The sequence below is a fragment of the Lethenteron reissneri genome, chromosome 44 (genome assembly GCF_015708825.2).
Source record: "Lethenteron reissneri isolate LAM-NWPU_2019-01 chromosome 44, ASM1570882v1, whole genome shotgun sequence".
NCBI classification, from domain to species: domain Eukaryota; kingdom Metazoa; phylum Chordata; class Hyperoartia; order Petromyzontiformes; family Petromyzontidae; genus Lethenteron; species Lethenteron reissneri.
In genome coordinates, this window is record NC_083822.1 from 11,256,002 (window position 1) to 11,469,609 (window position 213,608).

The window sequence follows — 213,608 nt, forward strand, 5'->3', positions numbered from 1 at the left end:
GTTGTTAAGACTGCGAAGAGGGGGCTTATGTGTTGGGTTGTAAAATGAGAATGCCGAGCTTGAGGTGTGGGTATCGAATCGGTACTAACGACGCAACCGGGGACTAAACTCGTCTTCCACAATACAGTTGACGGAAAATTTCGGTTTTTTGTTGTTGTTGTTGCTTGAACCAATATTTAATCGAAAAACAACACTCGCTTGCTATTATTGTCGTGTGACATTAAATCGGCGGCGGTTAACATTAACATAATTGATCTGCGTTAAGATGAATAGCCATTGTTCACATGCAACAATAATGAGGCCTCGTGTCTGCTTCACCCCCCTCCCCCGCCCGTTGCCCCCCTCCTCCCGCTGCGTTGCCCTGGGCAACGCCCACGTGGTGCTGCTGTTGAGTTGGCACGTGACTAGCGAGAGAGACGATCCATTTGGCAGCAGTTCCATAGATCGGTTTAGCCAACTCACTAGAAGCGAACACTTCGTGTGGGTTAGTTAAATCATTCACGTTATGGTGGGGATTTTTTTTTCTCACTCAAGCTGCCTTTACAAGAATTGAGTCACATTCGTTATCGGTCACTAAGCTTATTTTCCTTCCAAGTCAAAATGGCCCCTGCTGGTTCTTTGTTGTTTTAAATGCTGAACATGGGGAAACTGACTCATTGCTAACTCCAACCACGTTACTCGGTAACCATACTCACTGTAATCGGTGACAAGAATATTTAAAAATAGTTCAAGGCTATTGCTGTCTCCTGCACACGACAGCCAGCAACAGATAACGATCCAAATATTTGGTTCATACAGAACAGAGCGGCCATGTCACGACACAGTTACACCTCATGCCCTACCCGGAGGCTCCCACAAGCAGATTTACATAACATACTTTAGTTTTCCCTTTGCCATTTCAGTTAAAGAACGAATTCACTTCGGTTGCTAAGTGCAACCAGCCTTGGTAAATAATGTAAATATGTTTTGCAGATTCTTTTATGCATGAGTGTAATTGGGGTCAATCTGTACTCTGTGCTTTGATCTTGCCTGGGTAAACAATGCTTTTATTATTCAAGTTAATATTATTCAAGTTGCTGAAAAGCTCGTGATCAGCTGTAATAAAAAAAAATAGACAATTATACAGTACGTCATAACCGAATAAATTACGCTTATGCAGTACATTTAACGAGCTGTACTGAGGCTTTTTACACCAGCAATACACAACTAAATTAGCACTGTTTTTTTACGTACATTGAACGTAAATGCAAAAAAAAGTCGGTGGATGCTATTTTTTTTCCATCATGTTGGGCAGTATAATAGCCACGCAGCGGACGCTGACACGAGCAACGCCTTCCCTGGTAGAGAGTACTGCCTGCTGCCATGGAAAATAACAGGAAACAAGAGCAGAAAACCGGTTCAATCTGGTTGCAGCTGCTTTGGTAATTCACAAAGACAGCTGTGGACATTTGGGTGCTCACATGATGCGATATTTTCACGCGTTGATCTTTTTTTACCATCAGCAAATGAATCTCCGTGGTCGTGATAGTCATGCGAGTTAAATTTACATGTATTTATTTCCCTCTTCCCCCATACAGTTTTAAAAAGGTTGCGCAATACCTAGAAACATGAGAACATGCATTTTTGAATATTAGTGAATTGTGATTTATTAAAATCTCGCTAAGATTTGTTTCATATTGGATGTGAGATGTTAATACACATTTACATGTCCATCCCTTTTTGCCAATTCACTGCTAGATTAGAGCCCCCATACCACAGAGCCTCTACATACTTGCATGATGGTCATTGATTAAAATACTATTCAGATCTAAACCTGTACAGCTCCGGAGGCCTGATGAGTTTAGACAGTTTGGGTGATGTCAATGTATACCATAGTGGTGAGCATAAACATCTAATAAATACACATTTACAAAGCCAAAGCAAGTGGCTTTAGTTTGTGTAAAAAGTGAGTACTATAATACAGCAGTGTGAGGGTTGCTCTTTTTTAGTAATATGGAAGAGGAGTTCAGATCTATTTTCTTTCTCATGCAATTCCCTCAATTCTATTCTGTTTAGGATTTATATAGTGCCCTTTCCAGGATGCTTTACAATGCATCCAGGGCCCTTTACAATGCAATAGTAGAGGGCACCAATGCAGACTTTTAAAAGTGCTTTAACGGCATCCTAAAAGTGGACAATAACTCCATCAGAAATACACAGTCTTAACGAGATTTAGGATTTATTAACTATGCCTTGAGACACTTTGTCCAAGGACGCAAATCAAACAATGACAGATAATAACGTCACACATCTACATCACGCCCCCACGTGTCAACAATTACACAACACTGAGTATAACAGACTTTTAAAAACTGTTGCGTATCGCCCTGGCGCGTCGACAAATCACAGAACACCGAGTACTACTTCTCGAAACTTGAAGAACAGACATCTACACAGCATCCCTGTGTGTTCACAGAAAACACGACGACCATTCGTACCAACCCTCACGCATGCCCCGCTCTTGGGTGATAGGATGAGGCAGCATACATCCATGGAACACGAATCTGCGGTCAAGGTCGTGTGCAGTCTCAAGGATTCACTGGACCAAACACTAGTGTCTTGGTTTGCATTTACATCTGCGCTTTTGATGTATCCACTCAAAAAGCGGTCTCTGGACTCCATGTGACTAGGGTCTCGGGACTTGGCTGTCACCGCCAACCGCATGTTGAATAACTCAACACGCCTGCAGTCTTGGTCCCGTAGCCGCCTGCCCGGCGGTCGTCGCTGGTCTGCTCCCCATACCCAGTGGCGCCCGCTTACATCCACAAAATTATTCCCACCATCACGGCCTCATTTCTCTCTCCCTAGCAGCCAATCAGCTACCTGCTGCAAGGCGGCAGACATTTGTCTGTCGCCTCGTGGAGTCCAGAGACCGTCTGTCGCCTCCTGGCTCCTATCAATCAACTTGGCATATGAAGCGTCCTCCAATCGGAACCTCGAAAATTCGTTATCTTAAACCTTATTTTTTGTTGGCAATACTTGACACCAATCAGCGCATATCACCGTTGACTACTCCCTCACCCCACACCACCTAGCCTGTCCTGACTGGCCAATTTGTGTCCCACCCCCAATTAAGGCCAGACTGAGTGATGCCATTTCACACTCACCTACACCATTTCAAGCAGGACTTTAATACAGTATTAGAGGTGATAAATAATAACCATATCATTGAACCTGTAATCCGTAGGAGATCGCTAAAGTAGTCCCGTAATTCGCGAAAAAAGTTGTGCCAATGTGATGTGCCGTGAATTATGACAGGAGTAAGCCAGGTGATTCCATTAGTCTACGAAAAATGTGCGAATTACAAGGAAAGTCCAAGCACATGAGCTCCAGTTCAATTAATTCACAATAAATAAGTAGATTATAAAGTTACAATGGTGCAAATCTTCGATATGGGTCTATTTTCAAGGGTTTTTTTGCACTTTTTAGACTTAATATCCAAGTAAAAAATCAAGATTTATGTTCAAACAAATCACATCAGTCCAGCTAGCCTTGTTTATACATGTGCAGTGACACAGCGCTGACTGCTGTACAGCAGCTGCAACTGCAGGTAGACATTTTGCGCACACGCCATTGAGCATATACACGGGTGTGCCGGCAGGGCGGAGGAACTGGAGCAAGGGTCACGGTAGACCTCATAGGGAGGCCCCTGGAACCCTCTGATGGGTTTGAGAAGGGAGGCGCGGCTAAGGCGGAGCCAAGCCACGTTGAGGGGAATATAAGCAGCAGGAAATCGAGAGCTCTGGGCTGTCGGTTCTGGGAGTGGACTCATCTCGTTGTCGCTGTCGTCGTCGCCGCCTTCATCACTGCCGCCTTCGCCTGATCATTGTGCAGCTGGACAGTAGTTGGCTGTCTCGGTCGACGCCGTTGGTACAACGCGGACAGGGTCGTGTCTGGGCCGGGCCGTATGGCAGCGTGGTCGGTAGTAGGTTGGTAGCTAAATCAGCACTGCCATTATCTCCAGGCTGCCTAAGATAGTTTCCCAGCTTACCCTGACCTCTTACCGACTTACCAGCATGGTACATTAAAACCCCGCTAATGCCGCTCTTTGCCATGTGTGGCACAGGGCAATCACATTCTAGTCTAACATACAAAATACAAGTGTAAGGGGCACATAAGGATGCCTTGAATAACTTAATTAAGGCTGGAGGTTCCAGGATATTCCAGAAGAAATGGGAGAGGATCAAATGCAGGAGTGACATCAACACAAGGGTTATCGAGAGACTGCTTCCGAATGCGTGTGTGTTCTAGTGAGGGATTTTGAATAAACCGCTTACCTGAACATTGCCTCATTTGGACTCCCTGCCATCTGGTGGCAACATTGGGATGATGTCTTGTCCTACTCGATGAAACCCCCATCGAAGAGAGTCCAAGTAAGTCTGGGAGGTTGAGGAGGAGAGAGACAAGATGGAGGTGCTAGACGAGTCAAGTCCAGAGACTCCCCTTCTCTTAGACTTCCTCCCCAGGCCGACGCCTGTGACTGCCCCGCAGCCATGGGAGTCATTGGAGCCAGCTCGAGAACCAGCTCTAATGACCCCGGGGTCTGCATCAGGGGCCACCTGGGATGGCCGACCTCTGCTAGAATAAAGGGTGGACTTGCTAGTAGAGGCGGTCACTTGCCTTCTGCAATGGATTGCAGAGGAAAGCAGCAAACCCCCAGGATGGAGTGAGGAACGGTTCCAACCACTCCTGCTATGTTCCGCCAATGGGTCGGTGCCATCACCAATACACATGATGTCTTTGCTGTCCCTGGCTTCTTCCACCCTAGAGCAGCTGGAGACAAGATTATCCAGACAGCCTTGGTGACTCATTCCTCTTAAAGATTGGTGGCTGCTGATGGATAACTAGAGGTATGTGTACACCGGTTAGAGGCAACATACAGAGCCTTTGGAGTGGTCGGAAGAGGAGGCTTTCAAGGCGCTACCAATTGCTCTCAATGACAATGGTCTGGCTATGTTTTCGGCCATACCGGGAGAAGAGATGTCCATCCTGCAGGCCGCTTATAAGGAGATGGCAGAAATAGACGATACCGCCATCCAGCTCCATGCACCGATTCTAGTTACGTCATGCACTGATTCCAGTTTGGTAAAGGAGGCCACGGTGAGGGAGGCATCCTTCAAACCCATGAGAGATTTCTTCAATTCAAAAAGAGCCAGATCTTGATCATCACCCCTGATTTAGCATTTTTTTCCCTGGGAGGGCCTTAAGCATTGGAATGGGTATCAGATTGCCCGGATTGAGCAAGCCGCAATTCACCAACTCACACTCCCAAGGTTCCCTTACAGTCCATTACTATATCCAGTATAAATGTATGCATGTATATTATTTGGGTCTTTCGGTAAAGTCACATGGATAGGTACAAATTAAAAAAAAAATATATATAAAATAAACAAATAACTACGACGTTTCAATCACAATACAAGCGATCGTCATCAGGATGAAAGAGGGGGAAAGCTGCTGAATGCAGACTGTTTTATAGGTTTAAAATGGGTGTAGTCCTAGGGTAATAAATGAAGTGGGTGGGGCTAGTGATGTTAATGTGAGAAATTAGCATGTTAATGTAAGATTGGAGAGCGACCTCCATGACGAGTGTGCGGGTGGCTATGTTAATGTGAGAGATTATCATATTAATGTAAGATTGCAGAGCCACCGCGACGTCCAGGTCGGTGTCTAGAGGTGGCCACGTTGGCACGAGAAATACAACCTGTTTATGTGAAATCGGAGAGCCGAAGCCAACGGGGAAAAAATTATAAAAATTAACATCGCATCGGAAGGTGGCAGGATGGGAACATCACAGCCAGTTATGACTTAAACTGGTTGATGATGTCTTTCCAATGATTGCTGAGATTGTACCCCGGTTGAAATTGTGTCTGTGTCTGTATATATGGATGGCTTCATGAACGATCTTTCTTGATAGCCAGTGGGCTTACAAATTACCTTCGTCTTAGAGAAATATATTTCATGTGAGCCCACCACATTAAAACAATGATCAGCCACGGCCGACGTGTTGGTCCTACCGTGTTTCAAATCTGCCTTATGCTCACGAACACGGTCTGAGACATGTAGCTTAGTTTCCCCAATGTAACGACTGCCACAGACACAGCTTCGTTTGTAGATGCCAGGGTATTGCATATCAGGGATCCTATCCTTCACAGATGGGATCAGATCACAAATTTTATGTACTGTGTTAAATCGAGCCTGGATCTTGTGTTTGCTCAAAATTTTGGAAATCTTTTTGGTGACCCCTGCTATGTATGGCAAGGTGATGGTTTTCATTGGGTCCTCAGATGGTTCTTTCCAAATGGTTGGGGTGGTAGCTTTATGGATTGTGTGGTCCGAATATCCATTCATCTTGAAAGCTTGGTGCATGTGTTTCAGTTCACTGGCTAGGTGATGATGGTAGGAGATGCATCGAGCTCTATGGTGTAGAGTTTTAATGAGGGAATTCTTCTGGGATGGATGGTGGTGGGAGTCAGGTTTAGGTAGGCATCCATATGAGTTGCTTTCCTGTAGACAGAGTTTCCCATTGAGCCATCTGGTCTCTTTTCGATTAGAACATCCAAAAATGGTCATCCTTTTCCACCTCCATGGTGAATTTGATGGCTGGGTGTATGGAATGTGGTTGAGGAATGGGTTCAGACACGTTCGTCATCTGGCCACATGGCCGACCAGCTCTGAACCAATTCTTCAACCACATAAATCCATACACCCAGCCATCAAATTTAACATGGAGGTGGACAAGGATGGCAAGCTAACATTTTTGGATGTTCTAATCGAAAAGAGACCAGATGGCTCAATGAGACACTCTGTCTACAGGAAAGCAACTCATATGGATGCCGACCTAAAACCTGACTCCCACCACCATCCATCCCAAAAGAATTCCCTCATCAGAATTCCCTCATCATCAGGGTCTTTGTAAATGGGTACGTGGTAGAAAAGGATCCTCCTGAACACTTGCTGACCAAACAGAGACATTTTTGCCCCATTTATTAAAGAACACTTTTGGCAGCAAGATGTTGTGCGCTTCACCTTACTACCCACAAATGGCTGGAATGGTTAAATTACTGAATCAGAATATTTTGGCCATATGTCTGGTGGTCAACGACAAACAAACCGATTTGGATCAGCACATCTCTGCGTTCTCACAGGGTATCGGCTGGTTCTACACGGCCGCCACAGGATTTTTCCCATTCTGGCCAGGATTTATAGGGTTTTTTTATATTTTATTGAAATTTATTTCCATTTTTGTAGTAGTTCGCCGGACTTTCAGATAGCCGGACTCGGGCCCTTCACTGTTCGTCCGGCTCGCTGAGGTTTGACTATATACATTCTCAAAAGCGCTTACAGTACAGTACCGGATTTATTCATATACTTTTAATGAGAAAAATAATTGAACTAAATCAGGGATAACACTGTAATGAACACACATTCATATTTGATCAGTGCTATAATTCTCATCAACTGATATTACACGTGCTTAATTTCTATGGCACGTAGCCTTTCTCCCTGAGCCCCATTGGTAATTAACACACGGAGTGTTTTTTTAATTACTATGATCCCAGTCTTTCGGGACCACGGGTGGGGATGTACCCAGTTCCTTACTGGATATCAACCATCAAAGACGTCACGAGCTCAAAGTTGCTGCCTTATTTTGGGAAAACAAATCCTTAATGTGACTGTGATCTTTGGAGAATCAAAGTTATTCGCAAACCTGTAATTTAGGAAATTCCTGAAAAAACTGTTTACTAACTGTAGTAGAAATTGTGGACATTTTCAATCCCAATAAAAATTACACTATAGTAATATAGAGGGTGGTCCATATGGCTTGTGACCCCCAATTAATTGACCCCTAAAATATTTCCATTGCATATTAATTTCTTTTTAAAAAAATCTTTACTTTAAAAATATGAAGCTTTAGAGAATTAAATGGGGGTCACAACACATCTGGACCACCCTGTACATTCTAGGATTTAATTCAGTAGTCTTAAGGGATATTATATTTTTCATGTTTTCATTATATTGAATTGCACATTTTTCTGTTGTTACATACTAATAAGCAAATGTTCAATGCACCAATACCCACGGATACACTGAGCAGCTCAGAATATTTAGCTGCATATGCCATGCCGCTGTATTCATGCGTCTGGATCTAAACTTACCATCAAAAACAACCCTTTCCTCTCAACCCCCAACTGATCTGGATTTTTATTATACCCATTTTAAATCAAAGAATGTAATTATACTGTACTCTAGTTTGGAGTCTGGGGATTAAAGTGCTAGCTTATACAAGCTGAAACTGGCTAGAACCGGCTGAGGGATATTTTTTTTCAAGGTGAAAAGCAAAACCTGAACCGGTGTTCTAAAAAAAACGTACGATGGAATTACTATATATTAAAGACCGTACAAGACATCGTTGCAATGGAAGAGCAAATCATCGTAACGGTGACGCGCATTATGCTTGATTTGTTTATGTTATTTGAGTCAACACTTTTGGCTTACAAAGTGGCGCTGGACAAGCTCCCCACGATCCACGTCGGATTTTGTTGAACGCTGCACCACCGGCATTGGCTTACAGACTCCCATTATTCTGGGAGATAAATAACCTCCCTCTCCTGATTTTCGCGACTCTCTACCAGGGAGCAATTCACAGCGGGCTTAAAATATATAATGGTTTAAAATGTTATTTTTGAAAGATGTTGAAACAGGTTAAAATATTTTAACCCACTTCAAATAATGCTGTCTAAGCACTCGTATCGTCATAAAGCATATGTTTGCATTTTTAAAAAATCTGTACATTATGTACAGTACTACAATATCACTATAACATTCTATGCAACAGCGAATTCTCTATAGAAAAAAGGACTCGTACAATTGACTGTTTTGTATTTTGCAAGACAGTAGTACTTCATAGCTAATACATGTAAAATAAAAGATATATGTACATTAAACCTTGCAGTAAATTCGCCTTGCACGTGTGCCTGACTGCAAAGATTTCACCACATGAGTGAGAATATGATCATTCACGTCTCAAAATGGTGCTCGTGACTCGCTGATCTGCCCTCTGCTACAGTGCTTACTTTTTCTTAAACCCGAACAGAAAATTCTAACAAAGTAGGATACGTGTCAGCTCATAAAGCAGCTACAGCAATTGCTCTTCGTGTATTTATCTTTAGTCTGCACCTGCACTCAAAGCTTCTCACGTTTCTTCATTTCTTATTACCATATTTAATGCTATAAATGAATTGCAAAATCTGCAGAGCTTTTTTTACATGTGGAGGTTTTTTATGTTGATATAATTATAAAGATAACAATATACGTCACTGCAACTGCATTTTAAAAGGCTCCAGTGTCTCCTAATGTTCAGGGGATGTTTTGTTTTATCTGAGAATTTTGTGACCCTATTATTTTGTCAGCCATACAAAGAAGGGGAGACGGATAGGTGGGGGAGGGGTGGTTAAGCTAACAATATGGATTTCTTAAGACATTAATGAGATGTTTTGATAAGTAGATAAAACCTTTTACGGTGTATATATAGAACAAGGTGTAGGTTATTATGTTAACCCCCTTATTCCTAAACACCCATAATCAAGGCCTAATACAGTATGGTATGCGAGTTTTAATATTTAGGAGTTCTGTATGTCCACATCCAAGGTTAGGTGTAGGACTACATGCATGAGGCAGTTCAGCAACCCCCCACCGTCCATATGAGTTGCAGTGATGATTACATTCAAGAATCGATTAATTAGTAAAAAAAAATACAGGCCACACATAATAGGAGTCTTAAATAAGAGTCACGGATAAGGGGAGTTCCACTGTAATAGATACTGACTTAATGTATGCAATGAGCACATGCTCAAATGCATGAGCATAAGAATAATTTTAAATCAATGCATATATATGTGGTTAGTACAAACCTAACCAAATACTTGTATTTGTCAAAGTTGTATTTGTGAAATAAAACTATTTTGTATTGGTGGAATGCAAAAATAAATATAAATAGAGCCCTGTTCATCCATAAAATTCTTATTGACAACTCTGCGCTATACTTAGCTCATTCGTTAAACCCATTGTCAAATGCAGGAAACCTAAGACGTTCATCTAATTGAATTTTAACTCTCCCAAGAACAATAATTGGAATAGGTGACAAAGCCTTTGCCACTGCATCACCAACGTTTTGGAACAGCCTTGATTTCTCCATTAACATTATAAATCTTCCTTCAATAAATATTCTCAAGCAGAAGATTAATGCTGGCTACAGGCACATTTGTCAATGTGATCTGTAAATTAAAATCTTAACAATGTATCGATAATTAAAATTTTAAACTATAAACTTATTGAAGGACTGTGTTGTCTTGGTATGTCTGGGACTGTTGTTTTACTGCCTTTTCCAAGCTTGATAATTGATGTACTAATGCAATTTGAATTTATATACGTTCTTTAAGGGGCACCACGGTGGTGTGATGATATCTTCCTCGCCTGGGATGCAGGAGGTCGGGGGTTCGACCCCGACCCTGACGCCTGTATATTTGGGGTTTGCATGTTCTCCCCGTGGTCGTGTGGATTTTTCTCTGGGTCTTCCGGGTTTTCCTTCCACATTTATAAATATGCATTTAGACAATTTTTCTGCAATAAATGTCCACGTGATGAGCCACTTCGTTGAGATATCATTTGTGGCTAGGTTGCTTCTTAAAAATTTGCTAATAGCTCAGTTGGCCTTCCCTGCTAAAATAATAATAGTTGGATTCGTATGCTGTATATATTTTAAATGATTTATTTACCTTTCCTCTACTCTGCACTCATATCGTGTTGGTATTTCTTGTTCTTGTAACGTTCTGAGCCGCCCCTACTGGACATGTGAAAAAAATTACATCTCATTGGATTCCTGCAGTATTCTGATTCTGATATGTAAGATAAACGGGAAATGGATATAAGTGTAGGCATTACCTCAAATATACATAATGAGAATTACTTTTCCTGGGTACTTCAGCCTCACAGTGGCAAGGACAAAGACCCCCTATGTAGCCTTACCAATCTGTAGGGGCAAGTCCTGTTAGCAAGTACCTATGAAGGCCGGAACAGCACACAAGGGGGTGCGTGACCAGCAGAACGCCCGGCCGCCTTTTTGTCCCCAGTAACGACGTTTATGCATCGCACCAGATCCTGATTTGAGGCTGAGTCTGTCTATGACCACTCTCAGTATAACCATCACTGCTCTTGGGCCTGAACGGGAATCAAACTCGGGTCGCCGGGCTCATAGTGCAGTGCGCTTAACCGCTACACCACCTCTCCACTCTACAAAGGCTCACTCACAGAGAAAAATATCCCCAATGTAGCCTTCACAGGCTGCTAGGACAAGTTACAGCGAGTACCAATTAAGCCCAATAAGACACACAAGAGGGTTTGTGGCCATATCCACACCCAAGCTCTCTTTGTGCCCACATTGCTGGTGTTTACACAGCGTACCAGGGACCTGAGTACAGAAGGACTGTGTGAAAATGCACAGTCGGGAGGCGATTTGCATACACACCAAAAATGCGTAGTGAGAAAAGTTAAGTCCGCAGCCATTTCGCGGACATGCACGGGGTACTCAACCCTTGCTTTGGATTGCCATCACTCCCGCTCCACCAGCCAATCGGCTGTAATGTGGCTTCACCTACTCCTACTGCAAAAGTAGCTACATATACCACGGACCTAGCACTTTCAAGGGCCCCGCGCTAAATGCTTTCAAGCTATCAATTCCGGTTCAGTGATTCTGCACTTGCTCTATTACTATAGTACTATACTGCCTTGAACTTTTATGAACGACTGGGTGTTTAAGATTAGCGATTTGTCGTATTATCTGGCTGTATAGCAAATGAAAAAAATATAATTACTTTACTATGCAAGTTAAAAATGTATGTGTTTTAATATTTATGGGTTGTTTTAAATTTAGAGGCCCCTTTATAACATATGCCCGCACGAGCTTAATCCGACACTGACTACTGCAGCAGCACTTCTCTTTTCAGGAGAGAAGAGAAAACTTCGCGCATGATTCGGTGGACACCCTGGCTTACGGTGTCCACCGGCATGACATTTACCTGGAATGTAGCAGCAGCAGAGGCACGCGGGAATGGAGCACGCGTGGCAGAGTTAAGCACAGTTATGTCGTGTATGTCATAATAGTTGAAGTGTAGTCGCAATGTTAACCATTTTAAGAATGTTATTGTACAATGCAATGTTAATCTTTATCATATCGTTACAATATTTAACCATATTTAAGAGGTTATAAAAAAAAGCACGTCTTGTAGTAGAATGCAATGGTAATGTTATAATAGATATTTATCATTCGATATCAATCTGAACATTTATACTGGAGAAATCTGATGAGCTATGACGCTCTTTTTCCCAGATGTCCAGTAGTGGCGGGTCAGAACTCTTTAACAACAAACAATACAAAAACACTATAGGAGTGAAAAGTATGGAAAGGTAAACAAATCACTTAAAACACACACAAATAAAGTGGCTAATCATGTGGACATTTACAGTAGCAAAATAATATCAATTCATGTTTCTAAATGTGGAAGGAAAAATCGGAGGACCCGCAGATAAAAATCCACGTGACCACGGGGCAAGAGAGAGAGAGACACGCAAACTCAAAATATGCAACCATGCACCACAACAACTGCTCAACCACAACCATACACCACAAAAACCCCTCAACCACAACATACACCCCAACATCCGCTCAACCACAACAACCACTCAACCACAACCATTCACCACAACGACCTCTCAACCACAACTGCTCAACCACAACTGCTCAACCACAACTATACACCTCAACACTGAAAATTCCACAGACATACACCTCAACACTCAAACTTGCACAACCATACACCCCAACAACCACTCAATCTGAGTCGACCTCTGGGAAACCCAGGACTGGTTCAGATAATCACCACTGTTGTTAGCCATTAAGAAGAATAATCGAACTCGGGTGTCGAGTTTGTGATGCAGTGCACTAACATCAGTGGCGGCTCGTGGTATTTCCACTAGGTGGGGCTGTTGTGAGTGACCTCTGAAAAGATGGTGTTATATTCAAGAAAAACCTCGTCGTGTTATTGGCTTTCCCGTGAAAGTGATATAACTGTCTTATCTACTAACAGTAGGCATTCATGAACAATACGAAACAAAACGACAAAGCACTCAAATGCTGTCCCCATTAACTTCAAGTCCACACTACACCACCCCTTCAACACTGCCAAAAGCCTAAATAATAATTAAAGATCACCTGACACGACTCAACAAGTTAGCTAAGGCAACCAAGAAAACCGCATATTGTACAATAGCGGCCACATACCGTCGTACACCCACCTACGTGTAGGCCGTGAGCTGCTATATTTGCACAGTGCAACCTAGCGTTGTCTTAAACACCGTGGCTAAAATGCGAAGCTCATCGCAATGAATGAAGGGACATCTATCACAAATCAGACTGTGTTGCAGTGGTTTCTAACATGAACAACTTAAAATGTTATCTTCATTCGGCAATTCACGTTGAAAGAATCATATTTTTTTGTTTAAACGCAACAAAACAATTAATAAAAAACTATTGTTTTTACTTAAAACTTTCGTGACTGCAGGAATTCATATGCTTTGGTTCTTTCGGTAAAGTCACATAGATAGAAAAATTAAAATAAAGTGAATAAAAAATAATAAATAATAAAAATAATACTGTAGCCTGGTTCTTAATCGGAGTGAGTGTACTGGCAGTCTATAATGTAGACTGTAGCCTGGTTAAGTTTGGTGAGTGTCCTGGCAGTCTATAATGTAGACTGTAGCCTGAAAAAAAAATACAAATAAAAAACAAACTAAAAGCCACGACGTTTCGATCGCAACACAAGAGTTATCATCAGGAAAAGGGGGGTTAGCCTCTAAAGGCAAACTGTTTATAAAGGTTTGGAGATGGGCGTAGCCCAAGTGTCTCAGCAGCACCAGCAGCATGGGCAGGGCAGCTGATGCCAATCCACTGCCCGTGCCACTGCCGGTGTGGTTGTTGTCTCCTGCATTGGGCATCAGCTGCCCCGCACATGCTGCTGCTGGTGCTGCTGAGACACCTGGGCTACGCCCATCTCCAAACCTTTATAAACAGTTTGCCTTTAGAGGATAACCCCCCTTTTCCTGATAACCCTTGTGTTGTGATCGAAACGTCGTGGCTTTTTGTTTTTTATTTTTTACTATTTATATTTTTCAGGCTACAGTCTACATTATAGACTGCCAGTACACTCACCGAGGTTAAGAACCAGGCTACAGTCTACAAAATAGACTGCTAGTGTGCTCACCGAGGTTGTCTACATTATAGACTGCCAGTACACTCACCCAGCTTAAGAACCATTGCTACAGTCTAGATTATAGACTGCCAGTACACTCACTCCGATTAAGAACCAGGCTACAGTATTATTTTTATGTTTATTCACTTTATTTTTTTTCTATCTACGTGACTTTACCGAAAGAACCAAAGAATAAAAAAACGATTATTATTAGAAACATGTCTCATCTCCAGCTGCTTGGTGGGGTGGCGCTCCAATGCCACTACTAACACCAGTTGTCAATCTACTGCTGGATGAAGACCTTCACATGCCACAGCTCTCCAGTGATCCTGTGATAGAACCATTTTTCCAGAACCTGTACATAAACTGATTTTATCGCGCAAGCCCCTCGGTGTACCTACACACGGATGCGATGCACTCGTTGGTTGCCACTCCGTTATTATTCTTGACCATTCTCCATCATCTCTTCTGCAAGCCCACTAACAGAAAATGGTGTTTTCTGTCTCACTGCCTTCATCGCTTTCTCTGTGTCACAATGCATTTGTCTGTCTCTGTGTCTGTGCGTGTCTCTGCATATGTGTGTGTTTTCCTGTATCTCCGTTTCTTGTTGCACGGGGATACAGAGAGGGGACACGTGTCCTTGAAGCACTTCACTTTATTACCCACAATTTTTTTGTGGATGAAGAGGAGTAGCATGGCAAATTCATCCTGCAGTCCACACCAAAACTTTATTGCACACTGGATCGTTTTGCTCAAGCTTACCAAAGCCGAGGATTCTCACTTGACATTGAGAAGACGAAGGTGCTATATCAGCCAGCCTGAGGTCTTGCACATGAGCCATCACGGATCACCATCGAGGTACAGACTTTGGAGACAGTGGTGCGCTTCTGTTACCTCAGTAGCCACCTCTCACAAAGTGCTAACATCGACAATGAGATTCAGCACATGATCCATTGCGCAAGTGCTTCCTTTGGGAAACTGCTCCGACATGTTTTAACTGACCGTTACCTACGGAATGACACAAAGATACAGGTCTATAATGCAGTTGTCATTTCTACATTCCTCTTCGGTTGAGAAACTTGGGTGACCTATCGACAACACCTTAAGAGTCTGAAGAGGTACCACCAACGATGCATCCGGAAAATCCTTTGGATCAATTTGGAAGACCGCCGCACTAATGCCAGCATCCTCACTAAAGCCAATGTCAACATTGAGACAATGATCCTCATTCACCAACTTCGCTGGACTGGACATTGTGTGCAGATTCCAGATTCTCATCTCCCCAAACAATCCCTCTGCTCCCAGCTCACCCATGGTCAGAGATCTTGTGGTGGTCAGAGGAAATGCAACAAAAGGACACACTAAAAGCATATTTAAAGAAAACTGATGTGGACATCACAAGCTGGGAGGGAGGGGAAAGCTGTAAATCAACCTCAATGGTGATACATCATCCATCTGGCAGTGGTCCGCTTCCATGAGAACCCAAAAAACCTCTATTTGATCTATGAGAAGCGTTTTGCCCTTGAAGCTGAAAAGAGAGAAGGAAAGGGAAATAACCCTATGCTGGCAACGGGCTCGCGAGGTAATGCACCTTTTACCGGTGGGTTTGTGGTTCCAGAATCGACTCCTGAGTCATCTCGGGACCCATATGTAAATATCTGGTAGAGATCAGCCTTTAATCGAGGGATTGCTGCACTTCCGATTAGCATGGTCGGCTACGTACTGTGTGAAAGAAGTTAAAAATGCATATATACATTGCTGATGATGAGAATGACCTATCCCTGATTATTGCAGAAAGGAATTGTGTAGGCAAATTCACCCTATTATGCACGGGGTTATCTACAATGTTATACTCTGTGGATTACAGGAATACAATTTCCAGGGATAATAAATTCCGCAATATTGGTCCCCCATATCACCGTGGATAAGAGGTGTTTTGTATATTTTTACAATATATTTGTCAGCCGTGTTAACACGCCACGTTATGCAAATAAGTACCCTGAAATGTTATATGGTAGGTGTACACCGTGTAATGAGATTAAACAATTTTCATTCTCGAGTAATAATCTATCAAGTTTTTATCAACTACATTATCCTCCAGTTCCTCCAATAGCCAATATGACTGCTGATTTAGAACTAAAACATTCTGAACTCTTTACTGCCTAAGAATAAACAGGGAAGAAGAGAGTTGCCTCGTGTCTAAAGCAAATCTAGTTGAAAATCAGATCTGAACTAATGCCATGAGGAATTGCATTAACAGGATGTCACAAATGACAAGGGAACATATGTTCAAGCTCATTTATCACAAAACATTTCAAGAGTGAGCAAAAAGACTGCAGGCAATTTGCAGAGCAAGCCAGTCAACATCGAGAGCAAACATCTGAACCACAGATATGAAGTCACCTTCAAAGTGTCAAGGAGGATGTCACAATCATGAAAGTAGTTATAGTGAAGATAAGTGCATTTTTTCACGGGAATCATTTAACAGTAGGTCCTGGGACAAAGATGGCTGGAAAAATGAAACAAAAATGGCCACAACCATAAATGGCAGCCTCTTTGTTAGGTGGCTGTTTTTTTTAAATCCTTTATATTAAGTTCACTTGCTTGCTTGCTTACGACCGTGCAAATCTTTCGGTCGTTTTTTAACCCACTTCCCGTGATCCAATCGAGCTGACATGTTGCACACAGACTCGTTGTGCGTGACAATTGATTTTCGTGAAATTTTTTTTCCAAAATTTGACACTTTTTAGGGAATTTTTTTAAAAATATTAAATTACCAATTGCTTAATGCTGGCAAACAAAACAATCATCTGACCCATAGGTGGCAGCCATCTCAAGCCAGAGGACGAGAGGACTCTAGCCGCCACGCATATAAAGGATTTAGAGTGAAAAACTTTGTTTTTACGGGTTTACTTTCTTTTATGTAATGATAGATGTGCCAAATTTGGTGCTTTTATCACCATTTCAACGAGTATTCATGCTATCTGCTCCACTATCAAGACAGGTCACAGTATGCAGTTCATGTCTAAAATATGTAATGAGGTACCATCGAATGCAAGCCCAGACCACAAAACCTAGAGTCGAGCTCATCTCTGACAGTACTTATGCTTGAAGGCCTCTCCATACCACGTCATGGTGGTTGTTTGATCATACTTCACTGTGATGTTCTGTGCAGGTTGTGACATTTTGGCTCGAGATTAGTTGATATCTCACCACAAATGTTAGCTGTGGCCTAGAATATAAATCAGGTAACCTGGTTCATAGTACAGAGAGGACTAACCACTGTGCCACGTATACAGTATGTCATTAATTTTTCGAAAAATGTTGTTCTAAAAACATTGGTTGTGAATACTGTACACTCGCATACTTGTGCTTTTTCCCGTACAATAGTGGAGAACTGCATGTTTGTGTAATTGCTATATATTTTTGTAATTCAAGTTGCATTCATATACAGTAAGCGTACTTCGTTAAACCCCGTGTGCACTGCTTGTTAAGGCCAAAAACATGGCACTCGAATTTCGTACAACAAAAAGTCCCTTTGCAGCCGGTGTAGGAAGATCCATAACACACCTAGATAGCGATGTGCTCTACTTGCATCAGGGCTTGTCCAAACGAGTCACAACCAGTTCGATCTGGTCGGGTCTATTCAAACTGGTTACCGCAAGAGACGGGCTGTTCCTGGGATGACAAGGCGACTGGAATGGATTGTATAACACACACAACAACAACCCGCTTTGTTGTCACACAACAGTACAGTTTCTTTAATTATTTACGCCCAAAACGTCATTGTTTAACCTCGACTGGTTTACATATTACACGGGACGGCGCGAGAGAGAGAGAGGGGAAACATTAACGGGATTGATCTTGATACACTAAAGTAAATAGGAATGGAGTTTTTTTTTTTACACTGCCATTTGGTGACTCCGCTTCACTTTTTGCGGCACACACCGAACCGCAAACATTACTCACAAAGGGCACAGACCACCCAGCCCCACCCAACCCTCGTCGTTGGTACTCTCCACCAGGAGTTGGCCGCAAGTGAAAAAAATAAAGATAACAGTTGCTGGGAGAGTGGCCGTGTGGGTTGGGGGGGGAAGAGCTTCTCGGCTTATTACATTCCTCTTGATTTTTTTTGCCTTCCAGTCCTGGCTTGCCACTGTTGGAGAGCATTTGATTGATTTTTTTAACCCCTTAGGGGGTGTCGGGGGGGACAGGCTATACACACTTCAATGTCCTCAATGCTCAACCTCCCTTTTACCCCCTCCCAAGGTGTGTGCTCGCGTGTGATTGATTTGAGTTGGAGTTATGAGGCTGATGAAGCTAGATTCGGGTGCTTTAAAACCCATTGTGAATTAATTCCACCGTTGCATTCCCGTATGTCGACGTAACTACAGGAATAAAGGAATGGGGTTTTCGTGTGGCAATATTATTATACAGGACATGTACATACCACCATTAACCCACTGTGTCAGAAGCACACGTAGAGGTTTGCAGTACTGTACTTCACATTTGACCTTCAAAATTTGACATTTAACATTTGTGTACACTTGATAATTTTTTTACATGCGATTTTCTCCATACCCCCAAACAAAATATTTACCAATCCAGTTACTTTTCAAAAACCCAGTAAACATTGAACGTTGGGCCAAAAAACTGTTTACACGGGCCAAACGTTGCGTGTTTACTAAGAAAGCTCTTAATTTTCCATGTCACCCTCCACCCTCCATCAACCTTCAACTCCCCTTTCAATTTCCCCATAAGCTTTCTCCCTTACCAGCAAAATGTCTCCCATCACATCCCAATCCACGGCTGACTCCACCCTGCCCCTCCTCGCCTCACTCTCTAACCGGTGTACTGTTCCCAAAACTTGAATGTGATTGGAATGGAATTTTCATGTTTTAGGCCATGGTTTTTCATTAACTGCTGAGATTATAAAATGCATTACGTTGTACTGTATGGCTTGTTAAGGGTTTTCTCCAGCTGAAGGAGAAAATTAAAATCCGAACAAATGTAATATCAGTGCAATCTCAAAATAGGCACTGTCTTATTTATAAAAGGTTTTTTTGGGGGTTATATCGCGGAAATATAAATGTGTTGTTAACCCACCAACACCCGAAACAGCCAATGAGTAAGGTTTATCACAATCCTGGCAAATTGCCCGATGAGGCTGGTTGTAATCACCAGCGAAACGTCATGATACTCAAATTGTAAATATTGTGGGTTTACTCTCCAATACACCCGTGTGCTGAAGTAGTAGCTAATTGCAAAATTTTGTTTACGGGACAAACCTTACCAATTGGCTCTGTCGGGTGATGGTGAGTTAACAAGACATTTATATTTACGTAATATAACCAAAAACAATTATTTATTAAAAATAACATTGGTCGTGAAACTCTATGTGTTAAACTAATTACAGTAGTCTGCCCTAGCAAACACTGCAGTAGAAATAGAGAGTAGTGACGTTGACCATGGTTTTGTATCATGCTACAATTTAGTCATCTGGCTCCCAGATGACTCAATGGCTATGTTGACCAATCTTGATTTGAAGCTTTCGTGACTGCAGGAATCCATACTCTTTGGTTCTTTCGGTAAAGTCACATGGTTAGAAATATGTTGACCATTTTTTTAATTTAGCATAATCGTAATAAAAGACTTTCACGACGATGCTTGTCAGAGTGCTTCTTTAATTAACGGTAGTACGGCACAGCTTCGCCCCCTCCCCCTCTGGGTGATTTCCCTCTTTTCAACACCGTAGACGAGGCGTCTCTCCGAGTACCCCTGTTGGATCACTCCACTCTCCCGGCCTCGCCGCTGACTGACGGCGTGCCGGAAGGAGGGGTGAGCTCCATTGGAGGATCCGCCATGTGGCCCGTGGCAAGGAGGGGGTGAGCAGCGATGTGGTCCGGAACCCAGGCTTCCCACACCGACCATGAGTCCTCCCCTCCCTCTCCTTATATTCACCCCGGCAGAGCTAGGCTCCGCCTCTAGCCACGCCCCCTCGTGGAACCTTCCCGATGGTTCCAGAACTTCTCTATGCAACTCTGCCCGTCCTCCCTGGCCCAGATATTATCCCCCTTTCGGATTGGATGCTGATTACGTAATGGTGCCTGTCCCTGTTACCCTCTGGCACCCCCTAGATGGCACTCTCTCATTACATCACCCCCCACCCCCCCCCCCCCCCCCCCCGTAATGAAAAGACTAGCCGTCCCGGCTAGAGATGAACCAAGTAATGAGGAGACGTGGTGTGTGTGCAGAGGGGTTGCACCCAATAGGCTGAGGGCCCATAACAACATATAACCATGAACAAAATAATAAATGAATAAAGACAGCAAAACAAAGGCATAAGAACAACGCGTGGGGAATTCAACAAAATCGAAGCATCTTGGAGCGAGTCCACGATGCTGGACCGGCGACAAAAACTGCCTCCTGTTTTTCCGTGGTCGGCACGCTGGGCGGCAGGGTAAGCGATAGCGGAGCGGAGGGCTCCTTCGCAGTAGGGTCGGCCCGGTCGGGGTCGCAGTTCACGTCAGCAGTCAGGGGCTCGGATACTGTGGGCGGTAAAACAGAGCCCTTCGGGCGATCATCACATAACCACGCCGCCCCAGGTCAGACACGTCAGACTTCGGCAGTCCAATTTGTGGAGATGAAGGAGCAAGCCAAGGAGGGAAAAACGACTTCAACCGCAAGGGGTGGACAAACCAACGACGGCGGCCCACCCGGATACGCACACACTGTGGACGTTTGATTTCGACCACCTACACAGGTCTGTGCCAGGGCTTATGCAGGGGAGGTGCCAACGGGAACTTGAGGGCAATGCAGCTAAGCCCTGTCGCCGACGGACCAAGACACGTGATCGTGCACAAAGTTCATTGCGCGCTTGTGTCTTGGCGGTGTTCCGGCAGTTTAGATTTAGTGTTAGCAATCGGCGCACCCAGTTGGGCATCAATAGGGGGTACGTTCTCCCACCCAAACATAAGGAAAAACGGCGAAAATCCCGTGTCAAGCATGCGGGGCCATCCTATATGCAGCGAGCATGCTCACCACATGCAGATCCCAATCCGCCTGCTTGGCATCCACCGTCTGACAGAGCATGAAGGACAGGGTCCTGTTCACGCGTTCCACCATTCCGTCTGTCTGAGGGTGGTATGGCGACGTTCTGATTTTCTTAGTGCCCAAAGCATCGCAGACCTCGCGCAATAATTTAGAGGTGAAGTTCTGACCCTGGTCCGTAAGCAGCTGTTTGGGAGCACCCTTATCCATAACATACCCGTTCAAAAGCGCGTTGGCAATGGAGGCCTACGACTGGTCCGGTAGCGGCCAAGCGAGAAAAATATTCAACACCCACCAAAAGGAATTTGTTCCCTCTAGATGTGACTGGAAAGGGACCTAAGACATCGAGTGCCACCAACTCGTTGATACGCGAGACCAAAATTGATTGCAGCGGCGGGTGACATTTTTGCTGCAGCGGTTTCTCTGAGCACATGCCCTACAAGATTGGATCCATTTGGAGACATTTGCTGTCATCCCCGGCCAATAGTAATCCCGTTGCAATGTCAACAGTGACTTCTGAACTCCAAGGTGTAACAATTTCTCCCCATGCAGCGCACGAACCAACCCGGCCCGGAGGACAAGAGGAACGACAACCCGCCAACGATCCAACGTTTCCTCCCTCCGCATCAAAAGGCCATCGTGAAGAGTCAACCGACCACCCTCACCAGAAGCAGAAGTCACCTACGCGTGCCCTGCCCGATGCCGCAGATCCCCTCAGGAGTCGTCAAGCAGCTGCTCGCGCATCCATACGGTGTGAGGAAGCTGCAACACGCTGTCAACCGGTGCACCTGTGTCTAGAGGCTCAGAAGCGGTGACAGCAGACATTGCCGTACGCGCATGTAAGGCAAGGGTCCACAACGACTTGTCCCAGACAAACACGGGCAATGAGGCGGTTGTGGCAGTCGCGATAAAGCATCCGCATTGGAATGGCGAGAGCCTTTACGGTAAACAATGCTGAAAGATAATTCCTGCAAAATTTCTAGCCAACGAAAGAGTTGGCCAGCTGGCTGCTCGATTTTCAAAGAGTATTGAAGAGCCACATGATCGGTGCAAACAACAAACTCCCTGTAATAAAGGTAAGGCCTGTATTTGCGGACGAAATAAACAATGGGCAAAAGTTCCCTCCGGGTAACACAATAATGACGTTCCGCAGGCGAAAGACACGGCTGCCATACGCGACCACTTTTTCCACACCGTTCTTAATTTGAGACAGGACAGCGCCGATGTCGTATCGCTAGCGTCGGTGTCAAGGAGAAATGGCAGCGAAAAATCAGGATACTCAAGCGCGGACGCGTTAGCCAGCTGTTCACGGAGGGCAGAAAACGCAGCCTCTTCCTCCAGACCCCATTTAAACCTCTGATTTTTAGCAGTCAATGCGTGCAATGGTCTAGCGACCGTAGCGAAGTGCGGCACGAATCTATGGTAGTATGACGCAAATCCCATGAAACTGCGCACATCCCCCAAACTCGTGGGGGTCAGCCAATCATGGACACAGGCAGTCTTTTCAGGGTCCGTGGCGATGCCCTCAGAACTAACGATATGACCCAAATAGCGTACCGAATTCTACAGCAAGTGACATTTGTCCGGATTAAATTTCAAGTTAGCGGAGCGCATTCATGTTCGTCGAAAGTGCGACTAAACACAATAATGTCGTCCAAATACATGATACAAGTGTCCCACTATAAGCCGGTCAAAATGAGCTCCATTATCCGCTGAAAGGTGGCCGGGGCCGAATTCAAGCCCATCGGAAGGCAGTTGAACTGAAAGAGACCTTGAGGCATGCGAAACACAGTTTTAGGTTTTGACGAGTTGTCCAAGGGTAGCTGCCAAAACCCTGAAGACAGATCAAGAATGGAAAAATACCGTGCGCCAGAAATCGACGCAGAATCTGAGGCTACCGTCCTTGTTGACAAGCACAACAGGCGTGCCCCAAGGGTTATTAGACGGGGAGATAATATCGGCGGCCAGCATGTCGTTGACCGTCAATTACACGCATTCCTTCTCCACCGGGCTCAACCGGTGTAAGTTTTGTCAAATAGGGCTGGACTCACCCATATCAATATGGTGGGATAACAGGGTTGTGCGCCCCAGATCGAATTCGTTCCTACTAAAAACGTCCGAAAATTTGCATAATAGGGCACGCAATCTACCCCGTTGGTCGGAGGATAAGGACGCATTCTCCCCACACAACACGGTAACCCCTCGCTCATCCGGCACCAACCGCCGCGGCTCAACCTCGTCATGGTCCGAAAACATGAGCCAACACCGTACCAGCGGGAACTTTCACAATGTCCGGCCCCCCGTTGAGTACCTGCAAGAACGGGGCCTGCTCAGAGTGAATGATTGTCTGTGCACCAGAAATCGCCAGACCTCGAGTCGCGGTATCAGACGGGGTCAAAAGGACCCCAGCCTTCGAATCAACACATCCAATCCCCTTATGATAGCGCAGTGGCACAAGCATCTGGGAACTTCACTCTCCCAGCCTCGCCGCTGACTGACGGTGTGCCAGAAGGAGGGGTGAGTTCCGTTGGAGGATCCGCCACGTGGCCCGTGGCGAGGAGGGGATGAGCAGCGATGCGGTCCGAAACCCAGGCTTCCCACACCGACCACGAGTCCTCCCCTCCCTCTCCTTATATTCACCCCGGCGGAGCTAGGCTCCGCCTCTAGCCACGCCCCCTCGTGGAACCTTCCCGATGGTTCCAGAACCTCTCTGTGCGATTCTGCCCATCCTCCCTGGCCCAGATATTATCCCCCTTTCGGATTGGATGTTGATGACGTCATGGTGTCTGTCCCTGTTACCCTCTGGCACCCCCCGGATGGCGCTCTCTCATTACATAATTAATGTTGATTACTTCTTGGATAAAAGTCAATGTTAAACGCTGAGTATCCTTATAACTGTTACCTGAAATCGGCCATACCTGTATAATTAAGAACTGTTCAATGTTTAACATTACTCATATCTATTACCCCTTTGATGGGGTCAAATGGTTAATTTATCGTTTTCCGTAACTCTGCAATTTGTAACCTCTTAATATGCCAAATTGTATGTAGTGTTTGGTGACAAAAATACTAACATCACTCAACCAGTTAGCAAGTATTGTTTTAATGCATATGCATGTACCCTATTCTACATACATTCAAATAAATAGTTTTCAAAGTAATAGTTAAATCGGATAATTAGACAACAATGTGCAGATTCTACTTTAAAAACTGTAAGGGAAATCCCACATTTGAAAATATATAACTTTTGACGTAGCCCACCGTGCAAATCAGAGGTGCGGGGGAAGGACAATAGACGAAACACAAAAAGGAATTCTAAAGAAATTATTTTCAATCTAGAAATAAATGGAAGCTGCCATACAATCGCAATGCCTGGACGCATTTACGTGCACCTTGATTGTGTAAGAATTATGAGTTTGAAACAGAGCTGTTCTTTATACAGGGTATCTCAAAAGTCAGGACACAGATTTTTGTTTTAAAAAATGTTAACACTAGCATAAATTTGTTTCCGTTGTTTATTATTTAAGTTAATATTTTATCTGTTATCATGATTAATATCTTAATATATATTTTTTTCCTTTTCAGATGACATTAAAAAATGTAAAGATATTTTTACGAAAGACGAACGAGTTCAATTCGTTTTATATAAATTTTCTAATCTTTTTTTTAAGTCCTACTTTCATTTCAAGAGAATGAATGCGTGCATTCATTTTAACGGCAACCAGTTTGAGCATTTGTTAAAAATAGATTAAATAACCCGATGTTATTTGTTAAAAAGTGTGTCCTGACTTTTGAGCCACATCTGCAAACCGGCTGAGCCAGCACCTCGTCACCCGCAGACATGTCCGCCAAGTGGTGACAGTCGGCACTGCAACAGTTTCATCTGCGCACCTCAAAGGGCCTCTGCAACCACCATCACCACCACAACAGGGCCTCCCATAAGGCAAACAGAAGCGCACATTCCACGTTTATCAGCACACGTTCAGTGACATTTTCGCGTCACTGTATTTTAATCAGACAATTGACATCTGATTATCATTTGTAAATGTTGGTTGCACTTGTTCAACACATCCTCTGATTAGCAGGGTTGGGGGCCGTCCATAAATGACGTCACGCACCTAGGGGGCGGGGGGGTCAGCCATTTGTGAGGATGTGTGACGAGGGGGGGCTTGAGAAATGTGACGTCACATCAAAATGCGCAACTTAAAAAAAATATAGACAACACGTTCTACGTAATTAAATATACTTTTTAATAAATGTTTTCTCCTACAACATCAGAGTACAGCACCACATTAAATACGCACTACAATAACAATAGTTTAAAGCGATTTGAAGCATGTTTTATTGGGGGGGTGGGCAGAGCTTTGTGACGTCATATTTGAGGGGGGGGTCTGATTTTTTGTGACGAAGGGGGGGGGGCAAAAATCGTCCAAAATCACGTGACGTAATTTATGGACGGTCCCTTGGCTATATACGGTGCGAAAGAAGTTCAATATACATACGTACATATTGCACAATATATTAGGTATGTTAAAAGAAGAAATCTCAAAAATCAGAAATGACTTTGTAAAATAATCGAGGGTAATAGTAAGGACTTATATATTTAACATGAGTCTGACATCCCTATAATCTTTTGGATAGCTATCGACTTAGTGCTGCGCGGAAACGAATCACAAATAATAATACATTGTTTAAATGCATGGCTATACAGGAACACCATACTTCAATACGACGATTTTAAAACACACAATGGACAGAAAGGACAAGATCAAAGGGCTCGCATAATGCGCATGCATAATGTACGTTAACTCATTAATCCCCCACCCCCTACTTTGCGCCAGAGCGCAGAAATGTGGCCACCACTGTGGCAGTCAGAGTGATAGCTTTGGGGGCAGGGTGTCTCTTGATTGAGGAGTGAGGGATGCGCGGGGGGGGGGGGGGGCTTTGTGCGAAAGTGGTTGCTGGTGTGTGTGGGATTAGATCAGCTCGGGAGCACGAGGGTTTGTTTGGACTCATGTGCACAACGTGCTCATCAATTTGGAAAAAAAACAAGGGTGTGACTCAATAAAAGGGCCCGCCACGGATCCGCAGTGGTGAGGACTCTATCCTGTGGCCCTCATCATCTTGCGGGCCTCCTGTGGCCGCTGTGCTGGAGATGTGAGACGACCGACCACGGGAAAACTCCTCCTTGTCCAAGGCCTGGGAACCAGTCGTGTTTGTGGTTCAGCACCGCGACCATCGCCTTGGAGTCCAGCCTGGGGGTGATAACACTATGCAACACAAATGTTGTTCCTGGGTACTAAGAGATATTGTTTAAATTGTTTATGCATAAAAGGTATAGAAAATGGCTGTTCCCCACACTTTGCTTTTGTGACCAGGAGTTTGTGAACGAAAGACACATGCGCATGTTTTCTCATTGAAAATGGGTACATTTCAAAATATCACTGTCCTGGTCACAAAAGCAAAGTTTATGAGGAATAATAGCCATTTTATGTACTTTTGAGGCATGAGCAATTAGGAAATGACACTACCCAGGAACAAAAATAGTTTCAGTGTAACCACTTGCTAGCCGGTGGGCACGATAGACTGGGGCTCTGCAGTGGACGGCTGGTCCATTCACCAGTGGGTCGTCTCCACCCATCGTTTTTGGAGCCAGGTGTAGGGCATCACGGGGAACCACACCCGCTGTTGCCGTGAAGGGAACGCTTCGTGAGGACTGCGGGGTGTTGACAGATGGGACGTGTGGGGAGGAAGGGAGGTGATCCTTTGAGGTGGTGCTTGCAACGTTTTGTTTGATCTGTTCCAGAGCTGGGTGATACTGCGTGCGTGCCTTTTCGGGGGGTTGCTCAGCCGCTTGCTCCCCCGCTTGCTCCCCCCAGTGTTCGTGGTGGAGGAAATCTGACGCTGTGGTCGTCGGGTTGTTGTGACTTTTGCTGTTGCAAGGGACATTTGGGTTGGTATAATTGCTTGTGATGTGTGCACTCCTCCGGAGAAGTAGCAGTCCTGTTACCATTTGACAATTTAAAACTTGGACAAAATTTTTTAAGTTCAAAGTAAACGCTAAATCTGGAATATACTGGCAGCAGTCTTTTATTCTGCAAACGGTCATTTGGGGCGTCGTGTGAAACGGGGGCCCCACCATAATCTAAACCACAGCGATGCTACCTAGGGTTTTGGGTGTAGACTGAAACCCTCAAGCATGTCCCAAAAGGACGAACCGTTGCAACCACATCTACGCCTCTATATAAGGAAAAAAATAGGTGGATTTCTCCACATCTGGCTGTCGCCTGATTAAGCAAGTTGTAATTACTGTGCTGTACTAGTGACGAATTGGCCACGTTCTGTTTAAGCGAACAACCCTTACTAGTTGGGTGATGGCGGTTTTTAACGACACATGCGATCTAACCCAAAAAAAAAAACTATTGGACATAAAAGAGATCTATATAAAATTCGAGTTAAACGCTGCTCTGCTCTCAAATATGTTTCAAGTCTGCATGCATTTTCCTGTTGTGATGGTGTTTTCTCGTAATTTGGATTACTGTAAATGTTGTATTTGCAGGCATGCACTTTTAGTGTGCACATTGTGAATGGCGTTGCGACGATTTCGCGGTTACAAGTAGACACGCTCAGGGCATGGCTCCAGAGGCCTCATGGCGGCGCCTCCGACGACCTGCACCATTTCACTGGTCCAAGAAAGGATGTTTCCAGACGGGTTGCTGGAGCAGTTCCACATGGAGGCCATCTCCGCAGGGGCCAGCACGCGGTCCCAAAGGTTGAAATACGCGAGCTCCCCAACAAAAGCCTGCGTGGCGTCAAAGCGCCCACCCACCGTGTCCTGCAGAGGATAATAAAACAAATCCAAATCGGGAATGAAAACCCAGGTAAAACGATAATCTTGCAAGGTTTCAATCTTCATTTGAAGCTTTCGTGACTGCAGTAATCCATACCCCGGGACCCCCTCGTCCCGCTTGTCCTTGTAAGGGCCGGGACGCTGTGTGGGCCAGTGGTGGGACTCTGGGACTCCCGGCTCTACGTCCTTGTAAGGGCGAGTTCCGAGGAAGCCAGAGTCTAGACCCGCATCTTGGCTGGGTCGGGTCGGATAGCCTCCCCTAGGGAAATTGTAGCCTGAGGACCCAAGAGCGTAGCCAGAGTCAGGCACGCTAGGAGGAGGCTGTGTCCCTAAGCTGTGTCCCTAAGCTGTGTCCCTAGGCTGTGTCCCTAGGCTGTCAGAGTATTGTTGGAGTGGTGTATCGTAATAAAGAAGTTACCTCTACATTACACTTATATACCACTGCCAATGCAGTGTCACAACCGTATGTAGTCAACCGTGCTAATCGGAGCTGCGGTGTTGAGTCTATGGTCAGGGAGTTTATGGGTAGTGTTAGTCTATGGACTAATCGGAGGTGCGGGACGGTGTATGCACCCTGTATATATTAACTATTCAGTGTTAGTCATTACAATTTGAAATTTATACAGCATCTACATTACAAAAATTAACCCCAAGAAACAATATTCAAAAAGTAGTAGGCTTTCGTGACCAATAGAGGTTATTTTGGGTTAGATCCATAAATGAATGCCACATTCCCATGGTCGCTGAACGAGCCGCCCAGTTCCAACATCAGGCAGCTGGAGTCGAGGCCAAGTTCCCAAGGCAGCCTCGCTGGGCTAACCCAACTCCGCTTCCGCATCCAATTCCGTCATTTCGAAAGTTGATCCAGCACCCGAGCCGCCGTCGGAAACAGTTGTGATGCCAACGGGGTCAACGCGAACGAATAATTTCAGTCCTGGAGTCATGAATTTAAGTTGAATTCAGAGTAGCGTCTTTGTTAAATAACACCACGGAAAATTACATACGGTATATATATTGGCTTTGGTTGGCCTAAACTAGTCCAAATATAAGTGCAACCTTGTGAACAAATACTAAATTCTTATCACTTCCCCTCCAACCATCGAGGAAAGAGCGTGAGTGAGTTGTACATAGTGGCGGCCATGCAACATAACTATGTGGTTCGTGAATTTGGGAGGTAAGAAAAGGACCCTGCTGGCCAGTTTCTAATGGTCATGGAAACCTCATACCGTATATGAGACGATTTAGGCCAGATTCTTCAGGTAGCCAATAAGTGTACTGTTATATCTGTTAAATATTACATATCTCCATATAAGGACACTTGATATGTTTTCGTGAAGACTTAAAATCTCTAAATAAATTACTACTAAACTGACCACTGAGCTAACCACTACAGTAAGCCCTCGTTTAACGCGGTAGATGCGTTCGTGAAAAGTGATAACAATTTTTCCATAAATAATGTAACAAAGTTTGTCAAGATACGATGGACACGATAAGATGGCGGGACAAATAAGTGAGGGTACACCGCCGCGTTATTGTATAATTCCGCATACTGTATTGCATAGTACTGCTCAGCTGCGTAACGTAAAGTAGTCCACCGTTTTTCAGATATGAGGACACCCTAGGAATTCCCCTACAAAATGGATAGGTTCGCCAGCTTGATTTTAGGGGGGGGGGAAAGAACAGTTCGCATCTGAGGTCTGTCAGAAGATGCCCTGGAACGTGATATTTCTGCACAGAATTTGACTTTTTGCAATTGATGGCTGCACACGTGCCACCCATATTCTTTCATTAATGTAATTTTCCATACCTGTTCTTGGCCCAAAATGAGCACACCACCCGGCTTAATTGGATGCCAGGGAGCGAGTCCCTCTCCCACACCACGGCGTACACCGTCTTGGAAGGCTTCCCACACACCGTCCCGAGTGGTCCACGTTATACAAACATGGTGCCAACCACCATCGTTAACAGACAGCGGTAGCTGGGCAACCTGCGTGAGCCAAAGGATTATCGTTGTCAGGCCCCAGAGCTTCACAAGCCAGACAGCTCAGTTCAAGATTGTGAAACAATAACAATTAAGCATACAATCTACGAAGTGAATACAGTCGACCCTTCCACATCGCGCAGGTTAGGGGTGCAGGCCCCCCACGATCTGGAAAAACCACGTAAAATGTTTTGGTCCCCTTGGCGAGCGAAGCGAGCACCTCCAGTTACTAACCTTTGTTTAGGTTCTCTCTACATTTCCAGCCTTTGTGTGTCGTCTGCTGTTGCGTTCTTTTCGCAAACTTAATTTTTTTTCAAAATTTGACTTTTAAAAAAATTGCGAATATTTATGGTATTAAAAGATAAAACACGTTAATGTTATACAGTACTGTACATATATTTCATGCATGTATGAGTTACTAAACTTTTTGTGTGTCGTCTGCTGGCCTTTGCATGTCGTCTGCGGCCTTCGCAAAACTCCAAAAAATTCCCATTTCATTTCTTATGCCGACCCCGCGATATATCGAAACCGCAATGGGGAAAGTTGCGATGCAGAAGGGTCGACTGTATATATGTTTTCATATCGTATGCATGTATGTTGAACTTCTTTAGCACTGTATGTAGCCAACCCTGCTAATCGGGGCTACACATGAGGCACATCCAATTTTTCATGAATAATCTCAATTGGCTCGAGTGCCTAAATTCTATATTTGGTAGATTTGAGTCACGATCTGAATCTTTTTTTGCAGATTCAAGATCAGAATCTACCACGGCAAGGAATACCTTGTCTTTGTAAAATTGACTACATATGTCTGCTAACATGGGAAATCCTCATCGTACAGGGGTAAAATTACTTTCTCTGGTGTAATGATGTAATGCATTAGAGATAATTGTCCAACATTGGAAATAGCGTTGAAAATCAAATGATTTTAATCAAAAATTTATAATCGTGGCCGTACATTTAAAAAAAATTGATGCTCCTTTTGCCCACATTGAGATATGATATGGAGCCATAATCATGATTGAACCTTATAGTGGTACCCCCTCGCATAATGTCCGTGATGCAGTAATTTTTAGTCTGATGGTCGGCGATGCGGCAATCGACTCATCTCGACGAGCTGTACACGATGCATTATGGTGCATAGGAGCGTTCGGGGTTTCAGCGCAATCGTCCTCGCTGCGTTTCGACATCGCGGAGTAGCACCGATTTCGGATTGATTGGTACCCCAGTCGCGGAGTTAAGTACACCCCTGGAAAAAATATTGTCCCAGAAATACAACATTTAATTGCCTCGGCCATTTTGTATTATTTGGTACCCCGGGTACCGCCATAAGGATCAATTGACGAGAATAATATGTAATTTATTATATTGCTTATTTCCCCAAGAAAGCCTCGGTCTCATCTCTTTTTCAGGAGGGTCCTATATATTCGTAATCACGATGGCGAAATGTTTCCCAATTAAGTAATTTCCAAGTCGTTGTTTCTCCAAAATTAAAAACATTTGGACCATGATGCTGGCACGCAAAGTCCCAAATCTTCTGCTACGATGACGATTATGCAGTGGCAGAGTTACGGCTTTTACCTTATCGTTGACCAGAAACTCCATGGGATGGTTCCCCCACTCAATGAGCACAAGCTCATTGGCCTGGCCCGGAACAGCATAAGAAAACGGCGTTCCTAGTCCAGCAGCTCCAGGGGCGGCCCGAAGCCACATGCAAATGGTCACTGCGTACAGCTCAGGCAGCGTCTCTTCAAAGCGTCCGCACATATAGTTGGTTCGGAGTGGTAAGGATAGTTTGAACTCGCCCGGAGGATTGAGGCCTGACACTCCTGCTGTAAGAAATGCAATTTCACATGCATCACAACACTTTAGGATTTGCAACTAGGCATTGCAGTTCGCAAACAAAAATACATTGTAAAGTTTTTGTCATGCTTTTGTTAGTGAGTGAGCCCATACACTTGATATAACCAGAAACTGAAATAAACCCATCGAGACTCGTGAAACAACATAGCATCCTCATACTCTGATGGTGCATTGTCTTTGAGTTGTGCGTCTTTTGGCGTCTCGGGTGTGGACCAATCAACTTCAAGGACAGTGCACATTATCAGAGTTATGTTTTTTGTTTGCATTATGACTGCAGGTATTGTGGTCTATGTAAACATGACTCCTTGTAAAAACAAGGTGCCAGTTTTGTTGCCAGATAGAAGGGTAAAAAAACAATTAACAACATAGCATCCTGTGCAAGGGCGGCCTGGCTTACATAAAGCCAATTTAAGTCTACGTTAGTTCTAGTCAGCTCATGAATAGCTGCTAATAAGTACGAGCTAAGTTCAGATCACATAACTCTTTCATGGTTTACGAAATATCACTGCATAATTTGTTGGCTCCAAATTACGCAACTGAATACCATTTTTCATTTGCAAATTATGTCAAAGTCAAACGTGTTGCCACGCGTAATGGGCATACTTAATTTGAAAGTGAAATTTCAAGGCACACGCAAGATTTGCAATCAGACATATGGTGCGCTTACAGAACACCGCTCACACTAACATTTACATTCACAACTGCTTTGCCCTCGTTAAAAGCCCCATCCTCGTAAAGGGTCAATTTTAAATAACAAGCATAACCACTGACCACAGGGCTGGCATTGACGAAACGTGGCAACCTTTTTTAAATCCTTTATATTAAGTTCACTTGCTTGCTTGCTTGCACGCTTACGACCGTGCAAAATTTTCACTCGTGTTTTAACCCACTTCCCGTGATCCAATCGAGCTGACATTTTGCACACAGACTCGTTGTGCGTGACAATTTATTTTCGTGAACATTTTTTTCCATAACTTTACACTTTTTAGGAATTTTTTTATATTTAATTACCAATTGCTTAATGGTGGCAGGCAATCATCTGACCCATAGGTGGCAGCCATCTCAAGCCAGAGGACGAGAGGACTCTAGCCGCCACGCATATAAAGGATTTATAGTGAAAAACTTTGTTTTTACGGGTTATACTTGTTTACGCTGCCCTGCACGACGGTTGGGACAACACAAAAATCCGACGCACGCATCATCGCAACAAAATAAGTCGCGGCGCGCGTGACGCACCTCGCTCCAATTCGGACACCTTTCGCGCAAGGTCGGCGAACTGCGTCTCGAGCACCGCCCGCTGCGCCACCGTCTCGTTGTGAGCGCGCAACTGGCCCGTGAGATGCGCTTGCACGCGGGCGAGGAGACGCGCTCCCAGCTGCTCCACGTGCTCGGACAGCAGCGCCTGCAGTCCGGCTACGTTCACCGGCCGCTCGCTCACGTTCTCCTGCTGTTGCTGCACGCGCAAAGACAAAGATCCCCCGTGTAGCCTTAGCAGATTGTTGGGGCAAGTGATGTTAGCGAGCACCTATGAAGGCCGGAATGGCACACGAGGGGGTGGGTGGTCAGCACCACGCCCGAATGCCTTTGTCTCCATAGTGGCGATGTTTACACACCACACAGGTACTCATTTGAGGCCGAGTCGACCTAGGAGAGGCCCAGGACCGGTTCGGATAATCGTCACTGGTGTTGGCCATGAGCAGGAATTGAACTCGGGTCACTGGGTTCATAGCGCAGCGCAATAACCGCTACACTATCGCTCCCCACTACTGCTCCCCCTACGCACGTACACACACAAGACATATACTCCTTAGTTGCTCACGCTTACCGTGAGCTTCTGGATTTTCGTGGTGATGTACTGCTCGAATGAGCATTTGAGACAGCGTTCGTATGTTTACAGGCCGATGCCATTGGTGGAATATTGCACATTACTTTGACAGGGTCGAGTCTATCCAGGGGACAACTATTGTTGAATTCCCCTGGGATGTTAGGCTGAGTCAACCCCCCAACCAGTTTTGAACTCGCAACCTTCCAATTACGAGCCGCTCGCTAATTCGCTAAACTAAACATTTTTTTTACTTTGTCAGGTTAAGGCCTCTTTTTCAGAAGCGACCAGGGCCACAAATGACGGCTCAACGCAGTGGCATATCACGTGGGAATGAATAGCAGCCAAATACTACAAATGCGCGTTTCTAAATGTGGAGGGAAACACCGGAGGACTCGGATAAAAATCCACAAGACCAGGAGGAGAGACACATGCAAACTCCAAATATACAGACATCGGGGTCGGGATCGAACCCACGACCTCCTGTATACCAAGCAAGGTAGTTAACATCTCGCCACCGTGGCGCTGAGCCACCTGGCGAGGGGAAATTAAACTTCAGTTTCATGTATTTGGTATAACCCTGTGAGCCATTCGGCTCTTGAATCGGGTGCAACAGCAACAAACAAAAACCAAAAACATGAACAAGAAAACATCTTAAAGTGACTATGCGCAAACAGAAAAATCCAGGAAAAAACTCCAAAGGCTTCCAGAAAAAATCACCGTGCACCAACGCTGTGCAAAAATCCCAGTGGGATGCAAGTAAAACAACAACAACAACCACAAGACAATTTAGATTAAAGCCATCATTCTAACTCCGTACTACAATGGCCAAACCAAAAAACTTTTCGAAATCACCAAAATAAAGCCATAAGCAATGTAACAGTGATCATAGGAACTGTGACCGAAATTTCATAAATTTCACAATAAACGACATAAACAACATGTATCACCAAACCCTATAGCCATAGCTGGCTGCATGAGTCACTCCACAACACTCCACAACAGCAGGAGCATCAGTAGGAGTATCAAATGCACCTTTAAAAATCAGCACACTAAATAAAAACACAAGATCATACGTCGCAGCGGTCATCATACGTTGCAGCAGTCATCATAAACGGATGCCTCCAAATACTGTAAAGAATTTGATATCAGCCAGAATTACAAAATAATTTACTCTCTTTGTTGTCACTGGGTGACTCAGGCTGCCCTTAACTTTTGGCAACGTGGCCCGCTTTTGGATTTGCTCAAAATCAATCCCATCAATATTAAACTGTAAACATATGCGAGTGCCAAATTGAGATGAAATAATGCAACACAGTCCGTTCTCCTATCACGGCGGTGGTTGTGTTCCTGAAGAACAACGCGTTCTGGTAAAATCGCGTTCTAATAAATGATATTGTATGTGGGGTAAAGCACGTCCACGATAATACGTGAGATGCGTAACACAGGCCGAACAAAGACTGAGGCGTGTGGATAGCGTGTGGATAGCATCTAGAAGCATCCAGCAGCATCCCACCTCGTGTTATGCTACGCCGTGGCAGCCGTTACAACCGCGTTATTTCCAATTCGCGTCCGCGTTATATATTTTTTAAAAAACGTGTTCCCTCATACATACATCGCGTTGTATCCAATTCGCGTTATGAAAACGACACACGGCGTTATGGGAAACAGACTGTACTGCATATAATGTAAGGCACATAATTAACATTTCATCTAAATACAGTCATGAACACACACCATTTCCTTACATAAACTACAATACGTACATCATAGACTTTGTTCAACAAATTCTATCACAATAATTATTTAATATACAGTTCACGATTGGCATGTATTGTTATTTCATATGATGAGATTTTGCAAGAGAGAAAAAAAACACAATCGTTGACTTCAACTTAGCTGGCAAGACCTGAAAGGTGCTCCGTGCATTCCGATTGCAGGGAGCGTAAATTGATACATCGCTATTCTCTACATTTTAATGTTTGACTTCTTAAGACAGGGCACACACCAATGAACCCAAGCCGCTTGCAAACAACTCTCTCAGTCTGCGTGACACGAGTGCGGGAGGGAGATAATCCTTGATATTTCAAAATCCACTCTTTACATGCCCACGGCGAATCCGTGAACGGGTAAATTGTAACACTTGTACAAAATGCTTTGGCACGCGTCGTGACCGGGCACTGCAAGATCGGACCGTGTCCATCCGGTGCTCCCTGAGCTGAATTAGCTTCCGGTTGCCAGACGAACGCGTTGTTAGAAGGTCGTACTCATTACACAGACAAAGTACTTGCCACAAGTGAACCACAGTACCTCGCTGATCGCGTCAAGGAGGATAAACCATCACGCGAACTCCGCTCATCATCGCATCAGCGGCTTTTGGCTGGGCCATCGACCAAAGACGGTCACCGCATCGCTCGCTTTCAGATGCGCCCCTGTGGCCGTCTGGAACGTTCTTCCTTCCGATATTGGGAAGCCACTGGAGCTATGCACTTTTAAATCTAGATTTTATAAGGTCATTTCTTTAAAACTGATTTTTTTGTTTAGTTTGTTGTCCTTCCCCCGCACCTCCGATTAGCACGGTTGGCTACGTACGGTGCGAAAGAAGCTCAACATACATGCATGGGGAATACACAGCTTATACCAAAGTATACTATAGAATCCACGATTACTTGTTAATTACCAATACATGTTCATTTAGTGTTGTAGAAGACCCCAACTTCCACCATCCCCCTTGTGTCACACACCTTGTGCTTCCTCCGTGCCGCGTTTTACAAAAATGTTCATTCACAAATTAATGTTTGGCTCAGATCGTCGCGTGACACAAATGTGTGTCGCACACCCTCCTTCACCCGACACAGGCAATGAACGAAGTGTTCACGTGAACAAACGTGCCGATTTTATTCAAGTTCGTTCACGTACAGATCTGTTTTTGTTAATTGGCTGTGTCTGGCGGAGCTGGGTGTCCAAACACACATTTTACTCACACGGCGAATCTGACCCAGCAATCAATTATGAACACACGCGTGTTCAGGGAAGTGCTTTCATTGAGGATTTTACTCAGCGAAATGAACATCAACAAAGGATTGATACGCATTGACTGAAAGCTTTCGTGACTGCAGGAATTCATATTCTTTGGGTCTTTCGGTAAAGTCGCGTAGATAGGTTCAAAGAAAATAACAAAAAACTAAGACGTTTCGATCGCAAGACAAGCGGTCGTCATCAGGATGACCTAATTTCCTGACTTTACCGAAAGACCAAAGAATATTGATAAGCATGGGAACCATACCCAACGTCTCCAGCAAATAGAAAAACTGCCATGATAATGCATACCCCCATCTACTCTACCGGTACAATACAAATGAGTGGTATTCAAATATAATTATTACCGGAAAAGAGTGAACTATCCGTTATCACGCGATCTGATCCCACGCGTGCTCAGGGTCGTGTTTACATTCGAGGATTTGACTCATCGAAATGAACATCAACAAAGGATCGGTACGCATGGCAACCATACCCAACATCCCCAGTTAAAAAGAAAATCTGCCACGATAGCTTATTCCTGCATCTACCACAACGGTGCAATACAAACGCGCAATTATCACCGCAAACGGTGAACTATCCGTTGAAGTTCCACGTGTGTGCTTGTGCCGGCCCATGTGGATGGGCCACCCCGGTGACAAAAAATAGAGTGTCCATACCTCGAGTATCTCCATCCGCTGGGAAAGAGCGAGCAGGCTACGTGCCAGGTGGTCTGTGGAGGCTCCTGGCGGGTCACCCATCGTTTCCTTTACGGGCGGGCGAGCCAGACCCTTCATACGAGCCGGGCGTACGGCTCCCTGCCCACCTGAAGCACCTCCCGCTGGGCCACCCTCGCAGCCGCTGAGCTTTGCCGTCAGCTCCTTGATGACCTCCTTCTGGTTAATGATGGTTTCGCGCTGCTGCAGAATTGCTTCTTGAAGCTGCGTGGGAGCGCGTGGATCGGTGGGACCCACGGGAGTGAATTTACCGCCCGATGCCGACTGCCCCATGGGGCACGCCACGCCAGCGTCTGGCTCAGCAGGGGCAGGCTCACACACGAGCCGCAGAGGGGGGGCATGCTCCTGTTGCCCCAGTGCTTCGGCTCCCGCCAGCAGGAGTAGTGCTACGTTGGCTACAAACAGCGGGAAGAAGCGAATTCTCGCTTGTATCCCGGTTGAAATACGTTCATCCATGCTGCACACTTTTTTTTCTTTTTTCTTTTACCCGTTATCTCTCCTTACCTATCTACCTGGGTGCCCACGTGTCCAGCGACCTGGTCAGCAGCCTGGTTTGCCACGGAGCTTCTCTCGCATGTGGCCCTGACATGCGGACAGGAACGGGACGAACTGTATGTGGGCCGACAGATGCGGATCAGCGGTTGCGACGGATTACAATGCATCGGCCGCTTAAGCCACTCATGTGACATTGTGTCCTCATAATGGTTACAAATACACCACAATTCGCCCCCTACAACAAAAAAAGAAACTCGGCGGTGTTCAACGCAGCGCCTTAAGTGGCCAAAAATAAAATGTTTCGCTCCAGATGATCGCTGCACAGTATGATCTGTTTTTTTATTTAGTGTGCTGATCTTAAAGGTGCATTGACAAATATTGACACTCCGACTGATGCTCCTGCTGTTGTGGAGTGACTCATGCAGCCAGCTATGGCTGCAGAGTTTGGTAATACATGTTGTTTATGTCGTTTATTGTGAAAATTCGGTCACAGTTCCTATGATCACTGTTTCATTGCTTTTATGGCTTTGTTTTGGTGATTTTCGAAAAGTTTTTCGGTTTGGCCATGTTTGTTTGTTGTAGTACAGAGTTAAACTGATGGCCTTAATCTAAGTTGTCTTGTGGTTGTTGTTGTTTGACTTGCACCCCACTGGGATTTTTGCACACAGTTTTGGTGTACGGTGCTTTTCCTGCAATATTTTGCTGTCTTTTCTTGGATTTTCTGTTTGCACATAGTCACATAGTCACTTTAAGATGTTTTCTTGTTCATGTTTTTTTTGTTTGTTGCGGTTGCACCCGATTCAAGAGCCGAATGGCTCACAGGGCTACACCAAATAAATGAACTTGAAATGAACTTGTACTTAAACATTTCCCGGGGCGTGCTTGAAATACGGTTTTCACACTCGGACATCTGACTTGAATATTTATACGCGGACAATCCTTCCGCTGGCAATTACATTTACATCGGTGTTGTGTCCACATTGATGAGCAAAAAAATTGTGCCAGCATCGAAGCGGTTAGTCTCTAAAGTGCTCACCGTGATTGGCACCGCTACCCGGACCACGCGCCCACGCTGGTCTCAGGGCCTACTGCCCTCAAGGTTTCACTGTCACTGTGACAACAGCTAACATTAGGACCAGCCTGGGCAACTGTTTAAACATAGCTACGAGCAGGGTTAATTTAAACTATTTAAAAATATATTTTACCAGGTGAGGCCCACTGAAATATATAGCTCTTTTGTCAGAAGCGACCTGGCCACAAGTGATATAGCACAACAAAGTGTCTTATCATGTGGAAATGTATAACAGACACACACTCTAAACGCATGTTGATTCTAAATGTGTAGGGGAAAACCCGAGGACCTGGGACATGTCCACGCCACCACGGGGAGAACATGCAAACTCCAAATCTATAGGCGTCAAGGTCTTAATCAAAGGCACCACCTCCTTCATACTAGGTGAGTTAGTTGACATCTTGCCACTGTGGCGCCCCATTGCAGTCGTGTTTGTCTAGAGATCAATCACCACCACATCTTTGGTCAGTCTGTCGTCAGACTAAGAATCAGTGACAACAAGGAGATCAGTCGATCACCACTTGGAGATCAGTGCTATCACCTTGAGGTCAGCATCACAAATGTGCTGGTGGTGATGCTTTGTTGGCAATGATGGTGCACGGACCCAGTGAACAGAACAACTCAACACATGCAGATCAATCAGCCCGGAGGTCAGCCTGTCAGCACCTGGAGGTCAGCCTGTCAGCACCTGGAGGTCAGCCTGTCAGCACCTGGAGGTCAGTCACCAGCTGGGGGTCAGTCACCAGCTGGGGGTCACCTGGGGGTCAGTCACCAGCTGGGGGTCAGTCACCAGCTGGGGTCACCTGGAGGTCAGTCACCAGCTGGGGGTCAGTCACCAGCTGGGGGTCACCTGGAGGTCAATCAGCACCTGGAGGTCAGTCACCAGCTGGAGGTCAGTCACCAGCTGGAGGTCAGTCACCAGCTGGGGGTCACCTGGAGGTCAGTCACCAGCTGGAGGTCAGTCACCAGCTGGGGGTCACCTGGAGGTCAGTCACCAGCTGGGGGTCAGTCACCAGCTGGAGGTCAGTCACCAGCTGGAGGTCAGTCACCAGCTGGGGTCACCTGGAGGTCAGTCACCAGCTGGGGGTCAGTCACCAGCTGGGGGTCACCTGGAGGTCAATCAGCACCTGGAGGTCAGTCATCAGCTGGGGGTCAGTCAGTCACCAGCTGGAGGTCAGTCAGTCACCACCTGGGGGTCAGTCAGTCACCAGCTGGGGGTCAGTCACCAGCTGGAGGAGAGTCTCAGTCAGTCACCAGCTGGCAGATCGGTCTATCATCAATCGCATCGAGGTCGCCTGTCACCGTCTGTCGGCAACAGGAAGCGGTCCCGCTGCGCCCCCTGCCGGGCTGAGCTCCGCAGCTTCTCCCGGCATCGCAGGCGCGACTCCCCGCGACTCCCCGCGGGCTTTAACAAGCGAGGCGGGTGACGGCGGCGGCAAGGGGCCGGTCATGGCGGGGAGCGGCGGCCGCCTGTGGGCCCTGGACGTGCGGGGTCGCGCCTTCACGCTCGCCCCGGCCGAGAGCCGCTGGAGGCCGTGCCCTGACCCGCGCCTGGAGCTCAAGCGGCTGTCCGCCGGGCCGCAGGGCTGCTGGGCCATCGGCTACGACCACCGCGTCTACGCGTTCGTGCGGCCCGGGGACATCCCCGTGCGGGTACAGGAAGAGGCCTTCGAGAACCAGGTGAGTCGAGCGAGCGAGCAGGTGAGCAGTGGGGCCGGGGGGCCGGGGGGCCGGGTGAGGCGGCTTCCTTGGTGGATTCGGGACGACTCCTCCTGAGACGCGAGGCTTTACGGCGATGCTGCTGGTGCTGCTGGGTGTAGGGAGCGGTGTGGTGAGAGCGGTGTGGTGGTGGTAGCGGTGTGGTGAGAGCGGTGTGGTGGTGGTAGCGGTGTGGTGGTGGTAGCGGTGTGGTGGTGGTAGCGGTGTGGTGGTGTTAGCGGTGTGGTGGTGTTAGCGGTGTGGTGAGAGCGGTGTGGTGGTGGTAGTGGTGGTGGTAGCGGTGTGGTGGTGTTAGCGGTGTGGTGAGAGCGGTGTGGTGGTGGTAGTGGTGGTGGTAGCGGTGTGGTGGTGTTAGCGGTGTGGTGAGAACGGTGTGGTGGTAGCGGTGTGGTGGGAGCGGTGGTGTGGTGAGAACGGTGTGGTGGTAGCAGTGGTGTGGTGGTAGCGGTGTGGTGGTAGCGGTGTGGTGAGAGCGGTGTGGTGGTAGCGGTGTGGTGGGAGCGGTGTGGTGGGAGCGGTGTGGTGGAAGCAGTGGTGTGGTGAGAGCGTGTGGTGGTAGCGTGTGGTGGGAGCGGTGTGGTGGGAGCGGTGTGGTGGAAGCAGTGGTGTGGTGGTAGCGTGTGGTGGTAGCGTGTGGTGGGAGCGGTGTGGTGGAAGCAGTGGTGTGGTGAGAGCGTGTGGTGGGAGCGGTGTGGTGGGAGCGGTGTGGTGGAAGCGGTGGTGTGGTGAGAGCGTGTGGTGGTAGCGGTGTGGTGGTAGCGGTGTGGTGGGAGCGGTGTGGTGGGAGCGGTGGTGTGGTGAGAACGTGTGGTGGGAGCGGTGTGGTGGTGGTAGCGGCGGTGTGGTGGGAGCGGGTGTGGTGGGAGCGGTGTGGTGGTGGGAGCGGTGTGGTGGTGGGAGCGGTGTGGTGGGAGCGGTGTGGTGGTGGGAGCGGTGTGGTGGGAGCGGTGTGGTGGTGGGAGCGGTGTGGTGAGAGCGGTGTGGCGAGTTCCATCCCCGCTCACGGCCGCCACCAACGCCGGAGACGATTATCTGACCCGCTCCTGGGTCGACTCAACCTTTAAATGAATACCCGGTGCGGTGTGTAAACATCACCGCTATAGGGAGACAAAGGCGGCCGGGCGTGGTGTTGGCCACCCACACCACCTTTCCCCTCTCAACAGCACTTGCCCCCGCGAATATCTGTCACGGCTCCCCGCTGGGGCACCTTTGTCTGTGTGTCTTTGCTGCACCCCCCCCCCAATACCCCACGGCTGCGGTTGGGAACCTTTCGACCGATCAGCGCTGGAACCCCGTGGACGGCTTCGGTGCCAAGCTCCTGCCCAGCGACCGCTGGGGCTGGAGCACCGAAGACGGACTGGGCCCTCGCTTCCTGGCCCAGGTGCAGCTGCCCTCTCCTGCCTGGGAGTGGGAGGGCGACTGGAGTCTCTTCCTCAGCATCGCCGGAGAGCCCACGGAGGCACAGGCGAGTTTCCCCAACCATCGTCCACCACCTTTCGCAGCCAAACTGGCCCACTTTTTGTTGTTGTTGTGAACAAGTTGTTTGTTCAGCCTTCGACGTACAGCGGTTGGCCTACGTACGGCGTGAAAGAAGTTGAACGTGTGTGCGCACATACCTACACGAACTCCAACGCCGTCTTCCACCAAGCCCACCTACCTAAGCGTGCTCCACCGCGGTGGTGAGATGTTAACTACCTCGCCTGGTATGCAGGAGCGCGTGGGTTCGATGCCCACCCTGACGCCTGCTGTATATTTGGAGTTTGCGTGATCTCCCCGTGGTCGCGTGGATTTTTCTCCGGGTCCTGCGGGTTTTCCCTCCATATTTAGAATCAACATCACCACGCGTTTAGAGTATTTGGTTGCTGTAAATGTCCACGTGATAAGCCACTTCGTTGAGCTATCATTTTTGGCCAGGTGGTGCTGGCCACCCCCCTCCTCGTGTGCCGTGCCGGCCTTCATAAGTGCTCGCTAACAGCACTTGCCCCTACAGTCTGTTAAGGCTATACATCGGATATTTTTGTTTGTGTGTGTCCGTACAGGGATGGACTTATGCTTTAGACTTTCCTGCTCCGTATTCCCATAAAAAGCACTGGAATTCGTGTGTCCGGCGCCGACGCTGGATCCGCTACCGTCGCTACACTGCCATCAACAAGTGGGCTCAGGTGCGTGCTGGTTGCGTGCACGTGCTCAGAGCACGGCTTCTGTGCTGGAAAACATACCTACGGCTTGTCTATGGGACCTTTTTGCCAGTATCAAAAATTATGAAAAATAAGAATAGGTTTTACCCTTGCAATTTCAAAGACAGTGCGTATATTATCAGAGCATGGTTGTTGGCATCTTTTTGCCACGAGCATGTGTGGTTAATGCAGACATGATGCCTTGCAAAAGTTATCCATTTGGTGTTTGAACATATTAACACCTGTTCTATTGCCAGAACGGGTAAAACCTATTCCTATTCTTCATACCTGCTGCTGTGCAAAACAAACGTGAAATGGATGCTAATATTTTCGTGACAAGCCATGATGCGCAACACGAGAAGGGCCGGAAGAGCACATTGCATGCGAGTGTTGTCGATGTTATTCGACAAAAACGCTTGCGCTGGCTAGGGGCGTGTGTGCAGGAGGGGGAGAGACGCGACGATCGCCAAGACGCGCAAATTGGCGTGGTCTACATTCGTCAGGCGTCCCAAGGGGAAGACCTAGGACCCGATGGCGTGTAACTGTTAGGGTAGATCTTGGATGTGCCATTTCTACTGTGCAGCAGCTGCAGGATGCGGGGGAGGGTAGAAAGCATTGGTGGAGAGGTGTGGTGAGCGTCAACAGCTTTGGCCACGACCGCACGTTGATCTTGAAAAACAAAAAAACGTCGCTGTTGGCGCGCGTCACGTATCCACGAGGTTGTTTTTGGTTTTTTTGTATTTCAGATTCCAGTTCAGGAGGAGGGTTCGTACCAAGATTTGTTCCACGATGTTTGTTTGGGTGGATGGGACCTTGCAGAAGAGCCACCCGGACGGCTCTCCGTGTGGGCCGTCACCACCGAAGGCAAGGTGAGGACACAGCGCCAACTGACACCCTCTATCCAAGTGCTTCTAAAGTTTTGTTTGGTTACTGCACCACCCCTTGTTGAATTTAGTTTCAGCCTGGAGGTCAGTCTGCCCTCCATGTTGAACTTCTTTCGCACCGTACGTAACCAACCGTGCCCATCGGAGGTGCGGGGGAAGGACAACAACTAAACACAAAAAGCAGTTTTAAAGAAAGGTGTTTTAAATGTAGATGATTTAAAAGTGCACAATTACAGTGGATTCCTAATATCGGAAGGAAGAGCATTCTAGACGGGCACATCAACATCACCACCATCACCACCATCAACGTCAATACCCCCCACTTCCTCATCATGCAGGTACCTCCTCAATGCCACCACCATCATCATCATCGCCACCACCATCATCGCCACCACCATCATCGTCATCGCCACCACCGTCATCGCCACCACCATCATCGTCATCGCCACCACCATCATCGTCATCGCCACCACCATCATCGTCATCGCCACCACCATCATCGTCATCGCCACCACCATCACCGTCATCGCCACCACCATCATCGTCATCGCCACCACCATCATCGTCATCGCCACCATCGTGCATGTGTGGACGTTGAACTTCTTTCGCACCGCACGTGGTCGACCGTGCCAATCGGTGGTGTGTATGTGTGTGTGTGTAGGTGCTCTATCGAGATGACGTGCATCACTCCAACCCAGAGGGGAGAGAGTGGATCGGGGTGGAGATCCCGAGCGAAGCCCTGCAAGTCAGCGCAGGGCCCATTTCACTCGTCTGGGTCTTGCTGTGGGAGGGCAAGCTCCTGGCGCGTGAAGGTGTCAACCAGAAGAACCCGATGGGTAAACGTGCCGCCACTCACCAAGCGCTGCCCCCCTGCCTGACATATTCAATTATAAAAAATACATATATATAGTCTGTTCTCCTATAACGCGGTAGTTGCGTTCCTGATGAACACCGCATTATGGAAAAATAGCGTTATAATAAATAATATATAACAAAGGGTAAAAAGCACAGTCCGCAATAACACGTGAGATGTGTGTCGACTGAACAATGACTGAGGCGTGTGGGTAGCATCTAGAAGCATCCAGCAGCATCCCGTCTTGTGCGATGCTACGCCGAGGCAGCCGTACAATGGCTTATTGCTACTCGCACGATGTAGTTCTGGTCACTCGATCGGGTTGTATCCAATTCGCATTCGCGTTATAAAAAAACGTGTTACCTAATACCTTCATCGTGTTACGTCCAATTCGCGTTACAGGAGAACAGACTGTAATTATGAAATGGAGAGCTCCCAGATACTCAATTGGGTTTTGGATGTTTCTATAATCTGCAGATGCCTATTATAAGATAGAACAATTTATGATAGAGGAAATTTCGATTGCAAATTTGATAATTACACCTCAATGCAATATCTAAAATGCTCAATTCTAAACGTTGCAATGCGCGTGGTTAAACAAAGTTGTAGTCCGTTGACCCGTTCCTAATTTGCTGCCGCAATGTTGTGCGATTGCAGGTGAAGGATGGGTGGTGGTGGACCCCCCAGAGCACGAGTTCGGTGTCGTGCAGGTTTCCGTTGGCACGCGGGTCATCTGGTGTATCACAAGCGATGGGCAGGTGACAACATCACGTGACCATTATAAAGACAAAGATCCCCCCGTATAGCCTTGACAGACTTTTTGACAAGTGTCGTCAGCAACTATCTATGGGTGGCCAGCACCACGCCTGGCCGCCTTTATCTCCACTCTGCCACTGCTTCCCACAATACTACAGTACAATACTGTTTCTGTGCAACTACACCGATTTGGCTGTTGGGTCCCAGTGTGCCTTTAGATCCATTGAGACAGTGGATGATTGTTTTGTTCGTCTGCCAACCTAGGCACGCACAATGCTACTGAGCAAACGGTAAATATTCCACACCTCTGGCGATTTGATTGACATGATTTGAGGTCAAAGTTTATTTCTAGAATATATTCTTCTGTGTTTACTATATTGTCTTTGTTTTTTATTCTGATTTGTACAGGTTCGTCTTCGCCATTATCATACATATAATTAGCATATAATTAACATAAATACAAATTGCATTGCGTGCAAAACTATTTAAATCTATAAATTGATGCACATTTCACGCCGACTTCTGAGTACATCTGTACACGCGTTCGTCATTTGTATAACTTTGAAAACCTGTCCTCTAAAATACAGTGCGACACAAATTATATTCGTATACCATCTTAATGCACAAACTGCATCTCAAAGCACTATTCAAAAAGTGTGACATTCGTAACATCACTGTTTCTATTTTCAATGTCCGGTGCGAATGAAGACACTTCATAGACAGGCAGCCATAGGCAGAGGTGACCAAGATCTCGAGTCTAGACTTGAACAAGGGACACGTAGCACAAACTTGCTGGGGAGAGCCAGTTCCAGGTGATGAGGGCAGCAGTGGAGGAGTGATCTGCCACTGGGCGAAGGTTTAACGGCGGCTGAGCGAAGGCCTTGGTTGCTGGGGTGAAGAGCATGGGAAGGGCAGGTAGAGTGACATGAGAAAGGGCGAGTCCGTGGTATGTGGAATTTCCACAGCTGGCTCTACGTGATTTTATCTTCATCGCCTGGTATGCAGGAGGTCAGGTGTTCGATCTCGACCCTGATGCCTGTATAATTGGAGTTTGCATGTCTCTCTCCCCGTGGTCGCGTGGATTTTTTTCTCTGGGTCCTCCGTTTTTTTCCTTCCACATTGAAAATCAACGTGCGTTTATATTATTTTGGTGCTGTAAATCTCCACGTGATAAGCCACTTCGTTGAGCTATCATTTGTCGCTCAGGTGTGGTTCGCCGTGGCGATGTTTGTGTGCTCAGGTGTGGTTCCGCCGTGGCGTGTGCGCAGACAGTCCCGCTGGCCTCAGCTGGGTGTCTATGGTCAGCAAGATGATGATGGTCAGCGTGGGGGTCAACGATCAGGTGTGTGTGTGCACGGCCTGTCGGTTCAACGTGTGTGCATTTCCCATGTTGTAATACGGTGCGGCGAAGTGGCCCTTATTTTATGCATGGATATTTTTTTTTATACGTGGCACCGCTCCAGACGCAACTGTTGGTAAACTTACGTAACGCCATCATTGTTTTGTTACATGTTCGGCTTCAATCAATCACTAGAGCACGGTCATAACCTTTGCCATACAGTATTTCTGTGGTTCGGTGTGTGCGTGTGTGTAGAAGTGGGGAGCGGTAGTGTAGCGGTTAGCGCCGTTGCCCTACGAACCCTGGCGACCCGGGTTCGATTCCCACTCACGACCAACACCAGTGACGATTATCTGAACTGGTCCTGGGCCTCTGCCTCCCCTAGGTCGACTCGGCCTCAAATGAGTACCTGGTGATTTGTGTAAACATCGCCACTGGGGAAACAAAGGTGGCTGGGCGTGATGTTGGCCACCCACCCCCTCGTGTGTCGTGCCGGCCTTTATAGGTGCTCGTTAACAGCACTTGCCCCTACAGCCTGCTAATGCTATATGGGGGATCTTTGTATTTTTGTGTGTGCGCATTTGTGTGTGCGTGCCAGGTGTTTGGGGTGGGTCGGGAAGACCGGACGGTGTACTTCCGTCAGGGTGTGTGTGCCGACGAGGCGAGCGGGAAGGTGTGGAGGCCCGTAGTGTGCGAGCGCGATGCGGAAGAGGGCGTGGAGCAGAGAGCAGCAGGCGGCTCCCACAGGAGCAGCATCACCAGCCTGAACAGGTGACCACACCTGATGGGCAAGGGTGCTCTAGCAGGTGCCCACACCTGAACGACAGGGGTGCCGTAGCGGCTCTTCAGCATAATATGTTGAATTCCTCAAGTGGCGTTGAAATGAATGATTTAAACGAAACGTGTGCCTTTAATCTGGTACCAAGCTTTTTGTGAAATTTTTTTTAATGAATTTTGATTTAAAGTTTTCGTGACTGCAGGTATTCATATTCTTGGTTCTTCGGTAAAGTCACGTAGAAGGGAAATTAAATAATATAAAACAATAAAAATTCTCACGACGTTTCGACTGCAACACAAGCAATCATCAAAAAGCGCCATTTTTTTCTAATTTTCTTGCTGTGGATTTCACACCTGATGATGATTGCTTGTGTTGCAGTCGAAACGTCGTGATAATTTTTATTTTTTTATTATTTTATATTATTTTATTTCCCTTCTACGTGACTTTACCAAAAGAACCAAGAATATATTTTTATTAACTTTTTTTATTTTAGCATAATGAAATTCCGAGATACTGTGTTTGCTTATTTAGAGAATATCCAAGGCCCCTGGTTTGTTGTTGATAAGGTATACAAAAGCTAGTAGAGGTGGTACCACTTTGTTTACACGTACTTTTGGTCAGTGCACAGATACATGTGGAAGTCAACCAATACAAAATATAGTTTTCAGCATAATTTCGTGGCTTTTTGCAAAGGTTTGTGATTCGATTCTGGCTGGCTGCTCTGGTTATTGCTGTGGGTATATTAAGCATACATATGTACCGTCTGTTTCAAAGTGAACATGAAAGATTTCATCATGTTATTGAAAGAAGAGTATTCCAATTTTTTTTATATTAAATTTAAATACTTCGTTGGAAAACGCATAGCAATCAACACCTCCGACTGAAACATTTGCAAAACCCTTCTGAAATATAGTTTTGAGACTCGGTATGGCTTTTGTGGGTAATTAAGCATAATGCAGTCGAACCCCTCTTAATGACCACCCTTGTTAACGACTAATCGGTTAACGACGAACCTCCATAGAGCCTAATGTGTTCGCTTACCCACCTGTTAACGATGGGCTGTTGTAGGTATAATAAATATTAATTAATGCATTGATTAACCATGTTTATTTTCATATTATGTGTTTATAATGTTCCTAGTATCTCTATGTATTAATGCCCATTGTTTAAATATGATAAAGTACTTTCTTGGGTGAAAAATTGTAACTTTCGATGCTACCGGAACGAATTAAACCCTTTACGTGTATTTCCTGTACACGCTTAACGACCAAATCACTTAGCGACCGGTTTCGTGGAACAAATTACCGTCGTTAAGAGTGCTTCTATGGCAGTAAATTAGAGAAATTAACCCTCAGCCTAATAATTACAAGCCTCCCGTGATCTGTATGTAGTATGTTGAACTTCTTTCGCACTGTACGTAGCCAACTTTGCTAATCGGAGATGGTTATTAGTTAATGTGCGTGTTGCCTATTTCCGTTGAACAGTTTAGCTGACCTGAACCTGAGGAGCAGTGTGGACGATGCCGCTGAAAGCAACGATACGGATTCTACGTCGACGGCCACTGAGGACACGCAGCAGTCGCACAGAGGCACTGAGAGCACCCTCACACCTGCGCCAGCTGTCTCCAGCAAGCCCAGCAGCAGATCACCGACACCGAGGGCAGAATTGGCTGCGGGTCCCGGTGAAGACTGTATGGATACCGGCAGTGTGTCTTCCTTGGGGGGAGGGAGCATCAGTGGCGACACGCTCGGCAATATGGACAGAGGCCTCCTTTGGGCCTGGGTGAGCACTGGAGCCTGCGACATCGACAGCCAATCACAACCTGCTGTGGTTCATCCAATCCACAGGTGCTGCAGTACACCACGTCAAAGCGTTATGTTCTCATGTGCACACATTTGCCGGTCTGCCTATTGGAATACAAATTCGAACTGCTCTCTTGCTCAACTGAGCATTGAGGCATTGGTGGTGCTCATCTCCTGTTCACAGCTCTGAGCCAGTGGTTGCAATTCCACATTCCTGTGGCAGGGTTGAGTGACTACATATTACAGCCGTTGTTGACTTCCCCACGAAGTGGTACTGATTTTAGCTCACCACAATGGACAATGGGCTGAGTCAACCCCAAGCCAGGCTTTGAACGAGCATCCTTCTCATTGCGAGCCACTCGGCCACTCTCCCTACCGCTGAGCCATTTGGCCGGATAGTCCTTGGAGCGGTGGTTTGTGGTATGTTTTATATTTCAACTTGATGCCTTGGACAATTTGCTGTTATGGAGCAATGTAGGAAACATATTAACATGAAAGTACAGTCTAGTCTTTTTCAAGTTATTATCTTACAGTGAGAACCAACTTAAGTTGTGAATATATTGGGGCACTTGGTAAACGTTGCAATCGGGATGGTGAATATTGAAGACTCGCGATGCAATGTGTGGTACGATCTGACAATAAGCCGACACGCTCCCGATACATGGCAACAGTCGCGTCGGGACGACGTAGCGCCAAGCACGGTGCTCGGAAGCACCACATCCACTGTTGTAAAAGGCACTGCAGACAGAGCATTGGCATGATCGTGAGTGATAAGGCCACAGATCGGATGTTTGTAGAAATGGAATATCTGGTTTTGGTTCATGATGTAATGAAGCCTCGTTGATGACACAAATATGAATATATTCTGTCTTGTGGTAAGTGTATATGTCGGGATGCCACGGAGGCGAGATGTTAACTATTTTGCCGGGTATGCAGGAGGTCGTGGGTTTGATCCCGACCCGGATGCCTGTATATTTGGAGTTTGCATGTTCTCCCTGTGGTCACGTGGATTTTTCTCCTGGTCCTCCGGTTTTTCCCTTTATATTTAGAATCAACATCACGCGTTTTTAGAGTATTTGACTGCTATAAATTTCCACATGATGATAAGCCACTTTGTTGAGCTATCATTTGTGGCCAGATCGCTTCTGAAAAAGAGCTACAAAGCTCAGTGGGACTTACCTGGTTAAATAAAAAAAAACAGTTTTAAATAGTGGTGTGACGTATAAGAATGTGGTGTGATGTGCATTCGTCACGAGGTTCCCTGCTAAGCGGACCTGTACGCGACCCCGCGTGGAGGAGGGACATCGTGCAGCAGTTGACCGATCGCTCGCTCAGAGAGATATCCAACTTTGAGGACTACGAGTCGGCCACAGACAAGGTACCCGCAGCTTCCATGCCCGTGGGAGGCGACGCTTATGCCGGTTGCGGTGTTTATAGCAGCAGTGGCCAACCGGCGTCTCCCAAACCGCATGCTGCTCTTTAACCCACCACATGCGGCTCTATCGAAGGGACCATAACGTAAGAACATACTATCATAGTAGCAAAGAATAATGAATGTCTCCCGTTCCGTGCCGAAAACTGTCAATATACACACACTTATGTATACACTTGGCTCTACGTGGGTACTTCTTGTCTGTTACAAGTTGGTCCGCCCCTGGTTCACAGCTATTCTGTTTTGCGCGGTGTGCTCACAGAAGACGGTGTGGGTGAGGCGTGGCGTGCTGTCGTGGTGGCAAGACTGGTATCCCCAGCGCTGGATCGACCTGACGGTGCTGCTCGAGCAGCTGGAAGGCGCAGAGGAGCGCCCCGAGGCCATGCTGTTCCTGCACTACATGGTCGGCGCCACCAAGAAGGTGGCCGACGTCACACGACAAACTTTTAATTTGTAGTCCAGCGCCAACTCCACCGCCACAGCTGTGCCGTCCGCAGAAAATAAGAGTCCTGTCCTTTTTTGTTTTTGTTGTAAATTCTTTTTACAAATATTTTTAAAAAGAGCTGAGGGTATTAAAGGACTAACAAGAGGAAGGGCGAGATATAACAAACGAATAGTTTACGTGACACGTTGCTTTCACCCTCGCGATCAGAGAACGGACGAGAGCACTCCGGCTCGCCGCCCTATCATGGCAGGGGGAACAATCGGGGACAGGGTGTTTCAAAGGCGAGCGAAGGATATGTGGAAAAATGGCAGCGAAGATTGGGGGTGACGGGGGCATCCGTGTCCAGTCGTTATCGGTGCATTGGTGCTCGACTGGTGCTGTGCGGTGGTGTGCAGTCCTGTAGATGCCCGCGGCCCAACCCGGACAACCGCACGAGGTGTCTGCACCGATGCTGCACTTGTCCTTGATATGATAATTTTCAGGCTCACAGGCAAAGACGAGCGAGAGCCGTCTGTGCTTGTGAGGAGAGTAGGACACAGGAGATACTGAACTTTAAATCAAATTCCACGTAAAAAAAGGGAAGGTCTTTTAAATTTTCCCTCCATTGTTGATTCCTTCATGCACGGTGTTTCCTGTGGTGGTGCTGCTATTGCATAGTGGTGTCCTCTGGGTGTGTGTGCGTCCGCGTGTGTGCGCACACGTACGTGCTTGTGCGGCTACCGCTGTTATGTGGAGTGGCAGTGCAGCGGTTAGCGCTACGCTGCGCTATGAACTCCGGCGATCCGAGTTCAATTTCCACTCACGGCCAACACCAGTGACGATTATCTAAACCGGTCCTGGGCCTCCCCTAAGTTGACTCGGCCTCAAATTAGTACCTGGTGCCGTGTGTAATCATCGTCAGTAGAAAGGCGGCCAGGGCGTGGTGCTGGCCAGCCACCCCCTTTGCATACCATTCCGGTCTTCGTAGGTGCTCGCCAATAGTACTTCTCCCCGACAGTCCGTTTCGAGTATATACGGGGGCGGGGGGTGATCTTTGCCTTTTCTGTGCGTCTCTGAGCGCAGTACCTGCACATCTTCATCAGCGAGATCACGGCACTGGTGCCAGTGCTGGACACGAATCGGCACACCTTCGCTGTGTACACGGCGGAGCGCACGGAATCGCGTGCGCCCATACGCTTGGCTGCTGCAACTGAGCAAGACATGCACGACTGGGTGAGTTTCCGCACTCTCCCTTCACCCGTTCGTTTTCGAGGCTACGTCTATAAAACGACGTGGCAAAATTTGTCATTACGACTTTGTGTTCAAGCTTGCCAAGGTCGCCATTGCCAACACGGTTGGGGGGCGGGAGGTGGGGGGGCAGGGTGGTTGGGGGGTGGGGGGGCAGGGGGTGGTGGGGGGGCAAATCGCCAAGGTGATGTCTTTCGGTCGTTTCGTGAAGGTGTGCATCTGGCCCGGAGACTACAATTTTGTAAAGGATGTCTGGAGTAAGAATGCGTATTGGGTGTGTGTTTGTGCAAACCTTTGGTACCTCTATGCGTGCTTAACCCTGTCCCGTTCCAGGACGTCTGCAAGTTGCAGGGTGGGTGCCCTCCACGCATGGCCTTGTGGGAGCCTCGGTACCGATAAAGTTATTATATTTTAGTTTTTGTATGTACGTATGTATGCTTAACTTCTTTTGCACTTTACGTAAGCCAACCGTGTTTACCGTACGCCATCGGAACGGAGCCGTAAGAAAAAGAACCGATGACACGCACGCATACAGTCGTCAGAAACGGGTCAGGCTTAACGTGTCCGTGCTCTGTGTATGTGCCTCGGTTTGCCGGCTGCCACGCCGTCAGCTGGCGGTGCTGAACACGGCGTGCTGCGAGGCGCGCGGCCTCTCCAGGAGCCCCTCTCATCGCGCCGTGTGGTCCGTCACCTGCCGCGGTGACGTGTTTGTGAGCGAGTGCTCGTCCGAGGCTTCCTCCGGCTCAAGCTCTGCCCTCCATATGTACGCTGCATACATCTACATAATTGGAACCTCATTTGCCAGTAAAAAATATGAGAATTAGTTTTTTATCCTTTTATCTGGCAACAAAACTGACACCTTTTTTTACAAGGAGTCATGTTTGCATAGACCACAATACTTGCAGTCATAATGCAAACAAAAAACATAACTCTGTATGCATTGTCCTTGAAGTTGATTGGTCCACACCCGAGACAGCTGTCCTTAGAGCCTAGTCTCACATGATGTTGGACCAGATGACGCATTATGACTGCAGGTATTGTGGTCTATGCAAACATGACTCCTTGTAAAAAAGGTGTCAGTTTTGTTGCCAGATAAAAGGGTAAAAAAACAATAATCATACATCTACATCGTCGTCATCATCACGATCCATGGTGCAGATAGCCCCGTGTGATGTCCACTGCACATTTCGTCATTTGTTTCCACTTTCAGTCTGTCTTGTGCTAATATGCTCAAGCAGTGCAACATCTTTCTGGCATCAATTTCTCACGTCATCGTCAAGCCTCTCTCTCTGGTAGGTCTTCTTCTCTTACCGGTTCCTTCCATTTTTCCAAACAACACAATTTCACTTTTCCATGTCGTCCATGCTGCATACGTTTCCAAATAGTGCCAGTTTCCTTCTCATCAATGCCTGCATCATCGTGAAACACCATGAAATAAGAATAGACTTTACATTTCTGACAATAAAATAGGTGTTAAGATGTTCTAACACCAAATGGAAACCTATTTCAAGGCATAAAGTCTGCATTAACCACACGAGTTTGATTCCCGCTCATGGCCAAACACCAGTGACTATTACCTGAACTGGTCATGGGCCTCCCCTAGGTCGACTCAGCCTCAAATGGGTAACTGGTGCGATGTGTAAACATCGCCGCTGGAGAAACAAAGGCGGCAGGGCGTGGCACTGGCCACCCACCCCTTTGTGTGCCGTGCCGGCCTTCATAGGTGCAACTCGCTAACAGCACTTGCCCCAACAGTCTGTGAAGGCTACACGGGGGGTATCTTTGTCTTTGTTTGTGCGCGTCCCCCCCAGGTTCTGGCGGCAGATCGGTGGCCACCTGCGGCTGGTTGAGAGCGATGGCAGTGGCGTGGTGTGGGGCCTCGGTTACGACCACACGGCTTGGGTGTACACGGGCGGGCATGGCGGAGGATTCCTGCAGGGTAACGCGCTCAGCCCACCCACGCAATGCATAACGGGGGACATAGAATATTCGGAGAATTCCCCAATTAAAACCGTTGACATGTGTCCGACCTCACTTGGTCTGTACGCTATGGATGTACAAATATAGCCTCGAAGTGCAATAACGGGTTTACTACGTATGTGTTAAGTGACACCCTAGACACACTTGCAAATGAGATGTTTCACCCCAAGGGTGTATTCGGGGGAAATGTTTTAATTAATCAAAGTGTGGAATGTTTTCACCAAAATACTCCTAAGGGATACATTTTTCTGATAGTTTTGTGTCCAGATAATTTGAGATTTTTTTGTTTGTTACAGCTTTAGGGAGGTCGCTTGAGACCCATTCTTAAAGACCACTCACTTGCAGACATCTTAATATTCCACAATACAATGGTGGCTGGAATTAAGTAACCAGGCACACCCATACCCGTACATACACGCACAGGCACGTGCATCTCTCTGTCTTTGTGTTTGTTGTCCTTCAGGGAGCACGGATGGCATGCACCCCCAGACGGATGTGATCCAGGTGTACATCTACGAGAACCAGCGCTGGAACCCGCTGTCTGGCTACACTGCCCGGTGTGTGTTTGTGTGCAGGGAGCGGTGGGGCAGCGGTTAGCGCTACGCTGCGCGACGAACCCGGCAACACGAGCTCAATTCCCGCTCGCGGCCAACGCCGGTGATGATTATCTGAAACGGTTCTGGGCCTCCCCTAGGTCGACTCGCCCTCAAATGGGTACCTGGTGCGGTGTGTAAACATCGCCATTGGGGAGACAAAGGCGGCCGGGCGTGTTGCTGGCCACCCACCTCCCTCGTGTGCCGTGCCGGCCTTCGTAGGTGCTCGCTGACAGCACCTGCCCCAACACTCTGTTGAAGGCTATGCGGGGGATCTTTGTCTTATTTTTGCACTCATGCTTCCCGGCCGGGCGTCGCCGCTACTTTAGCGACGCGTTTGTTTGATCGCGACGCTTCTTAAGAGCCTCTCCAATCCGAGTGAAGTGATAGCTGGGCCCAACCATGCATCGCTAAAGTGAGCGATGCTCATAGTTGCTTTGTCGACCTCACTGCAACGAAACTGATTCCCTGCCGAACGTGCAGTGTGCCAGTAACATTTTCTCGCGTAAACTTTTATACAATTTCGTTTATTTTGTGATACATTTTTGATTATTCAAGGGTTTTCCTGTTACTCAGTTGCTATTGATTAATATGTAACTATTTATGTGCCAATTTAAACACTCTTTTTTTACTTGGCCCTGTGGTGTAAATTGCAGTTTCCAGCTCTTATTATATCCACTCTATCTCACCGGTCTATATCTGTGTGCTATGAAGAAGAGCCATTGCCAAAAAACCTCACCTATTCTATATTTTTGTTATTTTTAAGCCACAGTGTTATTGACGAGTCTGTTGAGTTATTTTGTTGTTACTGATGCGTGGATCGTTCGTAAGAGTCCCTGCAGTGCCTGCCATAGTTCTGTGGACCACTCCCCCACGGCCTTGCGGACCACTGCAGTCGGCGCGTACTGCGGAGGCTTTTTTGGGACTTTTGCGAGCGTGTGTGCTTTGTGTGTGCGTGGCATTTGTGCCCCCGTGTGACAGCGGCTTGCCGACTGATCGCTACATGTGGAGCGACATCACGGGGCTGCAGGAGCGTACAAAGACTCACACAAAGCCACCTTCACCACAGTGGACCTGGGTATATATACCTGCAATACCATATCCTAAAATCCTAGGCCTCACTTTAGTCCAGTGGTTCCCAACCCACAATTAATAATTATGGACCACTGTGCACCAATAACATTTTTCAAATATATAAATGACTCTTACCAATTCTAGCAATTACCAGATTCAGTCCAATAGCCAGCTGTGTTGATGGGTCATGAATAAAATATCAATAGTAGTACAGTAGGCAGTAGCATAGACCACTTCCCATAGCCTTGTGAAGCACCAATGGTCTGCACACCTCCTATTAGCACGGTTGGCTATGTATGGTGTGAAATAAGTTAAACATATATGCACAGTTTGCAAACAACTTCTCCATCCTTTACTCTGACAGCTGAGTCTTAATCCAGATGCAACCCGACACCTTATTGTCAACACATTAATTCTATACGGCAATTGTGTAACTCTTATTTACCCAAAGTGTTATGCCAATTAGGAATCCGAAACTGCGTTGAGAAAACGCCAACTACAGCATGTGTGCACAACATATTCGTTGCTGTTTGCCCACCTGCTTGTTTGCTTGTGTATGTGTACGTGTGTGTACGTGTGTGTGTGTGGGAGGAGCGGTAGTGTAGCAGTTAGCGCTCTGCGCTACGAACCCAGCAACCCGAGTTTGATTCCCGCTCACGGCCAATACCAGTGAAGATTATCAAATGAGTACCTGTGCAGTGTGTTTAACATTGCCACTATGGAGATAAAGGCGGCCGGACGTGGTGCTGGCCAACCACCCCCTCGTGTGCCATGTCGTGCTCGCTAACAGCATTTTCCTCGACAGTCTGTTAAGGCTATACGGGGGATCTTTGTTTTTTTAATCTTTGTATGTGTGTGTGTGTATGTACGTGTGTGTGTGTATGTGGAGAGCAGTAGTGCAGCGGTTAGCGTGCTGCGCTACGAGTGCAATTCCCACTCACGGCCAAACACCAGTGACGGTTATTTGAATAGGTCATGGCCCTCCTCTAGGTCGACTCAGCCTCAAATGAGAACTGGGGAGACAAAGGCACAACTCGCTAACAGCACTTTTCCAATATGCCTGTTAAAGCTATACGGGGGATCTTTGTCTTTGTGCGCTCGTGACCATGCAGGTGTCGGACTGGGCGGTGGATTTCGGGGTACCCGGGGGCACGGACCGCGAGGGATGGCAGTACGCCGCCGACTTCCCAGCGTAAGCGCCACTGCTCGCTTTGACCCATTCAATCCTCGTCGCTTCCTGCTGCTCTAAATGAGCAATGAGGCATCGGTGCTCACCCCCCGTTTACAGCCCTGTGACGGTGGTTGAAATGACACATTGATATGGTGGGATGCGAGTCCATCCATTGGACAACCACTGCCGGTTCAAGTGGTACTCAGTTTATCGACCCCGGAGGGACGATGGGCTGAGTGATCCCCCAACCAGGATTTTAACTTTTCCTATTGCGAGCCGCTCGCTCTGCCGCTGAACGACCCGGCTGGATTTGGATGGAGCCTTACAATTCCTGACATGTGTTGTCCCTCTTATGAGCACCACCAATGCGATATCGTGAGATGATGAGATGCGACCGATGTTCAGCATTGATGGCGAAAACGTAGCGTACACATACTTGGCCAGTGGTCGGCAACCCGTGGCTCCTGGAGCCGAATGCGGCTCTATGTGGACTGCTTCGTGATGTCATTGTGTACGTACGTATTCACGTGCATTGGCGGCTCTTGAAATATTGATTTTTGTACCGTATTCGACAAAAAAATAGCTCTTCTTGTTATTTTGGTTGCCGACCCCCATGCGAGATGTATAAACATTCCAGACGTGTGACAGAAATAAAGTAGGTTATGAATCGGTGCAACACGAGGCTTGCTGATGTAGTATAGCAGTGGAAGTGCTTATCACATCACAACACTCGCCCTGGCAGCGTTACCGGACTGGCGTGCTGTTTCTGTGTGCGCAGGCGGTACCACGGATACAAGACCATCAAGGATTTTGTGCGGAGGCGACGCTGGTCAAGGTAATTGCTTTAGATCTCTAGAAAATTGCACTGCAAGGTATTAAATGACGAGCATCATTTTTTTTTTACTGCTCTGCAGAGACGGCGGAGGGACGCTCTGTATTCATCGAACGCAAAAAAAACATGTTTCTCTTGGTGGGGACGTTCCCCTAAAGATTTCGCTCTTACGAATGAACAACATTTTGCCCCCGAAATTTAGAAAAATAGCATCCAATGGGAACCAACATCTTTTATTGGTAGAATAGTCTACAAGTTGAGTTCCGCATTTAAACTCGTTCCCCACGATAGGCACTGTCCCTCATACTGAATAAGAATGTTTATTTATACTGGAGAAATCCGATGAGCTATGAAGCTCTTTTTCACATTTGTTCAGTAGGGGCGCGTCAGAAAGTTACAACAACAAACAATACAAAAACACGATAGGAGTGCCAAGTATAGGAAAGGTAAACAAATCACAAATTTTAGTAAATTTTACTAGGTAAAGCCCAATGATCTATTAGCTTATTTTTCAGAAGCGACCTGGCAACAAATGATAGCACAATGAAGTGGCTTATCGCGTGGAAATTTATAGCAGCCAAATACTCTTAAACGCGTAATGTTGATTCTAAATATGGAGTGAAAAACCGGAGGACCCGGATAGACATGCAAATTCCAAATATACAAGCGTCAGGGTCCGCAACGAACCCCCGACCTCCTGCATACCAGGCGAGGGAGTCAACATCTCGCCACAGTGATGACAACATCTGTGGCTTCGCTGCGGCGACATCGCCGATCGGGCTTAATGACACTGATGACATCATCGCACTTGGTACCTAATCCTTACTCAATGCTTGCGCGGCCGAGGGCGCGCGGTGAAGTTACATCCACGCAAATGCGCGGCCAAGTGCTCTTGTATGAATGCATCGTGTCTGCAACGGGTTTCGCTGAGCGCGACGAGGTGGTGTGCAGGCGGTGCAGGTTGGTGACAAGCGGCCCGTGGCTGGAGGTCCCTCCGCTGTCGCTGCGCCACCTCTCCCTGAACGCCACCTCGCCACAAGCGCCCGCGGACTCCCCCGTCGCCCTCTGGGCCGTGAGCCGCAAGGGCGACGTGCTGTGCCGTCTGGGCGTCTCGCGCGTCAGTCCCGCCGTGAGTCGCCGTTCCCTAAGGCCGCAGCTGTCATCCGTCTTGGCGGTTTCAAGTCCACTTTTTATTCTAATTTTTTTTATTAAGTTGCAACAAAACACGAGGTCGGTACGTCACGCCGAAGGACTTCGATTGAAGGGGGTTTACAGAGAGTCCGCGGAAATTCCGATTCGGCGAGAAGGAGAGATAGAATTTGGGCCCGCTGCCCCAGCCAAATGGGGACCCACGCAGTGGGAGGGCAGGTGGAGATGGGGATTTAAATGGGGAAAAAGAGGGTAGAGGGGAGGGTGTTCAGCCCACTCTGAATTGTGTATGAAGTCGCATTTGTTCATTATACACTGTTGCACTTGGATAATAGTCCCTTGAGATGCAATTGTCTCATTTGCAAGTGCGTCCGACACGTAGCGTAGCAAACGTGTCATGAGAACACATGCAGACATTATGCATCGGTAACTTGCACGGTACGCATTCACGCAATGATTATAATCACGTGATAATTATCACTCCACATCAATAAATGCGTAAACTATTAAGTGATGCAGACCATCGGTTCGCATAGAATGCACTCTAGCTGTGATCGTTGGTGACGTGAGAGTGAGTTTTAGTGAAAGTTTGACATTGGTGTGACAAATTTCGATTTAAAGCTTTCGTGACTGCAGGGATTCATATTCTTGGTTCTTTCGGTAAAGTCACGTAGAAGGTAAAACAATAAAATAATAAAATAATAAACTATAATAAAAATGATGGTTGGTGACGTATAAAAATAAAACAAAATACAATAAAATTGTTTTATTTTTATTATTTTATTGTTTTCCCTTCTACGTGACTTTACCGAAAGAACCAAGAATATTGGTGGTACAGTTTCGTGCGTCTGGGGGGAGGCTATTCTGTGTTGAAGCAGTGGTGTGTAGAAGACGGTTGTGTACCTGTCGAGAAGCAGAAACCATCACCACGCGAACCCCGGTCATCCGCGTGACAGCGACTTTTAGCTCGCCGTCGAACAAAGATTGTCACCGCATCGCGTGCTTTGAGATGCGCTTCTGCGGCCGTCTGGAACGCTCTTCCTTCCGATATTAGGAAGCCGATGGAGCTATGCACTTTTAAATTATCTCGATTGAAAACTAATTTCTTTAGAACTGCTTCTTGTGTTTAGTTTTTGTTGCCTTTCACCTGCACCTCTGATTTGCACTGTTGGCTACACAAAGTGCGAAAGAAGTTCTGCAGACATATCTGTTCGGGTTTTGTTTTTATCAATAAAATTGGCCCGCCATTTTCCAAATGTAACTTAATATTCTACAATACAATGTGGTTAGAATTAGGTAACCAGGCACACCCCTATACTCGTACGACTGTGCAGTTGCTTCAATCTTTCACAGACAGCCATGTAGCAAAAAAATGTGTTGTGAAGATAACATTCTTAGGATCTTGCGACAGTGACACGGACCACATCCCCACGACCTTGCGGACCACAGGCTGGGAACCACTGCCCTCGGGTGGATGGAAAACATTCGGAAAACGATTTCACAAACCGTGATAAACATCTACCAAATTAAGACAAAAACAGAGCAAATGTCCCCCACCGACAATAGTTTGGAGGCCAACAGCTCCTGTTGAATTAAATGGTGTGCACCTCTACAGGCAGCTCGGGCTGTGGATACTCTCCTCCTGCTGCCAAAGAATAATATTAACCCTGCGAACAGCAAGGCCGTGCGTGTAGTAAACTTCACCCTGCAATTACTGCGGTAGGCCTCGGCTGCGCCTTCCATTTGAGGGACATTACAAAAGGAAAGATCTCTCCCTCCTCTGTGTTGCCGACGCAGGGAAGCAGCTGGCTGCACGTGAGCACGGACCAGCCGTTTGTCGCCGTGTCCGTGGGGAGTGGCGGCGGCGACGGCGTTGTGGTGGTCTGGGCCCTGGCGCTGGACGGCTCCGCCTTCCTGCGAACCGGAGTGTCGGACGCCAACCCAGTCGGTACGGTTCAGAGGTCGCAATCGGATACCCGATACCCGTACCCTACCCGATAATAAGTTAATACCTCAGTGGGCTTTGCCTGGTAGGATGGGGATTGTTTAGTTTTATTTGTATGGGTTTGGGTGATTTTTTTACCTTTCTTGTACGTTTACACTCCTGTCGTGTTTTTGTGTCGTTTGCTGTTGTAACGTTCTAACTCCGTGCCCCGACTGTACGTCTGTGAAAAAGAGCTTTACAGCTCATCGGATTCCTCCTCCTGCAGTCTAAATACTCATTCTGAATATGTCTGTCGGGGCTGTGCTGTGTTGTGCTTTTGAAATGTGTCCGGTGTGTTCAGGACAAACCTGGATCCATCTTGCTGCACCCACTAAACAGAAGCTCAAGCACATTTCTGTCGGGCCATCTACCGTGTTTGCAGTGGATGAGCAAAGTAAGTTGAGTCGCGCACGGGGGTTGCTGTGACTTGAACGTGATCGGCCGTGTCCATGTCGCGATGAGAATAAGGCACCTCCGATTAGCACGGTTAACTACGTATGGTGCGAAGGAAGTTCAGAATACTGTGCACTGGAGATGTTTTCATTATGTTGCATTGCTTAAGTGACTACATCACATTACAATTGTTTTGCTCAATACAGTCATCTCTTGTTATACATAAACTTAATATACCAATCTCGCGATAATGTAACTCATAAATTAGAAAAGGAATTCAATATACATTCCGTAAAATTTGCGTTTATGGAATCTTGAATTTTCTAAATTAGAATCAATCTTTTTTGGTGGTGCACTTTTCATATTGTACTGGTTTTCCGTGACATACTCTACAAGTTTCATACATGTCAACCCATACGGTTTACCCGTATTCTTGTGCAAGGAAATTGATTTTTAATGTCCATACGGTGTACAGCCGTTGCAATACGGGCAAAAACTGTTTTTGACTATTTGTTTGTGTTTCTCCCTTGTGATGGGACTTTGTAGGATGAACGTTGAGATTTATAAAGGGCACGGGGTGACCAATAAGGTCTGAATTGGTCTGTAATAAGGTAGGGTACTGACAGGGGATTGATAGGTATGAAGTTTTCTGTGCTCTTCACGCCATTGCCCAAGCTTGGCTTGTTTTGGTGGAGTCTTTTTTTTATTTCGTCAACTTATTTTTAGTATTTTCATATTTTATCTGGAAAAAATTATCGAATTTTCATCAAATATTTGCTTTAAAAAAATGTTCGCTGCATTCTTAAGTGTTGTGATTTCATGACGTCTTTGGGACTGAAAGTGTTTCCACAGGAACGCGTGTTCGATTACTTAACGGGAAGTCAATGGGAATACAGTAAAACCTCGTTATGTCGGTATTTGACCATTCGTAATTGGGGATAATTTGGCACGGCTGCACATTCGGCATATATACAGAATCAGTAATTCGCCATTAGCCGAATGGTCGGACCGAATGGTCTAATTCCGGCATACACGTGGAGCGACGCCACACGCCACGACCAAAACAACGACTCGGTCTGGTGGCGGCGCGCGTGGTGAGCGTCAGTGCAGACCACCCGTCGCTTTGGACTTTAACTTGTTTGTGCACTCTGTGTAAACCAACCCTCTCAGAAATGTCGTCTACACCTACATCAAGAAGTAATAGAAAGGGACTGAAGTAGAAATCCCTTAGTCTGCGAGACAAATACAAAGTTTGGGATAGAATTGATGCAGGTTGTGTGTCGATGCGTCTGGTGTGTGAAGAGTTTGTAAAACTAATTTTAGATTTTTTTTTTTATTGGGGCAAGAGGCACGAGGGAGAGGTACCATTGTACATAATTCAGAATATTGGATAATTCCGCAAGGCCAGAGCCCCATGTGTCGATTTAACAAGGGTTTACTGTATAGGGTTCGATAAACGGAATTTCACGTAACGGGCAACTTCTCCAGAACGTATCTGTTGCATATATTGAGTGGTGGCCAGCACTGCGATTCAGACTTGGGCAGCGCCTATGTCAAGAGAACAACCACGGCTTTAAAACGACTGCTGCAGAGCAAACAGGAGAGATCAATGGCGGCAATTCCGTTACGCCGCACCTCTTGTGCATGCAACGTCACGTTGCAACGACGAATCGCGGTCATTTTCTTAAACATGTTTAGTCTTTGCAATATATTTGAGCTCAAAGCGTTAATTATCGTGCGCTTTGAGACTGCCGTAATATTTGTGCACTTTCGTTTAAAGGTGTTCGTTTCCGGGGGTTAGATTAATTCCTCTAAATCACTTGCCGCCAAGAGGTGGAGAGCACGTGAAGTGGGGGCGGTGGTGTGGGGGAGTAAGTGGCGTGCCTTGTGCTTTGTTTGCACTTTACAGATCAGCTGTGGTTCCGAAGTGGCATTGAAGCGCAGGCTCCGTGTGGAACCGACTGGGAGATGGTGTCTCCCAACGTGCGACTCGTGTCTGTCGGGCCACAGAACCAGGTGCGGGAAGCCACTGGGAGCCGTGGCACTTGGAAATCTAAATTTGAAAACTCATTTCTTTAGAACTGCTTTTTGTGTTTAGTTTTGTTTCTCCATCCCCCGCGCCTCCGATTGGCTTGGTTGGCTACGCACGGTGTGAAAGAACTTCAACATACACACACACACACATGCATATGCACTCACTCCTTCGATGAAAAAAATCACACTCATTTGGAGAGGGTGCCCATCTCAACTTACTCACTTTGAGGTCCAGGTGTGGCAGCAGTGGCAGCAGTGGCAGCAGTGGCATGCTGTGGCATGCTGTGTGCGTGTGCTGTGTGTGGGGAGTGGTAGTGTAATGGTTAACGGCGCTGCACTACGAACCCGGCCACCCGAGTTCAATTCCCGCTCACGGCCAACACCTCAAATGACCTGGTGGCCGGGTGTGGTTCTGGCCGCCCACCCCCTTGTATGCCGTAACGGCCTTGATAGGTGCTCGCTAACAGCACTTGCCCCAACAATCTGTTAAGGCTATATGGGGGATCTTTGTCTTTGCTCTGTGTGTGTTTGTTTGTGTGCGTGCGCGTGTGTGCTACGTGCAGGTGTGGGGAATAGCAGATACTGTGCAGGGCAGTCAGAGCACGAGCCAGGGAGTCGTTTGCTGTCGCACCGGAGTGGGCCCTACCTCGCCCACGGGACAGTCCTGGGACTACGGCATTGGGGTGAGAGGGGTTGGGAGAGGTGCGAGTGGGGCATGAATCCCGCACCGGCACACAGGTGGCTCTGCTGCACACCTGTGAATCCAGCAATCCCTCCCCTACCCGTGGGAATCGATGTCGCCATCTCCTGGCGTGCCCGGATATGCCAGTAAAGCGAGTTGGACGTATGTATGTTGTACATGAAAACTCAATGTATTGGTCAATAACGCTTAAAACTAAATATATAGTTGGCAATGTTTCGGGTAATGCTTCTTATTAATAATAGCACATGAATGGATGTTATGTGTCATTTCTACAGGGATGACCAAGGTTCGTTGCTTTGGTCATCCCTGTAGAAAGGCAATTAACATAAAAATTAAGCACTACGTATGTTGAACTTTTTGAACTGTTTAGTTTGTTGTCCTTCCCCCGCACCTCTGATGAGCACGGTTGGCTACGTACAGCGCGAATGAAGTTCAACATTCATACATTGACAGTGGCTTCAGTTTGCAGGCAAAATGTAAGCCTTGCAAACTGATGATAATATAACAGGATGAACCTTGAGGTAATGTTTATTATTTAGGCATATATGCATATTAGCACTCAGAATTACCGGTTAAGAATTAACGTTTGTCAACGGCCCCCAACGAGTTGAAATTCCCGTGTCTCTGTACGTGTGTGTGTACGTGTGTCTGTACGTGTGTGTGCGTGTACAATGGCGGGTATTGGTGTGGGGAGTGGAAGTGTAGTGGTTAGCGCGCTCCGCTATGAACCCAGCGACCCGGGTTCGCTTCCCGCTCGCGGCCAACATCAGTGACGATTATCTGAACCGGTCGTGGGCCTCCCCGAGGTCGACTCAGCATCAAATGAGTACCCGGTGCGGTGTGTAAACATCGCCACTGGGGAGACAAAGGCGGCCGGGCGTGGTGTTGGACATCCACCCCCTCGTGTGCCGTGCCGGCCTTCATAGATGCTCGCTAACAGTGCTTGTCCCAACAGTCTGTTAAGCCTACACGGGGGCCCTTTGTCTTTGTGTGTGTGTGTGTGCGCACGTCGTGCTGATTTCCCAGGGAGGGTGGGACTACATCACGGTGCGTGGGAACTGGACCCAACCGCGGCTGCAAGGTGTGGAGGGAGACGCTGCTCCTGGGAGTAAAATGCCTCGACCGTAGTGCACCGTTTCCTGTCGACCTGCTGCTTGCCTACTACTGCCACCCTTTCATCTGGATTGAAAACTAATTTCTTTAGAACTGCTTTTTTGTTTAGTTTATTGTCCTACCCCCAGAACCTCTGATTAACATGGTTGGCTACATGCGGTGCGATAGGAGTTCAACATACACACACACACACACACGTACCCTCCATGCTGGCAGCCAGTGGCGGGCTCAGCCAAAAATTTCAGAGGGGGCAAAATTATGTCCACAAATAAAATTGACTGCATATAAATTACTTTTCATTATAATATTAAAAGTATCTCAAATGAAATACACATCAGGACGCATTTTATAGATCTATTTTAAAATGTTACATTTGTTAAAAACCCATTTCAAAACTGGTTCCCATCCTTTCTGGACCCGTGAATAGCTGTCAACTCCCAATATTTTTTTTTGCAGACCACCATGCAAGCAATAACATGTTTATAAATTAACCACCCCCCCCCCCATACTTTAACCGCAGTATCTGTCACGGCTCCACGAAGCAATTCCCACGATCTTGTGGGCCGCCTGTTGGGAACCACCGATAAGTGACCAACAAAATCGGGCGTGGGGGGGTTTACTACCCCGTTATCCGCCCCCCACTGGGTGTGCCATGGTGGCGAGATGTTAACTACCTCGCCTCGTATGCAGGAGGTCGTGGGTTCGATCCCCGACCCTGATGCCTGTATATTTGGAGTTTTCACGTTCTCGTGTGGATTTTTCTCTGGGTCCTCTCCATATTTAGACTCAACATGCGTTTTAGAGTATTTGGCTGCTTTAAAACTCCACAACACCAGCCACTTCGTTGAGCTATCATTTGTGATAGCCAGCTCGCTTTTGAGAAAGAGATACAGAGCTAGGTGGGCCTTACCTGCTAAAATAAAAAAAAATTATAAAAAAAAAACAAGGTGCCCCTTTGCTGACAGCCAGTAGCATTTCTCCACGGCGAACAGGGCGATCCCCCTTCTCCCCAGCCTGGCCTCGTCGCAAACATTCCCATAACCAAGAGCACGGGGCAGCATCCTCAAAGGGGTTGTGTTCATCAGAGCAGAGCCCTCGTTCTCCACTTCAAGCGTCACACGTTGCCAAGAACCTGACCTTTGACATGGAGTGCAGCCCGTACTCACGCCCCAAACTCAGAGGGGCATTAACGCGCCCAAACCAGCAGGAATGTATTTAGAGCACTTTGGCATTTGTAATGCCAGTTCCCACAGAACATTGCCAAGTACAAGTTGCTCCATTGTGCACTTTGGGTGAACAGCTCTCGCTTGCCTGTAAGCAATGGCATCTCCCCATGCATGGGAATAAAAACATATGCATCTTGCAATGGTTCATTTGCTGTGGTCAATCTCACCGACCGTAACCAACGGTTCAATATACTGTGATAACCACGGCAAGGGTTATAACGCGTAGATGTTTGTGCTGTTACAGTACTGTACTTGTGTATAGAACGCACATTTTTTAAAATGCAAGGCAAGGCCCTGCGTCGTGTTTTGCAGGAGGGGGAAGCCCTCCAAGCATCGGCTCCTCATGCGCTTCACTTGACGATCCCAGCGCTCCCCTGTGTCAACTTTAAGATGCCGAGAATTGACTGTCGGTCAACAATCTGAGCGATAGCACAACAGTCAGTGGAAGTGTCGAAGCGATCGTTACATTCTTTCAAACTGAACATGTGAAGGATGCCAGGGAGCAGAACTGATTCTGCCTCCCTCCCATCCCGGGGTGGGGGGGGTGTGCAACCTTTAGCGAATCTCCCAGCTTCTGCTGCAAGCCGAGAGGGGTGCCGCACAGACTTGCCGAGAACGCAACGAAGTGACGACCGCAAACACAAAAGTGGGTGGCGGCGTGTTCACGGGCGGCCACGTGTTCACGGGCGGCCACGTGTTCACGGGCGGCCACGTGTTCACGGGCGGCCACGTGTTCACGGGCGGCCACGTGTTCACGGGCGGCCACGTGTTCACGGGCGGCCACGTGTTCACGGGCGGCCACGTGTTCACGGGCGGCCACGTGTTCACGGGCTGCCAGCATTGCCCCCCTTGTTGTTCACGGACACTTGGCGCTCGCTGGCCCCGGTTAAAAAAAAAAAACCCTAGGATGCACAACCTAAATCGATACTGCCCCACGTGAGAGAAATCCATGTCCATGCACTGATGTCCATGCACTGATCCCCATTGCCAACAACAGCACTAAAGCAGAGCCTTCTTGAACCACCGCTCTGGATAGTTACTGCGAGAATCGGACTCGGTCCCCGTGCAAATCGTTAATTTCACCCTCCTGTGGAAATGACTACAGCCAGTTTGCAAATAAAGAGCAGGGGTGTGTGTTTTTGCACCCACGTTTGTCAGATGTACATTTTCTTAAACTTCCAAGTATTTTTAAATAAACGTAATGTAGAAACACTTCCGATGTGTCGTAGGTGATGTTACGAACATGCAGCTGGTTTAATGTTGCCAAGGATGGTTCTGGTGAACTGTACCCCTATACAGGGTGCTTCAAAGAAATGTTAACACTTATATGGGACTTGTTTTTCCTAGATTTGAAGTTTTCGTGATTGCAACAATCCATATTTTTTGGTTCTTTCGGTGAAGTCATACGTAGGTGAAAAAATAAAATAAGAATAAATAAATTAAATCACGACGTGTCTATTGCAACACAAGCAATCATGATCAGGTGTGACAACCACATCAATAATTTTTTTTCTGAAATGGGCGAGAAGAAAAACATTTCTTGTTGCGGTTGTCACCTGATGATGATTGCTTGTGTTGCAATAGACACGTCGTGATTTAATTTATTTATTCTTATTTTATTTTTTCACCTACGTATGACTTTACCGAAAAAAACAAAAATTACTATTGTTTTTAATGGAAAAAGAACAGATAAAAAAAGTATGTTAATCGCTTCAAAAAGTCAAGAGTCTCCACTTGTTCGCCATCATTGTCAACACGTGGCCTGGAATCTTCTCCAGGTGGTCTCCAGAGCCCGGAGGCACATTTATTGTGGTGTTGTTGCAAATTCTCTTTAGTGTTAACATTTTTTTGAGGCACCCTGTATTATACCATGCTTTCTTGTGAACACGCATAAATAAAACTAAAATATTAACGGAATAAAATCCATGTTATACAACATGTGATACCATGTGGCATGCACGAATGAGTGGAATTGTGTCGTGTACGTAAAACGGCAAAATTTATATTTGATTTTTTTTCATTTCGCAAGGTAAGGCCCACTGAGCTTAACAGCTCTTTTTCAGAAGCGACCTCGCCACAAATGATAGCTGAACAAAGTGGCTCATTACGTGGAAATTTAAGGTAGCCAAATCACCCAAATGCATGTTTCTAAAAGTGGAGGCAAAAATCGGAGGAGAAAAAAAATCCGCGCGATTAGTGAGAGAACATGCAAACCGCAAATATACAGGAGTCGGGGTTGGGATCAACCCAGACCTGCATACCAAGCGAGGTAGTTAACATCTTGCCACATTGCATCCGTACACATCATCCCCAGCTGCTGCTGCAACACTCACAGCGTTGCGATCTCAAGGAAAAGGAACTGAATTCACTTCGCATTTAAGTTGTCGCCACGGTGGCAAGATGTTAACTCCTTCACCTGGTATACAGGAGGTCGTGTTCTCCCTGTGATCGTGTGGATGTTTCTCTTGGCACTCCGGTTTTTCCCTGCACATTCAGAAACATGCGTCTAGAGTAAGAATAGGTTTTCCCCTTTTTTCTGGCAACAAAACAGCTGTGTTAAGATTGTTAAACACCAAACTGAAACATTTTACAAGGAATCATGTCTGCATTAACCACAATACTTGTGATCAGAATGCAAACAAAAAAACACTAAATATATGCATTGTCTTTGAAACTGATTGGTTCGAGCCTCGTCGCTGGTGTAGACCAATCAGTTTCAAAACAATGCATATATTATCAGTGTTTTGTTTGCATTCTGACCACAAATATTGTGGTTAATGCAGACACGATTCCTTGTAAAAGGTTTCAGTTTCGTGTTTTAACATCTTAACACCTGTTTTGTTGCCAGAAAAAAGGGGAAAACCTATTCTCATATTTTGGTACTGGCAAGGAGGTCCCATGATTCGTTTGGAGTATTTGGCTGCTCTACATTTCCACGAGATAAGCCACTTCGCTGAGCTGTTATTTGTGGCCAGGTCACTTCTGAAAAAGAGCTATACAGCTCAGTAGGCCCTTACCTGGTAAAGTTTTTTTTAAATGCTTAAGTTCACAGATCCCAAACCTCGTAGCCAAACGTGAAACCTCGCTCCACTGCAGCCCCTGAGGTGAAAACCAACTCGGAGTCACGGACCACGAACGAGAGGTGGGCTTGCGACGGACACACGCCTATCAGGATTTACGGCCAGTCGATGAAATTGATGACGGAATGGCAGTCAAAGGAGAGGACACGCATCTGAGAGCACGACCACACTGCAGAGATGGTTGGGAGGTTGATTCAGCGGTTGATTCAGCCTATCATTCAGAAGTTTTCGTGACTGCAAGGATCCATACTCTTTGGTTCTTTCGGTAAAGTCACGTAGGGGAAAAAATAAAACAAGAATATAAATAAATTAAATCACGACATTTCGATTGCAACACAAGCAATCATCATCAGGTGTGACAATCACAGCAAGAAATGTTTTCTTCTCTCCCACTTCAGTAAAACATGTCTTGCTGTGATTGTAACACCTGATGACGATTGCTTGTGTTGCAATCGAAACGTCGTGATTTAATTAATTTATTTTAAATTTTCACCTACGTGACTTTTAGTTGTCCTATGGATAGACTTACCCCCCGCCATAGGAACGTGGAAATTCCACCATTGATTCAGGGCTGTAAACGGGGGACGGTAACTGCCTCAATGTTAATTTGAGCTGGAAATCCATTTGTGACTTCTCGGTTGAGAGCAGGCCATGAAGTAAACTATATAATGCAGTAGTTTATTGCTTATAGAGGTACAACCAAAATCCTAGTGTATTTTACATATTTACCAGACATTTCATTGCTCATAAATAGCAACACATTTACAATGCCGATGACGTTTTGTTTCGTGGGAATCCGGTACTGCAAATGCTTTGTATTAAACTGCTTATAAAACGTTTTCTTTTTACAGAAACCTAAAAGTCATTCTAAAGATAGAAATATTAGAATGCTAAAGGTGCCGCTGATAAGAACTCTGAAATGCAAAGAACATAACAGAAAAACGACGCACTTCCGTGGACCACAAGCAACTAGATGTTTGCAACACCGCAAAGAGTTAATGTCATTCTTCCAGTGCATAAAACTTCTACTATTTAAACGCAGGCGACAACTTCACTGAAACATCCAATCACTTGTGCTTAACTGGGTGAGAGCTCGTTACAAATTGGCATAGTTTTAGACCAGAGTAGCCATAATTATATGGTGACAGTAATTTATTTGGAAGTAAATTCTCAACCTTTGGGGGGTCTTGTAGTCATCATCACCAAACAGTTACGTGGCACACTGCTCAGTCTATGCAGACATTACGAATATAGAGGCAGTAATCAAACATTTATTCTACATAAATTGGCCAAATAAGGCTCCCCAATGGTGTCTATGAGGATACCCAGCTGGCAATATTAATCTCAAACATTCTCAGTTGCTCTGGATTATATCAGTATTCCACTTGTTAAAATACTATACACATTTTTGGCATCTTTAAATGTCAGTCTCATTTTGAATTCGATTAAAGATGCTAAATGCCAACACAACGGTTACAAAAGGTTTTAGTTCAGGGCAGAATTCCTCACGTCAAAGGTCTGTTCCCTGGTGTTAACGATTTCCATGAACCATATAAACGAATTGTAAGTCTTGGCTCGGTCACCAAATATATCTGCACTCAACTCGGTCAAAACCAACTCGGTCACACAGCAGTGAATGTTTTTTTTTTTACAAATGCCAATGGACTGTCCTTGGGGAAAGGATGAAAACAACTGTTGGTGATGAGTAAACCACTGGAAGCAGTGGTGCTATCCACACAAATGCATTCTTATCAGAATCGGTTACAATGAGAAAAATGCTTCAACATTAGACTGGCACCAGCAGCACGCACTGGCCGAAGTTACTTTAATAACGCCTAAAAAAAAAGACCTAAAAATATATTAAACTTGCAGAAAGCACAGACCACACACCGCGAAAAGAAAGATATCAGACTCTACATTCAATTAATTTGTTCTCGTGGATGTTTCAACAAAATAATAGCTGCTCGAATTGCCAATGGCTATTCGCTCTATACAACAATTGAGATCAATGTTTTTGTTCAAAATCAATTAAATCACAAGCTAATGTACACTCTACAAATACAAAACAGTTGGCTACATTTACATCCAAATTTTGTTCAAACATCCGTTCCAAGCACTACTTACTGTACAAGTGTTAAAATATATTTATATATTTTTAATGAACAAATCACTTGTATGCACTGGGTGGCAAAATTAACGTTTTCAAAACCCAGATATATTTAGGCCCTTTTTTAATACAAATAATTAAATCTAAAGGTAATTCGTGAGTTTTTACTCCATGACATAACAGACAAAAGGTGGTCCCCTAATGCGGGCCACCTTTCGCTTAAAAAGTGCAGAATGTCACAAAACTTTGCCCCATTTCTGCACATTTTCTTTCCCCTCCTTCCAACACCGAGATTTGCATCAGCAATTGCACCTGACACCTCCCCCATTTGTAAAACAAATAAACCGACGCATAATCCTGAAATAACAAAGAAAATGGCATGTGCAAATGCAAAATGAACAGGGAAACGGCAAGAAACCTCGAGATACACACAGCGCGCGACCGACACGGCACGCCGAGTCTAGTAATGTTGCGAGGAAATGCGAACGATACCAATTCCCAAACGGGACGAAGCCTCCAAGTGTCAAGAGGCGTATCACAGGAGTGGGGAGGAAGGCTCGGGATGGTGTGCGGCGCCTGCCTGACTGAGGCTGTGAATGCACTGCGGGTCGGTGGGCGGAAGCAGTGTGAGCGACTCCACGCTCAGTCCGTCGCTGCTGTCGTCCATCAGGAGGGAGAGCGTCGGCTGCTGGCTCAGAGTCAAGCTGGGAGGCAACGCGAAATCGTCTTCTGACGCCGGGGCAGGCGCGGCGCCGGAGGTCTCGGGCTGCTCCGAGTCGCCGTCACTTGCAACCTGTGTCTCCTGCACCCTGGCTGTGCCCGCGTTGCCAGCTGCAGCTGCTCGGAATGCACACACACACACGTTGTGTAACACACACATAATGTGTAGCACACACACACACACAATGTAACACACACACACACAATGTGCAACACGCACACACAATGTCCAACACGCACACACAATGTCCAAGACGCACACACACAATGTCCAACACGCACACACAATGTCCAAGACGCACACACACATTGTGCAACACGCACACACAATGTCCAAGACGCACACACACAATGTAGCACACACACACATGTTGTACAACATGCACACACAATGTGTAACACGTTGTGCAACACACACAATGTCCAAGACGCACACACACAACGTGCAAAACGCACACACACACACACTTTGTGCAACACACACACACACAATGTACAACACGCACACACACACACACACGTGCAACACGCGCACACACACGTTGTGCAACACACACACACACGTTATGCAACGCACACAATGTGCAACACGCACACACACACACGTGCAACGCGCACATAATGTGCAACACGCACACACACACACGTGCAACGCACACATAATGTGCAACACACACACACACAATGTCCAAGACGCACACACACAATGTGCAACACACCCACGCACACAACAGACACCATGACAAGTATCTGACGTTTGCCTCAACCAACGTGAGACTCGGAATATTGATTGGCAACAATTTCATTTTAAAAAAAATTCGTGAAGATTATTGAATTGGCAGCAGACCAAAAACTTCTAATCTTTAGGGTGCAGAGGCAAGCAGGAATATATGTTACCTTATACACATGCTGTACAAGTACATAATACCTTAGCTAAATCTGTTTTATTTACAGACGGTCCTTTGAATTTGACCAAAAGATAATTGCATATTTCCACAATGTATCCCGAGGGTAAAATAAATCGTATTATTGAGAATGCACACAGACACGCAAATGTACAATACAGTAGTCCCTCGGTTTAAGTTTTTAATTCGTTCCATGAAAACTACTGTAAACCGAAATAACTGTTAATCGAATATAATAATTACACGAGTCTGCAAGAGAGCTGTTTCTACTGCCAAAGCAGAAAAAACCACGATGTAAATAAACCAAGCCAGTCGCGAGGTCTGAAACGGCTCACGAATGGGCGTCGTGAATTGGCCGAGGGCGTTGCTCAGCCCCTGCTGAACGAACGCTTGGCTTGGCCGAAATTGGCGCCTGCGTGCATATCGTAAACACGGTGCCGTCACATCAACATTTCAACGCCAATGTCACTGTTAACCGAGGGACTACTGCACCCACATAACAGCAGAACTGTAATGAAACAATGACGCAACGGGACTTTTTACATGGGGGCGGAAACAAAGGTCAAACAATGACCTTTATTGTAGCCAAAATGTATCCATTCCGCCATTTGAGTGACGTTGAAGCGAATTGTGAAATCCACCGCAGGGTGGTTGCGGGGGATGGTGGCGATGGGGGGGGAGGTGACTTTCATGACCGCTTCAACGCTGGAGAACGGAGATTTCCAAGGTTTTGATCCGTGTGATCAGGGAGTTTAAACGACTGTGGGGATTGTAAATGAAAGGGATTACTGGGGCCTTGCTCGCCACAGGAAATGGGGCACGGGGCAGCAGAGGGTTTATGTCGGTGAGCTGCATTTAGATTGCTTAAGATGATTTAGATTATTTGGCTGCTTTAAATGTCCACGTGATAAGCCACTTTGTTGAGCTATCATTTGTGAAAAAGCTAATAGCTCTGTGGGCTTCACCTGGTAAAATAAAAATTGTGGGTTTTTTTGCGATTTGGTTACCTTTCCTATGCTGTGCCCCGCTATCATATTTATTGTTTGTTGTTGTAACGTTGACCCACCCTTACTGGATGTCTGTGAAAGAGCTTCATAGCTCATCGGATTCCTCTAGCATAAATAAACCTTCCCATTGTTTATTAAAAAGTTCACGCACCGTAGAAAAATAAAACATTCGACGATACTAATAATGAAATACATTAGGAAGCTAACAAGTTTACTTAACATTGCGTCAGCTAAAAAAAAATGTGCAAAGTGACCGCAATTGGCCAAACATCCCCAATGCCAAAAATGTACCTGCAAAATGATGCGATTAGGGTTACAGTGACCGCGACTTTAATAGAAACCTGGCAAGACCTTCCTGTAAACGGAGACTCTGCGAGGGTTTCCTGGGTAAACAAGTGTCATGAATAATAATAAAATAACTAGAATATATGTTAATGCATACTATGCGATGTTAAGTTCTCACAATTTGAATTATATCTAAATTACTCATTTTGAGAAAAGTTTATATTATCCACACGGGGAGGCAAATTTGTATCAAATATATTTTTTACCCAATTTGAGTTTTAACACGCACAAAAGTGATAAGTTAACTTCAGCCCAGAATCAGACAATTACAGGGGAATCCACTCACCACCACAACCCTGTACCAAACCGGGTTAGAAAGGTAATTTATCTGTCAAATTATTTTTTTTATGAAATAATGCACCTGGAGGAAGCATTGACTCATCAACAGTCCCACACCACTACCCACAAATACATCTGGGCTAATAAAGTGATGTGGGCAGGGGAACGAACGCAGGTTCGCCATCGGGATTGACAAGTGTTCAGACAATTCACTGCCGTATAAGCTCCAAGACTTATACATTTTACGGTTCGTTTAAAATGCATGTTGAACTTCTTTCGCACCATACGTAGCCAACCGCGCTAATCGGAGTTGTGGGGGGGAAGGACAACAAACTAAACACAAAAAATAGTTCTAAAGGAATAAGTTTTCATTCGAGATGATTAAAAAGTGCATGGCTTCAGTGGCTTCCTAATATCAGAAGGAAGAGCGTTCCAGATAGCCGCAGAAGCACATCTGAAAGCGCGCGATGCAGTGACCGTCTTTGTTTGATAGTTAGCCAAAACCCGCTGCTGCGAGGATGAACGAAAAAGCACACTGGGTACGCCCACTCTAGCAATTTACAAATAAATGCACTATTTATTTTAAATTATTTTCTCAAACAAATTCCAATCATTATAATTGTCGGCTCTTCATCGCTGTCGTTCAAAAGCTACTGGATTGATCTGGAAGTCAATAGAAGCTAATCGCCAAGTGACATTAATTTGAAGCGGAGTGCAATCATGAAATCTTTAAATGACGCTTTCAATTGGTGTCTTTTCAGATTATTTGACGTCGATCAAATGTCGCTATTAATTAAGCGGTGCTTGAGTGAAATGCGTACATTTTTTACGATCGACGTCCAATCAGAATTTGCACGATTCTCGTGAAATCGGCAGCATTTTTTTTACGCTGCATGTTTGAGCTAAGCACAGTGAAATGGACAGCACGGGTGATTGGAGGCAGAGATCTTTAATCTACGGGGGCCCACACTACAACTGCTCAGCACATTTACTCGGCAAAGCCTCACCGGGTCTCACGACTCTTTTTCAGGGAGATCCTGGCCAAGCGTGCCAGGTGTTCTCAGTAGCGGAGCGATGATTGCTATATACATTCCAATTAAGTAATTTGCAGGTACATTTTTTAAAAATTGGTCAATTTGGACCGTGGCGCCGACCACCCAATGGCTCACTCTTGCGAACGTCACAGGAACTTTAACGTTCCCCTGTGCAGCAGACGACGTGTGGTACACGTTTATGGTTCATAGCACACCGCCTGCGGTATTAATTATGGTGACCGCTTTTGCTGCGTGATGTGACTGAATGCAGTGGCATTCACTTGCTTGTAAAAATAAAATGTTCACTTTGAAAGCAAGACTGCTATTTTTGAATCAATCGTACTTTGTTTCGAATTGCTTCGCAGTTTGCTCACAGGTTTTTTTTATGGTACGGTTCTTCATAATTGAGATGGTCTCATCGTATTATTAAAATGCCGTACTGTCGTCTTGTTTACTTGGCTGTGTTATTTAGAACTTGCGAGGCAGAAACAGAGGTATTTTGTAGCTCAATCAGAATCAGAAGTTATACTGGAGGAATCTGAGGAGCTTTAAAGCTCTTTTTCACAGGTGTCCAGTAGTTACTCAAGTTACAGTGCGGGCTTCTTGAAAAATGGACATGGGTCTTCATTTAAAATCGGCGAAATGTGACCTTTGCTGGGTTAATTTTCTGTTGCTCGTGTGAAAACTCAAATTGAGGCTGAATACGTTGGGACGCTGACCTTCAAGGTCTCATTTATTTATTTATTTATTTATTTATTTATCCCACCTGTTTACCCAGAAAGCCTCGCCGACCTCTCAAGACTTTCAGCAGGGCCCTGCTAAGTTTTTTGCAGCACGGGGCAACGATTGCTATGTTTCCCGATGACTAATAAGAGATCCAATTGGACAGCGATCTGGGTTCAAAACCTGGAATTTTCCATTCCCTCCATGTGCACACCCAAGATGAGGCACAATGCCAAGTTTTGGAAGGTCAAATTTGTTAATGAACATTTTTCTTTGCCCATGAAAAAAGCTAAAGGTGTAAGCGACAACTTAGAGTGTTCATAGAAGATGCAAAACACCGAATGCGAATAACCAACCGACCAAAGAAAAAAATCAAAACTTTACACAAATACGTCAAAATTAAATGGAAATTAATAAGAAGCGTATTAGATTTGTTTTCGAAGCGAAGCCGCTACTGCGGTAAAAATGAAGCTACCTGCCCGCGGCGGGGGGGGGGTCTCCCGCTGGGGCCACTCTAGCGGCCTCCTCCTCCTCCTCGCGTGCCGCACATCACCAAGGGCAAGAGCAGCCATCAGCCAACACAGCTCCCGACTGCTCTAGGCACGTACGCACGTTGAACTGCCTTCCGCACCGTACGTAGTCAACCGTGCTAATCGGAGGTGCTTTAACACGAGTGAAACGTATCGTATGAGATCAGTCATTATCATTACGCTTGCTTACCCACGAAAAAGCCTCGCCGAGTCTTAAAGACTGTAATTCAGGAGTGTCCTGCCAGGATTTCAAAGTAGTTGTCGTGCGTTTCCCAATCACATGATTTTTTCCCCTCCACAATTAGAATCAACATCACGCGTTCACAGTATTTAGCTGCTATAAATGCCCACGTGACGACAAGCCACCTCGTCGAGCAACCATTTGTGAAAGCCAGGTCGCTTCCGGAAAAAGACCAATGCAGCTCAAAGGGGGCCCTTACCAGGCGAAATTAGTAACGGTTTGTAACTTCTGAAGAATCGCTTTGTTGTACGAACTGAAGTGCGTTGTACCTGTGAAGCCGGCAGAGCAGCCGGAGGAGGAGCTGCCCCCCGATGGACGGCGGCTGTGCGTGCCGCCGTCCGCCCCTGCCCTGTCTACGCTCCTGTGCCTTTGGGGAGGAGGAGGGCTACCCTCAAGCACGCCTCCCAGGCGGTGAGGCAAACCGTGGGACGACCCCTGCACGGACGAACTCGCCGGGCTGTCCTGCGACGAGGCGCCACTGCTCTGCTGACGAGCCACTGCAAATCCTGGAGGGGTAAAAAAAAAAACATTCCGGTGCCGCTACAGATGTTGCATGACGCCACTTGTCTCGATCGTACAATTTTAATGTACAATTTTATTGAGGGACTGTGTGTTGTTGTCTTGGTGTGGTCTGGGACTGTTTTTGCTGTTGTTTTACTGCCTTTCCCAAGCTTGGGAAATGATGATGCAATTTTAATTCATAAACTTTATTTAGTTATTTAAGGGGCACCACAGTGGTGTCATCTTATCTTCCTCGCCTAGCACGCAGGAGGTCGGGGGTTCAAATCGCAAGCTGTATATTTGGAGTTTGCATGTTCTCCCTGTGGTCACGCGGATTTTTTCTCCGGGTCCTCCAGTTTTTCCCTCCACATTTAGAAACATGCATTGAAATTATTTATATTATTGTGCTGCTATAAATTTCCCCATGATAAGCCACTTTGCTGAGCTGTCATGTGTGGGCAGGTCGCTTCTGAAAAATAAGTTAATACCTCAGTGGGCTTTACCTGTTAAGTTAAAAGTAATTTTGTTTTATCTGTATATTTTTAATTGATTTATTTACCTTTCCTCTACTTTGCACTCCTATTGTGTTTTTGTGTTGTTTGTTGTTGTAATGTTTTCATCCGCCCCCACTGGACACCTCTGAAAAATAACTTTATAATAGCTCATTGGATTCCTCCAGGAGAAATAAATATTCTGATTCTCTATTATGAAAGTACCAACTTTCAATGAGCAGCAGCAAACTGTTAATATTAGTTATTTTTTTTCTATTTTTTCCCAACATTTAAAAAAATGATTGCATCACGTGTCATTCATTGCTTACCATCCCTGTCCAAAACGCACAACGAGATGCCGCACGCAGCACCAACAACGTCATGGAGAGCAGTGTGGCGCAATTTCCTCGTCCGAAAATGCTGCGATCTATTTAGCGCTTAGCATTTGTATCGACGGGTTTTGGGCAACCCCTTTTGATGATTTGCCCGTGTACTCCATTAGGCGAGTCTCTGAGAGCAATTTAAGTAAAGGGTTGTTGCATGTGGTGCTATCTTTTCGAGAGTTATCGTGACTGGCCACGCTACTAATTGCATACCCACGTGTGGAAAAATGTCAAATGCTTTCAACCACAGTTGCAGAGCATTAAGAGGTTGTTATAATAATAACAACAAACAATTGCGGAAACACAAACTAAGAAAATAAAGCCAATTCTTATTTTTTTTTATACGGCTCATACTAGATGAAGAGCAACGACTACAATTTCATATTCAGGTGGTCAAGCCAGATAACCCCGTCAGGAGTAGCAGTGTGTATCTTGCTGTGATGTCTCCCTCGTATTTGTGGATGGGGTATTGCGTCGTTATACGTTGCTGTACGGTCTATTCTGTATAACCATAGTTGCACACTACTGGAGAGTTTTTTTTTCTATTTGTGCATCAGGTATCTGCATGTGCCATGGTTTGTGCAGTGGAAGCGGGTTAGGGTGACTCATGAGCTTCATGGAAAATCAATCCCAGGAATCTTTTGCGTTGGGTCTTTCACAACGTGGTGTTTGCAAATGAATTTGAATTGCATTCAGCTCTCCAAGCTTCATTGTTGAAGGTTAAGCGCATGGGTCCAAAAGCCAATGGAGCTATCTTACGATCTGCCGTCTTATTTCACTTGTGTTCTTTTCAGATCAGTGCTCGGTCCTTTGGAGTTAACCGTAATTGTGCGCCTACTATTTAGGAGCTCCCTCATCGCTAAAAAGCACGGTCTGTCAGCGGTGACTTAAGCGAGTTGAGGGCTCATACCAGGAACTCTGTCGGTGGAGGTGAAGGACGAGCGTGGGTTCGCGTGGTCGCTGGACGCTCGGCGCGAGGCTTCGTAAAACCGGAAGGGGAGCCCCTGGCTCCCAGTTCCGCGGAATCCCAGGTTCCCCGATCCCTCCGGCGACGGCTGCACCGGCAGCTCCAGCAGCGCTGACGGCACGAGCGCGGCGACGGTGGAGGAGGCAACGGCAGCGCACGCACACACGGCAGGACGGAAACACACACATGGCAGGATGCGGGCCAATTATGACACGGTCACGTCACAAGTACGGTCCGTTCTCTCCGAGAACGCTGCACGCTGTCATTCCGTGGATTGGATATAAACGTGATGAAGGCATTAGGGAACGCATTCTTGCATAACGCGGATGCAATGCGACCGAGTGAACGGAACGACGTCGCGCGAGTAGGAATTTGTCCTTCGTTGTCGGCTCACCGGCAATGCGCTGCATTTTAATGTGGCGTGCGCGCAATCGGCCCTTGGCCAGACGCTGTTTGGCAGCCATGCAGCGGATGTGGTCGTCGAACTGGAACGTGGCTTGCAGGAGGGGCAGTGGCCGCGCATGCGCCGGAGAGCCTGGCTTGTGGATTGTTACGTGAAGAGAGCGGTGGTCTTCCTTGTCGCCGGTCACTTGCAGGTCCTGCCACGAAACACCGGCGTCCAACGAAGGGGGTGAACGTTAATATACGTGGACTCTCAAATGCGACCGAGAGTGAACATGAACCTTCATGTTGCAATAATAGGGTTTTTCCCCTTTTTTTTTTCATGTTACACTTGTTCACTTGAGGATAAGGATTTGGAATATATTAGGCATGTCAATGCGGAAGCATCTCAAAGCACCTGGCTACCTTCCCACTTGTCTGCGGTTCATCGCGCCTCCGGATCGTTCTCCCCCTCTCTCTTGGACAAGTGAGCAAATATTGTGCTGTACGATACAAGTTGAAATTATAAAGTGTTCCCCCCCCATCTTTAAACTCAGGTGCACAGTGTTCAGGGCTAAGATCCACGGAGTTTCTGTACCCGCTCTCTGCGGCAGGGTTTGTGCTTTGCACTGGGATCCTATTGAAATATAACAATAAATATTTGTAAACATTGTTATTAACCCATTCCCTTTCCCGTTTAGAGATGTCTGCAAGTTGCATGGTGGGTGTCCCGTTCACCGCTGAATCTCGGAACACGTAAGTGGCACAACGCTCATTTTATTTAGAGAGGCGGAGCGACGTTTTTAAAAATATTGTTCTCACTCCAGAGAATTGTAGCGACACGACCGCACTCTACAATGACTGGCACCAAACTGTGCCACACACCCTTCACGCATGGCCTTGTGGGGAGCCTCGGTACCGATAAAGTTATTTTATTTTAGTTTTTCTTTCAATTCCGGTCCGATGACATTAAGACGCGCGGTGCCAATCTCCCGTTTTCACCCCTGAACCGCCGCTGGCGTAAATTTCACATCCTTGTGGCGAGTGTGCCTGGGGCCAATCTTCGTGCAGGACAACCACCGTTCACGCAAAGCGGTACTCATGTTTATCAACCGTATTGCTGTTATTATACTATTTTTATTTTGCCAGGTAAGGTCCACCGAGCCATATGATGTACATGTAGGTCATCGGAACGAGAAAGGGTTCAAAGTAACGGCACGGAGCATGTGTCTGTCTGCGGGTGGCCGGGGCAGCACCTGGAGGAGGCCAGCGAAGCGTACAGCTCCCCAGCCAAGACGCTTCTCATCGGGTTCCACGAGCAGCACCTGGTACACATCCACGACGAGGAACCGGCGGACACGGCCGCTGTCCCGCTCGCTCACCACGCACGACAGCAGGTCGCTGTTATCTGGCTCGCGCACACGCACACGGATGCAACCTGTTAGAATGCTTGAAATGTCAGAATCATTCAAATCTGTATTTAAACTGGAGGAAAACGATCCGCTCCAGGTGTCCAGTATGAGCTGGTCTGCAAGTTGGCCCACAAGGTGGCTCAGCGGTTGAAGTGAGTGGCTCGCAATCGGGAAGGTTGGGAATTAACATTTTTGAGGGTGTCGACTCATCATCACTCGAAGGTTGATGGGGTGCCACGGTGGCGTGATGATATTAACTACCTCGCCTGGTGTGCAGGATGTCGTGGGTTAAATCCCGACCCTGACGCCTGTATATTTGGAGTTTGCGTGTTCTCCCTATCGTTTGCGTGGATTTTTCTTTGGGTTCTCCGGTTTTTCACTTCACATTTAGAAGCATTCTTTTATAGTTTTTGCTGTAAATATCTACAGGATAAGCCACTTCGCCGATGTATTTATTTGTGGCTAGGTCGCTTATGAAAAAGAACTACATAGCTCACTGCACCTGTACGTGGGCCACCGTGAATTTAATTCGGCCTCGCCCTTCAACGCTGACATTGCCGAGCCGCGCTCAACACCGGTGGCTCCAACAACCCGCGGGCCGCGGACTACTGGTGCTCCGCAATGTCGTGGAGAAGTGCTGAGCAGTGGTCTGCGCAACGATTGCACGCTTATTTATATTACACGCCATAGAATTTATTGCACAGTGGTCCGCCAAAGTGTTTTGTGAGGATTGACAGTGACCGGCGGGTTTTCCGAGAGGCCGGGGGGAACCCCCGCCCCACACCGCTATATGTTTTCCACGTCACTCACTGAGGTCCAAGACGTCTTCAGCTTTGATGAGATCTTCAGCCCTTGTGAGGGGGAGCTGCATCTCGGGTTCCGAGCGCAGCGCCAGGGACAAGCTGCGCAGCATCAGGAACACTCGCATGGCCTGTCGAAAACCACACGCGGCAGCAGTTGCAAAAAAATGTAACTGGAAAATGAAGCATATCACTGTGACAATATTATTAATGTTCGAGGCTGCTTTGCAATACAGTGGGTGGCTTGCAATTGGAAGGTTTGTGAGTTAAATCCTGGTTGGAGGTAGACTCAGCCCATCGTCCCTCTGGGGTAGATGAGGACAACTTTGTGGGGAAGTCAAGATTGGCTGTCTGAGGGATAGTCTTACCCCCGCCATAGCTATGAGGAATTTCCATCACTGGCTCAGGGCTGTTAACAGAGATAGCAACGTTTCATACTCCCGCGAATGAGCAGACATTTTGACATTTGAATGTGAGACAATGCACAACTTACAGATAAAAACTACACATATTGCGACTTCATGTACCAAGCAAATACCTGAATTCTACACGTGTGAAGATGACAACACAATCAATCTTGGAAGCACCCAAAACAACAATGGAGCACCCCGGTATAAAATTATAATTACACAGACATTCAGTTGAATGCGTCACATGCCCCTTAAAGCACACGCTTCATTTGTTAGTTTTCAATATAAAATACAACGGGCTGGAACAGTGGCAGTCAACTCAGGTTTATAATGTCAAAATACAAAGAGATCACATGCCCATGCCTCTCGTCAACGCGTTGCGTGTAAGGCATTTGTGTCGCGTTGTCAATGTGTGTGTTTTGTGTAGTAAGGGATCTATTTCACAGTGTATCTGTGTGTTTTGTGTAGTAAGGGATTTATTTCACAGTGTATCTGTGTGTTTTGTGCAGTAAGGGATCTATTTCACAGAGTATCTGTGTGTTTTGTGCAGTAAGGGATCTATTTCACAGAGTATCTGTGTGTTTTGTGCAGTAAGGGATCTATTTCACAGAGTATCTGTGTGTTTTGTGTAGTAAGGGATTTATTTCACAGTGTATCTGTGTGTTTTGTGCAGTAAGGGATCTATTTCACAGAGTATCTGTGTGTTTTGTGTAGTAAGGGATTTATTTCACAGTGTATCTGTGTGTTTTGTGCAGTAAGGGATCTATTTCACAGAGTATCTGTGTGTTTTGTGTAGTAAGGGATTTATTTCACAGTGTATCTGTGTGTTTTGTGTAGTAAGGGATTTATTTCACAGTGTATCTGTGTGTTTTGTGCAGTAAGGGATCTATTTCACAGAGTATCTGTGTGTTTTGTGTAGTAAGGGATTTATTTCACAGTGTATCTGTGTGTTTTGTGCAGTAAGGGATCTATTTCACAGAGTATCTGTGTGTTTTGTGTAGTAAGGGATTTATTTCACAGTGTATCTGTGTGTTTTGTGCAGTAAGGGATCTATTTCACAGAGTATCTGTGTGTTTTGTGTAGTAAGGGATTTATTTCACAGTGTATCTGTGTGTTTTGTGCAGTAAGGGATCTATTTCACAGTGTATCTGTGTGTTTTGTGTAGTAAGGGATTTATTTCACAGTGTATCTGTGTGTTTTGTGCAGTAAGGGATCTATTTCACAGAGTATCTGTGTGTTTTGTGCAGTAAGGGATCTATTTCACAGAGTATCTGTGTGTTTTGTGCAGTAAGGGATCTATTTCACAGAGTATCTGTGTGTTTTGTGTAGTAAGGGATCTATTTCACAGTGTATCTGTGTGTTTTGTGCAGTAAGGGATCTATTTCACAGAGTATCTGTGTGTTTTGTGCAGTAAGGGATCTATTTCACAGTGTATCTGTGTGTTTTGTGCAGTAAGGGATCTATTTCACAGAGTATCTGTGTGTTTTGTGCAGTAAGGGATCTATTTCACAGAGTATCTGTGTGTTTTGTGTAGTAAGGGATCTATTTCACAGTGTATCTGTGTGTTTTGTGTAGTAAGGGATTTATTTCACAGTGTATCTGTGTGTTTTGTGTAGTAAGGTATCTATTTCACAGCGTATCTGTGTGTTTTGTGTAGTAAGGTATCTATTTCACAGCGTATCTGTGTGTTTTGTGTAGTAAGGGATTTATTTCACAGCGTATCTGTGTGTTTTGTGTAGTAAGGGATCTATTTCACAGCGTATCTGTGTGTTTTGTGTAGTAAGGGATTTATTTCACAGTGTATCTGTGTGTTTTGTGTAGTAAGGGATCTATTTCACAGAGTATCTGTGTGTTTTGTGTAGTAAGGGATCTATTTCACAGAGTATCTGTGTGTTTTGTGTAGTAAGGTATCTATTTCACAGCGTATCTGTGTGTTTTGTGTAGTAAGGGATCTATTTCACAGTGTATCTGTGTGTTTTGTGTAGTAAGGGATCTATTTCACAGTGTATCTGTGTGTTTTGTGTAGTAAGGGATTTATTTCACAGTGTATCTGTGTGTTTTGTGTAGTAAGGGATCTATTTCACAGTGTATCTGTGTGTTTTGTGTAGTAAGGGATCTATTTCACAGTGTATCTGTGTGTTTTGTGTAGTAAGGGATCTATTTCACAGAGTATCTGTGTGTTTTGTGTAGTAAGGGATCTATTTCACAGTGTATCTGTGTGTTTTGTGTAGTAAGGTATCTATTTCACAGAGTATCTGTGTGTTTTGTGTAGTAAGGGATCTATTTCACAGTGTATCTGTGTGTTTGTGTAGTAAGGGATCTATTTCACAGAGTATCTGTGTGTTTTGTGTAGTAAGGGATCTATTTCACAGAGTATCTGTGTGTTTTGTGTAGTAAGGGATCTATTTCACAGAGTATCTGTGTGTTTTGTGTAGTAAGGGATCTATTTCACAGAGTATCTGTGTGTTTTGTGTCGTAAGGGATCTATTTCACAGTGTATCTGTGTGTTTTGTGTAGTAAGGGATCTATTTCACAGTGTATCTGCGTGTTTTGCGTAGTAAGGGATTTATTTCACAGCGTATCTGTGTGTTTTGTGTAGTAAGGGATCTATTTCACAGTGTATCTGCGTGTTTTGCGTAGTAAGGGATTTATTTCACAGTGTATCTGTGTGTTTTGTGTAGTAAGGGATCTATTTCACAGTGTATCTGCGTGTTTTGCGTAGTAAGGGATTTATTTCACAGTGTATCTGCGTGTTTTGCGTAGTAAGGGATCTATTTCACAGCGTATCTGTGTGTTTTGTGTAGTAAGGGATCTATTTCACAGTGTATCTGCGTGTTTTGCGTAGTAAGGGATTTATTTCACAGTGTATCTGCGTGTTTTGCGTAGTAAGGGATCTATTTCACAGCGTATCTGTGTGTTTTGTGTAGTAAGGGATCTATTTCACAGTGTATCTGTGTGTTTTGTGTAGTAAGGGATCTATTTCACAGTGTATCTGTGTGTTTTGTGTAGTAAGGGATCTATTTCACAGCGTATCTGTGTGTTTTGTGTAGTAAGGGATCTATTTCACAGTGTATCTGTGTGTTTTGTGTAGTAAGGGATCTATTTCACAGCGTATCTGTGTGTTTTGTGTAGTAAGGGATCTATTTCACAGTGTATCTGTGTGTTTTGTGTAGTAAGGGATCTATTTCACAGCGTATCTGTGTGTTTTGTGTAGTAAGGGATCTATTTCACAGCGTATCTGTGTGTTTTGTGTAGTAAGGGATCTATTTCACAGTGTATCTGTGTGTTTTGTGTAGTAAGGAATCTATTTCACAGAGTATCTGTGTGTTTTGTGTAGTAAGGGATCTATTTCACAGCGTATCTGTGTGTTTTGTGTAGTAAGGGATCTATTTCACAGCGTATCTGTGTGTTTTGTGTAGTAAGGGATCTATTTCACAGTGTATCTGTGTGTTTTGTGTAGTAAGGGATCTATTTCACAGCGTATCTGTGTGTTTTGTGTAGTAAGGGATCTATTTCACAGCGTATCTGTGTGTTTTGTGTAGTAAGGGATCTATTTCACAGCGTATCTGTGTGTTTTGTGTAGTAAGGGATCTATTTCACAGTGTATCTGTGTGTTTTGTGTAGTAAGGGATCTATTTCACAGCGTATCTGTGTGTTTTGTGTAGTAAGGGATCTATTTCACAGTGTATCTGTGTGTTTTGTGTAGTAAGGGATCTATTTCACAGCGTATCTGTGTGTTTTGTGTAGTAAGGGATCTATTTCACAGTGTATCTGTGTGTTTTGCGTAGTAAGGAATCTATTTCACAGTGTATCTGTGTGTTTTGTGTAGTAAGGGATTTATTTCACAGTGTATCTGTGTGTTTTGCGTAGTAAGTGATCTATTTCACAGTGTATCTGTGTGTTTTGTGTAGTAAGGGATTTATTTCACAGTGTATCTGTGTGTTTTGTGTAGTAAGGGATCTATTTCACAGTGTATCTGTGTGTTTTGTGTAGTAAGGGATTTATTTCACAGTGTATCTGTGTGTTTTGTGTAGTAAGGGATTTATTTCACAGTGTATCTGTGTGTTTTGTGTAGTAAGGGATTTATTTCACAGAGTATCTGTGTGTTTTGTGTAGTAAGGGATCTATTTCACAGTGTATCTGTGTGTTTTGTGTAGTAAGGGATCTATTTCACAGCGTATCTGTGTGTTTTGTGTAGTAAGGGATTTATTTCACAGTGTATCTGTGTGTTTTGTGTAGTAAGGGATCTATTTCACAGTGTATCTGTGTGTTTTGTGTAGTAAGGGATCTATTTCACAGTGTATCTGTGTGTTTTGTGTAGTAAGGGATCTATTTCACAGCGTATCTGTGTGTTTTGTGTAGTAAGGGATCTATTTCACAGAGTATCTGTGTGTTTTGTGTAGTAAGGGATCTATTTCACAGTGTATCTGTGTGTTTTGTGTAGTAAGGGATTTATTTCACAGTGTATCTGTGTGTTTTGCGTAGTAAGGGATCTATTTCACAGAGTATCTGTGTGTTTTGTGTAGTAAGGGATTTATTTCACAGTGTATCTGTGTGTTTTGCGTAGTAAGGGATCTATTTCACAGAGTATCTGTGTGTTTTGCGTAGTAAGGAATCTATTTCACAGCGTATCTGTGTGTTTTGTGTAGTAAGGGATCTATTTCACAGAGTATCTGTGTGTTTTGTGTAGTAAGGGATTTATTTCACAGTGTATCTGTGTGTTTTGCGTAGTAAGGGATCTATTTCACAGAGTATCTGTGTGTTTTGCGTAGTAAGGAATCTATTTCACAGCGTATCTGTGTGTTTTGTGTAGTAAGGGATCTATTTCACAGTGTATCTGTGTGTTTTGCGTAGTAAGGGATCTATTTCACAGCGTATCTGTGTGTTTTGTGTAGTAAGGGATCTATTTCACAGCGTATCTGTGTGTTTTGTGTAGTAAGGGATCTATTTCACAGCGTATCTGTGTGTTTTGTGTAGTAAGGGATCTATTTCACAGTGTATCTGTGTGTTTTGTGTAGTAAGGGATCTATTTCACAGCGTATCTGTGTGTTTTGTGTAGTAAGGGATCTATTTCACAGTGTATCTGTGTGTTTTGCGTAGTAAGGGATCTATTTCACAGCGTATCTGTGTGTTTTGTGTAGTAAGGGATCTATTTCACAGCGTATCTGTGTGTTTTGTGTAGTAAGGGATCTATTTCACAGCGTATCTGTGTGTTTTGCGTAGTAAGGAATCTATTTCACAGCGTATCTGTGTGTTTTGTGTAGTAAGGGATCTATTTCACAGCGTATCTGTGTGTTTTGTGTAGTAAGGGATCTATTTCACAGAGTATCTGTGTGTTTTGCGTAGTAAGGGATCTATTTCACAGCGTATCTGTGTGTTTTGTGTAGTAAGGGATCTATTTCACAGCGTATCTGTGTGTTTTGTGTAGTAAGGGATCTATTTCACAGCGTATCTGTGTGTTTTGCGTTAGCAAGGTATCGGTGCGTATTGTGGTCGCAAAGTAACGCCCGATGAACCCCTTGCAAATATTTGTTTTATCCTGCGCGTTATCCGTCCCGCGGACTTGCACTGGCTGAGACGGTACTTTCTACACCGAAAGTTTCCCAGCTGCACATGGGGCCCACGCAGGCCTCACCCTGCGAGCCCGCTCTGCGTCGCCGCACGGCAGCCGCTTGGTGAACTCGATGCCGGTGAGGGGAGTGCCAGTCGGAGGGAGCAGGATAGAGGCGTCCATCGTAAGGTACTCCACATTCAGAGCCTTGGCCTGAACAAGGAGACAAATACCCGAGAGCCAAATGTTCAATCTCAAAAACAGTCAAAGTGATAGATCTTCATCAAACAAGCATCTGAAGTGGTGCTTCAGCTCCTGTTCTCAGGCCCTGAGTCATTGGTGGAAATTCCACGTTTCTATGGTGGGGGCGAGACTGTCCAAAGGATAACCGCTGTTGACTTCCCCCGCAAAGTGGTCCCCATTTTTATCACCCTTGGAGGGATGATAGGTTGAGTCAACCTCCAACAAAGGTTTGAACTCGTATCCTTTCCGATTGTGAGCCGCTCGCTCCACCGCTCGTTATGCCGCTGAGTCACGCAGTCAGCTCCCCATTTCATCAGCATTCTCCACCTTACATACGCAACATCCCATTTACCAGTTTAAATCACATGCTGCAATTAACAGGCATTCCAGATACTGTCAGAATAGAAGTGACGTGTGTTTTGGTCGCAGATTATTGTACCGCAATAGGGTTGTGCTCCCGAATATCGGATGAATCTGAGATATCAATAAATTGGGGCAAGATACGAAATTTTGGGTTGTCCAATTTTTTTTTTATTTCAGATGAAAAAAAATGAATCCCAAGTGATGTCACTGATAGGACGTCATTCTCACGCTTTTCCCAATGAACGTGGTGCTTCGTGGTAAAGGGTGACATCACGATTGTTCGCACCGAAACATTGTTAAGTACAAAATGTAAATTATCCAAAAATCCAAAAGACCAGAAATTGGCCGTGACAATCCACAAATGCGATTTTTTTTAATGCAAAACTATTTCCTCTACCGCATCCATCCGATTACATTTGGCTATGTAGTTGTGCCAAATGATTTACACAGTTTAATAATAAATAACTATTGAAAACATTTTAACATGTACTCTAAGCAGAAATTTAAATGCATAAACAAAAATCATTCGACACGAGTAAGTTATCTAGGCTGTTGGAAGCGAGTTTCTCAACGTGAACGTGACATTTAACGTATAGCAAGTTGTTATCAAAAAGCGAATGTTCTTACGTTCATACTTCTACATTCATCTTCAAACAAGTCCAAAAATATCTCTTCACCCTGAAAACAAAGAATCAACATTATACCGCATTAAGCTCTGCTTGAGAAGCAGTCAAATTGAATACAGACCTCTAAAGCACATTTGATTTCAATTGCATTGCTCCTCCATACAAATGGGCCTCAGGACACTCCATGGAAAAGGCTTCTTGTTATTATTATTATCATTAATACGCTTGCTTACCCAGGAGGGCTTCACCGAGTCTCAACAAGTCGTTCCGAATTTTCGCAGTATGTGTCGTGTTTCCCAAAGAGTTACGCTTTTACCAAATCTGACAATCTGAACCACGATGCCGACACACAATGGTCTACTCTTTAATGGCCACTTTTGAAGCAGACAGCGTGTCGTACGTTGTGGTTACTACGCCGGCAGAGATAAACAGGGCAGCCTGCCGGATTTCTAACCACAAACCTCTACGTCAAGCGGCCAACGTGCTGCCACAGAGCCACATCGCTGCGCAGCGTGACCCGTGCCCAGTGCGGACCGATAAATAACCAGCATTTTGGCCCTGACTGATGCGGATAAGCAATGGTCTAAAATGCACCAATAACATTTCTAAAGAATAACTCGAGATTTGGTTGTATGTGAATGCTATGCATATCCAAAATTCATTGTGTCAGATGTATCTCTCAAACAGCACATGCACAAAATTACTTGAACCCACACCTCCAAAATTCTGGGTTCAAGTAAAAGTTAATTTGGATGTGAGTTTTAAACAGCCACTGTCATGGTAACAATTCATTGTCTCGATGATCTTTGGATGCACAAAACACAGCAAGGACTAGACAGCTTAAGTTTATACCGAGCATGAAATGTCACAATAAACTCTCATGTAAAAAAGCACGTGATTACATCTTGAATAGCCACACAATACCTATTCTAAATGGACACTGTACAATTGGTATGCTTTCAAAAAAGGTGCGTGTACGCATGTGATGATGTGTGTGCGATGATTCACTTGACACCCTGGATACTTTGCGTTCAACCAGAACGGATTAACCAGATGAAATATTTTACCAAATCTAATTTCAAAAGATATATATCCCAAAGTAGTAGGCACACTCGCGGTTTAAGGTATAACGGTGACTGCGGATGCAACTGAGCACTGTGTGACCCATGACTTGAGTCCAGTACCATTCACCCTTTCCCGTTCCGAGACAAATGCACGTGGCAGGGTGGGGGTCCCATTCACCGCTGAATCTCGGAAACCACGAGCGGTTTCGGCGTTAATTTTATTGAGAGAGGCGTAGCAGCGCCGTTGTTTTTAAAGACGTTGCACGCTCACCACAGAGAAACGTAGCGGCACGACCGCACTCTACGATAGCTGGCGCCAAACTGTGCCACACGCCCTCCCGCATGGCCTTGCGGGAGCCTCGGCACTGATGAAGTTATTTTATTTAAGTTTTTCTTCCGAATCGGAAATATATTTTTACCGGGAAAGGGTTAATTAGCTACCAACAAAACTATAAATAATGAAATGAAGTTATTTTTTGTGATGTGACATCAACTGTTTAAAATTATTTTCAATTGTGGAACGGATGTCAAAGTTACCTTGTAAAAATTACGCAACAGCGCGACGCTCTCCTGCCTTGCACCCTGAAAAATATCAAACGGCACAACGGTGTCATCAAGCCAAACGAGTGTGCACTTAAATGCGTCAGTGAGCGCGTAAAGCGTCAAAACAAGGCAGTAACTATATTCTTGGTTCTTTAGGTAAAGTCACGTAGAAGGGAAACAATAAAATAATAAAAATATAAAACAATAAAATTCTCTGAGTCAACCCCCAACCAGGATTTGAACTGGCAACCTTCTGAGATTGTGAGCTGCTAGCTTTACCACCGAGCCAAGATGGAAGTATGTGTATTACATTCCCAGCACCTTCATGCATTGACATAGTGGTGAATATACTATTATATGACTGCAGTGTTTAAAATTTGAAGTGGAAGTTAGAAAGCAACTTTATTGTAAATACCCCGCTTTGGTCAAAATATATAACAAATATTTAAAAGCCTAAGCATACCAACTATAATAGCATACAGTAGGTACGCACATATTTTAGGCGAAATCAGTGTACATCAATCACGAGTTCGCACCGTGCGTACCCAACCGTGCTAATCGGAGTGCGGAGGAAGGACAAGATAAACCAAAATACTAATTTCCAATTTGAAGCTTTCGTGACTTTCAGGGATTAATATTCTTGGTTCTTTCGGTAAAGTCACGTAGAATGGAAATAATAAAATAATCTTTTTTTTATTATTTCCCTTCTACGTGACTTTAACGAAAGAACCAAGAATACAAAATACGAATCACAAACTAAACACAGTAAAAGCATGTTTGCACGTGTTCGTGTGCAGCTGGGTACCTCGATGCAGGCGCGGTGAACGTCTTTGAGTGTGCAGTGTGCCCCCGTGGAGACCAGCTGCTTGAGTAACAAGCAGGCAAGCTCCAGCGTGGCCAAGCGAATTCGACTGTCTGCACTCACGCACGCACCACACGCACGGAGCTTAGTGGGTGAGTGCGAGTTGATTGAATTTATCTATGGTACCTTTTTGTCAGTTTAAAAATGATGAATAAATAAGAATAGGCTTTACACTTTGACAATAAAATAGGTGTTAGGATGTTAAAACACCAAATAGAAACCTATTGCAAGGCATAAAGTCTGCATTAACCACACATACTTGTGGAAAAAACATACAAACATGCTTTATTAATATATGCATCGTCTTTGAAACGGATTGGCCTACACCAGAGACAACCTTCTTTATGGCCTTGTCTCACCAGTGTTAGACCAGACAACCCCAGTTCTACAACTGCTCAACCCGACGCTTGCATTGCCTGTGTACGGTTCACCCTTTGGCGTTCTCTGGTCTAACACTGATGAGACAAGGCCATAAAGAGTTTAAAATCTAGACGATTTAAAAGTGCATAGCTCCAGTAGCTTCCTAATATCAGAAGGAACAGCGGCTCCAGCAGACGACCGAAGAAGCAACGCATCTGAAAGCGCCGTGCGATGCGGTGACCGTCTTTGTTCGATGGTTAGACAAAAGCCGCCGCCGCTGCTGCTGCTGCTGCGAAGATGACCAAAAACATTTGTTCGGCCCAGTGGCTTAGGGGGCAGGTCACCGGGCATGGCTGCCTTGTTCAGGATGACGATGATCCTCTCGACGAGCAAGTGGCTGTAGTCCTGGGTTGCTCCTCCGTCGCCAAGAGGCATCTGGATGCTGTCCAGTATGACAGGATCCATGCCTGCAGGGGAAGAAAATTCAAGCTGTCATCGCCCGTAGGGGGTGGGGACAACTGAAGAGAACGGGCATGTCAATCGGCAAGTGGCACCGCGCGCATTGGGATGACCCCCGAGCGTGCACCAATCCATGGGTAGTTAAGTCATACAAGCTCCCGGAAGGCCACGTTCACCAAGAGAATGCCGACTCATACTTTTGCTTTTCGTGGGCAGGAGATAACTATGGAAAGTGGCGGCATATTAATGAAAGTTGTTCATTGCAAACCACATTCACCATCCCACTGGACCATTAGCGACATAGCGACACAGCCGGCATGCATAAGGTAATACAGGCGTGTCTCGCTCGTTAAGCAAGACACGCCTGTGCTTAATTGCTAACCTTTATTATGTCGCAAAGCGTACAGAAGGCAGAGGGCAAACAATGCAGTCGAATCATCCTCTTCGCACTCCAAAGCCGAAAAAATGGCATCAATGAATGGCCTAAGGAAAGCAAAAGGTATACATACACATCAGTGACATGCCAGAACACATGCACAACTACATAGATATAGCATGCAACGCTCAAGGCAAGACAAAACAATGCGGACTCTGCGGGAAGTTATGTTTGAAATACGAGCACGTGTTAATGGTGAAAATGTTTGTGCATAATTATAAACTCCCAAACCCCTTGTGTTTTGTAAGCCATCGTTTTAAGTTGTACGTGTATAACAGTTGGAAATGCATGTGATAAAAACGACCGTGTATTTTTACTAAAACCTGTACACAACGTGCAGTGTCATTACGCGTTTGCTATGTATGTCATCCAACACACCCCACACCCTTCGATTAGCACGGTTGGCTATGTACGGTGGGAAAGACGTTCAAAGTGCATACATACTGGACTACCGCTTGCAAAACAAGATGTTTCATCTCAACAGATTATCCAGGTTAAACAGTTTAATAACAACCATAATACAGGGTTTTTTTGGGGGTTAGATCGCGCAAATATATGTCGTCAAACCCGCCACCACTCGACATAGCCAACTAGTAAGGTTTGTCTCGTAAATAGAACATGCCAATGCATTACTAGCACAGCACACCGGTGTGTTGGAGAGCCAAGCCACAACATTTACAATCCGAGCACGACGTTTCGCCAGTAATTACAACTAGCTTCATTCGGCGGCAGCCAGATTTGTGGAGAAGTCCACCTGTTTAATTCCTTAAATAGAGGCGTAGATGTGATGACAACATTCGTGCGCTCTTCTTGCGCGAAGTGGTAATCAACATACATTATGTATTCGCATTATGGAAGCCCATAGTTCTTGTACTTAACTAAAGAAAAGTGTGCGCGTACCTGCTGGTGGGCGCCTGATGTCTGGACGCAGCAGCTGATTTCTCCTCATCCGTGGTATTGAGGCGTGTGATGTGCGATGGTGACGACTGAGCGTGGCCTCCTCTTTCCATCACCTTCATCTCAATCTCTGTGCACAACACCGTAGTACATTTCTCATCCAATCACTCCGACCAAGAAAACGTTTAAACAAACAGGCTTCAACGCAGAAGGCGGGTTTCAAGCGTAATGTCCGTGCGCAATGCCAAGCGCACTCAACTATTATTCTTACCAAAGAAATATACAGAGACACTTTCCGACAGCAAAAATACTTCCTACGCAGTAATATTCTCCGTCCCACAAAAGCAGCATCGAGTCCATGGTCAAGGCACAGCACACCCTCACAATCATTACAATTTGGAACCAGGTCAAGGTCCAGGTCCAAATTTTTTTTTTATTTAGTGTTTCTTGGGAAACGGTGTCTTACCACTGACACTTTTCATGAGTAATCTTGCACCTTTTTTTAATTCCTTAACTCAAAACTTTTACTGGATTCATTTTATATTGAAAAATTATATAATTTCTTACCGAAATTTATTAGTCTGTACTATTAATAAAAATTTCTCTGTTATATCGGTCTTTGAGACAGTGTTTTGTTTTTATTGATGAAACCCCACTGAGTAGCTTCTTAGCTCACAGGGAACTTCAAATAAACTGAACTGAGTGGAACGGAGGTCCTTTGTGCTTCGAGGCACAAGTGTCCACCAATGCACCGCCCTGCTGCCTGAATGATGTTATAGAAATATCAAACATTATTATGATTAATTTAACACATAATGCGACCAATATCATCCATAAACAGGAGGATTTCTACACAAATCGGGCTGTCGCCTGAAGAAGTCAGTTGCAATAACTGGCGAAACGTCGTACTCGGATTGTAAATGTTGTGGCTTTGCTCTCCAACACACCGGTGTGCTGTACTAGTAACGAATTGGCCACGTTCTGTTTACGTGACAAACCTTACGAATTGGCTGTGTCGGGTGGTGGCGGGTTTAACGACACATTTATATATTTACGCGATTCAACCCAAAAAAACCTGTATTATTATGATTGAGAAGGAAAGTAAAACGTATGGGTTCACCTTCCACATCAGACACCGGCTCTTGGCTGCGTGGGTGTCCTTCCAGGCCCGCTCCTGCAGACTCGGCCTCGGCACAGGCCGATTTCTCTGCATCCCCCTCCACATCTTCATCCTCTCCGATGTTCTTGTAGTTGGGCCTCTTGGATGGGACCTTCTTTATATGGCCACGACTCATCTCCAGGGATTTCTCCAGTGGCTCAGTGGGTTGGGTGAATCTACGCACCCCGGGCGAGAGCTGCAACGCGCAAACACAAAGTACACGCACGCACACAAACAACACGCAATCGCCCAAATCAATTGCAGACATTAACACGCGTGCACATTTTAACTCACAATTGTAAACAAGCGTACACACCAACATGCACACAGAAACACACAAGTTCACACTCGCACATGATACATACACTAATATACACAGTTAACATTCACACATACGTCAAATTAAGAGGCATTATATGTGTTTAATAAATCAAACTGATATAATATGTTGCATTTAGACTTTGTGGATATTCCACTGCTTTTATATACAACCATATAAAACACACGGCTAGCAAACATGTTAAATTCTGGTTGGATAGTGTGTGGGATATATTTCTCTGGTCTGGCGAGCACAGGCCACATGCAGTTATCAATCAAGAGGAGATGCAGGAGACTGCAATCAGCTGAGCAGGCCACTTCAGTCCCAGGAAGTAATTCAGGAAAACAGGCTGTAGAGGTGAGCCTAACTTAAATTATGCAGAAATCGAAAGCAAACAATTGAAATCTAAATTTTTTCACAAAATGAACATTATTTGACAGCTAACACGGTGGAATGGGTGTGCTTTCCCCATGCCCACAGACACTGTGCCTCTACTGAGATGGCGTCCCGTACGTATGGATTTTGAACGTCTTTCGCACTGTGCGTAGCCAACCACTCCAATCAGAGTTGCGGGGGGGGAGAGAACAAACTAAACACAAAAAGCAGTTCTAAAGAAATTCGTTTTCAATCTAGATTTAAGTGTACAGCTTCAGTGGCTTCCGAATATCAGAAGGATGTATGTATTTTTAACTTCTTTCGCACGATATGTAACCAACCACGCGAATCGGATGTGTGGAGGGAAGGTGGCTCTGCAGCTACAGCCACAAGCAATAGTTATTGTTGGGGTGCAGAAGAGCCCAGGCAGCAATCACCCACGAAACTCGAGGCAGTTAATTTTTAATAGCAGTATAAATAATATGGTCATTGTAGTTCTATTACCAAGGCAGTTGATTTGCTGAAAAAAACAGCTTTTCCAATTACTGAAATTTGCAGTGCATTACCCGTAATGTCAAAGCGTAATTAGCATACGTCACCGTTCCTGTCTCGCGTGGTTAAATTGAGCCATTACATGCAGGATTTCGTACAATTAAATGTATTCAGCTCATTGGCACAATTCCAGACCATGCTTATGAATCGAGATATAACATAGGCTGAAAATGCTTTACAGGGGCTCGTCTAATTACGGACATTCGACTTACGATCTTTCAGAGATACGAACAAACCTGCCCGTATATCCAGTTGCCTGTTCGGACCGACAGTCATAAGTTCAACCGCCGCGCAATAGATGGCAGTGGTGGCATCTACATCTACAGGAGATATAACTTTTCAAGCCATTCCCCTTGTTCCGCGTACATGCCGTACAACGTTTGGAATCGACACGAGTAAAGTTCGACTTAGGAACAAATCGACATGCGAACAGATCTCTGGAACCTAACTCGTTCCTAAGTAGAGGAGTCACTGTACTCCGTTCCCTTTACCACAGGTACCACCAGAGGTGGCGCAATTCGTCACCGTAGCGCGTGAACATGGGACTTGCCGTGGCATGGGTGTGTGCGGGCGAAGGTTCACAGTTGAAGACAGAGATGTCTCCAGTTGAGGATGACAGCGCCCAGAGAATTTACCAAAGGTCCGTGGTGGATGATCAAGAACACCTATTTTGCATTCACAAACACAAGAGTCAAAGATACACATTTTCTACTGGATATGCTCAAAATAATGAGATAATTGACAATATGTGGAGCGGTAGTGGCATCATCGGAATCTCAGCTGCAAAGCAGTCTGGGTATTTCTAAGATTGCGGCAAACAGTGCATCATGTGGTGGCGAAGAACGTGATGTAACCAAGTTCCTGGCAAAGGAAAAAAACAGAAAAGCGCTGCGATGTACTAATGTAGCGCATGTCACACAGACGTGCGTTTGAGCAGTTCGAAAGGTTTAAACGTGGGAGTGACTTGATTAACACGCTTACACGCAACCAAGTATTTCAACTCCCACAAAGTGACCCGTGTTGAACTGTCGACTTTCAATAATCGCCACATGAATGTGCATCATACAGCGTGAGCTTAGGAAGAACACATTGTTCGAAGGCAGTACGGCTGACATACAAAAAACTTTACTATTTTAAAAACTAAACAATTTTTTTTATTTTACCAGGTAAGGCCCAATCAGCTATCGAGCTCTTATTCAGAAGCGACCTGGTCACAAATGATAGCTCAACGAAGTGGCTTATCATGTGGAAATGTGGAGAGAAAAAATCCACGCGACCACAGGGTGAACATGCACACTCCATATATACAGGCGTCAGGATCGGGATTGAACCCATGACCTCCTGTAAACCAGGTGAAGAAGTTAACATCTCGCCACCGTGGCGCCCAAAAACTGGTGATGGAATAGCAGCCCAAGGCGAGAACATGACCAAGAAATCGATCAGTGGTGATGGAGAAATGAAATTATTTCAAGTTCAAGGCGTGTGGCATTTGTGGCATAGCAGGACCATGAGGTATGTGAAAGCATGGGGCAGTCATCATCCAGCAGTGGATAGACAAGAGCTGATGATGACAACTGTTGCTCGTGTTCTTAAATAAATGAAGTCGAAGGCCATACCTGGGATAGCAGGTAAAGAGAAACTTTGGGACTAATTTTTGGCCAGTCCAACTGAAAACAAATAAAAAAAAGTATTACTCAAGTGTCACAAGACCAACAACTTTCATTTACAAAGCGCCTTTCAAGATCGTGTCCTCACACGGTCCTTAACAATCTAAATGTAGAGTTACTATATATATAAAACAAACATTCACATCAGCTAAATAAAACAGTGCTATTTGCTATCAAGTCAAATGTTATTAAAAACCTTTTTGTTTAAACGAATTTAACTTCAGGCGTGAGTTTAAAATGACCACCGAATCAAATATTAGCGAGGCATGTAAGAAGTCGCAACAGTCAACAAAATAATAAGGAAAGTTTTCCATCACCCTCAGTACCTCGGGGCAATGGCTTCAGTGTTCACAATGCACGCTCCACCACCCCTCCGGTGAAGCTAACCATCCAAGCAGCAGCGACCAAATAGCACAAGCTCCAATTCTACCACGCTAAATAAACAAATTAATTATTCCCATTATCCCAGGTAACTATTGCAAATGAAACTACCCTGCTTGTCAAAGTTCTCACCTGGTTAAAGAATACAAACTTGAATCCAGGGGGGGCCTTAAAAGTCATGGCATCTTGCGAATGTCGTAAATGAGCAATATTGATATTATATTCTTGATTCTTTCGGTAAAGTCACGTAGAAGGGAAACAATAAAATAATAAAATTCTCACGACGTTTCGATTGCAACACCTGATAATAATTGCTTGAATTTTATTGTTTTATATTTTTATTATTTTATTGTTTCCCTTCCACGTGACTTTACCGAAAGAACCAAGAATATGAATCCCTGCAGTCACGAAAGCTTTAAATCAAAACATTGATATTCTCTTACGTATTTACCAAGACCCGAATGACTTTATCGTGCTCTACGCATGCGGGCGTGCTTCTGCAATGAGCGCTCTACATCATCTCTGGTTGAGGCACCTGGTGCGGATCCCATGTCACGAGGGAGTACGTGTAGAGTGGCAGGAAGAGGCGATTGAGCAGGTGATCGGTGAGGACGTCGTTCAGGAAGCCACAGTCGATGATGAGTATGTCATTGAGATAGTGAAGGTGGTCCAGGTGCTCCGCTACCAGGTCGCTGAGACGTCCACGGTTCTTGTGCCTGAATTCGACACGAATTGCACAAAGTGTGAGGTCGCACTCATTGCACACAAAGCGTTCACCACAAAGTAACCAAACACCCCGCTGATCTCGTCATGGAGCATAAACTATCAAGCGAGCTCCGGTTAGCCTCACAGCGGCTTTTGGCACGCCATCGAACAAGGATAGTCACCGCATCGCACACTTTAAGATGCACATCTGCAGCCATCTGGAATGCTCGTCTTTCCGATATTAGGAAGCCACTGGAGCTATGCACTCTTAAATATATATTGAAAACTAATTTCTTAAGAACTGCTTCTTGTGTTAAGTTGGTTGTCCTTCCCCCACACCTCTGATTATCACGGTTGGCTACGTCCGGTGCGAAATATGCTCAACATACATACGTACAAACTCATCAACGTGGATGTCCTGCCCAACGTGGATTTCCATCTCCCGTTCACAGCCCTGAGGCAGTTGTGGGAATTCTGCGTTCCTATGTCAGAGAGCGAGCGTACCCATAGGACAACCTCTGTTGACTTCTCCATAGTGTAGTACTCGTTTTATCGACCCAGGAGTGACGATGGGCTCAGTGAACCCCCGAACCAGGATTTCATCTTACAAGCTTCCACTGAGCCACCTGGCCTATCAAACAAAGTGTTTTCTGGCTAACATGGGCATTGAGGTGGTTTCCATCTCTGGTTTACAACCCTGAGCCAGTAGTGGACACATCTCACTGTAAAATATTTGTTTTAAAGAGTTTACAGCCATCAACACCTCAGAGTAAGAATGCTCGAGTAAAAATCTAAAAATATATCAAATGTGTACGTGTGACATGCCATTAAGGCAAAAAAACAAGTACGGGTTTCTGTAGTTGGGCTGCTTTTTGAGCATTTCTTCTCTCAAGCTTTCGCCACGCAATACTGTGGGGAACTTCAGGAGTTGAACTGAGGCTTCAGTTCCAGCGTTTCCCCTCTCAAGCTTTTGCCATGCACTTCTGTGTGCATCTTCAGGAGTTGAACTCAAGATCAACTCCTGAAGATGCCTGCATTGTATGTATGCATGTATGTTGAACTTCTTTCGCACCATACGTAGCCAACCGTGCTCAACGGAGGTGCGGGGGAAGGACAACAAAATTAACATAAAAAGCAGTTCTAAAGAAATTAGTTTTCAATCTCCATGATTTAAAAGTGCATGGCTCCAGTGGCTTCCTAATATCGGAAGGAAGAGTATTCCAGACGGCCGCAGAAACAGATCTGAAAGTGCACGATCCGGTAACCGCCTTTGTTCGATGGCCAGCTAAAGGAATTAGTGCGGGGCGAAAGCTGGCAAGGGTAATGCTCAAGAAGAAACCCAAACCGGAGAACCGCACTTGGATTACAAACGGTTGTTGCGCTGACCTAACGCGTGTTAAGAGAGAAAACAGATTGCCGAAAGATTAAAGTAATTGCGTCAACGTTTGTTGCACACTGCGCTGGTACCTTACTCTTTATCAGAGGTGACACATCTGTCCATCTCGATGACGTGGCTCCCGATAAACCACACGAGATTGGAGAAATACGGCGCTGCAGTTTTGTCTCGAATATAGTGGAGCATTCCATCATTTTCCACTGCACACATTCCAGAAGAAGCACAACTCTAGATCAGCACAGCGCATCGTCCTTTACTCTGAACGGCCATTCACATAAACGTTGCCCGTACAATAGCACGGTTGGTTATTAGCAACGTTGGCTACATACGGTGCACAATAATTTTAACATACATATAGTTGCTTGTTTTACTAATGTTTTAATCATGTAACCTTGCCAGAGAACAATGAATACCAAAGAGACATCACTGTAATAATGTAGAATACGTGCCATTACCTTGATAAATTAAATGTATGTTTACTGTAAAGGTTTTACCGTTTTAGGTTTAATTAGGTATGTAACAATGAACCCCTTAGAAATGTACGTGCAATGATTTGGCATTGATATATTGTTTAAGGAAATTTTTTTTGCCATTGTGGTGGCCGCAGCGACCTCCAGAGGCTGCGTAGACCATCATCATTAGCCATGGTCAATCCACTGCTGGATAAAGGCCTCCCCAAGCCACCGCTATATCCCGTACCCACACACGAGCAGATTTCATTGTTCCTTTTAGACGAAATCAGGCAGTGTGTAGGCAGGTGTCAGATGAATTGTCCAGCCTACGTGTTAAACTGGGTGAATTGTCGCGTGCACCTATTCAATACGAGAACCAATCATAAATAATAGTTTCTAACATGTGTGACTCGATGCATGCATCGTGAGCGTTAGGACTGATATTTAGTTGCATCGTTGCACGTATAGTTTCAGTCAGTGATAGTCTACAGGCGTTGTGTGAAAAGAGGAAAGGTTAAAATGACTTACATGCAACTTCGGCAACGGGGTTGACAAACCAAGATGACAAAAAGAGAGGTTAGAATGAAGGGGTTATTAACTTGGACATTCAATATTTGCAATAACAGTGAGAGAAAAAAACATGCACATTGTCGTCACGAAATGTTCGTTTAAAAAAAAATAAACGTAGTATAAAGTACTCACCTTTGTACACATTTAGGGTGAGGGTTCTCACCGCTATTCTCACCATGCTTTCTGGGTGGTTAAAAAATTTGATTGCTTCTGTGTAGAGCGCAAAGTCATTGGTATGCTGGGGCAAGAAACACAACGAGGTCATGAACAGAGAGCACGGCTCGTCGCATCAATCAGCCAATTTATCTGGGTGCATGCAAAGGTGTGTTTCCAATTGATAAATCTACGCCCACTTTTCCATGGCCACTGTGAGGGGGGAAGGCAATGGATTTGGTGCTCGAGGCGTAACCACTCACCAGAACCGTGGCCCTCCCCTGGGTTGAGTCCTAAACTAAACTTTTTATTTTACCAGGTAAGGGCCCAATGAGCGGTGTAGCTATTATTCAGAAGCGACGTGGCTATCACAAGTGATAGTTCAACGAAGTGGCTTATCACGTGGAAATTTATAGCAGCCAAATACTCTAAATGCACGTTAATTCTAAATGTGAAGAGGAAAAACAGGAGAAAAATCTACGCGACCACGAGGAGAGACATGCAAACTCCAAATATACAGGGGTTAGGGTCGGGATCGAACCCACGACCTCCTGCATACCAGGTGAGGTAGTTATCATCTCGCCACCCGGCCACCCCCTGAGACAACTCCAATGAGCCAACTAGCGGTGACCGAATTATGCGAGATCCAACACCGAGGAAGACCAGTCGCAACCGCGCACTATCATAAACATTCACTGTGATCAGATATGTTTAACTACGTGTAGCGAGACTGGATATTAGTCTGCTACAAGGTCTGTATGAATTTATTTGACAGATATATGATTGTTCCCTCAATCTATTACAACTTTGATATCGTGTTACAATTGAGGGTGCTGTTCGTTGGACGTTTTGGGCCTTTGCTCAGAGGGCGCGTTCAAAACAATTAGCACGCTGTGTGCGCGTGTACATCCATATTCTGCCAAGGCAACAGAGAGCACAATAATCGTATCTGCCAAGGTAGAATATATATCGAGATATATATGCCTTCCTGCTGTTAGTGAGTGAGCACACCTTTGTTGTTAACTGTTTGTGTCAAGCCTGTACGCATCTTTCTAACGCTGTGTTTTATCAAAATGTAATGTTGGATTTGACACAGAAAGTGAGACAGGGATTCCAGATGAGTGTCGTGTTATTTTGCCCAAAATAGAATGTGTGACATGACAGTTTAGGAGACCATTGCTTCCCTCTGGATGTAATATTTGTTTAGGCACAGAATTGTAATAGCATCGCTGTAAATGATGAGGCGCGCTGCACTATTAATTAAAAAAATGTTTCTTCCCACGATATATTTCCTCTTAAAAGTCCTGAGAAATGGGCTTACCTCATTGTAGAAAAAGTGTACGGTGTGGCTGTTAAGCTTCAACGACAACGTTTTCAAAAACGAAATATAATACGCCATTATTTCCTCATCCGAAAAATCAAACTTGTGAACAATGATCGAGTTCACGTGGTTGTTCGACAACAAATAATCTGAACAAAAAGACAAAGCAACCTTCTTAAAAAAACATTGAACGTTATACAGTACATTTTACACTTGAATATCTCTGGAATTTTACTTATTTATGTCAACAAAGTACTCTGGCTAATAAGGGCCGTAGCCTCACACATTAAAACCCACGTACAGATTTATATTTCTGTTAAATAGCAGTGGCAATGGCGCAGTTGGCGACGTTGCTTTTTTGTCTGTTTGTGAAAGTGGATCTCCCGCTAAATTTAGCATTAAGGCAGCGTTCATCTCCTGTTTACAGCCCTCAGCTGGTGGTGGAAATTCCGCATTCCTATTGCGAGGCTGAGTCTATCCATAGGACAGACAGTGTTGACTTCCCCACAAAGTGGTAGATACTTTATCGACCTCACAGGGAATATGGGCTGAGAATGCCTGTTTGTATTTCATAAAAAAAATTGGGTTCGATCGCATAAGTATAAATGTTTCGTTAACCCACCTCCACCCGACACAGCGAATTAGTAATGTTTGTCACGTAAACAAAAACGTGCTAATTAGTTGCTACTTCAGCACACCGGTTTGTTGGAGAGTAATCCCACAACCTGTGCAATTTGAGTACGACGTTTAGCTGGTAATTACAACCAGCTGCAGTACATTTTTTCAGAACTAGCTTCATCAGGCAAAATCACCTGATGAGGCTGCTTATAATCACCAGCAAAACTTCGTACTCAAATTGTACATGTTGTGGGTTTACTCTCCAACACACTGCTGTGCTCAAGTAGTAACTAATTGCCACGTTTTGTTTACGTGACGAACCTTACAAATTGGCTGTGTCGAGTGGTGGTGATTTAACGACAGATTTATATTTACACGACCTAACTAAAAAAAAAACTTTATTATTAATTATTATATTGGTCGCGAAATCCTACGTGTTAAACTGTTTGTATGTCACTGCATATGCATTCCTCGAGGTATTAAATGTGAAAAGTGGCTTCCGGGGTATACAATGACTTTATATAAACGAGAGTGATAAAATAGTCCACAGTTACTGCGGTTTGGCAATATCAAACAGTGAACGATCGATCATGAACACGAGAGGAATACTCACACAGGGATGTCTCGTGGCTGATGTTCTCAAAAAGAATGTTAAGCGTTTGCAAAAGCTGCACGCAAACATACCTTCCAGATTTTTGTCTTAAAATGTTCAAGAAAAAAGCGAACATATTTTTTTCCAAGAAAAAACTGAAAACGGAGACGACATGTGATCAGTAAACAGAAAAACCGCCAACGATACGAGTTACTTTTGTGAGCTCGCACGCCTACAGCAATCCATTTGTCAAGCTCAAGGCTTCACTTGAGATGCACATCAATTATGCCACGTGTCAAGTTTATTTTGTTTAACCAGGTGAAGGCTCGAGTAGACCAGGAAGGGTATGCTCATTCACAGAGTGACATGGGTGACAATATTTTTTTAAAGAAAAACAATGTAAGTCTATAATGTATTCAAACACATAAATCACAATTTGACTGTATTGGCGGTACATCGGTGGGCGACATAATAAAAATATAGAATTTTCTGCAATAATTCTTTATTTTCCTGCGACTTGGAACCCGGTTCACGTTATGTCAAAGCAATCGGAAGACGACTGTTTACATGAGGGGCTGAACACGAAGCTTCAGTCTGTTTCCATATAGCAGCACCCGGCCTGTTGACGATTGGCTGCTCCGTGTTCCATAGGCAAGATTTGACTCCCCGTGCCCTAGACTTGTCGAACGGTTCGTCGATTCAACGAACCCAAATCAATGGTCAATAATGACCTTTTTTTAAAGTAAGTCTCAGTACACTGAATACACCTTTGAATTGCGTCAAACTTGGCGACAGGGTCTAGATTGATAAACAGATTTGCTTATTCAAATTTTTATTGTATACTGTTTTATGAGGACCGGTGTGTTATGCTGCACTGGTGTACTGCCAATACGTCATTTAACGATTCAGACACAAACACCTCTTATTTGCACATAATCTGACGATCGATGCACGTAAAATGCACCACTGTATGTACTATGAAGATGGGCCCATGACCTGAAACGTCACCGATCATAGATTTTTTCCTTTCTAGGCAGTGTTATTGACGGATGTGTTTCATTTGCCAATGCGATATCTCCAAATAATTTGTTGAGTTGAAAAAATGGGCAAATTGCGCGAGATCCTCCATACCTACCTGCCCATCGGTATAAATGGGTACACCACAGTCAAGCAGCAATTCTAGTAAAAGCCTTTTCATGAGCAATAGTGTGAACAATTGTGCGTTGTGCTTTTACCTGGGCCTGTGCTTAGCAACTATTAAAAAACAAGCTGTAAATATGAAATCGTTGAAATGTACTGCAAGCTAAATTGCTCTTATCTATTGTTTTGGGTATGAGGAGTTCAAATCAAGGTTAATTAAAGGGCTGTAAACTCCTAGAGACATGTTATTGGCTTATCTGCCAAATTGGCAATTCTAGAAGTAGGTGTCTATTCCATTGCGGATAAGAAGCGTTTCACTGCACTGTGCAAACCCGCCGTTAACATTACGACGCTGCTGTTAACATAACGACCCAGCATCACGTTTGCATGCACTTAACAACAACTCACAACTTAAATGCCACACACAAAGTAGGCAGCGGTGTCATTAGCAGTCGGTGATTCACTCACTCAAAGACTGTGCTGTCATTTTGATCACCCCAGATGAGGATCTCGGAGATGGAACGGATCGTCTCCACTAGCAAGTTGCGGTTGCCCTCGGTCACGGTTGTGTTCTTTGCAAGAACATTATGGAGATATCTGAGAATCACAGTTAACAATGCATCGTTTTATACGGGAATGTACACAGGATAATACATTTTAAAATCTGGCCATAAAACAATTTACACAAGTCACGGACATAGTTCATAGTTTTCAATATTATGGAACGTGCCAAATTATTTAGCGAATGCTTTTACACGTCACTTTTACATTGCTAGAGCACCAGATACGCAAACAAAATTAAAGTTTGAAAATATTTTAAAAATTTTAATAACATGCCTAATAAGAAATTGGGTTGGAAACATTTACAAACATATCTAGTCAGGTGGCCCAGTGGTTGAGTAGCTCATAAATGGACATTTTGCAGATTCAAATTCTGGTTTGGAGCTGACAGCCCATCATCCCTATGGATAGATTCGTCCCATCAAAGGAATTAATCATTTGTGCACCACTGGCTCAGGGCTGTAAACAGAAGAGGAGCACCGTCTCAATGCTCATTTTAAAATTAAATAATTTAGACTTTATTTAATATTTAGAAAAAAGGGGCTTCAATTTGCAGAATGAATTATTGGGAGCAACAGCAAAGTGACGGCACACTGGTTTATGGAGATGAGACCTGTGGATTGAATGCGATATTCAATTATCACCCGATGAATAAATAATGTATCCCCATCTGTCAATCATTTGCTGGTTAAAGGCCACACAGTCTGCCGTGTCAATCTCCAGGATTGTACGGCCTTACTTCACCAGTGCAGATTGGTGATAGTAGCTTCCCAAGACAGTCTCAGATGTATCACTTGCCACTGATGTTATCTTTGGCCGGGAATTGAACTCTTGGTCGCCGGGTTCATAGCGAAAACGCAGGTTGCTGCTACCCATGGCACCAAAGTTGAATGTAGTGAGTTGTCTTTTTAAACACAAAAACTGTCCTGTAATTAATTCTCTCACAACATTCCGATGTACTGTGTTACGTGAGGTTGTACCATGGAGGTGTAGTTTCAGTTTCATTTATTTGGTTGAGCCCTGTGAGCCATTCGACTCTTGAATCGGGTGTAACCGCAACAAACAAAAAACAAAAACATGAACAAGAAAACATCTTAAGGTGACTATGCACAAACAGAAAAATCCAGGAAAAAACTGAAAAGTCTTCCAGAAAAAAAGCACCGTACACTAACGCTGTGCTGTGTTACACGAGGTTGTACCATGGAGGTGTACTGTGTTACATGAGGTTGTACCATGGAGGTGTACTGTGTTACATGAGATTGTACCATGGAGGTGTACTGTGTTACATGAGGTTGTACCATGGAGGTGTACTGTGTGACGTGAGGTTGTACCATGGTGGTGTACTGTGTGACGTGAGGTTGTACCATGGAGGTGTACTGTGTCAGTGAGGTTGTACCATGGTGGTGTACTGTGTTACATGAGGTTGTACCATGGAGGTGTACTGTGTGACGTGAGGTTGTACCATGGAGGTGTACTGTGTCAGTGAGGTTGTACCATGGAGGTGTACTGTGTGACGTGAGGTTGTACCATGGAGGTGTACTGTGTCAGTGAGGTTGTACCATGGTGGTGTACTGTGTGACGTGAGGTTGTACCATGGAGGTGTACTGTGTTAGTGAGGTTGTACCATGGAGGTGTACTGTGTGACGTGAGGTTGTACCATGGAGCTGTACTGTGTCAGTGAGGTTGTACCATGGAGGTGTACTGTGTGACGTGAGGTTGTACCATGGAGCTGTACTGTGTCAGTGAGGTTGTACCATGGTGGTGTACTGTGTGACGTGAGGTTGTACCATGGAGGTGTACTGTGTTAGTGAGGTTGTACCATGGAGGTGTACTGTGTGACGTGAGGTTGTACCATGGAGCTGTACTGTGTCAGTGAGGTTGTACCATGGAGGTGTACTGTGTCAGTGAGGTTGTACCATGGAGGTGTACTGTGTCAGTGAGGTTGTACCATGGTGGTGTACTGTGTCAGTGAGGTTGTACCATGGTGGTGTACTGTGTCAGTGAGGTTGTACCATGGAGGTGTACTGTGTCAGTGAGGTTGTACCATGGAGGTGTACTGTGTCAGTGAGGTTGTACCATGGTGGTGTACTGTGTCAGTGAGGTTGTACCATGGTGGTGTACTGTGTGACGCGAGGTTGTACCATGGAGATGTACTGTGGTATGTGATGTTGTGCTGTCAGGTTGGTGTGTGTGTGGTGTACTTTGTGTACTGTGTGACGTGAGGTTGTACTATGGAAGTGTACTGTGGTATGTGATGTTGTGCTGTCAAGTTGGTGTGTGTGTGTGGTGTACTTTGTGTACTGCGGTATGTGATGTTGTGCTGTCAGGTTGGTGTGTGTGTGTGTGGTGTACTGTGTGTACTGTGGTATGTGATGTTGTGCTGTCAGGTTGGTGTGTGTGTGTGTGGTGTACTGTGTCTGTGTACTGTGTCAGGGTGTGCTTTTGACTGAGGCCCGGGCAGGGCATACTCAGGGGTAGGTGGGGAGCCGGGGGTAGTGGGGGGGGGGGAGCTCGGCGTGGTGGGGACCCGGCTAGACACCAACACGAGCAGGGGGAGGAGAGGCCTAGACAGGGGAGCAGCAACAGAAGGGAGAGAGAGACCCGGGGTAGAGGAAGAGAAAGGTCCGGGTTGTGTGGAGGCCCCGGCTCCGTAGGGGACAGCGCAGGGGAATATCGGGGACCTGGACCTGGGGAGCAGCAAGGGAAGGGAGAGAGAGACACCCGGGGTAGAGGAGGGTCCGTGTTGCGTGGAGGCCCCGGCAGGGGAATGTGGAGTGGGGAGGGCCTCACTTGAGCTGCTCCAGGGAGTGGAAGGCCCTCGGAGCTCGCGAGGCCGCGCCGCCGATCCAGCTCCTGGATTTGCTGAACATGGCGAGGTGGTGGAGGTGGTGGACGAGGTGGTGGAGGTGGTGGACGAGGTGGAGGAGGTGGACGAGGTGAAGGTGGACGAGGTGGAGGTGGAGGAGGAGGGGAGCCGCTCTCCGCTACTGCTCCCCGGCGACTCCGCCGAGGCCGCGGCGATCGGCCGCGTTGACCGCCATCGTCACCCGCGAGCTCCAAACCCCCTCGGCGTCTCTCGGCGGCTCCCGCGTGTCTCTGCGCGCCCGCCAGGGGGCGGCAGAAGCCGCCCGCCCGCCCGCCTTGCCGCAGCTGCACGGGGGGCGGGGTGGGGGGTGGGGTAGGGGGGGTGGAGGGGGGGGGTGTGGAGGGGGTGGGGAGGTGGGGGTAGGGGGTGTGGAGGGGGTGGGGGGGTGTGGATGGGGTAGGGGGTGTGGAGAGGGTATGGGGGGTGGAGGGGGTGGGGGGGTAGGGAGGTTGGAGGGGGTGGGGGTGGGTGGGGGGGGGTGGGGGTGGAGGGGGTGGGTAGGGTGGGGGGTGGGGTGTGGAGGGGGTGGGGGGTAGGGTGGGGGTAGGGGGGGGGGTGTGGAGGGGGTGGAGGGGGTAGGAGGGTGTGGAGGGGGTGTGTAGGGTGGGGGTAGGGGGGGGGGGGGTGTGGAGGGGGTGGGGGGGTAGGGTGGGGGTAGGGGGTGGGGTGTGGAGGGGGTGGAGGGGGTAGGGGTGTGGAGGGGGTGTGTAGGGTGGGGGTAGGGGGTGGGGGTGTGGAGGGGTGGGGGGGGTAGGGTGGGGGTAGGGGGTGGGGGTGTGGAGGGGGTGGAGGGGGTAGGAGGGTGTGGAGGGGGGTGTAGGGTGGGGGTAGGGGATGGGGGTGTGGAGGGGGGGGGGGGGGTAGGGTGGGGGTAGGGGGTGGGGGTGTGGAGGGGGTGGAGGGGGTAGGAGGGTGTGGAGGGGGTGTGTAGGGTGGGGGTAGGGGGTGGGGGTGTGGAGGGGGTGGGGGGGTAGGGTGGGGGTAGGGGGTGGGGGTGTGGAGGGGGGTGGAGGGGGTAGGAGGGTGTGGAGGGGTGTGTGTAGGGTGGGGGTAGGGGGTGGGGGTGTGGAGGGGGTGGGGGGGTAGGGTGGGGGTAGGGGGGGGGGGGTGTGGAGGGGGTGGAGGGGGTAGGAGGGTGTGGAGGGGTGTGTAGGGTGGGGGGTAGGGGGTGGGGGTAGGGGGTGGGGGTGTGGAGGGGGTGGGGGGGTAGGGTGGGGTAGGGGGTGGGGTGTGGAGGGGTGGGGGTAGGGGGTGGGGGGGTGTGGAGGGGGTGGAGGGGGTAGGAGGGTGTGGAGGGGGTGTGTAGGGTGGGGGTAGGGGGTGGGGGGTGTGGAGGGGGTAAGGGGGTGCGGAGGGGTGGGGGGGGTAGGGTGGGGGTGGAGGTTCTAGGGGGGTGGGTTGGGGGGGTGGCTTTGCTCGCTGCCTGCCGGTTCGAAGTGACGCCGTGCAGCGTCATCAGGAGAGGGGGGGGGTCATTAGCAGGTGACGTCTTTTGTTTACTCGCTGCGTGATGACGTCGCCCCCCCCCCCCCTCGTTGACAGACGGCGACGCGGAAACCGCTGTGACGTCATGACGTCACCTGGAACATGACGCAGCCGAATCCATAGAACTCGCTGATGAATTGAAACAGAATCGGAATGTTTATTTGTACTGCAGGAGGAATCCGATGAGCTTTAAAGCTCTTTTTTCACAGATACCCAGTAAGGGCACGGGGTAAGAACGTTACAACAGCAAACAGTACAAAAACACGATTGTAGTGCAAAGTATAAGGTAAACAAATAATCCAAACACATGCAAATAAAAATTTACAATCCCCATCCACTGCATTAACACATTCCTGCGGAGGGAGCTGGTAGGAACGTTGGGTTGCTCGGTCAATGGCCTGCAGGGTCAACAGCGGCGTGGTGTATTCCGCAAATATGCCCGACTGTGAGGGCGGGCACAGGCACCACGGGGTGACCAGCCCCTCCCCACCCACTGGGTGCAGATGCAGCACTTGTAAAAAAAATTACATAGAAAACAGGGGGAACATAGACATAGAGGACGGAGAGAGGGGGTAGAGAGAGGGGGGGTACAGAGAGAGGGAAGGGGCAAGAGGGGGGAGAGCAGAGCGTGAAATCCCTTGTGAAATCTTTCATTTAAAAAGGGGAGGGGGGGGCACATAAAGCAAAGCATTGAAAAAAACCGAAATGATGAACGAAGCAAAGTGCCGACTACACCGAGCATCTTCTTGTTTCCTCTGATCGTAATTTTTTTTTAGAGAGGAGAGAGTGAGTGGTGGAGTGGGGACTAGGACACAAAGTTGGGCAGTGGTGTCCTCTGGTGATGAGTGACGGGTGACTGAACGAGAGGGCTTTGCAAGTCTCCGGGGCATGGCTTCATCAAAGAAGGTACCGATGTTTTATTATCGCTCACAACAGGACCTTTCAAGTCTCAAGGTTATTTTGTTTGACCAATAGGCAAGGATCAGTCTCATTTGCCAGAGTGATCTGGCCTTTGCACGGTGATTGTCATGTTGAATTTATTTTCAATTTGCTCGCTAATACGGTAGTGGCCTGAATTCAAAGATCAATTCTGCACAATTATGGATTTTTTTGTTCAAACCTTTACATGGTTTTGATAACTGCTGTCAATATCTAATCAAAGTGCTGAGAAATTTAATTTTAATTGCTGTAGAGTATTGCTATAAATGCAGTACTATTTATCATGGTTGGTTCATATGTGGAACCTCCGGCACACAGCCTCTTTCTTGGTAATCGTAGAGTCGCTGTTTGGTATAATATATAACGGCAGGAAATGTTGTAATCATCGTGATTTGTGTTTGATACATCACCCTTTACACTGGGGCACCTTTGAACGCTTTACATGCATTAAGGGGGTAAAAGCTGATCTGCCCCTCCTGGGCATCTGTAAAAAAAAAAGAGCTTCATAGATCATCGGATTCCTCCAGTCTAAATGAATATTCGGACTCTGTGTCACATCTCATCAATAACACATTTGAAAGGGCACCCCCAGCGGCAGCTCTCCCTGGGGCACGTGGGCACGAGTCGGCCAATAGGGGGCGATGGTCACTCGGGGAGCGGGTTGATAATCTGTTTCATTTTAAACGTTTAACCTATTGCGTCGTGTAATTAAAAAATGTTTATTGATGTGTAATGTACATTTTGAGCGTGTTAATCTGTGAATGTATGTATGTCGAACTTATTTCGCACCATACCTAGCCAACCGTGCTAATCGGAGGTGACGCGCTCTGAGACGGTATTATTGTGAAGGGCACTATACGAAATAATGTTTTGATTGAGTCATTTGTGGGGACAGTTTTTAATTCAAAATAATTTTGACCATGACGCCGATACTCAATGGCCTACTCGTTTGCATGATGTGAGGCGCTGTTTTAACGTCCTCTCTCTTGAAGTGCACGGCACGTTGTTAACAGGTTAGCACGACCCTCAGTAATAACCAGGGCAGCCTGAAGGATCCGAACTGCAAACCTCTGCAATTCACTGCTGGATGGGGTGGGGGGGGCATCTCCATGCCGTGTGGGTCTTGGGGGGTTATTTGATCATACTTCACCATGCTGGTCAATGTAGGTCGGTAAAAATATTTCCGTTTATGCAACAAAATGCAATCTCGTACAATCTGTTATCCTGGTTAATGCTGACATTTTGCAAAGGACAGATGGATAATGAGGATTTAACACTGTAATATGCTGATTTATGTACCAGCTTTACTTTCTCAGGCAAAGCCTAAAAAGGAAACATGGAATGCAGCCAAACATAAATCCGTTCTAATGCAGACCGCTCTCAAGAACGTGCTCTGTACCCTGCGTAGCGGACTGCATTCTCACAAACAAATACACCTTCCAGCAGATACATAATAATTATTATAAGTCATATTTGTATTATATGGCATCGCTTAAATGCCTCCTAAACTTTGTACACTTCATACAGTGACATGACCCTTAACACACACACAGTGTAGCATCAATAGATGCAATACATCTGTGAAACAGCCCCCATATATCCTACACCTGTGGTCTATATTTAGAACTTCTTTGTGTTTTGATTTAAAGCTTTCGTGACTGCAGGGATTCATATTCTTGGTTCTTTCGGTAAAGTCACGTAGAAGGGAAACAATAAAATAATACAAATAGAAAACAATAAAATTCTCACGACGTTTCGATTGCAACACAAGCAATCATCATCAGGTGACTTTACCGAAAGAACCAAGAATATAACTTATTTGTGTTTAGCACCTCGGATTAGCACGGTCGGCTACGTACGGTGCGAAAGAAGTTCAACATACGTACATGCATAAACTCAAAGCACCTTGATTTAAAGCTTTCGTGACTGTAAGGATGCATATTCTTAGGTTTTTTCGGTAAAGTCACGTAGGTAAAAAATAAAAATTTATAAAAGTAAAATAAAATAAAAATCACAACGTTTCGGAGGCAACACAAGCTTCCGTCTTCAGGTGGAACCGTCACAGCACGATAGCTGTATCAATTTTAATTTTTTACCTACGTGACTTTACCGAAAAAACCTAAGAATATCAAAGCACCTTGCATCCCATGTCTTGGGGGGTATGTGCTCTCATTCGCAAGTGGGGGGGGGAGGGGGGTTCCTGTGATACCGTTCGAATGGAGTGGGCCGTTGTGTGCTGGCCCAATGCTCAAAGTTCGCCAGGTTTAAGGGGTTACCCCTCCAGTAACTCAGCTGGGCTCACACGCAGCAATCGTTGCAAGGCCGCACAGGGGCAGCTGCCACTGGGGGTCCCCCTTCGAACTGTTGAGATGAGATGGACGGAGCTTTTGAGTTGTTGAGGCATTTAAGCGCCATGTAAATAATGACGTTTCTGACATTCTGTAAGCGTATTAATTCTAGATTTGAAGCTTTCGTGACTGCAAGGATTCATACTCTTAGTTCTTCGGTAAAGTCACGTAGGTAAAAAATGAAATTAAAATTAATAAAAAAAATCACGACGTTTCGGAGGCAACACAAGTCTGATCTGGCTGTGACGGTCCCACCTGATGACGGAGACTTGTGTTGCCTCTGAAACGTCGTGATTTTTATTTTTATTCATTTTTCTTTCATTTTTTACCTACGTGACTTTACCGAAAGAACTAAGAGTATATATTCTGTAAGTGCTCTCTACGCCGGGGGCGTCTCAGAGAGCACTTGACACACAATAATCAATCGATATCACATCTCATCTCAATCGATATTAGTTGTCCCTGTGGGCACAGTGACTCAGCACCTGATCTGCAACCGGGAATTAGTCTGCCAGTAGGGGCCGATGGTTGCAGCAGTGTGTAATCCAAATGTTGTAATTTGTGGGTAATTTTTTTTTTAATGCAATTGCGTGTGATTTCATATTTGCGTGCATCTCTGTTTTTGTAGGTGGAATGCTTGGTTTGCAGAATGCAGGATAAGCAGACAGGAGTTCCGCTGCTCACTCGTCATTTTATCACCTTTGCTATCCCCAACGCAATCATCGGTAACACACTGCGTATGCAATGCTCTCCTGAACAATTAACATCTGAATATATAAATCAGCTCAAGTCTCCCTTAAATCACATGAATTCTGTGTGGCTACCCACACTCTGAATTTCTCCCCTCTGTGAAACTTAGGGGCGTCACAGTGGCGAGATGTTAACTACCTGGCCTAGACGTGGGCTCCATCCCGACCCTGACGCCTGCTGTATTAGCATGTTATCCCCATGGTCGCCTGGATTTTTTTTCCGGGTCCTCCGGTTTTTCCCTTCAAATTTTTGAAATGTGCGTCTAGAGAATTTGTCTGTGATAAATTTCACATGCAAGGCATGACGGAGGGACCAATGTTATAGTTAGAAACATACATTTTTCTGTCTATAAATGAACATTTTCTTGCACTGTTCTGTCCGACAAGTGTCTCATCATATATAGAGCGTGTTAGGGTCGGTTTAAATGCCAATTGTCTACGACTGGAGCCCGGTGTAAGCGCCATTCCCATCTGTTCTAGGCTATAACATTGCTGACTGGATGTTAAGGGACATGAAAATCACACAGGAAGGTGAGATGCGTTCAATTTTGTGAAATCTTTCGAATGCTGTGATTGTTTCCTATGAACACCAGATGTGTAATCAAATGTTTTCTGAGTAATTTTTGTGGTTGCTCACGGTTATCATATCAGGGTATTTTATAATTTAAGAGAATCGAGGTCTCATGTGAGACATAAACAGTTGGCTGTCCATCCCGACCACAGACGAATTTGAAAACTGTGTGTGCTCTTCCACTCGGATGTCAATTATTCGAGGTCATTGCGACAGTCTTTCACATATCATTATCGTCGTCGTAATTGTGTTAACCGACGGGGGAATATTATGTTCTCAGAAACATCTAACCTTTGTAACCTGCTGGTGAAGTATGGATACTTGTACCCCGTTCGTCCAGCCGCACGCCTCGGCTTTCACCCAAGCAAGCTGTACCACTTCCAGGTAGACAAGAATCACATGACCCTTAACACACACACATACACAGTGTAGCATCAATAGATAGAATACATCTGTGATACAGCCACCGCATAGTCTACAGCTGTGGTGGTCTATAAGAAGCCACTGGAGCTATACACTTTTAAAACTAAATTGAAAATGAATTTCTTTAGCACCGCTTTTGGTGTTTAGTTTGTTGTCCTGCAGCCTGCGATTAGCACGGTTGTTTACGTACGGTGCGAAATAAGTGCATACATCGCATCTCATAGCATTACAATTATTTAACTTACATTTGTAACGCACACTGGAATTAAATCTGTTTTTAAATAATAACAATTTTGTTTGTGTTGTTTAACAATTGTGCTTATTTTTCCCATTGTGCACAATTACTTCCCCGAGAAGTCATCATTTATGTGTAACTTGAGTGTTAAATTTATCAGTGACTACGTAATGTTCTGACAAAATCTCCACCACCCAACACAGCCAGACAGAGTAATAGTCACGTGTACAAGCATTACATTAAAACAAAATTACAAATCATAATATTGGCTGCGAAACCACACGTGTTCTGCGTCTAAAGGTTGACCAATATTGACCGCTTTTCTTCCTCTTGACCCGTTTGAGGCAGACTCCTTACTTCTGGCCAGACAGACACCGAGAGGCCAGCGACGTGGAGTACGGTGAGCCAGTCCTGACCACGCCAGGTCCTCAAACGAGATTAGCGCTCCACTGACACACGACACCACGATGACACACGAGGGCAGGGGGCGTCAAACTCTATCGGTTTGGATTGCAATGCACCTCCCGCGGGTTGCCACACCGATGGGCCTATGAAAATATAATAATAAGAATGTGTTCATTTACTGAACATCAGCTGTATGAAAACGGTCCGTAAATTCACGTCAACAACCAACGTAAATCTTCTTGGTTCTTTCGGTAAAGTCACGTAGAAGGGAAATAATAAAATAATAAAAATGAAAACAATAAAATACAATTCTCACGACGTTTCGGCCACAACGCAAGCAGCCGTCCTCAGGTGAAGAACAGGTCTGTCGGAAAGACAGCGGCTGAATGAACACCACCAAGCTTGGTGGCGTTCTACGTGACTTTACCGAAAGAATCAAGAAGATGAATCCCTGCAGTCACGAAAGCTTTTGACTTTACCGAAAGAATCAAGAAGATGAATCCCTGCAGTCACGAAAGCTTTACATCGAAATTTAACGGACGTAAAGTCAAAACACATTAATGAATAAAATGATGTGTCTTCAGAGACATGATGACGTCTCATCTCAAGCGCATTTATTTTCAATTTATTTAAGGGGCGCCACGGTGGCGAGATGTGATCTTCGTATGGTCCACAGATTGCATTATAATGAAAATGTTATAAATATTGATATTAACTTTGTTGAACAGTGAAGTCTATCTTGCAAAATAAAAAATGTTTTATCTGCGGGTTCACATCTGTGGTTTGCACAACAATCCCGTGGCATAATAAAGCTGTTTTTTAGTTAGATCGCGTAAATATATAAATGTGTTGTTAAACCCGCTACCACCCGACACAGCCAATTAGTAAGGTTTGTCACGTAAACAGAACAAGCCAACACATCGGTGTGCTGTACTAGTAACGAATCGGCACGTTCTGTTTATGTGACAAACCTTACTAATTGGCTGTGTCGGGTGGTGGCGGGTTTAACGACACATTTATATTGATGCGATCTAACCCAACAACAACCTGTATTATGGATAATATTGGTCGCGAAAGACACGTGTTAAATACCGTGGCATTCCAGGCGCCTTGCTCAAATGATGTGTTTGGGGACATTTGTTGTTGTTGTTGATATTTTAATTACAGCTGTGCATCTTGTCAAGAAAAATGTTCTAAGTAATGGACAACTGGCAGAGTATGAGAAGGTATGTGAACACTGAAGTAACTGTAATTAATGTTATTTAATTAGTGGTGTAGTAACTGCATTATCAGCTCAGGGGTTGCGGAAATCGGTCAGGTGGGGCCCCAACATTTGATTTGTCTTACACGGTCACAGGGTGCTTCAAAAATATGTTAACACTTTGGAGAATTTGCAACAATACCGCAAGAAATGTGCCTCCGGGCTCTGGAGAGCACCTGGAGAAGATTCCAGGCAATCTGTTGACAATGATGACAAACAAGTGGAGACTCTTTGACTTTTTGAAGCTATTAACATACATTTGTTAGAATGTTACAGTGTAGTATCCGTTCTTTTTACACGCTTTCTATTAACTCACTCTGTTGTTGTCGTTGTCGTATCCTCAAATCTTGTAGCTCAATTTTAACCCACTTCCCAATGTGGTATCGACTGAAAACTTGGTATACTTATGTCATACTGATGACAATACAATATTCTATCAAAAAAATAAAAACATATTTTTAAACATTCATTTTTATATGTTTTGTTTCGGCTTGGGTCTAATTGTCCACGCTCAACTGACGTTGGCTGTAATTGGCTACGGTCCCTTACGTCATGGCAAGCTTTGGGGCCACTTTCCTGGCAGAGGTGTGGACTCGAGTCATGTGACTTGGACTCGAGTCAGACTCGAGTCATGAATTTGATGACTACCGAGTTGACCAGACTCGAGTCATGAATTGATGACTTCAGACTCGACTTGGACTTGCATAACAATGACTTTGTCCCACCTCTGAGGTGTGGACTCGAGTCATGTGACTTGGACTCGAGTCAGACTCGAGTCATGAATTTGATGACTTCAGACTCGACTTGGACTTGCATAACAATGACTTTGTCCCACCTCTGCTTCCTGGAGTCGTGGAGTTCTTCCATTACTAGTAGGGTACGTTTCATTAAAGCGTGTTTAAAAAAAAGTATTTTTAAATGTTACTTATTCCATTAAAAACGATAGTCCTGTATAAGTGTTGAAACAATTTTGAAGCACCCTCCCTGTATGTCGCAGCTCCTCTTGACTAATCACATCTTGACATAAGTTTTAGTTTTTTTACACTGTTGTTGAAATATAATCTCACGGTGGTTGTTAAGGGGGGCCCCCAAATTCGTAGCTTTGGCCACCGGCCTGGGGAGGTGGGGGGGCAATGCACCCCCTTGCCTGCCCTCCACGTTAAGTTACGCCACAGCAATGAACATAATGCACAGAGGTGGAAATGGACGCTATACCAGCACCTCTCAGAACTTTTCAGAACGCCTCATCTTCCGAAGTGCGAGACTATTCCGCTACTGATGGAATCGGAAGTTAAAACCGTGGGGCTGCAGGACGAATTGGGTTTCATAGCGGCCCTTCTGAACTCCCCACTTCGACCGCTGGCTACGCAACGCATGTCATGTTTGCTGCACAGGTGCAGTATCACCAACTCTACAGGAGTGAACACCACAAGTGGGACTTTGTGATCATTCAGGCTCAAGAGCAAATTCGGTTAGTGTGTGAGCTGACACAACATTGCACTTTGAAACGGTGTAAATATTGAAATGTATTGATAACTCATACCGCGCAGAATTCATGGTATGGATGTCTCGTTTTATTATATATTGAATGGAACTTGATTTGAAGCTTTCGTGACTGCAGGAATTACTCTTTGGATATTTCGGTAAAGTCACGTAGAAATAAAATAAATAATAGAATACGACTTTTCGATTGCGACACAAGCAACCGTCATCAGGTATGAACGAATGAGAAAACAAGTGCAGTGGGAAGCGAGTGGAAGCACGTAGGAAGCACGTGGGACGGAAGTGGGAGGCAGGGGAAGCATTTGCTTCCCACGTGCTTCCCACTCGCTTCCCCCCGGCCCTTACGACGGGCCGGGGGCTCCAGGATCTCACCACTGGCCCACAGAGTCCCAGCCCTGACAAGGGCAGCGGGGCTAGGGGTCCCAGGGTACTAGCCAGCTGGTCTTCTTGCTTCTGTCTTGGACTGGCCCTGGACCGAACCAAGGGTTCGGCTTTTATTCCCAGCACCGGTGCGTCAGCCCCTGGCCCCGCCTACCTTCCAGAGAGTTCCAGGGAGGGCTCCGGGGGATCCAAGAACACCCCGCAGACCCCTCCTGCTTTGGGGCTAGGAATATAGCGACTGCTCCTGCTGGTCCGTGTCTGCCCTTGCAGCTAAGTGTACACAGCCCATTGACATCTCGGCACAACACGTGCATTGGAGCTGAGCGTGTGTTTGTCTAGGACTCTGCAGGAACGAAGAAAAGGAGATCGGGCTGTGTTGGTCAGCCAGGAGCAGGCCTACTGGAGGGTGGCACGGCCACCGGTAAGTCCGCAAAGATTCTGCAGGCCGAGACCGTAGCGAAAGGTTTCATGTGTCAATCACCATACTGACACACGGTATATATTTTTAAAATCTAGAATGCTATTGCATGGCAGACCAACCTCTCGATAGCTACTAATAGTGGAACTATTGATATGCCAATTTAATACTGGCCATCAGAAAACTAAACAAAACATTTTCATCAAGCCCCACAGTGTAAAGTGGCAATCTTCAACTCTGATGATCCTCCGGCCTCTCTACGTGTGTGCAAAGAAGAAAAATTAACCCGTAAGAACAAAGTTTTTCACTCTAAATCCTTTATATGCGTGGCGGCTAGAGTCCTCTCGTCCTCTGGCTTGAGATGGCTGCCACCTATGGGTCAGATGATTGTCTGCCAGCATTAAGCAATTGGTAATTAAATATTTTTAAAAAATTCCCTAAACAGTGTAAAATTTTGGAAAAAAATTTTCACGAAAATTAATTGTCCCGCACAACGAGTCTGTGTGGAAAATGTCAGCTCGATTGGATCACGGGAAGTGGGTTAAAAAACGACCGAAAGATTTGCACGGCCGTAAGCGCGCAAGCAAGCAAACTTAATATAAAGGATTTAAAAAGGAGCCATCGCCCGAAATGTCACCGATGATGTCGTCGGATATGTGGATACCTCTCCCAACTCCGTCTCGGCAACTGGTCTCCCCCCCCCCGCCCCAAACTGCTCAGATATCCTACCGAACGCAACAGTTTTTGTTTTTGGCCTCACGATACCTGACGGAAGAAAGGTGACTCACTGTGGATTAACAATAATCCGTCTCCTGAACATGGAGAACTCGTGTAACTTTGTTTTGCAGCCTGGACTTGACAACGATGCATTGAATGGACCTGTAAAGCACACGATGGCTTTGCATCGCGAGCAGGTAATAGGTAAGCTATCCGCTTTCCATTTGAATACTCAAAAAGCGATTTTAAAGTCACAACACCAATTAGCGCAGTTGGCTACGTACGGTGCGAAATAAGTTCAACATGCATAACGTGCATAAACACTCTACGTGCTATTCTTTCAAATAAAAACCAGTCTGTTTGTTTTTCCCCCCCCCCGACAGCCTACACGCACGTGGCAGCTGAGCCGAGCCCTCCGTGTCACTCGAGGGACGTGAGCTAGAGTAGAGGACCTACAATGAGGGTCCATCTATTTATTTATTTCTTACATACGGCTGCCGGTGTAGATGCAGAGCAACGGCTACAATGTCGCATTCAGGTGGTTAAGCCACAGATAACCGCGTCAGGAGCAGTAGCGGAGTCGTGTATCATCGCCGTGATGTCTCCTTCGTATTTGAGCATCGGGGTATTGCCTCGTCACACGTTGTGTGGTCTGTTCTGGATGACCACATTTAGGGGTACATAATACACCACAACAAAGATTTTAAAAAATCAGCAAAAGCCGGCAAGTATCCTCATGTGATTGAACATGATAACCAACACATGAGAAAGCAAGTGTTTATTTACGTACAACAACGTTAATATATATTAATTTTAAGGAAATTTCATGCTCTCTTCAAAACATAAATTATTTTGAGAATGACACTGCTAATTAATAATGAAAGGTGCATGGCAACAGCATCGTCCCTACCTTGTGCCGTGGCGTCATGGTTTATTATCAACCTTTTAATATTCACTTCCTTAGTAACCTTTCTTATTTACCCCCAGGTTGCGGAACTTTACAAAAACCAGGTATTGTATTCTTTACATATTATTTATAATCAACATCTTTATTTTATTTTATTTATGGAGTGTCTTTCATACCACAAGGTTCAAAGCCACTTTATTTTAAATCATCTAGATTGAAAACTCATTGCTTTAGAACTGCTTTTTGTGTACGGTGTGAAAGAAGTTGAACATACATACATGTTGAACTTCAACACCGTACGTAGCTAACCATCCTAATCAGAGGTGTGGGGGAAGGACACCAAAATTAACACGATAAGCAGTTTTACAAAATTGACTTAAAGCTTTCGTGACTGCAGGAATTCATATTCTTGGGTCTTTCGGTAAAGTCACTTAACTTTACCGAAAGATCAAAGAATATAGTTTTAAAGAAATTGGTTTTAAATCTAGATTTAAAATGTTAAGTGCATAGCTCCAGTGGCTTACTAATATCGCAAGGAAGAGCGTTCCAGACGGCCGCAGACACTTCCATACTATATGCGATCACATCTCCTGGCGTGGCAGGTGAATGGAGCAAGTTTTTCAAATCCCTCCACCTCTGTCCATCGGCAGGTCACCTGTTGCAGGAGAAAGTGTGGGTAACACCCCCTCGTCAAACGCGGTTAGCGCTTCGCTGCGCTACGAACCCGGCGACCCGAGTTCGATTCCCGCGCACGGCTAACACCAGTGACGATCTTCTGAACCGGTCCTGGGCCTCCCCAAGGTCGATTCAGCCTCAAATGAGTATCTGGTGCGGTGTGTAAAAACATCGCCACTCGAGATACAAAGGTGTGGTGCTGGCCACTCACCCCCTCGTGTGCCATTCCGGCCTCCAGCACTTTCCCCGACAGTCTGATACGGCTATACGGGGGATCTTTGTCTTTGTCAAACGCATCTGGTCAACATGGAAGAGTAGACCAAATCCCCTCTAGAGTGGAGGCCCTTTCGCCAGCAGTGACATGAGCAAGGAATTGCAGTGCCAGCTCCATGCTTATTGAAACACGCTCGTAAAAAACGCTGTGAATTATGATGAGACTCGAACGAATAATAACCACGTGTTTTTGTTTGTTTCTCTCAACACTCGGTCACATTCATCCGTTGTCTGTCCCCCGTGTCTCCTGGCACCTGTTTACACACACAACCCCTCCAGATTGTGTATGGTCGCAGAGCTCTAGGCAGAGCGAGATTGAAGCCATCCGTCTCACTTGAGGGGTAAGTGTCTTCGTTAACATTCCAGTTCATAACGCTCGTCTTCGCCAGGCAAAAGTTTTCAATAAATATAATAGTTAAGGTCACATGATTTTTTTTTACCATTTTTATCTACGATCAGACACTAACAACTACTTCCTAAAATGTGTATGTTTTACCCTTGAAAGAAAAACACGAAAATTGTTGACGACTTGATTCAACTTCTTATATTTTATGATGTACCCATCAGAAACTGCTCGATTTAAAGATTCAGTTCTTGTTTTAATATGAAGAGAAACCCCTATCTTTTACCGTTTTCGAATTATTCAGATTTGAACATCATAAAACGCGGATTTTTTTTCGTTGAAACCCGCTGTAATCCGAAATATCTAAAAAACAATCAAAGCTAAAACAATGGTTCTCGATTAAATTGTATTTTCTGTTTAACGCTCTATCAAAATAAAAAAAAAACGCAATCTTATATTTTGAACGGTTTCTGAATGACACGCACAAACATGTTGATGGGGCACTTAAAATCGAGATTTGAGGGTTTTAAAATGAAAACTTTCGGATTTTCAGATTTTTCCTGTTGCTTGTGACCTAAAAGCTACATATGTAGCAAATTTCAGCTTTCTGCCTTGTCGGGAAGTACCCTTGAGGTTTTTTAGACATACAGATTTATGTATATTTTATGTATATATGCTTCTAAAGTGACTGTTATTCCAGGACGAATGTGATTGCCTTCACTTGATTAATTTAAGATAAATCACTCGTGTAACTTTGTTTTTGTCAAATACTTCTTTCAAAGGACGTTGTGTGGTTCGAATGGAGGTCAAACGTCTGCGCAGTACTTGGTTAAAACAAAACACGTGTTTTTTAAGGTACAATTGTGTCCAAATCTATGCAGGCTCCTCAAATACAGCGAGCAGTTCATTCCACTGGACCCCGTGCTGAGCGGTTGTTTGCCCAATAACCCCTGGATGAGCGATGACACGACATACTGGGTTCTCAACGATACAATGTGCGTACCAGCGTTTCCATGTAGCCACACGTATGTCGGCTATATGTATGTTGAACTTCTTTCACGCCGTACGTAGCCAACCATTGCGCTCATGATATCAAGTCGTTAAAACGTTATTCGTAGCGATAAACATTTACTTGTTTACCCCAGGAAAGCTATACTGAGTCCGAAGACTCTTTTATTTTTACACGAGGAACCTGCTACGTTGGGATGTTTGGTCAACGCCATAACTTTTTTACACGCTTTTATTTAACTCACTCTGTTGTTGTCGTATCCTCAAATAATGTAACTCAATTTTGACCCACTTCCCAACGTGGTATCGACTGCAAACTTGGTATACTTATGTCATACTGATGACAATACTATATTCTATCATAAAAATAATAAATATATTTTTAAACATTCTTTTTTATATGTTATGTTTCGGCTTGGGTCTAATTGTCCACGCTCAACTGACGTTGGCTGTAGTTGACCACAGCCCCGTACGTTATGGCAAGCTTCGGGGCCACTTCCTGGAGTCGTGGAGTTCTGCCATTACGAGCACATTTCATAAAAGCGTGTTTAAAAAAAAGTAAAAAATAATTTATTAACTGTAGGAAAGAGACTGGTGAACCCGGAAGAAACCCAAATAGAGCAGGGGGAGAACATACAAACTCCATTCAGAAAGGAGCCCGTTTCAGAAATCGAACCCAGGCCCTGCTTGCTGAGAGGCTAAATCGTGACCACTGCACCACCACCCCTGCTGCCAGATTATTATATATACGATGCCTGCATTTTACTAATCATTTCGCTACATTCGATAATTGGAGAATCTTGACCATAGTTAATTTTAGCTCGAATATGAATGCCTAGATTCGCAGTGGCGAGATGTTTTTTCCCACGCCTCATATGAAGGAGGTCGTGGGTTCGATCCCAACCCTGACGCCTGCATGCTGTCTCCGTGGTTGCGTGGATTTTTCTCCAGGTCCTCCCGTTTTCCCTCTACATTTAGAATCAACGTGCGTTTAATGTATTTGGCTGCTAGAAATTTCCACGTGATAAGCCACTTCGTTGAGCTATCTTTTGTGATGACCAGGTCGCTTCTGGAAAAGAACTACGTAATCAGTGGGGCCGTAGGGGCCGTCCATAAATGACGTCACGCACCTAGAGAGAGGGGGGGTGAGAAATGTGACGTCACATCAAAATGCGCAGCTTTAAATAAATATAAACAACACGTTCTACTTAATTAAATATACTTTTTAATGAATTTTTTCTCCTACAACATCAGAGTGCAGCGCCACATTAAATACGCACTACAATGACAATAGTTTAAAGCGATTTGAAGAATTTTTTTATTGGGGGGGGGGGCAGAGCTTTGTGACGTCATATTTGAGGGGGGATCGGACTTTTTGTGACGCCGTGTGACGAGGGGGGGAGGTCAAAAATTGTCCAAAATGGCGTGACGTCATTTATGGACGGCCCCTTACCTGGTAAAATAAACATCATTTAATAATAATAATGATAGCAGCAATATTGTTGATAAATGCAATTTGCATGAAAATATTTCGCAATGTCAAAAAATAAAACGTGATTATTTAAACGTGGGGGGGGGGGGGGGGGGGAGTCCACGTAAGTTGTGGGAGATGCTTTTGTTATCGGCAGGGTGGAGGTGCCATTGAGACTGCGAGTGGAGCGCTGGTCCTTCAGCTTCCAAGAGCTGATTCAGGACTTGCGCGGTCGCAAGGAATTCAAGGAATTCTTGTGCATGGAGTTCAGCGGTGAGCAGATCAGCGTAACCCCCGAGGAATGCGAGTCTGCGTTGTATTTACTATAGCAACCGTGATAGTATTGTGACGCTTGGAATTACCTTCAATGTGTTTGCTTAAAAGCTCGTTATGAAAAGAAATGCGCGCTTTGATGGTGAGCTCATTGTGCCAGCCCAGAGTGAAAGGCTCCACGTGGTGTCCGTGTTAAAGTGGTTTATACCACTTAGGTTTTTTCGGTAAAGTCACGTAGGTAAAAAATAAATAACAAAAATAATAGAAGAAATATTAGAAATAAAATAATAAATTTCTCTTTGGTTCTTTCGGTAAAGTCACGTATAAAGAGAAAATAATAAATTAAATACTAGCATATGATGTTTCGATTGCAACACAAGCAATCATCATCAGGTATAAATGAAATAGAAACACAAATCTAGCATACTTAGAAATGTAATGTAATACAACAGAGAGTCGGATAACATAACAGTCAACACCCTATACCTGGTTGATTACGTTCTTCCTGAGAATGCTAAATTTGAGAGAGAGCATTCTCAGGAAGAATATAATCAACCAGGTAGATGTTATCCGACTCTCTGTTGTATTACATTACATTTCTAAGTATACTAGATTTGTGTTTCTATTTCATTTATACCTGATGATGATTGCCCGTGTTGCAATCGAAACGTCGTATGCTAGTATTTAATTTATTATTTTCTCTTTATACGTGGCTTTAACGAAAGAACCAAAGAGTAATTCCTGCAGTCACGAAAGCTCCAAATTAAGTAAAAATAATAAATCACGACGTTTCGGAGGCAACACAAGCCTCCATCCTCAGGTGGAACCGTCTCAGCACATTTGCTGTATTACTTGATATTTACTATCACTTGATACAATTGTGCTGTTACTACTACTTGATACATCAATTGTGCTGTGTTACTATCACTTGATACAGCAATCGTGCTGTGACGGTTCCACCTGAGGACGGAGGCTTGTGTTGCCTCCGAAACGTCGTGATTATTTTATTTCTAATATTTCTTCTATTATTTTTTTTTTCTTACGTGACTTTACTGAAAGAACCTAAGAGTATGAATCCTTGCAGTCACGAAAGCTTCAAATCTAGAATTAAAGTGGTTTACTCTGTCTGTGCAGGTGAAAATCTCAGTTTCTGGGAAGCCTGCGAAGACCTTTTATATGGAGACTGCACCAGGGTGCATGCAAAAGTTGAACAAATTTACACGTAAGGATGTGTGCTCTTTATTTTTTTTTACCAATATTTGATAAGGGGCGTCCATAAATGACGTAACGCGATTTTGGACGATTTTTGACCACCCCCCCCTCATCACACGGCGTCACAAAAAGTCAGCCCCCCCCTCAAATATGACGTCACAAAGCTCTGCCCCCCCAAAAACATTTCCATTTTTAAAATAAAACATGACTCAAATCGCTTTAAACTATTGTCATTGTAGTGCGTATTTAATGTGGCAATGCACTCTAATGTTGTTGGAGTGTTGTTGTAACAATTAGTGTTGTTATAACAATTGCATATGTATTTAAAGTTGCGTATTTTTACGCGACGTCACATTTCTCAAACCCACCCCCCTCGTCACACATCGTCACAAATGTCTGACCCCCCCAGGTGCGTGACGTCATTTATGGACGGCCCCCTAACAGCAACAACAACAAAAAACTGACTTCACATTTAATCATCGACGTATTCCAGGCATGGGTAGAAAAAACCCAATTTTTCCAGCGGCAGGCATCGGGTTTTTTCTTTAATACAATTAAGCCCGATTTCGGGGAATTAAAACCTGGTTTAATGAATACGAAACTCTGATCCAAGGCTTAGGCTGCTTCCTCGTCGGTGCTGCTATCGTACTCGGGGGCGTCGGGCACGGGGTCGTCGTAGAATGCGGCGGGCAGGTTGGTCGTGATGAACACGAGCTTCTCCACAATCGTGGGCACTGCCAGTGAGTTCCTTAGCTTGGAATGGATGAAGCCCATCGTTGAGAAGTGCGGTTCTGCAATTAGAACCAATTAAACCGGATTTCTCCCAATCTCAGATGATCGGGTTTAATATAAAAAGACAATTAAACCTGATTGTAAAAAAACCCGACTGTGCCACCCTTGATTCCAGGCGCGGGTTTACTGAGTTGGGCTGCGCTTTGAGCTGTTCACCACACAACGCGTTCACCATACAACGCGTTGACCACACAACGCGTTCACCACACAAGGCGTTCACCACACAACGCGTTCACCATACAATGCGTTCACCATACAACGCGTTCACCACACAACGCGTTCACCACACAAGGCGTTGACCACACAAGGCGTTGACCACACAACGCGTTCACCACACAAGGCGTTGACCACACAAGGCGTTGACCACACAACGCGTTCACCATACAACGCGTTCACCACACAACGCGTTCACCACACAAGGCGTTGACCACACAAGGCGTTGACCACACAACGCGTTCACCACACAAGGCGTTCACCACACAACGCGTTCACCACACATGGCTGCGTGCGTGGCCAAAGCTTAAAGAAACGCGCATTGCTCAGCCCAACCAGAACTGCTCTCCACCTGAGGACGGCTGCTTGCGTTGTGGCCGAAACGTCGTGAGAATTATTTTATTATGTTTTATTTTTATTTTATTTTTATTATTTTATTATTTCCTTTCTACGTGACTTTACCGAAAGAACCAAGAATATCAACCAGAACACCCGCACGTGGGAGCACGAGCGGCTGCGAAAGCTTCCGTGTTGAATTCTTAAAAGAGCTTCGGGTAACTTTTAAACTATTTGTGTTCGTTAACTTGCCATTCATGAATCCGTTTGCCATTTTTAGAGACTTCTTAGCTCCCTGGGCTAAACGCTGCATCAACATTGACGCGAAGACGATGGCGGTGACGTTGGAAGGGCTCAAATCTCCACATCGTTACGTTCTCGAAGCAGCCCAAACACACATTTACATGCTAATGAAGAAGGTAAGCACAGTATCACGTTAATATACTCGATTACCCTCTTATACTGGTAGGAACCACCTGGTTCTACCAGCCCACAGGGGATTATTGTGTCCGTCCGTTGTGCATCCAAAAATGGGTGGGGTGGGGCTGGGTGGAGAGGGGAGGGGCTGGGTGGGGAGGGGCTGGTCACCCCGTGGTGCCCTTATAAAACTCAACGTTTAACCTACTCACGCCGGCTTGTGCCCGCCCTCACAGTCGGGCATATTTGCGGAATACCCCACGCCGCCGTTGACCCTGCAGGCCATTGACCGAGCAACCCAACGTTCTTACCAGCTCCCTCCGCAGGAATGTGTTATTTAGGTACATACCCATCCATCATGGGCTGCATCACAGTGCTGCTCTCTCCGATATATCCCCACCCTTACCCTCTCCTCCACCCCTTCTACTCTAAAAGTGGTGCTTTTTGTTTGATAATTTTTATTTTGTAAAGCGCCTTGGGAATGGCCCTGTGGCTCAGCAGTAGGGCGAGCGGCTCACATCCTGATTGGGGGGGTTTACTCAGCCCATCATCCCTCCAGGGTTGATCAAATAAGTATTCCTGTGGGGGAACTCAACACCGGTTATCCTATGGACTTGCTCCTGCCACAAAAAGAGGAATTTTCACCACTGGCACAAGGCTGTAAACGGGAGATATTCACAGCGTTGGGAAGCATCTTAAAATGTGATTGCTTTCACACAATAACATTTGAAATGATTTGTTTTGACAGGACTCGTATCCACGCTACCTCAAGTCTGACTTATACAAGTCGATGCTGGCTGGAGCTATAGTTCTATCTGCAGGAAACGCACACTCCCACTGAGAAGTTCCAAGAGTGGCTAGCCACCCTTAGACTGCTGGACTCCCACATTGCATGATAGTGCTGGCTGCATCCACCAGTGTTGACAACTGGAAATTATGAAGGGGTACTGTCTAATTAGATTTAATTCCATTAACATTTTTAACCCCTATAAGACCCAAATTATGTATGTTTAACTTCTTTCGCGCCATACGCAGCCAACCGTGCTAATAGGTGTGGGAAATTATCAAGTAACATTGCTGGGTTATTTTTTTTCAACTTTCGGAGGCATCAGTTATTGGTCACCATGGTTGTATAGTTTTGTTCAGGTATAGTCGTGTATGATATAAATGGAGCACATTCCTACGAATAAGCAGATGTAAAATCTGGAAATTTGATCAACTACAAAATCCAAGGGAGGAAACCGAGTTCAAAGTGACGGAAACACATTTCCACATTGTTCACATTCGTAAATGTCGATGTGTTAAGTACTTGCCGGATTATCAGGTGACTAATGCGGTTATTATCACCATTTTTCATATCACGTGAGTCGGATGGAAATCGTATTGATATCAGCTGTGATCGATGCGACTGACAGTGACTGAAGCATGCTGACATGCACATTTGTTTATGATCTTTAATTAGTTTTGTTCGTGTGTTTATTAAGTGATGGCAGTTATTTTAATGATTGCTTAAGGGTTTTTGATAACTTGCAAGACAATAATTAATCCTATTATGTACTCTATAGTCCATGTTTAGAGTGTTTCATTAGGAATGCATACTTAAGTAACTAAATGTATAGAGGTATTGCATAAATAGAAGTTTCATGATATTCCAAGTCTTGATATTAGTAATACTGCAATGTGTGTCAATTCAAAACAGTACCGTCTAGCATTGTAATTTTAAATTTCAAATAAAGTGGAGACTTCACAACATGAAACGTTTTTTAATGTATGTTGAACTTCTTTCACACCATACGTAGCCAACAATCGATAGTTGATTCGGGATTTGCATCTCTCGTTTGTTCCGTCCTATTTCTTCCAGCCATTACACTAAAATAAATAATTTTATACATCAAAACATATTCACGTATAATTTCACGTGTGTATTGTGACCCCAAAAAAAGTAACTTTGATTCATTGGTTGAATGTTAAATGCCCGCTGCTCATGGATGACGTTACTTCATACCTGTCAAATCCCTTAACACATTCTTGCAGAGGGAGCTGGTAGGAACGTTGGGTTGCTCGGTCATTGGCCAGGATCAACGGCGGCGTGGTGTATTCCGCAAATATGCCCGACTGTGAGGGCGGGCCACAAGCCGGCGTGAGTAGGTTAAACATTGATTTTATCAGGGCATCACGGGGTGATCAGCCCCTCCCCACCTAGCCCCACCCCTCCCCACCCAGCCCCTCCCCACCCTCCCCTCCCCACCCAGCCCCTCCCCACCCTGCCCCTCCCCACCCTCCCCTCCCCACCCAGCCCCTCCCCACCTAGCCCCACCCCTCCCACCCCCCACCCAGCCCCACCCTCTCCACCCAGCCCCTCCCCACCCAGCCCCTCCTCACCCTCCCCACCCTCCCCTCTCCACCCAACTCCACCCCTCCCATTAAAATGTCCGTGTTTTCAAGAGGCTGAAATCTAGAAACATGTAAATGGACAGCAACCACGCCACTTTCAAACATCACACTCTTTTTTTTATTGGTAAAATCGTAGCAAAAGGACCACAACTTACAATGACCACCTGTAGTAATGCGAGTCAAGTCACTGAGCTCGCCAAATCCACACGGCCAGCAGAGGATGGCTCTGGAAAGCTCAGAGCATAGGACAGGCACTTTTGAAATTGCTTTACTTGTTTTTGCATTTATTTATTTGTACCTACGTGACTTTACCGAAACAACCAAAGAGTATGAATCCTTGCAGTCACGAAAACTTCAAATCTAGAATTGCTTTACTTTTGTCATAGAAGTAGGAGTTTCGTTTTTAAAAAATCTAATCAAATGCATTTATCTGATCCTAACAACACTGAAATTGTCAGTCAACGATACAAATGTTTAGGCTCTATAATATGTTCCCACATACAAAACATGCAATTGTTAAATACATAAACCACAGTAAAAGTATTTTAACATAAACCACAGTTAATGTATTTAACAATTATAAATATCTCAATGCCTTTATTAATTATAAATGCCTAAAATAATCTTGTGGTGATCTCACAATACAATGTGGCATCGAAAAGCACGCACACAAATTGGTTTCACTGCAGCCACTATTTGACTCCACTTACATTTATAATTCAATAAATACTGGGTTCCTGGGAAATAGGGGGTCACAGTGAAACATCGTCATCCCAACATCGCGACAAGGCCCATCAAATAGGATCAGTAAACAGCCTCCCTGTAACTACACTGGACCATAATGAGGTTCGCATCTCCGATGAGCGCGGTTTGTTACGTACGGTGCGAAAGAAGTTCAACACACAGATCACTTTCCAAGTAGCTGCTTCCGCTGCTGCTCCAAGAGGCCTTCAAGATGCTCTGCGCGCTTTACAGAAGCCTGCAGCACACGACTGCCGTTAAAGCACCGTGCCACGAACCACATGGCATTTACACTCAACTTGGAAATATGCAGCATCATCTGTTATTATAACGAACATTGGATTCTATAGTAATCCATCAAGTAGCCGAGGGATTTACATTATCATAAGCCCACACCCATCAATGATCATTTGATTATGATTATGACAATATAAAGTAAAATATGAAACTAAATGCGTGTGATTTAAAACATTAATATTTTAAGTGTACAAACCTCATGCTGCTTCCTTAAACTGTTCACCATTTCTTCTTTTTTCACAATGGCAGCTTTAACTCTGAATAATAAAACAAAATGTAAAACTACACATTGCAATAAAAAATATAGAAAATAAAACTACCAATTGCAAGACTTTATTATTAAATGTTGAAATGATTATGGCAATTTAAGGTTTCTTAAATGGGCATCAACAATGGATGTTAAATCCATGGAAATTAGAAAGTTACATTGTACCACCGTATTCAACAACTTAGAATTCTTATTTTTAGCAGCAGTGTCCAAAACTCAAGAAGCTAAAATATGATTAAATTAAAGACGTAAATATTGCATTTTGACATGACGTAAATTTGAGTATCAGAATTAATTAAACAAACCCATTAAGAATTTACGTGTTTTTAACAGGCTGAAATCTAAACACATATAAATTGACAACAACCACATCACTTTCCAACATCACACTTTTTTATTGGTAAAATCGGAGCAAAAGACCATAACCTGCAAAATTGAGCTCAACTTGGAATTTGTGGAGCTACGCATTCGTCTGCACGTACTTACCTCTGGTGCACTTCCTGTAACTCCTTTTCCTTATCCTGATTAACCATCTGTATCTCTGCATGCTGCCGTGCTCTCAGCTCCGTCATCTCAGCTTGCAGGTGCCGATTCTCTTCCTCCGTCATCGCCAGTCGCTCTGCAAACTCCTGCCTCAGTACAGCACCAAGGCGATTCCGCTCTTCCATCAGTTGTGAATTCACCTGCACTCGCGTTGGCACACAACACAACACCTCATCATACACAAGGCACACAATATTGACCTATTCTTGGGTCTTCTCTCTAGATGAATTTGGAAGGCCAGCCTTCGGTTAAGGGTGACCCAGAGACATTTTGGAAAAGGGGTCGTTCGAATGAGTTTTCTGCAGAAAGACAGGCCATGCATGTAGCTTGCAGCCCGATTGTTGAGATCGAAATTGATGATGGAATGGCAACCAAATGAAAGACGTTGCCCATGAGAACGTCCAACGTGCTGATGGAGTGAAGAACTCAGCACGTGGTGCAGTCAGAAGATGAATTGTGGCATCGCAGGAGAATGAGGATTGGTGACATCGTGGTGAGCCCATCATCTAGCAGTCGAAAGATCATGGCCGATGATGATTGCGCATGTTTAGCTCTGTGAGCATTGTTACCTTATTCATTTCAGATAACTCTGCGTCCTTCTGCTGCAGCAAACCTTGGCAGCGGGCAGCCTCCCCCTCCACCTGGGTTAAGCGTGTCCTCAACTCAACAGCCTTCGACTGAGCCCTCTTCTCCGCTTGCTCCAGTTCACGCACCTCAGCCTCTTGCATTTCTCGCACACGTCGCAGCCTGACGTGAGACAAAGACAAGACAAAGATCCCCCATATAGCCTTGACAGACTGTTACGGAAAGTACTGTTAGCGAGCACCTATAAAGGCCGGCACGGCACATGAGGGGGTGGGCGGCCAATACCATGGCTGGCCGTCTTTGTCTCCCTAGTGGTGATTTTTTACACACCACACCAGTTACTCATTTGAGACTGAGTCGACCAAGGGGAGGCCCAGGACCGGTTCAGATAATCGTCCTTGGTGTTGGTGAGCAGGAATTTAACTCAGGTCACTGGGTTCGTAACATAACGCGCTAACCACTCCACAAAGGCCCCCCGTATAGCCTTCATAGACTGTTGGAAGAAGTGTGAGCGAGCACCTACACAAAGACGTCACTATGCACCAACGTGTATAGCCAACTCCTACCGCAGACTCTCTCCTACCGCAGACCGAGCTGGGATGTGCTTTAATTCTGCTTCACAATATTCCTGACTCCCTTTTCCCATTTGCTTCATCCCATGGTTGCCCCCAAGAATAACTCACAATCTAACACCCTTGTTAGCGTGACAATGACAACATTTCATAATCAACGTTTTTGGGTTAGATCGCGTTATTTATAAATGTGTCGAAACCCTCCACCACCCGACACGGCCAATCAGCAAAAAAGTGTCACGTTGACAAAAGACAAATAGTTCACTGCTTTAGCCCACCGGTGTGTTGAAGAGTTCACTATTCACATTTATAAATAACGCGATCTAACCAAAAAACGTTGATTATGAATATTGGTCGCGAAAGCCTACGTGTTAAAATTATAACATTGCATGTGCAATACAACCCTTGTCACCACCACAACAAAGTGTGAACACTAAATGTATTATAAAATGTAGGTTATTGATCATGTTTATTTAGAGATACCAAATCTCCTAATACTGGCACATAGGGATCCACGGAAGAAATGCGCCTTATATATGTAAACTATTCTTAGGTTTTTTGGTAAAGTCACGTAGGTAAAACATTAAAACTAATAAAAGTAAAATAAAATAAAAATCACGACGTTTCGGAGGCAACACAAGCTTCCGTCTTCAGGTGGAACCGCCACAGCCACGACAGCTGTATCAAGTAAATGAGAGATTGCAAGAGCTACCACTCCGTATATATAATGGTTGGAGAGGGGGAAGGGCCAAGTACGGCACACTTTTTATTAATATGTGTGCCGTACTTGGCCCTTCCCCCTCTCCAACCATTATATATACGGAGTGGTAGCTCTTGCAATCTCTCATTTACTTGATACAGCTGTCGTGGCTGTGGCGGTTCCACCTGAAGACGGAAGCTTGTGTTGCCTCCGAAACGTCGTGATTTTTATTTTATTTAACTTTTATTAATTTTAATGTTTTACCTACGTGACTTTACCGAAAAAACCTAAGAATATGAATCCTTGCAGTCACGAAAGCTTCAAATCTAGAGTATGTAAACTAGCTTTACTGCCCCGGCTTCGCCCGAGACTTGGATTCTTGTCTTGGATTAATGCACGGCCTACGCGGAGGGTGGGGGGTGCGTGACGTCAGCAGGCACACTGCGTGACGCTGCCGCATGCGGGTGACATCACAGATGTGACGTCACCGCTCACTTCCCCTGCATAACATATCCATTATTGCGCCCCCAAAATACAAAAGTCTATTTTTATACTTTTTGCATTGTGTACAGTCTGGAAGCTACCCACGTGCCAAATTTCAAGTTTGTTACATGTTGGGAAGTATGCTAAACATTTCAAACACACACACATATTCACGAATTGACCTTTTATATATATAGATAATTATTACTGCCGTTGTAAGGCCTATAGTGTTATCAAATATAAATCAATCAGTTTGGGTGGCCGGGTGGTGCAGCGATAACGCTTGTGCCTCACACCAAAAAGAGTCTGGGTTCAATTCCACTGTGGGAGGAGGGGGGGGTCTCCCCGTGTGGGGTGTGGATGTTCTCCCCCTGTTCTTCATTGGGTTTTCTCCGGGTTCTCTGGTTTCCTACCATAGCTTAAATCATACAATTCAATATGTGTTGGCCAAACATCTCAATGTCGAGTCTTTAGATTCAGTCTGCCTTTCCTGGGTAAAGAAGCACAGTTTTCACTCGTTATTCACAAGTTGTACGTTCTGGAGATGGTCCTGAGTAGCACATTTTGCAGATAATGATCTGGGCCTACGAAAACGTATATTTTTAATGAATTACCTTAACTAAATATAACATATTCAATACATGAAATTATCCCATCACTTTATCTCGTAACTTTATCTCAACACTTTCTCATATCACGTTCTCTCTCGTAACTTTATCTCTAATCACTTTATCTCCCAACATTTTACATCTCACCACCCGCACTTCCGATGAGCTCGGTTGGCTATGTACGGAGAGAAAGAAGTTCAACATACATACATACATGCATCACTTTATCTCATCAGTTTCTCTCTCTCTCTCGATGCAGTAGTCACGTGGACTTCCAGATGCATACCGCTGACAGCCAAAATCGCGGACAGCAAGTTCGCGGATAACGAGGGAACACTGCAACGCACATTTATCGACCTGTTTTCGGCTGCACGATCACACTCTTGGCGCGCAGCTGTAGCATCGTCCTCCAGCCGCCGGATGACCATCTCAATCTCCTCATCGCGAGTCTTGCGAACCTCCTCGCGCAACTCCCGCTCACGACTGAGCAGCCAGGCCTCCTGCATCACCAGAAGAGGTGTTTTCACGTGCCATTTTTAAATCATCTAGTGCAGATCTTAAATGTGCATTGGACTTCTATTCCACCATACGCAGCCAACCGTGCTCATCGAAGGTGCAAAACGTATATTTTGCTGGATCTAAATTATAAACAATGCAAAAATAAATGAAATTTTTTTTATAAATTGTCAAAGTGATTTATTGCTCTAGGAGCATTGAGATGGTGCTCACCTTTTTTACAGCCTTGAGCTGGTGGAAAAAATTCCACATTCCTCTGTCAGGGATGAGTCTTTTCATAGCACAAGCACTATTGACTTCCCCACAAAATGGTACTAATTCTTTTAAACCCCAGAGGGATGATGGGCTAAGTCAACCCCCAACCAGAATTCGAACTCACAACCTTCCAATTGCGAGCCGCTCACTGTTGAGCCACTCAGCCGGTTACTCTGAACCAATAATCACTGAGATGAAGGTTTATATTGGTGAAGTCGTCAGTGGTGATAAACTTGCATTAATAGAACAGATGACTACTCACCATGACCTGCAGACTTACAACAAATTTGATTTAACACGTAGGCCTTCTCGACCAATATTATTCATAAAGGTTTTTGGGTTAGATGGCTTAAATATAAACGTGTCATTAACCCACCATCACCCCGACACAGCCAATTAGATGAAGGTTTGTCACATAAACAAAAGTGCAAATGAGTTACTACTTCAGCGCACCGGTGTGTCAGAGAGTAAACCCACAACATTTAAAATTTTAGTACGACGTTTCGCTGGCGATTACAAACAGCTTCATCAGGTGATTTGACTAAATTGTGAAGAAGTCTTCCTGTTTCTGGACTTAATTTATATTTACGTGATCTAACCAAAACACCTTCATTACGAATTACAACAAAATTTGTCGGGAGGTGCTGTGATCAGTTCCGTGGATTTCAAACCTGTTTTTTCCTGTAGTTTTCTTCCCAAGTCTGTTTCTCAATTTCAAGTCGCTCTTTGTACCCCAGCAATTCCACCTACATAAGAAACGCCGGTACATTAATTTGTCATGTGTGCCAGAAAAAAGAACACCAAGCAGATTTGTCAATGTTGAAATTGGTACTACAATTGAAACATGTAACCATCTTCCCAACAGAAGTTAATCATGTTTTGGCCCGACAACAATTTTAATTGCTAGCAACGGTTTAGTAGTAATAGGTAAAATATTGTAACTATGTGGATCATGTGCTCCAAATACTTAAATACCATACGTTGTTATCGATGTTAATTGAGAAAATATATTCTATGGTTACATATACAAGGTCCCTAATGGTGAGACAACCAGACACAAACACAAAGATTGTGCTTCAAGGGCTTTTTACAAAACATGTTTGAAGTACATATACTTGTATTTTGCATGCATGTATTGAACTTCTTTCGCACTGTAAGTAACCAACCATGCTAATCGAAGGTGCAAATGTAATACTTTATTAATATCTAAAGTCATGACTATTATGGTTTAACCTAGTAATTAAAAACTTTTTTTCTAACATTGTGATATGGGACTCCCCTGATAATCCATATGAAAGTTCAAATGAGCATTGGGGCAGTCCTCATTTCCAGTTTACAGCCCTGATCCAGAGTTGGATATTCTACATTTCTCCGGCGGGGGCGAGTCTCTCCATAGGACAACCACTGTTGCTATTCTTGGTTCTTTCGGTAAAGTCATGTAGAAGGGAAATAATAAAATAATAAAAATACAATTCTCACAACGTAAGATTTTTATTTTTTTATTTTATTTTCACACCTGATGACGATTTCTTGTGTTGCAATCGAAACGTCGTGAAAATTGTATTGTTTTATTTTTATTAGTTTATTATTTCCCTTCTACGTGACTTTACCGAAAGAACCAAGAATATGAATCCCTGCAGTCACGAAAGCTTTAAATCGAAATTTAACCACTGTGGACTTCCCACAAAGTGATGATGGCCTAAGCTAACCCACCTAGCCATCTGGCTGGTCAACAATATGTATGGATATTCCACACGGAGACCAGGAGCTTTATTTAGAGTTCTAGAATTGGCATTGAATTCCACCTGGTGTCGTTTTTCCTGCTCTTCTTTGGCATGGTGGTACTCTTCCTTTAACGCCTGGCAGGCTGTAATAGAATTCCTCTCCAGTTGTCTGCGTAGTTCCTCCAGATCAGCCCTCTGCCTGTATAGCCACAGGTGCAGAATAGGACTCGATCAAGCAGAAAAGCATTACGTTTGAATGTGTGTCTACATAGGTATCACTTATGTACTCGGTGGAAAAATGCGTACACTAAATGTGGAACACTAAATGTCCTGCAGAAATGCGCTGCGTTGTGGCATACCTGTGAGCCTGCTCGCTCAGTCGTTCTTTTTCTTGGCTCAGCTCCGCGGCAATTCTCAGTCTCTGTTGGTGCAGAGCTTTCTGTTCCTCCATCAACGCCTGCTCATAGCTTCTCATTCCAAACAGCACATGACACACTGCATGACGCCACAGCCAAGAAGAATTTTCTAATGCAAAATAACAAGACCCTATCTGCAGAACACATGATATAATAAGTATTTTAAAAAGTTATTTTATTTTTCCAAGTAAGGCCCACAAAATAGCTCTATTTCAGAAGTGACCCAGCCACAAATGATAGCTCAACGAAGTGGCTTAGCATCACTTGGAAATAATTTTTAGCAGCCAAATACGCATGTTGATTCTAAATGTAGAGGGAAAAACCGGAGAACCCATAGGAAATTCCACGCAACCACGGGGAGAAGAGGCAAACTCGAAATATACAGGCATCAGTGTCGGGATCGAACCCACAACCTCCTGTATACCTGGTGAGGTAGTTAACATCTCACTGTAGCACAGGTAGGTGGCTCAGTGGTAGAGGGGGTAGTTCGCAATCAGAAGGTTGTAAGATCCAATCTTGGTTTGCTTTTTTAAAACACAGTTGCTGACCACAGGTCCAGATGCCCCAAATATTCAGCAAGTTGACTCTGTCCATCATCTGTTCTGGGATCATTAAATTGAGTACCACTTTGTGGGACATCAAGAGTGGTCCTATAGGAGACCCGCCCCCCTTGTCACAGGAATACGTAATTTCTACAGCTGCTTCCCTTCCGGGTACGCTGGTTTGCTGTTGCATGCCAAATGCTCATAAATGGTAGTTGCCAAACAAGCAATGAAAGATTATAATCTTTAATTATCTTTAAAAATGGGCTTAAAGATTCAGTGACGCTTTCTGCGGTAAATAATTGGCATTGTAGACTGAGCAGGGAAGCGAAGAATAATGTACACAGCAGGGTTGCATGGGCATTACATAAAAACAACTCAAATAACTTGAATTTGCCATGTGCCTTAGAAATGTAACAAACGTCTCAAAAAGCACAGAATAGCATAGGAAGACTGGAAGAGAATAAAAAGGACCATGAAAGGGAAGGAGACAAGTAGCCATTAAGGCGGTTCGAGAGCACGGCGTTTGATAGGAGAGTTTTGAGGAGAGGCTGAAAAGCAGAGAGAGAGGTGACCATGCAGAGTTGCCTGGGGAAGGAGTTCCAGACAGTGGTGGCATAGTAGCTACACGATGGCCACCAAATAACATAACAGGGAGATGGAATACTACCCACTGCTTTTGTGCCACATCTCTCTCCCGCTGGCATGCAGCTTCTTTCTCCTTGTCGAGCTGGGCTCGGAGCTCCTGGATTTGCTGCACATAACGCTTGGCAGCACGCTCATCGCTCGCTTGTAACTCGGCCTCATGAAGTCCACTGAGTCGTGCTAGTTCCTGTTTGTGTTTGCTGATCAGTTTCTGGATCTCTGGCTCCAGGCCTGGAATGACAAAGATACGTTTATGTCACATTTTGCGGTCATAAACCGCTTCCATATCAGAAACAGGTTACGTCCATGAATGAACATTTTTTTTAGTGCAGTCCTACTAATTACCGCAAACGACTGCAAATTTACAAACTTCCACAAAGTACGAGAAAGGACCCCCTCTCACCCGTGCTGGTGGGCACTGGGGTAGAGGTGAGTTGGCGGGGGGGGGGGACGGACGGGAGCCCGGACCAAGGGTGGGGGCATGCAGGAGGGGGGGATGGTGCGGGAGTGGGGGGGGATGGCATGCAAGGCGCGCGGGTGGGGGTGCACGGGGGAGCCATAAGGGGGGGCGACTGGTGGGGGGCCTGTGGGTGAGGGGGGGTCCTTTGTTGTACTTTGCAATAAATTTGCGGGAGTTTCTGGTACTTTGTGATAAGTATGTGGTAGTCTACGTTCATTAACAGGACCAGTAAATGTGCACTACCTTGTAGGCAAATTTGCGGTAGTTTGTGGAAATTAGTAGGACCAATCTTAAGAGCTCTAGTAGCACGGAATGGATGACTCATGCAGAAATTACCATATGCATTGCTCATCTGTAGAGGCAGCGAGGAGCCATTGGATGTCATTACAAGTGTAGTAGAACCACGCGGAGACGAGGAATTCTATAAGGGCTGTTGCCGTTTAATTAAACACTCTCACACTCGGCATCCTACGCTCACACCCGTGTAGGTGCACTCTGTCTCGATCCTTTACCCCGGACACGGATCACTATTTGGGTCCAACCCTCGGCTACCCTTTGGGCTCTCCCACTCATCTGTCCGGAGCGAGGGTTTAACCAACACCGCTCCGTGACGAAGAGAGAGAGACCCTCTTCCAGCCGATCCTTACCCTCGCTCCCTACGACGACCCCCCTCCGTCACGGGGCCCCTCCTTAAGAACCCTTTGGGCGGCTCCTCCCCCCAGCTCGGCTCCACCCATGTTCCCGAAGGTGCTCTCCAAAGCCCCTTACGTAACCCGTGACGTTGCGTCTTCCTTGACTATCAACTCTGAGTTGCAGCCACTATGTCTGCAAATTTGCGCGCGTTATAAATTGAACTATTATTATTAATAACCCGCTCGCACCTCCTCCTGGTCACCCCCTCATTGGCTACTCACAATACTCCTCCTCTACACAAGCAGGCTACTCATACACATATCGTTTCAATTTTTGAGTGCTAAAAATTAGTTATTAAAATGGTCCAAGTAGGAAAATGTCTTTAATAAAATGTGTGATATAACATCAAAATATTAGTTTTTTTCTGTATTTCCTTAGATTGATTACACATATTACTATTCTTGTAATGTCATAAAGTGACTTATGAGAAATTAAATGATCATCATCAGCCATAAGGAATCCATTCATGGATGTGCCGTGTCACATCATCTCGTTGTGGAGTTTGAAACATAACGTCATCGCCAATTAAATCCTTTTGACAACCAAATGTCAGAAAGCATTACAGAATCAATGTGTATGCATGATTTTTCTTCCTTGTGTAATGAAAAAAACATTAGAAAATAAATGTGCATTGTTACCTTTTACTGTTATTTCTTTTATTTTTTTGGTCTTTTCATCGATCCACTTTTCTCTTCTCAGTTTTTCTGTTGCTGCCATTACATCCTTCAACCTCTTTACCTCCTGTGGAACAAATACCATGCATAAATGTCTCATGATACTTGTTCATGTATTCAGAGTGGTATCAAATAAACTGACTATACTTATGGAATGTATCGTTATACCATGGCTGTACAGTATTAAAACGATGGCAGATTCTTGTCCTGTCAGCCAGTCAGTATCCTTTATTTAACCCAGAGGTCGGCAACCAAAATAACAAGAAGAGACGTTTTTTGATCAAATTGGGTAAAAAAAAAATCAATAATACGAGAGCCGCAATGCACTGTGTGGTGAATAAGAGATGGTGGTCCTAAATAAATAACGCCACGAGGCAGTCCTTAAAGAGACGCATTCGGCTCCGGAGCCGCAGGTTGCTGACCCCTGATTTAACCAAATAACACATTCCTGCGGAGGGAGCTGGTAGGAACGTTGGGTTGCTCGGTCAATGGCCAGGGTCAACGGCGGCGTGGTGCATTCCGCAAATATGCCCGACTGTGAGGGCGGGCACAAGCCGGCGTGAGTAGGTTAAACGTTGAGTTTTATAAGGGCACCACGGGGTGACCAGCCCCTCCCTACCCAGTGCCACCCCCTACCCGGCCCCACCATCCCCACCCAGCCCCTCTCTGCACGACGGACACAATAATCCCCTGTGGGCTGGTGTAACCAGTAAAAGAAACCCATTGAGATATATGAAAGGTTGCCTATTTTGCAAGGGCGACTTTGGTAACATAAAGACAAAATAAGTTATTCAACATTGATATTTAACAAATCTACATTCACCTGTAAAACTGCCCCTGAAATACAAGCAGCCGAATACAATGGAGAACAATACATCACGTATTATATACTGGGATAATAAGGGTGGTTAGTGGTCAGTAAGGAGGCGAGACATAGTTTGTTCAATGTATCAATGTTGAATCATAAAGTGGTAGGGGGATATGCCAAGAACCTTTTCATGCTGCTCTTGCATATGCTGAAGGCGTCTTGCATACTTCCCGTCAATGTGCTGCAGTTCTTTCACAACCGACTCGCACTTTTCACTCAGGTTCTTCTTATCTTCAATTAGCTAGTCCCAAAGAGATAAAGCAATGTAACAACGACTGAATTTTGATTTAAAGCTTTCGTGACTGCAGGGATTCATATTCTTGGTTCTTTCGGAAAAGTCACGTAGAAGGGAAATAATTCAATAATACGGATATTTTACTATACAAATTCTCACGTTTCGACTGAAACACAAGCAATCATCATCAGGTGTGAAATCCACAGCAAGAACATTTTTAAAAAGTCGCGTTTTTTTCCTAACGTCAGCACCACGAACAGCGATTTGGCAGTTTGAATTGCTTACTGTATTTACGTTGAATAATGTTGAGCTGGATTTACTTAAGATCAACATTTATTTGTCAAGAGCGATGATGACGACGATGATGATGATTAAAGTGGAAGAGAGGGGAAACCTGGTCAATGAAGGAGAGGTGGCGCTGGATGGCTGTCTCATAATGCTCCTTTTGTCGTTGGAGTTGAAGTTGCCTTTCGCGATCAGCATCCTTTGCATACCTAACTGTGAGTTCCTTCTGCTGAGCCTAGACATCGATGGAAAGACCGCTTCAAAAAACACATCGCTTTGTGTTTGTTAAACGTTAAGGACACTGCGATAAAGTTAAACTACAAGGCATAACAATCGTGAGTTTTGTTGTGTAAAATATAAGTCGTGATAAAACAAGCAAACAATAATATCCTTTTCATTTTACACATCCCAATAAGCCACGTAGCCTAAAGTTAACCAGATCACAGTTCGATGAGATGTCACTTTTTTTCGCAAGGAAACGTGGGTAACCTTACATTAATGAAGCTCATTTTTTTTATCAGCTTTTGGTAAAGTTAACATGAAATTTGCACGTGATGTTTCAGAGTTTAGAACTCCAAATTACAACAGACAACATCCGTTAACATTCTGTTTTTTATTACTTGTTGGCTGTAAGTACATACAGAATCAATCAATAATAACGTCCAGCCCAATCCACTGTTAGATGTAAGCCTCTTATACCACGTCAGTCATTAGGGTTGTTTGAGCATACCTCGCCACGCTAACGAGTAAGAGGCACGAAATTCTCATAAGTTCATGCATTGAATCGCGATTCAATCCCTAAAATTTAATATAACTCTTAGCAGGATCGTGGGGTGGGCAGAATCGTGGTGGGTTCTGGGATGCGTGGAACCTGGCATGGCATAAAATGGCCTGTGGGGTTTGGCCGGCCTAATCATAGTGATATCAGCTGCTTGAAAATAGTGCCAGCAGGCTTGTATCGTCTAGAATAACAATTGCTATTCTTCTTGACTTAAAGCTTTCGTGACTGCAGGAATTCATATTCTTGGGTCTTTCGGTAAAGTCACGTAGGTAGGCTCAAAGAAAATAACCAAAAATAGAATTGCTATTCTTGTCGATACTGAAAAGCTGGTATCAGGTCAATGTTTTATGTACATACAACTCTAACGGAAGCACAACTGATGATGAAGAGCCAATAGGGGTTTGAGGGGTGGATCCTGGATTAGAGAAACATCGATGATTGACAACCATAGATTGATGAAGGAGCTGCTGACAATTTGATTGGAGTAAACCTTGAAATGTTTCTCAAGAATACATTTTCAGTTGGGAGTACCATTTCTCCTCACATACTTATAATAATGTAGTGATCCTTACAAATATTTGATCCAATACTCGCATCCACACCTTATGAAATGTATTTTCCTCACACAAAGTCTTCAATGCACCTCTGCACATCATGTACTCACATATGCCCATATACTTTATTCCATAACTTGTAAGTGTGATTAAAACAAGGCACACATCTATCATTCACAAATATAAACAATAGCACAAAGTGCCACATTTTGCCACAACGCACCAGAGCAGTCTGCAGCATATAAACACTCCTTCTCTTCTCTTCCAGCTCGAGTTTCATCTTTATTAAAGTACTCGTCACTTCTGCCGATTCTTGCTCAATCTGGGAAAAATATCTTTCTTCACATGCCTGGTGCACACAAACATACCGTACAGGTATTGTTAATGTATTGCTCAATCTTCTACTGCAGATGTACAAAACAAACTAAAACACAGTTCAAAAAGCATAACCGTGATGCTACAAACCAAGCAATTTCTTAAATTACCAAATGCAGCGGTGAGAAAAAAAAGTCAAATCAAAGTGATTACCCACTCAACGAATTCAAGGATGCACTCACCTTCTGTTCCATGGTGGAGATAACAATAACACAATACAATGGCATGTATCCAGGAAACACTGGGCTAGGGATGGACATCTTCTGGTCTTTTTGGTTATCCGTTTTTGCATTCTATGATTATCCCGGAGGGCAACCTTTGCAATCACGTGTGCAAGTTTTTTTTTTGCAGCCGTTTGTAACCCGAGTGGGATTTCATTAAAACAAGCGTACAATATATAACATTGGAATATGCTTCCACGAAGTGCTTACGTAAAAACTGTAATGCGGAGAAACAGACTTGCCTCTGCTGGAAGTGGTGATACTAAAGTCGTGGTGATATCTTGCGCATTCTTCTCCATCTGCTCCAATGTCTCCATGAGATTGGTTAATGCGGCATTGGAGGGCACGGCTGTCTCAGTAGGGCTGCCCATGGCCGATTCCCCCTGCACACCAGACAGTTAAACAATGTAGTTACCAAACCGTGTTTAGCTGTAGTAATAATTATAAACCAAAAATGTTGATTTCCATTTTTTCCTGTTATATGTGAATCAAAAAAATGTACGTAAGTGATAGACACAAAATATATAAGATGAAGCAGTAATACTTTATTGGGTAAAGATGTATGATGGAGTATACTTCAAAGCCACATTCGACGTGGTTAATTGGCCATCAGCAACTTCACCCAAGTTGAGAACCGCAGTGTGCTGGGTAGACCGAGTCCTTCACATGAGTTGAGGTATCATCAAGTAAAGTTAATGGGGAAAGCAGCGATAGAAGAGTGATACGGAGGTAACAGACCGCCGGTAAGCGAGTGACGGTCGTGAACCAGTGAGTTTAGGATATTTATACAGGTAGGAACAACAGGTTCCACACTGCCCACCATGGATTATTGTCTGCCTGTCGTGCATATTTGTCTGTCGTGCACGAATGCGCTGTCCAACCAAGTTCCTACCTGCCCACTTCGAAGGAAACGTGATCAATTAATCTGACTTCTTTGAGTTGAACTATATTGGTTAGAGTGAGGTATGAACTGAGTGCTCCACCCCAGATATGACAACAGTATTCCAGCTGCAGCCAAATGTGCAATTTGTGAAGTAGTACAGCAATCACAACAATCCTTTGGAGTTCGCAAGTCATTAAAATCTCAGAAATAGCGAGTAGGGAGTTAGCCTAACGGCTTGTCGATAAACCACTGGTCAAATCGCAGTAGGGGCAGTAGGGGCAACATGGCTCTGACCTTAGTCAATCCACGCGTACTTGTCGGGCTTAGGCGATGTATCAGGTTCGTCTTCCAGCAACTTCAGGGTCTCCAGAAGATCCCCAAGCGTGGACGCGCGGGCACGTGGGTTCACATCAGGTGACGCCTCTTCGCCCAAACCTTGTTTTGCGCAGACCAACCTCGAGGTGTCGCCGTTTTTAGACGTTCTTTCAGAACTGTCACCTATTTTTGGGGGCGCGAGAGAGAAGAAAAGACAAAACCATTGAAGTAATTTATATTGGAAAGCAGTACGGTCATAGATCACCTCCGATTAGCAACGGTTGGCTGCGTACGGTGCGAAAGTTCAACGTACATATCGGCGTCCACTTGTGTGCGTTAAATACACGACACCGCAATATTGGGGGGAATGTTTCATAACTGTTATTGTACGTATGTTGAACTTTTCGTAGCCAACCGTGCTAATCGGAAGCGCGTTATTACATATCCTGTCAACCCATACGGTTTAGCCATATTCTTGTACAGAGTAATTGAGTTTTCAGGTCCATACGGCATACAGCCGTTTCAATACGGGCAAAAAAATGTTGTCTATTTGTTTGTGTTTCTCCCTCGTGATGGGACTTTGTAGGATGAACGCTGAGATTTATAAGGGACATGGGGTGACCAATAAGGTCTGAATTGGTCTGTAATAATGTAGGGCACTGATAAGGGGTTGACAGGTATGTTGAGGGGCCGTCCATAAATGACGTCACGCACCTGGGGGGGGGGGGTGGGGTCAGACATTTGTGACGATGTGTGACGAGGGGGGGAGGAGGGGGTTTGAGAAATGTCACATCAAAATGCGCAACTTTAAATAAATATAGAATTGTTATAACACTAATTTTTATTAATTTTAATTATTAACTATTTGATTATTTAAATGTACTAAGGTCACCTTTGATTTATTCCATGAAGGAGCATTTTGCTTCTCCATGGGAGAATGGAGAAGCATACATTTTGAAAAAAAATGTAATGATTGTTATTAAACATTTTGATTCTAATTATTCTACCAGGGCTTTTCATTCTGTGGAATGAATATATGATTGTTATAATTGTACTCGGCATTTTGCTTCGTTCTACGACAGTTTCAAGTATTTTTCTATAGTTATAATTACTCTTAATATTTTATAATAATAAGATAATTTCAATATATTCTGAACATCTGCAGTTAGACGTTGAATATTTTCAAGTGAATTTTATGCTAAATTTAAGCTTTCCAACGCCTCCTTTTTCATGCGTTTTCTCCTACAACATCAGAGTGCAGCGCCACATTAAATACGCACTACAATGACAATAGTACTGGTAGGAACCTCCTGGTTACACCAGCCCACAGGGGAATGTGTCCGTCCATCGTGCAGAGAGGGGCTGGGTGGGGAGGGAGGGGCTGGGTAGGGAGGGGAGAGTGGGGAGGGGCTGGGTGGGGAAAGTGGGGCTGGTTGGGGAGGGTGGGGAGGGGCTGGGTGGGGAGGGTAGGGAGGGGCTGGGTGGGGACCGAGCAACCCAACGTTCCTACCAGCTCCTTCCGCAGGAATGTGTTTTAAAGCGATTTGAAGCATGTTTTTTTTTTGGGGGGGGGGGGCAGAGCTTTGTGACGTCATATTTGAGGGGGGGGGGTCTGAATTTTTGTGACGCCGATGGGGGGGGGGGGTCAAAAATCGTCCAAAATCGCGTGACGTCATTTAAGATTCGTTGCGTAACGTCAACACCTGCATTTCTTGGGGTCTTGGAACTCTTCGCCGTGACAGGATTCAGAGGCGACGTTCTCCGTTTGGTGTCAATTCTCTCGTCTGCGCTTCGTAAATCTTGCGCAGAGACTCGCTCAGTCCTTCTTCTTTGCATTTCCTGAAATTGTTCTAACATGTTAATCGCTGCGTTCGTGTATGGGTATTGAGATTCGTGAAGTCGTTATTTATCTTTTGATTTTAAACTTTCGTGACTGCAGGGATTCATATTATTGGTTCTTTCGGTAAAGTCACGTAGAAGGGAAATAATACAATAATATAAAACAATAAAAACTCTGATGATGATTGCTTGTGTTGCAGTCGAAACGTCGTGAGAATTTTTTGTTGTTTTATATTTATATCGTTATTTATCATTAAAGTGAAAGCAATAGCACATTAAAGCGTCACTCCCTTGACGCCTCAATAGGTACGGCGTGATATACGTACACACGTGTCGTTGCGTGTTTGCTATGTCATCATATTACATCCTGGACAACCTTTTAAAGCGAGAAATTCCATCTCAAAGGGGGATATTCTTGGTAGAAATATCTTAATAAATTTAATTAAATAAAAAGTATCGGCCACGGTCGAACCGACCGCAATACTTGAGCGATTAAGTACAGGCTAGCCCTGATGTCTTGTGACCCCCCATTTAATTCTCTAAAACACTATATTTTAAAAGTAAGGATTATGTAAAATGTTTTTAATGTGTTATGGGTCAATTCATTAAGGGGTCACAAGACATCCGGACCACACTGTACAACAGCCGCCCAGTAATAAAATCGTGGCTTTACCGTAAGCCGAATAAAAAGGCAAACATACTTACTGCGCGACCACTTAGTTGTGTGTGCACGCGTTAAATGCACAGCAAAGAGAGCGATGAGACGAATTTATCGCGAATTGTTCAGCGAACAGAACGACGGCAGCGCCACGCGATCGACTCGGGGCCTCCTCCTCGCCTAGGGCCGCCTCCTCGACCAGGCCGCGTTGCCATGGCGACCAGGCCACGTTGCCGTGGCGACCCGCGACCAGGCCGCGTTGCCATGGCGACCAGGCCACGTTGCCGTGGCGACCCGCGACCAGGCCGCGTTGCCATGGCGACCCGCGACGCCTCGCCGTCGGCCATTGCGAGTCACGTGGCGCGTTGCCGTGGGAACGGGAACGGACGCTGCACGCAAAGTACATGGAGTCAGCTGTTACACAGCGCAGAGTACACGGGTTAGCTGGTACACAGCGCACAGAGTACACGTGTTAGCTGGTGCACAGTACACAGAGTACACGTGTTAGCTGGTACACAGCGCACAGAGTACACGTGTTAGCTGGTACACAGCACACAGAGTACACGGGTTAGCTGGTACACAGTACACAGAGTACACGGGTTAGCTGGTGCACAGCACACAGAGTACACGGGTTAGCTGGTACACAGCACACAGAGTACACGGGTTAGCTGGTACACAGTACACATAGTACACGTGTTAGCTGGTATACAGTACACAGAGTACACATGTTAGCTGGTATACAGTACACAGAGTACACGGGTTAGCTGGTACACAGCACACAGAGTACACGGGTTAGCTGGTACACAGTACACAGAGTACACGGGTTAGCTGGTACACAGCACACAGAGTACACGGGTTAGCTGGTACACAGTACACATAGTACACGTGTTAGCTGGTATACAGTACACAGAGTACACGGGTTTGCTGGTACACAGTACACATAGTACACGTGTTAGCTGGTACACAGCACACAGAGTACACGGGTTAGCTGGTACACAGTACACAGAGTACACGGGTTAGCTGGTACACAGCACACAGAGTACACGGGTTAGCTGGTACACAGTACACAGAGTACACGGGTTAGCTGGTACACAGTACACAGAGTACACGGGTTAGCTGGTACACAGTGCACAGAGTACACGTGTTAGCTGGTACACAGCACACAGAGTACATGGGTTAGCTGGTACACAACAGAGTACACGTGTTAGCTGGTACACAGTACACAGAGTACACGGGTTAGCTGGTACACAACACACAGAGTACACGTGTTAGCTGGTACACAGTACACAGAGTACACGGGTTAGCTGGTACACAACACACAGAGTACACGTGTTAGCTGGTACACAGTACACAGAGTACACGGGTTAGCTGGTACACAACACACAGAGTACACGTGTTAGCTGGTACACAGTACACAGAGTACACGGGTTAGCTGGTACACAACACACAGAGTACACGTGTTAGCTGGTGCACAGTACACAGAGTACACGGGTTAGCTGGTGCATACTGCATAGTACACAGAGTACACGGGTTAGCTGGTGCACAGCACACAGAGTACACGGATCAGCTGCTACACAGTACACAGAGTACACGGGTTAGCTGGTGCACAGCACACAGACTATATATCTATATAAAGTATACACTGGGAAAGCAACAGTGAGTATGCACATTGCAGGATATGCACACGCACAGACGCCTGAACATAATGTCGTGAATCTACGGGACCCCTTTTGGCAATATCAAAAGTGTATATATAAAAAAAACTAGAATAAGCCTTACCCTTTGTGGCAATTAAACAAGAGGTGTTTGAGATGTTCAAACACCAAATATGTATACCTATTGCAGGGCATTATTTCGCCATTAACCACACACAATTCTGGCAAAACGTGCAAATAAGCACATGCTCTGATAATAATGTTACATACCGTGTCAACCCATACCCCCCGTATTCTTGTACAGGGAAATTGAGTTTTCAGGTCCATACGGCGGACAGCTGTTTCAAGACGGGCAAAACCTATTTGTCTGTGTTTCTCCCTTGTGATGGGACTTTGTAGGATGAACGTTGAGATGTATAAGGGCACGGGTTGACCAATAAGGTCTGAATTGGTCTGTAATGAGGTAGGGTAAGCGGTTGACAGGTATGTAGAGTATAGTATAGTGTACGCGTTGTCTTCAACACCGATTGTCCTACACCAGATCAAACAGCCTTCTTTTCGCACCAAGCCTCGTCTTGTGTCACTTTGTCGTTTTCAGGAGCTGAGGCAGCAAGTCTCAACTCGGCATTGGCGACGCGACGATGCCGTCCCTGGACGAGGACGACCACCGGCAAGACGAGGAGCAGGATGGAGACGTTGAGCAACAACAACAACAACAACAGCAGCAGCAGCAGGAGCATCAACAACAACATCAGCATGAGGAAGAGCAGGGCTTGGCGAGTGATGGGGATGCGGGCCAGCTGCAAGTGCCCAGCAAAGACATGAGGCCACTCATAGCGCTCATCATTGAGAGGCAAGCAGCAGAAGCAGCAGCTCACGTCAACCCGAGCGGGCAGAACAAAGCGAGGGTGGTCCAGATGAGCATTGAGACCTCCTTTGCCAGTGGCAAGATATAGTAATGTGTTTTTACCCTTTTATCTGGCAACAACACTGATACCTTTTTACAAGGGATCATGTTTGCATTTTGACCACAACACTTGTGGTCAAAATGCAAACAAAAAAGACAACTCTGATCATGTATGCACTGTCCTTGAAATTGATTGGTCCACACCCGAGACAGCTTTTCTTAGAGCCCAGTCTCACGTGGAGTTGAGCGCATTTTGGCGTCATCTATCACTATGGTCCAGATGAGTTTTAGAGAATAGGAGTCACAAGGCATCAGGTCCACCCTGTACAATATACATCGGATTATATATCGTTATACATTGTCATACATTTATACGTATGTAATGCGGATCAATGAATTGCTTATCTCCGAGCGTCATCATCTCTGCATTTTTTTTATAGATTCGAAGTGACAGATGAGAGTGAAGATCAAGTGATCGTCTCTTACCAAGGTGGTAATGTCTATAGCGTAAGTACAAAACAACGGAATAAATAGATGATTCAATCGCTGGATAACTAATCATAAATATCGATTCGAAAAATATATATAACTTTTAAAATATGCAATTTATGCAAAACAAAGTATTATCAATAAAAGTGTATTTTATTTAAATAATTGCACACTTTATAGCGTATTACCGACGATGCAAATAAATAGCATTTTATTCTAATGAATCATAGTTAAAATGATTAAACTGCACCTGAATAAATCTTGCACGCTTAGAACAAATGTATGATGATTATTGTTTGTGATATAATGGACCTCATGGCTTGACATATGTGTTACAGGGTTCTTTCTGCAACAACATGATGCATGGGAAGGGAAAGTACGTGTGGGCAGATGGTGTGGAGTTTGAGGTACTATATTTAAATACAGATTGCTTATTCATACATTATATACACACAAAGCATACAGCACTTAATTAGTGACAAATAACGAAGGTACATATTGGTATACCATATTGTTTACTTAGATTTGAGGTTTTCACTGCCTTGATTACAATTTTATTTTCAATTTTGTTCGGGTTTGACTGCATGTGTCACCAGTTGTTGCTTAAGCCCTTCTACCCGGCCTCCATAGACCAGAGGCAAACGGTGCATTATGAGTGGGCTGGTAACGAGATGATGAATGTTACCAGTGAGTAAAGATGTAATGCTCACAAACTGTGACACTCCACTTGATCTAGACCAGGGGTGTGCAACCAAAACATCAAGAAGAGGCATTTTTTTAGAATTCCGTAAAAAAAAACCCCAATAGTTCAAAATCTGCTGTGCATGTCAAAACGCGATGGTGATCCTTAATAAATAACCTCACGAAACATTCCTTAAAGAGCCGCAGCATGCTGCTGCAGAGGCACAGATTGCCGACCCCTGCCCATGGTAAACTGGACTCCCGTGGTAAACTGAATTTCTATGGTAAACTGGACTTCCATGGTGAGCTGGAATTCCATGGTGAACTGGACTCCCATTGTAAACTGAACTTCCATGGTGAACTGGACTCCCATTGTAAGCTGGACTTCCATGGTGAACTGGACTTCCATGGTGAACTGGACTTCCATGGTGAGCTGGACTTCCATGGTGAACTGGACTCCCATTGTAAACTGGACTTCCATGGTGAACTGGACTCCCATTGTAAGCTGGACTTCCATGGTGAACTGGACTTCCATGGTAAACTGGACTTCTATGGTCAGGGGTCGGCAACCAAAACAACAAGAAAAGGCTTTTTTTTATTTCAAGAGCCACACTGCAGTCCTTAAAGAGCCACCGCAGACACGAAAGTTTTAAGTCAAAATTTAGACAAAGTGGGTTGTGTAGCAGAAGCAGCAGCAGCAACAGCTGCAGATGATACAATTGCATTCACCAATAAAAAACACACAGTTTATGGATATTAACATCTCACCATTGTGACTCATAAACAGGGTGACTTTTGGCTGAATGCAATGGTGGGAAATGGCACCTACCAATGGCCAGATGGAAGCAAGTACACTGGCAACGTGGAGAATGGGGTGAGGCATGGGCAGGGTACCCTGACCGTGTCAAAGCCCTTTGTTTCATACAGTGGACAATGGTATGCCAGCGAGAGACATGGCAAGGTAAGGCTATCATTGTGTTTTTTTTGGTTTACTTTGAAAGTTGTTGATGAAAAGTCTAGACCGAATGTGAACCCAGTTATACCATCAAAAACGCAGATCCGTGAATGGTCGATGGTTGAAGGTGGTGTTTTTACTGGCTTAGTGGAGTTATCTTTGAAATATCAAGGTGATACGGTTGATGTCGTCTCAGCCAATAGCAAGCAGAGCACCAAGAATATATATTCTGGCTGCTGCGGATTTTATTGGAGCAACCAGTTTAATTTATGAATGCAGAAGTGCGTTGAAGCTCATCATCATTGACAGATAATGGGGTGGTTAGCTTGTTATGGAATGGATATAGCACACGATAAATAGCACAGACGAGGCCAATCTCTGAGTTACACCAAACATTAATGGACATTTGACCACATTTACTGACTCTGTGGCATGTACAGTTTGCAACATTACAAATACATGAGTTGGAAATAGATGTTTTTTTAAATTACTCTAGCAAAATATGTGGTTGAATCTGCATTTGTTATTGCAATGAAAAAAATGCTACGTTTGTCAGTATAAGCACCATGTGTTAAGTACTCGAGAGCATTGCTGGTATTTAAAAGTTATATATCATTTTACTCCACAGGGAATTTTGTATTATGATGAGAAAAAGGAGTCTTGGTATTGCGGAGAATGGCATCACAACATGCGACATGGATGGGGAATTAGAAGGTAACGACAGTTGAATGCACCCTTTCCATTATTTGTCATCAAGATGAGCACTCTTACAAAACATTTGAATATAACTTCGGATTTGTTGAACGCTCGTAAATTAAGCGTAGAACGAAGGACACTATAAATGAAAACAAACATAATGTAGCATCTGCTTTAAGCAGTTCACATTTTTCAGAATACTGCCACATACGATTTTTATCAACTTTACAAATTATTTAATTTAGTCTTGTGAAAAGAATAACATTCTAATGGGTGTAATCTTTTGGGGGGAAATGCACAATTCATTAATATTGTAAATGTTGTGGATTTGCTATCCAACGAATCGGCATGTTCTGTTTATGCGACAAACTTTACTAATTGGCTGTGTTGGGTGGTGGCGGGTTTAACGACACATTTATATTTACGCGATGCAACCCAAAAAAAACATTATTAACTCATTCATAATCAATTAATCTTCTCTGCTGCTCAAAATAGCAACTCGTAATGATGGAAAGCGACACAGTGAGAAAAAGATTACACGGTGAGGACGATTTTTTAATTGATAATTGTCCTGTCTTCTCATCCTGCAGGTATTCTTCAGGAAACATATACGAAGGGCAGTGGCTGAACAATGAACGGCATGGGGAGGGTTGTATGAGGTGGGTCACATCGATGCAAGAGTACAATGGCCAATGGAAGCACGGAAAGCCGGTACCGTTGTTCACTCTTTCAGCTTGCGTGCAAATATGTGTTCACAAAACTGTAAAAGGGCATTTATGAAATGTCTAATTTTATGTGGTATGAAGAAGACCCATCGCACAAAATGTGACCAGTTTCACATTCACGAATGCGTTGAGTTTTATTTTACTCTGTAACGAGTTCAGCATGTAATACAAAATCGTAGCCATACACTTGAGCAAGTCCGTGTGTGTGTGTGATCTCTTCTATGGTAAGTTACAATGAATAAGGGTTAAAGTTATGTATTGGGGGTACCGCGGTGGTGAGATGTTAACTACCTTGCCTGGTATACAGGAGGTCGTGGGTTCGACCCCAACTCTGATGTCAGCTGTATGTTTGGAGTTTGCATGTCTCTCTCCCCGTGATCGCATGGATTTTTCTCTGCTCTGGTTTTTCCCCCCACATATAGAATCAACCTGAGTTTAGAGTATTTGGCTGTTATAAATGTCCACATATTGATAAGCCACTTCGTTGAACTATCATTTGCGGCAAGGCCGCTTCTGGAAAAAAGCTACATAGCTCAATGGGCCTTACCTGTTAAAATAAAACATAGTTGAGGTTTTAGTTTTAATAGTTTCTAGTTTAGGTTTTGTAAATTTTAAAACAGCTTAAGGTTGGTCTTGCCACGAGGATTGGGTTTTTGCTGGGCTGCCTGCAGACTTACCGTGCTGTGTCTACGTGATAACATTGGTGGTTTCCTTGTGACACAAAAAGTGTTAATTGCTCCTTACACTTTTTTATTTACAAAATACACACGCTGTAGAAGAAAAACAAGACTTTCTAATAACAAAAAGCATTTTATTACATGTTTAATGCATTGTAAAAAATCACTCATTTGATCTCACCAAAGTGTACTGTGGATATGATCACATGAATATGTTCATTTGTTGAGTAGATTTTATATCATCTATTTTGTAGGCCTTTTTTTGGCCCTATACTGCAAGTTAAAGATTGCAGGCCAGATGATGCACATTAAAATCAGATTGTTCTCTCAGGCCAAGGTAATTTGACGGTAGCATTTCAACAGTTTAAGTCTCGGGGAAAATCTGGTGTTGGACCCTTGTTTAACATTCATCATTGATGTTTGGTTTAGGTCACGTTATAAACAACACATTTGTTTTGAAACCCTCCACGACCCGACAGAGCCTAACAAATTAAATGGTCGTGTTTAACACGCCAATTATTATTGTTTTAGCTAACCGGTAAGTGTAAGAACGATTCTCACAACCAAATGTATCGATTCGCTATGTTTCATTTTAAATCGCATCAAGCATCTTCAGGTCAGAACCCAGGGAGAAAAATCTGGCCACATCAGGACATGGTTAAACCCAAAATTAATTTCGCAAAATCATATGTGCTGCAAAAATGCATTCATTCATTCATCACGCATAGTCAGCGAAGGACCGTTGCCACCAATCGTGTGACCTCTTGTGACACACACCGGTGTCTCGAGTGGTTTGTTTGATCCACGGATCATGCGGGCGACCATGGGGACGGTGCTATTCCAAAATCGTTGTGTGTTAAATTCATCATCATCTTTCCATTTAAAGCTTTCGTGACTGCAGGGATTTATTATGTTTTATTTTTATTATTTTATTATTTCCCTTCTACGTGACTTTACCGAAAGAACCAAGAAGATGAAACGTGTTCATGTCTATGCTCTCTTGTGTTATTCATGCTCTGTGCTGCCAGTCACCTTGCATTACTATAGGCCTTTGGGTCTGTGGCCAGCAGCTGCGATGTGAACAAACCCGAACGTAAAGTGTGCACGTGCGTGTCTTGTGCAGGACGGCAGGGGGACACACAAGTGGCTGGTGAAGCGTGTTGGGTGCTCCCAGTATCCGATGTGCAACGAGTACGATGGCGAGTGGGCAGCCGGGCACCGTCACGGGCAGGGAGAGTTTCTGTACGCGAGTGGGGCACGGTACAAGGGGGAGTGGAGTCAGGATCGCAAGCATGGCTCGGTGATCATCGAAAAACAACCACACTCAATGCATCTTCAAGAACACATACGCACTTAGTTTCGTGGATATGAATTATGCCGTGGAGGAATAACGTCAATGTTTTCGTCTCATTTACAGGGAACGTTTACGTCCAAGAGCGGTCAAATCTACGAAGGATCTTTTGTGGAGGACGTAATGGTAGGATGTTCTCAAAACACTGTGGGTGAGAATGGACTTTCAAGAGCAGATGCATCTCTTCCAAGTAAGGAGTCTCAATGTTTATTCCAGATCCCACAGGCCAGGTCCTGACACCATCATATTCGATCAGGATGTACCAATGTGCCTGCCACCCCGCCTATGTCATTGTATTTTAATTACATTGCCTAACATGAAATAGGTATTACATTTTGATGAGCACTGCCTCAATGCTAATTTGAGAATGGAATCACTCTGCCTTAGGACTCCTGCTTTACAAAATTGTGGCTGTGTCGTTTTTTAAAGTAACATTGATTGTGACAGCCATGTTAATGTTTTATACATAGAAAAACTTACCTACTAATAGTAGAGGTTTTTGTGGGTTAAATCGTGTAAATATAAATGTGTCGTTAAACCCGGCACCACCCGACACAGCCAATTAGTAAGGTTTGTCACGTAAACAGAACATGCCAATTCGTTACTAATACAGCACACCGGTGTGTTGGAGAGTAAATCCACATTTACCAATTGAGTACGACGTTTCGCCAGTAATTACAGCCAGCATCATCAGGCGACGGCCAGATTAGTGGAGAAATCCTCCTTAAATAGAAGGGGTGGATGTGATGGTGTCACTTATGAGCCCCTCACGTCAGAAGTCAGCACTCACTCATAAATGCATATACATGACAATGGGTATCCATTACTGATTGGGTTAATCACATGGTAATTAACGTACACTATGCATGCACATTGGTCGCGAAAGCCTACGTGTTAAACCGACTTACCGACTCGTTCACCTGATATTTTGATGAATCAACTGATTGTTCCGTGCGCTTTATATGTATTGACAAAAAGGCACGTGCAGAAAACTATTGTATAATACTGTACCTGAATTGGTTTTAGATCTTTGTTTATAGTTGTGGAAAATGTAATTAATTAAATGTAAAACAGAGACGTTGATTGCTCATCCAGCACTCACTGATTCACTCCAATCACTTGAAGAAAATTTTATCTCTGATCTCTTACGTATTTACGTATGATGAACTTCTTTCGCACCGTACTTAGCCAACCGTGCTAATCGGAGCGTGCGATTACAACTGTGATAGTGCCGTTTGTTGCTGACCGCCTGACAGTGTTGGCCTTTTGGGTCTGTGCTCAGCAACTGTGATAAAACATATATTAACGAGAATGTGTTTTGTTTACAGCAAAACCTCACTTGGAGGATAAAGAGAGCACTGCGGAGGGAGGGGCAATGCTACAGAGTTCACACGTGGATCTGGATTTGGCACGGCTATTGCAAAAGTTTCCAGCTGACAAGAGGGAAGCCGAGTACACACAGGTACTGGTAACAACTGATTATAGTATTGTCATGTATCCTTTATACCAGTTGAGAGCCCATCGAGATCAAGTCTTTAACGTGTAAATTGCGGCGGTGGCGTAGCCCAGAGAAAGTGCATTCATTGCAGAGGTTTGCGGTTTTTGTGTTTCAGAATTGCTTTTCGTGTTTACAGACTTAGTGCTGCTTGGAAGCATACCTATACTTCAATAGAGATTACCTTTGCTACGGCTATTTTAGTACGAACAATCGACAGGAAGTACAAGAATGGGCTTGCATAATGCGTATGCTAATGTACGTTGATTAATTAACCCCCACCACCCCGACTTCGCGCAAGAAGAGCGCACGAGTGTTGTCACCACATCTACGCCTCTATTTAAGGAATGAAACAGGTGCGCTTCTCCACAAATCTGGCTGTCGCCTGATGAAGCGGGTTGTAATTACTGGCGAAACGTCGTACTCAGATTGTAAATGTTGTGGCTTGGCTCTACAACACACCGGTGTGCTGTGCTAGTGACGTATTGGCCACGTTCTGTTTACGTGACAACCCTCACTAATTGTCTGTGTCGGGTGGTGGCGGGCTAACGACACATTTACATATTTACGCGATCTAACACAAAAAAAGTCTATTATGGATATTGGTCGCAAAAGCCTCGCGACCAATATTAGATTCGAAGCTTTGTTTGTGTTCCCCATTGTTGTCGTCTCCAGGTGCAGTTGGTGGTGCTGCAGCACATGGCAGCACTGCGCAGAACGTACAGCAAATACAGCGGGCTGGGTGTAACGCACTCCCCAGACAACACGTTCATCCTCAGTCGGATGCAGTGGTGGCGTCTCCTCAAGGACTGTCGGGTGCATGTCGAGGGCCCTTCCTTGGCACAGGTCGATCCGTCTGCTTTCCAGTAAGGCACTCACGGACATTGCGATGCCAACACAAAAACACTGGGAGTTGCAATGAGAGACGGACACGGGACACATGCTCGTTTCACAGAGAGGGTGCACTTGGTCGGCTCGTTAGCACGTGTCAGCAAGGGGATCCATATCAGCTACAGGATGAATTCACTGGGTGAGTGAAATCAAATTATGCAGAAGTTAAATTTAGATATAAAGCTTTCGTGACTGCAGGGATTCATCTTCTTGGTTCTTTCGGTAAAGTCACGTAGAATGGAAATAATAAAATAATAAAAAATAATATAACATAACATAACAAAATTATTCTCACGACGTTTCGGCCACAACGCAAACAGGACGGCTGCTTGCGTTGTGGCCAAAACGTCGTGAGAATTATTTCGTTGTTTTATTTTTTCTTATTTTATTATTTCCATTCTACGTGACTTTACCGAAAGAACCAAGAATATGCAGAAGTTGCAAAGGTGATACTAGTTGAATGACCTGGAGGATGAATGGGAAGCTACACACAGACATGTACGTGATTGTGAAGTTTACAAGTAGGCCCAAAGGATATTTGTGAGACGCATACAAATATGGCATGCTGACATTATTATGATGGAATATAAACCTGCTGCATAATGCGTGCTACGTCTTGTTTGTATCCCATAGCTTTTGAAGAACCCCTAGATCAGATCCACTACCCTAATAAACGACTGCTCATGAGGCAATTCTTGAGCAACTTGACCGCCCTGGGATACCACATGTATCACACAGACTACGCGTAAGTCTCCCGATTGCAACATTTTGTCATTTTATGTATCCACAAAAGCCTTGGATTGTGATGTTGGGCAGATTCCTTGTTTAGAACATTTTTCTATTTAATATCTACATCACAATGTCATCATACGGTAGTCTATGTAATCCACCGATACCTATATATATAGTACACACGTTTTATATGATACACAGTTTTAAGCCTAACCCATATCCAGGTTTAATTCCTCACTGAATATTTTTGGTCCAGCTTAGTCATGTGACCAGTAGCGGCTGCCAGAGAGAGATGTACTGCATGTGGTGGGGTGCTCGGTATTAAATATTTTCCGGGTCACAGACCCAGATAGATCCGGCTAAAATTTTACTTCCAGTTTTCCAATGTAATGCTTTATGTTTCGTGCTGTTTTGTGCAGGGGCAAAAGTGGTGAACTGGCCTGGTGTTTGTCACAGCTCATGAATAATGCCATCCTCCTGCACGCATGCACCATCAGGGGTAAACTACCCATTCCACTCCAGTTCCCTTTGCTATTGTGAAGTATATTCTGCTTTCACACAACATTATTGTAACGTTAAGCAAAACATTATTTTATGATAAATTCCACAATGAATAGAGCTTTTCACTTTGGAGAAGCTTCATCTTTTGAAAAGCAAATTAGCTCTTGAAAAACTTTGCCATGTTCTTTAATCACATTAGGTTTATACAGCGTGTCAGATTGTATTAACCCTTTCCCATTCCGAGACCTCTGTAAGTTGCAGGGTGGGTGTCCCGTTCACCGCCGAATCTTGGAACGGCAAGTGGCTCAGCGTTAATTTTATTTAGAGAGGCATAGCGCTGTTGCTTTTAAAGACGTTACTCACCGCAGCGAACTGGAGAAACACGACCGCACTCTACAATAGCTGGCGCCAAACTGTGCCACGCCCTCCCACATGACCTTGTGGGAGCGCCAGTACCGATAGTTATTTATTTAGTTTTTAAAGAAAAACTGATGACGTACACATGTCATCCGAATGGGAAAGGGTTACGTGTCACTGTTGCGTACAGGATCGGTGTTTGGAGAGGCTTGGCGTGCCCAGACTGCTCTAGAGTACGCATCGAAGAGCTGGGATATCTACAGCAGCCTTTGCAAAACCAACTTATATTCCCCGCACGAACCAATTCTCACTGCACGGAACTTCTTGTGGATGCTGCAGGTAAATACGCAGCAAACATGCGCTGTCCTGAGGGTGTGGAGGTATGGCTCTTTATGTCTGTGCTAATAGATGCATAAAGTTTAGGTGTCTAAGGGTATACAGTCCTTTACATTATGGATATCTTTGCAACAAATTTAGAATATATATTTATACGAAGCTTCATTCATGTTTCCAAATCAATATATCGGTCACAACACTTGAGTAATTGTCATTGCACAGAAGTTAACAGCTCATTCTGACTGCAAGGAACCAGGAATTAGCTCTGTACACCCGATATGACCTTCAACCTTGGTGAAAAGAATAAAACGAGAATTTCACTACTGTAATTGTATTGGGTTTAAGAAGCATCTGAACTATCTTGCCATTCCTCTTTGTTTTAGATTTTCGGAGTTTGTTAACATTTTTGTAGAAAATGAAATCTTAGCACACCATTGGAGTGGTCTGGTGGGGATCTAAGCTCTGAAAATGCACTAGGATCTTGATTTGAAGCTTTCGTGACTGCAGGAATACATGTTCTTTGATTCTTTCAGTAAAGTCACGCAGCAGACCATGCTTTCCCACCTGATGACGGACGCTTGTGTTGCGCCCGAAACGTCGTGATTTATTTTCATTTTATTTTATACCTTCGTGACTTTACCGATAGAAACAAAGAGTATTCACTAGGATGTTCAAGTCCACGATCGAGCTATTATAGATGCTTCATATTACACGAATACAAATTACATTTATAGCAAAACACTGCAAAAAAATGCAGTATATATAATCAGAGCAATTCTACCAATCTATTTTTGTTTATGGATTGTTAATATAACCCTCACAATATTTAATTGTATACCATCAGCTGTGGGCCCACCAGGTATGTAGTTCACTGCCCCCTCTTGAGTACGGACACACTTTGACTAAACTTCAGTCTTTTATTGTTACGGCATCATATTTATTTTCCGTGTGGTGCAACACAAAAGCATTGTGATGATTTACAAGTTAACGTTATTTATTCAATTTAGACCTTTATTTATTTTTTGTGTGTGTTTATATATATACAATGTTCATGAACAGTTGTATGTATTTTCCACATATATCCCTATTCTGTGTGGAAATGTATGTTTAACAAGGAATTTAAGCTCATCTCCAAGTCACTCTCAGCAGAAAAAGTCGTGGAGATTTTGAGTCTGGACAATCCGGCAATATCAGATGGGGCGTCCTGCAATCTTCAATACGAGGTATGTCAATTGTGGCCACTTCCATCACACGCTGGCTTTCATATACATGTAGAGCCGACACGAGGTTGGGGGGGGGGGGGTCCGTCCTTTATTTCCCCCCAGTCCACACTTGCCCACAGCCCCCTCTCAATCCGTTCCCCGCCAGAATGCCCCGAGCCCCCCTCCTGTATCTCGCCTGCTCCTCCCTCCTTCCACTGTTCCTGCTCCACTGCCCCCCCCCTCCTTTTGGTAGGAATCCTCTCCATGCCTCTTAACCCACTGTCCATCTTCATTCCTACCCATGACAACAACCGCCATTCGCCACTAAGTGGCGGTGACGGCACCACGACGCTTGTGCCAGGCTATGTGCACTTTGAGGCCACGTGAAGTGTTGAACGCCCGCTGGCAGGAGGTCACGGGGCAGACCCAGATGCCACACGTCGACTGAGATGAATGGCTGACCCCTGACATCCCTTACATACACAAACATTTTAAAACGAAATTATTAAGTGACGTTTTTCGTGGTTAATCCGTGAATATAAATACATTTTATTCTTATGGTATATATTTTCAAACTTAATCTGTTAAATGTGTTAATTGTCACCTGGAGAATCCCTTTAGATGCAACATCTCATTTGCAACGGTGCCCAAGGGTGTCAAGTGATTCATATGTAGCATGAGCCACCCTGCCCACACCCAGAGGGTAACACTATTTCCACAGTTGTATGTTGAACTTCTTTCTTGCCGTACGTAGCCAGCCACGCTAATCGGAGGTGCGGGCGAAGGACACCAAAACTACGCCATTTGACCAGAGGCCAGATGGCGGGGTACTGTTTATGGCAGATCTTGGAGGTTGTCGCATGTTGCCTGTGCTGCAGCTGGCAGGCGGTAGAGCGTTGGCGAGGTGGGGTGGTGGCACATCTTGTGCAATTATACGATGACCATCGCACCTCAAACACGTAATACGTCTGGAAAGTTGTACGGTCGTGAGGTGGATTGATGTGTTCCGTGTTATTTTACTTCCCTATAGCTCACCTTTCTGGAGTTCTTTGAGGCTCTGGCAGTATGTGCCGAGGTGAGCGTGCCGGAAAGGTCGGATGGCCGAACTGCTGTGGAGCCCTGCGCCGAGGCAAACTTGGCTCACAGCTGCAGTGGTGCACGTGCGAGATGGAGCCAGAGGGAATCGGATCCACAGCAGCGATGGGGCCGGTGGAAACTCGAAGAGCCGCAAATGGCTCTGCCAGTGGACAAGAGTCAAGAGTCCACTACGCAAGAATTCACGACGCAAGAGTCATCACAGGCTACAACCCGAGAGTGGAGTCCCACGAATCGTTGTGCGTAAAGTAATTTCACACCCTTTGATTAGCACGGTTGGCTACGTATGGTGCGAAAGAAGTTCAACATACATACACACACGAAGCTCTTTCCAAACATTTTTACGTGCACTTTTTTTTATTCTGGAAAATTGCCCGATGATGCTGGATGTAATTACCAGCGAAACGTCGTGCTCAAATTTTTTTTAATGTTGTGGATTCACTCTTCAACACGCTGGTCGGCTAAAGTAGTGAACTATTCGTCTTTTGTAAACGTGACACATTTTTTACTGATTGGCCGTGTCGGGTGGTGAAGGGTTGCGACACATTTATAAATAACGCGATCTAACCCAAAAACCTTTATAATGAATATTGGTCGCGAAAGCCTACGTGTTAAACTGAATATTCGTTTCGATTTAAAGCTTTCGTGACTGCAGGGATTCATCTTCTTGGTTCTTTCGGTAAAGTCACGTAGAAGGGAAGAAATAAAATAATAAAAATAAAACATAATAAAACAATTCTCACGACGTTTCGGCCACAACGCAAGCAGCCGTCCTCAGGTGAAAACCAGGTCCGTCGAGGCGACAGAGTCTGAATGAAACAGCACACGGGCTTGGAGCATATATATAAGCTGGGCGCATTGTCAATGCGCCCAGCTTATATATATGCTCCAAGCCCGTATATGCTCCAAGCCCGTGTGCTGTTTCATTCAGACTCTGTCGCCTCGACGGACCTGGTTTTCACCTGAGGACGGCTGCTTGCGTTGTGGCCGAAACGTCGTGAGAATTGTTTTATTATGTTTTATTTTTATTATTTTATTACTTCCCTTCTACGTGACTTTACCGAAAGAACCAAGAAGATGAATATTCGTTGTATTGTACTTCTATGCGCCCTGCCTTCACCAGCACTGACCAAATTGTAGGGACAGATAACCGCCACTACCTGTACTGTGTAGGCAGGCCCTAATCTAGCAGTGGATTGAGAAAGGGCTGGAGGTTAGTGATATTTACATTCATATGTCGTAAATGGTATACAAACGTCCGATTAAAATGATTTGAATCGCAGAATGTAATTCATGTTTGTTTTGCAGATGATGATAATACTGTGATTGAAGATGCCTGGAAAAACCAGCTGTCCGCGTTTTTTGTGGAGAAACTGTTTGGAGCATTTGAACGTAACGAGGCCCTGAAGGCTGCGGCCAAAAAGGAGCAAGACCAGGAGGCTGATCGTGCTTACAATGAAAACATCAAGGTCCGGCAGGCATGGTACGTGCACACAGAGGCACGTGCAACGAGGTGGTAAGGTGGCTCAAGGGGTCACAGCTATCACATGTTCACTACCTCGCCTGGTATGCAGGTTGTGGGTTGCATCCCGACACCGACATCTGTATATTTGAAGTTTGCATGTTCTCCCCGTGGTCGCGTGGAATTTCCCCCCGGATCCTCATTTAGAACGACGCGTTTGGAGTATTCAACTGCTGTACATTTCCACGTGATAAGCCACTTTGTTGAGCTATCATTTGCGGCCAGGTCGCTTCTGGACAAACGAGCGATATAGCTCAGTGGGCCTTACCTGGTAAATAAAAAATATAAAGTTTTTTTACTGCTGAGGTCCTGGGTTCAAATCCAGGCAGCTGCCTGTGAATAAACCCAGTGCTCAAGTCGTGTATGTTAATGGTCTCAACCTAGTCATCAATTACTACACGAAAAAAATAATTACTTCATTTGGTTACATTTTGCCTCTGACAATTATATCAGTTTGACCATCGTGTAATGAACCTGATTCTTATATGCAGGGCGAGTATAAAGTACTGCCCTCGACTGCGTGTGGACCAGACGTTCCCCGAAGGGATCTCAGACGTAGTTCTGTCATGTTCGTTTCTGTGGGCCGTTCTCTAACGTGAAGCGTCGTACTGCTCAGAGCAAAAGATCAGAGTGAAATTCTTCATCTCGGGACGTGATGCCGATAGCACAAGCTGGATATAACGGGGGAGGATTACAAAAGATGTAAAATGTGTTGATTTGAAGCTTTCGTGACTGCAAGGATTCATACTTTGTTTTTTTCGGTAAAGTCACGTAGGTAAAAAATCTAAAAAATGATTTAGTTTTTTTCATTTATTTTATTAGATTTTTTTTTATCTACGTGACTTTACCGAAAAAAACAAAGAGTATAAATACATGTTATTTCATTGGTTTGTTCCAATAGATGTATTTAAAGAGCAACATCTATTTATTTATTTAGGTCAAACCTAATGCGGATGTGAAATGTAGTTCTCATGATGGATAGAGGTCATCATCGGCCCTGATCAATGAATGCACTGCTGGATGAATGTCTCCCAAAATCTGCTACCCCCTCTCACAATCTTGCGATGCCTCCATATTTTATTTAGTTGCTTCTGGTTTTAATCGTTTATCTATTTTTATTAATCGTTTATATTTGTTTTTCCCCGCGAACACCTCACGGGTCCCCTGTCTGAATGTACTAGGGAGCAGCGAATGGCTCTGGAGATGGAGGCAATGCACGCTGTGGAACGAGACGGACTAAACGAACAGGGAGCAACTCTCCCGTGGGAAGATGGGGCAATGGTGCGGCCCGATGAACCTCCCAGCAAGGAGCAAGAGAGACCCGCCAACTCCCCAGCTGTTACAAAGTCGACGTCTGCGGTGAAAGTTGCTCTCAACTCGAAGCCACATTCCGCCAAGGACAAGAAGAAAAAGAAGTGACCACATTCGTAGTGCCTTTGATGTATTCTTAATAATGTTTATTTTAAACAGCCTTTATTAAGAAACGTCTCAAGAATATTTTCACAAGGGTCTTGCATAGGAATGTTCGGCAGAAATGTGTTGACCTTTTTTTTTTTCATGTGTTAAGAAATTGGCATTCTGAGAATCCCTATGCATGTAAGGAAACAATGGATACAAGTCAACCAAGGCAGGTTTATAAGACCCACTTGCTATTCTGCTGTCTGCAAACCACCTCAGACGAGCTTGTGAAGGAGTTTCAACACTCAAAATAAGCGATTCAGCAAAAAGTTAAACTACGGTCCAGTCGATTCATGATTTAGTTGACAATTTTATACAAAGGCTTTCAAGACCAATGTTAAGATTCACAACACGCCACAGCCACAGCTGAGCTTCTGGTTGTAATCTCCAGCGAAACAGCGTATACGATTTGTCAAATTATTGTTTGCTTTTCAATGTTCCGGTTTGCTGAAGAACAAATTCACTTGGCACATTTAACCACGTGCTCTGTCGGGTGGTGGGGGGTTATATTTAATCTGAAATTATACCTACATGATCTGACTGAGAAATAAACGAATTATGAATCGTTTGTTTAGATACATTTTTGCTTATGGCGAACTGAATTCAGGATTGATTTTGAAATGTTTTTGTTGTAACATATTTTGCATGAAAAATACTCACTGGAATAAGAACCACATAATGACTTAAAAGTCTCAAATATCCAAAAAGTGTAAAGCACAAGGACGTACACAGTAACCACAACTCGCTGCACCCTCTGTACATCGTGCAGGATTATAGCTCCATGGCATCTGAAGACGTTGAACCTTTGCCTTCATCGTCTGTGGATAACAGAGCAAGTTACAGATAAAAAAATGTTGTCTTCCAAAACCAAAACAATAGCAGCACTGTTAAATGCGGTGGATGTCAACAACTCGGTAAAATAGAATAGTACCTGTCAAATAAGATGGTACAAATATGCGTAGTTAAATCTTTTTTACATGGTTAATAACATCTTTCCAATGATTGCAAACAAACATGCTCTGATCATATACGCATTGTCCTTGAAATTGATTGGCCTTCTTTAGGGCCTAGTCTCACGAGTGTCAGACAGTACAAGGACAATGCACTATCAGAGCATTTCCTTACAAAAGGTTTATTTTTGGTGTTTGAACATCTTAACACCCGTTTTATTGCCAGAAAGGGGTAAAATCTATTCTTATTTTTACGATGCTTTTATGTTTGAAATAATAATGAAAGCTCTTAAGTTACACTTGCATTGTACAGGACGTGCATTGTCCCGGGGCTCGTTGATCCAGGGACTCTTGCAGCGAGGGCACACGCGAGACCGATTCCTCTTGAAGAACTTGGCAGAGCACGGAGCGTGGACCTTCACGCTACAGTTGGAACAGACTTGGCCCTGCAGTTCAGATGGCAAGGGTGGAAGCGGAGGGCAACATCAACAATGTAAATTCTGTCTGTACGTCTGTCTGTCTACAAACTGAGAAATGTGCACGGCTGTAAGAAGAGCCAACCGTTCAATGGTGCCAGCTCGGGGTGCGGAGGTCAATGTATGCCAGCACTTCCATCTCCACACAAGCTATCTCCATTATTTAAACTCACTACTCTAGGGGACGTCTGCCAAAAACGTTACCGAGGTGCAGCGTGTACTCTGGTCATCCTCGCAGCAGCGGCTTCTGGTTGGTTGGCCATCGAACAAAGACGGTCACTGCATCGCGCGCTTTCTGATGCGCTTCTGCGGCCGTCTGGAATGCTCTTCCTTCCGATATTAGGAAACCACTGGAGCTATGCACTTTTACATCTAGATTGAAAACCAATCACTTGAAAACCGCTTTGTGCTTAGCTTGTTGTCCTTTCCCCGCACCTCCGATTAGCGCAGTTGGCGACGCACAGTACTATTAAAACCATTTCTTTTTCACAAGCGATTTTTAAATAAACTAGCACAACAGACGGTCACATTACAGGGTTACGCTGGAAAGATATGCATACACAGGCCTGCGTAAAACACCCAGACCCACCTTCAGAGCGATTTTGTGACAAAGGTAGCAGATTTCAACATTGCCGAAGCGGCTACGAATGAAAGGATCCATTTCAATGAGGCAGCGTGGACTTAAACTTAAATATCCATTTTCCTGCAACAAAAATGCACACACAGTTCTGGGTTACACAATTGCATGCTGAAAATAATTGTTAAAAAGCGTTGTCAGTAGTAAGCGTTGCTTAAACCTCTCCCTTCCGATGACGTATGTAGCCAACCGTGCTAACTGGAAGTGCGGAATGCTAATCAGAGGTGCAGGAAACTCTATACAACTGCATTTACAAACTATTATTTAATACTTTTAAATAAATATTTATTTACGGTACAAATTATTATAATCAATGTTTATTTGTGTTATTATAATTTTAATATATTTAATAGCTTATTTATGCATTTTATTGAGGGTTAATCACGATCATTATCTGCAATTTTTTTGTATTCACGAGCATCTCCGAGGCATATCCCTCACGAATAACAAAAGGCATTCTTTACAAGTCATGAGACTGACAAGAGATGGTCGTAATACCTACCTCTCTGTATCTCCGCTGGGGGCTCTTGTAATCAATGTGATCAAGTGTGGGAAGCAGGAGTGGAGCGGTTGGCGCCCTGCACTACAAACCCGGTGCCACAAGTTAAATTCCTGCTCACGGCCACCACCAGTGACGATTATTATCTGAACCTATCCTGGGGCTCCCCCTAGGTCGACTCAGCCTCAGATGAGTACCTGCTGCGATGCGTAAACATCGCCACTGCGGAGACAAAGGCGGCCAGGCATGGTGCAGGCCACCCAGTCCCTCGTGTGCCGTGCCGGCCTTCATAGGTGCTACTCGCTAACAGCACTTGCTCCTACAGTCTGTTACGGCTACACGGTGGTGGGGGGGGGGGGGTCTTTGTTTGTGATGGCTCTGAGACAGGGGTTACCATGCATAGCCACTTGTCTTGCACCAGGCGCTGCAGCAGCAACTCGGCATTGTCCTTCTTCATCTTCTTGCACTGCAGCTGGTCAACCAGGTTCAGGATGTCCATAGAGGAGGCCATACCCACTCCGCTGTCGACTATTAGCTCCATCTGCTCGCACGTTGCGTAAACACAGAACAACGAAGAGCACCTGTGTATTCATAATCAACGTTTTTGGGTTTAGATCGCTTTATTTATAAATGTGTCGTAACCCTCCACCACCCGACACGGCCAATCAGTAAAAAAGTGTCACGTTGACAAAAGACAAATTAGTTCACTGCTTTAGCCCACCGGTGTGTTGAAGCGCGAAACCACAACATTTACAATTTGTAAATGTTGTGGTTTACAAATTGTAAATGTTGTGGTTTCGCGCTTCAACACACCGGTGGGCTAAAGCAGTGAACTAATTTGTCTTTTGTCAACGTGACACTTTTTTACTGATTGGCCGTGTCGGGTGGTGGAGGGTTACGACACATGTATAAATAAAGCGATCTAAACCCAAAAACGTTGATTATGAATAATATTGGTCGCGAAAGCCTACGTGTTAAAGCACCTGTGTAGCTTGTGTAGTGACACCTGGCCCAACATTAGTGCCTTTGTCGTTTATATTATAACAATTAGCACTGCCCGCACATTTGCACGGGATGTAACTCAAGTGAACTGTAAGTGACATGGATTTCTTGTGATTTGTTTCCCAATGACACTCGCTGGCCTACTTTCAATTAACAACAATATTACATTAATAACACAACCATGGAGAGACTTGCTCACACTCCAGGAATGTGAAATTGCCACTGCTCGTCCACGGCAGCCAGCAGAGGTGGAAACCATCCAACCAGCACTTGCTGGAACAAGATGATACTGCCGTCTGGTCCACAACCCTGTGAGCAAGCTGTGAAGGGGATAACCGTGCAAGTATGATGCTGGAACTTAATATTCTACCACCACCACACTCACTGTTTTGTTGAAGAGTTCAAGCTCAACCTCTGAGTAATCAGAAGCCAAGAGAGTGATTTCATTTTGTTCGATATTAATCTGAGAAAGGAAGACAGGCACAGCAACGTTGTTACGCTGTTGTGTTCAACGTATGTTCAGTCGCGCACATAACTAAACATGCATGAAAATCAAGACAATACACATTTTCAAGTAAAAGTAGGATATCAGGAAAATTCGAATCAGTCCGTTTTTTTCCGGGTAAGGCCCACAGCGGGATTTGTGGTTGCACTCGCATACACAGTCTGTTCTCCTATAACGCGGTAGTAGTTACGTCCCCGAAGAACACCGTGTTATGGAAAAATCACGTTAGAATAAATCATGTATAATATAGGGTAAGGCACAGTCCGCGATAACATGTGAGATGCGTACGCAGGCTGAACAAAGACTGAGGCACGTGGATAGCATCGAGAATAATCCCGCTTGTTCCTACTCGTGAGATGTCGTTCTGTTCACTCGATCGCATTATATCCAAGTCACATCCGCATTATAAAATAAAGTGTTCCCTAATACATTAATCGGGTTATATTCAACTCACATTATGACAACACGCGGTGTTATAGGAGAACAGGCTGTATTTGATACCACGGCTCGGACATTAAAAACAATTCAATCCAAAAGACAGATTCCCTCTTTTACACCCCTCTTAAGGGGTGGCTCTCGGTATAAAAAAGTTTGCCTTGAAAAAACTGTTAACTATTTGTATTTTACCAGGTAAGGGGCCATCCATTTAGTACGTACGCAAAAATTTGTCAAAACTTGACCCCTCCCTCCCTCCCTGTACGCGCGCATACTTTTTACACCCCCCCCCCCCCACCTGCGTATGTACGCTTGACGCAACCCCCCCCCCCCCCACCGAATCCTATAGAACGGCCGATATTTAATCCATGCAGAAACGATCAAGGATTAATAATATTCACGTGTTTTAGCAAACAGATAGTCCACCACCGGACTATCCAACTCATTTGAAGGCCACTGTAGACAAATTATTATCGAGGCTTCAACACCCCCCGTCTCCTATGCGTATGTACATTGTCAGTAGACCCCCCATACGCAAGCGTACACAATTGGGTTAAACCCCCCTACCTCTTCCATGCGTACGTACTAAATGGATGGCCCCTAAGGCCCACTGAGCTATTTCGCGCTTTTTCAGAAGTGACCTGGCCACAAATGACAGCTCAACGAAGTGGCTTATCACGTGGACATTTATAGCAGCTAAACACTCTAAACGCACGGCGATTCTAAATGTGGAGGGAATAAACGGAGGGTCTGGAAAAAAATACACGTGACCACGGGGAGAGAGACACGAAAAAATCCAAATATACAGCAGGCGTCATGGTCGGGATCGCACCCACGAACTCCTGTATACCAGGCGAGGTAATAAATGTCTGGCCACTGTGGCACCCAAAAAGGCCAAGCTCTTCCAACAGCAGTGTCTGCAGGTGACTCACCAAGGCGTAGTGCGTTTTCCCATCCTCCTCGGAGGTTCCCTTTTGGATAACCATGAAGAAGGGCTGGATGTGGTTGTTGATAACGCCAATAAATGCATCCAGCTGGTCATGTGCATAATGTTCTGCGAAAAAAAGACACGCATTTCGGGAAGCATTCAGTTGCATAAAGTATAAGAACATGGAAAGAAAAAAACACCAATGTGAAATATTTATCATTAAAGTTCGATGTCATTATTTGTTCCCACTGGGTTCGACGCTTTACATAAATGACACATTTGCTCCATACATGTGCTAAACACAGAGACCATGTTCTCACCATAGACCTCCCAATTGACAACAAAGAAAATTGCCCTTCAATAAAACAACTCTAAAATCAGAAGTGCCCGACAGCATCCGTTGATTTAACCATCTTGGCTGCCAAGTGTTCAGAGCCACCGAAAACAAACAGCCCTCATCTTGTAGAACCATACATAGGCTGTGTTTCATGCTGCCCAATAAGACTTAAGAGATTGTTCTTGAGAAGGAAAAAAATACCTTAAAGTTATGGTCAACCTATGGGTTAATAAATTGTAAAAAAAACAGCCGCTTGAGAACATCTAAGTGCAGGGTAATCGTAGACAATTTCTTGGAACCAAAAAGTTTGTGGACGGAGTCTAGAAGAACCTTGGCTGGCTTACAGACATATGCCACCACCGCCGCCCAGCTAAAAAAAATCTTGGAACTGAATAGTAGAAGATAAAGCGTCCAACAAGTTATTGAGTTTGGCCCTCACCTTTAAACAGGCGGCAGCATTCATTGTGCACTTTGACAGAGCTGGCAATGTCCAGGCACCCGTGCGCCATCATTTTTTGAAGGAACAAGCGGTGGCTGGAACTCATTCGTCCTTGCGCTTCCATGACGCTCAAGCTCCTTCCTGCCGGGCAACACATTTTTTCAGACAATGGGAGAAAGCTAATTTAATTAAACGCAGAAATTAAAACGCTAATCACGTATTCACCAGGGCTGGTATCATCCTGGGTTTAACCCAAGCTGGGTCGTGCACGGTACTGCTAGATCTGGACACAGTCCCATCGGTGAGCTACTTGGGCAGGCGAGGCTGCGTTGGCTGGGGTCACGTAGCCCGCATGCCAAAGCAGCTTCTGATCGGCCGGATAGATGGGGCTAAACGTGCACGGAAAGTGATACGAAAGGATCTAGAGCTGAGTGGACTTGCCGATGACTGGTACCAGCGGTGGTCAACATCGGCCTCTGTGTAGGAGGCTCGTGAAGGACGCTGCTGCTTCTGCTGCTGGGCAGTCGGAGGCAGTCGTCCTCCAGCAACAACGGAGGTCAGAGGGCATGCAGCAATCAACGTTTTTGGGTTAGATCGCGTTATTTATAAATGTGTCGTAACCCTCCACCACCCGACACGGCCAATCAGCAACAAAAAAGTGTCACGTTGACGAAAGACAAATAGTTCACTGCTTTAGCCCACCGGTGTGTTGAAGCGTGAAACCACAACATTTACAATATTTGAGTACGACGTTTCGCTGGTAATTGCATCCAGCATCATCGGGCAATTCGCCAGAATGGTGTCGGGTGGTGGAGGGTTACGACACATTTATAAATAACGCGATCTAACCCAAAAACGTTGATTATGAATTATATTGGTCGCGAAAGCCTGCTACGTGTTAAACTGGCATGCAGCAAGTTGGCACTGTGGGGGGTACAGCTGGTGCATCTGCCGGTCATCTCAGTCAAGTCAACCCATGGCACCCACGGGGTCTGTCCCATAACCTCCTGCAAAGCAGCGACCCTTGGACACACCACGTGGCCTAACGGTGCACCTAGCCTGGCACAAGCGCCGTGGTGATGGCACCTGTGTGCCTTACAAACATTGCCAGGCTTACGAGTGTCGGTCGTTGTTGTTGTTATCAGGCTGCGAGTGGCCGCTGGAATGAAAGGCCGCGCTCGTGTACACTGTAACTGTATATTCTAAAGTAACAAATATAAACATAAAGGCCGCCTTGAGCGAGAGGCGACGAAACGAAGACGAAACAGCGCGACCGATTTGCCACGTGCCCGAGTGGTTGTGGTCACGTGCCTGAGTGGTGGTCACGTGCCCGAGCGGTGGTGGTGGTCACGTGCCCGAGTGGTGGTGGTCACGTGCCCGAGCGGTTGTCACGTGCCCGAGTGGTGGCGGTGGCCACGTGCCCGAGCGGTGGTCGAACTCTCTTGGCGCAGTCCGATGGTCGTCGAACTCTGAGCGGCTGTTGCTGTCGTCAGATCAGAGGGTTTCCCCCCCACCCCGCCATTCACTTCCGTTTCTTCGCAGACACACACAGCGTGCCTGCTCTCACATTCTGTCGTGCGCGGGTGTTTGGTTGTGACATAATGTCTGTGGCGAAATGGGATTTGTCAAGTTTGGCGGTGTGGAGATGAAATAGGAATGTGGCACAAAACAGAGGAATGGATTTGAAAATTTACTATCCACCCCCTGTGACAACCATGACAGTGGTTTGACCCAATTCAGAAATACCCCCCCGTGAAAGGCATGACAATGGTATGACCTGAATTGCGTTATTGGTTACGTGGACCAGACTGGCTTGAGATGTAGTTCAAACAAAGATCCACCCTTAACGCGAACATCATTCTCATGGACATTTATGCCATCCGCTTTGCCGATATCCCGTGGGGAATTGGAAACGGGAGAAATCGTGGCCTACGCAATTTATATTCTTGACTCTACAAACAAAAAAATGCCCAAAAATGATCACCAATTATAAGTTTATTCACAAAGCAGAGAACCATCAAATCATGCTATAGAATTAATGACGGTACAAATGTGAACGGAACAATATATAGGAGGATGTGGCCAATGTTATGTTATTGTTCCATGTAACAGTTTATGTTTGATATATTCGTACCCTAACACTAAATTGTGCTGTATTTCAGAATTATGGATGAAAATATAATTTCATATAAACAAATTTGAAAGCCAAATCTTCCAGCTTAAGATATTTGAATTCCACATCAACCGGTTTAAATAAAATGGGGTTAGCTATAATTTGGCTAACAACAAAAACATCTGAGTGAAATGACCGATTAAAAGTATGCCACTGAATGACTATGAAATACTGCTACATTTACCTTTCTACCGCAAAATACAACCTTGACAAACACGTGCAAAGCAAAAGCCAACACATTTTGAAATATCAATTTGAACCGTTAATGCAATTTCGCTGGTGTATTTCTACATGGTAAAAACTGCAGATGCATGGTTTTATACTCTGTATCGATACTGCATCATTAAAGCGGTGGTGCAATGCTAGGATTTACAAATTCTGGCTTTAACAATACGTATATAAAATTGAATATGAAAACCTACATTTATAGAGTTTGCTGATTTCTTAAATGATTTCCTGAAGTGCACCAATTAGTCCTAGCTTGCGTTTGTAATCGTTTTGGTGTTGATTTGTTATGAGTGCTGCTGATAACGGAACTGATGAGTGGAATGGGGAAGGCTGCAAAATACAAAATGTTAAGTGACTTTCGTTAAATCATTTTCTACAAGTGGTGTGGTAGGTTAGTGAGGCCTTTGCTTGAGGCCTTTATCCAGGAAGAGATTCACCATAGCCAATAATGATGAAGTGGTGCTGAACACATTCTGTGCACAAATAATGAGAATACGGTAGTTGACATTAGCAGCACAATCAAGATGGGCACCAGGAAAAAACATTTTGCAACTGTATATGGAAGAGAACACAAGTGAAATCCTTGCACATTAATGCACCAACCTCTCTACTTATTATGGTAACAAAATACAGTTGTTCCAGGTTAACCAACATGCATTTCTCACTTTGTCTAAGAGTATATTACCTACCATATACTTATCAATAAATGGGAGAAATACAGTCGGTGTCTACAAGTGCAACGACCATGACTGAATAAAAAAAACATCCAAGTTTTATTCTGTGCTCATATGCCCAGCGCGATAAATATCAACTAAACCTATTTTGAAACACAATGCAATCATCTGCCACAGGCACAAATTGGAAGTCCACGCTGAGACATCTGAGCAATCAGCTGGAGCCCCAGTCGATCGAGGCTGCTCTGCTCGGTGTCGCCTTCACACGTTCTCCTTGAACATCTTTATCTTCGAGTCAAGCCAGATGGGTGGGTCTATGTTCCTGCAATGAAAAGCCATTACCTTACATCGTCAGTTACGGCAACCACGAGGGGTGCCTGAAAAGGCTAGGCATGGAAGAAGTGGTGGTTGAAGGGTGCATGTTCAGTTGAAAGTTATATTTTAAGAATATACACATTGTATATGAATATAAAACATTTCTAGGCGTTTGAAATTATATTGACTTGTCCTAAGCAGTACCTAAAGTACAGTACTTAATATTTACCGCATGTTTTTACAACAAGTTCTAGTTGCTTGAGTTACAAAAGAGAAATAAGTTAAGAGAAATGCTCATCATTGTATATGCAAATATGTCTAACATGTAAATGTTCAAACATGAATGAGATAATTACGTTATGGGTTTTTTTGTTCATACACATACAATGTTTAGATGGAAAAATACACGCATACCATACCTAAACATACAATATTGTGTAAAGTTGTCCATATTATATACAGGGGTATCAATTGTGGCATAAAATTGTTCTGTGATGTTTCGACCTACATTGTAATCTTATACAATGAAATCAACGAATACTGAGAACGACTCTGGCTATTAACTCCAGACCACGCAGCATATTTATGCTGCGTGGTCTGGGTGGGGAGGGGCTGGGTGGGGAAGGTGGGGAGGGGCTGGGTGGGGAGGGGCTGGGTGGGGAGGGTGGGGGGTGAGGCTGGGAGGGGCTGGTCACCCCGTGGTGCCCTTATAAAACTCAACGTTTAACCTACTCACGCCGGCTTGTGCCCGCCCTCACAGTCGGGCATATTTGCGGAATACACCACGCCGCCGTTGACCCTGGCCATTGACCGAGCAACCCAACGTTCCTACCAGCTCCCTCCGCAGCAATGTGTTTAAATGCCATCCGTGTATAAGCAGAGTGAACACCTGTCACAGACGACACTCCAGAAGTAGGTGCTGAACCAACGAGCAGTGTCCTTGTTGGGCTGACACCGATGGGTTATGATGCGGTGAGGCACGGGCAGCAGCCCCACCATGCTTCCCTGCTTCAGATAACGAAGAATCTGTGTTTCATCCTCCAGCCCCCTAACGCGTAGATGTCGATCCACGTGTACAGGTGCACGGTCACACGTACAAAAAAAATACAGTGGCACACACACGGACAAGTTACACGCCACGAATCGTAAAAAAATATTAGTCATGGCTTCCAGAGTATTTTGTTCAACTAAACTATTTTATTATTTTACCAGTTAAGGCCCACTGAGCTATAAATCTCTTTTTCAGAAGTGGCCTGACCACAAATTATAGTCCAATTAAGTGGCTTATCACGTTGAAATTTAAAGCACGATTGTGTTTATTTCATTTAATATATGTTTGTGGTAATTGTTTAAAGTACCATCTCGTGAAACGAAAACTGAAATGCGCTGCTGAAGATGTTAAGGGCGTACAGAGTGTGTGTGACCGTGAGGCTCGTGGCGCTCCGATGTGTGGTTCTTTCATATTTCTCCCATAATCGCTCTGTGCCAGTTTTGATTATTTAATATTGCTCTAAATTTCTTTAAAACTATCCCCAACTCTGCCTTTCGTAATTTTCTCTCTTGTTCTATCTTTATGTCTATGCTTTTATTATCTCTCTATCGTTCCCCTTTCTTATTCCAATATAGAGTAAAACCTTGATTGCGAGTAACTTTGTCTGCGAGTGTTTTGCAAGACGAGAAAATGTTTTAAATAAATATTAATTTGATAAACGAGCGAGGTCTTGCAATACGAGTAGTACGTATACGCTTTGTCTGCCGAGCATCACGTGATCACAACTGATATACGAGTGCTTTGATATACGAGTGCTTTGGATTACAAACACGTTTCTGAAACGAATTATGCTCGCAATCCAAGGTTTTACTGTAGTGGCAGCTTTACTGTAGTTCCCTTCACCCATTTCTCTTGTTTTATGTTCCTTATTTGTTTCGCTACCTTTTTCTGTCACGATCTCTGCCCGGTTTAAATTTCAAACAACATGCGACAATGCATAATAACACGCAGCCTTTGTGCATATGGAAAAAAAGTGCATTCTGGTCCCATTGTCTTTGGTCACCATCAAAATAAATATGAGCAAATGTAGCATACGGAGAGTAGCAGTGATACTCAACTTTGGATCGGTTTCATCCTTGTTTTTCGGTTTATTATTCACCACAACCACAAGTGAGCATAAGCTGTGTTAATAAATGAGACCACCTGTACGTATGAAATGTGTACTGTGCGCAAGTTCAACGTACATGTGCGTGCTTCTCATCTTACCTCTTAAGGCACAGCATTTTCACTTGAGGGACCAACACATGCAGCAACTTCATTATCGTGTTCAGAGGCAATTTGGATTTCCACGAAGACACCTGTTTAAATAACACCGCATTAAATGTTTTAATACGTTCATATAATACGTATTTTAAACGTCAAATGTCCTAGTTATTGACAGATTATACGTAAAATATATTACATTTTACGAATAAATTGTGATTTTCTAAACAGCTGTTGCACAAGGGAATATAGTGTCAATCATCGTGGTGGTGGTGGAAGAGCAGATAGGACATGCAAGTTTTGTTTATAATAGGTCAAATTTTTTTTTACGTGTTTATACTGTAAACAGCACATTAAGTGAATTTCACTGTTGTCAATGCACTCTGATTTTTTTCATTTATTGTACTTGTGTATTGTTTTATGATAACTTGTAAAAGAAGAATGCAATCAGGTATTTATTTGTACAATTTAAACGTTAATGTTGGTACATTGAGTTCATCGTTTACATTTCATTGCGAAGTAAAAACAATAAAAAAAGAACTTAACATTTTATCATGCGGCTATCAATTGAGTGGGACGTAACGTAAACTGTCAGCCCACGCAAGGGGTAGATGAATGGCATTAGAGGATTTTACTGGTAGGAACCTCCTGGTTACACCAGTGTATTGTGTCCGTCCGTCCGTCATGCAGGCAGGGACTGGGTGGGGAGGGAGGGACTGGGTGGGGAGGGGTGGGTGGGGAGGGGCTGGGTGGGGAGGGTGGGGCTGGGTGGGGAGGGTGGGGAGGGGCTGGGTGGGGAGGGGCGGGGAGGGGCTGGGTGGGGAGGGTGGAGCTGGGTGGGGGGTGGGAGGGAGGGGTGGGGCTGGGTGGTGAAACATCCACGCGACCACGGGAACAACACGAAAACTCCAAATATACGGGCATTAAGGAATGGATGTCGGTTGAACAGCTGAATTCATGCAAACTGGTGTCCACTTGGCAAATTCATTTATTTTCAATTTATAGCTCAAATTTAAGACAATCTCAACAAGAAAACTCAACCATTTTTTTCTTATTTTATCAGGTAAGGCCCACTTAGTTATATAACTCTCTTTCAGAAGTGACTTGGCCACAAATGATAGCTCAACGAAGTGGATTATCATCTGGTAATGTATAGCAGCCAAATAATCTTAAACGTACGTTGATTCTAAATGTGGAGGGAAAAACCAGAGGACCTGGAGAAAAATCCACGCGACCACAAGAAGAACATGCAAACGCCAAATATACAAGCGCCAGGGTCGGGATCGAACCCACGACATCCTTCATACCAGGCGAGGTAGTTAACATCTCGCCACAAGACATCTGGACCACCCTGTACATGTAACTGACGCTTAGTTATAGAATGCATCCATATCCACGTAACCTATAGGAACCCAAAATAAAATTTGTATGCATGGAAATTTTACACTTTTATTAATGTTGCCTTTATTGGCTGGGGTACGTACCCACTTGGGCGTGGGTTTCCAGGATGTGCTCTCGAGGCAGTCGGGAGTCCCACTAAATTTGCTCTCCTGCAGGGTGCAATATGACACACGTTTATAAAGTCAGTCTCCCTATTTTAAAAGCATTTCCGGCCTTCGGCCAGGAAAGTCACAAAATTTGCACACGAACGACGCATTCCCGCAAGCACCCGATGCTCCGTTCTGTAGCCGTGTGGTGTGAACCGTTGCGTGGGCCAATCGTTAAGTCTGTTACTAAATAACAATGTTTCTAGTTTTGGATAGCGTCGTTCCCCCACACCTCCGGTGAGCACGGTTGGCTACGTACGGCTCGAAAGAAGTTCAACGTTCATACGTGCAAATTGCACCTCGTAATCGCTGAGGTCCTGCAGACAAGCTGGAAGGTAGCCAGCCAGTGAGCTGGAGTCAACAATTTCCCGAGCTCTGCCGTTCTCTATATATCATGTTTTCAGCCAATTAATGTTTATGCGTGGGAGAAAACTCGACCACCTGATGAAAACCCACGCGTGTGTGGGGGGCAGCACTCCCATAAAGAGGGAATGATATTAATCTGCACTTTTATATACCGTCTTCTCCTGGCAAGCCACGTTATGGCACCTCGACGCTGGGGAAGGAAGTTGAGTAACATTTGTGCGATGCACCAACCCTCCCTCGCCTCCACAGTGTGCCAACCCCCGCCGCTTGATTTCACTATCGACGCTTTTGGGCTCAATTGACAATTGAACCAAATTTACAATTGAGCCCGAAAGCGATTTCATCGATAATAGATGAATGGTCTTAGTAAAAAAAATCCACGTTTCTATGGTGGCAGCTACTATCTGTATGTTGAACTTCTTTCGCACCATACGTCGCCAACCTTGCTAGTCGTACGTGCAGGGGAAGGACAACAAACTAAACACACTGTTGACTTCCAACAAAGTTTGTTTTAAGGAGTATGGCATGAATTGACCCCCAACACACACATCACCGCTTATTGAACAATGATTCTGTATAGAATTTAACTTTTTAAAGCATTACATTTAACCCAAACAAGTCTGCTTCGCATTGGGAAGGACGCACACAAACACCCACCTCTGTGGCCCCATCACCTGGGCCACTGATCTCTGATCTTGCACCTTCACACAATTCCAGACAAATCAGCGTCCAGTTTGAAAACTGTGACGGAAGGTTACAGTACACCGCTATTGTTGAGCATCACACCGATTCTATAGACTTCCACCGACCTGTATTCACGACTGATATTGGACCTCTGAAACAGTGTTGCTTCATTTCACAGACATGCTTCACTCCACAGATATGCTAGAATGTATCATGATTATTTAGCAATGCAATTTGTTTAAAGAGGCTCTCTTGAGCAGCAAGTATCCTGCATTGACATTGTTTGGCCAGTTCCTTTATTGAGTGTTTGGCATGTGGGAGAAGTCAACAACCGGTACAAGTTCGGCACCTTGAACTGTTCTGAGCCTTGTTCCAAGTTGTCCGTGAAAGATGGGTTGCAGTGCCTCTGGAGAATCAATCACGCTCATAGACGGCTGTTTGTCCTATCAATGAACAAACATTCCCATCAAAACCAAGTGCCACTGCTCTATATTTTATACATGTACATCATCATCACCATCCATGGGCAGATAGCCCGTAGGTTCCCACTGCACATTTCCTGTCTTGTGCCAATATGCTCAAGTCGTGCCACATCTTTCTGCCACCAATTTCTTATCGTCGTCGGCAAGCTATTCCCTTCCTCTCTTTCCGATTCCTTCCATTTTTCTGAACGACACACTTTTAATTTTCCTGTAATTGTCCATCTTACATACGTGTCCAAATAGTGCCAGTTTCCTTCTCATCACTGCCGACATCAACAGGTCTGCTTCTATGTGCAACCTTTTTCTTATACGTACATAAAACTCAAACTCAATAAATATTGTAACGAAGAGAGCCTAACAGCAACTGGACTCGCAACCTATACACAAAGTAGTTACATTATGCATGCGGAATGTGCAAGTACGTGTTTATTTTTTTCACTTAAGGTTTTTACAATGGTTAAAAGCACAGGTGAGCTGCACAGAGCAAGCATTACAGGTCACGAGTGAGCACAGTCCTTACTAGAGCTTATACTTCAAATACCAATCCATTCAAAGGTGGGAAAATCTCACAAAATCATTGTCTGTAAGTGTATTGTTATCACATCTTAAATGCCATTCTACATTTATCCAACAAATTATCGACGAGTCTCCAGTAAATTACCCTCTTTGTGTACGTTTTGTCACCATTATTAAGTACATATAATGTTTTGCTTCACAATTTGTGAAATAGCTTTACATCTTGACCCCTTGGTTCCTTTAAATATACATACACACTGCAGATCGATTCATATTAAGAGCGTTGAACTGCACTCCAGTATAGTTCACAACAGACACACCCTCAATTGAGCTTGCAAGTGAGTTGATTCCTCCTCTTACCCCACGAGGAGCTTCAGTCTTTCTCGTGGTTTTCTCAATGAAGTCTTTGTCCACAGGTAGGTTGGCGAGGTGGTTGAAGACGGACCTCTTGCACAGCATTGCATACACAAGGTGGCAATTGCCTGCAATAAACCACAACATGACAATTAAGTAATCATCGTTACCTTATGTTAGCAAGTGTTAAAGCATCACATAATGCCACTTATTTCCATCTGCAGCCACTCACCATTAAACTGGTATTGTATGACATTGTTGAAAACCTCCAGGAGCAAGAGAAGAAGCTTGGGGTTGTGTGGTGAAGAGAAAAGGAAATGCGGTGAAGAGAAAACCTCCAGCAACTGCACAAGTTTGGTGGCAGAGACCATGGACGTGCTTTTCAGAAAGGGGGACACTAAAGACACACACATTCCACACAATGCACACAGATTAGGAATGACATTACCACTTCTCAACCATTCATAACATGGAAAAATGCAGTTGCGGGAATCAATAATAAACTAAACTAAAAACAATTGATCTATTTAACCAGGTAAGGCTCACTGAGAGAAAATAGCTCTTTTTAGAAGCGACCTGGCCACAAATGATAATTCAACGAAGTGGCTTATAATGCGGAAATTTATAGCAGCCAAATACTCTGAACGCATATTTCTAAATGTGGAGAGAAAACCCGTAGGACCCGGAGACAAATCTACGTGACTACGGCGAGAAGATTCAAACCCCAAATATGCAGGTGTCAGGGTCGGAATAAAATCCACGACGTCCTGCATACCAGGCGAGGTGGGTAACATCGTGTCACCACAGTGCCCATAAAACTGCACTTCTAGCACAGATGTGTAATGTCAAAGGGTCCCAATTCATGTTGGTGAATGCCACTTTCTGTCCCATTTTTTCTAGAAACGTACCAATGTCGCCATCACCAACAATTGAGAAAGTGTCCCCTTCGTCAATGTGTTTTACTTCAATGAATGCAGTCAATAAAGCTGTGACCCAATTGCTGAGAATTCTCAAGCACGGCTCTCCTAAAAAAACAGTCTTAACGATTCCCAAAGAACTGTTCTGTATGATAATTGTTTAAACAATCATGCATTTAGCATAATGGGGAAGTATCTGCCTTTTTTAGTTGTACTGTACTGCATTAGCCACCCCGCAACCCTTGACCAGAGCCCCTTTTAGTCACCACGTAATCATGTTGCCCTTCTCCCACAAATACAAACAAAACATATATGAGCATGGTTACCTACCATTAGCAACAATGGTCATGAGGCAGTCAAACAGATTCTGCAACTTCTGTTGGCTTCTTGTAATCATTTGGTGAAACACCTGTGCAGAAACCATGTGCATCACAGTTAACATTATCTTCAACACACGAGAAAGAATGCTAAAATAAACACATTCCTGCGGAGGGAGCTGGTAGGAACATTGGGTTGCTCGGTCAATGGCCAGAGTCAACGGCGGCGTGGTGTATTCCGCAAATATGCCCGACTGTGAGGGTGGGCACAAGCCGGCGTGAGTAGGTTAAACGTTGGGTTTTATAAGGGCACCACGGGGTGACCAGCCCCTCCCCACCCAGCCCCACCCCTCCCACACCCCACCCAGCCCCATCCTCCCCACCCAGCCCCTCCCTGCACGATGGACGGACGGACACAATAATCCCCTGTGGGCTGGTGTAACCAGGAGGTTCCTACCAGTATTAGTGTCACGTCAGTGTCGTATCAAGAGGCATGTTGGTAAATGGTGTGCTGGTGTTTTTAGGTTGTGAATTGGCTGCTTATTGCCTCGCCCAATAGATATGTCGTCTATCTTGGGGCACTTCACATGTTTACATTACATTTCTAAGTATACTAGATTTGTGACTTTACCAAAAGAACCAAAGAGTAATTCCTGCAGTCACGAAAGCTCCAAATTAAATCATGTGGTTTGGTCTCCACGCATAATCCTCCTGCACTGGGTGGAAACTCACAATGATGAGGAGGTCGGCGTGTGTGCCGTTGAACACCCGGATGCCCAAGGGCACACGGATGGACAATGAATTGTTGAGATGAATCCCAAAGTTCCTTTCTCCGCTCAGCATGAGCAGAATAAACACGCCGATGGAGAGTAGCCCCATTTGAGCTGTCAGTGTACAAACAAAGGCAAAGATAAATATTCCCCATATAGTCTTAACAGACTGTTGCGGAAAGTGCTGTTAGCGAGCACCTAATGAAGGCCGGCATGGCACACCAGGGGGTGGGTGGCCAGCATCACGCCCGGCTGGCTTTGTCTCTCAAGTGGCGATGTTTAGATACTGCACCAGGTACTCATTTGAGGCTGAGTTGACCTAGCGGACGCCCAGGATTGGTTCAGATATTTGTCACTGATGTTGGTCGTGAGCGGGATATTGAACTCGTATCGCCAGGTTCGTAGCACAGTGTGCCAACCACTACACTACCGCTCACCCCCAGTGTATAAACACAATACCATACACCGTCGTAGCATCACAACAACAAACAAGATCCACATATTACAGTGGGACTCCTCTTATCCACGGCTCCTTTATCCGCAACTATGTGGGCCATTATCTGTGGGCCTTGGTAATATCCATGTAAGCCCACACTGCAATAAGACATTTTAATAATGTAGACGCATTGTAACATTTCCCGTTAGTGATTTCATTAACATTTTCATTCCTCATTTGGGCACTTTGATTGTATGTTTGTATTTTGTATGACGATTATCATGATGAGTGATAGAGCAGGATTCCGTAAAATAAGCACATTTTAAACTTAGCATAAGTAGCCAATGATTGGATCGAGGAGGTTATGACATCCGCCACTTTCAGTATATAAGCTCGTGACTTACAATCATCATCCCTTGCATCATTCAGGTAATAAAGGATGGGAACAACAATTCCCAGCATGTCATTTGTCTTCAAAACAAAGGACAAGAAATTCTACAACAAGAACAAAACCAAAATAACGTTTTAATTTGATTACATGTTAAACATATCAATACATCTCTAAAAAGTTATTTCATTTTATCGTCCAAATCACAAAGTAGTGTAATGCAAAAGTGGTACTAATTCAAGAATGAAGAGGTTGACTTTTTAGCATTTGTTCCAAGTTTTAAGCACATTATTACGTTCATAAAAAAAAATGCGGTTTAATATTGTTAAATTCAAACAGGTAGGAACATATTTATTCAGTTGCACTCAAGTGCACACTTTTCTTGTAACTATTCTGCCATGAGAGTTCATTGGTGTAAACATTAAACGAACCTTTCAGTGGCACGAAGGAACTTAAATAGACAAAGGCCTTCGCTTCAATCTTATACTGACTGTATTGAATTAGCGGGTTCTTGCCTTGTTTTGTTGACAAAGGATCCAGAATAATACGAGCAGCTCCTGATGGAAGTGAACGCGCTTCGTGGAGTACGGCAGGTAGGTCTGCTGCAGAGGGTTGTTGAGCAGACGGACCAGGCCACTCAGGATGAATTGAAAGTCCTAATTAGTCCAAGATAAAAATCGGGATTTTTCTTTTATATCACAAAATGTTTCTTTTGATACAATTCCACGAGAGTTTATTTCCCCCCTTTGCTGATATAATTATTCATCGCAAAAATGTGAACACAAAGAAATAGATTCATAGGCAAAAGTCTGCATCTCAACATATCATTTGTCATCGAACAAAGACGGTCACCGCATCGAGCGCTTTCAGATGCGCTTCTGCGACCGTCTGGAACGCTCTTCCTTCAGATATTAGAAAATCACTGGAGCTATGCGCTTTGAAATCTCGATTGCAAACCCATTTCTTTAGAACTGCTTTTTGTGTTTAGTTTGTTGTTGTTCCCCCGCACTTCCGATTAGCACGGTTGGCTACGTACGGTGCGAAAGAAGTTCAACATACATTCAAAAAATGAAATAGTTTTAATTCATCAGCCTATGGGTCACCAGGACCAATGTTCCACAGCAACAATGATGTTATCCATGATCCTCCATGATGATACGTAATAATTTTTTCTACTAATCTTTTGTGTACGTGTACTGATATCTCCATTACCAACTTTGGTGCAAATCATCACAGCTGCATGTTTCAGTTATATTGAAAACATTTACAAATACTGGAAACAGCTACTCTCTCTCTCTACTGACAATACATGGTGACTTCCTGAGGTGGTAAAACAATATCAATAGTGTAATAATTTATGTATTTGGCAAATTAAATGACAGTACTGAACAGTAATGTGAAAATGCACCCACTTGAATTACAAAATTCACATTTATTGACCAGAATAAGAAATTGACAGCATTAAGTTCCATCCTTTAAGGTGATACTGAAAAGTAAACAAATGGGTTCAGCTCTTTTAAACTTATTGCATATTCCTCTTCTCCAACACATGACATACTAACCATCTCTAACCTCCTTTTCTCCTGGCCGCATGTCTTAGTTCTTACGCTAGTTTCCTTCACCACTTCCATTCTGCTCTTCATTTTCTATCCCGTCACCAAACATTCCTTCCACTCTTCCTGGTACCTTTTATTTTTTCCAAAGTATAGCATTACCTTCTACAACCCCCACAAAACGCTCTCACCTCATCAGTATGAATCTTGGAGAGGTAAGTCACGAAGAGATTGCTGCAGTTCAAATGCTGTAAGACACGAAAATAATGTTGGAATGACAAGGGTACACAATTGTGAAGCTTTCTAATGCTGTTTTTCCTTGATGTAGCAGCTAGTATTAGTTTTAATGTGTTTTATTTCAAATGTATTTTTTAATCTGTAGAGAGAAACACGTACAGTATTTGGGTTATTTTAAATGTAAAATGACTCATCTCATCCTATTGGCCTCTTATCCCAGAGCGTTCAATTGATGCCCATGTCACACCGTAGGTGTGAAGTGTGATAAGATGAAGGATCTTAGAATGACGGGTCAATGTATCCTGGATTTGGAGGCTACATTTGCCTTTTATATCAATTATATAATTAAAATATTATTCAAATTAATGAGACTCAATGAGGTGAACCTCTACACAGATGCGTTCGTGAACCTACTTGCAGTAACTGATGTCTCCTGACAACCTTGCCACCCAACAGGTTTAATAATCACACAACAGTATGTGACCTACAAACTAAATTTCAAGAGCGCTGGCATAATGGTGTGTGCTACCATTGTACTATACATGAACTAGGGTTGTTCAAAGTCAATCAGTAACCCGGTAACCATTTTCAGAATGAATAACGAGTTCTGAAAGCTGAGAACCGGCATTTCGATTCATGAATGCACCGATTAGCACAGGTGAATGTAAAAACCACATGGCGGCCTGAGTTATATTTGCCCACGTTTCTCAGCTCAAAGGTAAATGTGAAATCTTGCCCTTGCTTGCTTGTCCACGCCACTGCTGACAGGAAGAGCCTCCACTAGAGGGACCTCTATGGGGAAATTTAGTGTCTTCTGAAATGTTTAGCAGACGCCTTGGAAATAGTTCAACATACCCACACTGGGTGCTCAGAGGCGAGGGAATTAATAAGCTTTCCACATTAATTCAACTGCCCCCCCCCCCCCCCCAGGAGATGGAATCTAAGTATCTATCTAACCTTTACACAATGACAGCTCCCTTAGTTTGTTGATAGACGTTTGTGTGTGTGGCAAACCGGTGACCGGTTTTTTTTTTTACCATGCGATTACCCGTGATACTATTTTTTTTAACAACCCCTATATAATCCCATATCCACAAGCACAGAGACATGGCTCCTTATATAACAGGTGAGAGTAACGTGGTACCTGTTGTGTCCGTGACAGCTGTGGGTTCTCACTGTCACCGATGGAGAAGCCAAAGAGGGGAGAGCCAGGAAGGGAATGTTCCCCGTCCAATGCGGCAATCAGCACCTGGCAGGCCACCTCAACGAGTGGCTCACGGTGGTCGCGCACCAGCAGGTAATTGTACGGCACCCCGTAGCCCACAGGGTCGTAGGCAAACACCACATTCAAGAGAGACGTGAACAAGGCCAGGGTGTGCCTGTGAACGCATGAACGTAAAGAGGAAACAGTGGAGCTGAATTTATTACTCAAGAAAGAAAAGAACATGTCTTCTTGGTTCTTTCGGTAAAGTCACGTAGAAGGGAAATAATAAAATAATAAAAATAAATCATAATAAAATAATTCTCACGACGTTTTGGTCACAATGCAAGCAGCCGTCCTCACCTGCAAGCAGCCGTCCTCACCTGAGGACGGCTGCTTGCGTTGTGGCCGAAACGTCGTGAGAATTATTTTATTATGTTTTACTTCTATTATTTTATTATTTCCCTTCTACGTGACTTTACCGAAAGAACCAAGAAGATGAATCCCTGCAGACACGACAGCTTTAAATCGAAAAAGAACATGTATTGGGATTTGATTAATTCTGAGAAACAAATCTGGTAAGACAAGGGAAGAATACGCACAAAAGCAATATGTTAACTAAATTAATGATACAGCAGCACAATAAGCTCAATTATCACACGGTAACCTCATCAACTCTTAAGGAACTTCAGTTATTTACCTGACTACAAATTATATTTACTATGATCACTCCTCAAATGGACAAACACCTGCCTGTTCTCCTTTGAGCAGAACAATTTCACCCAGGAATTGCAGCTCCGCGGGTCATTTTCAGATTGGTATATCACCTCGGAGAAGCAGGTCAAAAGCAGATTTAGAATTTCCAATCTGTCCATACAAAAGGAATAAAGAACATCTGCAAATTCGATATCACGGGTATTTAATAAAGTTAAAAACATATCAAAACTAACCCTTCGGAATTTTCTATACAGCCAAGAGACACAGATGCAAGCATAATTCAAATTGATACCATAATGAGAACGCAAAGTCATCTTGGATCTCATGCAAGAGTCATGGATTTTCACAAACAAATGATATATATTGTATCTAAACATTGTTATTCTAGCACTACACCAGCATATACCATGTGATTCTCTGTATACTCTACATACGTAACAAAATCCAACAATAATATTAGATTCAAATATTTGCATTACCTTAAAGACACACAGTGATACTCCTCTTATCCATGGTTAAGTTACCAATTACTCATTAGCCCTGGGTCAGCTTCAAGCTCGGGTCAAATATTGGCATGAAAATGTTGCCCCACAATTCCATCACTGCCATGTGATTTGTGTGATGGCTAACACCTGGATATAAAATTACGTAATCAGGTATAACATTAAAAATTACTTCATAAAAGCATGCAGGTGTGCCGACACACCTGCAATTCTGGGCTAAAATTCAGGCAGCTTGCCTGTCAAGAAAACACGTTTTCTCGTGTAGATTAGAGTGTCGTATAAATTATTAAAATGACAAAGGGAAAACAAAATTTACTCACCTGTTCGTGTCGTGCACATAGCTCTGTGGTGGAGAGATATTGACTCCCACGCCTGCTTCCCAGATGAACTCACAGCTGTCAAGTGGCCAAGTATCCTCCGGTGTGTCCTGCCACACAATAACCAAACGCCCTTCGAAGCTCTAGCTTGACTAAATATGAGGTTAGCTTGACTAACATAAAACTATATACATTTATTTTATTTTATCGTGTAAGGCCACGATACAGCTCTTTTTTAGAAGCGAGCTGACCACAAATGTTAACTCAACAAAGTGGCTTATTATGTGGAAATTAATAGCAAATATTCTAAATGCATGTTTTGGAGAAAAATTCACGTGACCACGGGGAGAGAGACACGCAAACTCCAAATATACAAATGGCGACAGGGTCGGGATCAAACTCATAACCTCCTGTATACCAGGCAAGGTAGTTAACATCTCGCCACCATGGCACCCTATAATTAAGCTCCGATTATAATTATATAACCATCTGGCCTGCATATATTAAGTTTCTTTCGTCAAAATGGTCAATTAAATCAAACAAAATCTCCAAAAATATATTTTTAAACGTCATAATTTCTCTAACATTTTTTTAGATTTATGCACAACACAACTACGAATGCAGTGAATGGTGACGAGTCTTTTTCAGCGCCATTACGGGGCCGGGCTGCCTGTGCGGTGTCACGGTGAAGCCCGGACAGAAGAGCAGTTCAGCGATGGCAAGCAGCAGGGCCTCAGCCAATGGGGGCGTGACTTTGCTCGTGTCTTCCTCCACCTGCATTTGTCAGACAATGCATTCAGCCATAAAGGATAGCACACATTAATAACACTGGTCAACAAAAAAAACATTTTTTTTCTGGCCTGGACTTTTGCAGCTGTTTTAGACTAATTTCAGGGTGCTGATTCCAAATCTGATCTCAGATTTGCTCTATCACATCTCATTTTTATGCTATCGGCATACCCCATTTTCATTGATTTTACCCGAAATTAACTCTGTCACTTATGATTGCAAGTTGTTGCGAGTCAGTGACAGCTTTAGTGTTAAAATATGGTGCTGTATTTTTAGGATAGTGTGTTTATAAAATATGGTGCTGTATTTTTAGGATAGTGTGTTTATAATATCATTTTATTTAGATATCCACATTTATTTAATATTTTTCTTCTGCAGTTTTTATTAAAAATGTAATATTTGATATCTCAAAAACCTGATGTGATAGACAAAAACTGATGCCAGATTTGGAATCAGCACCCCAAAATTACCTTAAACCCGTTGGAATACCTTATGCCAGAAAAAGTGTGTTAACCGCTGTAATTGGAGACTGCACATAGCCCAATTGAGGTTTACTTGATTATTTCCTGCCCTGAATCGACTTCCCCACCAGCCGTAATTGACAACAGGGATTCATATTCTTGGTTCTTTCGGTAAAGTCACGTAGAAGGGAAATAATAAAATAATAAAAATATAAAACAATAAAAATTCTCACGACGTTTCGACTGCAACACAAGCAATCATCATCAGGTGTGAAATCCACTTTTTTCAAAATTTCTTGCTGTGGATTTCACACCTGATGATTATTGCTTGTGTTGCAGTCGAAACGTCGTGAACATTTTTATTGTTTAATATGTTTATAATTTTATTATTTCCCTTATACGTGACTTTACCGAAAGAACCAAGAATATGAATCCCTGCAGTCACGAAAGCTTTAAATAAAAATGTAACAGGCATTCCATCAATTTATTTGCACCAGTGCACTTAAGGCAAGTGGGGCATAATTGCATTTGTGCAGCAACCCAAAATTTAGGTTTATACCAATGAAGCAGTGGATTGCAGCTGTAACCTTTGATGTAACCCAAATTAAATGCCACACAATGCCAGTCAAGTAGTATAGAGTAACAATGTTAAGGATAAATCAGTTACATAAAGAACAGGCCTCATATACAGAGTCATGTCTAAAAATATAGTAACAAATTTTTTTTCAGAATCTTTGCTATCACAGCTTGTACCTAACCATATTGTCTAACTTACTGGCACTGCCATTTAACTGAAACCCGTTGTACAATTACAATGAAAAAACAACCCCGCCAATTTAAATCTGTTTTAGTTTTGTAAAATATTGTTTTCACACTCTAATGAGCATAGGCAGCCCTTACTGTATCTCCAGTTTAAAGCCCTAAGCCAGTGGTGGATGCTGCACATAAACAGTGGTGTCAGGGAATGCGTCAATATGCTTAACACTTTTACATTTCCTAACAAAGTGTCACGCTATGTAATGGCAGTGATCTCAGCCCATCATGACCCAGTTGGCGATAAACTAGTCGGGCCATCAGGCTTTATTTCATCGCTGCTATGGGCGATGGATACTTGAGACCCCCCAAATAGATTCCTGGTTCATCTGTGGAGGTCTGCCACTGGTCTCAGATGTATTACAGAAACCTCTCTTTGAGTATCTTGCATCTTTTTCCCCGTTGCATTTGGCATCCACTGATCAATAAATGAATCGAAAAAATACCGTAATAATGGAAAAAAATTCCGCACCTCCGATTAGCACGGTTAGCTATGTACGGTGCGAAAGAAGTTCAACATACGTACGTACAATAAAACACAACTTAAATTTACGTTGTGGTGAGTAGGTGCATGGGCCCAGAAGAAATCCTTCCACTGTGCATCCTCGAACACAAACGGCAGGAGCCTTGTCAGCAGGCGGATGCAGCTCAACACCACCACTGGTTCCTGATCGTCCGTGCAGCCAGACTCTGCAGCCACTCGCAGTTTCTCCACAGCCTGTTCCACACAAATCCAAGGGTTCATCTTCGTAGAATGATAATAGAATGGGTGTTACGAATGTTGGAAGAAAATTCCTGATTTAAATTGACTCCACCAAGATGGAGCGATCCGAAAAGCTAACATGGGCTTCAGTTAGCATGTAAATAGCACCTTTACCAGGGGCAACTCGTTATTTTTTAAAGCCATCACCCACAAGAGTTGACCACTGACTTGCATAGTGTCATTGCAGCAATATCCACAATTGAAGCACATATCAAATGCAAATCCAATTTATTTCCTAACACAACAAAGAATAATCTATGGCATCAACTTTGGGGGAGACTATCATGCGGCATTAGATTGTCACTTTAAGATGTTTTCTTGTTCATGTTTTTGGTTTTCTGTTTGTTGCGGTTGCACCCGATTCAAGAGCCCGAATGGCTCACGGGGGCTACACCAAATAAATGAAACTGAAAAAAAAACTAAAACTGAAAACTGTTCACGGCCGACACCGATTCTGATGGCTTCTTAATTGCAGTTTGCCTTGTGGATGAGCGTGCTGAGGCCTGATGGGAGCTCGTCACGCAGGGCTCGCACGTCGCCCGCAGTCAAAAGGCGGAACGCGTCCTGCGCTGCGGCGTCGCTCTCGCCCAAGAACGGGCTCCAAAATGCCTCGTCGCCCAGCTCTGCCACCTGCGTGCGCCAGGACACAAGAGGACACAGGGCAGTGGGGTGGGAGGGCATCCATTGAGTAGGTACGCACAAATCTGTCAAAACTTGACAGCTACCCCCCCTCTCTCTCCCTGTACGCACGCGGACTTTTAACACCGCCCACCCCCCCGAATCCTATAGAACGGCCGATATTTACGGTAATCCACGCAGAAACGATCAGGGATTAATAATAATATTAACGTGTTCTTATTCTTGGTTCTTTCGGTAAAGTCACGTAGAAGGGAAATAATAAAATAATAAAAATATTAAACTTTAAAAATTCGCACGACGTTTCGACTGCAACACAAGCAATCATCACCAGGTGTGAAATCCACAGCAAGAAATTTAGAAAAAAGTGCTGTGGATTTCACAGCTGATGATGATTGCTTGTGTTGCAGTCGAAACGTCGTGAGAATTTTTATCTTTTTTATTATTTCCCTTCTACGTGACTTTACCGAAAGAACCAAGAATATGAATCCCTGCAGTCACGAAAGCTTTAAATCAATATAAACGCGTTTAAGCAAACATAGTCCACCGCCGGACTATCTAACTAATTTGAAGGCCAATGTAGACAAATTATTTTCTAGGCTTCACCCCCCCCCCCTCCCTGGTTTCATATGTGTACGAACATTATCAGTAGACCCCCAATACACAAGCGTACACAATTGAGTTGACCCTCATCCATGTGTACGTATTAAATGGATTAAGTTTCAGTTTCATTAATTAGGTATAGCCCTGTGAGCCATTCGTCTCTTGAATCGGGTGCAACCGCAACAAACAAAAACCAAAAACATGAACAAGAAAACATCTTAAAGTGACTATGTGCAAACAGAAATATCCAAGAAAAAAACTGCAAAGTCTGCATGACCCCGAGGATCGATAACGATCAGCCAGGCAACCGCAAGGCTCAGGTGTTGTTGGTTTATCGGACTTTGAAATTGGGAAAATGTCAAAACTGGGTGGTTTTTAACTTTTGCCGACAAAACTGGATCCCAAATGTCAAAACTGGGTGCACCCTGGGTGGCCAAAAACTTGAGTTTTGGACACTCAGGGTGCACCCAGTTTTGACATTTGTCAAACATTTGGGATCCAGTTTTGTCGGCAAAAGTTAAAAACCACCCAGTTTTGACATTTTCCCCTTCTCGACGCAAACACTATCTACCGTTGTTCTACTGTAGTAGGTGTAGCATGCAAGCTGGCACACTGTACCAGTATACAAATGGCAAGTTCGTGTATGTTCGCGAGCTGAAAGTGTTACTGTAGTTGCAAGCTGGCACACTGTGCCAGTATACATATGGCAAGTAAGTGTTACTGTAGTAGCGAGCTGGCACACTGTGCCAGTATACAAACGGCAAGTAAGCGAGCTGGCACACTGTGCCAGTATGCAAACGGGAAGTTTGTGGTGCAAGGTATGGAACATGAGCCACGAGAAACATCATTTGGAACGCTCTAAATCTGTGGCGACATATGGATGAATAACGCAAGGACCTAAACGTGTACAAAATGATACATTAAATCGTACACCTTCTTCACCCAGTTTTGACATTTGTCCACATTGAACATCACCCAGTTTTGTCATATCAAAAAGCACCACCCTGTTTTGCCTGTCGTTTTCCAAGACCACCCAGTTTTGACATTTGGGATCCAGTTTTGTCGGCAAAAGTTAAAAACCACCCAGTTTTGACATTTTCCCCTTTGAAATTGAAAAGTGATTGTGGAAATATCACCTGAACTATATTTGCATAAACAAAATCACACTTCAGGGAAGCATGGCTCGTAGGCGAGAGGATGGCTCGGGGTGTTGTGTACGCATATTGAACTTATTTGGCACCGTATGTAAAACCAAACGTGTTCACAAGACTCTGGGAAAGAAAAACCCTTCGCTGTTAGCATGGACGCTGCAAGCTGCACCACCTTTATAGCACAACACCGATGTTAATTCTAGATTTGAAGCTTTCGTGACTGCAAGGATTCATACTCTTAGGTTTTTTCGGTAAAGTCACGTAGGTAAAAATCAAAATAATAGAAATAAAAATATTATAAATAATAATATAAATAAAATTATAAAAATAATAGAAATATAATACAAATAATAGAAATAATAATTGAAATATATTTTTTTTACAATTATTATTTATATTATTTTTATTATTTATGTTTACCTACGTGACTTTACCGAAAAAAACCTAAGAGTACCGATGTTAATGATACATGCATTACAATGTACAACGAAGAATGCAATAATGAAAACATAACAAACTGTCAATTTCGATCACGTGTACTGACTATTTGTAATCGACAACGTTACTCCGCTTTGCGTTATCTCCCTCACATGGTCAGATAACCACATTAGCTGGGACACTGCACTTTGCTTCACGTTCCTCACACTGTCAGAATAAAAAACATCAGAATTCGTAGTCATACTGGAGGAATCCGAAGAGCCACAGAGCTCTTTGTCGCAGATGTTCAGTGTAAATATCTCGCAGTGATCATCACATCGCTCGCTATTCGCTTTCGTGGTGCTTACTGGCCCAAAGCGGATATTAGTTTTGGTAAACTCTTTAAATTGGTACACTTCTGGTGAGGTAACGGACGAGCTAAAGACAGCTACGGGTGGTCAATACCACGCCCGGCCGCCTTTGTCTCCCCATTCGCGATGTTTACTAAATACCGCCGCACCGGCTACTCATTCGAGGCTGAGTACGACGTTTCGGGGATGGCCCAGGACCGGTTCAGACACTCGTCACTTGACGTTGTCGGTGGCCGTGAGCGGGAATCGAACTCTGTGGTGGTGTTTGGCAATCGTCACCCAGCACCTGGCGCACGCACGCGGCTGCCCGCACGGCACCGGCCGCCTGCTGCCCTCCGCTCCACGTGACCCCCATGGCGCGTGTGTGACCCCACCCCCCCCACGCGCGTGCGTGACCTCCCCCCCACGCGTGACCCCCCCCCTCCCCCCCCCGCGCGTGACCCCCCCTCCTCCTCCCCCCCCGCGCGTGACCCCCCCCCCCCACGCGACCCCCCCCCCACACCCCCATGGCGCGTGTGACCCCCCACCCCTCCCCCCGCGCGTGACCTCCCTCCACCCCCACGCGCGTGCCCCCCCCCCCTCCTCCCCCCCGCGCGTGACCCCCCTCCTCCTCCCCCCCCGCGCGTGACCCCCCCCCACGCGACCCCCCCCCCACACCCCCATGGCGCCTGTGTGACCCCCCACCCCTCCCCCCCGCGCGTGACTCCCCTCCCCCACACACGTGACCCCCTCCTCCCCCCACGCGTGACCCCTCCAAACCCCTACCCATTGTTGCCAACAAAACAGGTGTTAAGATTTCGATTTAAAGCTCGCGTGACTGCAGGGATTCATATTCTTGGTTCTTTCGGTAAAGTCGCGTAGAAGGATTTCTACACCTGATGATCATGATGATTATTTGAGATTGTTGATGTGTTTTTATGCGAGATTTGTTTTTAAAAATAAAAACTATTCCTAATGGCATCATGGGAATTATCGGACCCCCCTCCTCTGCTACCCACGTGACTTTGGACGCGCCTCCTTCAACGATTCGATTCTCGAAGTGTTGAATGGAGTTTGTGATTTTCTAGATTCTAATCTTTATTTTCGTCTCCTTTATAATGTCCGTTTCTCCTTTCAAAAGGTCAACATCTAATGCAGGAGAACGTCCGTTTCTACGTCGCCGTTGATAAACTTCATTTGCGTAAATGTAACGTTTGATTTGCACACATTAGTATAATAATCGATCCAAAAACGTGTGAATCGTACGCGTGTATTGATTTTACCGGATGGATCCTACTATCGTTTACACGCTTCCCATCTGCCGCTGTACATCTTGTAGAACATCTCCACGAACAGGACAATGCACGTACAATAAATGCGAATCGTTAAAAAAAACCCTCTTGAAAGAATCCCGCGAGAATCGATCTTTGCCCATCTGGAAGGTCCTCGTGAATCGATTCCTGCCGAATCGTTTTTTTCTCTCCTTCCCGCCAATTTCGACGCAGCGCTTTTGACCAATGGGCTTGGCGCTCGCGGGTGACGTCACGCGCTCGCGGGTGGTTAACCCCGGCGGTAACGCGGGGCAACGTCTCTGGTTAACCGCTGGTTAACTAGCGGTTAACCTCTCCCCAGTTAACCAGCGTGAGCGCGGATACACACAGCGGGGAGACGACTCACGCCCGACGAACGACCTCGCTCGCCTCAAACAAATCGTGCGTCTCTTCACACCGCCACCACCAGCACCACGTTGATGATGATGATGGGTGCTGTTTGTTGCTGGCACGCTTGGCGTTATCGACACTGTGTGTGTGTGTGTGTACACAGCTGCCGTCGATTAAACACCGCAACTCACGGGCACGGTAGTGGTCAAGCGACGGGCTCACGAAGTTGACACCAACTTCATAAAATATAAAAAAAACACGCACATAGACACACAGCACACTCCTCTGTGTGTCTCTGTGTGTGTCTTTCTGTGCGTCTCTGTCTGTGTGTCTCTCTCTGTGTGTCTATGTGTGAGTCTCTCTCTGCTTGTGTGTCTCTGTGTTGTCTCTCTCTGTCTGTCTATGTTGTGTGTCTCTCTCTCTCTGTGTGTCTCTCTCTGTGTGTCTCTGTGTTATCCCTCTGTGTGTGTCTCTCTCTGTGTGTCTCTGTGTTATCTCTCTCTGCTTGTGTGTCTGTCTGTGTGTCTATGTTGTGTGTAAAAACATAGGCGGCCGGGGCGTGGTGCTGGCCACCCACCCGATTCGTGTGCCATGCCGGCCTTAATAGGTTCTCGCTAGATTGTTGTTAGCGAGTAGCAACAGTGTGTTGAGGCTATACGGAGGGGGGTAAATATTTGCCTTTGTTTGTGAAGTGATTTGTTCAGAGATGGTCACTGGTCGGTTGGTGTCGGGCTGATCAAAGTCGCAGACGTGGAGCAAGACTGAACCGAACTCCCATCCACGTGTGAGTTGCGATACACCCCCAACACGTGCTTCCACACACACACAGCGTTACATTGTAAACGTTACACACACAGCGTTACATTGTAAACGTTACACACACATGGTTACATTGTAAACATTATACACAGCGTTACATTGTTAACGTTACACATACAGCGTTACATTGTAAACATTATACACAGCGTTACATTGTTAACGTTGCACATACAGGGTCACATTGCACACAGGGTTACATTGTAAACGTTATACACAGTGTTACATTGTAAACATTATACACAGCGTTACATTCTTAACGTTATACTGTACAGTGTTTATAACGCCTTGCGTGTCTCTCTGAGCGGCATACAGTACAAGTGTATGCTCTGTCTCAGTGGACTTGTCTCTGAGAAGGGTCTCAGTGGAGCCTCGGCGAACTTCTCTCAATGCAACCAAAGACAAATGTCAAGGGGAGTCTCTCAGAGGTCTTGCCTAAGACGGACCCAGCCGTTGGTGTAGTGCGTGTGCCCGCGAGATCCTAGCAAAGATTGTTTTTCACCCCATTTTCTGTGCCGTATGCAGGGATCGCCTGGCTGAGTCCACCACCCCCACCCACCCCCTGACATGGCGCTGCTGGAGCTGTCGTCGTCCAGCGAGGACGAGCTGCCCGTAGGCCCCCTCGCGCAGAGGCTGAGGATGCAGGCCCCCATCGCGCGGGCCTTGCCGGGCGGCGCAAAGGACGGGGCGACGAGCATCGATCTCCTCCAGGACGACTCGGACTCTGATGAGGACGTTATGAAGAGAATCAAGGAGAGGTTGGATAAAAAACGGCGGCAGGAGGACTGCGGGGTCGGATGCGGTGGCGGCGGTGGCGGCACTAGAACCGGGCTCACGTTGAGCGAAGACGACGTTGGGGACATTGTTGACGTTGGTGCGGGGAGCTGGACCAAAGTGCGGGAGCCGGGGACGTCACTCGGTCGGAGTGGGCAGCTGCTGCTGGGACCAGTGGCCTTGTCTGTTGGTGAACAAGGCCCCTCAATCTCACTCTCGCATCGAAAGCCAAGGGACGATCAGGGCGTGGAGACAGATATAGACGGACTCACGCGAAAACGCTGCCAAACGGTAACAGGTGAGTACGCAAAAATAATAACTGTAAACACCTCTTTAACATCCAGAAGCATTTATTAACGAGGCCAGCAAGTGGACGATTGGGAAAAGTGTAGAAGAGAAAATGGTTTTGCGTACTTGCACAAAAATGGATAAACAATTGGGACCCGCAACATCTTAGTGGAGTTATTTTGACCTCGCTAGTGACGATACTCTTACAACGCTTGAGAGAGGAGTAGCTGCTGCTTCTCAGTGTCTGAACGGCCACCAACCACCGCAACACTTCAGAGTTGGATAAAAGCACACCTTGATGCCGGTTGTAGGAAGAAGGGAAACTTCTGATATGAGCACACTACTTCGAATATAAGCACAGTTGGATTTGCTTCCCAGGGGTATGCTTATATCCGGTTTCTAGTGTGCTGTAAGATCAGACCTATGAGGCCTGATGTCATCTGCAACAGTTGAGGGATCTAAGCTGCTGCAGATGACCGTCCGTGCCACGCGCGCTTTCAGATGCGTTTCTGTGGCCGCCTGGAATTCTCTTCCAATATTAGAAACCCACTGGAGCTATTTATTTTTATATCTTGATTCAAAACGAATTTCTTTAGAACTGCTTTTTGTGTTTAGTTTGTTGTCCTTCCCCCACACCTCCGATTAGCATGATTGGCCATGTAAGGTGCAAAAGAAGTTTAACATGCACATACATACAGACAGGTGAGAAGTGAGGCAACATCAGTCACTGCCTTGACTTGAACGCTGGATGAGGATGTGACCACTGGGTGTTTCGCTGTGGATGCTCTTGTTGAGATTGTGGAGCCTCTGTCCCATCGTCGAAGCTGCCTCGACGACAGCAGCATCCGCAAGAGAAGAATAAGCAAGAGGAAGAGGCACGGGGAGGCAAGAAGGCTCAGCGGGAGGAGCAGAGCACACGGCGCGCAGAGGCGCAGCAGGAGAAGGAGCGCGAGAGGGCCGGCAAGCAGGCCACCGCCGCCCTCATCAAGGCTCAGCGGCCCGAGGAGTGTATGAAGCACATGGCCGTGTGCGTGGACCCAGGTACCGCACTCTGTTACCCGTCCTGTATTTTCCTCTTATATTTCTCGTGGGACAAATGGTTAACTCGCTGCACCAACGAATCTTGCGACCCGAGTTCAATGTCCCAGTTTACGGCGAGCATTGATTGCGAGTGATACTTGAACTGGTCCTGACGGTCCCCTTCACGAACCCGCACTGACCAGCAGAGTGAAGTATGGTCAAACAACACCCATAACTGACACGGTTTGGGGAGGTCCTCATCCAACAGTGGCTTAGTTAATGGTTGCAAATCCTAATTTTTATTAAAATGAAACTTTTGTTTAAACTATTTTTATTTTACCAGGTAAGACCCACGAGCTATATAGCTCATTTTCAGAAGCGACCCGACCACAAATGATAACTCAACAAAGTGGCTTATCGTGTGGAAATTAATAGTAGCCAAATACTCTAAACGCACGTTCATTCTAAATGTGGAGGGAAAAAACCGGAGGACCTGGAGAAAAATGCACACGACCATTGGGAGAGAGACACGCAAACTCCAAATATACAGCAGCAGGCGTCAGGGTCGGGATCAAACCCACGCCCTGTTTTCAGGCGAGGTAGTTAACATTTCGCCGTCATGGCGCCTTGAGCCACTTGGCCGTTTCATGCATGCAGTTTTATTTCAGAGTGGGTGTGCTGCATTTGTGTAGTATGGATGCGTAATCCGTTGAGCTCGCAATTGACAAAGAACGCGCACGTGTGTGTGTGTGTGCCAGGAGTGCTGGAGGTCGAGGGGGGAGGCTTGGTGCTGTCGGCATTGCAGGCCCTTGAGTCGCGTTGTGTCATCGCTGGGCGCCATGTGCAGCGCAGCATCGGCTGGCGCAGAAGCCTGCCCGGCCTCGCCGGGGCAGAGGTGAAATTCTCCATTACTTGAAGCAAAACAAAAGACAAACTTTTTTATTTTACCAGGTAAGGCCCACTTTTTCAGAAGCGACCTGGCCAAAGATTATCGCCCAACGAAGTGGAATTTTATAACAGCTAAATACAGTAAACGTCGATTCTAAATGTGGAGGGAAAAACCGGAGGACTCGGAGAAAAATACACATGACCACGGACGGATATTTTGAAAATTCCAAATATACAGCAGGCATCAGGGTCGGGATCGAACCCACGACCTCCTGCATACCAGGCAAGGTAGTTAACATCTCGCCTCAACCAGTAATTCTCAACCTGTGAGTTACATTCCCCAGCGAGATTCAGTTATTGTTAGAATGAGGTGATTTTTTGAAAAGTAATAAAAAACGAGGCCATCTGATTAAGTTGCATTGTGGGGGTCCTTTCCTATAAACATCTGGCAGTTCATCAGCAATCCTGACTGCTGATGAGAAAGCGAACGTCAAAACCTCCGATGAGCACAGTTGGATATGTACGGTGTGACGGAAGTTCAACATACATACACACAAAAGCAGTCTCTGAGTTTGCTTGTATTCACCAGTGTGCTTTTAAAAACATACTCCCAGAAGGCTGTGTGGCCAATGGGACGTGTCAATCTTTTTTTTTATAAATAAAATACCACAAAAGCTTTTTCCCTTCCTTGCTTATTCTACGGTTCTTTCGATAAAGTTACGTAGAAAGAAAAAATAATGATAAAAAGAAAGTGATTAAAAATATCACGACGTTTCGATTGCAACACAAGCAGTCGTCATCAGCAGTTGGATTTTTTTTTGCCGCGGAAAAATGGTTTCTCAGGTTAAATACATTTGGGACCCCTGCTCCAAAATATGGCATTGCCATTTTTAAAATAATTATTCTTGTTGTGTTCTTCCTTTAATTCGTCTCCGGCGACGTCGCTTCGTGAGAAAATTTTTTTATAACCTTTGTATGGGCTTGGGTCTGCCAAGTCACGTGGGTGATGGAGGGGAGGGGCTTAGACAAATCCCATGATGCCATGCGGCATTATTTTTTATTTAAAAAACAACACATAAAAAACTGAATATAAAGATATTGAACGAGTAAATGTTACCCTATTTTCTCGTTAATACGAGCGGCTACATTTTAGCCGTGTATTTGCTTGAAAGGAATTGGTTCCCATAGCGTAGAGGAAAGCGCCTCGCCGTGGAAAGGCTGCGATGTAGCATCCCAACTCATACTTACCTGACAGGGGAGGCACCATGATCACACAGGTGGTCCTCCCAGGGCGAGGCTCTTCCATTGCACTGCGGGAGGGTTGACCCCTGCGATTTCCCCAAATGCGGGAAACTCGACTGTATAATTTGTGGTAGTGGGGGACTGCGTTCGCGCTATCCCCCGACATTGAACGTCAAAGAAAGAGTGACGAAGTTGTTTTGTGCGGGGTCCAATGGACGTTCGGATAATTCAAACTACTGGAGTGTTTGTAATAATACACCAAATCTAGAATAATACACCAATGCTGTTTGATAAATGCACTCTCAGAAAGAAGTGTGGCCAATGGGAGGTTTAATAAAATACTTTATTATAAACATTTTCTTACTTGTATTTTCAACCACACGAACGATTGTGTTATCTTGATTTTAATTTGTGTAGGCAAGCAGCCTGGAGAGTGATGAAGAGGAGAAACCTGTCGTGGTTGTGGTCCCTGTGCCGGACTTCATTGCCATGGTGGACGCACACAAGCAGGTGGGCAGGCTGCAAAACCATCGCTGCGTATGTGCTGCACACTGGTCATCCTGCACGGTGAAGGTAGCTGTGGCAGATCCGAGGGTTGCGGGGCGGGGAACGGAACTCCTCCCCCACCACCCCTTCCAAAAAAAAAAATCGGTATTTGTTTGATTGATATTTAACAGAGAAATTACAATGAATGGTTTTATGTTAATGTAGGGCCCAAAAAGCTTGATATTTTGGGGCTGCTCCCTCTCCCTTGGTAAGTTTGTGGATATGTGTCTGGCGGGTGAATGATACGAACATCATCGTTATCTGTGTGTCCAGCTCAGATTAGCAACAGTTGGCTACGTACGGTACAAAAGAAGTTCAACAATATGTACATGCATAATGGGCTAAGAGGGGGGCCAAGGATATTAAAGTACAGAAAATAGCTTTATGAGTGTATCACTGCAGGGTGTAGTCACCTCGTGTGGGTAGGGTTTCTCACGGCTCTCCAGTTACCTGTCATGTGAAACACATTTAGCCTTTTTTTTTTACCAAACAAGAATTTGAATGCAGGACCCTCCTGAAAAGTCTTGAGACTCAGTAAGGCATTCAGGGACAGTGATTTGTGTTGCTTCTGATTCTATACCGCTGCCAAGTCCCTAAGTGTTCTTTTTATTACATTTTATTGTACGGTTTGAAAATTCTTGAGTGAGTTATAACAACACTGTAGTCTTAGCTGCATGCTAATGGAGTGTTAATGGGCAAGCTGAGTGATGAAGCTTGTGTCGAAGGGATATAACCAACCGACGTGCTTTTCCTTTTCAGTCTCGCGAAAGCGATTTGCGATTTTTCTCTCCTCTCCGTGTCGTCAGCAGGTGGCATCTTCCGGGGACAGCGGCTGCCACCTCTCACTCAGGGGGTTTGTGTCCACGGTGATGGCGGCCCATCCACACTGCGCCCTCACGCTGGCCGTTGTGGACGTCGACAAGTATTTCAAGTGAGGGGCCACGGGCACGTCGGCTGGTGCACGGCTTTCTCATTACACACAAAGTGCTTGCCACAAGTGAACCACCAATACCTCGCCGGTCTCGTCAAGGAGCATAAAACATCACACAAACTCCGGTCATCTTTACAGCAGCGGGGCTTGGCTGGCCATCGAACGACGACGGTCACCGCATCGCACACTTTCAGATGCGCTTCTGCGGCCGTCTGGAACGCTCTTCCGGTATTAGGAAGCCACTGGAGCTATGCACTTTTAAATCTAGATTGAAAACTAATTTCTTTAGAACTGATTTTTGTATTTAGCTTGTTGTCCTTCCCCCACACCTCTGATTAGCACAGTTGACTACGTACGGTGTGAAAGAAATTCAGCATACGTACAGCAAAGACAAAGATCCCCGTATAGTCTTAACAGACTGTTGTTATTGAGTAAGTCTGAGCATTTCTTATCGCAGTCCATTCCATCATCACGAATGCGCACTAATCACACGTCATCAGCTCTTTGGAACAACACTTTTAAAGTCTATTGGAAAACTGGGATCGAACCCACGACCTTCCTGTACACATTGGTGACCATGTTCTTTTGAAAATGCAACAGCCAAAAAAACAAGGGACAGAAGCCGAGTAAAGAGTCGGCGGAGGGTACTGCAGCGGAGATGGCGAAGAAGAGGAGGAACAAGCGAGCAATGCCAGCTAAAGTTGACGTGTCCCGGGTGGACATGGAGGAGGTGAGGCTGGGCGTCTCTGGCTGGGCACATATCCTCTGTGTGTGTGCTGCGTCTGTGAGAAGGGGGAGGAGGAGGGGGAGTATGGGGGAGGAGCAGGAGAGAGGAGGAGGCTTGTGCGGTGGGTCCCTGTGTGTCCGTCCCCCAGGCGCTCGTGGACCTGCAGCTGCACACCAGCACGGCGCTGCGCTTCCTGGACTCGTGGAAGGAGTTTGCTGACTTTGTGGCCATGTTCACCAAGGCCATCGCCATGGCTCCCTACAAGTGAGAGATGCGCAGCTGTTTCCGCTTTGCTTTCACGGCACGAGCAACGCTGTGCACATCAACGCCGGCGTTTGATGCGATCCGATTTGGGGGTCAGCGATGCCCATGTGAGCGGCGGTGAGTTAGGTGAGGCGTGGGTGTGTGAGTGGGGAGCGGTGGTGCAGCGGTTAGCGCGCTCTTCTACGAACTCAGCGTGACCCGAGTTTAATTCTCGCTCACGGCCAACACCGGTGGCGATTATCTGAACCGGTCCTAAGCATTCCCTAGGTCGACTCAGCCTGAACAAGTACATGTGTGTAATTATCGGCCAGGCATGGTGCTGGTCACCCATTCCCTCGCGTGCCATTCCAGTAAGCTACACTGGCTACCTATTAAATACATAATTGCTTACAAACTGTGCCTATTTGTTGTACAAGATCAGCGTGTACCGGTCTCGATAGACCCAAATCGATGCCGTCTACAATCTGCAGCCCACGGTGATCTGATGTACCCCCGGCACATTAACCTCGTGTGGCGATATGACAGCTAGTTTTTCAATAGAGTTTAAAACGGTGTTGTTCCAAAGAGCTGACAACATGTGTGATTAGTGCAAATTCGTGATGGTGCAATAAGAAATGCTCAGACTTACTAACAACAGTTTGTTAAGGCTCTATGGGGGATCTTTGTCTTTGCTATACATTTGTTGAACTTATTAGCCAACCGTGCTAATCGGAGGTGCGGGGGAAGGACAAAAAAACTAAACACAAAAAGCAGTTATAATTATTTTTTCAATCGAGATGATTTAAGAGTGCACAGCTCCGGTGGCTGTGTGTTTATCTCCACATTAATCGTGGGGGCCGTGTGCAGGAGGGAGAGGGAGGCGACGGGCCTGGCGTTCTGCGTGGAGAGCGAGGGGGCGGGCGGGGTGCGCGTGGACCGGGACGGCCGCGGATACCTGCAGCTGTGGCAGCGTCAGCTGCAGCAGCTGAACCGCGTCAGCGCCGAGATGGCGAGCGCCGTCGTGCGTGCGTTCCCCTCCCCCCGGCTCCTCCTGCAGGTGCGTGTGGCCGCGGGGGGGGGGTGACATGAAGGGGATAACTCAGGCCCAACCGCGCTGCTTAACGACGCGTTGCTTTTGTCTTTGCGGCCATCGCGTTTTGTTTTGGAAATAATTATGTCACGTGTAAATAACGGCGAATTATCCAAAATGGTCTTCCCGAGTCTTGATATTTCTTCAGAAGGATTTGGGCAAATGTCTCAATGGAGTGATATTCAGCCAATTTCCATTTTGGGGGGGCGTGTTTTGTGTGTAGGAGCAAAGTGGAGTTGCCAGTGAGAGCCCACGCGTACAGAGGGGCAATACTCAAATGTCCACCCAGGCAGCTTCATGAACCGATTCACCATCTCCTGGCCACGTCACAGGCCAGCGAGTTATGAGGTCATGTTTTATGTCATTTTGCCTGCTATCTCTTGTAAAGTAAAAATTATTACTTGTAATGTAATATATTTGGCCATATTGTATTCTCTTAGGTTCGATTTTTGCTTCTTCTAATCTGTGCTTCCAAGAGTATTTTTGCTTGAATGTTAAAATGTTAATGTCTAGCGAGGACAGGGTGCGCCGGGCACCCTCCCTACGGATTAGAAGACTCTAGGCAGGGTTATGTCGAGTGAACAAAAACATTACAATACAAATGTGAAATACAATTACGTTTTTATAAACTAGAAGATATCTATATACCTCTTTGTGGGGAAGTTAACAGTGGATGTTCGATGGAGAGACTCACCCCGCCATAGGAATGTGGAGTTTCCACCGCTGGCTCCGGGCTGGAAACAGAACATGTGCAACGCCTCAATGTTCACTTGAGCGGCAAATCGCTTTAATGTCTGTACAGCCGTGGTGTCGTGAAATGTTATACCGCAGCGTGAAAACGGTATCACGGCAGCGCTAATCGCATACACGTTCAACTTCTTCCGCACTGTACCTAGCCAAAAGTGCTAATCGGAGCATGCGGTGCTGCTGCTACTGCTGCTACTGCTGCTGCTACTGCTGCTACTGCTGCTACTGCTGCTACTACTGCTGCTGCTACTGCTGCTGCTACTGCTGCAACTGCTGCTACTGCTGCTGCTGCTGCGTGCCCCTGCAGGCGTACGCGCGCTGCGGGAGCGATCGCGAGCGTGTGGCCCTGCTCGCCGATCTGCTGGTGCGGCGTGGTGAGGGCGTCGTGGCCACGTCGCGCCGCGTGGGGCCCGAGCTGAGCCGCCGTGTCTTCCTGCTCGTGACGTCGCACGACCCTCAGCTGCTGCTCGAGCACGGCAGCTGAGGGGGTTGGGCAGCGTGGCCAGGGGAGCAGCGGACACGGGCGGTCCCCAGCGGTGCCGCCACCGGGCCGGGCCTCGAATGCGCGGAGCGGCGGGGCAGTTGTTGTTAGCACACCGCACCGCTAACCCGGGGACCCAAGTTTTATTCCCGGTCGTGGCGAGTGTTATCTGAACCGATCCTGGAGACACCCCCCCCAACCTCTTCCCACACCTCCGATTAGCATGGTTGGCTACGGACGGTGCTAAAGAAGTTAAACAAAGATCCCCCCCGTATAGCCTTAACAGACTGTTGGGGCAAGTGCTGTTAGCGAGTAGCACCTATGAAGACCAGAAACAGCACACGAGGGGGTGGGTGGCCAACACCACATACATACGTTCACCAACACCCACTGGCCAGCACGGTGAAGTATGATCAAACAAGCCCCGTGAACAACACAAATCCAGCAGTGGATCTACAAAGGCCTCTAAAGTGAAAGTGTTAAAATGAGCATTGCTAACATGGTGGAGGCGGAGGACTGATGCTGCGCTACCGTGGGCTCGTGCCGTGAACTCCCACGATGGGGAAGGCGTGAGAAACGGAACCCGTGGCCGCAGCTCGGGGTGGGGGTGGTGGTGGTGGATGTGCCAGAGCACTGAATCACCAGCACCTTTGGCATCCTAGGCGTGTGATGCCAGGAGATTTATGTTTTGGGTAGAGTTCTGTTTTAAATTACAGGCATAAAATGTGTAAAACTTTGGACTCAGCGGTGATGAAATGCCTATTTGTGCTCTATGAACGATGAATAAATTAAGAAAAACCTGAAATCATGTTAACGGTCAATCTCGGCATTTTTCAAAACGCCAATGGAGGCAGCGTCAGACAAAGTGAAAATAGCAAGTGATTTTATTTTCTGCAATTACTGCATTTAATGCAATTTCTGTAATCAGTTCCATTGACTTTGAATTGTCTGGAAACATAATATTATGCCACTTTATTTCAAGTCAACGTTTCTTTTAGACATCCCAAGCGACATTTCAAATACATTTAAAAGAGCTTATGTGTTTTAAACTTTGGCAAAGTAAAAATCAGCAGCACCAAATTGAATTTAATCGTACATTTTGTAAAGTTTGCGATACTGTTACTGCATACATTTTGTGAGCATATTAAAATGTTCGTTTTACGATTGACATGGATGTGACCGGGGTGAGAAACACGGCTACATCTGGAACGGCCAACCTTCCTGGCATTGAGCATACATGCCATGGAGTTCACTCTAACCTTTCCTTGCGTACTTGTCCAGTTGTGCATAACCTTGGCATTGCATTTGTTTTTATGAAAATAAACCCACTGTGAAATCATAAAACGTCAGGCATCAAAAACAGAAGCACAATGGGGAAGTGTGGGCAGCTTGTGAGTCCCTATTCACCAGCCCCTATTCACCAGTTCCTCTTGTATGTATGCATGTTGAACTTCTTTTGCACCGTACGTAGTCAACCGTGCTAATCGGAAGTGTGGGGAAGGACAACAAACTAAACACAAAGTAGTTATCTTCACCAGTCCCTCTTCACCAGCTCCTATTCACAATGTGCACATTACGCTTCTGTCTCTCCATCTGCGCGTTTCCCCTTCTACGTGTCCGTGTCTCTGTCCTCTTTGTCTCTCGGTCACTTCCATTTGTCCGTATTGCATCGCACCTCTGATTCACTGTTTGGCAGCGTACGGTGCAAAAGAAGTTCAACATACGGGACGTAGATACATGTTCCATCTCATTCTGCTTTGTCAGCATCTCAAACTTTCCGCGTGTTGTGGGGGGTGGGGGGAGAGGAGAGCAACGGCGCCGTCACGCCTGCTCGGCCTTCTTCCTGTCAGAGCGCGCGCGCCGCGCCATGAGGATGAAGTAGAGCGACGGGAGCAGGGTGCGCAGGTAGACGGCGGCCGTCGGCGCCAGCCCGGCCGACACCACCTCGGCACGGCCATCGAGCACCGCCCCCACCACGTCCTGCGCCACGCTGTCCGGGGAGCGCCCGCCCGCCGTGTTCGCGTCCATCGCTGCACCACGTGGCGAGCGCAACGCACACCTCAGCACAACGCAACACAACGCAGCGCAACCCACAACACAATGCACGCAGCGCAAGGCAGCACAGTGCATGCAGTGCAAGGCACACAACGCAGCTCACAACGCAGCTCACAACGCAGTGCACAACGCAGCACACTCAGTGCAACACACAAAGCAACGCAGCGCACAATGCATGCAGTGCAACGCACGCCGCACTGCGCCCGTGGTCGGGCAGTGATGGATGGCGGTTTTGGGAATAAGGCCGAGCTTTTTGAACACGCGACGCACATCTCTTAAGCGTGTTGAGAACTCCTTTGTGTTCTGGCCTGCTCGCCCACTCCTTTCGCTCTTGTGATGGCTTTTCGAGTCATTTACAGATTGTAATAATTGCTGCCTTGAGGCAACTGCTCCCGGGGATTACAATAGCATGAAGGTTACAGTCCTCTCCATATTTCACTGCTTGCCTGTTGGTTGGCCACATTTTCTCAACTGAGCCGCTGGTCTAAACGACAGAATGCCCAGTGCTTTTGAGCTGGGGGTGTGGATAAGGCCCAGGAGCTGTGCTTGCTCTGCACATCTCCGTGTGCTGCTGCTGCATCTATTTTGTGTCCAGGGTGCACTCATTTTTCTGTCCTGGGTTTTTTCTCTTCCGCAATTTACTTGTACTACGAACCCGGCGACCCGAAATCGAATCCCGCCCATGGGCAGCACCACTGACAATTTATCTCAGCTGGTCCTGGGCCTCCTCTAGGTCGACTCAGCCTCAGATTCTTTGTCTGTGGCGTGTGGCACGTGGCGCGTGGCAGTCACCGTACCGTGGTATGGCGTCCCGTCGGCCGTGAGCGCGTTGAGCGATAGGTTGGTGCGGATGTAGCCGGGGCTCACGACCGTCACCTTCAGCCCCGAGTCGGCCACCTCGGCGCGCAGGCTGTCGAAGTACGCCTGCGTGGCGTGCTTGGAGGCGGCATCTGCGTGCAGAGTCGGCGCGACAGGTTGCGTCACCATGTTGAAACAGGTCTGTGTTGGCGTGCGCGGTGCTCGCGGTACGGTGGCGTGTGCGGTGGCGTGTGTGCGGTGGCGTGTGTGCGGTGGCGTGTGTGCGGTGGCGTGTGTGCGGTGGCGTGTGTGCGGTGGCGTGTGCGGTGGCGTGTGCGGTGGCGTGCGCGGTGGCGTGTGTGGTGTGTTGACGTGCAGGTCGCTCAAATGCTTACACGCAGAACGGAAGGGAATGGCGATGCGGCCCTGCACGCTGCTAATGGCCACGATGTGCCCCTCTCCTTGCTTCAGCATCGACGGCAGGAGGGCTGGAGTAGCCACACACAGCACGCACAGCACGCACAGCCACGCCGCTACAGCACGCACAGCACGCACAGCACGCACAGCCACGCAACAGCCAACGCCTTAGCACGCACAGCCACGCACAGCACGCACAGCACGCACAGCCACGCCCAGCACCACAACAAGCACGCACAGCACGCACAGCACGCACAGCACGCACCAGCCACCACACAGGCCCACGCACAGCACTCACAGCACGCACAGCACGCACAGACACGCACAGCACGCACAAGCACGCACCGCACGCACAGCCACGCAACAGCCACACACAGCCACGCACAGCACGCACAAGCCACGCACAAGCTCACACACAGCACGCCACAGCACGGCCAGCACGCACATGTGCACGCACAGCACGACACGCCACGCACAGCCACGCACAGCACGCACAGCACGCCACCAGCTCACGACACGCCACGCACAGCACGCACAGCCACGCACAGCACGCACCAGCACGCACAGCACGCACAGCCACGCACAGCACGCACAGCACTCACAGCACGCCAGCCACGCACAGCCCGCACAGCACGCACAGCACGCACAGCACGCACAGCCACGCACAGCCACGCACAGCACGCACAGCACGCACAGCACGCACAGCCACGCCACAGCACGCACAGCCACGCACAGCACGCACAGCCACGCACAGCCACGCACAGCACGCCACAGCACGCACAGCACGCACAGCCACGCACAGCCACGCACAGCACGCACAGCACGCACAGCACGCCACAGCCACGCACAGCACGCACAGCACGCACAGCCACGACAGCACTGCACAGCCACGCACAGCACGACGCACAGCACGCACACAGCACGCACAGCACGCACAGCACGCACAGCCACGCAGCACAGCAACGCACAGCACGCACAGCACGCACAGCAGCACGCACAGCCACGACAGCACGCACAGCAGCACGCACAGCCACGCACAGCCACGCACAGCACGCACAGCCACGCACAGCACGCACAGGCACCAGCCACGCACAGCATCACGCACAGCAGCCACGCACAGCACGCACAGCCACGCACAGCCACGCACAGCACGCACAGCCACGCACAGCACGCACAGCCACGCACAGCACGCACAGCCACGCACAGCACGCACAGCACGCACAGCCACGCACAGCCACGCACAGCCACGCACAGCCACGCACAGCACGCACAGCACGCACAGCCACGCACAGCCACGCACAGCCACGCACAGCCACGCACAGCACGCACAGCACGCACAGCCACGCACAGCCACGCACAGCACGCACAGCACGCACAGTACGCACAGCACGCACAGCTCTCGCAGGGTTACGGGGCGACACCAACCAAAGTCACAACAAGGCAGTCTGCATTAAATAAACATGCTTACGTGCTAAATAAGTTCAACATACATGCGTATGTGTACATGTGTTGAAGTTCTTTCGCACCGTACGTAGCCAACCGTGCTAAATCCGAGGGGTGGCGGAAAGACAAACTAAACACAAAAAGCAGCTCTAAAGAAATTAGTTTTCTCTCTGGATTTAAAAGTGCATTGCTCCAGTGGCTTTCCAATATTGGAAGGAAGAGCGTTCCAGACGGCCACAAAAGTGCATCTGAAAGCGTGCGATGCGGTACACAAAGACAAAGGGGGTGGGTGGCCAACACCACGCCCGACCGCCTTTGGCTCCCCAGCGGCAATGTTTACACACCGCACCAGGTACTCATTTGAGGCTGAGTCGACCTAGGGGAGGCCCAGGACCAGTTCAGATAATCATCACTGGTGTTGGCCGTAAGCGGGAATCGAACTGGGGTCGCCGGGTTCGTAGTACAGCGTGCTAACCGCTACACTACCGTTCCTCCACACACACAACAGCAATTTGTTATTTGACTTGGACTGCTGCTGCATGCACGAGCGCACGTGAGTCGCCGACGGCCGAGATCCGTAGACGAGCGAGGGGAGACTGACCCGTGAGGAGGGCGACGGCGCCAAAGTAGTTGACCTCCATGAGCTGGCGGTGCACGTCCATGGCGGTGAGCGCCGCCTCCCCGCGGTAGCTGATCCCCGCGCCGCTCACAAGCACGTCGACGCGGCCGTGCGCCGCCACCACCCGCTCCGCCGCCCTCGCCACCTCGCCGGGCGAGCCCAGGTCAAAGGGCACCACGCGTGGGGCACGGTCCTCTGGGCCCTGTGGGTGACGCACAGTGACGGAGTGGAGGTTGGTTTAGGTCTTTGTGCGGGGAATGTCACCAAGCCCCCTGGCCCATCCATTTTCCTTCCCCCCCCCCTCCCTTGTAGCTGAATGACTGGGCCTTTCCGGCTCCTGGTGCAGTTTCACCACCTGCACATTGATAGCGGAGCCACTGAGTCACGTGTGTGTGTGGTGGACTGCAGAGCAAGTATACGTACTCTCTCCGAGAGCTCATCGCGTAGAGATTCGAGTCTCTGCAGGTCGCGTCCGCACAGCACGAGCCTCGCTCCCTCCGCATGGAACGCGCGTGCACACGCTGTCGCGCACGCACAGGCACACGAAGACAAAGATCCTCCATATAGGGTACACGGGCTGCTGGGATAAGTGCCGTCGAACAAGGACGGTCAACGCACGCTTTCAAATGTCCTTCTGTGGCCGTCTGGAACGTCCTTCTGATATTAGGAATCCATTGGAGCTATGCAATTTTAAATGAAGACTGAGAACTCATTTCTTTAGAACTGCTTTTTGTGATTAGTTTGTTGTCCTTCCCCCGCACCTCCGATTAGCACGGTTGGCTACGTACGGTGCATAAGTTCAGCAAACATAGAGGGATAAACCATGGCCGATGATGACAATGACGACGATCAAGGCGAAGCGCGAGTCTTCTGTTACACGCACCCTCCGAGCCCCGAGCTGGCGCCCGTGACCACCACCACCTTGCCGTGAGGCTGCGTACGGCGCTGCAGCCGGCGCAGGAGGCGGTAGAGCAGCAGCAGACCCAGGCCGCCCGCGACAAGGTACGGCATGGCCGCCGCCCCTCCGC

The 213,608-nt window shown here is 45.3% G+C and overlaps 10 protein-coding genes and 1 non-coding gene across 25 annotated transcripts; 5 read left to right on the top strand and 6 right to left on the bottom strand.

Annotated features, from left to right (window-relative positions):
- Positions 1-25,757: 25,757 nt before the first annotated feature.
- LOC133353510 (neuronal pentraxin-2-like) lies at positions 25,758-38,205 on the bottom strand. 2 transcript variants are annotated; one of them, XM_061569811.1, is made up of 5 exons: positions 37,610-38,205; positions 33,326-33,542; positions 31,808-32,055; positions 30,053-30,232; positions 25,758-28,230 (listed from the first exon to the last, which is right to left on the bottom strand). In XM_061569811.1, exons 1-5 carry the CDS (start codon positions 38,120-38,122, stop codon positions 28,006-28,008), a joined length of 1,383 nt encoding a protein of 460 aa, XP_061425795.1. In that variant the 5' UTR covers positions 38,123-38,205; the 3' UTR covers positions 25,758-28,005. The 2 variants fall into 2 exon arrangements, with proteins under 2 accessions (XP_061425795.1, XP_061425793.1); XM_061569809.1 differs by having other exon boundaries at positions 31,808-32,058.
- Positions 38,206-40,630: 2,425 nt separating this feature from the next.
- On the top strand, positions 40,631-69,020 carry TECPR1 (tectonin beta-propeller repeat containing 1). Its single transcript, XM_061569946.1, is given in 25 exon segments — positions 40,631-40,913; positions 42,235-42,417; positions 42,992-43,114; positions 43,876-43,998; positions 44,675-44,849; positions 45,524-45,624; positions 46,863-46,964; positions 47,560-47,732; positions 49,224-49,563; positions 49,565-49,586; positions 50,798-50,919; positions 51,236-51,394; positions 52,481-52,630; positions 53,257-53,408; positions 54,457-54,584; positions 55,089-55,182; positions 56,200-56,296; positions 57,405-57,484; positions 58,242-58,298; positions 59,247-59,424; positions 61,242-61,392; positions 61,730-61,822; positions 63,731-63,837; positions 64,419-64,538; positions 65,585-69,020. Coding segments are annotated over 25 exon segments (3,363 nt in total). The 5' UTR covers positions 40,631-40,682; the 3' UTR covers positions 65,687-69,020.
- A 1,621-nt stretch (positions 69,021-70,641) lies between these two features.
- CLEC16A (C-type lectin domain containing 16A) lies at positions 70,642-109,715 on the bottom strand. Its single transcript, XM_061569948.1, is given in 23 exon segments — positions 70,642-72,921; positions 78,138-78,374; positions 80,154-80,321; positions 80,605-80,809; positions 81,848-81,999; positions 82,814-82,934; positions 88,849-88,977; positions 89,998-90,048; positions 91,598-91,642; positions 92,409-92,518; positions 93,170-93,292; positions 93,667-93,767; positions 94,621-94,747; positions 95,738-95,972; positions 97,562-97,687; positions 98,639-98,689; positions 99,606-99,786; positions 101,248-101,371; positions 102,326-102,431; positions 103,668-103,816; positions 104,899-105,032; positions 106,486-106,614; positions 109,369-109,715. Coding segments are annotated over 23 exon segments (3,186 nt in total). The 5' UTR covers positions 109,449-109,715; the 3' UTR covers positions 70,642-72,619.
- Positions 109,716-111,035: 1,320 nt separating this feature from the next.
- LOC133353487 (regulator of G-protein signaling 9-like) lies at positions 111,036-130,643 on the top strand. Of its 2 annotated transcripts, XM_061569771.1 has the most exons (17): positions 111,036-111,158; positions 111,706-111,835; positions 114,845-114,941; positions 115,446-115,496; positions 115,817-115,920; positions 116,543-116,594; positions 117,767-117,825; positions 119,255-119,331; positions 120,084-120,165; positions 121,011-121,076; positions 121,867-121,890; positions 123,014-123,075; positions 123,959-124,072; positions 125,714-125,829; positions 126,964-127,051; positions 128,663-128,801; positions 129,548-130,643. In XM_061569771.1, the coding sequence occupies exons 2-17, from the start codon at positions 111,818-111,820 to the stop codon at positions 129,638-129,640; spliced, it is 1,242 nt and encodes a 413-aa protein (XP_061425755.1). In that variant the 5' UTR covers positions 111,036-111,158; positions 111,706-111,817; the 3' UTR covers positions 129,641-130,643. The 2 variants fall into 2 exon arrangements, with proteins under 2 accessions (XP_061425755.1, XP_061425756.1); XM_061569772.1 differs by lacking the exons at positions 111,036-111,158; positions 126,964-127,051; positions 129,548-130,643 and having other exon boundaries at positions 111,639-111,835.
- A 645-nt stretch (positions 130,644-131,288) lies between these two features.
- On the bottom strand, positions 131,289-149,146 carry CEP131 (centrosomal protein 131). Its single transcript, XM_061569899.1, is given in 17 exon segments — positions 131,289-132,172; positions 132,428-132,488; positions 132,986-133,182; positions 133,612-133,789; positions 136,348-136,490; positions 137,433-137,507; positions 138,567-138,684; positions 138,845-138,952; positions 140,118-140,319; positions 141,880-141,982; positions 142,908-143,024; positions 143,413-143,538; positions 144,862-144,987; positions 145,477-145,617; positions 146,401-146,615; positions 148,136-148,271; positions 148,977-149,146. Coding segments are annotated over 16 exon segments (2,115 nt in total). The 5' UTR covers positions 148,269-148,271; positions 148,977-149,146; the 3' UTR covers positions 131,289-132,100.
- A 121-nt stretch (positions 149,147-149,267) lies between these two features.
- LOC133353508 (radial spoke head 10 homolog B-like) lies at positions 149,268-167,222 on the top strand. The gene is given in 19 exon segments (XM_061569802.1): positions 149,268-149,329; positions 151,183-151,437; positions 151,932-151,998; positions 152,319-152,387; positions 153,449-153,622; positions 154,245-154,330; positions 154,903-155,023; positions 156,838-157,014; positions 157,132-157,255; positions 158,394-158,527; positions 159,236-159,412; positions 159,414-159,426; positions 160,085-160,196; positions 160,603-160,682; positions 161,232-161,380; positions 162,493-162,600; positions 163,610-163,913; positions 164,983-165,157; positions 166,378-167,222. Coding segments are annotated over 18 exon segments (2,520 nt in total). The 5' UTR covers positions 149,268-149,329; positions 151,183-151,225; the 3' UTR covers positions 166,616-167,222.
- On the bottom strand, positions 166,632-174,542 carry LOC133353509 (non-structural maintenance of chromosomes element 1 homolog). Of its 5 annotated transcripts, none has more exons than XM_061569808.1 (8): positions 174,189-174,542; positions 172,863-172,999; positions 172,091-172,212; positions 170,604-170,681; positions 169,611-169,757; positions 168,670-168,783; positions 167,909-168,050; positions 166,632-167,472 (listed from the first exon to the last, which is right to left on the bottom strand). In XM_061569808.1, exons 2-8 carry the CDS (start codon positions 172,984-172,986, stop codon positions 167,426-167,428), a joined length of 774 nt encoding a protein of 257 aa, XP_061425792.1. In that variant the 5' UTR covers positions 172,987-172,999; positions 174,189-174,542; the 3' UTR covers positions 166,632-167,425. The 5 variants fall into 5 exon arrangements, with proteins under 5 accessions (XP_061425792.1, XP_061425788.1, XP_061425787.1 ...); XM_061569804.1 differs by having other exon boundaries at positions 174,170-174,541; XM_061569803.1 differs by having other exon boundaries at positions 172,863-173,003; positions 174,174-174,539.
- Positions 174,543-174,842: 300 nt separating this feature from the next.
- Positions 174,843-196,173, bottom strand: LOC133353597 (protein HID1-like). 6 transcript variants are annotated; one of them, XM_061569960.1, is made up of 20 exons: positions 196,102-196,173; positions 193,118-193,267; positions 192,428-192,592; positions 190,469-190,585; positions 189,815-189,921; positions 189,028-189,141; positions 188,218-188,452; positions 187,028-187,084; positions 185,799-185,939; positions 185,300-185,390; positions 184,422-184,573; positions 183,703-183,781; positions 182,688-182,852; positions 182,462-182,583; positions 181,453-181,546; positions 181,077-181,120; positions 179,991-180,056; positions 178,510-178,601; positions 177,142-177,300; positions 174,843-176,259 (listed from the first exon to the last, which is right to left on the bottom strand). In XM_061569960.1, the coding sequence occupies exons 1-20, from the start codon at positions 196,168-196,170 to the stop codon at positions 176,199-176,201; spliced, it is 2,280 nt and encodes a 759-aa protein (XP_061425944.1). In that variant the 5' UTR covers positions 196,171-196,173; the 3' UTR covers positions 174,843-176,198. The 6 variants fall into 6 exon arrangements, 4 of the variants coding, with proteins under 4 accessions (XP_061425944.1, XP_061425945.1, XP_061425943.1 ...); XM_061569961.1 differs by having other exon boundaries at positions 185,799-185,885; positions 192,422-192,592; XM_061569959.1 differs by having other exon boundaries at positions 192,422-192,592.
- A 1,154-nt stretch (positions 196,174-197,327) lies between these two features.
- Positions 197,328-208,575, top strand: LOC133353529 (crossover junction endonuclease EME1-like). 4 transcript variants are annotated; one of them, XM_061569841.1, is made up of 12 exons: positions 197,328-197,506; positions 198,148-198,239; positions 198,797-199,343; positions 200,129-200,374; positions 201,112-201,248; positions 202,901-202,993; positions 203,836-203,960; positions 204,561-204,690; positions 204,836-204,951; positions 205,798-205,987; positions 206,244-206,368; positions 207,075-207,212. In XM_061569841.1, exons 3-11 carry the CDS (start codon positions 198,839-198,841, stop codon positions 206,319-206,321), a joined length of 1,620 nt encoding a protein of 539 aa, XP_061425825.1. In that variant the 5' UTR covers positions 197,328-197,506; positions 198,148-198,239; positions 198,797-198,838; the 3' UTR covers positions 206,322-206,368; positions 207,075-207,212. The 4 variants fall into 4 exon arrangements, with proteins under 4 accessions (XP_061425825.1, XP_061425823.1, XP_061425822.1 ...); XM_061569839.1 differs by lacking the exon at positions 206,244-206,368 and having other exon boundaries at positions 198,160-198,239; positions 207,075-208,575; XM_061569838.1 differs by lacking the exon at positions 206,244-206,368 and having other exon boundaries at positions 207,075-208,574.
- LOC133353705 (U1 spliceosomal RNA) lies at positions 202,482-202,645 on the top strand. Its single transcript, XR_009756435.1, has one exon. It is a non-coding gene; the product is annotated as a U1 spliceosomal RNA (small nuclear RNA).
- A 68-nt stretch (positions 208,576-208,643) lies between the features above and the next one.
- On the bottom strand, positions 208,644-213,591 carry LOC133353456 (dehydrogenase/reductase SDR family member 7B-like). The gene is made up of 6 exons (XM_061569721.1): positions 213,464-213,591; positions 213,004-213,157; positions 212,563-212,782; positions 210,497-210,589; positions 210,101-210,253; positions 208,644-209,278 (listed from the first exon to the last, which is right to left on the bottom strand). Exons 1-6 carry the CDS (start codon positions 213,589-213,591, stop codon positions 209,070-209,072), a joined length of 957 nt encoding a protein of 318 aa, XP_061425705.1. The 3' UTR covers positions 208,644-209,069.
- Positions 213,592-213,608: the final 17 nt, after the last annotated feature.

Bases quoted from the DNA above. Each gene is read 5' to 3' on its own strand.
- LOC133353510 (XM_061569809.1), bottom strand. From the start codon at position 38,122: ATGGATGAACGTATTTCAACCGGGATACAAGCGAGAATTCGCTTCTTC. The intron at 30,233-31,807 runs GTAAAAGCCGTA...TGGCTCACGCAG, and splicing joins AGTTTCTGGTCAACGATAAG to GTTGCCCAGCTACCGCTGTC. The intron at 28,231-30,052 runs GTATGGAAAATT...TATCCTCTGCAG, and splicing joins TCATTTTGGGCCAAGAACAG to GACACGGTGGGTGGGCGCTT.
- LOC133353487 (XM_061569771.1), top strand. The intron at 120,166-121,010 runs GTAAGTCCGCAA...TTTGTTTTGCAG, and splicing joins GGAGGGTGGCACGGCCACCG to CCTGGACTTGACAACGATGC. The intron at 125,830-126,963 runs GTGAGCAGATCA...CTGTCTGTGCAG, and splicing joins CTTGTGCATGGAGTTCAGCG to GTGAAAATCTCAGTTTCTGG.
- LOC133353509 (XM_061569808.1), bottom strand. From the start codon at position 172,986: ATGGAAGCGCAAGGACGAATGAGTTCCAGCCACCGCTTGTTCCTTCAA. The intron at 170,682-172,090 runs GTGAGTCACCTG...TTCCTTTCTCAG, and splicing joins GGAAAACGCACTACGCCTTG to ATTAATATCGAACAAAATGA. The intron at 169,758-170,603 runs GTGAGTGTGGTG...ACGTGCGAGCAG, and splicing joins TTGAACTCTTCAACAAAACA to ATGGAGCTAATAGTCGACAG.
- LOC133353597 (XM_061569959.1), bottom strand. From the start codon at position 196,170: ATGGGGGTCACGTGGAGCGGAGGGCAGCAGGCGGCCGGTGCCGTGCGG. The intron at 181,121-181,452 runs GTGCCGAACTTG...AATTGTGTGAAG, and splicing joins AAGGCTCAGAACAGTTCAAG to GTGCAAGATCAGAGATCAGT. The intron at 176,260-177,141 runs GTGTTCACTCTG...TTTTCATTGCAG, and splicing joins TGGAGTGTCGTCTGTGACAG to GAACATAGACCCACCCATCT.
- LOC133353529 (XM_061569839.1), top strand. From the start codon at position 198,839: ATGGCGCTGCTGGAGCTGTCGTCGTCCAGCGAGGACGAGCTGCCCGTA. The intron at 203,961-204,560 runs GTGAGGGGCCAC...AAAATGCAACAG, and splicing joins GACGTCGACAAGTATTTCAA to CCAAAAAAACAAGGGACAGA. The intron at 205,988-207,074 runs GTGCGTGTGGCC...GTGCCCCTGCAG, and splicing joins CCCCCCGGCTCCTCCTGCAG to GCGTACGCGCGCTGCGGGAG.
- LOC133353456 (XM_061569721.1), bottom strand. From the start codon at position 213,591: ATGCCGTACCTTGTCGCGGGCGGCCTGGGTCTGCTGCTGCTCTACCGC. The intron at 212,783-213,003 runs GTACGTATACTT...CGTCACCCACAG, and splicing joins GCGATGAGCTCTCGGAGAGA to GGCCCAGAGGACCGTGCCCC. The intron at 209,279-210,100 runs GTACGGTGACTG...CACGTGGTGCAG, and splicing joins CGACGGGACGCCATACCACG to CGATGGACGCGAACACGGCG.